General features: G+C 46.6%; 4 protein-coding genes and 1 pseudogene across 6 annotated transcripts; 3 read left to right on the plus strand and 2 right to left on the minus strand.

Annotated features, from left to right (window-relative positions):
- The first annotated feature begins 18554 nt into the window (after nucleotides 1-18554).
- VPS18 (VPS18 core subunit of CORVET and HOPS complexes) lies at nucleotides 18555-28197 on the plus strand. The gene is made up of 5 exons (XM_002825317.5): nucleotides 18555-19070; nucleotides 20150-20291; nucleotides 23107-23198; nucleotides 23344-25214; nucleotides 26847-28197. Exons 1-5 carry the CDS (start codon nucleotides 18980-18982, stop codon nucleotides 27570-27572), a joined length of 2922 nt encoding a protein of 973 aa, XP_002825363.1. The 5' UTR covers nucleotides 18555-18979; the 3' UTR covers nucleotides 27573-28197.
- Nucleotides 28198-54307: 26110 nt separating this feature from the next.
- DLL4 (delta like canonical Notch ligand 4) lies at nucleotides 54308-64168 on the plus strand. The gene is made up of 11 exons (XM_002825318.6): nucleotides 54308-54821; nucleotides 54934-55203; nucleotides 55713-55770; nucleotides 56590-56853; nucleotides 57258-57318; nucleotides 57404-57534; nucleotides 59638-59807; nucleotides 59988-60207; nucleotides 61313-62015; nucleotides 62501-62609; nucleotides 63114-64168. The coding sequence occupies exons 1-11, from the start codon at nucleotides 54756-54758 to the stop codon at nucleotides 63117-63119; spliced, it is 2058 nt and encodes a 685-aa protein (XP_002825364.1). The 5' UTR covers nucleotides 54308-54755; the 3' UTR covers nucleotides 63120-64168.
- Nucleotides 64169-73205: 9037 nt separating this feature from the next.
- On the minus strand, nucleotides 73206-74040 carry LOC100439153 (iron-sulfur cluster assembly 1 homolog, mitochondrial-like; annotated as a pseudogene).
- A 3956-nt stretch (nucleotides 74041-77996) lies between these two features.
- CHAC1 (ChaC glutathione specific gamma-glutamylcyclotransferase 1) lies at nucleotides 77997-81506 on the plus strand. Its single transcript, XM_002825320.5, has 3 exons — nucleotides 77997-78810; nucleotides 79226-79261; nucleotides 80367-81506. Exons 1-3 carry the CDS (start codon nucleotides 78454-78456, stop codon nucleotides 80766-80768), a joined length of 795 nt encoding a protein of 264 aa, XP_002825366.1. The 5' UTR covers nucleotides 77997-78453; the 3' UTR covers nucleotides 80769-81506.
- A 21059-nt stretch (nucleotides 81507-102565) lies between these two features.
- INO80 (INO80 complex ATPase subunit) lies at nucleotides 102566-239859 on the minus strand. 3 transcript variants are annotated; one of them, XM_063716583.1, is made up of 36 exons: nucleotides 239724-239859; nucleotides 219977-220162; nucleotides 219572-219741; nucleotides 219414-219481; nucleotides 215554-215709; nucleotides 211101-211221; nucleotides 208907-209121; nucleotides 204578-204631; nucleotides 203259-203462; nucleotides 197944-198139; nucleotides 197002-197069; nucleotides 195413-195622; nucleotides 194050-194130; nucleotides 193153-193248; nucleotides 183411-183470; nucleotides 182184-182326; nucleotides 180175-180259; nucleotides 178787-178904; nucleotides 177468-177553; nucleotides 173431-173598; nucleotides 172785-172918; nucleotides 171709-171773; nucleotides 170896-170989; nucleotides 168383-168554; nucleotides 151368-151508; nucleotides 144623-144848; nucleotides 139795-139922; nucleotides 129673-129767; nucleotides 121343-121415; nucleotides 111545-111703; nucleotides 110808-110910; nucleotides 109060-109148; nucleotides 107903-108055; nucleotides 107468-107627; nucleotides 106569-106784; nucleotides 102566-104148 (listed from the first exon to the last, which is right to left on the minus strand). In XM_063716583.1, exons 2-36 carry the CDS (start codon nucleotides 220117-220119, stop codon nucleotides 103931-103933), a joined length of 4668 nt encoding a protein of 1555 aa, XP_063572653.1. In that variant the 5' UTR covers nucleotides 220120-220162; nucleotides 239724-239859; the 3' UTR covers nucleotides 102566-103930. The 3 variants fall into 3 exon arrangements, with proteins under 3 accessions (XP_063572653.1, XP_024088485.1, XP_024088486.1); XM_024232717.3 differs by having other exon boundaries at nucleotides 107903-108058; XM_024232718.3 differs by having other exon boundaries at nucleotides 107903-108058; nucleotides 239595-239735.
- Between the last annotated feature and the right edge of the window lie 3934 nt (nucleotides 239860-243793).

Genomic DNA, 243793 nt, shown 5'->3' on the forward strand with positions numbered 1-243793 from the left:
CCAGAGTTCAAGGTTACAGTGAGCTATAATAGTGCCATTGCACTTCAGCCTGTGTGACAGAGCCTAAAAACAAACAAACAAACAAATAAACAAAAAACCTGTTGACCCCTGAACAACGCGGGAATTATGGGCGAGAAACCCTGTGCAGTCAGCCGAAAATCCCTATATAACTTTTGACTCCCCCAAAATTTAACTATTAATAGCCTGCTGTTGCCGGGCTCCGTGGCTCACGCCTGTAATCCCAGCACTTTGGGAGGCCGAGGTGGGTGGATCACTTGAGGTCAGGAGTTCGAGACCAGCCTGGCCAACATGGTGAAACCCCGTCTCTACTAAAAATACAAAAAATTAGCCAGGTGTGGTGGCGGGTGCCAGTAATCCCAGCTACTCAGGAGGCTGAGGCAGGAGAATCACTTGGACCTGGGAGGTGGAGGTTGCAGTGAGCCAAGATTGGGCCACTCCACTCCAGCCTGGGTGACAGAGCGAGACTCTGTCTTAAAAAACAAAAACAAAAAACCCAAAAAACACTAAGTAGCCAAGCATGGTGGTGTGCATCTGTAATCCCAGCTACTCGGAGGCTGAGGTGGGAGGATGGCTTGCACCTGGGAGGTGGAGGTTGCAGTGAGCTGAGATCATGCCATTGCACTCCAGCCTGGGCAACAGAGCCAGACTTTGTCTCAAAAATAAATAAATACATAAAAAATAGCCTGGGCGCAGTGGCTCACACCTGTAATCCCAGCATTTTGGGAGGCTGCGGCGGGCAGATCACATCACGAGGTCGGGAGATCCAGACCATCCTGGCTAACACGGTGAAACTCCATCTCTACTGAAAATACAGAAAATTAGCCGGGCATGGTAGTGGGCGCCTGTAGTCCCAGCTACCCGGGAGGCTGAGGCAGGAGAATGGCATGAACTCAGGAGGCGGAGCTTGAGTGAGCGGAGCTTGAGTGAGCCGAGATTGCACCACTGTACTCCAATATGGGAGACACATCAAGACGCCGTTTCAAAAAAAAAAAAAAAAAAAAAAAAGGCTGGGCGAGGTGGCTCACACCTGTAATCCCAGTTAATTTTTGTATTTTTAGTGGAGACGAGGTTTCACCATGTTGGCCAGGCTGGTCTTGAACTCTTGACCTCAGGTGATCCACCTGCCTCGGCCTCCCAAAGTGCTAGGATTACAGGTATGAGCCACCAAGCCCAGGAGGCTTATCATATTTTCAAACTTTTTTCTTCTGACCTGTATCAGAAAGTTAGAATCATCATAAAGGTCTGCACCCTTGTGGTCTCCAGTTGGGTAGGCTGAGGAGAAGGAGGAAAAGGAGTTGGTCTTGCTCCCTCAGGGGTGGCAGAGGTGGAGAAGGTGGAAGGGGAGGCAGGAAAGGCAGGCACACTTGGTATAACTTTTATTTGTTTTTAGAGATGTGGTCTTGATCTGTTGCAGAGTCTGGAGTGTAATGACGCGAGCATAGCTCACTGCAGCGTCCGAACTCCTGGCCTCAAGCAATCCCGCCCCAGCCTTCCAAGTAGCTGGGATTACAGGCATGCACCCCCAGGCCAGGCTAAATTTTTTTAAATTTTTTTCTTGTAGAGACAGTCTTGCTTTTTTGCCCAGGCTGGTCTTCAACTCCTGGCTTCAAGTGATCCTCAGGCCTCAGCTTCCCAAAGTGCTGGGATTAAAGGCATGACCCACCACACACGGCCCTCAGTGTAACTTTTATTGAAAAAATTCTGCCTAAAATGGACCTGTACAGTTCAAACCCATGTTGTTCAAGGCTCAGCTGTATACAGATCATGAGAGAGGCAGAGATACACAAGTGTGAATACAGCAGACAGGAATGTACTGTACTCCTTTTCAGAGGAGAGCTTTCTCTAGACTCAGCCTGAAGGCAAGCTTTGAACACTTTCACTCCCCTCAGCTAAAGGAACTCAGTGTGCTGAGAAGCTAGCTGGAGAGGATCTTCAAGGACAATTTCCCATTTGAATATTTTATAAATCTCCAAATACCTAATATTATCTTCATCATCATCAAAAGCACATAATAATTACCTATCTGCAGATGCTGTTCTGGGCCACCCATTGCCCTTGCCCTAGAAGGAGTTTGCAGACAGAGACAATATCTCCCAGGTAGCCCTAGGAAGGTCACCTGGAGAGCAAGTGAAGAGTAGCCTGATGCTAATTTTGTCTCTTTATTGCAACCACACCAAGTGACACCAGGCCCAGAATCCTTTCTCTGATCTCTGACCCTTTCATCTCAGCCTATGCAAAGATCACAGAAAACACCATCACCTTCAGGGAATCAGCCATTCACTAGTTTTGGGAAAGGAGAGTATTGGGAGGGGGAGGGCTAGTGAATATTAAAAGAGATAATTCTATTTCTCCAAGAGCTGGTAGTATAAAAGCCATAAATCCGTCCAGGTGCAGTGGCTCACACCTGTAATCCCAGTACTTTGGGAGGCTGAGGTGGGTGGATCACTTGAGGTCAGGAGTTCGAGACCAGCCTGGCCAACATGGTGAAACCCGTCTCTACTAAAAATACAAAAATTAGCTGGGCGTGGTGGTGGCGCCTGTAATCCCAGCTACTTGGGAGGCTGAGGCACAAGAATTGCTTGAACCTGGGAGGCAGAGGTTGCAATGAGCCGAGATCGTGCCACCGCACTCCAGCCTGGGCGATAGAGCGAGACTCAGTCTAAAAAAAAAAAAGCCATAAATCCAAACCAAATCTTTACATCTCTTAGAAAAAGTCACAGCTTCCCTGATTTTTCTTTCTTTTTTTTTTTTTGCCAGGATCTCACTCTGTGGCCCAGATCAACAGATTCAACCTCAGCTCACTGCAACCTGCACCTCCCAGGTTCAAGCGATTCTCCTGCCTCAGCCTCCCAAGTAGCTGGGACTACAGGTGCATGACACCATGCCCGGCTAATTTTTATATTTTTGGTAGAGACAGGGTTTCACCATGCTGGCCGGGCTGGTCTTGAACTCCTGAGCTTAATCAATCCACCTTCCTTGGCCTCCCAAAGTGCTGAGATTTCTTGTTTTCTCTTTTTGAGCCCAAAGGAGAGGACAACAGCTAGAAAGATGACTTAATCATTAAAATCTCGACTATGGGGATGGAGAAATCATAGGAGCCCCTGTAACCACTTCTACATGCCAGTGTCTTCATCCTACGTGCCATACCTCTGAATGTATGGGGATGCTAATAATCCCTAATTGTAGCCCCAAGTCTCAAAAACTTCTCAGACACATCCACATAAGTTTATTCATCTAGCAAGTGAAAGAGGCCTTACCTGTTGTCCTGCCTTCGTATTCCTCCAGAAAGCCCAAAAGCTGTTGTATTTGCTCTCCTGGAAAAGGAGTGGCATTTTAAAAGACCTGGACATCAGGAGACCTGTCCCAGTGTTCCCAGTTCTTCAGCTCACTAGCTGTGTGATGCCTACCAAATCACTTCACCTGTCTCAGTGCTATAAAATGACAGGTGAAGCATGTTTATCTCTGAAAGCCCTTCTGCTGTGATTCAGGGATCCCAGGGAAGCTGCTCCAGCCCAGGTGTCTGGGACAGCATTACTACACACACATACACACACACACACACACTCTCTCTCTCTCTCTCTCTCTTTCTTTGCAGTGCTCTTGTCCTTTTACCTGGGTTTTAATAATAGTTTAATTATAGCTGTAAATTTGAGGGTAATCCTGTTTCATCCTTTCTGCAGGCAGGAGGGGTATAAATACATAAACTGGGGGAGATGTCTGCTTGGGCACAGGTAAAAGCCCTGACGTGGCCTGAGACAGGTCATTATTTTCTGGCCGCTTGGGTGGGGACACTTTCCAACCTAGGTCCCTCTGTCTGAGCTGGTTTAGGGACAGTTTTGTCAGCAAGAGGGGGAGGGAGGAAACAACTTAGGGAGCTGATGAGTCACCTGTTTCTCAGAGAAGGACTTGCTGGGGAAGTTTGCAATTCTGGCTGCTACTGCTGGGAAACTCCCCTCCTAAGGGTAGGCTGGGTCTTATTCCTGCTGCCTGCCAGATCTTCTGCCCCAACTTCCAGCTAGACACACATTTGCTAGGATTAAAACTTGGCTCTGACATTCTCCATGGAGAAATAGATTATAGGACTAGGGCAGGAAATATACAAGTCTATACCAATATAATTAAATAATTAAATACATAAATAAATGAGACGTGCCGGGCTTGGTGGCTCATTCCTTCAATCTCAGCACTTTGAGAGGCCAAGGCAGGAGGATTGCTTGAACCCAGGATTTCAAGACCAGCCTGGACAACATGGCAAAACCCAGTCTCAAAAAAAAAAAAAAAAAAATTAATGGGGTGTGGTGGCATGCACCTGTAGTCCCAGCTACTCAGGAGGCTGAGGTGGGAGGATCACCTGAGCCTGTGAAGTTGAGGCTGCAGTGAGCCACTGCACTCCAGCCTGTGTGACAGAGTGAGATTCTGCACCCCCTATCCCCCCACCGCAAAAAAAAGGCAAAAAAAATAGTTTACTTAAAAAAACCCAAAAACTAGAAAACCATAGCCCTGACATTGAATCATGGCAGTAATATCTTGCCTCCAAAATGTCCATCACAGCTGTATATGGCTTTAGACTTGTAAAAGTGCTGCAGTCTGCCCTGTCTCATAAGAACCAAGTGACATGGCTTAGGAGAGGGGTGTGTCTGAGTAGGTGTGGCTGTGTGTGTGTGTGTGTGTGCGCGCGTGTGTGTGTCTATTCCCATTTTATCAGTGAGTATAGGGGACCTGCCCCAAGATGAAAGAAACTAGTAAGTGGCAGTCTGTTCCAGAATGAACAAGCAAGCCACAGGTCCACCCTCAGGTGTGGTCAAGTTTTTTTTTTTTGTTTTTTTTTTTAAAGATAGAGTCTGGCTCTGTCGGCCAGGCCAGAGTGCAGTGGCAAGATCTTGGCTCACTACAACCTCTGCCTCCTGGTTCAAGCGATTCTCCTGCCTCAGCCTCCCAAGTAGCTAGGACTACAGGCGTGGACCACCACACCCAGCTACTTTTTGTATTTTTAGTAGAGATGAGGTTTCACCATGTTGACCAGGCTGGTCTCAAACTCCTGACCTCAGGTGATCCTCCTGCCTCGGCCTCCCAAAGTGCTGGGATTACAGGCATGAGCCACTGCGCCCGGCCAGTGTGGTCAAGTTTTATTAGGTATTTTTGTTAATCCCATATCTTAAGTTTACTGAAAACACTGGGATGCCTACAGCATAACCTGGACAAGAATAAACCAAAAGAAACCAACCCCCTACCCTACCACCACAATTATTCTGCTGCCAAATAAGGGATTAACAAAAGAACACCACAGCCAGGCACGGTGGCTCACGTCTGTAATCCCAGCACTTTGGGAGGCTGAGGCAGGCAGATCACCTGAAGTCAGGAGTTCAAGAGCAGCCTGGCCAACATGGCGAAACCCTGTCTCTACTAAAAACACAAAAATTAGCTGGGCATGGTGGCATGCACCTGTAATCCCAGCTACTCAGGCAGCTGATATAGGAGAATCGCTTGAACCTGGGAGGCGGAGGTTACAGTAAGCCGAGATCACGCCACCGCACTCCAGCCTAGGAGACAGAGCGAGACTCCATCTCAAAAAAATTAAAAACAAAAACAAAAGAACACCAGTGGTGGGGAAAAGTTCTTCCAAGGGCTCCAGCCAGAGAGAGGTTGTTGTGAGTGAATGCACTCTCGTGGTCTTTTTCTGTTTCTTCTGCAGACTCCAGTTCAAGACCCCCAAAATCAGGCCTGCTGCTTAGGATGAGCTCAGAGACTGAGATGGGCAGGTCAGAAAGGTTTGAAATAAAAACAGAATTCAAGATAAAGAATTTTATATTTAACACTTGCTTACCAACATACTGATAATAATAATTATATATTATACATAACTTAATATATAATTATATATTATAATATAGTTATATGATACAATAATAATAATGCAATAACTTGACTACCCAATTTCTGAACTTTCAGTGGAAATTGGGCCACCATAGGTTTTTCTCTTTCTTTTTATTTTATGCATTTTATTTATTTTCTTTGTTGAGACAGGGTCTTGCCGTGTCATCCAGGCTGGAGTACAGTTGTGTGATCAGGGCTCACTGTAGCCTTGACCTCCCAAGCTCAAGTGATCCTCCTGCTTCAGCCTCCTCAGTATGTGGCACCACAGGTGCATGCTACCACACCTGTCTAACTTTTTAATTTTTTTGTAGAGACTGGGTCACCCTATGTTTCCCAAGTTGTTCTCAAACTCCTGGGCTCAAGCAATCCTCCTGCCTCAGCCTCCCAAAGTCCTGGGATTATAGGGGTGAGCCACGACACCCAGAAACACAGATTTTTCTCTATTTCCATGTGCTTGTGTCCTTGGAGGGAGTTTGTGGCAAATTTACCCATCTGGGCTGAGTTTGCCCCATGGTGTTGCTGGTCAACCCTCCAAGTCCATTTTCTCAGTCCCCACACCCTCTAGACCACCCTTGGGCTCAGGCTGGCTCCTGGGCTTCTGTTCTGTCTTCCCTGCTCCCTCACACCCAGCCTTGGCCTCCGCTTCTCCCTTCATTTCTCTCCACCTCGCCATCCAGCTGATCCCACTGCTACTGCCCCCTTCCAACCTCTCTTTCCGCCCAGATCTTGCACCCAAGCCCTAGCTTTTTAAATGCCTGCAAGAGTTGCCACCTAAAACCTTTATCTAAAAATCTCCCCTACTAACTTCCTTTTTTTTTCTTATTTTTATTTTATTTTTATTTTTGAGACAGAGTCTGGCTCTGTCACCCACGCTGGAGTGCAATAGTGCAATCTCAGCTCCCTGCAACCTCTGCCTCCCGAGTTCAATTGATTCTCCTGCCTTAGCCTCCTGAATAACTGGGATTACAGGTGTGCACCACCACTCCTGGTTAATTTTTGTATTTTTAGTAGAGAGGTGGTTTCACCATGTTGGCCAGGCTGGTCTCGACCTCCTGAGCTCAAGTGATCTGCCTGCCTCAGCCTCCCAAAGTGCTGGGATTACAGGCGTGAGCCACCGTGCTGGCCCTATTTAATTAATTAATTAATTAATTAATTATTTTTTTGAGACGGAGTCTAGCTCTCTCGCCCAGGCTGGAGTGCAGTGGCACAATCTCAGCTCGCTGCAAACTCTGCCTTCGGGTTCAAGAGATTCTCCTGCCTTAGCCTCCCGAGTAGCTGGGATTACAGGTGTCCACCACCACGCCCAGCTAATTTTTGTGTTTTTAGTACAGACGGGGTTTCACTGTGTTGGCCAGGCTGGTCTCGAACTCCTGACCTCATGATCTGCCCACCTCGGCCTCCCAAAGTGCTTGGATGACGGGCGTGAGCCACCACCGCACCCAGCCTGTTTATTCTCTTGATCGACATTTGACTTGTTTCCAGTTGCAGCTATTATGAATAATGCTGCTATAAACATTCATGTACAGATCTTTGTGTGGACATATTATTTTCATTTCTCTTGGGTACATACCCAGATGTTGAATTGCTGGGTCATGAGGTAAATATGCATGTTAAGTGGCTGTTAGTAGTTGTACTAACAGCCACTTAGTAGTTGTACCATTTTATATTCCCACCAGCATTTTATGACATCTCCAGTTGCTCCACAACCTCACAACACTTGGTGTTGTTGGTTTTTAATATTTTGGCGCCGGGCACGGCTGGCCTATAATCCCAGCACTTTGGGAGGCTGAGGTGGGCAGATCACTTGAGGTCAGGAGTTTGAGACCAGCCTGGCCAACATGGTGAAACTCCATCCTACTAAAAATACAAAAATTAGTTGGGCAGTGGTGGGTCCCTGTAATCCCCACTACACGGGAGTCTGAGGCAGGAGAATTGCTTGAACCTGGGAGGCAGAGGCTGCAGTGAGCCAAGATTGCGCCACTGCACTCCAGCCTGGGCGACAAGAGCCAGACTCCATTTCAAAAAAAAAAAAAAAATTGGCCAGGCGTGGTGGCTCACACCTGTAATCCCAGCACTTTGGGAGGCTGAGGCGGCTGCATCACGTGGTCAGGAGTTTGAGGCCAGTCAGGCCAAGATGGTGAAAGCACGTCTCTACTAAAAATACAACAATTAGCTGGGCACAGTGGTGGGTACCTGTAATCCCAGCTACTTGGGAGGCTGAGGCAGGAGAATCACTTGAACCCAGGAGGCAGAGGTTGCAGTGAGCTGAGATCTTGCCACTGCACTCTAGCCTGGGCGACAGAGCAAGACTCCATCTCAAAAAAAAAAATTTAATTAAAAAATATTTTGGATTTTGTTGTTGTTGTATTGTTGCTATTTTATTTTATTTTATTTTATTTGTTTTTTTGAGTCTCGGCTCACTGCAACCTCTGCATCCAGTGTTCAAGCAATTCTCCTACCTCAGCCTCCTGAGTAGCTGGGAGTACAGACGCGCACTACCATGCCTGGCTAATTTTTGTATTTTTAGTAGAGACAGGGGTTTCACCAAGTTGGTCAGGCTGGTTTCGAGCTTCTGACCTCGTGATCCTCCCGCCTCGGCTTCCCAAAGTGCTGGGATTACAGGCGTGAGCCACCATGCCTGGCCTGCTGTTGCTTTTAATACTAAATCTCATCATTTTTTAAAAGCTTGAAAACAGGCTGGGCACAGTGGCTCATGCCTATAATTCCAACAATTTGGGAGGCCAAGGCAGGGGGACTGCTTGAACCCAGGAGTTCTAGACTAGCCTGGGCAATATAGCAAGACTCTGTTTCAGTTATTTTTTTAAGTTTGAAAACAGTTTCTGCAAGAGGTCATATGGATGAATATATAGTTAACTCATATACGCATGTGATGTAGTGTGTGCATGTGATGCACATTAACATGCCAAGTCATGCATTCATTCAGTAGGCACTTCCCAAGTACTTACAGTGTGTCGGGCCTTATGATCTAAAAGGTTGTCAGGGCTGGAAGCAGGATGAGAGGTGGCTATTAGATTTCACATTAATCACATGAGGTTCCCTGGCTTCGACATCTTTTGAAACATCTTCTAGACTACTAAAGGATAGGTAAGAAGCATAGCACCCAGCTCTGAGGCAGTGCTCTGAAAACCATTATTTCCTGAGCACTGACCTCAAAGATCTCTAAATGGACCACAACAAGGGTTCGGCATTTTTTTTTTTTTTTTTTTTTGAGATGGAGTTTCGCTCTTGTTGCCCAGGCTGGAATGCAATGGCGTAATCTTGGCTCACTGCAACCTCCACCTCCTGAGTAGCTGGGATTATAGGTGCACACCACCACGCCTGGCTAATTTTTGTATTTTTAGTAGAGACAGAGTTTCACCATGTTGGTCAGGCTGGTCTTGAACTCCTGACCTCAGGTGATCCACCCGCCTCGGCCTCCCAAAGTGCTGAGATTACAGGCGTGAGCCACTGCACCCGGCTGGGTTTGGCTTTTAGAGAATCACAGAATATTAGAGATGGTTAAGTTCCCCCTTCACAATTTACAGCTGAGAAAAGAAAAGGGTAGCTCAGAGGGAATAGGGCACTTGTCCAATGGCGTTGGCTAAGTTGGGTTTCATATCTGAAAACAAGAGGGGCTTTAAGAGCTTGGCCAAGGAGGCCACTGGAGAAACAACATGGAGAGTGGTAGTGGGGAGAGCAAAAACCAGCGGGGTGAGGGTGGGGCTCCTGGCAGATGTGGTGCTGGCACAAAGCGCGGACCCCCATTTCCCATGCTCCCTAAAGAAGCTTATAAACTATGCTGACAACTCAAACATTTCATCTTTTTTTTTCTTTTTTTGAGATGGGGTTTCGCCCTGTCACCCAGGCTGGAGTGCAGTGGTGTGATCTCAGCTCACTGCAGTCTTGACCTCCTTGGCTCAAGCCATCCTCCCACCTCAGCCTCCTGAGTAGCTGAGACCACAGGCATGCGCCACCACTCCTGGCTCATTTTTGTATTTTTTTTTTTTTTGTAGAGATGGGGTGTTACTATGTTGCCCAGGCTGGTCTGGAACTCCTGTTTTTTAGTTTTTTTTTTTTTTGAGACAGAGTCTCGCTCTTGTCACCCAGGCTGGAGTGCAATGGCGCAATCTCGGCTCACTGCAACCTCTGCCTCCCAGCTTCAAGCAATTCTCCTGCCTCAGCCTTCCGAATATCTGGGAATACAGGTGCCAGCCATCAAGCCCAGCTAATTTTTATATTTTTAGTAGAGACGGGGTTTCACTGTGTTGGCCAGGCTGGTCTCAAACTCCTGACCTCAGGTGATCAACCCACCTTGGCCTCCCAAAGTGCTGGGATTACAGGTGTGAGCCACCGCGCCCGGCCACTCCTGGTCTTAAGTGATCCTCCTGCCTCAGCCTCTCAAAGCCCTGGGGTTCCAGATTTGAGCCTGTGATGGAGTGGTGTGTGATGAGCTGCTTCTCCTAAAGCAGGGGCCGGGCAGTAGGAATGCAAGGGGACCTGCCATTTGTTTACAGGTACCTAGACCTGCTGATCACCTTTAGGAAAGAGCCCAACACAGTTGGGGATCTGGAAACTGATTCCCTTAAAATAATTTCTACCCTCTGTCACTTGGGAGACCCTTTCATACCCCTAACGATGTGTGAACCCGTTTGAGGACCCCTGGTTTGAGGATACTCTCATTTCCGACCTAGACAAGTGAGGCCACTGGGCCTGCAGTCCTGAGGGCGATGGGGGATGAAAGAGAGCAGCTTGGCTAGAAGCTCCCTCAGTGACAGAAGGGATGACAGTAGCAGGGAGGGGATACTTTTTGAGAATTGGGGCGATTCAGGTAGGTTTAGACACATGCGGAAGGGAGCCAAACGTGGAGGAGAAGAAAGAAGGGCGTGGAGAGCTGTTCTCAATAGGCCAAGGGTCTTCTTTCCTCAGCATATTTTAATGGAAGCCAACAACTATGCTAAGCCGTGTGCCAGGAAGTGGTGTGCTAGAGACACTTGTTCCTGTCTGGTGAGAATTAGAGAAGACAGGGGCCTTCTTCTAAGAAGAAGGGGAGGAGTATCAGCGAAGCCATTCTAGAGGGAGCAAATCCTCAACACCAGACACTCTAATGTCCAAATGGGTGTGGTGCATATTGGAAACATCCTTAGATCAGCATGACTGGGGCTCTGAGCAATGAAAACAGATGGAGTTTAACTGGGGATGGGGCAAAGGACTGCTAGGTTTTCTTTCTTAGCAAGTCCTTTTTTTTTTTTTGAGACAGCAGGCTCACTCTGTCACACAGGCTGGAGCGCAGTGGCACAATCTCAGCTCAGTGAAACCTCTGCTTAGCGATTCTTCAGGCTCAGCCTCCTGAGTAGCTGGGACTACAGGCGTGCACCACCATGTCTGGCCAGAATGCCAGAATTCCAAAGGATTTATGCAGATACTTCACCCTCAAGGAAGCAAAAACTCCCACCCCTTAAGTGCAGGGTGTGTAGTGACTTCCTTCCAAACAGTACAGCATGCAGAGGAGGGAAAAAGAGTAACTCCGTAGTGGAGAATCCTGACAAGCGCTATCTTGGTCAGGTGATCAGTATCAATGGTGATAAGTCATGTTGATAGTGTGTGTCCTCAATATAATAGAGAGGTGTTGATAATGGTTCTTTATCTCCCCAAACCCATAAATAGCCCTAGTCTAAACATGAAAAAAAATTAAATGAATTCCAACAGAGAGCATTCAACAAAATACTTGCCTAGTACTCAAAATTATCAAGGTAATCAAAAACAAGGAATATCTGAAAAACTTAAAAACTGCCAGTCAAGAGCAGTTCAAGGAGACATGACGACTGTTTTTCCCTATATATAACCTGTGATAAAATTTAATTTATAAATTAGGCCCACTGTGAGATTAACAACAACAATAATATAGGACAGTTATAACAACAGACTGTAATAAAAGTTATGTAGGCCGGACGAGGTGGCTCACGCCTGTCCAGCACTTTGGGAGGCCAAGGCAGGCAGATCACCTGAGGTCAGGAGTTCGAGACCAGCCTGACCAACATGGAGAAGCCTGTCTCTACTTTTAAAAATACAAAATTAGCTGGGCATGGTGGCACATGCCTGTAATCCCAGTTACTCGGGAGGCTGAGGCAGAAGAATCACTTGAACCCGGGAGGCGGAGATTGTGGTGAGCCGAGATCGTGCCATTGTACGCCAGCCTGGGCAACAAGAGTGAAACTCCGTCTCAAAAAAAAAAAAAAAAAGTTATGTGAGGCTGGGTGTGGTGTCTCACACCTATAATCCCAACACTTTCGGAGGCCGAGATGGGCAGATCACCTGAGGTCATGAGTTGGAGACCAGCCTGGCCAACATGGTGACACCCCGTCTCTACTAAAAATACTAAAATTAGCCAAGTGTGGTGGTGGGTGCCTGTAGTCCCAGCTACTCGGGAGGCAGAGGCAGGAGAATTGCTTGAACCCAGGAAGTGGAGTTTGCAGTGAGCCGAGATCGCACCATAGCACTCTAGCCTGGGCAACAGATCAAGACCCCATCTCAAAAATAAATAAATAAATAAAAGTTATGTGAAGGTGGTCTCACTCTCTCAAAATATATTATTGTATTATCCACACCTATTTCAGACTGCTATTGACTGCAGGCAACCGAAAGCCCGGAAAGCAAAACTACAGATAAGGGGGAACTGCTGTACTTCAAATGGACACAGGCATCAATGAAAGAGCCTCTGGCAGGGCGCAGTGGCTGATGCCCGTAATCCCAGCACTTTGGGAGGCCGAGGCGGGCGGGATCACAAGGTCAGGAGATCGAGACCATCCTGGCCAACATGGTGAAACCCGTCTCTACTAAAAATACAAAAATTAGCTGGGCGTGGTGGTGCGCCCCTGTAGTCCCAGCTACTCAGGAGGCTCAGGCAGGAGAATTACTTGAACCAGGGAGGCAGAGGTTGCAGTGAGCCAAGATTGTGCCACTGCACTCCAGCCTGGTGACAGAGCCAGACTCCGTCTCAAAAAAAAATAATAATAAATAAAATAAAATAAAAAAAAAGAGAGAGACTCCAGTGGCCAAAACAGGAACAATCTGAGTAATAATATAAAGTAGTATTGGTGGGTTCTGGAAGTTAAAAATAAATAAATAAAAATAGACCTGGCGCGGTGGCTCATGCCTGTAAACCCAGCACTTTGGGAGGCCGAGGTGAGTGGATCACTTGAGGTCAAGAGTTCAAGACCAGCCTGGCCAACATGGTGAAACCCCGTCTCTACTAAAAATACAAAAATTAGTCAAGTGTGGTGGCACGCGCCTGTAATCCCAGCTACTCGGGAGGCTGAGACAGAAGAATTGCTTGAACCCAGGAGGTGGGGGTTGCTGTGAGCCGAGATTGCACCACTGCACTCTAGCCTGGCCAACAGAGTAAGACTCGGTCTCAAAAAAAGAATAAATAAATAAATAAATAAAAAGGGAAAAGAGAAAAAAATGTCCATAATTCTATACTGATACAAATAAATAGGAAAAGGGTGAAAAAAAAACACTACATTTGAGAATCCTGAAGAACACTCCTTCAGCCAGGCAATCAAGAGTAAGATCAATAGTGATAAGTCAAGCTGATATGCACCTTCATATAGTATGATGAGAATGTAGTGTGGAATGCTGGATGAGATCCTGTTCCAGAAAAAGGGCATTTAAACTAAGGGCTGGGCACGTTGGCTCACACCTGTAATCCCAGCACTTTGGGAGCCCAAAGTAGGCAGGTAGCTTAAGCTCAGAAGTTCAAGACCAGCCTGGGCAACATGGGAAAACCATCTCTCTACAAAAAAATACAAAAATTAGCTGGGCGTGGTGGTGTGCACCTGTAGTCCACACTACTTGAGGGGCTGAGGCAAGAGGATCACTTGAGCCCAGGAGGTCAAGGCTGTCAGGCCGGGCCCGGTGGCTCACATCTGTAATTCCAGCACTTTGGGAGGCCGAGGTGGGTGGATCGCCTGAGGTCAGGAGCTCAAGACCAGCCTGGCCAACATGATGAAACCCCATCTCTACTAAAAATACAAAAATTAGTTGGGCATGCTGGCGCATGCCTGTAATCCCAGCTAGTCGGGAGACTGAGGCAGGAGAATCGCTTGAACCTAGGAGGTGGAAGTTGCAGTGAGCCGCATCAAGCTACTGCACTCCAGGCTGGGTGATGGAGCGAGACTCTGTCTCAAAACAAAACAAAAAACGGCTGCAGTGAGCCATGATTGAGCCAGTGCACTACAGCCTGGGCTACAGAGTGAGACCCTGTTTAAAAAGAAAGAAAGAAAAAAAAAAGCACTAAGGAAATTTGAATAGAGTATGAACTTCAGTTAATAATAATATATCAATATTGGTTCATTAATTTTAACGATGGCACCATACTAATGTAAGATAGTCATAATAAAGGAGACTGCACATGAGGTATATAGGAACTCTCTGAACTATCTTCTCAATTTTTCTGTAAATTTTATTTTATTTTATTTTATTTATTTATTTTTTTGAGACAGAGTCTCACTCTGTCGCCCAGGCTGGAGTGCAGTGGCGTGACCTCAGCTCACTGCACGCTCTGCCTCCCGGGTTCACGCCATTCTCTTGCCTCAGACTCCCGAGTAGCTGGGACTACAGGCGCCCACCACCACGCCCGGGTAATTTTTTTTGTATTTTTAGTAGAGACAGGGTTTCACCATGTTAGCCAGCATGGTCTCGATCTCCTGACCTTGTGATCCGCCCGCCTCCGCCTCCCAAAGTGCTGGGATTACAGGCGTGAGCCACCGCACCCAGCCTGTAAATTTTAAATTATTTCAAACAGAAAATATATATATTTTTTAATAGAGACAAGTTCTCACTATGTTGTCCAGGCTGGTCTTGAACGCCTGGACTCAAGTGATCCTCCTGCCTCAGCCTCCCAAACTGCTGGGGTTACAGGTGTGAGCCACTGCACCCAACCAGAAAATTTATTTTTAATTAAGTCAATTAAATCATTCCTTTTAATCTTGGTCTTAACTAAGTCAACAATTACTACTGGTAGTTAACTTGTATAGAGCATTTTGTATTGAGGCACAGCTTTGGGTGATTTGCATAATATGCTATTATACTCACAATACTCACCTTACAAATACAGAAACTGAGACATGAGAGAGCTCATTCGTGTAACTTTTAACAACTGTTTATGAGTGAATTAGTGAGCGTCCTGGAAGAGTTTGCCCATGGTCTGGGCTCCTCCAGGAAGTGCCCTGCAGGTGTCTCATGTGCCACTGTCCAGGCTGAGCTCAATCAAGTGACCTCTACCCCTCTTCACCGGGATCCTCCTCCCTGACCTTTATGTCACTGCCACCTTCTGCCAGGTCTCCCCAGGAGTCATCCTGCACTCTTCTGTCACTTCTCAAATCTAACTTGACACTAAGTCCTGGGGGCCCTTCTTCGGAAAGTTCTCCCCATCCTACGTTCTTTCTTCTGTTTGGGTCCTCACTGCTTCTCCTTTGCCTCTGCTCGGGTCTCATCTGCTCTGAGGGGAACTCCACCTAAGCCACCACCCATTTTTCCAGAACCCACATCATATACTCTCTCAACCCCAACCAAAACCTTCCCATGGCCCACTGAATAACTTTGCAACCTGGCCACAGCCCGCCTCATTCCCTCCACTCCCTAGCACTCCAGCGTTGTACCCCAAAATCACACTGCTTGCAGGACATTGCTGTTTTCTTTTCCTTTCCTTTCCTTTCTTCTTTCCTTTCTGTTTCTCTCTTTTTTTCTTTTTTTGAGGCAGAGTCTCACTCTGTCACCCAGGCTATAGTGTAGTGGCACAACCTTGGTTCACTGCAACCTCTGCCTCCCAGGTTGAAGTGATTCTCCTGCCTTAGCCTCCTGAGTAGCTGGGACCACAGGCATGCACCACCACACCTGGCTAGTTTTTGTATTTTTAATAGAGATGGGGTTTTGCCATGTTGGCTAGGCTGGTCTCAAACTACTGGACTCAAGTGATCCTCCCACCTTAGCCTCCCAAAGTGCTGGAATTACAGGTGTGAGCCACTGTGCTCAGCCCTGCTCTTGGTTTTCTTGAGGACTGCATAATATCTTCTCTTTTTGCCCTTAGAGGTCCTACATGCTCTTCAAGTCTTAGGTCAAATTCAACTGCTTTCTTACACAGATCCTTTCTCTCACTGGCCTAGCAGTCACCTGTTACCTGTCTCATGGTAACTGCTACAATGACTCTGAGGACTAGAGGCTGGTGCGTATGTCTCTAGCTGTGAGTTCCCTAAACCACCTCTGTATCTTCATGCTCAGAAATCACTGGGTTATTTCCTGCAGTTTCTATCAAAGCAAAATATCCACACTGCATCATTAGGGGCCCCCAAGTGGCCAGAATAAGAAAAGCCAGCTGGGCACAGTGGCTCGCACCTGTAATCCCAGCTACTGGGAAGGCTGAGACAGGAGAATGGTTTGAGCCCAGGTGTTTAGATGAGCTCTGATCACATCACCGCACTCCAGCCTGGGTGACAGAGCAAGATCCCATCTCTAAAAAAAGTTCTGAGGGATCCAGAGAGGCTTCAGGGAGGAGGAGGACTTGAGAGACTGTCAGATGAAAGTCACATTTAGAGTTTATTAAGCACATGCTCCATGTTGGGCATTATGCTATAGCAGTGAGCTTTCATGTGGATCACCTCATTTACTTCTCAGCACAGACCTACTAGGTAGGTGTCTCTCTCTGTAGATGCGGAAACTGAAGCTAAGAGCATCAACTGTGCAGTGTCACAGCTAGCAAGTGGCTGGGCAGGGATAAGAGATACAGCTTGCCCTTGGAGATCACACATGCACTTCAAGTCCTGGGTCAAATTCAGCTGCTTTCATACAGGAATCCTCTCTTTTGATGCCCTAGCAGTCATCCCTTACCTGTCTCATTGCAACTGCCACACTGATTCCGTGGCTCTCAAAGAATCCAAAGTCCAGCCTAAGAACTGAAGAATGAGTAGGTGGAAATGCACTATGGTAATCAACGCATAAGGGAGACTGTACTGAGTCTGCCACAAACAGGGTCCACCCAGGGCCTATCCCATACATCCCAGAGAGCAATGGAGCCCAACAATGGGGTGCTGAGGTCCCTGAGGCCGTAGCTGGAAGTACTCTGTGTCCCTAAGGCAGCACTCCTATGCTGACTTCCAACTGCTAATGGGCTCCATGCAGCAGGGACAACCCTCTGCACAGTCCAGACCTGAGGGCAGATGGCAGGTGACCTGGGGGTGAAGTGTTATGTATGGAGCAGGGCAGCTCCCTGTCTGGGATCACTTTTCTTAGAGGAAGCCTCCTGCCTATTGTCCTGCTCCTGCACTTCCCTCCTGGGACCTGGCAACCTCAGGTGGGAAGGCTGCATTGAGGCTGCAGGCTTGGTCAAGAGAAGCAGGACCCTGGTGCGAAGGGAAATGAGCCTGGACGGCATACTTGTCATCTGCCCCAGGACTAGTGCCCCTCCAAGCCAGAGAGCCCAGATAGCCCTCAGTGGGGCTGGTGAGAGTCACAGTTCTCCGCACGTGGCCAGAAAGTTGAGCAAGAGTAACTCAACCACATAAGGTATGGTGCAAACCTGGAAACTTCTGAGAGCAAAGGGATGCTCTTAGTTGTTAGGCGGGGGGCCACCCAGCAAAGCCAGGACGGTGGCGACCCTAGTCCAGAGCCTTCCACTTTAGCAAGGTAGAATCCAAGGGCCCCAGAAGGGAACAGACTCCATCTGGGTCGCCTAAGCAGGTGAGAGAGGAAAACCCAACCACAGTCGCGCCCCAGCCCTCGCAGGTCCCTGGCTGAGGACTCCCCTCTCCACCTCAGGCTGGGTGGCCCCCCACCTTCACGCTTGTTCCCACTTGTCCCTCGTTCTTGCTAGGCTTGGCAGGTATTTGTTCCCTGCTCCTTCATGCTCTCAGTGCCGTGGCCACGTCGCTGGGTACGCCCCACCAGGCCAGAGACATTTTCCGTCTTGTTCTCTGCCACGTCCCCAGAGCCTGGAACAGTGCTTGGCACAGAGTGGACGCTCATTCGTGGAGCAAGCGCCTGATGGATAATCCATCACTTGCTTTTCTAGCATGAATGGTCTATTTACGGGTCCAGCGCCCCTGCTGCCTTACGACCTTTTCCAGGGCGGGAAGGGGCTGTCCTCATCTCTGTGACCCCAGCGCCCAGCCCAAGGCCTGGCACAGAGTAAGTGCTCAACCACATTTTGGTGAATGAGTGAATGGAAGCGACCCAGCAACCCTGAGCCAAGGAGCCACTGTGGGGCAGGTCAGGGCGGTTCCTGGCACAGGGCTTCCCACTAGCCTGGCCACCAGCTCTGCGGCCTCCTGGAAGCTGGGGGGCCTTTGGGTAAGGGAGAAGAGTGGCCAGGACTTGTCTGCGTGTGCCCTGTGACGGTGGGATCGAGAGACAGCGATTGGATTGAGGAACGGGAGGTTCCCCGAGGCTGTTTAGAGAGGCGGGAGCGGGAGCTGGTCAGGAAGGCTGGACAGACCATCTGAGGGAGCGGAGCTTGGGCACGAAAGCCAGGGCTGGGCGGCGCGGGGCGGGTGGGGAAGGCCGGCTGAGAAAGCCGGGATTGCCTCCTGGTGTCAAAGCTCGGAACTGCAGCAGGATCCTGGGGGCGGGGCTTGTGTTCAGCAGCAGCCGCCACGCGCCCAGCCCTCAGCCCTCGTCTCGCCTTCCGCCGGAGGGCCCGGCGACGTTGTGCGCCAGCGTACGTGGGGCTCTGAGAACCCGGAAGTTACGTTTTAGGCCCGCGTCACAGGGGCGGGAGTCAGCTGAGCTGCCGGGGCGAGGTTGGGATCACCTGAGACCGGCTGAAGGGAGCCTGTGATCTTTTGTAGCGGGGGCGGGGAGTAGGGTGCAAGACTGCGCCAGATTCAAGGGCGAGGGCTGCCCGATTATCTCGCTGCATAAGGCAAGAGCAAGAGGATCCTCAGGATTTCAAAGAGGAGGCGACGGCTGCAGGTTCCCAGGATCTGTCAGAGGCTGGGGAGTTACAGCTTCCATTCTGGGGCGACGGGGACCCCGGGGGGTAGCCCTTTTGTAATCCCCAGGCCCCGGACAAAGAGCCCAGAGGCCAGGCACCATGGCGTCCATCCTGGATGAGTACGAGAACTCGCTGTCCCGCTCGGCCGTCTTGCAGCCCGGCTGTCCTAGCGTGGGCATCCCCCACTCGGGTAAGGAAGAGGAGGGTTCCGCTGCCCCTTTCGGCTCTCCTAGCATTTGCGTGGGTGCAGCGGGGAGGGCAGCTCCGAGACCTCGGGGTCATCCCCTGGGCCGTGCCTTCCGGGTCTAGGCCCCTGATTCTCTTCAGGCTCTCTTGGCCCCCAGCTGGTACGATAGTCGAAGTTTGAAAGAGCAACGGGAGCTGTCGCGTGATCTAGGCTCTACCGCTAGGGTCCTTTTGAGAGGGAATTGGGGCCCAGATAAGGAAGTACTCACCTACAGGGCGCAGTTGGGCTGTTGGGAGAACTTAGAATGGGCTCCCGGCTTCTGCTGATGCTTTTCCCACCAGGCCCCTTCTGGAGGTGGGAGGGAAGGAATGGACAAAGAAAGTGGTGAAGGCGGAATATTGCAGAGGAAGAAGGAAGGGTCCCAGAGGGAATTTTGTCGCTGAACAGGGAAAATGGAGATGAAATTTTTTTGGCCTTGGCTATAGCTGGGTGCAGCCTGGAGTTTTGGGACGTTTTTGTAGAAAGTAGTGAGTCTCCAGGAGAATGAGGGCATAGGGAGCCCTGGGGAACTGTTCCAGTGAATGGTGTTAACGAATTGCAGCTGCTTTCACTCTAGTCTTTACCCTCATTCAATGCTCAAAATATCCCAGCACTTGCCAACTCTACACTGAGGCTCATTACCGCATGGGCAGGGAGGGGAGCAGAGAATGGGGCTATACTACTTCAGTTAAGCTGGGATTGCTAGGCCAAAGACCTGATAGGGGAGAATACCCAGACCACCAGTCCCGTCCCACCCCCACGCAGCCCCATTACCAGTGCGAGCAGGTATATCATGCTGTGACAGCATCTTAAGGGTTCAAAGAATCAACCCCTCACTGCTGTCAGAGTGTGGAAAGAGCTCCAGACTTCTATTGTAAAGGTGACCAGCAAACGACTTGATATCAAACTATTTGTTAACCAAGGTCCTGGGGATAGGAATATGTCAGGAAAGTGGCGAGGAGCACTGTGGTGTTTCTTCTGCCTCTCCTTGCCCTTCACCTGTCTCTTCCACAGCTAATCTTCTTGTCTTTCCTTACCTGTAGGGTACGTGAATGCCCAGCTGGAGAAGGAAGTGCCCATCTTCACAAAGCAGCGCATTGACTTCACCCCTTCCGAGCGCATCACCAGTCTTGTCGTCTCCAGCAATCAGCTCTGCATGAGCCTGGGCAAGGATACGCTGCTCCGGTAATCAAAGGCTCACAGAGCTTAGGAGTAGGGACTAGAGAGGTGTTTGGGGGCTATTAACTCACTGGGCCTTTCTTCTATTCCAGGCAAGTAAAGCAGTGAATTTGGAGTTTTCAGGAAATATCCTATCCCTTTCCAAAGAGAATCAATACAGGGTAGTGGTTAAGAATCTGGCCTGGCAGGGCATGGTGGCTCACACCTATAATCTCAGCACTTTGGGAGGCCAAGACAAGAGGATCACATGAGATCAGCAGTTTGAGACCAGCCTGGGCAACATAGTGAGACCCCCATCTCTACCAAAACAAATGTTTAAAAATTAGCCAGATGTGATGGTGCAGTCCCAACTACTGGGGAGGCCGAGGCAAGAGGATCACTTGAGCCCAGGAGTTCAAGGCTGCAGTGAGCTGTGTTTGCACCACTGTACTCCTGTCTCTTTAAAAAAAAAAAAAAAAAAAGCCAGGCACAGTGGCTCACATCTGTAATCCCAGCACTTTGGGAGGCTGAGGAGGGTGGATCACCTGAGGTCAGGAGTTCGACACCAGCCTGGCCAACACGGTGAAACTCTGTTTCTACTAAAAATACAAAAATTAGCCGGGCGTGGAGCAGGCGCCTGTAATCTCAGCTACTGGGGAGGCTGAGGCATGAGAATTGCTGGAACCCGGGAGCCGGAAGTTGCAGTGAGCTAAGATTGCACCATTGAACTCCAGCCCAGGCGACAACAGCAAGACTCCGTCTCAGAAAAAAAAAAAAAAAAAAGGAAAAGAAAAAAAAAACTTTAGGAGTGTAGACTTAAGAGTATTGATTGCAGCATTCTTGTGGTAGGAAAAACTGGATCCATGCTGAATGCTCATCAATAGGAAAATGGTGATTAAACTGTAGTTCAGCCATAAAATAGAATATAATGCAGTTGTTTAAAAAAATGGATTATCCTGGCTGGGCGAGGTGGCTCACACCTGTAATCCCAGCACTTTGGGAGGCTGAGGCAGGCAGATCACCTGAGGTCGGGAGTTCAAGACCAGCCTGGCCAACATGGAGAAACCCCGTCTCTACTAAAAATATAAAATTAGCAGGGCGTGGTGGCAGGTGCCTGTAATCCCAGCTGCTTGGGAGGCTGAGGCAGGAGAATGGCTTGAACCCGGGAGGCAGAGGTTGCAGTGAGCCGAGATCATGCTCACTGCACTCCAGCCTGGGTGACAAGAGCAAGACTCTGTCTGAAAAAAAAAAAAGAGTTATCCCGGAAAGCTGGGTTTGGGGGTAAAAAAAAACAAGTTAGAGCTATATCGATTGACTAGTGGAATGTTCATGAAATATCATTAGTTTAGAAAATTTACAAATTAAGACACATACACATATATGCAATATGAAGGCATTTTTGTAATGACAGCAAGAAAACCACCCTATTTACATTGTGAGTATGAAAAAAGATGTTAACATGAATTTTCTCAGTTGGGATAACAGGAGTTTGAGAAGAAAATTAAGTCATTCTTTATACATCTTTGCATCGATTCTTTAGTTAGAACAAGCATATAATTTGGAAAGAATTTCATAAGGAAAATATAAACAGGAGTACTCCTCAAGGTTTTTGTCAAGATTAATTGAGATAATACTAGATTGATGAAACTCTTGGCATGGTGCTTGGTATATAAAAAGTGCCCAGTAACTATGAGCTACTCTTTGTTGTTCCCTTCTTACCTCAGCAATCTGGGATATCTCTGCCTATCTTCCCAGATGCACTGGAGATCTTTTTGTTTTCTTCCTTCAAGTCTGATTGATTCTTTTTTGAGCAGAGGGGAAAAACTTCTCCTTAGTGATTTCTCAAAATAAGGTGAGGGAGCTTGCAGAGCTGAGAGGGTTTTTGTTGTTGTTGTTTGTCTTTTTTCTTTTCTTTTTTTTTTTGAGACAGAGTTTCGCTCTGTTACCCAGGCTGGAGTGCGGTGCTGCGATCTTAGCTCACTGCAAGCTCTGCCTCCTGGGTTCACGCCATTCTCCTGCCTCAGCCTCCCCAGTAGCTGGGACTACAGGCGCCTGCCACCGCGCCCGGCTAATTTTTTGTATTTTTAGTAGAGATGGGATTTCACCATGGTCTCGATCTCCTGACCTTGTGATCTGTCCGCCTCGGCCTCCCAAAGTGCTGGGATTACAGGTGTAAGCCACCGTGCCCGGCCTGTCTTTTTTTTTCCCCCCTTTTTGTGGAGAACATGGTCTTGCTATATTGCGCAGGCAGGTCTCAAACACCTGGGCTCAAGCTACCCTCTCGCCTCTGTCTCCCTAAAAGCTGAGATGACAGGTGTGAGCCACTGCACCTGGCAAGAGAGTTCTTAAGTAGGGCCCTGTATATTTTTCAGGGCTACCCCATAGGTAGAGCTGCTGTATTCAGCAATTCCTTTTTTTTTTTTTTTTGAGATGGGGTCTCACTCTGTTGCCCAGGTTGGAATGCAGTGGTGTAGTCTCAGCTCACTGCAGCCTTTGCCTCCTGGGCTCAGGTGTCTCCCACCTCAGCCTCCCAAATAGCTGGGACCACAGGTGTGTACCACCACATCTCGCTAATTTTTTTGTATTTTTTGTAGAGATGGGATTTCGCCATGTTGCCCAGTCTGGTCTCAAACTCCTGAGCTCAAGCAACCCACCTCGGACTCCCAAAGTGCTGGGATTACAGGCCTGAGCCACACTGCACCTGGCCTGTATTCAGCATTTTATGCGTAGATGTAGATTTCAGGGAAGAAAGTCTATGGCTTTTATCAGATTATTAAAGAGGATCATGATCCAAAAAAGGATCTTCCCTTCTCTAGAGTGATGGTGACGCTTGTCCCCACAGCATTGACTTGGGCAAGGCAAATGAGCCCAACCACGTGGAGCTGGGACGTAAGGATGACGCAAAAGTTCACAAGATGTTCCTTGACCATACTGGTAAGTGACAGTGGAGATCTGAGGAGGGGGTCTCTGGTCAGTCACTGCCTGGGTGGGTGGGCTCTGAGGGTGGTGTGCCGGCCAGGAGGAGGCTGAGGGTGGGAATGGCAGCATCCACTGGGGCGCCATGCTCTCCCCACTCCAGGCTCCCACCTGCTGATTGCCCTGAGCAGCACGGAGGTCCTCTACGTGAACCGAAACGGACAGAAGGTACGGCCACTAGCACGCTGGAAGGGGCAGCTGGTGGAGAGTGTGGGTTGGAACAAGGCACTGGGCACGGAGAGCAGCACAGGCCCCATCCTGGTCGGGACTGCCCAAGGCCACATCTTCGAAGCAGAGCTCTCAGCCAGCGAAGGTGGGCTTTTTGGCCCTGCTCCGGATCTCTACTTCCGCCCATTGTACGTGCTAAATGAAGAAGGGGGTCCAGCACCTGTGTGCTCCCTTGAGGCCGAGCGGGGCCCTGATGGGCGTAGCTTTGTTATTGCCACCACTCGGCAGCGCCTCTTCCAGTTCATAGGCCGAGCAGCAGAGGGGGCTGAGGCCCAGGGTTTCTCAGGGCTCTTTGCGGCTTACACGGACCACCCACCCCCATTCCGTGAGTTTCCCAGCAACCTGGGCTACAGTGAGTTGGCCTTCTACACCCCCAAGCTGCGCTCCGCACCCCGGGCCTTCGCCTGGATGATGGGGGATGGTGTGTTGTATGGGGCATTGGACTGTGGGCGCCCTGACTCTCTGCTGAGCGAGGAGCGAGTCTGGGAGTATCCAGAGGGGGTAGGCCCTGGGGCCAGCCCACCCCTAGCCATCGTCTTGACCCAATTCCACTTCCTGCTGCTACTGGCAGACCGGGTGGAGGCAGTGTGCACACTGACCGGGCAGGTGGTGCTGCGGGATCACTTCCTGGAGAAATTTGGGCCGCTGAAGCACATGGTGAAGGACTCCTCCACAGGCCAGCTGTGGGCCTACACTGAGCGGGCTGTCTTCCGCTACCACGTGCAACGGGAGGCCCGAGATGTCTGGCGCACCTATCTGGACATGAACCGCTTCGATCTGGCCAAAGAGTATTGTCGAGAGCGGCCCGACTGCCTGGACACGGTCCTGGCCCGGGAGGCCGATTTCTGCTTTCGCCAGCGTCGCTACCTGGAGAGCGCACGCTGCTATGCCCTGACCCAGAGCTACTTTGAGGAGATTGCCCTCAAGTTCCTGGAGGCCCGACAGGAGCAGGCTCTGGCTGAGTTCCTGCAGCGAAAACTGGCCAGTTTGAAGCCAGCCGAACGTACCCAGGCCACACTGCTGACCACCTGGCTGACAGAGCTCTACCTGAGCCGGCTTGGGGCTCTGCAGGGCGACCCAGAGGCCCTGACCCTCTACCGAGAAACCAAGGAATGCTTTCGAACCTTCCTCAGCAGCCCCCGCCACAAAGAGTGGCTCTTTGCCAGCCGGGCCTCTATCCATGAGCTGCTCGCCAGTCATGGGGACACAGAACACATGGTGTACTTTGCAGTGATCATGCAGGACTATGAGCGGGTGGTGGCTTACCACTGTCAGCACGAGGCCTACGAGGAGGCCCTGGCCGTGCTCGCGCGCCACCGTGACCCCCAGCTCTTCTACAAGTTCTCACCCATCCTCATCCGTCACATCCCCCGCCAGCTTGTAGATGCCTGGATTGAGATGGGCAGCCGGCTGGATGCTCGTCAGCTCATCCCTGCCCTGGTGAACTACAGCCAGGGTGGTGAGGTCCAGCAGGTGAGCCAGGCCATCCGCTACATGGAGTTCTGCGTGAACGTGCTGGGGGAGACTGAGCAGGCCATCCACAACTACCTGCTGTCGCTGTATGCCCGTGGCCGGCCGGACTCACTGCTGGCCTATCTGGAGCAGGCTGGGGCCAGCCCCCACCGGGTACATTACGACCTCAAGTATGCGCTGCGTCTCTGCGCTGAGCATGGCCACCACCGCGCTTGTGTCCATGTCTACAAGGTCCTAGAGCTGTATGAGGAGGCCGTGGACCTGGCCCTGCAGGTAAGCCAGTGCGTCTTGACCCCAGCTGGGAGAGGGACCCAAAGAGCAGTAGCTTTAGATGCGGAAGGGCTTGGGGGGCCATGTCTAGAGGGTGCTGGCTTCTTGCAGAGAGGGAAGGTTAAGAGCATGGACTGTTAAGTCAGATTCGAATTCTGGCTATGCCACTGACTAAGCTGTGTGACCTTGGGTTAGTTTCTGAACCTCTCTGTGCTCAGATTATTCGGCCACAAAAGGGGGTCAGTGTTATAGTACATTTACCTCATAGGGTTGATAAAGTTCTGTGTATGAAAAGTACTCAGGGCCGGGTGTGGTGGCTTGCGCCAGCACTTTAGGAGGCCGAGGCGAGTGGATCACAAGGTCAGGAGTTCGAGACCAGCCTGACCAACATGGTGAAACCCCATCTCTACTAAAAATATAAAAATTAGCCGGGTATTGTGGTGCGCGCCTGTAATCCCAGCTACTCAGGAGGCTGAGGCAGGAGAATCGCTTGAACCCGGGAGGTGGAGGTTGCAGTGAGCTGAGATCACGCCATTATACTCCAGCCTGGGTGACAGAGCAAGACTCCGTCTCAAAAAAAAAAGAAAAAGAAAAGAAAAATACTCAGGGCCGGGCACGGTGGCTCATGCCTATAATCCCAGCACTTTGGGAGGCCAAGGTGGGCGGATCACCTGAGGTCAGGAGTTCGAGACCAGCCTGGCCAACATGTCGAAACCCTGTCTCTACTGAAAATACAAAAGTTAGCTGGGCATGGTGGCACGCACCTGTAATTCCAGCTACTCAGGAGGCTGAGGCAGGAGAATCACTTGAACCTGGGAGGAGGAGGTTTCAGTGAACCGAAATCGCACCACTGCACTCCAGCCTGGGCAACAGAGTGAGATTCTGTCTCAAAAAGAAAAAAAGAAAAGTACTTAGAACACTGCCTGGTACATACACGTTAGCAGAAGAGGAAGGTGCTGAGTTACACTTCTCAAACCATGAATTGTCACCTGCCTTAGCATCCCATGAAGTGCTATTTAACATGCAGTTCCTAGGCCTGCACTCAGGACTTATTGAATCAGAATGCCTGGGGGCAGGGCTCAAAAATTTGTATTTTGAATATGTTTCCCAGGTGATTTCTTTCTTTCTTTCTTTTTTTTTTTTTTTTTTGAGATGGAGTCTTGCTCTGTCTCCCAGGCTGGAGTGCAGTGGCCCAATCTCGGCTCACTGCAAGCTCAGCCTCCCAGGTTCACGCCATTCTCCTGGCTCAGTCTCCCAGGTAGCTGGGACTACAGGCGCCCGCCACCACACCCGGCTAATTTTTTTGTATTTTTAGTAGAGATGGGGTTTCACTGTGTTAGCCAGGATGGTCTCAATCTCCTGACCTCGTGATCTGCCTGCCTTGGCCTCCCAAAGTGCTGGGATTACAGGCCTGAGCCACTGCGCCCAGCCTCCCAGGTGATTTCTAACTTCACTAAAATTGGAGCCCTACTACTCTTAAGTAGCTTTTACATAGCTGTGGCAGGGGCAGGCCCCCTTGCTTCCAGGAGTGCTGGGAATCCTGCCTCGGGGCCTCTCCTCGGCCGTCTCTCTCTCCCATAGTCTCCATGTTGGGCAGGGAGGGGCTTGGCCCTAAAGCCCATGCTCTCCCCACAGGTGGACGTGGACCTGGCCAAGCAGTGTGCAGACCTGCCTGAGGAGGATGAGGAATTGCGCAAGAAGCTGTGGCTGAAGATCGCACGGCACGTGGTGCAGGAGGAGGAAGATGTACAGACAGCCATGGCTTGTCTGGCTAGCTGCCCCTTGCTCAAGATTGAGGATGTGCTGCCTTTCTTTCCTGATTTCGTCACCATCGACCACTTCAAGGAGGCGATCTGCAGCTCACTTAAGGCCTACAACCACCACATCCAGGAGCTGCAGCGGGAGATGGAAGAGGCTACAGCCAGTGCCCAACGCATCCGGCGAGACCTGCAGGAGCTGCGGGGCCGCTACGGCACTGTGGAGCCCCAGGACAAATGTGCCACCTGTGACTTCCCCCTGCTCAACCGCCCTTTTTACCTCTTCCTCTGTGGCCATATGTTCCATGCTGACTGCCTGCTGCAGGCCGTGCGACCTGGCCTGCCAGCCTACAAGCAGGCCCGGCTGGAGGAGCTGCAGAGGAAGCTGGGGGCTGTTCCACCCCTAGCCAAAGGCTCTGCCCGGGCCAAGGAGGCCGAGGGTGGGGCTGCCACGGCAGGGCCCAGCCGGGAACAGCTCAAGGCTGACCTGGATGAGTTGGTGGCTGCTGAGTGTGTATACTGTGGGGAGCTGATGATCCGCTCTATCGACCGGCCGTTCATCGACCCCCAGCGCTACGAGGAGGAGCAGCTCAGTTGGCTGTAGGAGGGTGTCACCTTTGATGGGGGGTGGGCAATGGGGAGCAGTGGCTTGAACCCACTTGGGAAGGCTGCCTCCTAGGCTCTGCTCAGTCATCTTGCAATTGCCATACTGTGACCAAGTTGACGGGAGTAGAGTAGCGCTGTTGGCCAGGAGGTGTCAGGTGTGAGTGTATTCTGCCAGCTTTTCATGCTGTTCTTCAGAGCCGCAGTTATGCCATCAGCCTACCTCCCAGTAGAGGCCCTTCACCTGGAGAAGTCAGAAATCTGACCCAATTCCACCCCCTGCCTCTAGCAGCAGTTCTGTCCCTGTCATTCCCCACACACGTCCTGTTCACCTCGAGAGAGAGAGCGAGCACCTTTCTTCCATCTGTTCACTCTGCGGCCTCTGGAACCCCAGCTCTTCTCTCTCAGAAGAAGCCTTCTCTTCCTCCTGCCTATAGGTGTCCCAGAAGTGAGAAGGCAGCCTTCGAAGTCCTGAGCATTGGGTGAGAAAGTGATGCTAGTGGGGGCATGCTTTTGTGCACACTGTCTGGGGCTCCAGTGTGAAGGGTGCCCTGGGGCCGAGGGCCTTGTGGAGGATGGTCGGTGATGGTAATGGAGGTGGAGAGCATTAAACTGTCTGCACTGCACTGGTGGCTTTGTGTTGATGCTGGGCTGAGCAGTGTGTGAGTGATCTCCAAGTGGGGCTGGAGTGTCACAGGGAGGCTGCCAGGCCCTACATGCCTCCACACCTTGGCACGCAGTCCTTCACCTTGTCCGCCAACTCTGCCTCTCTAGGGCTCATTGGGGATTGCAGCCAACCAGCCTGAATTGTGAAGCAGGGGCTGTTCTTCCCTTTGGCCAGCAGATGGTGCTGCTCCCCACAGAATCCTTTGCTTTCCGGCAGCTGGGAGCAGTGATTTCTGTCACTCTATTAGTGCTTGCTTCCTCCCTACTTGTCTCAAGAATTTTCTTGGAGTCGGCCGGGCATGGTGGCTCGCGCCTATAATCCCAGCATTTTGGGAGGCTGAGGTGGGCAGATCACGAGGTCAGGAGATCGAGACAATCCTGGCTAACACGGTGAAACCCCGTCTCTACTAAAAATAAAAAAAATTAGCCGGGCGTGGTGGCAGGCGCCTGTAGTCCCAGCTACTCGGGAGGCTGAGGCAGGAGAATGGCGTGAACCCAGGAGGCAGAGTTTGCAGTGAGCTGAGATTGCGCCACTGCACTCCAGCCTGGGAGACAGAGCAAGACTCCATCTCAAAAAAAAAGAATTTTCTTGGGAGTCTCCACTGTCTAACCATAACTTCAAGCCCCTCATTCTTCCTCCCTCGAGTAGCCCTCAGGCATGCTAGATTTTGCTTGCCCCTCTGCCAGCTCGGATCCCTGCCTTCCTGGCTCCTGCCTGGCTTTAAGATGGCCCTGCCACTATCTACCATTTAACCACAATGCTGAGGCCCAGCATGAAGGTGAAACTGCTGTGGCCTGTATCCATGGCATTTGGCAGACATGTTTTCTCATCTTGCTCCTGTGATCTGCTCCTCCCCACAAATTACACATCTTTAGTTGTGGCTAAATCCTAAGGAGTCCTGGAATGGGGTCTCCCCGTGGCATCAGCAGAGCACCCTTTGCCTCATGGACCAGTGTTCACAGTGCACTGCCCAGCTGGCAGTGATCCGAGCTGGCAGAGGGGCAAGCAAAATCTAGCATGCCTGAGGGCTACTCGAGGGAGGAAGAATGAGGGGCTTGAAGTTATGGTTAGACAGTGGAGACTCCCAAGAAAATTCTTTTTTTTTGAGTGGGTGTGATCTATCAGCTGGCAAAACAGTTCCTGCAGTCAGGCCAACCTCGCTGGCCACTGCAGGCTGCTTTCCCCTCCAGTCTAATCCTCTTCCTAGCCAGGCATGGGGTCTCACGCTTGTAGTCTTAGCTACTTGGGAGGCTGAGGAAGGAGGATGGCTGGACCCCAAGAGGTGGAAGCTGCAGTGAATTATGATTGTGCCACTGCACTTCAGCCTGGGTGACAGAGCAAGAACCCTCTTTTTTTTTTTTTTTTTTTTTTTTGAGATGGAGTCTTGCTCTGTCACCCAGGCTGGAGTGCAGTGGTACAATCTTGGCTCACTGCAACCTCTGCCTTCTGGGTTCAAGGATTCTCCTGCCGCAGCCTCCCTAGTAGCTGGGATTACAGGTGCACATCACCACGCCTGGCTACTTTTTTTATTTTTGGTAGAGACGGTTTCACCATGTTGGCCAGGCTGGTCTCGAACTCCTGACCTCAAGTGATCTGCCCGCCTCAGCCTCCCAAAGTGCTAGGATTACAGGCGTGAGCCACTGTGCCCAGCCAGAACCCCCCCGCCTTTTTTTTTTTTTTTTTTTTTTAAAGAATTTTATCTCTTGCAATACAGGTTGAACTTTGCTGCAGAATTCCCTAACCACTAGAACAAGAGGATCTCTTCATGGACTCTGTTAGCTGAAAGGGCTGGAAGCTGCCCATTTTTGATGACCCCTCAGACTCCAGTCTTCCTCCAGAAGGAGAAGTGGGAGCAGATGTGGGGGAGGGGTCCCATTGAGTAGAGGGCATCCTAATTCTGTTCTTTGCGCTGTCCCAGGAGGTTTGGAGGGCTCCTGCTTCCTTCTCCCCGTGTGGCCTAGGCTCCCCTTATACCTACCATAGTCAGCCGAGGGCTCAGGGTCTTTGTACCCCGACAGTGAGTATAAAGCTTTAGCCTACCTCTGAAAGGGTCACTTTCTTAGAGAAAACAGACTGGGGCTTCTGTCTTTGCACATAATGGGTGCCTAATACTTGTTAGTTAAACAAACACTGCCCTGTTGCTCCCTGCTCCCAGAGGGCTTGGCTAAAGCAGCTTGGGACACCCCTGCCCTTTCTGTCTTCTCCTAAGCCAGCCCATCTGGTCCTAGGCTGCTTCCTCTTTCCTGGGAAAAGGCCCCAGGCTTCCCTGGCAGGGACAGAATAGGGTTCCGGTGAGTCAGGGCAACGGGAAGCCACAGCTCTTGATCCCTGGAAGCCAAGCAAGACCTGGAATGGAGAGCAGAGCGGAGGCCCTCCGGGCTTTGGCCCTAAGCCTGGGGGAGGGCCAGAGGGGGGTGGGGTGGGGGAGCAGCTGCGTGGGCAGGGGCCAAGATGAATGAGCTACTCCTGGAGCGGTCACTGGAAATAGGAGGAGTGGCCACAGGCAGTGACGCTGGGACCAGGGCAGGAGGCCTGTAAACAAGGAAGCCACCTGGGGGAGACGCAGGGCGGCCACTGGTCCTGGGGAGCAGGTGCTTCCTGAGGCCCGCCCTGGAGAGGGCCCTGGGGGCCGCCCCGCCGAGTCTGCAGTGGACACTAGGGGGCGCCGTCTACCGGCTTCCCGAGCCCACCGCTCCCTACCCTGGCTCCCGGGGGTGTGGCCGCCGGAGGGTGTGCCGGCCCAGAGTCCCAGACCCTGCTGGCCCGGCCTCTCCCTCCCTTCTGTCACCGCGGCCGACTGGCCAAGGGCACCAGCCCTGGAGAGGGCACGGGGCTCAGCGTGGCCAGCTCGGATGTGAGCTCATTCCCCCGAGACAACCAGTTCTAGTTCCTGCCCCTCCCCCAAAGGCTCAGGTCTCAGGCTGGTGCCTGGCACCCACCCCAAAGGTTGGGAGGGGGCTCGAGGCCATCAGGCTCCAGGCCGCACTTGGCGCTGCCCCCTGGCGCCAGGGAAACAAAGGTTAGGGGCCCAGAGGGAGTTATCTGGCCCCACCGCCACCGGGTGGGGGAAGGGGGCCAAGAGGGGGCGCAGTTCCCCTCCACTCCCCCAGCCCTACTGATTCTTCGAGACACTTTCACAGGCGGAAATTCCCAGAGGTCAGAGGAGGGAAACGGTTAATTCCTTTTATTCAATGGGTCCCCCCTACACGCCTCCCCCCAACTTCCTCCCTCCACTTCCCGCCCCCCCCGTGTGAACAGGAAGTGGAGAGGAAAAGGCTCTGAGCGGAGCAGCTGGGAGCAGGAGGCAGGGAGTGGGCGGCGGGCTTGGTGCCAGCCCTGCCCCTCATGCTTACTTTACGGAGGGCCAGGCCAACCGCGGCCTGGGAAAGAACCTGCAGCCCCGCTGGCGAGTGGCAGTTGAACCGGGAAACAGCAAAGTCCATGCCCTCTTTCCTTAACCTGCTCCCAGGTTACAGGCTGCTGTCCTCAGGGTGCCAGACATCTTCTGCTCAAGAGCCAGCTGCCCTGGCCACCGCAGCCCCACCTCCACCACAAGGCTGGGCATCCCGAGGCTGGCAGGCATCTCTTCAGGCAGCCGCCAGTCCTGGCACTGGCTCCCCCACTCAGCCCCTTGGCCCTGCCAGCCCTTTGAAGCTCATGCAGCGCTTCCTGTTTGGGGCGGGCGATGCCAGGGCCCCTCCCCCACCATTGTTCTGGAGAGACCATAGGTCCATCTGTTGCCCCATGGTGGGGCCCCTAGGCAGTGCCACACGGGAGCAGCACCACAAAGGACCCTGCTGGCAGCTTTGCTTATGTGGGGTGAGGCTGGGCCCTGCAGCAGGTTGAGGGTGAATGGTGGTCAGAGGCAGGCCTGGGGCGGGCAGTGGGATAGGAGGATGCTAGAAAGTTCTGGTGCTTGGGCAGCTGGAGCCCTCAGCTTTCTCCTCCACCTGGAGCATGGAGATGATATTCAGGGAGCCATACGTGCTGAAGCCACCAGGAGAGGGCCACCATTCTCATGCCTGGATTCCCAAAAGGAAAACTGAGGCAGAGGGGCAAACTTTGGTCTAGGATGGCCAATAAAAGGGCCACAAAATAGGGTTGTCATTTCAAGGGGATTGGCCCCACTCTCTGAATGCCCAGTAATTGGGTGCTTTCCTTTCCCTGAGCAGCTTTACTGTGGCTCAGCTTTCACCTTGAACCAGCCCTTACTGAGCAGTCAGAAACCACACCGTGAGGTCAGGAGAGGCTGCACGGCCTTAGTTTGGTGGCCAGCAACCCATGTCCACTGAGAATAAGCTTGGGCAGAGAAAAAGGAAAGGGGCACTGGTCTGGCCCCCCGGAAGGTGGCTGCTGCTTCTGGTTCCCAGGCTGCTGTGGCCAAAGGTCTGTTTGTGTTTGCCAGGTGCAGAGGCAGGTGCCTGCAGCTCACTTTCCCTCCATGGCATGATCTCCCAGCTCTGACCCTTGACCTGTTCCCTCCCGGCATCTCCACAGGGCTGGAAGGTGAACCCCTCTTCCTTCACCAGGTCCTCTGGTTTCTCTTCCCAGGCCAGGACCTAAACTGTTCACAACTCCCAGCAGGCCAGAGCTGCAGAGACCTCAGATAGAGACTGTAAAGTGCTGTGGAAGGCTTGTTCAAATAAAAACTTTCATGAATGTCCAGTACTTGAAATTGATATGCTGAGATTCTCCAGTGGAAACTGGGCTGGAGGGACCCACACTCCTGTTCACTCAGCCTGTTCTCCTCTCCTACCTCAATGTCTCTCTCTCTTTTTTTTTTTTTAAGTAGAAACAACACCTTGTTCTATTGCCTAGGCTGGAGTGCAGTGGCGCCATCATAGCTCACTGCAGTCTTGAATTCCTGGGCTCAAGTGATCCTCCCACCCCAGGCTCCTGAGTAGCAAGGACTACAGACACCACACCTGGCTAATTTTTATTTTTATTTTTTGTAGTGATGGGGATCTTGCTAGGTTGCTCAGGCTGGTCTTGAACTCCTGACTTCAAGCAGTCCTCCCACCTCAACCTCCTAGGGTGTCGGGATTACAGGCGTGAGCCACTGTGCCCGGCCCCCTATTGCGATATCCATAAGATGCCAGGATGCCCAGGAACCCAATTTGAAAGACACTGTGCTGCTGATCCCACCTCCTGACTTTACAGCTGCTGAATTGCACAAGACAAATTGGTAGCTAACAGGAGGCTCCATCCTGGATCCTGCCTCTGTCCATGAGATTCAGCCTTGATTAACGGTTTTCCCATGCTGGTTGTGAGCAGGGCACCATCCGCGGTCCTTCTTTATACTCGTTTTCCATCTCCAGCCAAAATGGGTTGAACTGAGGAACAAGGACATACTCTGTAAAGGGCTAGTGCAAGTCTCTGCTCTGCCATTACCAGCATCAGGCTAATCAAGCCCTTAGAAACTCAATTTCTTCTCCTGTAAAATGTGAATAACTGTTACAGACCTGGAAAGGCTCTTGTGAGGCTGAAATGGGAGTGGTGCCACCCATCTGTCAAGGTAACCCAGGGCCTGGCGCCCAAGCAGCCCCGGGCACTTGCCTCTCTTCCCTTTTACTCTGCACCTCCTTTCTGTAGACGTAGGACCCTGAGACCTGTCCCAGCTCGTCCCTCACAAGGCCCTCTGACTTCTTCAGATATCAGAGTGGAATTGGAAGAAAGAAGCTTGCTTGAGTAGGTTTTTCTGGTTTCTTGAATAATGGCAATTCTAAGGAAAAGAGGTTCAGGATGAGAATGAGAGGAAGCCCACAGGCATGTAGAATATGGCCACAGGTGGGACAAGAGTGCTTCCTTGGGATGGGGGTCCTGGTTCCCTGAAGGAAAGCAGACAGGGCACTACTCCAGCTCCAGGCGTCTCATAGGACAGGCCAAGGGGGCTGGGCAGACACCATGCTGGCCGCTGATCAGGCATGACTCCTCTGCCAGCCTGCCCTCACCGGCCAGCCCAGAACTTGCACAACAGTCGGCCTGGCTGGCACTCTCCCGGGAGCTTCAGGAAGTCCCCCTTGTCCTCCCCTTGACCTTTGACCCCTTGGGCCTGCTGCCGACCAGAATACCAGGCAGATGTTCTCTCTTTTACCTTTTGTTCCTGGTCTTTCCCTGTAAGGCTGGAACTCAGAGATACCCCAAACCCCCACCTTCCAGCTCATCCTTCCCCATGCTCTCAGTGCGACCAGCTGGAGCCTTCACTGGGCCGCTCTCCATGTGAGCCAGTGTGGATCCTTGGCCACAGCCTGCAGGACACTTGCAAGTGCCCCGACTCCAGACATCCTCCCAGGTGTCCTGCCCTACTAGTCCCCTGTCCCAGGCCCCAGCAGGTGAAGCAGGAACAGCAGACAGAGCCTCCTTCCCTCCCTGGCATCCTCTGAACAGTCAAAGTTGGAAGAACCCTACGTATTGTTCCACATTAAACTATGCACGTCTCGTGGCACTCAGTTTCACAATCAAATAACTCCCTCTGGTTTTCTAGTGGAATTTTTGCTTTTATTTTATAGGGTTTCTTGGCTTCTTTTTTTTTTTTAAGCAATCAGTCTAAATTTGTCATCACACATCCCCCATTTCCGCCCTTAAGGGCCTCCTTTTCATCCCCTGGAATCTGGAAACCATATGTGTGGGCAGAAACCCCCCAGCATCCCCCACTGCACCCTGGCCCAGCCTGGCCTCCGCAGGGATAACCGTGTTAGCTGGGGAAGAGTCTACACTCCACACTGGGGCTAGAAAGGGAGTTTCTCTTTGGACCTTCCCAGCTGAAGCCATGGAGAAGCCGTGTGGTCTAGTGGTTAGGGCTAGAACAGATGGGTTCTGTTCCCGGCAATCTCTTTGACTAACACCAGAAGCCTGGGAAAGTCCCCTTAACACCTAAGGGACTCAGTTTCCCCACCATCTGAGGGGCTCAGAGTTTCACCAGCTACCACATCTCCTACCTGCCTTGGTGGAAAGAGTTTTTGATCTGGAATTTCTGCTATGTCACTTACAAGCTGTTTGACCTTGACAAATTGCTTAACCTTTCTGAACCTCAATTTCCTCATCTATAAATTAGAGACTATTATCGTACCTACCACCTGGCTATTGTTGGGATTCAATAAGAAAACATATTCTCAAGGGCCTCGCACCAGACGTACTGTGAAAGCTCAAGAAGCAGGCGTTGTGATTGTTATTTAATAAGTAGAAAGGCACAAAGAGGTGGGAAGAGGTGGGAGTATGTTCTCATCGAGTCTGCCCTGAGCCAGACCTGTCTGCTCCTGCCTCTCCTGCTCTGGCTGCCTTGTCTGGACCTTCCCTGGGCCTCCTCTGCTCTGGGAGGCAAGGATGCGTTACCAGTCATTGTGGATCAAGGCTGAGGCCTGTCTGCTCGTCCTTGTCTCCATGACGACCCCAGCCCCTCCCCTCCTTCCTTCCTCAAGAGCTTTCTGTTTACTGTAAACAGCTGCCCCAGCTCAGCCCTAGCTGATCCCCCCACACCCAGGGCCAGCCAGACCCTCTCTGAACCCGGCCTGGCCTGGTGTGAAGGTCTGCTCACTGCTTCTTGGGCTCCACAAGGCCTCAGACAAACTCTGTGTTTCCACCTCGCCTGGCCGGGAGGGGAGAGGAGGAGGGGAGGGGCCTGTTACCTCAGACCAGGGCAGCCAGGGCCTCAGAGACAAGCAACAGATGGGGTGTAATGGAGGAGGACCACACCAAGAGAGTTTGGTGGAGACATCTCTGGCTTGGCCTTAGACTGACCCGGGTTCAAATCCTGGCCTAGATTTGCGCACCGCATGACCTCAGGCTGGTCATTTAACTTCTCTAAGCTTCATTCAGTTTATCGATTTGTAAAATGGAGATAATAATACCTCCCTCAGAGGGTTGGCTGCGGGGCAGATTGGTAATAATGCACGTAAAACCCCTGGCTCAGGTCTTGACACATTGCTAGCCTACAATGATGGTGGCTGGACTATTATTTCACTTTTCAGGTCCTCTGCTTCTGCTCAGCAACCTTGCATAAATCCCTGCCTGTTCCTTGACCTGGCATGTCTCAATCACACAGGCCTGCACTTACATGTGCACAAAACACATAAACGTGTACTCAGCAAACATATGAGCTGGGTAATGAAATGAAAACTCACAAGCGTATCTGAGGCACAGGAGACTCAATAAGAGCAGACGAAAAGTGTGTTTTCTAAGCCCTTCCACAGGCCTGAGCTGGGACATCCATGTGTGCCACCATCACCAGGGCACTATGGCTTCCTCCCTCTTCCTCCATTTGGCCTCCAGGATTGCACCCACCCTCCCTGCCCAGCGGAGCGCAGTGCAGGGATACACTGGGAATGCTGTATGGGATAGCTCCCCTTTCCTGTGGGCCAAGCTTTCAGGGCAAGATGGTCTGGGATGTGAGGCTCCTGGCTCCCAGCTCCTGATGGGTCCAAGTTGGCTCCCTTGACTCTCCAGCATCCTTGGAAGTGCTGGCTAATTAATGCTGCCTTGTGAGATGAGATTTAGACCTGCCATTTCGCTTACCACCAGACCCGCCCAGCAGCCCTGGGGCAGAACCTGGGGTTAAGCAGGGGCATTCATCGATTTGAGTCATTCCCCACAAGCCCATGAGTAAGTATGGTGCTGGATTTCCAGACCCCTGTCCCCTCCCTGAGATGCCTGTTGGGGTCTTCCAGGGCTGGGTCTCTGTTGGTTGCAGGTACAGCCCTGGGGTTCTCTTGAGCAGGGCGTGGCAGCTGGAGGCTTTCAGGCCTAGCTAACTCCACTGCCCCCACATGCTCTTGTCCACAACCAGGTCTAACTCCAGTGTTTGCGTGCTCACCCGAGCCTGGCTGCATGAGAAAGGAGAGGAGCCCCCAGTACTGAAGTCAGCCCCACGGGTTGGGCTGGAAATCCCCCACTTCTTACCTTGGCCGCTTGAGGAAACAGCCTCCCGGCAGAGGGCCGCCTCCCGCCAGGGACTTTTCTCCTGGGTATGACATGGAATGCAGGGCAGCTACAAGGACCCTAGCCTCACTGAGCCACACATCAGCCAGCCTGAGGGGCAAGGGAGTGTGTCAGTCACACAGGACCACTCTCTCCCTTGCAGGGAGCTTGGCAGCCGGGGTCCTAGAACCATCTGAGACTTACGCAGCCCTAAAGGGGGAACAGGGAGAAGGAGGCCGTGGAGACCAGTGGGGGCCAGGAATGTCCAGACTGCTGCGTGGTCCTGTACCTGGAGTGCACCAGCCCCTCCTCTACACTCCCTTCCCCCACCCCAGCACCCAGCCTGAAACTGGCTTCTAATAGGATGTAAAGCCCTCACTGATCTTCCAGGATGGTGGTCTCCAGATTTTTTTTTTTTTTTAACAGATGGGGGTCTCACTATGTTGCCCAGGCTGGTCTTGAACTTGGGGCCTCAAGCGATTCTCCTGCCTTGGCCTCCCAAATTGCTGAGATTACAGGTGCGAGCCACTGTGTCTGGCCTCCCAAACTTTTTTGATTGTGAATATTTATGCATAGATTATACACTACAGTCAAAACACATATTAAATATTATTATTTATTTTTAAACATTATTATTAAATATTTTATTTATTTATATATTTTTTGGAGATGGACTTTTGCTCTTGTTGCCCAGGCTGGAGTGCAGTGGTGTGGTCTCAGCTCACTGCAACCTCCGCCTTCCAGGTTCAAGCGTTTCTCCTGCCTCAGCCTCCCGAGTAGCTGAGATTACAGGCGCCCACCACCACGCCCAGCTAATTTTTTGTATTTTTAGTAGAGACTGGGTTTCACCATGTTGGCCAGGCTAGGCAGGCTGGTCTCGAACTTCTGAACTCAGGTGTTCCACCCACCTCAGCCTCCCAAATTGTGTTTTAACTAAAAAATAAATCAAAATAGAAATCATATTTCCTCCCATCCCCGCAACAAATGCCTCACTGGCCCCATATAGGCCACTGTGGAGCCCACCGTGTAGATAGAGGAAGGCAGGAGAGCCTCTCGGAGAAGACCATCACCCTACAAGAGGATCCAGGGCATGAGGGGGCAAATGATTTTCTTAATCCATTGCCAACCACAATTGAGTAACCCACATCTGAAGCCGTTCTATTTGTTGTTGTTAACTTGAAAGGAAACTTGGTCATCTTAGGCAAGGCCCAGTTGCTGTGGTGGTTGTGCTGCCAGTTCCTACCCCAAATGCCCAGGCAGCCTGTCCCATCCTAGGACCACAGCACCCAACGTAGAAAGTGAGAGTTTATTGAGGAAGAACACCCAGCCTGTGTGTGTGTGTGTGTGAGTGTGAGTGTGTGTGACTGTGAGTGTGTGACTGTGTGTGTGTGTGTGAGACTATGTGAGAGTGTGTGTGTGTGACTGTGTGAGTGAGTGTGTGTGTGTGTGTGACTGTGTGTGTGTGTGACTATGTGAGTGTGTGTGTGACTGTGTGAGTGTGTGTGTGAGTGTGAGTGTGTGTGACTGTGAGTGTGTGACTGTGTGTGTGTGTGAGAGACTATGTGAGAGTGTGTGTGTGTGTGACTGTGTGAGTGTGAGTGTGTGTGTGTGTGACTGTGTGTGTGTGTGACTATGAGTGTGTGTGTGACTGTGTGAGTGTGAGTGTGTGTGAGTGTGTGACTGTGAGTGTGTGACTGTGTGTGTGTGTGACTATGTGAGAGTGTGTGTGTGACTGTGAGTGTGTGTGTGACTGTGAGTGTGTGTGAGTGTGAGTGTGTGACTGTGTGTGTGTGACTATGTGAGTGTGTGTGTGACTGTGAGTGTGTGTGAGTGTGTGACTGTGTGACTGTGTGTGTGTGTGACTGTGTGTGACTGTGTGTGACTGTGAGTGTGTGACTATGTGAGTGTGTGTGACTGTGTGAGTGTGAGTGTGTGTGAGTGTGTGTGTGACTATGTGAGTGTGTGTGTGACTGTGAGTGTGAGTGTGTGTGAGTGTGTGTGAGTGTGTGACTGTGTGTGACTGTGTGTGTGAGTGTGTGTGTGTGACTGTGTGTGAGTGTGTGTGTGACTATGTGAGTGTGTGTGTGTGACTGTGTGAGTGTGAGTGTGTGTGTGTGACTATGTGAGTGTGTGTGTGTGACTGTGTGAGTGTGAGTGTGTGTGTGACTGTGTGAGTGTGAGTGTGTGTGAGTGTGTGTGTGTGACTGTGTGTACACATGTGTATGTGTACATGCACGTGCTGGCCCAGAGTGTGTCATTCTAACAGAACCTGCCCGGTGATGGCCTCTGCTTTCTGGTCTGCTCGTCTTGGAGGCCCCACTTGTGTCACATAGGTACTGAGACACCTGCATTAACCCTTCTGACGGAGTCGTAAGAACCCCTGACATTGAATTAGAATCTTTCTCTCGTCTACATCCTCACCACATGGCTGTTTAGGTAGGTGAGGCAGGCATCAATCTGTCCATGGTGGCGGGCAGGGGGCGCCCATGGCACAGAGAGGTTCAGGGAATTGCCCAAAGTCACACCATCTAGTGGAGCTGGGTCTCGCGTGTGTTCCCACCCTTCCTAGGTGTCTTTCTTCATGTTCTGCCATCCTGGTCCCACAGGGCTGCTTGACAGTTCAGAATTCTGGCCTGGGAAGCATCAGTTCCCAAGGGCCATGGGACCTCTCTCCTGCAGCTGGGGGGCAGCCTGCCCTTCCTGCCCCACTAGAGAGAAGGCAAGCCCAGGACCCTGTCCCTGTCCTTGGACATGTGGGTGCGTGGATAACAATCTTCGCAGGAGCAGGGTCCCTGACGGTAGAGGAGAGAGGCCTGACTTTCCTGCCAAGGCCAGAGTTGCCCCTGGCTCCAGCTCGCCTGGCTGGATCTGGGGCCAGGGCTTCCTCCTTCATTCAAAAGCTCGGCCCTCTGAGGGTGGCAGTGGGGGAGGGGGAAGGGCTCAACCTCCAGCCCCCTCCCCCCTTCACTGACAGCTGTAATCTGCTTGGGAAAATCTCTTTTTTTTTTCTGCACAGGAAAAAATATTAGTTGTCCCGATAACAAGGAAAACAAAATCTAGCGCAGGGCATCAGAGACTTCCTGAGGCGGGAGACAATGTCCAGTGGAGAGCTCAGTGGAGACGGCCCAAGCTGGGAGGCTGAGGGGGAGCTGAGAGAGGACACTGGTCCAGACCTATCCGGCCAGGGGGGAGGGGGATGACAGATCGAGGAACTTGGAAAAAAGATTTCCCCCCAAAACCTTGAAGTCTGGGCTGTTGAGCTATATCCGGGAAATGATTCAGGACCAGAGCACGTCCCTGCCTGGGGCCAGGCCCCATTGGCTCAGGTGCTCTGGGTCTACCTTTTTTTCCTCCCAGTCCCCTGCCTGCTGTCCCAGGTGCTACCCCAGGCGTGGGGGCCTGGAGAGTGAGGCAGTAGGGTCCCTTCGGAGGTGGTGGATGAGGCCACGGGTGCCCCATAGGCAACCCCCGCCTCCTGCCCCCGGGGCATCTTGCCTTATCTGCCCACAGCTGCTTCCCTGAGGAACTTTCCACTAAGGGAGGGGGGGTCAAGAAGAGGAGGACCTCTCCAAAGGCCGGGAGACTCTGGTCCCCTCCACCTCTACCAGGAGACTGTGGCAGTGGGCAGTGGCTCCAGGAGCTTGCCGTGGGGGGGCTTATGAGGGAGGGGCTCCAATCCCAGCTGCCTAGCCGTGGGTGCCGGGACACTGGGCTGTTGGGTCCGGTGGGCGTGGCCTCTGAGCACTGTGAGCCTCTGCAAAGGGACAGGAGGAGGAACAGGAGGCCCTGTGCTTCCAGATAGCAGTATCCCTCAACCCTGGCTGCACACTGCGTCACTGGGGAGCTTTTGGAAAATACCAGTGCCTCCAAGGCCTCATCTCAGAGCAGTTCTATCAGGGTGCCCACAGGAGCTGCTCAGGTGATCCTTGTGCATGTCCAGGGCGGAGAACTCCTGCTCCATGGCCCTGTAACCCTTCGATCACTTTCTGGCTGGCCCCTTCCACCTCTGCCAGCAGAACTGGCCCCTCCGTTTCAGATTGGAGCCCCTCAGAGATACCCACCTAGCCGGTGGCTGCCCGAGGTGCCCACAGAGTTCCCTGCCCCAGCTGGAGGCCAGTTGCCCAACCCAATAGCAGGTTCTGGGTTACCCCCGCTCCCTCCCCCTGCTCCTTCTCTTTCCCCCTGGGCAGTGATGCTGGGGCCTTTGTTCTCCGCCAACAGGAGTGTGACCAGAAACCTACCCGCAGTTTAATTACAGTCCCACTCAGTGGCCATAGGCTGGCCACCGTCCTCACTCAGCCTGCAGCTAGGCCAGCCCGGCGCAGCTCCTCCCCACATCCCAGGGTCATGCCAGCTTTGTTCTCAGGAGGACCCGGTACTCCTTTCCCCACAGTGCCCTCAGCCCTTGCTCTGCACAAGGCCCTTGGGGAGGTGCAGAGGGAGGCCTGGGCTCTGAACACAGAAGCTGGGACCTTCCCCAAGCACGGGGGGCCCTGACAGGGTGCGGACGCTGTTGGTTACTGAATCGTGGGCTGACACGGTAAAATCCTTGAAGTCAGAGAGGTGATTTCTGGTTCAATTTTGATTGGTTACAAGCATGTACCAGTCACCTACTAAGCACTGGGTCTGCAGGGGGATATGCAGAGGGAGAAAGTCATAGTTCCTGCTCTCCAAGGCCTTTTCAAGGCAGAGGGAAGGACAGTGCTTACAGTAATGGGCTACCACAAGATAGTACCATTTATATTCCCCGCAGCCTCTCCAGGAACTCCCCACTGCCATGGTGGAGGGAATATTGTTAAGTGAAATATGTTAAGTGAATATCTGTTACTTAAGTAGAGCATTGAATGTCCCTTCCCTGGCATTACAGATAGAGGGAGACATCTCAGGGGTCAGGGACAGAATGAGTTTCAATTGCATCAAATGTTGGGGAAGGCCAGGCGCGGTGGCTCACACCTGTAATCCCAGTACTTTGGAATGCCAAGGGGGCAGATTGCGTGAGCCTGGGAGTTTGAGACCAACCTGAGCAACATGGCAAAACCCCATCTCTACTAAAAATACAAAAAATTAGCTGGGTGTGGTGGTGGGCACTTGTAGTCCCAGCTACCTGGGAGGCTGAGGTGGGAAGATCACCTAAGCCTGGGAGGTGGAGGCTACAGTGAGCTACGATTATGCCACTGCACTCTAGCATGGGTGACAGAATGAGAGCCAGTATAACAAAAAAAAAAAAAAAAAAAAAGCCATTTTGGAAGACGGAGGGGATGGAATGAACCTGGACCTGCAAGCTGGCCATAGAGGAGAGCTCACTAAGATCCCTTTTGGTTCCTGGCCGAGCTGTTACTAGCCGAGGGGGCTTGCAAGTCCCTAGGGTCTGTCTAGAGGGCCTGTGGGTTACCACCCCCTCTGCTCAAGTGATCTTGCCCACCTGGAGGTTCACCAAGCCTGAGAAGCAGGACCACAGAGCAGGCTTTTTTCTCCTCTTAAGGGGGGCTTCTTGCCCTAGGATTCCCAGGGGTCTCCCCTTTTCCCCTAGAGGAGCCCAACACAGCCCTTTCGCCATCACAGTATTTTCCAAACAGGTGGAGGACGCTGTGGCCCAGTAGCCACCTGGCTGCGGGAGCGGGGAAGCCCAGTGCACATCCCTGGGGCTCTCTCAAGCTGTGCCTGCTCCTCACGAGCTTAGGCTCTGACCCTTGGCCTGGGCAGTGGGCAGCAGCTTCAGGAGCTTGGAGTGAGGGGGCTTATGAGGGAGGGGGTCCAGTCCCAGCTGCCTAGCTGTGGGTACTAACAGGCCATGCTGGGGCGGGGTCGGGGGGGCAAATAGATTGAGCGGGGGCACCACCACCTGCTTTTCCTTGTTTTGTTTTCAGGGCACTAATTACTGTGCTGAGCTCCGAGCTGCCTAATGAGGCCGTTTGGATTTCCTGTTGTTCTGGCTTCCCAAGACCCTTAAAGGGCCAGCATGGAACTAAGAGTGTGATCTGGGTGGGACACCAACTGCTCTGGTGGGGGTAAGCACAGAGGGGCTATCCCCGGATTTGGCCTGAATGCCAGGGGCAGTGAGCGGATGAGGGGCTGGTCCAGTTCGCTGCTCCCACGCCCTCTATGAGTACCCGCTCAGAAGTGCCCGTGCCGGAAGCAGGAGCTTCAGAGCTGCGCAGCCTGGTCAGGGCATGGGGTGGGGAGGGGGAGGCAAGGAGGCCAGGGCTGAGGAGGAAAGGCTGGTGATGTCACCAGTGCCCAGACTGTGAGAACCGCTGCAGCACCAGGCAGGAGGGAAACGCTGTGATGTCGTGCCTCCCCACTGGAAAATAAACACTTGTTGCCTGAGCGGCCAGCACCACTTCCAGAGGGGCAGGCTGGCGAGCCTAGGGGCCCAGAAACAGGCCCGGGCCCAACGTTGGGCAGAGATCTTTGCCCAGGCTGGATGCAGGAAGGTCAGGCTGCCCCCAACCTAGCCCCGCTGTTGCACACCACCCAGCAAGGCTCATGGGCTGCGCTGGTCCCCTGTGCACCTTAGGGCTCTTCTGTGCATGCAGAGGAGCTGAGCATGGCTGGGGATGCCAGGAGCCCACTTCCTTAATGGACTGACTGGGCAGGAGGGCACTCATCTGCCTGCCTGTGTCTGCCTCCTATCTGGGGCACAGCCTCCGCCCCAGGACCTATCCCAAGTGCCCCTCGGGCTGCCTCAGGCTGTGAGTCCCCTGGGCCCCTAGTATGCCTGGCCTGCAGCACCCTCCCCCCCAGACAGGGTGACGACATTGTTGTTCTTATACGGGGCCTTCCGCCTGAAGTTCCGGCTCTGCTAAATGGTGGGAATGAGGGTCCACGGGACAAAGCCAGCCTGGTTCCCGCAGCCACCTCAGAATGGACGGAATCCCCATTGTGTGCGGGCGCCTTGTGCCCACCCTCCCCTTACCCTCGCCGGACGTTGCCAACAAACAGCTCATTGAGCCCAGGGAGGGGCCCAGGAGACAACAATGTCCCCCAGCCGGCCAGAGCAGTGAACTCAGCTAGGGGTGGGAGCTGCCACGGAGGCTGGAGGGTGATGATCTCAGCCTGGGAGACCTGAGTCTGACCTGGGTCTGGCCTCCCTGGTGAGGGTGAGAAGGGCTGACCTGGCGGCCTCACCCTGGCTGCTCCACCCCCAGCTTGAGCTGGAAGCTTCTCGTGGCCCAGCCTAGGGGACCAAGCAGGTACAGCAGGCTGTCCACAGGACCCAGCAGAGCCATCCCAGGCCCAAGGGGCTAGTGGACCCTCCCTCTTGCAGTGCCATTCTGGAATTCCCTCCGCAAGGCCCAGACCAAAGCCCTCCCAAACCATCAGCCCAGTGCCAAGCATGTGTCAGGACTTTCAGATCCACAAGAGGCTGCACTTTCTATAACCAGAACCATCTAAAGAGCATGGGGCAGCCTGGAGAGGGGGTGAGAGTCCTGTCCCCAGAGGTATTCAAGTCATTAGTTATTGAATATGGTGTTGGTCCAAGTGCCCTTCAGAGCTCACCTCACCCTGAGCTTCTAGACATAGGGCCCGAAGTCATTCCTCCAAGGTACCTCTGGACTCCCTTTTTGCGTTCCAGTCCCGATCCAACCTTTCTCCTCTTCCAGGCAAGTCTGGGCTGCCAGGAAGGGCCTTGGGCCTCTAAGGCGAAAGGAGGCAGGGGAGGGAGCTGGCCAGGAGAGCAAGGAGGCAGGGGAGAGGGCTGGCCAGGAGAGCAAGGAGGCAGGGGAGAGGGCTGGCCGGCACAGCAGCATGGCTGAAGCTGCCTCCACTTTCAGTATGGTTGCCAGGGAAGCCCTGATGCCAGTCTCATGTTTGCAGGGGCCTATCTGGAAAGCAGAGGGTGAGAGGAGAGAGAAGCTGCTTTCAGTGAAAATGTGGAGTCTATCTCAGCCAGTCATCAGGCCTCTGGCATTCTCAGGTGCCGCACCATCTATGCATAGGAGCCGCCGACTCAGGGACGGGACTCAGAAATAAGTGCTCACCCAGTCACCAGCCACAGATATAGAAATGTTCCTAGCTGCCTCTGGCCTTCTTTCTGTACCTCCCTGCTCCAGACTACCCTGCATACATACCACTGCTAGAGAGCATGCAGAGGGCACTCTCCTCTGCTCAAGAACCCACAGGTTCCCTAGTACCTATCAATCAAATCCAAATTCATCTGCCTGGTGGGTTTTCATGCCATAGCTGTGTAACTTCATGTCCACCCCTCCACAGGCGAAGCCTCTGCCCCAGCCATACTTGGTTCATTTGCAGCCAGATCCTTTGCCTCTCTTCATTCCCCCAACAGGAATGCCCTCTCTTGTCTTTTTTTTTTTTTTTTTTTTTTTTGAGATGGAGAGATGGAGTCTCGCTTTCTCACCCAGGCTGGAGTGCAATGGCACGATCTTGGCTCACTGTAACCTCTGCCTCCCAGGTTCAAGCAATTCTCTTGCCTCAGCCTCCCGAGTAGCTGGGATTACAGGTGCCCGCCACCATGCCTGGCTAATTTTTGTAGTTTTAGTAGAGACAGGGTTTCACCATATTGCCCAGGCTGGTCTTCTGAGCTCAGGCGATCGGCCCGCCTTGGCCACCCAAAGTGCTAGGATTACAGGTGTGAGCCACCGCGCCTGCGCCCCCACCCCCTTCTCTTTATCTAAATGCTGTTCTTTTTCCGGGCCCAGTGTCATCCGTCCTCCCCTACAAAGCCTCCTGTGACCCTCGGGGCCCCAGTTCCTCTCTGAAGCCTGGTTCCACAGGTCATCATACTCCTTTTCATGTGCTTCTATCTCATTTCCAGCTGCTGTGAGCAACAAGGGCTGAATTTTATGTTCCTCTGTGGCCTTACTAACCTGAGCCCAGTGCTAGGCACATGGTAGACCTCATCCACAACTGAGTGGCTGATGGACCCAAACTCTGCACATGCGCATCACACACACACAGGGGTCCTGGGAACACTAACCATGGGGCCTATAGGGCCATGCCCCAGATAGAATGCACCTTTGGCATGCCTTCTCTTCTCTTGGTGATGGTTTTGATAGACTTGTCCCAGGTCTCCCCAGTTTCCTCCTCACCTGGAGAAAGACTATAGTAAGGGGGTGGGGGTTAAGCCAGAGGAGGAGAGGAGGGGAAGCAGGAGAAGCACAGGGAAGCACAGGGATCTCAGCAGCCACAATGGCTCCAACAATAAAAGTGTTCACGCTGCCCAAGCAGGACTCACGAGACTGGGGCAAGTGGGCCCAAGTGCGGATGCCTATTTCTTTTTTTTTTCTTTTTGAGACAGAGTCTTGCTCTGTTGCCCAGGCTAGAATGAAGTGACACGATCTCGGCTCACTGCAACCTCTGCCTCAATGGTTCAAGGGATTCTCCTGCCTCAGCCTCCCAAGTAGCTGGGATTATAGGCGCCCACCACCATACCCAGCTAAGTTTTTTAAGTTATTATTTTTAGTAGACATGGGGTTTTGGCATGTTGGCTAGGCTGGTCTTCAAACTCCTGGGCTCAATGATTTGCCTACCTCGGCCTCCCAAAGTGCTGGGATTACAGGTATGAGCCACCGTGCCTGGTTGATGCCTATTTATTTTTTTATTTTTATTTTTATTGAGACAGAGTTTCGCTCTTGTTACCCAGGTTAGAGTGCAATGGCTTGATCTCGGCTCACTGCAACCTCTGCCTCCCGGGTTCAAGCGATTGTCTTACCTCAGCCTCCCGAGTAGCTGGGATTACAGGCGCCTGCCACCACGCCCAGCTAGTTTTTGTATTTTTAGTAGAGATGAGATTTCGCCATGTTGGCCAGGCTGGTCTTGAAGTCCTGACCTCAGGTGATCCATCTGCCTTGGCCTCCCAAAGTGTTGGGATTATAGACATGAGTCACTGCGCCTGATTGATGCCTGTCTATTTCTAAACATAGAGTTGGTGGAGGCTGTTACTGAGACCCCTGGTGCTAAACACCATAACTACATTGTCACTTGGGAAATGCTCTATGAGCTCCCAGATCTTAAATCCAGCCTGCCCCTTTGCTGCACAGTTTGTGTGGCTGGACAGCTCCACTGGGCTTGATTTTCTGAGAGCGGCACCCAGAGGGGTGGGGGCAGGAGAAGCAAAGTGAGCTTGGCTCACAGTGGTCTAAACACTGTCCAGAAAACTCCTTGGGTCTCCCAGGGAGCCCAGCTCCTGGTGCCTCCAGGTCTCTCTGGACTTCTTCCCTGGGGAAAGTCTAGACACAAGGAGAATTCTCTGGGCTGGGGTTTCTTTGCTAATCACAGGCAAGGCAGGTTACTCATTAGCAAGCATCAACGTGCAATTCTCATCAGTTCAGGGGAGAGTTCAACCTGGATTAACAACTGGGATCCACTGTATAGACACTCTGTCACAGGAAGTTCTCCCATATGTCTAATCTAAATCCTTCCTGCCACAGTTGAAGCCTGTTTCCTCTCATTCTGACTGTGGTGGGAGAAGGAGACAGCCGGTCATCATCCTCTGCTTAAGACCCATCACCTACTTGACCATGGCAGTGGGATTCCTCCCCAGCCTTCTCCAGGGAACAGTGGTCTGCCTGCTCAGGCTGTTGTTCACAGGTGGCACCTGTCCCCCGACTCTCCCCGTTTCTTCCTCTGTGTCTGAGAGTATTTGAAACAGTACTTCCTGGTTCAGGATTGACCCTTCTTTCCAGGGAGTCTGCAGGGGAGCAGGGCCGATCTGAGTACGGCCCACTCCCAGGTTGCCCCAGCGGGAGAGAGTGAGGTGTGGCCCCATCCCCGCCTCATGCTTGCTTCAAGTCCTGGGTGGCAGCTGGGATCAGAGATCAGAGGCTATGTGGAGAAATGAGGAAAGGTCAGAGTTTCTTCCAGGAGATGAATTGTCACTCAGTGGGGAGAAGGCAGAGGACACACAAGGACCTGGGGACACCAAGGGATTGGGGCAATCATGGGCCTGGATGCTAATGGAAGGCCAGAGCCAGAGGAGGGGTGTGAGGCTGAGGGGGAAGGTGGGGCTGGGAGAGCTTCCCAGCTGGCAAACGTCACAGAGGAAATAGGTTTAGGGGATGGGCAACCAGTATCCTGAGAGGGGCAAGAGGAGAGGACAGTGAGGTGAGCACGGCCAGGGTGGAGGATGAGCAGGTGAGGAAACTTTTACAGGGGAAGCAAAACCTCAGGGTAGGGAGGCAGGTCCAAGAGGGTGGCTGAACCCCTGCTTTCAGCTCAGGCTCTGCTCCCCCACCCCACCATGTCCTTTAGCACAAGTTCTCTTTTGCCCCAGTGACTCCCAGCAATGCTTTGCCCTGTGCCCTCCATTCTCTGACCCTACAAGACCTCTCAGAGGCTTCTGAGCCCTATGGGATCCAGGTGGGGAGGCAAGGACAGGCTCGGGCCAGGACTCCCACCCGGGGGTCTTCATGCAGAGGCTGCCCTGAGCCTTCCCTCCCTTCCCCTGAGCCTCCCTGCTTGCTGGCTAGGGTAGGGACAGGAAGAAGCTAGGGAAGGGGAAGCCGGAGGCTCTGGGAAAGTTGCTGCGGAGGCTGCCCTAAACCCTGGCCTGCTCCGTGGCTGGAAATACCCACTGCGTGGCTCCTGGCCCTAGCTTTCCAGGCATTCCCTGGGTTTGGCAAATGAAGCTGGGGCAGCTGCCGGGTCACTATAACTCTAGCCCTTGCAGCCAGGCCTATCTAGGCTTCTCCAGCTGGCAGGTCTTCACCCTGCCCCCTCTTCTTTCTCTCCTGCTGACCAGCACCCAGGAGGCCTGGAGAGAATGTCTGCCGGCCATGAGTCATGGTTAGAAGATGCTTCTCATGTGGCGGACCCTCAGCTTCTCCTCTCTTAGGCCCATTGTCTCTGCAGACCCAAGCTGTTCTCCTCCAGAAGAGGGCCCAGTCCATACCAGTTACCCCAGTGCCAGGCATCTCCTGCACTGGGGCTTCTGAGAAGGCAAGGGAGACACTCTGCAACTAGCCTAGACCCTCGGGCTCCTGGAGAACCTGGGAGGAGGAGAGGGGAGGCCCTCCTGGTCTTGTGAGAAGCAAGAGCAGGGACTCTGTCTCCTGCCAAGGGTCCCATCCACTTGGACATCCCTTCCTTGGCACATTTGGGTCATCAGTCACGAGCCATCAGCCAGTGGATGGTCCAGCCCGGTCAGTGTGCTGTCTTGGTGACGCAGAGAGGGCTGATCTGCCAGGAGCTTCCAGGACCAGGGCAGAAGATGCCCCTCTTTCCTGCCACAGGTCTCAGCTCTGAACTGCCACCACGAAGGAGGAGGGGTTCCAATTTGAAACTTACACTTGGCCCTGGCAGGAGTGCCATCTTGGTTTCCGAAGGCCAAGACTGTGAGCAGTTAGTTCCTCCAAACCTTCATATCTTCCCCAAACCCATTCTCAAAGCTCCAGTCTTCTCCCTCCAGTCAAGAACTTTGTCACACCCTCTTGCCACAAAAAGGACCTCCAGCAGTTTTGGCTTTTCCCACAGGGTCCGGATCCCTTCCGAGCCCCACCTAGCTTTCCTCTCTTTTTTCCCCACCCTCTGCTCCTCATGCCTCATCCCTTATGAGCGTTTGTCTTCGGTTCTCCTTTTTCCTTCATTTCCTTCTGGAACTCATTTGCAGTCAGGGAGCTCCCCTCTACTCTAAGTCTGCCCCTGACTGTCTGGATGTCACCTGGGGGAAAGGAAATGACTGTTTATTGGGTCCCATGAATGCATAATCTGATACGGTCCCTCAGCCACTCTCCAAGGCTCCAAGGTTGTTGTTGTTGTTATTATTATTATTATTATTATTATTATTATTATTTGAGACAGAGTCTCATTCTGTCGCCCAGGCTGGAGTGCAGTGGCATGATCTCTGCCCACTGCAACCTCCGCCTCCCAGCCTCCCAGCTTCAAGCAATTCTCCCTCAGCCTCTTGAGTAGCTGGGATTACAGGCGAACACCACCATGCCTGGCTAATTTTTGTATTTTTTTGGTAGAGACGGGGTTTCACCATGTTGGCCAGGCTGGTCTTGAACTCCTGAGCTCAAGTGATCTGCCCTCCTCAGCCTCCCAAAATGCTGGGCTTATAGGCATGAGCCACCACACCCGCCATCCCTATTATTATCATCCCATTGCACAGATGAGAAAACTGAGTGTAGAGCTAGAGTTAAGTTACAAGCCCAAGACCACATGGTTAGGAAGTGCCAAGAAGCAGGTCCATGTCAGGCTTATTCACCAGACTCACCTGGAGGGTGGGGAGAGACTAGTTCCTCCTGCCTCCTCCCCATCTCTGCTCAGTCCCCCTGACCAAGATTCTTCAGAGTTCGGTGTCCCTCAGCGCCCATGCCCTACCCCTTCCTTCTCACCGGGGCCCTTCTTAACATCAGTCACTGCATCCTGTTCCTCCCTTGAAGCCCCCAGATGAGTTCTCAAGGCCACCACCAAGTCATCGCCTTCCTCTCTCCTCTCTCCAGTCTCAGGCCTGTTCTATGGGGAACCCACTCTGTCCCGCGGGAAAAACCCGCAGCAGGCGGTTCCTTGTCGGGGCTCCAGAGAGAGGTGAAGGAGGCCACGCGGGGCACCGCCTGCTGAGCGGGAATCCCGTCCCTAACCGCTGGCGCCCCTCGAGGGGAGGGGCGAGGGCGGAGGTGGTTCTGCTGCGGCATCTGTCCCAGGCGGGCGGGAAGCTGCTGCATTAAATTGTAAAATCGATTTATTGACCGGCAGGTGCGAGCAGCGGCAGATGGAGAGTAGCCCTGCCGGGGCGCATCTGCGGGGAGCGGCGGCATCGATCCCGGCCCCCCTCTGAAACCCGTCGGTCCTGGGCCTTTCTCGCCAGCTCACTCCCAATTGTAGGGCCAAGGTCCTCGAAACTGCGGCGCCTGAGTGGCTACGGTAGCTCGACTCCCTCCCCCAACACCCTCCTGGCCTCAGGCCCCGGGCTGCGCCCCCACGGCTGCCAGGCTCTGCCAGTCCCACTGCCCCAGTTGGCACGCGGCGGGCCGGGCTGACGCGTGGCAGCGCCCTGCGGCAGATGAGGCACGCGCCGGCCTCATTTCAATGTGAATGGATCGAATGGAGCAGCCATGTGGCAGCAACAGTTTGCAAATCTCCACGCCTTCTGTGCAGCTCCCCGGCCGCCGGTCCCTGCACGTGGCCCCTTCTCCGCAGCGACCGCAGCGGCGCCCCTCAAGGCTTAAGCGCCCCGCCCAAGCCAGGCCTGCTTCCCCGCCCCTGGTCTGCCCAGCAGGCACGGTGGCCCGGCCCCCACCGCGCTCCTACCCGGGTGCAGTGTGCCCCGCGAAGAGCGCCGTCCCCTGGGAGGGGGTTGGGGAGAGGAGAGGCAAAACCGCGCTGAAGGTCTCGGAGCTGCGCCTGCGGCCCTGGGGAGGGCACAGAGGCTACGCTGCGGGGGAGGAGTCCGGAGGCTCAACGCGGCTCCTGTTGCACCCCAATAACCCGGGGTCAGCTTGGGGACACCGCTGAAAGGCGACCTTAGCGCTTCCCGGTCCTCAGTGCCGGTTCTTCCGGCTGGAGGACTATGCGCAATGGCCAAGCGTAGGGTGACAGCAGAAGCAGAAGGCCTCTAGGGGCAGAGGCGGTGGGCCTTTCATGAAGCCAGGCTTCGATCCTGCACCCGCTTCCGACGTTGGGGAGTGTTGAGGGTGCGGGTTGGATTGAGGAACCCTGGGCCTGCGGAGGGTCAGTGGTCTTTCGGACTCTGGGTCTATCTGTGCACCCTTTCCATGCTGTTGTGGAGGTCTGCGTCAGGGACGGGGGCAGCCGACTTCGATGGGGGTCCAGCCCCACGGTGATCGGTGGCCTCCCATCGCCTCTCAGCCTCCTGCTCCTGTGAGCTCCCAGGACCAAGCGTGTAGCGTTCTTCTGCCCGCAAGTCCGAAAGTCCCCAGTGGGAGAAGAAGGAAGGCGCAGTCCCAGCTTTGGGGCGGACAGAAACACTTGCGGCCTTAGCACTGGGCTCCCCACCCGCAGCATGACCCTCTCCTGCTCAGCAAATGTGGGCAAAGCTCGACCGCAGCGTGTGGGAGGGCTTGTAGGTACCCAAGGCCAAGGGTGGCAGTGTCCTAGCCCGGGAATGAGCTTCTGGGACAGCGCCTCCGCAAATAGGTGTTTCATGAATGTCTTTTGATGCTGATAATTTAACCCTTTCCTCTTCTGGTCAGAGCCTTTCTAGATCTCTGGGATCTCCTGGGTGCCGCCTCTCTGAAGATAATAATCCCAACTTTTGTTTGGTCCTTGATAATTTGCAAAGTACATTTGGGCACATTAGTCTGGGCGTGTATGAGGGTAGAGAGTGTTCCAGATTTTCCAGTATTGGGAGAGATGCCTTGTGTGGGACTAGATGTCTCCCTTGAGGGTCAGGTAAGCAGGGCCAGCGCCAGAAAAGGAGGATGTTTTTATTAACTCCTGGGTCAGGATTTGGAGTTGAGAGGACAGGGCTAGGTAGGGCTGGATGCCAGCTTGGAGGAGAGCAAGGAGCACCCGCTGGCATCTTAGAGAGGCAAGTCCAGGGATCCATAGGGTATAGGCAGAGAGAAGATCTGGGAGCCCACTTGCCAGGATCGCCGGGAGGCACGCCCCGGACTCCCCCTCCCTCGGGCCTGGGACTCCGCCTGCCCATAACCTACATTAACTCCCGAGCGCAGCCTGGGCCCATCTGCCGCCCCGCCCCACCTCGGTTCCCCACGCCAACCCGCTCGCGCCAGATGGTGGCTGGGAGGGGTGGCCGTGCGTGGGGGACCCCGGAGCCCGTCTCCTCACCTCGCCCCTCCCCCAACCCACGCTCTCAACCTCTTGTTTCTCATCCTTCCCCCACCCCGTCCCCCAGTCCTCCACCACCACCCAAGTCAAAAAAAAAAAAAAAAAAAAAATCAGACCATGCTCGGCATTGGCAGCTGTTGGGCTCCTCGCCGCTCCCCCACCCTTACCGCCTCCCCCGGGTTCGCGCCGCGTCTCGGCTCCCCCCAGCGCTGATCTTATCGCCCGACTACAGCCATCACCTCGCGGGCGGGCTGACAGCTGAAGCCACAGGGCCCCCGCCGCCCTCGGCGTCGCAAAGAGAGAGCTCCCCGGCACCCCCAAGACTGGGAGAAGCCGGCCCTCCCCGGTCTGCGGCCTCCGGGGATCACGCCGGGTTCCGAGAAAGCAGCTGCGCTGCTGCCGCTTGGAGGAGTGGGGCCACCCGGGGGACCCTCGCGGGCGAGACTTGTGAAGCCGCCTGAAAGTCAAACAACTCCGCACGCCTCCAGTTCCACCCCACATCCCGCTTTATGAGGCGAGGACCCGGGCCGACCCGGCCTCAGTCCCTCACCTTGATTCTCCAGTGGCCTGAGCCAACCCTGGCGTCAGGAGAGTTCCTCCTTGCCCCAGCGGAGCGACAGGGCGCGGCCGGGGGCTTTGGGCTGCTGGGGGGCGGGGAGGCAGTGGGCGCAGGAACTGAAGCGGGACTCAGGTGAGGGGACGCGCTGGAGGCGGGGCCGGAACCTCATTACCATACAGCTGAGGACGCGCCCCCCTCCTACCTCCGGGACCACGCCCCGCCCTCCCCCACCTCAGGGACCGCGCGTCTGGGTCTCTGGCACGCGCCAAGCCCTGGCAGGGGGCAGAAGGGAGAAGGCACGCGCTGGGCACGCCCCCTCTTAGCTAGAGAGGGAGACGCCCAACAGGTGCACAGAGAGGGCCGCAAACCTTAGACCCTTAGCCCCTAGCCTTGCTCAGAGTGGCCACAGAGAGGTTAACGCTTCTGCTGGCTTCCCTGTTGCGCTGGGGACGCGTGGTGGGTGGGCACGCATAGGCTGGGGGCCGTTGAGACAAGGGCTCCAGAAGCTCCAGGAAGGAAAAGGAGATCGGATTTCCCTAGCGCTGGTTTTCGCATTCCGGGCTTAAGTTCTTTTTACCTGCTTTGGAACACTAGGTAACTAGCGCCTGCTGCGGACGCACAGCCTACAGGGACTACCTAGTGTCTCCGCCCCCAAGACCATCCCCGAACTACCCACTCACCTCCTGCCCCATTACCGGGCAACCCCTCTATCCTCCGGAGGCCAGGGTCTCAGCCCTTAACCCCGCCATCACGGAGGACTGGTCACCTCGGCACGCGCAGAGCTGGGGGACCTAGAGGTTGCGAGCGGCACGGAGGGGCGGGGACCTGCGCCCGACTGGCTGACGGGGAGGGGGGAGCGGCGGGGGCGGAGGCCCCCTCCGGGCGGCGCTGGGACTGTAGCAGCTAGAGGCCGGGAGGGGAGGGGAGAATGACCATGAGTCTGAGTGACAGGAGGCGAGGAGAGGAGCCAATATATATAAAGAAGGCTCCCAGCGCGCAGGTTTCAGTAGCGGCGCTGCGCGCAGGCCGGGAACACGAGGCCAAGAGCCGCAGCCCCAGCCGCCTTGGTGCAGCGTACACCGGCACTAGCCTGCTTGCAGCCCCAGGATTAGACAGAAGACGCTTCCTCGGCGCGGTCGCCGCCCGGCCGTAGTCACCTGGATTACCTACCGCGGCAGCTGCAGCGGAGCTAGCGAGAAGGCCAAGGGGGAGCAGCGTCCCGAGAGGAGCGCCTGTTTTCAGGGACCCCGCCGGCTGGCGGACGCGCGTGAAAGCGGCGTCGCGAACAGAGCCAGATTGAGGGCCCGCGGGTGGAGAGAGCGACGCCCCAGGGGATGGCGGCAGCGTCCCGGAGCGCCTCTGGCTGGGCGCTACTGCTGCTGGTGGCACTTTGGCAGCAGGTAACACGTCCCGCGCCCTCTCCGTCCCCTCTGCCGCGCTCTGGGTCTGAGCCCCGGGCACCAGCTAAGCTGACCAGTCCCCTCCCTCCTTCCCTCGGTCCCTGTGCAATAGCGCGCGGCCGGCTCCGGCGTCTTCCAGCTGCAGCTGCAGGAGTTCATCAACGAGCGCGGCGTACTGGCCAGTGGGCGGCCTTGCGAGCCCGGCTGCCGGACTTTCTTCCGCGTCTGCCTTAAGCACTTCCAGGCGGTCGTCTCGCCCGGACCCTGCACCTTCGGGAGCGTCTCCACGCCGGTATTGGGCACCAACTCCTTCGCTGTCCGGGACGACAGTAGCGGCGGGGGGCGCAACCCTCTCCAACTGCCCTTCAATTTCACCTGGCCGGTGAGCACAGCCTGGGAGCACTGGGAGGTCGCAGAAGCCGAGAGAGGAGGCGCCCTGGGACCAAAGCCCCCTCCCCAGATTTCCTTGTACACACACCCCCACCCCCAAAAAGCCCAGGATGCATTCTCTCCTGGCTCTTTCTTCCCGACTGTCTCCTGAGACTGATCAGAAAAGGTCTCACCAGTCTTCGTCTTCCCAGTTTACGTCCTCCCGTCCCCAGCTCTTGGGACACGATTTTCATTACCTACCACTCTGGGGCGGTTCCCTACCACCTCCTCCTCCAGCGGCTCTCCCTTACACTCTCCCGTCCCTCAACCCTCCCTCTACCGGGGGTTCTCCTCTCGCCTTCCCTGCTCAAGCGCTACACTGTGCGCAGCCCCGTTATGTTGACCCGGGCGCAGTAACTGAATCCTGCAATTAGATTAATTAAACAGGCTGCCGCAAGGCACCCCCACCTCTCCCCGCTTGCTCATCTCGCCATCTCTCCGTCCCCCCACCCCCTTTCCCAGGGTACCTTCTCACTCATCATCGAAGCTTGGCACGCGCCAGGAGACGACCTGCGGCCAGGTGAGTAGCTCGCTCCGCCACCACAGGGGGGCGACACGGCGCAGCGCCGAAAGAGTTAATCTGTTCTAGGCGGGGGAAGTGCGGGCTTGGGGGTGGGAGGCAGGACGCTTAGCTTGGCCTGGAGCTGCGCCCCGCGCTGGACGCTCGGATTCCGCTCGCTGCCTGGACTCAGAGCACAATTGCGTTTCCTGCGGGTTATTTTTGGCGTGGGAACGCGGGGAGTACGGCGGTGAGAAAGGCTGAAGCTGCCAGCGCCGCTGACGGGCCCCTTCCTGTATTTTACACCTTTCGCGAATTCCGCTCCTTTGGAAAGGGAATAATGGCTTTGGGATGTTGTTCTGACACAGAGGAAAAGGATATTTCAGCAGCACAACAATTCTCACTTTGAAAAGGAAAAAAGAAAACCATTACCCACCTCTGGAGGCAGAACCCCTGAATGGGCACCAAAGGACCCCCTGCTCCCAGGGTCCTCTCTAGCCTGGGGAGCTTTTCTTTCTTTTTCTCTTTTTCCATTTTGACCTCTTTTCCTCTTTCCCCTCCCTATCTGCCTCCAAGACCCTGGGATATCTTAACATCCTTCTATTGTCCCCTTTTTGAATACTATCAGGCCCCTTGCACATGCACACACATAGGGCAGCTACGGAGTGGGGCTTTGGGTCCCTCTGGCCTGTTCTTGCTGGCAGGTTGGGTTCATCTGGATAACTGGGCTGATTTGTTGGCTGATCACCATCATCACAGCCAAGAAGGACATTGGCCAGCCATCCCTGGCACCCTTGGGGACTGGCGACCCTTCCCTGACCCGACCCTCTGCCCCCTCAGAGGCCTTGCCACCAGATGCACTCATCAGCAAGATCGCCATCCAGGGCTCCCTAGCTGTGGGTCAGAACTGGTTATTGGATGAGCAAACCAGCACCCTCACAAGGCTGCGCTACTCTTACCGGGTCATCTGCAGTGACAACTACTATGGAGACAACTGCTCCCGCCTGTGCAAGAAGCGCAATGACCACTTCGGCCACTATGTGTGCCAGCCAGATGGCAACTTGTCCTGCCTGCCCGGTTGGACTGGGGAATACTGCCAACAACGTAAGCAGTCAAGCTCCCACCTGTGTGGAAGGGGAGGGTCCCCTGAGCAAACACAGTGGAGCTTCTTGGTCACAGCTTGCCTCCCTTGAAGAGCGGGTCTGGGCCTCCTACTAGCTGGGCCTCAGGGATGCTGAGGATGGGCTTGGCCTCAGACCTCCTCTCTCTTCCCAGTGCTCCTCCCATCATGCCAAAGCCCACAAGAACCCCGTCATTGACATTCCATCCAGCTTGGCTTCTCCTTCCCTGTGCCATCATTTCGCTTTAAGACACTCCGGGCTCCTCTGGGAGGCCAGGAGTAGGAAGTGGGCCCAGGAGAGCTAGGGGACCCCCAGGGCCAGCAGGTGAGAATGGGGCTTAAGAGTCCTGGTATCCCAGCCTCACCCAGCTCTGTGTTCTTCCCTTAGCTATCTGTCTTTCGGGCTGTCATGAACAGAATGGCTACTGCAGCAAGCCAGCAGAGTGCCTGTGAGTAGGGGACAGGAAGTGGTGAGTGGGAGCCCTCCCTTGGCCAAGGCCTCTCACCTCACTCTGCCTCTCTCTTGTTCCCCAGCTGCCGCCCAGGCTGGCAGGGCCGGCTGTGTAACGAATGCATCCCCCACAATGGCTGTCGCCACGGCACCTGCAGCACTCCCTGGCAATGTACTTGTGATGAGGGCTGGGGAGGCCTGTTTTGTGACCAAGGTGAGTCAGGGTGAAGAGAGGATGCAGAGGGTGCGAGAGATATGGGGCTGGGGGGTGGAAATCCGATGTGTCACCTGGATCCTTCTTACTTGGTGACTGCAGACTTGGGTTTCCCATGATCTTCCAAGGATCTTGGGTCTTTTAAGGATCTTTACAACTGGCCCAGAATGAAGTGGTGGGTCCTTCTCCAGGTGTGGAGGCAGGGGGTGGTGGAGCCAGGGTGGCTGAAAAACCCAGGGGGGTGTCAAGGTCGGCAGCCTGGAGGTTGCACTCATAAATCCTAGCAAAGCCAAAGAGAGAGGGATGGCAGGCTCAGTTCCTCTTTCTACCCCGTAGTTACCTATTAACCCCCTGAGTGTTTGCTTACCTTCCAGGGCTGTTTGAGCAGCTCTCCCCTAAACAGCTGTCTGGTGGGGTGTGCCCACCGGCCACCTGAGGCTGTGGGCGAGCTGGGCCTCTGGGCGGAGTGGCATCTAACCGACTTTTGAGTGCGGGCACAAACGGCCTCCCCTGCTCTTACCTAGTTACCACCTGCCTGAACCCATGCGGTCTCTACCTGGTGTTTAGGGGTAGTCACTCTCTGGCTATACAGGGGCCTTTCAGTCCCAACTCTGGGGGAGGAGGAAGCCTTTTTTCTTGCATCCTGCTAGCCAGCTGCAGCCTCTGCCTCCCATTTTCAGGATCAAATGGATGCACCTGCTGCCCAGAGACACCGGCGCAGGCCTGGGTAGGGTGGGCGGAGGGCTTGCCAGGATGGAAAGAAATTGCCTAGGACCTGACTTGCTGTCAACAAGGGGCTTGGGATTCAGTCCCTGTGTTGTGTATGTGTGTGTGTGTCTGTCCCTTTACTACCATCCCCGCCCCAACACTCACACACCTGGTTCCTGCTCATTCTCTTCCCTCTCCACCATATTTGCTCCCAGGTGACACAGTCATATACTCATCATATGCAAACACAGCACTTGCAGGCCATATATTTACTCTGTCTAGTTCTCCCTCCTTGTCCTTCCCAAATAAAAAAACAAATACTTATATTTCAAAATACCCTCGTAACACCTCTTCCTTTAAAAAATGCCCGATTACTGCCTATGGTGGCTCTCAGCTCTCCTCTACCATTTCTACCTGTTGAAATTTTATCCCTCCTCCCAGGCTTATCTCAGCTGACTTCCTCCCCGACACGTAGCCTTGCCCTCCGCTCTTCTTCCTTATCTTCATCCTACTTGGGTTGGCAGTTTGTGAGTTTCCCTGGCAGGACGTCTTCCAGTTCCAGTTGTGTTGTTTCACTTTTGGTTGACTGCATTGGCCATATGTGATTCAAGGTGCTTTAAGACACATGACTTTCATCCTGGCTAACATAGTGAAACCCCGTCTCTATTAAAAATACAAAAGTTAGCCGGGCGTGGTGGCAGCGCCTGTAGCCCCAGCTGCTGGGGAGGCTGAGGCAGGAGAATGGCGTGAACCCGGGAGGTGCAGCTTGCAGTGAGCCGAGGTTGTGCCACTGCACTCCAGCCTGGGCAATAGAGCGAGACTCCGTCTCAAAAAAAAAAAAAAAAGAAAAGAAACATGATTTTAGGCCAGGCGCGATGGCCTGTAATCCCAGCACTTTGGGAGGCCAAGGTGGGTGGGTCACTTGAAGTCAGAAGTTCGAGACTAGCCTGGCCATCCCTGTGAAACCCCTGTAAAAATACAAATATTAATCGGGCACAGTGGCGCATGCCTGTAATCCCAGCTACTTAGAAGGTTGAGGCATGAGAATCGCTTGAACCCGGAAGGTGAAGGTTGTAGTGAGCCTATATCACATCACTGCACTGCAGCCTGGGCGACAGGGTGAGACTCTGTTAAAAAAAGAGAAAGAAAGAAAGAAAGAGAGAGAAAAAGAGAAAGAGAGAGAGAGAAAAGAAAGAAAGAAAGAAAAGAAAGAAAGAAAGAGAAAGAGATAAAGAAAAAAGATTTTATTGGTGGGGGAGGAAGGATGTTTGGGCCTGGGAGACTTTGAGTTGAGGTGTCTTTGAGCCAAACATGAGGGCAAACATGGACTGCAAGGAGCCTGGAGGTGAGTGCATTCCGTGGCCCTGCTCAGCTGCTTGGTTCCTGTTTCTGCAGATCTCAACTACTGCACCCACCACTCCCCATGCAAGAATGGGGCAACGTGCTCCAACAGTGGGCAGCGAAGCTACACCTGCACCTGTCGCCCAGGCTACACTGGTGTGGACTGTGAGCTGGAGCTCAGTGAGTGTGACAGCAACCCCTGTCGCAATGGAGGCAGCTGTAAGGTGAGGCCCAGACCAGTGCAGGAAGACAGAGGTGTCAGGTGGTGTCTGGGCATCCCTAACCTAGGCAGCTAGTGGATGTACAGCCATGGACAGGCATTGTGGGCAGGTGGAGCCCAGCCTTCAGTCACGCATCCCTGCTCCCCAGGGTCTGACTTTGGCCCCTTTATGGTCTCTCTCCAGGACCAGGAGGATGGCTACCACTGCCTGTGTCCTCCGGGCTACTATGGCCTGCATTGTGAACACAGCACCTTGAGCTGCGCCGACTCCCCCTGCTTCAATGGGGGCTCCTGCCGGGAACGCAACCAGGGGGCCAGCTATGCTTGTGAATGTCCCCCCAACTTCACTGGCTCCAACTGCGAGAAGAAAGTGGACAGGTGCACCAGCAACCCGTGTGCCAACGGTGCGTCCTGCTGCCCTGCTAACCTGGTGGACTGGCCCTGGGGCTGAGAGAGACTTCTGGTGAGGGAGGGTCAGGAGAGGAGCGAGGCATTGTCTGCCACTCTGGCCCCCCATCTGCTCTGGAGGGCAAAGAGCTTGCTTGATCAGCTGGGAGGCTGTGGAAGCAGAGCTGGTTAGTAGCACGCAGGCCTTAGGAGCAGGGGCGGTGTGCACCCTGCATAGCTTCCATTCCTATTCCCATGTCAGAACGCTGTCCTGGCTGGGGTGGCCTCTGACCCTCCCCAGGAAGTCCTGAGCTGGAGAGAGGGATGTTGGAGGCTTCGTGTTTCTCCTCAAAGGAGGCAGTGATTCAGTCAGAGCCCTGCTCCTGGAGGCCTCATCTTGCCCCGTGCCCAGGTAGAGCATGAGGTAGCATGAGGCATCTGGAATGTTCGCACCTTTTGAGGCACAAAGCCTGTTGGTAATCCTTGTCTATCTGGCTCCCAGGTGACCCTCTGTGAGGCAGGCAGGTAGCGCTCAGGAGCTGGAGAGGGGTGGGAAGGGCTGAGAGGGAGTCTGCTCTCTCACTGAAGCCTCTGGCAGTGCCGTTTCTTCATCACTGAATGGGAAACTATAACACCTGTCCTCTCTCCTTCACGTGGTTGTGAAGATGAAGTAAAACAATCATGATTGTACTTATCCGAGCATTAACTATATACCAGACATGGGCTCTTGCCTTCATGTACCTTCCTAGCTATCCTATGAAGGGGCTAGCATTCTACTCCAGTCTAACAAATGGGGAAACTGAGGCTTAGAGACACGGTTAAGCAGCAAGTGCCAGATCTCAGGCCAGAGAGTGACAGCTGAGCTCCAAACTCAAGCCTATCTGTCTGATTCTACGTTAAAGTTCTGTAAGATGCTAGTCATTTTTATACATGAGCCCACTGAGGCTGAGAGAATCAGGGTCATGCTAAACTCCAGGTCTCCTGACTCTGTGCAGTTCTCTTTGTAGTGGGCTCTGCACGTGGAGGTAGAAGGGCCCGAGCGTGTTCCTGGAATGGGGCTCCCACCCCCTGCCCAGGGAGCTCCCAGGCTATCACTGACTTGTGTCTCGTGCGTCCTTACAGGGGGACAGTGCCTGAACCGAGGTCCAAGCCGCATGTGCCGCTGCCGTCCTGGATTCATGGGCACCTACTGTGAACGCCACGTCAGCGACTGTGCCCGTAACCCTTGTGCCCACGGTGGCACTTGCCATGACCTGGAGAATGGGCTCATGTGCACCTGCCCTGCCGGCTTCTCTGGCCGGCGCTGTGAGGTGCGGACATCCATCGATGCCTGTGCCTCGAGTCCCTGCTTCAACAGGGCCACCTGCTACACTGACCTCTCCACAGACACCTTCGTGTGCAACTGCCCTTATGGCTTTGTGGGCAGCCGCTGCGAGTTCCCCGTGGGCTTGCCGCCCAGCTTCCCCTGGGTGGCCGTTTCGCTGGGCGTGGGGCTGGCAGTGCTGCTGGTACTGCTGGGCATGGTGGCAGTGGCTGTGCGGCAGCTGCGGCTTCGACGGCCAGACGACGGCAGCAGGGAGGCCATGAACAACTTGTCGGACTTCCAGAAGGACAACCTGATTCCTGCCGCCCAACTTAAAAACACAAACCAGAAGAAGGAGCTGGAAGTGGACTGTGGCCTGGACAAGTCCAACTGTGGCAAACAGCAAAACCATACATTGGACTATAATCTGGCCCCAGGGCCCCTGGGGCGGGGGACCATGCCAGGAAAGTTTCCCCACAGTGACAAGAGCTTAGGGGAGAAGGCGCCACTGCGGTTACACAGGTGAGTGGCACCTGGAAGCCCAGGGCCTGGCCACCGGCCCCGACATGGTTCTGCCTGGGCCCCTCCTAGGCCAGGTGGGAAGCAGTTAAGCAGACGACGTTTTGTTACTGACAGGAAGATCCTCCAGTAGGATTTCTGTCGGGGGTCCTTTGTCCTTCCCTCCCATTCATTCGTTCATTCACACATGTCAAGTGTCCCTAGGGTGTCTCTTGTGACTTCCGTCTTTCCACAGTGTGGCTTGCCTCTAGTGGCAGCACTGGGTTTTTGCAGGGCTCAGACCCTTCTGGTGAGGTTGGGAGGCCTGTGGCTCTCTTAGGGGCCTTTTCCTAAGTGCTCCCTGCCGCAGCAGCCCAGCATTGGGCACGTCTAGCCCCTGTGTCTTCCCCAAGGACCACCCTGCTGGTGCCCTTTGGCTCTCCAGGGTCCTCCCTCCCCCTGAGCCTCTTCCTGTCCCTCCCTTACACGCCTGTCTTGTGTTCCCTCAGTGAAAAGCCAGAGTGTCGGATATCAGCGATATGCTCCCCCAGGGACTCCATGTACCAGTCTGTGTGTTTGATATCAGAGGAGAGGAACGAATGTGTCATTGCCACGGAGGTGAGTGCTGGGCTCGCCTTTCCTTCTGCCTTTTGTGGGTGGGAAAGTGGCCTGGTCACTCTTGACCCATGGGACATTCCTGAAGGGTAGGTCGGAACCCTGCCTTGGCAGGCCAAGTTCAATGGACTCTTGGGACCCTGCTGGCCTCATTGCCACTAAGGGTGTGAAACAGGAACCATGGCGGCAAGCCTGGTCTGGTCCTTTCCTGCTGTATTGGTGCTGGGCTGGGCAGACACGGCACTGCTTGCCAGCCTCTCATGGGTGAGGGGGCCCCTCACCCCTTGAGCCCTTCCTGCCCCTTCCCACTGGCTTCCTCCATTGACCTCATGAGCACAAGCTCCCAGGCCCGTGTGTGTGTGTTGGGCCGAAGACGGGGGAGGACTGCCCCACCTGCCCTTAGCCCCTGCCTGCCCCATCGCCTTCTCCCAGGGAGGCCCAGGGAGGGCCTGGAGGGAGTGCGCATGCCCAGGGTAACCTGTTTCCCTGCCTTCCGCTTGCTCCCAGGTATAAGGCAGGAGCCTACCTGGACATCCCTGCTCAGCCCCGCGGCTGGACCTTCCTTCTGCATTGTTTACATTGCATCCTGGATGGGACGTTTTTCATATGCAACGTGCTGCTCTCAGGAGGAGGAGGGAATGGCAGGAACCGGACAGACTGTGAACTTGCCAAGAGATGCAATACCCTTCCACACCTTTGGGTGTCTGTGTGGCATCAGATTGGCAGCTGCACCAGCCAGGGGAACAGAAGAGAAGAGAGATGCCACTGGGAACTGCCCTGCCAGGAGTGGCCTTCAGGGGGCTCCTTCCAGGGCTCCGGCCTGTTTTCCAGAGAGAGTGGCAGTAGCCCCATGGGGCCTGGAGCTGCTGTGGCCTCCACTGGCATCCGTGTTTCCAAAAGTGCCTTTGGCCTAGGCTCCATGTCGACAGTTGGGCCCAAATCAGAAAGGAGAGAGGAGGCCAATGAGGGCAGGGCCTCCTGTGGGCTGGAAAACCACTGGGTGCGTCTCTTGGCGGGGTTTGCCCTGGAGGTGAGGTGAGTGCTCGAGGGAGGGGGGTGCTTTCTGCCCCATGCCTCCAACTACTGTATGCAGGCCTGGCTCTCTGGTCTAGGCCCTTTGGGCAAGAATGTCCGTCTGCCTGGCTTCCACCACCCTCTGGGCCTGGGCTTCTGTAAGCAGACAGGCAGAGGGCCTGCCCCTCCCACCAGCCAAGGGTGCCAGGCCTAACTGGGGCACTCAGGGCAGTATGTCGGAAATTCCGCTGAGGGGGAAATCAGGTGCTGCGGCTGCCTGGGCCCTTTCCTCCCTCAAGCCCATCTCCACGACCTTGAGCCTGGGCTCTGGTCCACTACTGCCCCAGACCACCCTCAAAGCTGGTCTTCAGAAATCAATAATATGAGTTTTTATTTTGTTTGTTTTTTTTTTGTAGTTTATTTTGGAGTCTAGTATTTCAATAATTTAAGAATCAGAAGCACTGACCTTTCTACATTTTATAACATTATTTTGTATATAATGTGTATTTATAATATGAAACGAATGTGTACAGGAGTTTATTACTTATTGGGTCCTGTCTTTGTGATGGTACCCCTGCCCTCTCACCCAAAAAACTCTAAACTCCCTTCTTCTACTGCTGCCATGTGCCCCGCCGGAACCCCCGAGACCTGTGCAGACACTTGGATTTGGCATGTCGTACCCCAGGCCCTTGTCTTCTTCCATTCGTTGAGGAGCCGAGCCTCACCCATCTAGTCCCCAGCCTCAGCCAGCCTTCCTTGCCTGCTGACTTTGAGTTGGTACAGCGCCCCCTTCCCTCTTTCTGCCCTCACCATTCCTGAGGCATGTTCCTCCTGACCTGAATCACTTCTTCCTTCCTCTCTTCAAGCCTGAAAAAGCTTATGGGGCTCCCTAGTTCTGCCTGTTTTTCTCATATTCAAAAGGATTCTCTTGGCCGGGCGCGGTGGCTCATGCCTATAATCCCAGCACTTTGGGAGGCCGAGGCGGGCAGATCACAAGGTCTAGAGATCGAGACCATCCTGGCTAACAGGGTGAAACCCCGTCTCTACTAAAAATACAAAAAATTAGCCCAGCGTGGTGGCGGGTGCCTGTAGTTCCAGCTACTCGGGAGGCTGAGGCAGGAGAATGGCATGAACCCAGGAGGTGGAGCTTGCAGTGAGCCGAGATCGTGCCACTGCACTCCAGCCTGGGCCACAGAGCAAGACTCCATCTCAAAAAAAAAAAAAAAAGCATTCTCTTGTCGGTGGATGGGATGGGGCCTCTGCGCCCTGGTGACATCTGGGTCCTTCCTCCTGCTGTTGCAGGGTGCCTGGCTCTTTTCTTAGCCCCAGCAGGATACAGGTCTCGGGAGACAGGGCAGGAGGGAGGTTTGCCTTGTTTTTCCTCTTTGTAGCAGACAAGAGCACTGAGAGTCTGAGCACCTTTTCTGCCCAGGGCTGCTAGAATTTATTGAAGACTGCAAAGACAGGGAGAAAGGGGAGGAGGAGGTAGCCTTCCCTGAGTCCAGGTTTCTCTTGCGGAGGCACTAATGAGGGGGTTTCCAGTCTCACTAGGCATTTCATGCCTAGCTTCCTCTAAGGCACAGGATAGTCCCTAGGGTGCCACAGCCCTCTCTATAGCCGAAAATATGCTCCATGGAGAGCAAATTATGAAAAAATGAGCCACTGACAAAAAGCTGAGCAGATGCTCCCAGCTCTCAGCCTGTCCACAGTAAAGCAAAATAGACCCATTATATGCCCTGCTGCGGAGTCCAAGGGTTTGGAGTGCTACTTGCCCTCCCTTTTTTCCTCTCTCCTTGACACAGACACACCATGCCCACCCCAGACCTGGGTACTTATGCCAGAGACACGGGAGCACGCACACGCTCCACGCCTCACTCATCGCTCCCTGTTCCCTTCACTGTACACACAGGGTATCAAACAGGAAAGCATTCAGGGAACCGTTCCCACAGCCTGAGCCGGCAGCAGGGGGAAGAACAACACGACCTCACTCTTCCTGCCCAAAATGAAACAGGAAAGCAGCTCCCAGGCCCTAGGGGGGTACGGGAGGGGGGAACTGGGCTGGGACACGAAGGCAAGATGACGAGGCTCCCATGTGGGGGACAGGTAGGACACCCGCAGGCCTGCACGTCCACAACACCAGGCTGCGACGGGCTGCACAGGCTGCCAGACTCGCAGAGAAGAGCCCCAGAGAGGAGTTGGCTGGCAAAGCTCACAGCTGCTCTGATGCGCTAGATGGGGAGCTGGAGAGCCCACCAAAAAAGCTGGCTTTCTGGGGAAAGTGGGGACCCGTGGGGAACTTGGTCTGGGCAGCTCCGACCTGCAGCTCATGCCAGGCTCCATCTTTAACAACATGCCACAAGCTGGGCAAGCACTTGGGGTGTAAACAGGCCACAGCGGAGGAAGCCCCTTCTCCCCAGGATTTCCTGAGAGTCCAGCCCCTTCTGATAGGTAAGGCACCCAAGACCTTCATGATCACTTGAGTGTCCTGGGGTACAGGAGCTCTCCTAGGCTTGGCAGAAAGGAGGCCAGATAATGGTTCTAGACTCACTGTGAGGTGCCTTCCACAGGTTAACAAATGCCCACCTTTAATTTGCATGGCTATTTCGCCAGGGAATTCAGAGTTTAGTAATTCCTTAACAGCCTGGAGCCAGTGCCCTGCCTGGAGAATCAATTTGACCCCACGGTGACCTGAGGACAGCTGCTTTTCCAGGGCCCCTCGGCTGGTAGAGTCAGGGAGGGGTTGTGCATAAGGAGAAATGACTTTATTCTGCTTGCTCAGCCAGGGTTCCCTCTCCTGCCTCACGGCCAGGGTCAGCCTGGTCAGGAGGTAGGGAAAAAAGGACAGTGGCTCCCACCTCCCCCATCCCAGGCTAGAAAAGGCCACCAGACTAAACCAAGGTGGTGTGGATGCTCCATCTCTTGACTGGGACCCACAGAGCTCTCCGTAGGTTCCCTCGCCGCAGCTCTCCCAGCCTCTCCCCCTGGATCCACAGGATCAGCGGCCCCAGCCCTCCGCCCCACGTGGCTTGCTGCATTCCGGGAAGGGGGTGGAAATGATTCACTGGGGGAGCTGTGACTGTCCCTTCCTCGGGCGGGGATGCGCCTGCGAGGTCCCAGCGGCCTTCCCTGGGCGGCTGCGCCCTCTCTCGCCCCCAGGGCGCCCCAAGCCCTGCGCGGCGGCGGAAGGGGCAGGTGCGCCTGCCCGCCTGGGTCAGCCCTCCACCTGCCGCCGCCGTGCCCCGCAGCTCCCGCGGCTCCCCGCCCCCCGCGCTCTTTGTTACAGCCCGACTTCCTGTTTGCGGCAGCCGACCGGGCTCACTTCCCGGGCCGGGAAGCCGCCGAAGGCCGCGAGCTTCTCGGAGGCTCCCCCGCCCGCTCGGCTCCGCCTCCTGCCTCCCCGATTTCGCCCGGGCCGCGGCCGCGGGAAGCGAAGCCGCGGGCGGGCAGGCGGGCTGGACCGCGCGGGCCCCGCTGCCAGGCACTAGAGGGCGCTGCGCGGCTGTCGGGGCTGCGCGCGGGAGGGGCCGCCGACCCCGGGAGGCTCTCTGGGGCCGCCCTTCTCCGTCCGGGGCCGACGGGACGAAGGTGGCAGGGGCGGCCAGACGCCCGAGCTCCCTCCGGGCTCTGAGGCCCTAAGCCGAACGGGCAAAATGGGGAGAACCCAGTGCGGGGCTTTCCCCCAAATATCCTCACAGCGTCCAGGGGAACAGGCCCTTTCCCCTGCCCCCGCCGTCGCAGCAGCCAGTCCCCCTCGCCACCCAACAGGCCTCCAGCCATCCTGGTCCAGAGACATCCTCAAGGGAAGCGAATGGGGTCGAGGAGGGCCGGACACCGGTCTGAGTTATGGGGCTGGAGCTCCCTTCCAGCGCCACCCCTCATTGCCGGGTGCTCTGGGACAAGTCCATTTACTGCATTCCTTCAACACTGATTAGCATTGGAGGCAGGACTTGCTGTCTGCCCAGGGCTGCTAACTATCTAGCTGCTTATCCTTAACCTCTCTGAGGGTAATGCCTGTTAGGCGTTGCTAGGGGGGTTGAAAGGATGTATGGAAGCGTTTGTGAGCAGTGTTGTAACCTCTCCTGGTGGATTAATCCTCCTCACGCATCTCTAAGTGAGCCACTTTCTGGAGCTCCCACTGCCCCGGCCCACATCAGCGGGGTGGGACCTAGGGAGGTTGGGGTCTAGCAGGATAGTTCCAGTGTTAGCAGCAGCCAGTCCGTGGGGGTCTGCAGCAACCTCACTTCTTGCCTCCTCAGAAGAAAGAATTCCACCAAGGGGCATAAGGCAGAAGGAGAGACTGAGGCAAGTTTTAGAGCAGGAGTGAAAGTTTATTACAAAGTATTAGAGCAGGAACAAAAGGAAGTAAAGTACACTTGGAAGACGGTCAAGTGGGCGACTGGAGAGATTCAAGTGCGCATTTGACCTCTGACTTGGGGTTTTCTATGTTGGCGTGCATCCCCTCTCCCTGATTCTTCCTTGAGGATGGGCGGTCCACATGCCTGAGGCCTGCCAGCTCTTGGGAGGGGTCGCGCGTGCAGTGTGCTTACTGGAGTTGTGCACATGCTCACCTGAGGCATTTTTCCCTCAATACTCGAGCATTCCTAGAGGAAGGTCAGATACCACTTGAGCTCCGCCATTTTGCCTCCTAGTGTACTCGTTTGAGCCCACTTGCCCACCTCCTGAGATCTTGTCAGGAAGCTGCTGATCAGTTTCAAGTATTCCTCTCTATTCAGAGACTGCCTTTCCCTGGTGCGGGCTGCAACAATTGCTATTTTAGAGAGACAGGGTAACAACCACCTGACCATCACCTGATGGTTGCCTGAGATTCCTGGTGGGGGTCGAGGGCCCTCTCCTTTGCTGCTCATGCCTGTCTATCTACTGTGACACCAGCAGTAGCCCTAGGACCAAGCAAGGCAGCTGAGATCACAGGTTTCCGTCACCATCACTTCCATGTGCTCCTGCCTTCCAGGAGCATCACTAATCTAGGTCAACCTCCTCTTATGTAGGCAGGGGTAGAAGGGAGGCCCTTGCTGTGGGAAGAGGCAGCAGGACCCCCAAGTCCTTAAGAGTCACCTTCCCTTTGGAGATCTGCCACAAGTGACTTTTCACCACCTTTCTCTGGCCTCTGGAGCATGGTACCCCTTAACACTCTGGTCAAGAGTGGGCTCAGCTTATTTCCTTCATCCCCAAAGTTTCTCTGAGGCCAGGACACAGGGCCCAAGAAGCCAAGTGAGTCTGCAGCCAGACCTTCATGATGATAACAGCATCACAGGAATCCGGATTTAGCAACAGGTCGGCTCTGGCCCAGAAGTGCCCTGTGTCATGGCACCCCCTGCAGGGCAGAGCCACAGCCCCGCCAGGCATGGCTAGCCTGTCTGTCTCTAGTCACCCCTCCTCCTGGTGAGGCTTGGGGTTTTGCACAGCGGCACTGGCCATTTGACTTGCTGGAGGATTGCTGTCCTTTTCCCACAGTGGCAGGTGTTGGGGCAAGGCTCATGGTACTAAGTCCAGTCTGTTTGGTTTCATTCCTCTACCAGCAACTCCTTTCCTCAGCGCGTCCTCTTCTGTCTCTCTGGTAGAAGAGATCTGAAAGGCCCTGGACATTCTCCATTCTATTAGCAGTGGGCCCTAGGGAAGAAGGGATCCCAGCTGCTCTCAGTCATTGAAAGGGCTTCACTGCCTTGGCTCCCTGTGGGCCGCAGAATCTACAGCACCACCTAGGCCCCTTGTGAGCACCCTGACTTCTCCACAATGCCGGTTTTCTGAGGCTTCTCTTCTAGAGCCAGGTCCCACCACACCACAGCATTTCCATGATATCAGAGGCTCACCCCAACCCTGTGGATCTCCTCTCCTTACAGCCCTGTCACCCCACTGAAATGCTCCCCACTACAGCTTCTCCTCAGCCCTGCAACAGGTTGCTCCCTGTCCCCACAAATTGTACTTTTCTCTCTCCTTGGAGTTGGGAGCACCACCCACCAGTCCTCTGTTGGAACCCCAGCTTCTTTCCTTCCAGGTAGACGAGGACTGAGCTCTGGATAACTGGAACACCGGCCACCCCAGAGGTGCCTGGTCAGCCGGACCTCTCCACCTCCTTGGAGGCTAGAAAATGGGCAGGAAGCCAGGTTTTTCTGCCATCTCAGGCACTCTTGCTAGGATATGAGTGAATCTTTACAGTCCCTGCTTTCGTGGACCAAGGGCCAAGCAGCCTTCTCCCCTTGGCCCTGGGTTTGGCTGGTACGCCCTGCAGAACAGCTGCCTGGGACTGTCTCTCCTTCTTCTGAGGCGGACTGTATGCAGGGATCCACTACTCCATCTGCCCCTCCTTTGGCCAGAATGTCGGTGGGACCTAGGTCCTCTTTGCACAAGACCTGAAGACCTGCGGACACACTTACCTCTCAGAGGTCCGTGGGAGGTATGGTTCCTCATAGATGATGGATTATTTACTAATTTATTTATTTTGGCACCTTCACCCCATGCATACACAGAAAATCTCTCTTGGCTCAAGCAACTGTTTGTTCTGTCAATAGGATATTTGTTCTGCTAATAGTGTGTTTGGGTAAGACCATTACCCATTCTGTCTTTTAGAAACATGCCTTGGCTGGGCACGATGGCTCACACCTATAATCCCAGCACTTTGGGAGGCCAAGGCAGGTGGATCGCTTGAGCCCAGGAGTTCAAGACCAGCCTGGGCAACATGGGGAGAACCTGTCTCTACAAAAATACAAAACAATTAGCTGGGTGTTGTGGGATGCAGCTGTAGTGCCAGCTAATCAGTAGGCTGAGGCGAGAGGATTGCTTGAGCCTGGGAGGCAGAGGCTGCAGTGAGCTGAGATTGTGCCATTGCACTCCAGCCTGGGTGACAGAGCTAGATCCTGTCTCAAAAACAAACAAAAACAATAAGCTGGGCACCACCTGCAGGTGGTGCATACCTGCAGGTCTCAGCCACTTGGGAGGCTGAAGTGAGAGGATCGCTTGAACCCAGGAGGTCAAGGCTGCAGTGAGCCATGATCATGCCACTACACTCCTGCCTGGGGGACAGAGTGAGACCCTGTGTCAAACAAACAAAAAACACAGCTGGGTGCAGTGGCTCACACCTGTAATCCCATCACTTTGGTAGGCCAAGGTGGACAGATCGCTTGAGCTCAGGAGTTTGAGACCAGCCTAGGAAACATGGCAAAACCCAGTCTCTAACAACAACAACAACAACAACAACAAAAATTGGCTGGACGGTGGCACGTGCCTGTAGTCCCAGCTACTCAGGAGGCTGAGATGGGAGAATCACTTGAGCCTGGGAGGTCGAGGCTGCAGTGAGCTGAGATTGAGACACTTCACTTGCCTGGATGACACAGCAAGACCCTGTCTCAAAATACCCCCCATTTCTTTGGCACCCTACTTGCTAGAACAATCTGTGAATTGCATGGCAAGGATGGAGAGTGAGATAGCTGGAGATTTCCTCTACTGATCCTAAAATGCTTACCTTGATCACTCCCTCCTGACCCACTTTGTTCTTCTGAGCTATTTCAGAATGAGAGGTTCACTTATGGCTCTGCCCTGAATGAAACGGAAAGTGAAATTGTCTGAAGTAAAGACAATAAGAAGTCAACATTTGTTGAGTGTTCCTATGTGACAGGTACTGCCTACGGTATTATTTTTTTCAATCCTTTTCAGACCCTGCAATGTCAATGCTATTACTTATTCCCTCTTTACAGTTGAGAAAACCAAGAACTAAAGACACCGTGCCTGGGGTCACTCAGCTGGTACACGGTGGAGCCGAGCTCAAATCTGAGCAAGCTGAACTTAGAGGCAATGTCTGGGAAGGCTTTTCTTTTCTTCTTTTTTTTTATGATCACAGAGAGACCACGTTTTAAAAATTGACAACTGAATCTCTACGTACGTACAGTTTTGCCCAAATTATAAGTGGCTCAACAATTATATTAATGATGCAAACTCATGAACGTTTACATAAAACTGCTGCTCTAGGTTTTGATGCATTTTTTTTTCCTCTGGGTTTTTTTTTTTTTTTTGAGATTGAGTCTCGCTCTGTCACCCAGGCTGGAGTGCAATGGCATGATCTTGGCTCACTGCAACCTGCACCTCCCAGGTTCAAGTGATTCTCCTGCCTCAGCCTCCTGAGTAGCTAGCTGAGATTACAGGCATGTGCAACCATGCCCAGCTAATTTTCGTGTTTTTAGTAGAGATGGGATTTCAACATCTTGGCCAGGCTTGTCTTGAACTCCTGACCTCAGGTGATCCGCCTGCCTCGGCCTCCCAAAGTGCTGAGATTATAGGTGTGAGCCACCATACCCAGCGGTTTCGGTGCATTTTTGTGCCAGCTACTTTAGTAGGTAAAACAAAAATAACGGAACTCAGCTACTTGAATCCATGAGAACCAGCTTTCAAAAAAAGCACGCAGAAAGTGTATGCATAGTAGGGTTTTAAGAAAAGATCCCCATGTTCTCTTTCACAATTAGGACCACATTCCAAAAGCATAATTCTAGGTTGCTACAATGTCTTCTCTGCTACAAACCATTGTTTCAAAGGTTAAAGAAACAAGAAAGTAACTCACATAAAAGGGTTTTAAAATATTTTTCCTATTCAAAATAAAATAAAAATATATGATCTCCATTAAAATTTTATTTATATGTGTATATATGTGTGTGTGTGTGTGTATACATATATATACACACACACACGTATATGTATATATTATTTATTTATTTATTTTGAGATGGAGTCTCACTCTGTTGCCCAGGCTGGAGTACAGTAGAGTGAACTCAGCTCATTGCAACCTCCGCCACCATGCCTGGCTAATTTTTGTTTTTTGTATTTTTAGTAGAGACAGGGTTTCACCATGTTGGCCAGGCTGCTCTCAAACTCCTGGCCTCAAGTGATCCACCCAGAGTGCTGGGATGACAGGCGTGAGCCATCGCGCCCAGCTGATCTCCATAAAATTATAAAGAAATTTTATCAAAATGTTTGATATAATTTGCCTTCACTGATCGCCTTGGAGGGCAGAGCACATGTGTCATCTACAAGGAAGGGGAGATGGGGGTAGAGTTCCCGCTCTCCCTGAGCCTGTGGAGTGGGGGTGGACAGGAGCCCTTTGGCTTCCCTGGGGTTTTGCTTCCTTGTATACAGAATTGAGAGAGGTGGGCTAGATGGCTTTTAAGAGACCCCTCAACTAAAAGTCAGCTTGAGATCCCATCTTTGAGCAGACATATAGGGTGGCAAAAGAAATGGATTAAAAAACAGATGGATGAAGTCTTTCTCACCTTTTGATACCATCACTCAGAACTATTCTGTACTATAGTTCAAGGAAATCTTTGCCCAGTGCTATTAAAGGGTACGCAGTGAGGCATCTGACAATGAAATTTTTGATAAAAAAGAAAAAACAACAACAAAAAGAAAGTTTTGATAAAAATGTAAACAGGCTATGTTAAGTTTGGGTAGAAAAACAATGCACCACCATGTTACTACCAGCAGTCAGGACATCCTGTCCCTGAATTGTAGGAGTCCCCAGTCTGGTTGGGAGAAATGTCAAGGGGGATGCACGTTCAGGCCACCCAACAGAGACCTAGTGAGTGCACACTGCTCAGGATGTGGAGAAACAGGGGCCCAGGAAGACAACTTTAATGAAACTGGTTCTAAAACAAAGGATGCAAGAGAGCTAAATGGTCCAAAGAGAGTGATGGCTTCTTATTTTCTGTCCCTTACAGAGACTACAAATATCATTTCTTCTGGAATCTAACACATTTCCAAAGTGCATCACTTATATTTTCCTCACAAGGCAGGCACACATTAAGCATGTGACAATCACATGATTTATTTGTGAGCCCCAAGGCTTCCAGGAGCTTTCCCAGAGCTTATGGTCAGAGGCGTCCTGAGATGTCAAATAGTAAAGCTTTCTCCACGGCCACACGTTCCTTTGATGTTTGGGTTATTGAACACAAACTCACTGGATAATTTGTCTTCAGCTTGGTCTATTTCTGTGCCTAAAAGTGTTAGTTGTGCTTTCTTTTCGATGAACACTCTGACTCCATCTTGAATAACTTCTTCATCGAAATCTCCCTTGTCTTCGTTTATTCTAGACTATAAGAAAGGTCATTACAGACCCTGGTTCGGACACCAACTTTTACACCTAATGCTCAGGCTTATCTTGAAGAAGTTATTTTACCTTGTTTACTGCTGAAGGTGTCAGGCTGCGGGTGGCCCTCATGGGCTGTAGCTTCCTCTTGCTCACAGTCCTGACAGTCCTCCGGACTAAGGAAGCCAACCTCTTTGTCGTCTGAGTGCCCAGGTGCTTCAGGCCGGAGCTTGGCCGCCTTAGCCTCTTTCTTTGGACACAGCAGGCCCATTGATGCCACAAGCTCCGGCACACGGCGCACTCAGGCCTCTGGGAAGGTTTTTCATCCTTCAGAAATCAGCAGCTTTATAAGGCAACTTCATCCTTTAGCGTATGAATTAGCATAATTCCCTAGCTCCTAAAACAGCCTTCCCCTGTTTCAGATAAACATGCTGACTAACACCAGGAGGTGATGCCAACCTCTGGTAAAAGAGAGAAGGAACAGATCCTCAGGAGATGAGAGGTAGCCACCCGGAGGGGAACAATCAGGAAACATTAATCTGGGAAAGATCTAAAAAAGGAAACCACCACGTGCACATCACCTGCGACTCTGCAAGGTGGAGGGGATGCCTGGGCCCATCGCCTCTCATGAACTGGCACCTCTGTGGGCATGACATCGGTGGCCCCCTCCTGCGGGGCGTTAGAAGGAAAGACGGGAAGGGTTTGCAGTTGAAGTTACAGAGAGGAACCAGCTAAGTGAGTGGTTTGCTGCCTGGGAGTGTCCTGTTGGGAGGAAAAGAGACAGATGTTGTTGGCAAGAATAAGCAAGGAATGGGAACAGGCAAGACATGTTCCCAGGAAGGCGTTGCAGTTCCCCTGGGCCAGCTTCTGTGGAGATTCCTATTTTGAGGGTCGAGGTTGAACTTGTGTTATGCAGGACATGGGGTATAGCCCTGGCCTTTTCCAAGCAACAGCCTCACTTATTCTACCTATATTTGTGGAGGATCTTCCACGTGCCTGGCTTGTGTTGGTTATCTTGGGCCTTCAACGATGAACCATGTTCTGGGGAAGCGCTCAGGTGAGAGGCAGGACGCGAATGATTCCCAGCAAGGAGGCTCTGGAGCTGGCCCAGCTGCTTCAGACCCAGGCTCCACTACTTTCTGCTACGTCACCAACAGGGTTTACCTAGCTTTCCTGCATGCTCATCTGTGAAATGATATTTACCTCACAAAGTAATGAAGAAATGTGTAATTAGAATGGATGATGTAAAGGCGTTTAGCAAATTGCCCGGCACGTTATGCACGTAATAAATGAGTGTTTCTGTTGTAAGCACGAGTTGGAAGGGACAGATAAGTAAACTGCAGTGGCGTAAACTGTTGTGGGAGCGTAGAGGAGGGAGTGTCTGACTCTGCCAGGAGCAAGATCAGGTTATTGAGGACATTGCCAAAAGAGTTATGAAACACTGGGACTTTGGTCAGGGCAGGAGGAGGTCTGAGAACGGGCATCATGAAAATGTTCCCTGAATGTTTCAGGTATGCTATTCATCCCTCCCCCACCAGAAAACCACTAATGACTCTTTAAAAGTAACTTTTTTTTTTTTTTTTTTTTTTTTTAGACAGGATCTTGCTCTGTTGCCCAGGTTAAAGAGCAGTGGCACAATCATGGCTCACTGCAGCCTCCACCTCCTGGGCTCAAGCAACCCTCCTGCCTCAGTCTCCTGAGTAGCTGGGACTACAGGTGCATGTTGCTAAGCCCGGCTAATTTAAAAAAATTTTTTTGTAGAGATGAGGTTTCATTATGTTTCCTAGGCTGGTCTCAAACTCGTGAGCTCAAGTGATCCTCCTGCTTGGCCTCCCAAAGTGCTGAGATTACAGGTGTGAACCACCACCCCCAGCAAAAATTAACTTATTATTATTTAAAAATTACTTTTCATAAAACTTGGAAAATAGAGGAAAGAATTGCTCACAATCCCAACACACTAGTATTTGCTGCCTCCCTATCTTTAATGTTACTGTTTTTAAGTTTTAATCATAGTACATGTGAAAATTTATATTTTGCATTTTTGTCTTAATATACAATCATACACATTTTTACTACATTTTTGTTTGTTTGTTTTGTTTGTTTGTTTCCCGAGACGAAGTCTTGCTCTGTTGCCCAGGCTGGACTACAGTGGTGCGATCTTGGCTCACTGCAACCTCTGCCTCCTGGGTTGAAGCAATTCTCCTGCCTCAGCCTCCTGAGTAACTGGGATTTCAGGCACCCGCCACCATGCCCGGCTAATTTTTTTTTTTTGTATTTTTAGTAGGGATGGGGTTTCACCATGTTGCCCAGGCTGGTCTCGAACTCCTGAGCTCAGGCAGTCTGCCCACCTTGGCCTCCCATAGTGCTAAGATTACAGGCATGAGCCACTGCACCCGGCCCAACATACATAATTGTTTCTAATGTCTGCACAAATTTAATGGACTATATCATATCTATGTAACTAATTATCTATTTCTGGGTATTTAGGTTGTTTTCTTTGTGTTTGTGTGTGTGTGTGTGTGTGCATTTTTCTGTCATGTGAATGATAAATTGACATAATTTCCTTAAACATTTAGCTAATTTTGGATATTTAAGTAGTTTTTCTTTTGTTTTTGCTATAATATGTAATGGTCGGGCGTGGTGGCTCACGCCTATAATCTCAGCACTTTGGGAGGCCGAGGTGGGCGGATCACAAAATCAGGAGTTTGAGATCAGCCTGGCCAATATGGCGAAACCCTGTGTCTACTAAAAATACAAAAATTATCCGGGTGTGGTGGCAGGTGCCTGTAGTCCCAGCTACTCGGGAGGCTGAGGCAGGAGAATCACTTGAACCTGGGAGGTGGAGGTTGCAGTGAGCCGAGATTGTGCCACTGCACTCCAGCCTGGGCAACAGAGAGAGACTCCGCCTCAAAAAAAAAAAAAAGTAACAATGCATTGAAAATCTTCAGGCATATGGCTTTTCCCTTATTTTGAATAATTTCCTGAAGGAGTATTGGGTCAAACGGCAGGGATATTTTATGATTCTTGATTTGTATCACCAAGCTGCTTTCTCAAAGGGTTGTTTGTGCCAATTCAGATACTTCAGCAATGTGTGGATACCAGTTTCCCACTTCCCGGACTACAACTCACAGCTGGTAAGTGGAGAAGAGGACATTCTTCTAAGAAGCTACCAACAAAGGAGGTGCTCATATGAACTAAAGGGGACAGGATAGAAGAGAAGAGGGAGAGTGAATGTGGGAAATGGAGAGAAAGCGAAAAAGAAAGGAATAACCAGAAAGGACCATTTGCCAGTAATTTTTTTTTTTCCTGATTGGAAAAGTAATTCATGCTCCTTGTAAAAATCCAGACTTTTTCATTATTGTTTAAGTTTGATACTGAAAGTCCTCCTCTGGTGCCAGCCTCTGCTAACCATTTAGGTATATTCTTCCAGATTATTTCTTACACGAATACTTTTTGTTTTTAAAGAAATAGCTTTGTACTACACACACTGTTGTGCAACTTTCCCACTTATATCTGCGACACCTTCGGAATGAATATGTGAAGTGTGCAGATCACGTTTAGTTTAAATATTGAATTAGAATCGAATGAGAAGCCATGTTGCACATTTCCCCTGCCAGCCATCTTTTGGCCAGTTTGGAGAGAAGGCCTTCAGCTGCCTCTGTTTCCCTTTTACAGTCAGCGACATCCCCTGAGGGCAGTCCCTTGCTGCTTAGGGGGTCAACCCCAGGCGGCCTGTGGACTCGGCTGGGAGGCCAGAAGCCGAGGGAGAAGACTAGTAGCTGGCCATAGTCTTGTGGGGGCCTCCCTGGGCCCTCCTTGCCCGCTGCTCCCGGAACCTTGTACCTATGGATTAATCATTGCTGCAAAATCTCACGTCCAGGAAGAACTAAACCCATCGCCTTGGGGGCAAGACTAGCCCGGCTTTTGCATCCTTATAGCCTTTCTTCGCAGGTGCAGCCACCACCGCCAAAGTGACTGCCGGTCGGTCCAAGCGCTCTAACAGGCTCTTCCCCGAGCCTACCTGGGCTCGAGGGGTCCCACACCTGGTCCGGGGCGTAGCCCTCATGTGAGGCCTCCAAGCTCCGGGGCGCCTGGCCTACCTAACTCAGCCCCGCAGTCTCTGCAGAATCCCCTGCAGCCCCCGTGGCCCAGTTTCTCCATTTGCTCACGATGGCCAACGGCGTGAGGCACTTGAGCGGAATGAGGACGGTGCCTCCGACAGCTTTCCCGCAGTGCATGATCTCAGGAGGGGCCCCAGAGACGGAAGTTTACGACACCCAGAGCGCTCCTTCTGGACTTGCCCTGGACTCGACTTGGGACTGAGTCTGTGCCGCCTAGGCTGGCAGGCACTCGGCCAGGTGCACGAGCGGCAAGGCTGGGCAGACACCGCCTGGGACTCGCTCGCCGTACCTCCAAGGGGCCCAGGCCATGAGGGGGCGGCTGGGGAGACGCCCGGTGCCCGCCCTGGGCCCGGCGGGTGCCCCCTGCCCGCCGCCTGACGCAATCCGAGGCGCCCTTGCTGCATGCCTGCGCTGGAGAAACCTCCCCTGCCGTTGCATCACTCCTGCCAGGTTTGCCACAGGGGTGGAGCTGAACCAATCAGCGGGCGCGCTGGGCCCGCGGCGCGGTTAAGTGAGAAGCAGAATCCGAAGTTGATTGGCCAAAAGGGTATTTGCCCCACCCCAATCACCGCGGCAGCTGGCCGCGGTGGGCGTGGTCTCCCGGCAAGAGGGTTTAAAGGGCGCCTCCATGGGGGGCGCTCAGCTGGAGCTACCGAGCGGTGCCAGGCCAGGTGTGTGCGTCCGTCGGTCTTTCCGTGCCTACGCCGGAGACCAGCCCCGGAGGCCGCCTGGGCCTATCCCTGTGCCCGGCATCATGAAGCAAGAGTCTGCAGCCCCGAACACCGCGCCCGCCTCGCAGTCCCCTACGCCGTCCGCTCAGTTTCCCCGAAACGACGGCCACCCTCAAGCGCTGTGGATTTTCGGGTACGGCTCCCTGGTGTGGAGGCCCGACTTCGCCTACAGCAACAGCCGTGTGGGCTTCGTGCGCGGCTACAGCCGCCGTTTCTGGCAGGGAGACACCTTCCATCGGGGCAGCGACAAGATGGTGAGCATCCAACCGTGCCCAGGGGAGTGAGGGGGTTGGGGGCGGGATACTGGGCGCCAGTGCCCTGGAATGTCCGGGGCTCTCTGGGCCAATAGAAAGAAATGTGTAAACCTGTGGCTGGGGTTTGTGGCTTATTTAAATGTATGTGCCCAGTGCATCACTGTGATGGCTGGAGTCTGTGAACCTGTGGATCACTGTGTTGATCACCAACTGGGACCACTGACATCTGTCAGTGTTTCTGGATGTTTCTCCTACATCCGTGCATCGCTCCCCCACCTTCCCCTGCAGGAATGGGACTCAGCATGCAGAGCGGGGCACTTGGAGGCCCGGGTCAGCGGGATTGATAAAGGTTTCCTTGCTGATGGCAGAGCTGATTTCTAACTTGTCTGTTTCAAAATCTTTCTTCCCTCCCTAGCCTGGCCGTGTGGTGACGCTCCTTGAAGATCATGAGGTAAGTGCCTGAATCATGAAGGGGACTCTGGCCCAGTGTGAAGGGGGACCGGCAGATAGAGCTCATAGGCTCTTGGCTGCAGGCTAGCTCTGTCTGATGCTTCTCTGGCAGAGTAGAAACGTGTTCTAGCTCAGTGCTTCTCACCAAATCACATGAGGATCTTGTTAGAATGCAGATCTTAGTTCAGTAGCATGAGAGTGGGTCCTGAGACACAGCATTCCTAACTAGCTTACAGGTGATGCCACCACATCCTGGACCACACTTTGAGGAGGAATCCTGTCCTCCCTGGTACTAAACCACTTTGTCAACTGTTTTGTTGTTGTTGTTGTTGTTGTTTTGTTTTGTTTGTTTTTGAGACAGAGTCTTGCTCTGTTGCCCAGGCTGGAGTGCAGTGATGCAATCTTGGCTCACTGCAACCTCTGCCTTCCAGGTTCAAGCGATTCTCCCACCTCAGCCTCCTGAGTAGCTGGGATTACAGGCATGCGCCACCACACTCAGCTAATTTTTGTATTTTTAGTAGAGGTGGAGTTTCACCATATTGGCCAGGCTGGTCTGGAACTCTTGATCTCAAGTGATCTGCCCGCCCTCAGCCTCCCAAAGTGCTGGGATTACAGGCGTAAGCTACTGCACCTGGCCTCAACTATTCCTTTTTTTTTTTTTTTTAAGACGGAGTCTTGCCCTTGTCACCCAGGCTGAAGTCACTGCAACCTCCACCTCCTGGGTTCAAACAATTCTACTGTCTCACCCTCCCGAGTAGCTGAGTTACAGGCGCACACCACCATGCCTGGCTAATTTTTGTATTTTTAGTAGAGATGGGGTTTCACCATGTTGGCCAGGCTGGTCTCGAACACCTGACCTGAAGTGATCCACCTGCCTTGGCCTCTCAAAGTGTTGGGATTACAAGCATGAGCCACCACACCTGGCCTTTCAACTGTTCTTAACAAAGAGAGAACAAGGGCTTGAGGTACTGCCACCAGATGGCTCATCAGCGAACCACAGCCTCCCTTATAGAGCATAGTCCTGGGTGGGGGTGGCATGTTAGGATAGGAGAGGGAGCAGCAAGGAGCTGTCATGACTGACCCCGGGTGTCCCTATTTCTTCCTAGGGCTGCACTTGGGGCGTGGCATACCAAGTGCAAGGGGAGCAGGTCAGCGAGGCCCTGAAGTACCTGAATGTGCGAGAGGCAGTGCTTGGTGGCTACGATACCAGGGAGGTCACCTTCTATCCCCAAGATGCTCCTGACCAACCACTGAAGGCATTGGCCTATGTGGCCACCCCGCAGAACCCTGGTTACCTGGGCCCTGCGCCTGAAGAGGCCATTGCCATGCAGATCCTGGCCTGCCGGGGCTTCTCCGGCCACAACCTTGAATACTTGCTGCGTCTGGCAGACTTCATGCAGCTCTGTGGGCCTCAGGCGCAGGACGAGCACCTGGCAGCCATCGTGGATGCTGTGGGCACCATGTTGCCCTGCTTCTGCCCCACCGAGCAGGCTCTGGCGCTGGTGTGAGGGGCTGAGCCCCTGCGGGGAGTGCTCATGTGGACATCGGGGCCAGACACCCACCCCAGTGCACAAGACAGACTTGCGACCGCTTGAGCCCACTGAGCAGATATGGTGGGTGGCTGGAGGCTTCTCTTTCTCAGCCACTGCCTGTCTGCCAGCCTCCAGCTCTCCTGCTTGACACTGACTTACTACTTGAAACTTTATTTATTGCACCATGTTGGTGTGGTGGGCAGGTGGAGGGCCTGCCCTGGACACAGGGGCCCTGCTGAGCAGTGGCCCCCATCCTGCAACTTGACCAGATTCCCCCCAGTGCTGCTGCTAACCCCACACCACCCAGGCCTCCACCTCCCCAGGGAGTCTCCAAGAGCCTCAATCCTCTGCTCACTCAGCCCAGCCATCCATACCCCTGGGAATTCCACCTGCCAAGGATCCCAGCAGGCTGGATGAGGGATGATAGTAGGGCACCAGGAGAAGGAGCCCTGTAAGGACTGAGGCCCCAGCCAGCCCTTCTCCTCCAGCAGTTCCCCAGAGCAGAGCTGGAGCTGATGCCTGGACACAGCTGCTGAGCCTGGCCTGGGCCTCTTACCCACTTGGTTGTTTCCTTGTCCCTCTGTCTGTCTATCTACTTGTCTGTCTGGGCCACTCCTGCCTGTGTGTTGGTCTATTCCTGGGAAGCTCATCACTACAGGCCCTGGCAACCTTCCCAGTCTGTCCCATACTGTTATCCATAAAACTATCTCTTTATCTGTGCTGTGCTGGAATGTGGTTCTTTCTCAGATGGGGGTTTGGGGCAAGCGAGGTGGTGACGCCCTGGAAGGCTCCTAAGAGGGGAAAGGGCTCCCTCTTCCTCTGCTTCCCTCTCTCCCCGGGAGAGGCAGCTGGGCAGGCAGAATTAGCAGGTGACATCACTCTCATGGGTACAGTTCATGCCTTACGCATGCAAATAGTGCCCCCTGAGTTGTGCAGAATTCAGCTCATGCTCTACTTGGCAGCCCTGTGAGCAGTGTCCTTGCCACCAACCTGGACTCTGTCTCATCCTGCCCAGCTGCGCCAAGGAGGCTGGTAGGCTTGGAGCTCAGACCAGCTCTTCCTCCAGCTGCAGGGCCATTGGCTGCCTCTTCCTAACAGCTAGGCCAGAACCCTGGTGTCCTGCTAAAGGAGCACGTAGGTTAGGGTAGGGTGATGGCAACTTCTAAGGCAAGGCTGACGGCAGGGACCTGTAGCCTGGAGGACCTGGTGTCCCTTTTACTTTCAGAGTCTGAGTGCTCACTGTTGCCTCCGGGAGTGTGGTATTGCCTGTGCCTTCCCCATTGCCATCACCTGCCCCGGTTCACCCACATTGGAATGCGGGCCCCAAGTTTACCCCCTGCCTGTCCCCAGATGTTCTTCTTGTCTAGCCCTTGGGGACAGATCACAGCTCCGGGATCTCAGCCTGGGCCTGAGGTCCTCATCAGGAGTGGCCTCTTAGTGCTACTCCTCAACCCCTGGACTTGCAGAATGGGGCAGAGCCAAAATGACAGGCTTTAGCAGCAGAAGAGCTTGAGGCCACGGGCTGGATGTGGTGGCTCATGCCTGTCATCCCAGTACTTTGGGAGACCAAGGTAGGAGAATCACTTGAGCCCAGGAATTCAAGACCAGCCTGGACAACACAGTGAGACCCCATCTCTATAAAAAATACAAAGGAAATTAAAAAAAAAGTGCCTTGAGGGTCCAACCCAGCCTCCTCCTCATTGCCCAGTCACCTCGGAAAAAGTCTTCAGCCCTCTGGGTACAAGTTCACTGTGAGGGGACGATGCTGTGGGATGATGTATGGGGCAGGCTGGGTGCTATGTGTTGCTGCTGTTCTTGCAGCTAGTGTCCTGGATTGGTCTGGGTGTCTCCAGCAGGGTCAACTCCGATCAAGTTGGGCAGCTGTTGTGGCTGGGGAGGGTGCCATGCCTGGGCCGTGTGCTCATGTCTTGGCAGCCTTGTGTCTTGGCCATTGACAGGAAGAGTGTAGAGTCCAGCCAGGTTCTTCTGGGAGCCTGGTGAGGGCAACGCAAAAGGAGGAGGCAGCAGGTGGCAGGGAGCCCTGGGCAGCTGCCTCCCGCGTTTCCTGGGCCTCTTGCCAGACAGCCAGAGCAGAGGCCTGCTCCATCCTGGGAGCTGATGGTGGGGAGGGCTGCTTGCCAGCTGCATGTAGGGGGCTTTCATCCATCAAGCCATTCAATCAGCGAGTATTTCCTTAAGCTCCCACTGTGTGCCATGCACCATTCCAGGCACTGGGGATACAGCGGTAAAGAACTCCTCCTCCTCAAGGAACTTGGAGTCTAGAAACTGATGGTGACCATTCAGCGTGGAGTGGGAGGAGAACAGGACCTTGAGCACCCAGAAAGGGCTTCTGACTTGAGCAGGGCAGTCAGGGAAGGCCTTCTTGGCTTTCTCGGAGAGGGAACCTGAGAAGGGGCCTCTGAGGAACAGAGAGTAAGAGAACAGCACGTGCCTGAGGGGAGGCAAGCTCAGACCAGCTGGAACAGAGCGGCCTGGACAAGAGACACGAGCCAGACAGGTGGCAGGACTGCCGGCCTGGTGAACTGCGCTGTGCCATGCTGCGGGGTGGCATTCCTCCTGGGTCAATGGGGGCCTCTGGTGGATTCTGAGCAGGGCAGAGATGTGCTTAAGAGAGAACACTGGCTGAAGTCAGACTGGAGGAGAGAGGCCAGAGGGAGCTGAAGGGTGCCCAAGCTGAGGTATGCCGGTGGGAATGGACAGTGGAGGGATTGCAGAATCGTTTAGGGGTGAGGTTGACAGCATTTGGTGGCTGGTTTGATGATCAGACTGAAAGGAAGGTAGAGACAGTAGGGCTGGGGCTCCTCGGACAGTGGCAGATCTGGAAAGAGTCGGGGGGAGATAGCCTTGCGTTTAAGTTAGGGGTGACTGTGTGGGGAGGAGTGACTTCCACGGGGTGTTCAGGGCAGCTGGATATGTTGGTGTGGGAGTTAGGAGAGAAAGCTGGGCTGGAGTTAGAGACTTGGGAACCATACATGTGGAGACAGGGCTTAAAGCCCTGGTAGGGGAGGAGAGGAGAACAGGGCTGGGCCAGGCCCTGAGGACCCCAGCCGCGGTGGTCTGAGCAAAGCAAGAAGCGGTGTTGGGAACAAGCGCTGGAGAGGGAGGCGGAGAACGAGGAGAGGGCAGGTGAGGACAGCCAGGGTGGAAAGTGTCTCCAGGAGGTGCACAACATGGTCATGTTGCCAGGACGGCCAAGATGTCCAGAGAAACGAGGACGGAAGAGTGTCCACTGGATGAAATGCCAGGGGGGTCTCTTGTGGCTTCAGTGAGAGCAATTTCAGGAACAGTATGGGAAGCCATAAGGCAGGGCTGAGGAGCCAGTGGGAGGGGAAGCAGCTTTCAGGAAACATGGTTGCTAAGAAGAGAGAGAAACAGGGATAACTGAGGGCACAGGAGGTGCAGGAGTCTCAGGACCCCTTCACAAATGAAAAATTGTGGAGGACCCCAAGAGCTTTTGTTTATGTCGGATATAGTTATTAACATTTACTGTAGTAGTGCGGTGGTTCACGCCTGTAATCCCAGCACTTTGGGAGGCCAAAGGCGGGCACATCACTTGAGGTCAGGAGTTCAAGATCAGCCTGGACAACATGGTGAAACCTGGTCTCTGCTAAAAAATACAAAAATTAGCCAGGCGCGGTGGTGGGCACCTGTAGTACCAGCTACTTGGGAGGCTGAGGCAGGAGATTCACTTGAACCCAGGAGGTGGAGGTTGCAGTGAGCCAAGATCGCACCACTGCACTCCAGCCTGGGCGACACAGCAAGACTGTTTTAAAAAACAAACAAACAAACAAACAAAAAGTTTTCTGATTGTTTCTTTTCCTCTTTAGTTGGGAAAGACTTGAGCAGGGTGATGTTTGGGTGCCCAGCCTTAGGCCGCAGCATTAGGGAATTTCAGAGTTAGCAGGGGCTGCAGAATCATGCCATCTGTGCCTCTAGGGCATGCTCCTGGAGAGCCAGGAGTCGGTGGGAAGGATCAGCCGATTCATTGCTTTTTATCGAATCTGCAACAGCCCAGGCCCCTTGGCCTCCCACTGCCGTGGGCAGCAGACAAACACAACCACCCCCGTACCTGGCCTGGGAAGGGTAACGGGAGCTCAGGGGTGGGCAAGGCTGGCTGGCTCTGGGGGCCTTAGAGAAGCAGTAGAAATCCAGCGGGTAGAAGGGGCATTCCGGCAAAGGAGAAAGGGCCACGCCGAGTGGCTGACGCTCTGGGGCGCTGGGGAGGAGGCAGGAAGCTGCTCTGGGGTCCGATGGTGGAGGAAGTGTCAGACGTTCTCTTTTAGAGAAGTTGACTTCTGTAGTGATGCTTGTGTTTTTTTCACGTTTTCCTTCCCACCGCAGGGTCTCTTGTTTGTTTTGTTCTTTTTCTTTGTTTTGTCTGCTTTAAGATAGACTAGTGTCTTGTTCAGGCCCGGAGGCTTGTGCTTGTAGCCAGAGAAAGATGGGTTGCCGGCGCAAGACGTGGTGGGAGTCTGCTGAGATGTTCTGGGCAGGTGTTGGCGAGGCCTGGAGGAAAGGCAGGAGCTGGGATGGTGGTGGATCTGCCTCCTGGCAGCCCACCGGAAAGAGAGGCAAGCAGGAGGGAGGAGACTGGGGATCCCAGGATTTTGCCAAGAGGGTGGGGTCTCTCACCAGCAGGGGACAGGGACTGTGCAGGAGGATGTGGCCTTCTTGTACCTTTCTAGGGCTGGTGGGGGTCTCTCCAGGTTGTCCCCCACTGGGCTATAGGAAGGACCCCATTCTTCTGGGGGCTGTCATGCCCTTGAAGAGGGAAATGTCAGTTGGAGAAGCAGAAGGTGTGGGAAGAAGGACCACAAATGGGGGAGACCCGCCCCGTTCCCCAGGCCTGGATCTGAAGAGGGATCGGATGCTCCAGGGCTGAGGCCAGGAGAGGGGAGGCAGTGATCACAGGGCGTGTCGCAGATGGCCGGAGTGTGAGCAGAGGGCCCTGCCGCTCCCTGAGGGTAGGGCGACCGTGGACCCCAGCATGGCCAGGTCAGCCCTAGTTTACTCTGTTGTTCTGGGGTAATTATGACTTTGAGTCTCAAAAGTGTCTCAGTTTGGACACTAAATTACATGGTGGCTGTAGAGAACTGGGACACAGCAGGGTCACTTTATTAGTGGAGCTGGTGGCTGTCAGACGGGCTTGGCCAGAGCCTGCAGGAGCCTGTCCTCTATCCTTCACCATCAGCCCAGTGGCTGGGGCCCGGCTTACGTCACAAAGCCCGGGGTGGCGGCCAGGGAGGGCCACTGTCCTCTATCCTTCCCCTTGCTGCCTGTGGAGAGTCCCCTGCAGGCCTGTCCTTCCTCCTCAGCCTGCCCTGGCCTCACCCTTGCCCCAGGCATTTCCTTGGATATGAGGAGAGCTGGACATGCCCTGAAGGCTCAGCCAGGTCCTCAGCCCTTCCTGGTGGCACCATCTTTACCCCAGGGAACTCCTGGGGTATTTTCTGCGCCCCTGCCCCACCCCACCACCCTAGCTGATCCGTCCTGCCTCTCCTCCTTCGCCTGGGACTGTGTGCTGCGCACTCCTGGCTCTAACCCCCTGTGCCTCTGTTCCTCCGCCTGGCACTGCCGTCCCCATTTTGGCTCCATCCTGGGTCCTGCCCCTTGCCAGGCCTCTGCCTGGACCATCCGCTTCCCAGGAAGCTTCAGCCCTGGGGTGCCCATGCCCACAAGCCCACCCCAGCCCTGACACTCACCTCCCAGCTGAGCCAGGAACCTGGGGCCGAGCTCCCTCCTCAACCTTCAAAACTTCTGCCCATCTCACCTGCCCCGAGGATTTGCGGTACCTGCCCTACTTCCACCACCCTCACCCCACTGTTTCCCCGGGCTAGCGTCATGACGTCCAGACGCATCTACCATCCCGTTCTGTGTCCTGTATATTCATTTTCCACATAATTTAAAATGCAGGTCTGGCCAGGCCCACTCCACATGGACAACCTGGGCCCTGCTCTCCACAGACCCCAGCCACCTGTGACTCCTTCTGCCTCATGCTACCTGTGACCACTCAGCCTTTTCTCCTGCCGCTGTCCTGACCGAGATGCCCCTCCAACCAGCTTGTCCACCCTCTCACACCCCTCAGCACCTGCCCTGGCTTCACGCGGCCGCCTGGTACCCTCCCTGCCGCCCCTGCCGCCTCTGCCCAGATCTGTTCTGTGCCCAGCACGTGTTATTGGCTTGATCTACTTGTAGGTCTGTCCTCACTAACTCAAACACCCCCGAGGGCAGGAACGGTTTACCCCAGCATGGAGCACAGTTCCGGGACCCCAGGAGGAGCTCAGAGGACCTGTGGGAAATGTGGTTCCCATGGGCAATGACTCCCTGAATGCAACGTCACATGTCACCTTGGAGGGAAAGACCCCATAAAAACCTTAATCATATTCAAGGGTAAGTGCCAGCTTGCCTCCCCAGGCTATTATTCAATCTGAAGGTTTATGTGCAAAGCGCAGGAATGTGGGGCTGGAAGCCACATGGGCAAGGGCAGACCAGCCAGGCATGGCGCCCCTGGCAGGTGCCTGATTGCGGCAGTGCAGACCACGTTGCTGGCCCCCACCTCCATCTTGGATGGGTTCGTTTCTTTCTCCCTTGATCTGTCTGTGAGAGGCCAGGGCCCCAAATGCATACCAGGGGAAGGGGCTGCCTCTTGCTAGTTCCCCCACCTGCAGTGCTAAGCTAGAGGGGCGCTTGTGTGTCTTTCATGGAGTGGCGCCCCCACATCCACCATCTCTCTCCCTGTCCCCACAGGAAAGGAGCTTGGCTTTCCTGGGCACGGCCTAATGGTGTTGGTGACTGGGGTAGGAAGGGGACTCAGGTAAGTAATGTACCCACCTGCAGCTTCCCCCCAGCCAGGCACAGCCCCTCTTGGGGCCCAGTCATGTCCTATGCCAGGCAAAGAGGGTGGCAGGAGAAGGGGAGGGGCTCTGGCAGGAGGGACAGGGAGTCCATGGGTGGTGAAAGCTGATGACAAGCTGCCCACGTGGGATGCCTTCCATAGGAGCAGGCCCTCGCCTATGGGGGTTTCCAGAGGGAGACCCAGTTCCTGCTCACAGGCCACCTGCAGCCCAAGCAACGTGATATGCACTGACAGGAGCTGGTGGGGCAGAAACCTGGGACACCCCTGCCACAGGCAGGGACCTTCTCACCTTGGAGCTCAAACCCTCCTCCATTCCCTCATCCTAAAATCTCATCCCTACCAGCTCTAGCCTAGCTAATTTGTCACTCAGGCTTCAGGGCTCAGCTGAGATATCACCTCCTCTGGGAAGCCTTCCCTGAACCTTCCCTACCCCTGACCACCTAGGTCTGGCTTTGGGGCCCTGCCATGCATCTCTGCCACCCGTGCTGTTTCTCTTGCAGCTTCTATTGCACCATGTCCTCGTCGATTCCTCGTCATTCTGACTGTAAGCCCAAGAGGGCAGGGACCAAGGTCCTAATGTATCCCAGCGGAGCCTGCACACAGTAGGTACCTACGTCGTGTTGGTTGACTGAAAGCCCTCTCACCCAGGAGGAGGCAGGCAGTGATGAGGGGACCTCAGAGGGGTGCTCTGGACTGTTACCTCAGAAGAGGAACTATGCAGAGCAGGGCGGGCTAGCTGGGGATGCAGCTGAGGGAGGAGACTGACCTACCGTGACCACCCCACACTTCCACGTGCACCAGGGCTCGCCCCCCCTGGGTCAGGGCATCGGACTGCTGTTTAGATGCAAAGAAAGAGTCCTGGGCTGGGAGTCTGGAGCTTCCAGTCTCTGTTTTCAGCGGTGTGTTTTAGTCAAGGCATTTTTACTCTCTCTGGACCTCTGTCTCCTCAAATGCAAAATGAAGAGCTGGACCGGAAACTTGTTCTCATCCAGTTCCAATAGCTCCTGTTTTGCACGAAGGACATGGACTCGAAGTCGGAGGAACTGGGTTCAAGAGCTGGGGCTCCACTTACCAGATGTAAGTCCTTGGCGAGGTTACGTAATCTCCCAAAGCTGCAATTTTCTCACCTGTAGAACAGGACTGACATCCATTAGCTATCTCTCAGATTCTTGGGATTAGATATGCTTTTGGGTGAAAACACTCCATACACTAAGGCACTATGTGAATGTTGGTTATTATTGTAGTCATTTTTTCTTTTCTTTTCATGTATTTATTTATTTAATTACTTACTTAGCGACAGGGTCTCCCTATGTTGCCTAGGCTTGTCTCAAAACCCCGGGCTCAAATGATCCTCCCATCTTGGCCTTCCAAAATGCTGGATTTATAGGCAGGAGCCACCCACCCAGCCTGGTTATTATTGCTCTTGATAGCATTATTTTTCACCAATACCCAATTAGTTATTGGATGATCTCTCATCTAGAGTTAAGCTCCAGTAAGGCAGGAGCTGGCACGTTCCTGTTTTTTGTTTTTTGTTTTTTTGAGATGGAGTCTCTCTCTGTTGCCCAGACAGGCTGGAGTACAGTGACACAATCTCAGCTCACTGCAACCTCCGCCTCCCAGGTTCAAGCGATTCTGCCTCAGCCTCCCAAGTAGCTGGGATTACAGGTGCCCGCCACCATGCCCGGCTACTTTTTGTATTTTTAGTAGAGACGGGGTTTCACCACGTTGGCCAGGCTGATCTCAAACTCCTGGCCTCAGGTGATCCGCCTGCCTCAGCCTCCCAAAGTGCTGGGATTACAGGCATGAACCATTGCACCTGGCCTAGTGTTGTATTCTTGGTGGCCAGCTCAAAGCCTGGCTTATCTTTGGCCCTTGAAAGAATTTTGCTCAATAAATAAATGGCTAAATGAGTTGAATGGAATGAATGAATGAACTCCACTTACTTAGCAGGGCAAATAAGGTTGACTGGGTTGGAGGGAGAGAGGGAAGTGTGGGAGGAGGCAGGGAGCAGAAATGCCTCCTGGGCTGCCCAGGCTGTGCTGCGTTGGGAGAGGCAGGAGGGAAACAGGGAAAAAAACAACTAAGGGCAGTAAGACAAGGCCACTTCCCAATCCTTCCTGGGCGAGATGCCTTGCAGGGGCCCCTGCGTCTGAGCCCTCTCCCTGGTCATGCTCTCCTCCACTTCTCACACCCCCTGCCAGGTCAGCAAGCTGAGGAGAGGGTGGAGGAAGGAGGGCTGGCTGCAGCCAGGCCATTCTGGTTTGTTTACCAACAGCACAATCCTCCTGGGTCATGACACAGTCAGCAGCATCTGACCCAGTTAAATATATCTCCTCTACTGGCCTGGACCACACAGCCAGCCCCTGCAGGACACGTAGACCAGGGACCACCCGCTTATCCTTCTGGCTTTGACCCCAGAGCCCTGTGTCCCCAGGGAGCACATGGCTGATCTGGGTCTAAACTAAACTGCAGTCTCTAGTTGAACTCATGTAGATACTTTCATCTTGGACAGAATCAGAGGATTTAAGTGGGGAAAACTCTATTTGTCCAGCAGTAAACAATACAATGGCTCATCTCCCTTGGACAGCATATTTGCAGTCATTATGAATGTTTATGAAGAGTATTTGCTAATGTTAAGAAACATTTTAGTCGCTTTACATAACTATTAATGTTATTACTGTAGTGTTAAGTGGGACAAAAAGCACACAAAATTAGATATATAACGTGAGTGTAATCCTGTTTTTTAAAAAGCATATAAATGTGTCTGGAAGGAATCGCAAGAAACTGTCAACATAATTTGCCTCCCAGGAGGGGAACCGGGCTCCAGGGGATGGGATGGGAGAGAGACTTTTTCTTTTTATGCCCTTTTGTATGTTTTTATTTTTGAACTGTGCAAGTTTATTATGTATTCATAAGTAGATAAGCAAAAAATAAAATAAAACACAGATCTGACAAAGAAAAAGCTTTTATGCACAAAAAGAGAGGGTCCAGAAATAACACTCAGAGGTAAAGAGTACTCATTTGGGTGATGGGCGGTGAAGAGGGGCTCCTTTCTCTACCGAGAGAAAAGCTGGTCCTATGCCCAGATAAACCAAAACATCAGCCTTATAAACCGGTGCAAGTGATTATCAAAGCTCAGCATCTGAGGCATAACAAAGACATACCTGCCTTAAAATATTTCCCCATGGCGCCTGAAATTGCAGCCTTTGGAGTCATTCCTTAGCCTGAAGTAGAGCTTCTCCAAAGTCTCCTTGCAAACATTCAGGGGTAGCGGGGGTTACCATGTTATTTTTATGTTTAGTTTTATGTTATTTTTTGAGATGGAGTCTTGCTCTCTGGTCCAGGCTGGAGTGCAGTGGCACGATCTCAGCTTACTGCAACCTCTGCCTCCCAGGTTCAAGCTATTCTCCTGCCTCAGCCTCCTGAGTACCTGGGATTACAGGTGCCTGCCGCCACGCCCGGCTAACTGTTTGTATTTTTAGGAGAGATGGGATTTCACCATGTTGGGCAGGCTGTTCTGGAACTCCTCACCTCAAGTGATCAGCCTACCTCGGCCTCCCAAAGTGCTGGGGTTACAGGCGTGAGCCACCGTGCCTGGCCATATTATTTTATCACATGAACTGAATTGAAATAGGGAGACACACTGTAAGAAAGTTTTAATTGGTGTCTCAACTCCTGTAATCCCAGCACTTTGGGAGGCCAAGGTAGGAGGATCACTTAAGCCCGTGAGTTTGAGACCAGTTTGAGCAATATAGTGCGACCTTAGCTTTACAAAAAAAATTCTTTTTTAAAAAGAAAGTTTTGATTGAAGTCATTTCTTGTTTTTGAGTTTATTCTTAATTTCCCGTAAAAATATAAACTTTCTCCTAATAGCACTGATTATAAAGTAGCACACAATCAAGCAGCAAATTTGGAAACTACAGAATGTTATAAAGAATGTAAAAATCAGGCATGGTGGCTCACGCCTATAATTCACGTACTTTGGGAGGCAGAGGTAGGAGGATCACTTGAGTCAAGGAGTTCAAGACCAGCCTGGGCAACATGGCAAAACCCTGTCTCGAAAAAAAATTAAAATCAGCTGGGCATGGTGGAATGCACCTATAGTCCCAGTTACTCAGGAGTCTGAGGTGGGAGGATCACTTGAGCCTGGGAGGTTGAGGCTGCAGTGAGCCAAGATCGCGCCACTGTACTCCAGCCTAGGTGACAGAGTGAAACCCTGTCTCAAAAAAAAAAAAAAAAATAGAATTTAAAAATTGAACGATGTACATCACATCCCTGAGCGAGCACGGAGCCTGGCACATTCCAAGAGAAAAAAGAAAAAAAAAATGATGTGAGTTAGATAGCAGTGTTGCAGGCTAAAGCTGCAAGGCCTGAGGATCCCATTAGTTCTGCAGCCTTTGTTGAGCCCAGCAGGAGACCACTAAGGACTTGGAAGCAGAACAGTGACAGAAGTGTTTTTTGTTTCTTTACATGCGGGGTCTCGCTATTGTGGGGTCTCGCTATTGTGGGGTCTCGCTATTGTGGGGTCTCGCTACTGTTGTCCAGGCTGGTCCTGAACTCCTGGCCTCAAGCAATGCTCCCACCTCAGCCCCCCAAGTATCTGGGATTACAAGGAAGAGCCACTGTGCCCGGCTCAGTGACAGGGTTTTAAAAGAACACTTGAGCTGGGCGGGGCACAGTGGCTCACACCTGTAGTTCCAGCACTTTGAGAGGCTGAGGCAGGAGGATGGCTTGAGCCCACAAGTTCAAGATCAACCTGGGCAACACAGTGAGATCCCATCTCTACAAATTTTTTTTTTAATTAGCCAGGTATGACGGTGCACCCTTGTAGTTCCAGCTACTCAAGAGGCTAAGGTAGGAGGATCTCTTGAGCCCGGGAGGTCAAGGTTACAGTGAGTCGTGATCATGTCACTGCACTTCAGCCTGCGTGACAGAGTGACACCCCCGTCTCAAAATAAAAGACAACACTTGAGCTGTAGATCGTATCACAATAAGAGGTATCCATTATGCTTGGAGAAATTTAAACATGAGATAAAGGGTATCCTGGAATAGGCTGCTCATATGTACTGGAAATAGAAAGGAATATGAGAAGTAGGATATGCTAGAAATGCAGAAATAAAATGACATAAAAAAAAGAACTTAGAAATCATTCATAATTCCACCATCCAGGAAAGCTGACTTCCTTCTAGTGCTCCCTCTTTGTGCCCTACTTTTCTCCTAAGAGTATATTCTGAGCATTTTCCCATGATATCAAATATTCTTGAGAATATGATTTTTAATGACCACCTAATCATTCTATCATATAGATATGCAAACATTTATTTGACCAGTCCTATGTTGTGAGGCATTTGGGTTGCTTCAATTTTTTGCTAGGCTCAGTTATGCTGTCACGGACTTTTCGTCCAAGTTGCATGTAACGGAAAACCGAGTTCAAACAAGCATGAAGCAAACAGGAGTCAGTGGTGAAACTCAACAGTTAAGAGGAAGGGAGCTTTGGGCAAGGCTCAGTCAGGGATCCTGATCCATTTCCCTGGAGTTTGCCCTTCTCTGTTGGCAGTGGTGCCCTCAGGCTGGCTCCTCTGCAGCCCTTGGGTGATAAACTTTTCTGTTCATGACCATGGGAGTGGCCTGTGTTGCTCTGACTGGGCCACCTGATGAAAGGCTAGGGATGAGGGAGGGAAGCTAGCCCTGACTGCCTTGGGTCTGGGTTCCCTGTCTGTCCTTGAGGGGGCAACTGTGGCAAGACATGTGAGGGTGGCTGTTGCATGATGTCGGGGGTGGGGGGAAATTTTGAGGAGATAACCAAAGAACATCCTCCCGCTACTCAGACAGGGCCTGTAGACCAGCAGCCTCCACATCACCTGGGAACTTACTGGACATGACTCCCAGACCTAGCAGATCAGTCTGCATTTTTAATAAGAGTCCCAGGAGACAGTTCTCACATTAAAGTTGAGAGGCCCTGCCCTCTGGCACCCTTGTGTAGGGATCCCTGAAAATAGAATGGCTGGAACAACAGCATGGATGTTTTAAAAATTCTTTTTTTTTTTTTTTTTTTTGAGATGGAGTTTCTCTCTCGTTGCCCAGGCTGGAGTGCAATGGTGTGATCTCGGCTCACCTCAACCTCCGCCTCCCGGGTTCAAGCGATTCTCCTGCCTCAGCCTCTTGAGTAGCTGGGATTACAGGCATGCGTCACCACACCTGGCTAATTTTGTATTTTTAGTAGAGATGGGGTTTCTTCATGTTGGTCAGGCTGGTCTTAACTCTCGACCTCAGGTGATCCACCTGCCTCGGCCTCCCAAAGTGCTGGGATTACAGGCATGAGCCACTGCGCCCGGCACACATTTTTTTTTTTTTTTTTTTTGAGACGGAGTCTCGCTCTGATGCCCAGGCTGGAGTGCAGTAGCCCAATATCGGCTCACCGCAACCTCCGCCTTCCGGTTCAAGCAATTCTCCTGCCTCAGCCTCCCGAGTAGCTGGGACTACAGGCACACGCTGCCACGCCCGGCTAATTTTTTGTATTTTTAGTAAAGACGGGGTTTCACTGTGTTAGCCAGGATGGTCTCTATCTCTTGACCTTGTGATCCGCCCACCTCAGCGTCCCAAAGTGCTGGGATTACCAGTGTGAGCCACTGCGCCTGGCCGGCCTAAAAATTCTTAATACACATTGTCAAATTGTCCTTTAAAAGGTTCTATCTCTTCACATTCCCACCCTGGGATCTGGGTGTTTGAGGCCTAAAACTCATGCAATTTGCGGAAGCCCTCTTTAAGAAAAAGAATAAACAATTAAGTACAAAAGTGAGTATTTAGAATAATAGAAAATTTAAAGATACCTTGGCCAGGCATGGTGGCTCCGCCTGTAATCTCAGCACTTTGGGAGGGCGAGGTGGGATGACTGCTTGAGCTCAGGAGTTGAGACCAGCCTGGACAACATAGTGAGACCCTGTCTCTACCAAAGTTAAAAAAAAAAAAAAACATTAGCTGGGCATAGTGGTGCACACCTGTAGTCCCAGCTGCTTGAGGGGCTGAGGCAGGTGATCACTTGAACCCTGAAAGTCAAGGGTGCAGTGAGCCCTGATCACCCCACTGCACTACAGCCTGGGTGACACAGCGAGACCCTGTCTCATAAAAAAAAAATGCCTAAAAAACATAAAATAACATCATTGGTTTTAATTATCAACAGGTTGAAACATTTGAAACTGCCGTATTTGTAAGTAAAAATAGTCATATGGTGAGAGAGCAATTCCAGGTTGTTCAACCTACTTTTTCACTACATTTCTGGCTGCATTTTCTTTTCCTTAGCAACTTTATTGAAATGAAATTACCCTACCATACAATTTACCCATTAAGGTGTACAATTCAATGGCTTTTACTATGTATTCACAGAACTATGCAGCTTTCATCACTATCATTTTTAGGACATTTTCTTTCATCAGACCAAAAAGAAACCTTATTCCCCTTAGCTGATACCACTCAGTCCCCTCATCCCTAGGTAACCATGAATATATTTTCTGTTTCTATAGATTTTCCTGTTCTGGACATTTCAAAATCATACAATTGTGGTTGTTTATGTCTGAATTCTTTCATTTATTCATTTGTTTTTTTTTCTGAGATCTGGCAGAAATTGTTTTCAAGCTTCATTGACATCGTAGCTTATATCAAGTTCATTCCTTTCTATTGCTAAATAATATTGCATTGTATGGACAGATCACATTTTATCCATTCATCAGTTAATGGATATTCAGTTGTTTCTATTTTTTAACTATTGTGAATAATCCTGCTCTGAACATTTGTGTACAGGTTTCTTTTTCTTTTTTTTGTTTTTTTTGAGACAGAGTCTTGCTCTGTCGCCCAGGCTGGTGTGCAGTGGTGCGATCTCAGCTCAGTGCACCTTCCGCCTCCTGGGTTCAAGCGATTCTCCTGCCTCAGCCTCCCGAGTAGTTGGGATTATAGGTATCCACCACCATGCCTGGCTAATTTTTGCATTTTTAGTACAGACAGGGTTTCACCATGTTGACCAGGCTGGTCTCAAACTCCTGACCTCAGATGATCCGCCGGCCTCAGCCTCCCAAAGTACTGGGATTACAGGCATGAGCCACCGTGCCCGGCCTGTGTACAGGTTTATGTGTGGATGTTCTTTCATTTCTACTTCTTCTGGGTATGTAACTAGGAATGGAATTCCTGGGTCACATGACAAACTATCTTAATAATAGTTCTCCAGAGAAACAAAACCAATAGGATGTAGATATGAAGCAGAGATTTCTTATAATGAGCAAGCTGGAGATCCAGGAGAGCTGATGGTGCAGTTCTAGTCCAGACGCCAGCAGGCTTGAAATCCAGAAAGAACCAATGTTGCAGTGCAAGTCTGAAGGCAGGAAGAAGCCATCATCTCAGTCAGGTAGGAGGAGTTCTCTCACTAGGGGAAAGGCAGCCTTTTTGTTCTATTCAGGCCTTCAACTGATTGGATGAGGCCTGCCCACATTAGGGAGGGCAATCCACTTTACTCGGCCCACAGATGTAAATGTTAATCTCGTCCAAGAACATGCTCACAGACACACCCAGAATGTATGACCAAATATCTGCACATTGTGCGGCTCAGCCAAGTAGACAAAATCTTAGTAACTATATGTTTAACTTTTTGAGGAATTGCCAAACTGTTTCCAAAGTACCTGCACTATTTTATGTCCCCGCCAGCAATGAATGACTCCAATTTCTCTATATCCTCATCACTTGTTATTGTCCTTTTGTGAAGAGCTACACATTCTTTGCCTTTTTGAGTGATAATGATATTGCAATATCACTTTCTATAAAAATAATAGGAAGAAAATGTAGTCCTGTGTTTTAGTACATGGATATAAAATGTTTATTGATAGTTTCGGAACGTTTTCCATAGCCACCTCTGTAACTTGCTCGCAGATGCTTGTCCAGGCTGGGCCTCACTCATTGATCTCTGCAGGAGTGGTCCAGCCAGCCAGGTCCTCATTGCTCCTGGCCCTCAGCCCCCACCATGCCAATCCTTGAGGGGTTCATTGGCAATGAAGCTGGGGTTGTGGTGGTCGAGATCATTCTCTTTGAGGTCAACTTTGAGGTCTGGATGTTGGATGAGGCCCACCAGGGGCAGGTGTCACTGGAGGTAAAGGGACAGCCCTAGGACCACCTCTTCCAAGGCAGAGGGGGTCCCCCAGGCTAGAGCCATGCTTCATGCCACATATGCAGAGGGCGCACACACACACACACACACACACACACACACACACACACGACTCTTGAAGATTAAACTACAATGTTTCATTTATTATAGCTTAGCCAACTTTAGCAATTGTTATGTGAAAACAAATTTCACCTAGTGTAACAGGAAATGCTAGGAATCTCCTTGTTTTATTTTGCATTTATTAATGAGGTTGATGTGATGGTTAATTTTAGGTATCAACTTGACTGGATTATGGTATGGGGCCCACGTAGAACAAAAAGGCAGAGGAAAGCCAAATTCCCTCTCTTCTAAAGTGGGGACACCCTTCTTCTCCTGCCCCTGGACATCAGGGCTCCGGGTTCTCTGGGATTTGAAGTCTGGGACTTGCACCAGAGGCTCCCTAGGTTTTCAGGTCTTCAGGTTCAGACTGAGAGTTACAGCACTGGCTTCCCTGGTTCTAAGGCTTTCAGACTTGGATGGACCATGCTGCCAGCTTCCCTGGTTCTCCACCTTGCAGACCACCTATCGTGGGACTTTCCAGTCTCTATAATCATGTGAGCCTATTTCCCCAATATATCCCCTCTCATATATCTATAACCTATTCGTTGTCTCTCTGTAGAGCCCTAATATGGCTGAACACTTCCCATGGCTATTACCCATTTGCATGTGTGTATATTTTCTATTTATGTACAGTGCTTGGCACAAAGCAAGTGCTTTAAAAAATACATCTTTAGTGTTTTAGCCCACTTTCCATTGGAGCGTTGCATCCAGACTATTAGCTGTCCATTCAAATCTGTTCTCTTCTTCCATAATTACATGGTAGCCTCCTTTGGAGTTAGGTACTTAGATCTAAAGTTCTCTCTAAGAGTGTGTGAGCCACTTAAGGGTCTCTTAAGACAGTACAGTAGGTGGATCCCCTCCCCAGTCTTCCCTTCCCATAGAACATTTTTCTTTTTTTTTTTTTTTGAGATGGAGTCTCGCTCTGTCGCCCAGGCTGGAGTACAGTGGCACAATCTTGGCTCACTGCAACCTCCGCCTTCTGCATTCAAGTGATTCTCCTGCCTCAGCCTCCTGAGTAGGTGGGATTACAGGTGCCTGCCACCACGCCCAGCTAATTTTTATATTTTCAGTAGAGACGGGGTTTCACCATGTTGGCAAGGCTGGTCTCGAACTCCTGACCTCAAGTGATCCACCCGCCTCAGCCTCCCAAAGTGCTGGGATTACAGGTGTGAGCCACTGTGTCCGGCCCCATAGGACATTTCTATAAACCAGCAATGACCATGCCGATGAGGACAAAAGCATCGAAATAGCAGAGAAACAAGATGGAAAGAATCTGGGACCTTCAATGATCGTGTAGAGCAGATCCAAATCCAAACTCTTACATGCGAGAGATAAGAATTTATATCTTATTTAAGCCATTGCATTTTGGGGTCTGTTACAGCATCGTGTGTTACCCTAACCAATATGAAGAATGATATTAACTGTTCAGAGGGCTTATGGCCCAACCAGTGGACTGACACTGCAATTACTCCCTAGGGATGACCAGCCTAGTCCAATAAAGATGAGGCATGGGTAGTGGAGATGAAGTGCAACGACAGTGGCTTTTGAGTTTGCCCATTTCATTTTCACTGCTCCTACTAAAATCCGGTGATGGACTATACTGACTTACACTGCCTGCAGATGGAGTCTGAGAGAGATCATGCACCAGTCTACTGCCTAGACCCCTTGGCAGAACTTTTCCTAGATGTGCAAGGTGATCTATACTTTTTTATTTAAAGAATGAAAAAAAGGAGTAAAATAAAATCAACAAACTTTATTGAACTGGTTCAAACCAGAACACCCTTATCTAGAACATGTTACTTTACTTAACCAGAACTGTGGTACTGCGGCCCGGCAGAGGGCCACAGGCATCCGTGGAAAGCATGCACTGAAGCTCAGTTACTTAATTCCTAGGACATCCTACGATCCTCCTTTGAAGTTCTTTTTGTTAGCTCAGAAATTCTGAGTTAAATGATTTCCAAGCCCCCAACAATTTAGAAAAGGTACATTAGAAGAAGGGGTGTTAAGATCTGCAGTGTTTGGGGGGAAAAAAAGAAAAAAAGATTTTTTTATTTTATTTTTTATTTTTTTGAGACGGAGTCTTGCTCTGTCACCCAGGCTGGAGTGCAGTGGTGCAATCTCAGCTCGCTGCAGGCTCCGCCTCCTGGGTTCATGCCATTCTCCTGCCTCAGCCTCCCAAGTAGCTGGGACTATGGGCGCCCACCACCATGCCGGGCTAATTTTTTGTATTTTTAGTAGAGACAGGGTTTCACCGTGTTAGCCAGGATGGTCTCGATCTCCTGACCTTGTGATCCACCCGCCTCGGCCTCCCAAAGTGCTGGGATTACAGGCGTGAGCTACCGCGCCCGGCCCAGATTTTTTTATTTTTTAAGAGGAGAAGCTACCTCATCATATAAATACAAAAACACTGAGGCAGCTGGCACAGGTACTATTCAGAACTTAAGAACTGTGGCTGGAACCCCAGCACTATGGTAGAGGCTGATCAGGGAGGATTGCTTGAACCTGGGAGGTCGAGGCTGCAGTGAGCTGTCATTGCACCACTGCACTCCAGCCTGGGTGACAGAGCAAAATCCTGTCACACACACACACACAAATTTGTGGCAGTGTAGCTGTTGGCATGATTTAATCCAGGGGAAACAGTAGTACGTCCCAGTGGGCCTGAGAGCACCAGATGCCCACATGACCCCAAGCCCTTAGGAAAGGTTAAGGTATGTTCAGTATGTTCTGTTTAGCTATGCAGCGACACAGTATCCTTAAAAGAGTTCTAACCAAGCCAAATTCTGGTGCTTAAAATACCGGGTTAAAATGTTAGCCCTCTGAAAGACTTAGCTATTCAGAAAAATTCTAGGTAAGAGTTTATGCTGCTCTTCCCAATTCCACCGGGCTGAAGGCAAACTAAGACTGCTGAAGCTGAACTGCACAGACAATCCATTGGACCTGAACTCTCCCCACCACTCTGCTCAGACATCCCCAGGTAACTGGCACCATCTCTTCAAGGGTGCAAGGCATGGAGCGGCATAGGTCTTCTGGGACCTCTCACCTGGGAAATGGGAGGGGAGCTCCTTTCTTCTCTGGCAGCCAGGAACAGCTTGGCGGGGGGCCTCTAGTTCAGGGTGGGGTTTGTGGTGACGTGCTGGTGGTGGTAGGAGGGTGGAACATTCTGAGCTGAGGCTGGGCATTCTCTCCCAGAGCTGCTTTAGGGGGGACATCAGCTGGGCAAACTTAGAAAACTCCCCACCTCCTGCAACTTTGAACCTTTGTGCCCCCTTCCTTCTTCCCCTGAGGCTGTTGCCAAGTCAGACCCAGAAGGGCCTCCCCAATCCTTGGGCCACATATTTATCTTTGAGATTTGTGTGCCATAACAATGAAATCCCAAGTGGCAGGAGAGCAGAGGCAGAGGCCTTGTGGGCACTCACAGATGCATATTCCATATGCCTTTCTGGAAGAAAGAACTCAGCTCTCTAGGAAGGAGGTAAGAGTCAGGGAGCCTCTCCCTCAGGAATCCTTGTTTCTCACGGAAGGTGCCAGGAACTGTAGGCAGGGACTCTGTGAGGACTGTGAAGTATTTCTTAAGCTTTGTAATTCTCCGTATACAGTATTGTTTTTGCCTGGTGTCCTTGTTTTGATGAGCAAGAAAATCCTTAATTTTAAAAAAAGAAAAGCAAGATGCTCATTTCTGGCAGCAGCTAGGAGAGAACCAGGAGTCCATCCCCCAGCAGCTTGCCACGGGGGTGGGGGTGGGGGTTGGGGGAGAAACTGGAGCGAGAGAGTGGGTGGTGGCAGTTTTGAAGAGGAAAGGGAAGCCAGCTAAGTCCCAGGACCTGAAGCAAGAAAGAAATGAGGGCGCAGGAAGAGGCCAGAGGCCAGATAAGGGAGGCACCCAGCTTCCTCGGGGTCCTTTGATGAGGCAGTGGGCCTTCTTAGTACTTGGACACACAATTTCCTGACAACCAGAGGTCTCTGCTTTCTCTAGAACACAACCTGCCTTCTCCCTACCCCACCATCTAAGTGGTCTGAATGTGCACCATGAGGATGGCTGAACTGGGCACCCATGGTCAACACGCTGCCTCCCCAGTTGGGGGTTTCACGACTCTCTGGCAGTCTCAGAGAAGAGTGGGAGAGCAGCCAAACGGTCTCCATGCCCCCTGAGAGGGGCTTAGGAATTAGCTGAAAAAGATAACTGATCCAGGAGTCTGGTGGTCACAATAAAAGGACACAGGCACAGGAAACACTGAGTCCAGGGGTCACAGACTCTTCATGACATATTGCATCTTGATGGAGGCCACACAGGAGAGGGACAGTAGCAAATCGGAGGCCTTCTCTCATACCTAACATGCCCAACAAGAGGTGCTACCCAGGAAGAGATGGAGAAAATTATGAACAGACAGTTTTAAAATGAAAAAACAAAACAACAACAACAAAAATGGAGAAAACATATAAGGGATTGAATTTCCCTAGAAATGCTAGGATTTCATTTTCTGTCATCAGGTGTATTAAGCTGGGTAAGAGGAAAAATAAAGTAGTATTTCCTGCACAGGGCTTCCTGGCTGGGGTGTGGGCATATAAGCAAAGAGCAGAGATTTTTCTGCTTGGCAGGGCTGGAAGGCACCCTAGGGCCTTGTTATTCCAGGGGTAGTCCAAGGACTAGCAGCATGGCCATCACCTGGGATCTTGTCAAGAAACTCAGTCTCAAGCCTCAACCTAGACCTTCAGAAACAGAACTTGCATGTTATGATCTCAAGGTGATTTGTATGCGCATTAACACTGGAGAAGCGCTGCCTTAAGGGACGATTCAGGTTTCAAATTACTATTTTTTCTTATGAAAAATCTTTACATAGCATGTAAAGGCAGAGCTGCTTGGTTCTGATGTTGGTTTATTCTGTGTGAGGCCTTGGTCAAGTTCACCAGCAAGATAAACAAGATCCAGAGTATCTAATAATGCTACTTGATATCAATGAAGAAAGGCTGATCCCCGTGACTGTGATGGGCATCAGCTGCCCAGGAGCCAGCCCACCCTGACCAACAGCGTGCAGGGTAAGCAAGGCTAGGGAGGCCACACAGCCAGCATACTTGGGAACCGCATGAGCCCTTCCCAAAAGTGATACAAGAGCTTATCAGTGTTTCACCCAGTCAGAGAAATGCTGGCTGCCAGGCCAGGCTGGGAACTAGTGCTCTTTTCCCAACTATCACCAAGCTAAGTTTTCACAGCCTGGATGTCTCTGGCATCCTTAGGAATGTATTTCAGCATTTTCTTTCATGATTCTTAACAGTGCAGCTAACTTTGAGAACACTGTCACTATTAAGATGACCACTACGTAGCTCTGCTTAATGGCACCCAGGTCAACCCACCCACACCTCAGTCCTGGGGTCTAAGTCCTGAGTCATAAAGAGCCCATCATGGAGCCAAGGGCCTTGACCGCTGCATGTCAGACACTCGGTCAAGCCTCCTTTCTGATGGCCAGAGGCAAATTCATAAGCCCAATCAATTCTGCTACTGAGGAAACACCCACAGTCCACTCCTTGTCCCACCAACCCCTGTCCTCTCTGATCACAGGCGAGGGCTCTGCTTTCCCTGTATCCTGCCACATCCACCAAGGGCTCTAGTTTGCCTCCAAGGAGGGGCAGCTGCAAAGACCACAGACACCTCAATTTACATAAAATTATCTCACTCCATTTTATTTAAGATTTTTTTTTATCCAGTTAGTAAAAGGAAGATGTGTCTCTCTTTATACATATGTACAAGTTCAGTTATAAAAATAGACAGCACATTCAAAGAGAAAAAAGGCTTGGCATTTTTCTGATTCCCTCTAAATAGCATCTGTACACAGGAGTCTGGGTTTGAGCAGGGGAATCTTAATGATTTAAATTAAATGATTCCCCTATGCCCCCTACTCCAAAAAAAAGTTTTAAAAATCAATCTATCTAAACTCAATTCCGCGATTTTCAGGTGTGCAAATTAGAGGCTTGCCCGCCCGGAGGTACCTGCTCCACCACGGACATCAGGCAGGGGCAGGCAGAAACACTTCCCATGCAAACACTGCCCCTCTGTCTCTGCTGGAGGGCAGCAAGCTCAGGCTGGCCGGGCTGAGAGGGCCGGTGCCGAACCTGCCCCCTCCCTCCGCCCTCTTCACCTCACTCCTGCTGTCCCTTCCTCTCTCAGTGCAATATAGACAGTGCATACAGCCAAGCAGGGGGCTGAAGGGCATGAGCGGGGAGACTGTGCATTCAGGATGGGCAAAGGGGAGTCTGCAAGAGGGGCGGTGAGGCTGTCCTGCTGATTGAGGTGGCTCCTGGTCTCTTTACTGGCTTCTGGGAGTCCCCTGGGTGGAAGGTGCTACTGTTGCTGGTAGGATCTGAAGGTTCTCTTGGTGTGAACCATGCAGGACAGGGGAGGAATTGCTGGGAACACAACTGCCTGTGGATACACTTCCTCTAGCCTCTGTCATGCTTAGCAGCCTCCACCATCTCTCGCAGTCACTGCTCTCTTCAATGATGACACTCTGGCAAATGGGGTTCAGAGACCTGGGGAGCTGCCTGAAGACTGTGGACAACAGGTACACAATTTCCTCCCTTACTAGCCCTATGAGAAATCACAATCTTAAGAGAAATCTCTACCATGTAAGGCTCTTCACAGCACCTGCAGAGACTTTGCAAGGGATGTGTCAGAGCCGAAGAGTCGAATGGGGATGGAAACAGTGTGCCTGAGCATCTAAAGGGGGGTCTATGTCAGGCTTGCCCCGTGAGAGGTTTAAGACTTGGCTATGCAGTTCACTTGAGATGCAATGGGGCTGATCCCTGCCCTGTGCCTTCCTCCTATAGGCACCCCAGATGCTCCTGATGAGACACAGATGATAAAAGTGCTCACATCATCCACCTGCCTGTCCTTCCCCTGCTGGACATTTCCACTTCTGACTCAGGATGGAAGATGCTGCACAGGGCAAGCCATCCAAAGCCCACTGGCAGGTCAGGACTCTAGCCCTGGTTTGGTTGAAGGAAGTCAGAGGGCCCAGATGGTTACCATCCTCCAGAGGGGTTGGTGCCTTTGCCCTGTTTCCGGACCAGAGAGTCTGGGGCTAAGCTGCTGGTCACGTGGAGGTTCTTGGGAGTCCCAGGAACATTATTTCCCTTGCTCAAAGGGGAACTCAAAGGAGAAGAGGCGCTTGAAGGTCCAAAGTCAGCAAGGCCAGCAGGCCGAACAAGGGATGTCTGCAGAGGACTGCTGGCGGAGATTCCTGTGGGGACGGAGAGAGACAAGAACGTAAGCACCAGTCCTGTGTGAGCTTCCTTGGAGCCTGTGGCTTTGGTTACCAGAGTCTGAGGTGGAGGAGAAGTGGTGGGCAATTCCTCCCCGCCACTCCTTGCTAACTTCTTCTTGGCATGTCTGCTTGCTCTTCCTGTCAACTGTCTTTTCAGTAAGAGGGATAGATTTTTAAGAGCAAATGATACCTACCCAACCCTCTCCATACTACTTCATCCACAGATGGTAAAATGTTCATCTTGACCCTCTAGATAGAGCACACATTTTACAATCTGAGACACCAAAGTTACAGGATGAGAGCTGTAACTTACTAAGCACAAACAGGTTTTTCTTTTCTTCTTTCTTGGGACATCACGTGTGATGTTTCCTTTTCAATTTCATGCTCCTGCTACTCTCCAGTTAAGTCGGGCCAGAGGGTACAAGGCTGCCCACTCTCTATCCTGTGTCTATATTCATACAGTTCTCCTTGCGCTGGCAATGGCCACCCCTGCTCTCCAAGGCCTGTGTCACTTCAAGGGCATAGCTCAAATCCCCCATCTTCAGTGATGACTCCCTGGGCAACAGTGAACTTCCCTTTTTCCTACATGAGCCAAATCCACTTAACATGTGATAACACATCATCTAATATGATTCTTCAATTGTTTCATATGTACTGGTTTTACTTTCCAAAAAAGAATTCTAAGTCCTTGATAGGCAGACATGTCTCTCTCCTCATCCACAGTGGAACCGCAGGTACTCTCTGAACCACTCCTTTCCCTTGATTTCCATTTCCAGTTGCCAAGCACTGTTGGTTTTTCTTGTGCTGCTCTACCCCCTCTATCTCCCTCACCCTTCCTGCCCTCTGCTCAGTGCAGATTCTGAGGAGAAAACCTGATGAGTATATGCAATGCCCCAGCCACGGGTGAGACCCTGCCACGGCAGCCTTGACTACTGGCATGACTGTTGTTTTCCAAGGATGTGATAAGTTGGCAAAGGGCTAAGAAACACTGGGTGAGGCTATTATACTTCATATTTCCTCTATCATACTTCATATTTCCTGGAAGAACCAATAAATGAAAGCTGAGATTCCTGCAGTAGGAGAAAAGGCAAGTAAACTAACAATTACTAAGCAATTACTACACTCCAAGCACTTTCTATACAAGTATGCCTTTACTTGCTACAACTATGAGCTAATACTATGCCCACGTATTGAATGGGAAGAAAGGTCTGTAAGTGGCTCTCTCTTTCTCACCACACTCAAATGTCCTGTACTTTACAGCTACAATCATCCTTCACATATCACGGTCAAAACAGCCACTTTTTGTCTCAAACTGTCTGCAGCCCCTTGTCACACATCTGCTAAGCTCCTGCCCAGCAGGCCTCGCCATGTGTTTCCAACCTTGACTCCTACTGCTCCTCTTCAGTGGAACCTAACCTGCTCAGTGACCCCCAGTATGCCTTGGCCACTGCCAGCTCTCTGTCACCAGTCCAAATCCTTCCTCATTCTTCTCCTCCCTTTTGAATACAGACAGGCAACTTATCAGCAGGTCCACGGTTCCCTCTCCTCCTGACCTACAACCACCGTGGCTGCTTTCTTTTCATTCCCCTGTATTTTGCCGTGGATTGCTGTTAAGCGTACTGCATGCATGGTTTCCCCTTCTCATTGCTATCATACACTCAGGAGCAAGGTCCATGTGGAATACTCCTTTTTACATTTTTTATTTTTTGAGAGAGTCTTGCTCTGTCACCCAGGCTGGAGTGCAGTGACGTGATCTCGGTGCACTGAAACCTCCACCTCCAGGGTTCAGTCAATTCTTGTGCCTCAGCCTCCCAAGTAGCTGGGACTACAAGCGTGCGCCACCACGTCCCGCTAATTTTTTGTGTTTTTTGGTAGAGACAGGGTTTCATCATGTTGGCCAGGCTGGTCTCGAACTCCTCGCCTCAAGTGATCTGCCTGCCTCAGTCTCCCAAAGTGTTGGGATTACAGGTGTGAGCCACTGTGCCCGGCCCATGTGGTATACGCCTATGCATGCAGCAGGTGCCTCATATCTAGATGATAAATCACACAGCTGAATGAATGTTAACTATGCTAATTTGGATCACTAAAATGTGGATCTCAGAAATAAAAGCCTAGGAAGGAAACAAATCCCCAAAGCAAGAAAAATTCAGAATGTTTAAAGTAGTACAGTTCACAATTCAGTTCTCTCTTTTTACAACTACTTCCAATCCACAGACAGCCCTGTACCATCAGGAGGGCAAGGGGTGAGTCAACAGTGCTTATTACAAAGAAGAACCCCAATTGGGGCTCTAGGAAGAAAGCTCCCGGCTTGAGGGTTTCCTACATGTTCTACCTGACAGAATTTCTAGACTGTCTCTGACCAGAACAAAGTCTGCAGCCACCCTGGGCTTCTGTACCTTTAGACACGTTGTACCCGTATGCGGCATAGGCAGCTGCAGAGGCCGCTGCAGCCCCAGCTTTGGCTCCTGCCATTGCAGCAGCACTGCCTGCCGTGGACTTTCGGCTCCGGCCCTTCCCTGCTCCTTTGGCTGTGCTTCCTGAACCTTTGGGGCGGCCTCGGCTTCGGGCTGAGTGACCACGTCCTGCAGCTGGCATTTCCTGAATGGAAATTCCTGTGGGAACAAATGGGCCAAAACGGAAAAAAAAAAAAAAAAAAGTGAATCTCTCCAACATGTTAACATCACCTTCTCCTGACAGGGAAAGCGGGCTCTTAGGGCATTTGTTTTAGGACCCATGAGGAGGTCTATGTCTCCACTTAATAATGGCTAGACCACTAAGTCACACAGAATACTAAGAATTCTAAACAATGAAAACATCCTAACTCCGCAAGCTGCTTTTCATTCTGAAGAGTAGTTAAATTACTGAGTTTCCTCTTTAAATTTGTCCATTACAAAGGGAAGCGACTTGCTACCTGGGACTCATCTGCACACTCTAACGTGCTCTTGCCTTGGAGAGTCAAATTTTACCCTCGAGTTTTGAACCCAGAGCTCCCCAAGAAATGGCAGCAACACTAGGCCCCACACAGCAAAGTGAGGAAAGGCCCAGAAAAGCTAACATTAATTAAAAATTAGCAAAAATAATAGTGAATCTGAAAGTCGGGAATGACTAGAAAAGTTTTAGATCTTTATAAAGTTCTTATTTTGCTTTCCCTAAACCTCGTTTCTTCATTTCACTTGACAAAGCTATTGAAAGAATAAAAATACCATTATCCTAGAAGGAATCAGGACCTTACCCACAACCAAACCAGCGCTGGGCAATGGATCAGGCCCAAGCTGTACAAGACAGCAGCAATTACCATTCACGGTATCTGAGACGGAGCCTGTTATGGATGCGGGAGAGTTGGTAGCTCGAGACTGAGGGGCTGAGGAGGCTGGGTCATCCACAATGACCAGCATGTCACTGCTGCTCTCGTCCAGGGGAATGGAGCCAGTGTGCAGCTCACTGCTGATGGAGATCTAGAAGAGGAAGGGTTAAGATGATTACTACTCCCTGTGCTCACTGCCCATGGCCTTGCACCCAGCTAGGAACATGCTTCACAGTTGAGGCTGCTTTGGCTTCTGAGAAACCAACCTGTCTTCATTTGTTTTTCTCCTTACAGACCTCATGTGCAACCTACTTCAACAAGGCTGGAGAACTCCAGGAGAAGCAAAGACTGCCCAGCAGTGTGTCCCTGCCAGACGGTCAGGACACTCCTTACCGCTGTGATGCAGGCATCTAAAAGGAGCCTCACCTCACTGAAAGGGCTTGGCATGGCTGAGTCCACGCTAATGAAGGAGTCATCTCCGTCAGCAGAGAGGTTGGAGTTATCAGCCGAGGGAACAAATGGGATCACCAGGTTCACACCCTCTTTTCTCCTTTTCCCATCCAATTCATCTTCCTTTTTCTTCTGGGAACACACGGATAAACATGGAAAACGTGTGAGGATGCACCCCAAAAGAAAAGCGGGATTTGGGAAGAAAAGGATAACAGAACTTTTATTCTTTAGTTTATAAACTTCTCAATTAGCATATCTTTAATGAAGAAAAACTGCATAAGGAAGAAGGGATAGCTTAATAGGAGTTTATGTGTATTTCAGTCGAGTACTGTGGCACATGCCTGTAATTCCAACTACTTAGGAGGCTGAGGTGGGAGAACTGCTTGAGCCCAGAAATTGGACCCCAGCTCAAAAGAGAAAAAAAAAAAGAGCTTATGAATATCTGCCACAATAATAGAGTTTAAAGTTGGGGCAGTCACACTGAACCAGAGCCACACCAACCCTGATCCTAATGGGGCAAAGAGCCTCACCAGCTGCTGGCACATCCAGCACTTACTGAGGCTGACTGAATGCAGTCCCACAAAAGAGAGGGCCAATGCTTTCAATATATTTTCTACATATCTGTTTTTCTTTTTAAGACAAATTTTTAAGACAGTTCAAATCCTTGGTGTGAACTGGAGAAAAAGAGATGAACAGACATTTAGAAATAAGCCGGGGGTTTATTTTTCTAGTGACAGATGACACTGAGTGGTACACTAGCAGAATTATGGTAGGTTTTGGATCTCATGACCTCTTAGGCCCTTTCTAAGATTCTACGGAGCCTAATAATATAAGTAAGTAATGCCGATCTTAGTCACATTTTAGCCTTACACGCTTTGTAACAGCCCTGACAAATGGTTTCCATAATTAAACTGTGACCACTGTAAGGGTGAGTTTGTGTGGGGAGTACAGATCTACCAAGGCCACATTTCTCCTGAGCAAAGCATGAGTCAGCCCAGAAATGTAGCTGATCATACACAGCTGGAGCTTGATAGCAACCAGTAACCAAGATGAGAAGCCATGTACCCCAAAGCCTTTTTGGTAAGCACCCCAGGCCCCATTGGCCCCTATCTGCCATTCCAGGCTGGAGATACCTTCTCTGCATACTTTTCCCGCTTCCGCTTGCGCTCTTTCACTCGGTTGGTTTCCTCCTGTTGCCGTTTCTCTTCCTGCCGCAGCCTCACTATCAAAAAAATAAATTAAGACCTGATGAAGTACCTGTGGTAATCATAATCCTCACTCTCTTAATTAAGGTGGCCATATCCCCTGATGTTTATTTTCCAAGGTATCACTTCTATCTGTTTAAGGCAGATAACCAGTGGTTTTCTAACTTGGATTCTCAACTTTGGGTTTAAACCACACTCTATTTAAGTATTATGGGCTGGCTCGGTGTGGTGACTCACGTCTGTAATCCTAGCACTTTGGGAGGCTGGGGCAGGCTGATGGCTCAAGCCCAGGAGCTTGAAACCAGCCAGGCCAACATGGTGAAACCCCATCTCTATAAAAATACAAAAATTAGCCAGGCACAGTGGTACGCGCCTGGGTCCCAGCTACCCCAGAGGCTGAGTCGGGAGGACTGCCTGAGCCCAGGAAGTGGAGGTTGTGGTGAGCCAAGACTGCCACTGCACTCCAGTCTGGGCAACACAGCGAAACTCTGTCTCAAAAAAAAAAAATTATTATAGACCTTTCCTCATGTTATTCTTTTTCCCTTTTTCATTTCAGCCTTTTAATATCTCTGCTTTGCACACAATGAGCACGGCTGTAGAGTTCTGAAAGGTTTTAGAAGGTGCTGGCAAATGTGAACTTATTTTCTGCTGTAATGCTGTGGAAGGCTTCAGAGGCTCACAGGATGAATCTGAAACCCAATGCTCTCAAAAGCCAGAAAACACATGGGAGGAGGGTTTGTATGGTTACAGCTGCGTGCTTCTACAACTTTTCCATAAAAACATTTTTCTGGGCAGAAGAGCAAATTCACTACTGCTAAGGAGTCAGGTGCCTTCCTTGTGCAAGCTACATTATTTGAAGCCACATTTACCTTTAAGATACACAAAAATTTTGCCTTCTACTCCACAACGCATTTTTTTTTTTTTTTTTTTTTTGAGATGGAGTCTTGCTCTTGTTGTCCAGGCTGGAGTGCAATGGCACGATCTTGGCTCACTGCAACCTCCACCTCCCAGCTTCAAGGGATTCTCCTGCCTCAGCCTCCTGAGTAGCTGGGATTACACGTGCCCACCACCACGCCCGACTAATGTTTGTATTTTTAGTAGAGACGGGGTTTCACCAGGTTGGCCAGGCTAGTCTTGGAACTCCTGACCTCGTGATCCACCTGCCTCGGCCTCCCAAAGTGCTGGGATTACAGGTGTGAGCCATCTTGCAGTTTTTTTTTTTTTTTTAAAAGACGGAGTTTCACTCCTGTTGCCCAGGCTGGAGTGCAATGGCACGATCTCGGCTCACTGCAATCTCCACCTCCTGGGTTCAAGCAATTCTCCTGCCTTGGCTTCCCAAAGTGCTGGAATTACAGGTGCCCGCTACCACGCCCAGCTAATTTTTTGTATTTTTAGTAGAGGTGGGGTTTCACAATGTTGGCCAGGCTGGTCTCAAACTCAAACTCCTGACCTTGGGTTATCTGCCCACCTTGGCCTCCCGAAGTGCTGGGATTAGAGGCATGAGCCACCACACCTGGCTTACAACACATTCTTGTTTGGGTTTTTATATAAAATATGAGCACAAAAATACTTTCCCTAAATACAGCCTTTGGCGTTGCCTACCCTTGGCACACAGCCAAGTACCTCTTCCATTCTCAGATATGTGAGGGGAGTGTATAGAGGTTTAGAGTACGTACGTTTCTTCTCCAACTCTTCGTCGTCTAGAAGAAGACTAACCACCTCTTTGGGTTTCAAGGTATCTGGTTTGAAGTTCCCACCTGAAATCACCATCCGCTGAATCTACACCAAAGCAGATCAAAATGTCACCTCCAGGCATCCATTCCCTTATGGCAAATATCCAGAAAAAGATACACATCGTTCTCAACCCACTCCTCAGGGGAGGCCTCTGGTTTCCTATTTCTTTTTTTCCTCCCTTTTCATTTCAGTTCATCTGATTGGCTCATCCAGATTATTTGTCCGACAGAAGGAAAATGATAATTTCTTTGCTTGGACCTGCTAACTGCTAACTACAAAATCTAAGGCTACTGAATCAGGATGGAAAAAAACAAAAAATAACTAACAAATTTGGCATACAATTCAGAGGCAGATAAGCTGAGAGTACTAGCATAGGAACTCAAAAATGTCAATCCTTCTTCCACTGAATGCGAGAGGCCATTACTGGTGTCAGTCTCCACATGAACAACAGCTGGATCCAGGCTATGGAAACCATTCTAGGGTAAAGGGAATGAGGCATGGCCAGTGAAGTCAAGATTGCTATTGCATGGGACCTGATTTTATTTTCTATTCAGAAGAAATTGTAGTTTCGTCAGGACCAATGAAAGGCTAGAGAGTTTTAAATAGTCTCAATGCAGTCAATGTGGTTGGACTTTCTGTTTGCTCCACCAGTGTAGGAATTTCTTTCCCTTGCGCTTACCTCACTCTTCTCCTTGGCTCTTTGCAGAATGCGTTCTTCAATGGTGCCTTTACAGATGAGCCGGTACACGGTAACCTGCTTTGTCTGCCCTAAGCGGTGGGCCCTGTCCATGGCCTGCTGGTCCACAGTGGGGTTCCAGTCGCTATCATAGAAAATCACCTGCATAGAATATAGCAAAAACTGAAGCACTCTTAGGGAAGGACCCGAAATTCTGAGAGCAACCCAGCCAATTGTCTGTTTGCAATAGTTTGGCGTCAGTAGGGTCTGATTCGTTTCTATGATACTGAGCTAAGATACATCTTAGAAGATACAAAGCCGTTCCTTCACATGCCCTGAGCAAAAGATACACGCTCCTGTTTTATTTTTTTCAGTTTTCACTTAAAAAGAGAGTGGCAATAATATTAATAGTTAAAATGTAGTGTTTAGTACATTAATAACATTAACGGTTAACACTTATAGTGCATTGTTCTAAGTGCATTAACTCATTTAAATCCCAGAATTATCACTGTTATTTGTATTGAGAAAAAAAATCCCATAATCATCATTATTTAAATACTGTTAAGACTCACATATTTTGTAGTTTAGGAGAATGAGGCACAAATGAGCTAGACAATTTATCCAAGATCACATTGCCTAACAAAGCACCACTGCTCCCAACTATTCACAAGGCCGAGGTAGGAGGATTGCTTGAGTCTGGGAGGCAGAGGCTGCGGTGAGCTGAGATTGCACCACTGCACTCCAGCCTGGGTGACAGAGCGATACCCTGTCTCAAAAACAAAACAGGTGGCTCACACCTGTAATCCCAGCACTTTGGGAAGCCGAGGTAGGTGGATCACCTGAGGTCAGGAGTTAGAGATCAGCCTGGACAACATGGTGAAACCCCATCTCTACTAAAAATACAAAAACTAACCAGGCTTGGTGGCTCACACCTGTAATCCCATCACTTTGGGAGGCCAAGGCGGGTGGACTACTTGAGGTCAGGAGTTTGAGACCAGCCTGGCTAACATGGTGAAACCCCATCTCTACTAAAAATACAAAAATTAGCTGGGCATGGCAGTGCGCGCCTGCAATCCCAGCTACCTGGGAGGCTAAGGCAGGGGAATTGTTTGAACCTGGGAGGCAGAGGTTGCAGTGAGCCGACACTGCACCACTGCACTCCAGCCTGGGTGACAGAGTGAGCCTCCGTCTCAAAAAAAAAAAAAAAAAAAAAAAAAAAATTAGCCAGGTGTCGTGGCAGGCACCTGTGATCCCAGCTACTCAGGAGGCTGAGGCAGGAGAATTGCTTGAACCCAGGAGGCGGAGAGTGCAGTGAGCTGAGATCATGCCATTGCACTCCAGCCTGGGTGACAAGAGAGAAACTCTGTCACAAAACAAAACAAAACAAAACAAAACAAAACAAAACAAAACACTGGGGCTATCTTGGAAACAGGCATGGCTCTCCCTAGAATTCTCAGGCTCTCATCAACAGTCATTTACTAGCCCATGAATTCCCAGGATGGAATGTTTAAAGGGTTCTCTGGAAGTGACTTCTAGTTTGCTGAGCAACAAACAAATTAACAGCAAAATGTATCACCACTAAGTGATCCTAAAACAAACTCCTCGGTCCTCAACCCTTGAGGCTACCATCCAACATAGCTGACCAGTTCAAAATGGCCCTCATATCTCATGTGTTGTCCTTTATATCCAATCAAAAGTCACCAAATCCAGCCACTGCTTCAAAAATGAACCTGCCCTTTCTACAGTCCCACTGTTACCATTCTAGACCAGGCCCTCACAACCTACATCTAGATTAGCACTCTGTTACATCAGCAGGACTCTCAGATCTCAATCTCTCTCCTCTTCAGTCTACCTTGGCTACCACTGTGGGCCACTCCAGCTCTCTGCCAGTTACACACCTGCCTCAGCCTCCTGAGTAGCTCGGATCACAGGTGCCTGCCACCACGTCCAAACTCTCCTAAATAATCAGGCCCTGCTATAGAGAGCCAACTTTATTTCCTATTCTTTCCTAACACAAATATGCCCTTTCTCTTTAGTCAGATGGGTCTCTTCAGTGGTCCTGGCTTATAATACATTTGTGTACACCTCTTTTTGCTCAAGCTGTTTCTCTGAACTAGAATCCCAAAACTCTTCTTTATTGGTCCTTTCAGGTTTAGTTCAAGCTTCTAGGAAGCTCTCCCTGCTTTCTCTTGCCTATAATAATGTCTCCTTTTCTTTTCTTATCCCTATTCCCCCTGGATTCCTATTAGAAATAATAATGGCTAAAATTTGTTGGGTACTTATGAGCCTGGGACTAGTATGCATATATATCTCACTGAATTCTCAAAAAAAAAAAAAAAAAAAAAATCCTATGTCTATCCTCCATCTTACAAGCAAGGAAGAGACTGGTCTGAGATCATAGCAAGGGGCTGGGGTGGGGAGTGACCTAACAGTCTCCCTCCACAACCTACAGTAGTAACAAAACTTGGCATTGCCTGCCTACCTTGGTCCAAGTCCCCACTTAATCACTAACTTCTATGGTGTCAATTATTTCATGTGTACTATTTGAAAGAGTGAGTCATCTTTCTTGAAACTGTTTCTCTCTGTCTCTCTCTTTTTCTTTTCTGAGACAGGGTCTTGCTCTGTCATCCAGGCTGAAGTACAGTGGCATGATCTTGGCTCACTGCAGCCCCAAACTCATGGGCTCAAGCAATCCTACCATCTCAGCTTCCCAAAGTGTTGGAATTACAGGTATGAGCCACTGCACCTGGCCAAAATGGTTTCCCTCCATTTTTAGCACAGGTTAGAATCCTTGGGAAGAACAATGTAAACTGCTGGCCAAAGAAAGTCACTGTGAAAGCTTATTGTTAATCTAGTGTCCTGCAAACCTAAGATTTAGAAGTGCACAATGCTTGTTGCCTCTAGAGGAACTTAACAAACCTGACCACACGACATTTTGGAGTTTCAAAGAGGACATATGAACTTCCAGAAGACCAAGTTTGAACTTTCAGGGAGAACAGAGCTAACAAAAATGAAGACCTTCAGTTGGACTAGAGGATAACATTACTTGCCCAGTGTACTTTTTTTCATCTTTTTTTCTGGTTCATGTTGTCCCATGATGCCCAATGTATTTAAAATGACCACACATGAGGAATTTGAGGGCTGATGCCACACCCAAAAGACAGTATCTTGAGCTGTCTAAGCTTGAGGCTATGGTTCAGCATGAATTCATAATGTGGGGATGTGGGTGGTGGAGGTGGGTGGAAGGAGAGCCATATTATGAATTGTTTCATAGGTACTGTCTTAACATTCACATTTTTTCCTAGAAGACCCAGTGGCAACCAAACCTGACTCAACTTGTGTTCTTTTGAGCTCATGAACAATAAGATTAAGGCCTAAGGAGATGGGTTTACAATCTTAACTTCAAAAATCTCCAAATATGAAAGATATTTATCCTTTAAATGGATTCCAAGAGGTGGGGAATTTGGGAGGAAAAGAGAAAAAAACAGGATTGTTTAGAAAAATACTTATGCAGCGGAAAATATGAAATACGTACAAACTAATAGGTTAAGAACAAGAGTGACAGAACTAAAAACCAAGACAGATGTATGGTTACCATCTAATCTAACACTGAATTAACCATGATGTGAACTGGAGGGAGTGGTGAGGGAGACAATGCACCACAGTGGGACAGGGATGATGCCTATATTTGGCAGTCGGGTTTATGGAGCTCAGTGAGACATTCCAGAAAAAAACAAGTAACAATTAAAGGATTAGAACAACTGATTTAACTAGGAAAGATTAAGGCAAGTCAATCCACAAAGCGTGGCCCAGCAATGACTAAGGAGAAACAATAGTCAATGCCTTCATGACATTGTGAACACCAAGCAGGGCAGGCACAGGGGAAGAGAGGTGAGAGTTACCATGCAGTAGAGGGGCCTGGCTGTATAGGTCAATGAGAAGGAGTTTCAGGGGATGAGAGAATGAGATTTAAAACAGGAATATTTCTTTCTTTCTTTTTTTTTTTTGAGATGGAGTCTTGCTCTGTCGCCCAGGCTAGAGTGCAGTGGCAAGATCTTGGCTCACTTCAAGCTCCACCTCCCGGGTTCACGCCATTCTCCTGCCTCAGCCTCCCGAGTAGCTGGGAGGGACTACAGGCACCTGCTACCATGCCCGGCTCATTTTTTGCATTTTTAGTAGAGACGGGGTTTCACTGTGTTAGCCAGGATGGTCTCGATCTCCTGACCTCGTGATCCACCAGCCTTGGCCTCCCAAAGTGCTGGGATTACAGGCGTGAGCCACCATGCCCTGCTGAAACAGGAAAATTTCTAGAAGAACAACGGGGAAAAGTTGGACCAACACTTGGAGGGTGGAGCTTTTTCTCCCAAGAGAATGAGCAGAGGTTCGGCCCCTGCAGAGGGCTAAAAGCTGTCCTGTGAGACAGGATTTCTTGAATCTCTGCAAAGGAAGAAAAGCTCTTCATTCTCACTACACATAAGCATTTAAAACAGGTCTGACACAGAAACACAAACAGTGCAGTTTATAACAACCCCTTACTAAACAGAGTCAAATGCAAAGATAACCCTACTTCAGGAAGCATATACAGTGACACAGTAAAAGGTAGCTGCCATACATCTTTTGCTAAAACCATGTTTTTACTAACAGAGTAGGCCAGATAGAGTCCCACTATTTATAAATACATTTTTACATATGCATTCTCAATCATAAGACATTAGGTTTTTCCTGACATTTTTAGGTTGATTAATCTCTTCCTTGTCCATAAATGGTTCTGGGGAAATCCCAAAGCTAAATAAATCTCAGGGCAAAGGAAAAATGCCAGACAAGCAGCTAACCCTACTGTTTCTCTAGCAACACACACACAGTATATCCTCGGAATTAATTTCAATCTTGCTGTCTCATTTTTCTAAGAACTATTCCAGAAGCTTCTGATTTACAAGTGAATCCCCAAGCCCTTCCCCCAAAATTAAAATGTAAATTATTTCAGAATTCAGAAATCAGAGTATTCAGAGGCTTTCTCTTTTTTTCTTGAGACAGGGGCTCTCTGTGTTGCCCATATTGGAGTGCAGCAGCACAATCACAGCTCACTGTAGTCTTGACCTTCTGGGCCCAAGCAAACCTCCCACCTCAGCCTCCCGAGTATCTGGGATCACAGGCATGTGCCACCATGCCTGACTAATTTAAAAAACTTTTTTGTACAGATGGGGTCTTGCTATGTTGCCCAGGCTGGTTTCAAACATCTGCCCTCAAGCAATCCACCCACATCGGCCTCCCAAACTGCAGGGATTACAGGCATGAGCTACCATGCCCAGCCTAGAGCCCCTTTCTGGCCTTCAGGATGAAAAAAGAATTCCTACTCTTATTCCTCTACTTATGGATCAGAGGCCTAGGCCTACTTTGCTTCTTTGTGGCTGGCAGGACGCTCTTTACTCCTACAGGGCAAACTATGTGAATCTTGGAAGCAAGGTGCAGATCTCTCTTTAAATCTGCTTTTTTTTTTTTTTTTTTTTTTTAAACCATTTAAATGAACAACCAGAGAAACTATTCCTTAAGAAACCATAGACTAAACCTGAGATAGGCAAGCTGAGAAGAGAAACATACTTTAATAAAATGAAATTATACTAGACCTTCCCAGGTGACCTCATACAGCCTCATGGTCTTAAATACCATCTACAACCTGATGATTTGAAAATACACCTTTAAGGCCAGGAGTGGTGGCTCACGCCTGTAATCCCAGCACTTTGGGAGGCGGAGGCAGGCAGATCACCTGAGGTCAGGAGTTTGAGACCAGCCTGGCCAACGTGGTAAAACCCCGTCTCTACTAAAACTATAAAAATTAGCTGGGAATGGTGGTGCCCGCCTGTAGTCCCAGCTACTTGGGAGGCTGAGGTGGGAGAATCACTTGAACCTGAGAGGTGGAGGTTGAAGTGAGCCGAGATCAAGCCACTGCATTCCAGCCTGAATGACAGAGCAAGACTCTGTCTCAAAAAAAAAAAAGAAAGAAAAGAAAGAAAAGAAAATAAAATACAGCTTTAACCCTAATCTTTCTCCTGAACTTCAGACTCTGCTGCCTGGGTGACATTGCCACTTAACATCTGATATTCCTAACTGATCTTCCTGTTTATGTCTCCTTGTAGCACTTCATTTTTTTCTCCCACTCTAAACAGAAGCTAGAAGGATGCATTTAAAACTCAAACCAGATCATGTTACTCCTCTGTTCAAATTCTTGCAATTGCTCCCCATCTCAAAGTCCTTACCACGGCTACTAAACCCTATATGATCTGCTTCTGCAATAGCCATCTCATACTACTCTCCCCATAGTTGATTCTGTTCTACCCGCTCTGGGCTGCTTCCTTTTGCTTGATTATGCCAGGGCTTTGCACTTATCTCCTCTGCCTGGAATGCTCTTCTTTCTGCCAGGTATATGCTTAGGTTGCCACCTTTCTTCAGATCTTGGCTCAAATGTCACCTTATCAGAGATGCCTTACCAATCCATATAAAACAGCAACCCCTGATCATTCTCATGCTACCACTCCTTACCTGATGAATTTTTCTTCATAGCATTCATATTATCAGCTTTTTGTTTGTTTGTTTTTGAGATGGAGTCTCGCTCTGTCACCCAGGCTGGAGTACAGTGGCACAATCTTGGCGCACTGCAACCTCTGCCTCCCAAGTTCAAGCAATTCTCCTGCCTCAGCCTCCCGAGTAGCTGGGACTACAGGTGCCCACGACCACGCTCAGCTAAATTTTTTTGTATTTTTGTTAGAGACAGGGTTTCACCATATTGGCCAGGCTGATGTCGAACTCCTGACCTTGTGATCTGCCCGCCTCCGCCTCCCAAAGTGTTGGGATTACAGGCGTGAGCCACTGCGCCTGCCCCCATATTATCAGTATTTTTTCCATTTCTTTATGCTTTGTCTACTCTCCCGCCACTGGAAATGTAATTTATAGTAACTATGAAGATAGAAATGGAACTTCTGTTTTGTTGCATGCTGAATTCCTAGTGCCTAAAACAATGCTGGGCCCTTGGTGGATGCTCATTAAACATTTGTTGAATGAATGAATGAATGAATGAATGAATGAATGAACAAATGAACAAACTGTTCCAGGTACTAGAAATACAGACTTTTTTTTTTTTTTTTTTTTTTTGATATGGAGTCTCACTCTATTGCCCAGGCTGGAGTGCAGTGGTGCAATCTTGGCTCACTGCAACCTCCGCCTCCTGGGTTCAAGTGATTCTCCTGCCCCAGCCTCCCGAGTAGCTGGGACCACAGGCATGCGCCAGCACATACGGCTAATTTTTGTATATTTAGTAGAGATAGGGTCTCACCATGCAGGCCAGGCTGGTCTTGAACTCCTGACCTCAAGCCATCTGCCCACCTCAGCCTCCCAAAGTTCTGGGATTATGAGCATGAGCCACCGCGTTCAGCCTAGAAATGCAGACTTTTGACTTCCTTCCATTGTTGAGGCCAAAGTCTAGTATGTAAAATAATTACTTACAATGTATTTTGATTAACTTGAATAAAGGGAGGGGCTGGGGAAGGAATACTGACACCTGAATGGGGTTTTAAAGAACAAACAGAAGTTCACCAGGTGGAAGAGGGGACTCATGGGAGGATGACTTAGGCTGAGGGAACAGTTTATCCAAAAGTGTGATATGGCATGGTGTGTTCAGGGAACTAGAAGTCAATCATTATTTCTGGAATATAAAATTTGGAAGGGAAAGTGGTCTGATAATTAGGCTGTAAAGGTAGATAAAGGACATACATGAAGAGCCTTATACTTTATTTTATAATTGATGGAGAATTCCTGAAGAGTTTTAATCAAAGGAGTAGCATGATTAATAAAGGGCAGAGAGAAACTAACAGAGTACCAGCATAGCAAAGAATGGATTTGGATCAACAGATATGAAGCCGGGAACTGAGAGTGGAGTCCAAAAGACCAGCTGGGACAAAGTGATGAATCTTGTACTCGCATTGAGAGTATGACTATGCTGAAATTCTTAAAAGATACAGAGAGCAGGGAACCAAGAGATAACAAGACGAAAGGCAAGTTTCTACTATCTGATATGGTAGAAACTATGTGATATGGCTCAAGTGAGCCACCACATCAGAGAACCCACAGGAACAACATATGCCACACTGACAGCCCTCCCATAGTATGACAGATGCTGATGATGTACAGCTACTCAGCAATGCCTCCAGTGGCCCTCAGGTGCTCATGTCCTGCCGTACCTGGTTAACTGAAAGTTTAGATGCCAAGGAAGGTGCATCCTATAGTTGCTATTACAGAATGTGTAGTATCAGATTAGTGAGAGAGAGAGAGAGAGAGAGAGAGAGATATTCCCCCTGCTGCTGTGAATCTATTCAAGCCTCTACACTCCTGTACCTCATTTCTCCACTACCCTCATGAGTTTGCTTTCTCCTCACAGTTGTGGGGATTTTGATGTTCTATATGTCAGAGAGGCACCATGATAGTTACATTAAGTGCCATTTTTAGAGTCATGCCTTTTATAAAATAATTTCCCATTTACGTATTTTTAAATCTCAAAGTTACTAAAATTCCTATTAAATATATTTGAATCTTAGGAATAATTTTGAGATTCAAAAAGAATCCTCTTCTCTTTTTTCTTTTTGAGACAGTCTCACTCTGTCGCCCAGGCTGGAGTGCAGTGGCACGATCTTGGCTCACTGCAGCCTCTGCCTCCCGGGTTCAAGCGACTCTCCTGCCTCACCTCCTGAGTAGCTGGGACTACAGGCACTTGTCACCACGCCCGACTATTTTTTTTTTGGTAGAGACGTGGTTTCACCATGTTGGCCAGGATGGTCTTGATCTTCTGACCTGGTGATCCACCCGCCTTGGCCTCCCAAAGTGCTGGGATTACAGGTGTGAGCCACCACACCCAGCCAGGAATCCTCTTTTCTTCACCCTTTCAAACACTGAAGCATTCCTGCAAGGAGACTGGGTAGGAAAGAGTGGATAATTTGTTGGAATATCTTCTCTACTTTATTTTTGAAATTACCCTTTTCATTGCTCTCCAACCACCTTTTGAAGTTCAGGATACAAAAAATGGGTTTTTCCATTAATGGAATAATGCATAAGAGTAACCAAACAATCCTTTCTGATTATAGCTCCTAAAACAAATCTGGATGGACTGATTTTTTTTCCAGTCTGTTTTCCCTGATGTACCCTAAATGTCTCCAACAGTATCAGACACATAGTAGGCATTAGTGAAATATTTGTCAAATGAATGTGTAAGAAACTTATTCAGGCGAGGCGCAGTGGCTCACACCTGTAATCCCAGCACTTTGGGAGGCTGAGGCAGGTGGATCACTTGGGCTTCAGAGTTCAAGACCAGCCTGGGCAACATGGCGAAACCCCATCTCTACAAAAAATACAAAAATTAGCTGGGCATGGTGGCGCATGCCTATAGTCCAGCTACTTGGGAGGGTGAGGTGGAAGGATCACCTGAGACTGGGGAGTTTGAAGCTACAGTGACCCATGATCATGCCACTGCACTCTAGCCTGGGCGACAGAGTGAGGCCCTGTCTCAAAAAACAAAAACAAAAAAAGTATTCAAAGAAAATGAATAGTAAAGTCCGTAAGGAAAGCTAAAATACTCTAGTTCCAGTCAAAGAGCAACTAGAGTCTTTTAACACAAGCGGCAAAGAAATAAAAAGTTTGCAAGTTTGTGACACAAAAGCAAAGGGTAAAACAAACTGAATGCCATAGTAGAAAAACCTGCACAGTAGGTTTCATAGTAGAAAACCTGCATATCTAGTTGATTGTGCTCTCATTACTTACTGTGTCTGCAGCAGTGAGATTGATACCCAGTCCTCCAGCTCGTGTGCTTAACAGGAACACAAAGATGTCATTCCTGCAGAAAAGGGAGAGATACGTTAAAGGAAAAACTGAAAAGAAAAAATGGCATGTATCAAAAGAGAGAGATCTCTGAATACAGAACATAAAGTCTAGGACTAAAAAGAGTTTTGGTGGTTACCTAGGCCTGACTAATATTTCTGTAAAGCATTATACAATGTTGCTCTGTTGTTACAACCAAACATGGAGGTCATCTTCCAATTTGCAGATAAACTTTTGCTGCCCACTAATAGATGACTGATAGGCAACACAAGTATAAACATGTAGCAAATATAACAGAAAAATGTTACCATAGATGTACAGACCTCTCTCACTGTCACATTTTTAAATCAAACCATTCCTAGTTCATATAGAGGGGCCAAGTAAATTAGTACTTCCTGGTTTTCTCTAAGAATCATGACTTATAATAGTTTGGGGACTAATGTTATTATTCCAAAGCACTCTTTTTTTTTTTAGACGTAGTCTCGTTCTGTCGCCCAGGCTGGAGTGTAGTGGCACGATCTCAGCTCACTGCAACCTCTGCCTCCTGGGTTCAAGCAATTCTCCTGCCTCAGCCTCCCAAGTAGCTGGGACTACAGGTGTTCGCCACCACAGCTGCCTAATTTTTTATATTCTTAGTAGAGACGGGGTTTCACCATATTGGCTAGGCTGGTCTCAAACTCCTGACGTCGTGATCCGCCCGTCTCGGCCTCCCAAAGTGCCGGGATTATAGACGCGAGCCACCGTGCGGGGCCCCAAAGCACTCATTTTAAGATGAAGAAAGTTGAGTCCCAGAAAAATGACTCAAAGAACTAAGACCCAGGCCATGACTTTTACGTGCTAACTTGAATTTAGGATCAGTCCATGAAGACAGGCTGGAATTAAGTACTTTTGGATGAATGCCAACACACCCCTTACATACAAATAATTAAATATGGTTTTCTCAGTTTCCTTCTACTTCCTATGTTCTTTCAAAGAAACACTGAATTACAAATAAACCAGTAGGTATCACTGTCACTCACTCGAGCAACAAATATTTACTGAATGTCTTCTGGGAACAAGCCCATACCAGATCACAAAGGACAGGCTTTTTTTTTTTTTTTTTGGAGATGGAGTCTAGCTCTGTCACTCAGGCTGGAGTGCAGTGGCATGATCTCGGCTCTCGGCTCACTGTGACCTCCACCTCCTCGGTTCAAGCAATTCTCCTGCTCCTGCCTCTGCCTCCCGAGTAGCTGGGATTACGGGATTACAGGCGCCCGCCACCATGCCTGGCTAATTTTTGTATTTTTAGTAGAGATGGGATTTCACCACGTTGACCAGGCTGGTCTCCTACCTCAGGTGACGCACGTGCCTCAGCCTCCCAAAGTGCTGGGATTACAGGCGTGAGCCACTGTGCCCGGCAGAACAGGCTTTTGACTAGAACAGGCTTTTGACTCTTATCTACATACACACACACACACAAATAAGGGCTCAGTTTTAGCCCAGTTCATACAGATCACATAAATATATCTTAAGATTATCTTGCATCTTCATATTCCTGACACCTCAGGCTATTTTCCAGAATATCTCTAAGGAAAATTGATTGCATTACACTGGTGAGCAAACAGGACAGTCCTTTTAAGTTAAGTTGTTAATCCCTTTTTTTTTTTTTTTCGTTTGTAGTGGGGAATCCAACTGGAAATTCATTTAGATTAGTGTTATTCAAAGTGCAGGTCACACCTATCATTGGTCATGACATCAGTTTGGTGCTTTAGATGGCATTAAAGAAAGAAATTAATTAAAGAAAGAAAAAGATTAGAAAATATTCTAATGCATTACAAGTCATAACGGTAAGTAATGTTTTGTGAAGTTTCAAATATAGAATAAAGGTACTAAAATCACAGCGTAAAATTAATTTTATTTTGTAGATTCCAGTAAGGAAACAACAAAAAACAAACAAAAAAACCACCAGAAACAAACATACTGACATCAGGATGCTCTCATCCCTTCAGGCTATTCTTCCTTAGTAAAGTCACTTGACTGCTGACAGTCTGTTTCCTGGACTATAAAACGAAGATGCTATGAATACTGCTGAAGTGACTAACTGATGACGTATCAATGTCAAACATAAGTATCGGTGAAAGAACTATTTTGAAATAAACATCCTGGTTAATCACTAAGGTAGGTATGTCATGTACAAATCTGCCCATTATTTGCATTGAATTAAACACAACTTTCCTACAGAGGCATGGATAACAGACCACGGGTGGCGGTCTCTCAGTGATTCCAAATGCTTCGTGCTCCCATGAAAGTTCTACTAGCTTATCCTTAAATTTTATCACAAAGGTTAACATTTCGTAATTTTATTTATTTAATTCATAAAACGCCATCTTTATGATTAAATTGTGTAGTGTAAACCAAAAAGTTGAAGGGCATCTGCCAGTTTATAAACACATTTTCCCACAGAGACGGGATGATGTAAATGGAAGGAGGCAGGGTATCTCACAGGCCCAAAGAAGAGTATTTAACCACAATAAGGCTTCAAATAAAAACTGATTGAGCTTTTTAGGGCCGTACTAATCTCTAGAAGGCTGAGGTGTGAGGATCACTTGAGCCTAGGAGTTCGAGATCAGCTTGGGCAATACAGAAAGACCCTGCATCTACACAAAAATTTTTTTTTAAAAATTAGCCAGGCACGGTGGCACACACCTGCAGACCCAGCTACCTGGGAGGCTGAAGCAGGAGGATCATTTGAGCCCAGGAGTTCAAGGATGCAGTGAGCTATATATCACACCAATGCACTCCAGCCTAAGCAACAAAGTGAGATTCCATCTCTTAAAAAGGATAAGCAATCCTTCCCACTTCCGCACTGAGAAGACTGCTCTTGCACCATACATCTTCCTCTCCTGCTTTGGTGGGTACAAAGGCAAGGAATACCTGCGTGAGAGTTGATGGAGTCATCCAATGGCTGGGACTTTTTTTGTTAATTCTTGAGGAGACCCAAAATATGAGCATGGGGTAGGCGTCAGGGAACGAGTACAGGGTGGGAGTATGGGGGACTGGTGGGAAAAGACAAGGCATTTGAGAAGTATAACAAAATAAAGTATTAGAAGCAAAAAGATAAGAAATTTCTGGCCAGGTGCGGTGGCTCATGCCTGTAATCCCAACACTTTGAGAGGCCGAGGTGGGTGGATCACTTGAGGTCAGGAGTTCAAGACCAGCCTTGGCAACAGGGCGAAACCCTGTCTCTACAAAAATCAAAAAATTAGGTGGGTGTGGTGGTACGAGCCTGTAGTCTCAGCTACTTGGGAGGCTGAGGTAGGAGAGTCACTAGAGCCTGGGAGGTCAAGGATGCAGTACCTTGTAATTGCTCTACTGTGTTCTACTGCACTCCAGAGCCTGGGTGACAGAATGACACCCTGTCTCAAAAAAAAAAAAAAAAAAGAAAAGAAAAGAAAAAGAAAAAGATGGGTAATTTCCATAGTCTGTATAGCCAGAGGTTAGTTCAGATGTAATCACTTACAAATAGGGGCTATATACAGAAGAACACTAGTGAAAGAAATGTAGATAAAAATAAATTAGTAGAAAAACTTAGAAATACAATGGTTTCTTTTGGATATCAATTATGTATTGAAAAGATGGCTTGTGATGATGAGGTAGATGAATTCAATGTAATTTTATCATATTGTAATAAAAAATAAGAATTGCAGAAAGCTTGGGTTCTTATAATCAAAGAAATTAGTTCCTACCATGGACTATACTGCTGTAAAAAACCAAAGTATCTAAATCAAACTACTAAGAAGTTCCTTTCTACTGAATAACGCTATAATAGTATTGATAATGTGAATTAACATTTTAGGGGCTCTGACTAAACAGGAGAAAACAAAATCCCAGAAGGCAACATGGTGGTCTGGGTGCCCTCTCTAGGAGGCTGAAAAGGCATCTCAACTCAGGGTCTCTTGGAACAGACCTTAAAGACCAGGCATCTGGCTGGTCTGTAAAGGGGCCTGTAAAACCACACAGCAAAGACATGTGTAGGTCTCGCTCTCACTCTTCTTTAATAACCCACTGAGGTGACTTTGCACCAACATACCCAAATGGTGCTAGGCACATAGCTGACTGCAGTAAAGGCTTGTTGAATGACTGAAAAAGAACCACAATGAAAGACAACTGTGAATCTCTACAACACTCACAAAGAAAAAATCCATGCTACAGTCACTTTTTCCTCATGTTTTCCAAAGAGTCACACTGAGTGGCCAGATAATGGGGAGAGGATCCATTTGGTAAAGGTCATGGGTTAGGAGGAAGGGAAGCAAAGGCCAAGGCACCACAGAGCAAAGACCTTGTGAATGGCTTCTAGGATCATGCACTGGTCACATGCTCTGAATGTTGCCCCGTCAGGACATCCTGGCCAAACAGTCTTTAGTCTCAGTCAGACTTTTTCCTGGAAGGATCCTTCATAAATAAATCTTGTATGAAGGGAATGTAAATGGCTTTTTATAGGCGTTGTTGTTTACTCTGGCTGACCTTTGAGCCACAGGGCTTTCCAGTTGAAACTGCAATTTTTTCTTTTGATGTCCTTCATTAACAATAATTAAAATATTTGGCAAGGAGTGCTTGTGTCCAAAAACACCTGTCTTTTTCTCTATATCAGGCGATTGCAGTCACTCAAATTTATAAGTTGAGCATTTTCCGCCCTTTGGAGGGGTCAGCATATGCATAGTCCAGATTCTACACATGAGAAATAGATTACTTCTTTGCCATAATCCCAACTCTAAGCATCCAGTTTGTAATGTAGGCAGGGATCAGAAGGAGACTTTAGTCTCTTTTTCCATTTTGCCTAATATTAGATAGAGGGTGTTAAAATGATGGTTACCCAAATGTTGACTCTAAATAACATTCACTGTTACCTAAGTAATTCTAAGTTGTAGAGTCTGAAGGCTCAAGCAAGATTTCCTAATAAAAGCTGTGAAAAATTACATTTTTACTAAGTAAAGCCAAGTAAAATTTAATGGTGAAAATGCCATTCTTTTAGAGCTAAACTTTTCAAAATCATTGTGCACTACTACTGGGACTGCCCAAGTAATTCTGCTTCCCAAGTTAAGTAAGATATTTCAGAGGTAGTAAGTTATACACCTCCTGATTTTTTTCCACCACAAAGGTACTGCAAAATATTCTGAGCCCTGGGTCTCACAGCTCAGTTTTCTAATAATTGGGTAAGCCAGGAGAATGACTGCGGCTCTAAAACTCAGAAGCCCAAATCACTAGAAGTCAACATACTACAGCTCTGGCTGGGGTTTATATTATCAGAATTTTCTACAAAGAAATATACATAGTCTTAAATGTTCTTATCCTTTCACTCAGTAATTTCCCATGTTTGAATCTATGCTAAGATAGTAATCTAAAATAGTGACAAAGCTTTATACACAAAAATATTCACTCAACATTTCTAGTAGATATTTCTATTCAATAGTAGAAAAGTGGTATATATACCCAGTGTAACAGAATAGTGATCATTAAAAATGTTGTCGGCAAGGCTAGATGCGGTGGGTCACGCCTGTAATCCCAGCATTTTGGGAGGCCGAGGCAGGTGGATCATGAGGTCAGGAGATTGAGACCATCCTGGCTAACATGGTGAAACCCTGTCTCTACTAAAAATACAAAAAATTAGCCAGGCGTGGTGGCGGGCGCCTGTAGCCCCAGCTACTCGGGAGGCTGAGGCAGGAGAATCGCTTGAACCCGGGAGGTGGAGGTTGCAGTGAGCCAAGATCACGCCACTGCACTCCAGCCTAGGTGACAAAGCGAGACTCCGTCTCAAAAAAAAAACAAAAACAAAAACAAAAGTTGTTGGCAAAGGCTTTTTAATGATATATGAAAATGGTTATGACAGAATATTAAGTAGAAGAAATCGGATACAAAATCCCACCTATAATATAACAGTATAAATATAACCCTATACATATGTTAAAGACTAGAGGATATACCAAAATGTTAACAGTAGTGGGATTGTGAGTGATTTTTCTTTTTTTTTTCTTTTTTTTTTGAGACAGAGTCTCGCTCTGTCACCTGGGCTGGAGTGGAGTGGTGGATCTCTGCTCACTCTAACCTCCAACTCCCAAATTCAAGTGATTCTCCTGCCTCCAACTCCCGAGTAGCTGGGATTACAGGCACCCACCACCATGCCTGGCTAATTTTTGTATTTTTAGTAGAGACGGGGTTTCACCATGTTGGCGGGCTGGTCTCGAACTCCTGACCTCAGATGACCCGCCCACCTCGGCCTCCCAAAGTGCTGGGATTACAGGCGTGAGCCACTGTGCCTGGCCTTTATTTTCATCTTTAAATATTTTTCAAATTTTTCTCAATAGGCATTTCATTACAACCTACAAAGGCCCCAACTGTTACTGAAGAAAAACAAAACATTACTGTTAAAAAGATCCTTAAATGTACAGTATCAAATATACTAGTAGAAAATAAACAAAAACAGTATCAGGTGAAATACCTATTACTTAATGGCTTTTCTCATAACTCACAAAGCATGCCACCCCATACCAGTGTGCCCACCTCACAAATATACTGGCATGACTGGAGAAAATACAGGCACTCTGAGAAAACATACAGTCTATAGCTCACACATAAGATTCCTGTCAAGTTGCAGCTCTGAGGCTGGAGTAGGTAAGGACATGACATGATAAAATATGTATCACTGATTTCAGAATTAAGAAAAGATGAAGATCACCCAGTAATTTTTTTTTCTCTTTTTGCCAAAACAATGTGGTGGGCTAAGGAGGCACAATGCTTACTCATGTTTCAAATAATTGGTTTTAGGATCTACTGGTAGCTTCCACTAGGTGAGAAGCTAGGTTAGGCTATCCACACAGCTGCACCAGGGTAACAAATGGAAACGGGTTTGAAACAGATCTTCTCCTTATTCTTGGTCAAACAGGCACCTGGAATTCTGGTGTGTAGTTTTAACTTAGGAAAAATTCTTTAAACAGAGGACATTCTATGTTGAATTGTGGATGTGTTTTATGCCAAATTATTTGATGTCTGAATTAAACCATGCTTTAGAACTGAATGGAATTAAAAATTGTAATCTAAATAAAATGGCTATGTGCTTAATTTTCTTCACAAGAATTCACAAGTGAAATATTAAGAGGCCATGCAATTAAAAGCCAGAGTCAAAGCTGTTCTGATTTACTGACATTAAGATCTGCTTTATTCCTTGGCTCTCCAGGTCTAAGGAGGAAAACTGAAGATGAAGTTCAACAGACCCGTCACTAGTGGAGCCTGGCTTTCTCCTTGGAGAGAGCAGTAACCAGACTCTACCTGTTACAATGAGAAGCTGCACTCAGGATAATTATGGCTCTGTAAACCATCAGCATTCAGCAGGCGGTAATTGAAATTTCATAGGCTCATTAGCAGGTGGGAGAGGTACTGTGGCTGAGAGCTGCCAGTTGAATAGATTGTACAGTATTGCAATTTGTCATACGGCACTGTACTGCTACTATGTTAAAAGGAAAGCAGGAAAATAAAAGGTACTTTTTCTTATACAAAATGAAACACAGAAACAAACTAATAACTTTAAGTCAACACTCAGAAATGGCTACTGTTAGTGGCCGGGATCATTGGTTCATGCCTATAATCCTAGCACTTTGGGAGGTGGAGGTGGGTGGATCACCTGAGGCCAGGATTTCAAGACCAGTCTGGCCAACATGGTGAAATCCCATCACTACTAAAAATAAAAAAATTAGCTGGATGTGGTGGCGCATGTCTGTAATCCCAGCTACTTGGGAGGCTGAGACAGAAGAATTGTTTGAACCGGGGAGGCGGAGGCTGCAGTGAGCCAAGATCGTGCCACTGCACTCCAGCCTGGGTGACAGGGAGAGACTGTCTCACAAAAAAAAAAAAAAAAAAAAAAAAAAAGAAAGAAATGGCTACTGTAAGCAATGAGGAATACAGGCTGGTGGATTTTTTTCTACATACCTATTATCCATTGAGGAGGATCTTGGTTCATACTTAGAAATGATTTCTTTTATTATCCAAAGAAATAGGCACTGGTGTCATAAGAAAGTATACTTCAAATATACAAACTATCAGGTATATTCTCTTTTTCTCTCCCAGACACATAGATCTGAATTATGATAAGCAGATTTAGTAACTTCTTAAAATGGCAGGAATTACATCTTGATTCCTTAACAATCTCAGATGTCCTGGCATTTAAAAAAAAACAAAACTTACCATTTCAAGCACTAGAGGCAAATTAAAAAGATAATTTTTGTAATTCCCATGAACATTACCTGTTCTGAAAATCAGCAACCATGTCTCGCCTCTCCGAGATCTTGGATGAGCCATCAAGCCTCATGTAGGTATGCTTCCTGTAAACCATGTATTCCTGCCAACCAGGATAAAAGGACACAGTAAGTCTGATGCAAATTACTGTATTCTGATTTCCACAAGCATCTACCCATCTTCTACCTTGTCCATTGGAGGCAAGCCATTATAACCAGAATGGGGAGAGAGCAACCCCAAGAGTACAAGAAGTTAATTTGTAAATGAGTTTACTGCCTATGTGTGAAAATCCAGGGCAATCTGAAGATTATAATCACTCTCAATTTCAGTTTGGAACCTAATCTTATTCCTGTAAATTCCTGTAGGTTTCATTAAAAAAAAAAAAAAAAAAAAAAAAAAAAATTCCACAAACCAAAATAGTTTTTCAGTAATCAACCAGATATCTTTCACAGCTATGAAAATACCTACTTTTTTTTTCAGTGAATAACATTCACTGAAACGAATGTGTTTCCCCAGAGCAAATCTTTACTGATTAAAATGCTTAAATTTACAGCCTAAGCTTCCTTCTCCCAACAGAGCATGCATCACTGTTATGGGAGGCCTAAGCATCAGAGTAAAACAAAAGACAAGGTAATTTTCTATGGCAGAGAATGTTCTTGACATCATCAAGAGGAATTACAACTTTTAAGAATGAAGAGACGTCAAAAGATACAATAGAGAGACTGCCTCTCCATTCTTAGAAGTTGCAATTCTTCTTATAGTTATGTCCAAATGAACATTTATTTCCTCTTTTGTTGTCTCTGATTACGCTACAAAAAGTCCACTTGTAGAAGAACTAGTATCAAAAACAACACAGCTGCCTATTTATAAGAAACAGCATAAAATAGTTACTTCGGTTCTCAAATAACTTCTCTATTGAAAAAGACTAATCATTTCTACATTTGGGAAATGTTTGTGTTAATTAGTTTTCTGTGGTCAAATGTTCTTATATTGCAATATTTTCATATGTAACTCTTATACATGGTGGGGCATTTTAGCACATCAGGTTGCTGTAGTTTGGAATATCTGGTGCAGCGTATGTGACAGCCTATTCTTAGATGGAGTGAGTGCCAAGAACTTGGCAGAGGTCTCTGGCTAGGGTACATGTGAAGCGAAGCTGGTCAACAAAGTAGACAAGCTTATTGACATATGCATCTTCATTGTGTTTTATATTTGGTTTAATTTTAATTTTTTACTATTTCTTTCTGTCTCGAAGTGGTTCCTTAAGAGCTGTGATAATCAAAGAGGAGCATAAAATAAAGTGAGCTTCAAGTTCATACTTAGTGGTATTGCTATATTGTAGGACTGAACTAATGGCAGAAGGGTAGGGGGAGTTTTGGATAAAAAGGACTTCAGGAAAGAAGGTATAAAATGATAGCAAGATGATGGTCCTTAGAGGCTTGCTATACCTTTTGCAGCTAATCCAATCACAGAACGTTGCAATCAGAACAACAAAGTAACTAGACAATACCAAGATAGTTTACAGAGTCACCCATAACACAGATTATAACTTTAGCAAAAAGGTAGACTTCCTGCACAGGCACTCTTTTTTTTTTTTTTTGAGACACTGTCTTGCTCGTCACCCAAGCTGGAGTGCAGCGGCGCAATTGTGGTTCACTGCAACCTCCTCCTCCCAGGTTCAAGTGATTCTCCTGCCTCAGCCTCCCTAGCAGCTGGGATTACAGGCAACCACCACCACACCCGGCTAATTTTTCTATTTTTAGTAGAGATGGGGTTTCACCATGTTGGCCAGGCTGGTCTTGAACTCCTGACCTCAGGTGATCTGCCCGCCTCAGCCTCCCAAAGTGTTGGAATTACAGGTGTGAGCCACTGAGCCCAGCCTGATTTGCCTTTTAAACTGAACTTCTAGCCACATAAAAGCACTGATGAATGAATCTTCTAGTAAATTTTGCTGTTTATATATTTATATATCAAGGCCAGCACAACCCCAGGGATATTAATCCTAGACCATAATGAAACCAACCCTGATCATAGAGAGCCTGTTACTGAGGCAACAGAAGTGAATTATTCCCTTCCACTGCTTCAAGTCTTAGCTCTTGAACTAAGATAAGCAGTGGGATTTCAGGCTTTAGTAAATTTAGAGTCTATTTCAGTAAATAGCTTAAAAAAAAAAAAAAAACCTAGAAAATGGACATGGAAAGATCTGTTAAAAGGCTGAATAGAGCAACATCTACATCCTCACACTATAGGAAAACACCTAAAAGACAAAGGTTGGGGCCAGGTGTGGTGGTTGCCTGGGCGAAGTGGCTCATGCCTGTAATCCCAGCACTTTGGAAGGTCGAGGTGGGTAGATCACTTGAGGTCAAGAGTTTGAGACCAGCCTGGCCAACATGGCGAAACCCCATCTCTACTGAAAATACAAAAATTAGCTGGGTATGCTGGTATGTGCCTGTAGTCCCAGCTACTCAGGAGGCTGAGGTGGGAAGATTATCTGAGCCCAGGGAGTTTGAGGCTGCAGTAAGCCAAGATCATGCCACAGCACTGCAGCCTGGGCAACAGGGTGACTGTCTCAAAACAAACAAAAACAGGTGAATGGATAAAGAAAATGTGATATATATACATACACACACACACACACACACACACACGAATATTATTCAGCCTTAAAAAGAAGGAAATCAACATGAATAAACCTGATTATGTTAAGTGAAATATGCCAGACATAGAAAGACAAACACTGCATGGTTCAACTTATATGTGCAAGCTTAAAAAGTTAAAACTCATAAAAGTAGAGAGTAGAAGGGTGGTTGCCAGGGGGTAGGGGAAATGGAGAGATGTTGGTCAAAGGGTACAAAGGTTCAGTTATGCAAAATGAAAAAAATCCTGGAGATCTAATGTACATCATGGTGACTAGAGCTAATAATATTGTATCGTATATGTGAAATCTTCTGAGAGAGACAATATCACATGGTCAACCTTAAATATATACAATTTTTGTTTATCAAGCATACATCAATAAAGCTGTAGCTGGAAAAAGCTTCAAAGATTATTCTGATAGCCTGTATCAGCAGCTGAGAACAACCACTAGAAAGGGAAGGCAGGGCAGTTTCCCTTTGAACCTTGCCATTCAGCATGGCCCTCAGATGGGCAGCACTTGTACCACCTGAGGTCTGTTAGAAATGCAGAATTGAGGGACACATCCCTTACCTAGTAAATCATAATCTGCATTTTATTTTTATTTTTTTTGAGATGGAGTCTTGCTCTGTTGCTCAGGCTGGAGCGCAATGGCGCGATCTTGGCTCACTGCAACTTCCACTTCCGGGGTTCAAGTGATTCTCCTGCCTCAGCCTCCCAAGTAGCTGGATTATAGGAATGCGCTACCATGCCTGGCTAAGTTTGTATTTTTAGTGGAGATGGGGTTTCATCATGTTGGTCGGGCTGATCTCAAACTCCTGACCTCAGGTGATACATCCAAGGCCTTGCCTTCCCAAAGTGCTGGGATTGCAGGCATCAGTCACCACACCTGGTGTAATGTGCATTTTAATAACATTTGATTCGAAAGTATTAATTTTGAGAAACACTATTGTAGAACATATGTGGTTTTTTTGGTTTTGTTTTGTTTTTGAGGCAGGGTCTTGCTCTATTGCACAGGATGAAGTATAGTTTTCTTGGATCACTGCAGCCTCGACCTGGGCTCAAGTGATCCTCTCACCTCAGCCTCCCAAGTAGCTGGAACTACAGGCATGCACTACTATGCCCAGCTAATTTTTAAATATAAATTTAAATTTTTATAGAGATGGGGGTCTTGCTATGTTGTCCAGGCTGGTCTTGAACTCCTGGGCTCGAGTGATTCTCCTTCCTTGGCCTTCCAAAGTGCTAGGATTACAGGTGTAAGCCACTGTGCCCGGCCAAACATATCTGTTTTTAAAGCATTGGAACACTTTCCTCAAGCAAACTCTTACACAGAGCCCCTCTAATATATAAAATAGATAAAAGCATCGCTATCCTGACTGATAAAGAGTGGCCATCTCTGCTTAATATCTACTGGTCCTCTAACACATCCCATCAGTTTGAAAACCACTGTTTTACTATACAAGTTGAGAAGACAATGCTCTGCTTGCATGCCACTGATTAAAAAGTAGGACTTACAGATCACATCCACACATCACATCAGTGGCATGCAAACAGAGCTGCCAGCATAACTCAAGATAGTTTTACTGAGCATTCACTAACTGCCAGTCACTGTTCTATTTTACCTGGTTATCTTTATCCAATCATTATGGCAACCTTTAAGGTAGGTGCTATTAAATATTTTTTTAAATTTCTCTTTTAACTTTTTTCCCCCAGGATCAGAGATCACAATCAAAATCTTCAGGATCTGCTCTGCAACAGCTTCCAATCACCTCCTTTCTAAATTTTTTTTTTTTTAGATTTTTAATTTTCATGGGTATATAGTAAGGGTAGGTGTTATTATTGTCCCTCCTATCTTACAGATGTTAAGGTCCCTAAAGTGACACAGGCAGTAGGTGGCAGACTTAGGATTGAAACTCAAGCAGATTGGTTCCAGAGTCCTTGGCTTAACCCTCCTACTGTTTCCCAGATGGAAGGGATGATCAGTACTACTAAGAAGAAAATAGAAAGAGAGCCCCATTAACCCTAAGGTTCTTAATATATCCTGTCCATAACCTGATCCATCATCATCATAAAGGATAATTGGACACTTGAAAAAATAAAGGCAAATGTTTATATATCCTATTACCAACCTTTCATTCTGAAACTTCTATTCCAAAGCTGGCTCTGACTTTCATTTTAACCAGATTTCATTTTGATAAAACAATTTAGGGGAAGGACTCAATATGGTCCACAAACCTGCAGATCTGATGTAATTTTATTTTCTTGGACATGCTGTTTTCCATCTTTTGGGGTATATCATTAGCAAAAGGCTACTCTATTACAATTTTTCTGCAGTCCAAGCAAATTGAACCAAGAGAGTTAAATATGACAGCCATAATTCCCTTATCTAATACAGAGCCCTTTGGAGCAAGACTAGCAAAAGGCAATCATGGGCCCAAAATAATCTGACTTCAACCTACTCCTGTTATTTCCCTTTCTTCTATGCCATATGTTCCAGTCACAACGGACTACTCTTGTACCTTTCTATCTCTCTTTTTACATCCGGCTTCCTTAGTCTCAAATTCCTTTCTCCCTGATGGTTGAAATTCTATTTGTTCTTAACTTCAGATGCCACTGTCTTTGTGATGCTTTCCTCAAGAGTGACTCAGTTAGAAATAAACATATCCTTCTTGCTATCCTCAGCTCTGTTCACGCTTCATTTTGACATTAGTATCAGGGTACACTGACAGGTATTTGTGTATGTATATGTCTCCTCCACTAGATAAATTCCTTAAAGTCAAACATCATGTCTAACTAATATTTGCATCTGCCTAGCATTAATGCCTTGCTCAAAGGTAGCATGGAGGAAAAAAGAATTTAAAAAAGATTACAACACAGCATGGTTGTAAGCTGACAAATTTCCTTCTATAATTCCTAAGACCTAATAAGAACTCTAGTTAACAGTGGCCCCAATTTTTTTTTTTTTTTGAAAGGAAGTAAAGTACACTTGGAAGAAGGCCAAGCAGGCAACTTAAGATATCAAGTGTGCCAACTCAATTTGCTTTTCATTCCATGGGGCATTTTCAGAATACCCAGCTTCCCAGTATCTTCAGAATCACAGCTTCCAAAGGTAACCTGCATTTCTAATAGAGGCCAACTCATAAACGACAGAATGTCTGCTCAGGATAAATCTTCCCCCAGTGAGGCATTGCGCTTGGATAGATGACTGAGCAAGTTACACAACCCAGGGTCTCAAATGTCATTATGTATGGATTACCTGGATTTAATTCTATATTGCACTCTTATCATATATTGGTACAGTTCAAGATTTGTCTGGATTTCAGTATTTAACAATTACACCACATATAGCATAAGCTGATTAACTCTTTCCAAGTACTCTTTATTGCATAGGAAAGTATCAAGTGGCTTATTTCCTTAAACTACAAACTCAGTTGCTTGATGCAACAGGAATGAAACTCAAAAGAGAAGACTCAGAGATAAGTCATCTGTAATAAGTTAAAAGCTCTTTGCTACTACAATACGGAGAAGAGTCCCTAACCATGGTAAAACTGGTGGTAGTAGGAAAAGTTCTGCCTGACATCCAGCTGGATACCACCATCCCAAATGCACAGAGATTATGTGTTCCCCTACTATGCCTAACAGCCAAGATTCTATAGGTGGCCAGGCGTGGTGGCTCACGCCTGTAATCCCAACACTTTGGGAGGCCAAGATGGGAGGATTACTTGAGGTCAGGAGTTCGAGACCAGCCTGGCCAACATGGTGAAACCCCATCTCTACAAAAATACAAAAATTAGCCAGGCGTGGTGATGCGCGCCTGAAATCCCAGCTGCTCCGGAGGCTGAGGAAGAATTGCTTGAACCCGGCAGGTGGAGGTTGCAGTGAGCCGAGATCCCGCCACTGCACTCCAGCTTGGGTGACAAGAGCGAGACTCTGTCTTTAAATAAATAAATTAAAAAAAAGATCCTATAGGTGGTTCAGTAAATACCTATAGGTGGTTCAGTAAATTTAAAATAAACTCATAACGACATTTATTGATCTATGATTTCCTCACCTATTTATGTCCTTGACTTCTGCCTATGGCAAACTAAAAACTCCTGGCTTGGAAATTAAGCAGTCTCCTCTTCACTATGTTTGTTTTTCTTAGTGCCCATTTGTTATAGCAAAAGCACTCTCCTTTTAAAAATCCCCTATCGAGAAATACTACTATTTGGATTCCATGTGAAGGAATACAACATTTCTGAATATAGTCTATTTGGAAGAAGATATGATATATACACAAGGAATTTAAAGTCAGATTTTTACCCAAGGGAAAAAGGAAGCGATCAATGACTTTAAAAAATACTGTGCAAATAGTAATGTCCAAAACTAGTATTTCTCACAGTATTTCAAACCTGGCCATAGAGAAGTATGTGAATTCTTAATGTCTTCTAGTTCTGCCAAGCCCCAGAAACAGACAGCCAGCCATGGCTAAGGCACATAACAACAACAACAACAACAACAACAGCAACAACAAAAACCCCAAAAAGGCTGTTGGATGAAAGAGAGCTGCTCACGTACTCCACAGCAACACAGAGCTTTGATACCCGCAATGTGAGTTTCTAACTCTTACTCTATTGGAAGCATTTCTTTCTCTCTTTGAACAGGGTATATGATTTCAAGAGAAAAAGGAAAATCCTGAAATAAAAACAAAACAATCAACATTTTGAGACTTAAGTCTGTGTTTTTTCTTAAGGTCAAGTATACTCAATGGACAGGATCTATTCAGAAGGTCCCAGTGCAAGATCATGTACCAGGTCATGCTTTAATGCTGAAACATGGCTTTAATGAATGTTAATACTCAGAGTTTCTATTATGAAAGTGACTGAAAAACACTCTTTCAAAGATAAAAAATTGCAGACCTAGTGCTGCACCATCTCAAGATGTACAATATGTTTATATTTCAATCAATGATTAGATATATGGTAAACACTGTGGGCATTGTAATTCCACGCTCATAAATTAAATTCTATTTCAGTACTAATCTCCTGGAATACAGAATGTGGTTCATTTGAGTGGATAATATTAAAACAAATTAAAAATGAATAAACTTTAAGAAATTAAAGGAAGAACAATTAGTGTAGTATTAAGGAAACCAGAGAAGAATTTCATTTTAGTTTTTAAAACATACAAATAGTTGCAACATATTCTGGTTTCAGCATCCAAGATGCATGTTATACATATGGCTAAGGAATGTCAGCAGTTGTGAAATTCAGGCTTTGAATTTGCATTTCCCTAATTTGGAATTCCCCTTAGAAATTCATCTATGTTTAGAGAGGTTCTCAAGCTGCTTGTTTGCAAAATCTACCCACTAGGTCCATAACCCAAAAATAACTGTTGGATTATAGATAGAGAGGAAGTGATCCTGGTGGGTAGAGTTTACAGCACTTATCCTGAACAAAGCTTATCATACTCTGAATTACTTATTTTAGTAATATTTAATAAGAACCTAGAAGTGTGCGATACACCGAGGGAAGGACTATAATAAAGGCTGTATCAAACTTAAACCACCTATACTCACCTTCACCTACTGAAGCTAGTTTATTTTTGGATTGCTCATTCACATTCCCTTGGAACTTTCCTTTCATATAAATCAACATGTAAGACTATAGTCTTGGAAAAGAAATACCATTATGTCCCTTACCTTACCTTACCATACATGTCCCTTACCTTAGCATACTGCTTTCTCTTTAATTGTTAGCAGCTGAAGATCCCTACTTTAGCTATACTTTCCCTGCCTCTTGAGGACAAGGAAAGTGCACTTTACCTAAAAAGAGCCCCACTGCAGGAAAAGTTACTCATGTTGTTTTGGCTGTTGGGATCATTTGTTTGAACTGAACACTAGACATGCAGGCAGTCCTTTTATTTTGGATTACTACTGTTAGGACATTTAACATAGTTAATATATACATCAAACACAACAGCTTAATCACCTCTCTTATGGTGACTTACATTCACTCATAAGCACTTCCATCATTTAGGAGTAAGTGGCCTACTCATAATACAAACCAGAGAGTTTAGTCTGTCAACAGCATTCAAGGGGCTATGAAACCTAAGACTTAGTGCTGAAACTGACCCCAAAAATCATTTATGTCTCTTGCTAAAAGAAGTTGCCAGATTATTAAAAGAAACCTCCCACTGATTTCAGATAAATTCATTGCAAAATTCAACAAGCCAATCCTGGCTTCCAAAAAGCCTGAAAACCCTCCTTAATGCTAGCCTTCATTCCTTCTGTACTGATATGGTCCCTATTGCTTTATTCCTAGATAAGGATAATAACAGTACAATTTCCACTTACTTATTACTATTCCCTGGTGTAGCAGGGAGAGGGTATGAAGCCTTATACATGTAAAAACATGAGAATATTTATGTACTTCTGACAACCAGGTGCTTCTGCCTCTCAAACTTTATTTATATAAAGACTTATTCTACTAGTTTGCGATTATCTGTTCTCATTTTCACTCTCCTGTTTCTAGGTCTGTGACCTCCTATCCCTTAAAAAATAAGTCACCACTCAGACAAGAAAGGGAAAAACCTCAACGAAGAAGCAATTAAACAAAAGCTGCCTTGCACAGTTATATCTTTTCCACTAACTTAGTAGCTGTCAAGGCTGGTTGCATATTAGAATCACCCCAGGACCTTTTAAATATCTCGATGCCCAGGCCTCATTTCCAATGTAATAAATAAGAATCTCTGGGAACAGGACTAGAAATCCATATTTTTTTAAAGCTTCTCAGGTGATTGCAATATGTAGTCAAGTTGAGAATCACTACATTAACTCAGGTTGAATAGCTGTTCTTTGCTTTTTTACACAGAGAACTAATCCTAAATCTTGTTTTCCATACATAATTTTAGATTCCTAGGCTGTGACCTACTTTAAAATTAAGAAATGTCTTCCCTAGTAAAAGAAGGATGTAAGGGGTGTTCTATTTCACTGGTGTAGGGCAGGGGACAGAAGTCCTTCACATACTCCCCATGCCAGGAGCTAACTCTGCTCCCTTTATAGACTGTAAAATCAAAAAAAGGAGTTTCGGGAGCTGGGTGTGGTGGCTCACGCCTGTAATCCCAACTCTTTGAGAGGCTGAGGTGAGTGGATCACTTGAGGCCAGGAGTTCAAGACCAGCCTGGCTAACATGGCGAAACCCCATCTCTACTGAAAAGAAAAAAAAAGAGCTGAGTGTGGTGGTGCACGCCTGTAATCCCAGCTACTAGGGAGACTGGAGCAGAAGAATTCCTTGAACCCGGAAGGCAGAGGTTGCAGAGCTGAGATCACATCACTGCACTCCAGCCTGGGTGATAGAGTAAGACTCTGTCTCAAAAAAAAAAAAAAAAGGAAAAAGAAAAAAGAAAAAAGGGAGTTTTGGGGCTCCCATTAAGCAGGACTAACATTAGTCATGGACATCTGATTCCTACAAATTAAATGTCAAGGTATCCTAGGTCCCCAAGATTCCTTCTCCTACCTCCAGCAGGTCTATCATCCTGGTCATCTGGGAGTAGATAAGGACCCTATGCCCTTGAGACTTGAGCCGAGTCAGCAGGACATCAAGGGCATACAGCTTTCCACTGTCAGTGATGAGACTCTCCTTGCCTGGGGAGAAGAAAAGGGGGTGAGGGGGAACTGTATTTAATTGAAGCGACAAAATCACTCAATGCAAAGCTGTATGCAAAACCACAATCACTAAAACCAAGATGCTTGTCATCATGAGATCAGAAAAGTGCTCTAAAGGGAGAATGCAGCGCCCTGAAAATATCACGACTCCAGGAGTGCCCTGGGAAAAAATATCCCCAAAGGGGGAAGTGCAGATTCCCTGATCACTCCCATTCAGACATGTGCTCTTAAGGCACTTAAAAGCATCCCTGCTCCACATCCTTACTCAGAGGACACCAGGTATACATGGACATCTATGGGTGACATCTATGTCAATCTGCTAAGTGACCTGAAAATTTTGTTTTTTCTTTGTTCATCCTATCTCTAGATATCTGTTTCTGCTAGTTCTGAAAGCACTGAGAACGTATCCTACCTGCCTATGGAGAAAAGTAAACAAAGAGATTTATAACCTCTCTCTTTTTTTTCCTTTTCAAGACAGGGTCCCACTCTGTCACCCAGGCTGAAATGCAGCGGTGCAATGACAGCTCATGGCAGCCTCGACCTCCTGGGCTCAAGTGATCCTCCCATCTCAGCCTCCTGAGTAGCTTGGACTACAGGTGAGCTATCACACCCAGTTAATTTTGTTTCTGTTTTTTTGTAGAAACAGGGTATTGCCATATTGCCTAGGCTGGTCTTGAACTCCCGGGCTCAAGGGATCCTCCCAGCTCGGCCTCCTAAAGTGCTGAGCCATGGTACCCAGCCCCTCTACCCTTTTTTTTTTTTTAAACCCAAAACTAGCTCTCTTGGAGGACTGCAAATAGGTTGACTGGTAAATGTCGTTAACCCTAGTTGTATGTTAATTCAATAAAGACAGCAGGGCTTTTCAGAAAGACTGACTTTGAGTTTCTCTGCAGTGAAGCTCCTCTCACTCACTAACTTGTGCTTTCTCCTTCCTCTTCTCACAAGAAAAGCATTTCAGCAACAGATCTTTAAAGAACACTTAACTCACAAATTTTCATCTTATCCAGTTACTATCATTTAACTCCCATCATATTCAGGAAGTAGAGTTTCCTGTTTGCAGACTGATCCATAAACATGCCCTGAACAATTGCTGTCATTAAGAGGGGAAGAGTTTAGGCTTAAGGGGTTGGGTAAGAGTATATGTGGAAGTGGCCATAGGACACGAAAGGGAGAGAGAAAGAATGGAGATATTATATAGACAACTAACAACTAAAAGAGAAAAACTGTTAAGAAAAACACAATGTTCCTCCTCAGTTTCTGGGTTTGAACCTATGGCTTTTCTTCAGAACCACAGTCTGACTGCTGACAGCAATCCAAAAGTTCTCAACAGTCATTCTCTGTTCTTGCCACAATTTGCCAAATGCACAATTATTGTATACAAAGAACAAGAACGGATGTGCTGACAGCACCATAACAAATCATCGGCCACTCTGTTTTTGCTACAAAGCCACAGGTCCTGGCTGTTTACTCCTTCTGCACTGCAGCCTGCCATTTCCCACCTTCGGAATGCTGCCAGGCCATGTCTCCTTCCACCACCCGCTCCCTGAAGCTGTGGCACACACCTTTATTCAGTCTCTTTGTTTGGTCCTGTTTAGATTATTGAAATGCTCTTCTTTTTGTTGGTCTCCTTACCAACACAATCAAATGACTGCAGCTGGGACAGAATTGACTGCTAAACCCTCTCCTTGGCACCAGACAAGGAGTACTGTATAAATTCCAAGTCTGAGCAGGCAGCAAAGCTTTCATAACAACTTTTAAGGTTTTATTCTTACCACAATTACCCTACTCCAGTAATTGAATTCCCTAGGTCTCTCAATTTTGATAGCTCCTAAACATTCACCACAGAGCTACCAATCAATTTAGACATACTTCTTTCTGTTCTCATTAAAAGCACAAGGTGAAAAAAAAAAAGACCATATATTTTTCAGCCCTTGAGTGAGGGTGGGCAAGCTAAGTTTGTAAGATTTCTGTAGCCTGCTTATCTTCTTTCTCCATTTAGATATACTCTCTTAGCACAAATGTTAATGCATATAAAAATTTGTTTTATGTCTGAATTTTGAGAAACTTCAATTATTTCAAAATCATGATTCAATGGTTTTCAAACAGTCCTGCCTCCCACATCTACTTTACTTTGCTAATCAGAATGAACTGTTCCTAGGATTAGAAAAGCTCAGAAATAAAGATGTGCATATACTTATAAAGACAGAACTCTAATATGACTAAAGGAGGCAAGAAGTGGTACCTGCTGTCAGCTTGTTATCTTGTTACCGTGTAGGTGGGGAAGGGAGAAGTGGATGGACTGGACTTCTTTGTACTGCCCTGAAGGAAAATGACTAAGAAGAAACACTTCAGCAACAGCCTTAAAACACTTAAGCAAAATGAACACTATCTCTGATTTGCTGGTGAGCATGGAGAAAATCAGTCTCTAGTATTTGTCCTTAGTAAGATATGTAGGAAAAACAGGTTTCCTTCTCTGAACACACTAGAGTGACTTCTGGGGCTGGTATTTGTTAGCCAAGTTTTTCGCAGTCACTTAAGTTGCACTGGACAAGAGCTCCACCTGTCGCTAAGCAGGATACAGAGACACAAGGAACACACTTCTCTGGAAATCCAGCTGATTCTGCTAAGTCAAACCTGTGCCCAGCCCCTTCTTTGAAACAGGTGCTTTCTGGATCATTGGGTGTTAAAAATAAATAAAATAAAACAGGACCTCAAAAAATGTTTAAATGAACAAACCTATCCTACTCTCTTACAAACTTTCCTACAAGCCCATAGTACTTTCATTAGACACAGGTTTTTACCATCCATGGTGTAAGATCCTGTTCAGAGATAAAAAGAACGTAGCCTACGGCAGTAAAATTAGGGCAAAAGATTAAATAATATCTCCTTTTTCCAAGGAAAGGGGACTTTTGAAGGGATTGTACATCTTTCTGGTGAAACATGGAGAAGAAAAGGTGTGAAAACCAGAAGATTTTGGTCTCTCAAAGAATATGGAAGCAACCCTTCTCAGGGAAAGAGAAAATGTAAAAGTATAAAGGAAAGAGAGATGATAAAGGGTTCCAGTGAGACACCCTCAACCCCCGCCCTGTCCCAGCTAGTCTACAGAGCACAATGGGGTGAGGAGCTGGTTGGTTCTCACAGTAAACAGCCAGTGAGGCTCGTGCTTTTTATCGATGCAAAAAGAACTCAGACGCTTCCTGCTATTTAAACAAGGTCCATTTTTCTTTCAAAGAACAGGAAAAGCCACAAGAGATTCCCACAACGCCAGCAATAAGCCATCTACTCCTGTAATGGGAACTTAGGAGCCAGAACGAAGAAGGGAGAAAAAAGAAGTAAGGTGCTATCTTGCTTCTTTCCATAATGGTGCTCATCTCTTGCCTGGGATTCTGTAGTTTCCTTACCGGCTTGCTTTACACTTAGGTTCCCCCCCACCGATTTTCAAGCAATATATTTCCACTCACTGCTTTCATGTGCTTTAAGTCAGTTACAAGACCATGTGTAATACTGCTTTCAGATAACCAGAAAGACGTCTTGGAGTTCTTAAAGCACTAACAGGCTGGGGCAAACCCCTTGACACTTGACAAAGTTAAAATAAAGTGGAAAAACCAGGCCTTACACACTGGAATCCAGTTATCTCTTAGAGACAGAAGACCTCTGTTGAATGCTTAGCTCTAGTTTATTTCCATTACATGCCAGTAAAAGCGATATAGTTGGCCGGGCGCGGTGGCTCACGCCTGTAATCCCAGCACTTTGGGAGGCTGAGGCAGGCAGATCACGAGGTCAGGAAATCGAGACCACCCTGGCTAACATGGTGAAACCCCATGTCTACTAAAAATACAAAAAATTAGCCGGGCGTGGTGGTGGGCGCCTGTAGTCCCAGCTACTTGGGAGGCTAAGGCAGGAGAATGGCGTGAACCCAGGAGGTGGGACTTGCAGTGAGCCGAGACCACGCCACTGCACTCCAGCCTCGGCAACAGAGCGGGACTCCATCTCAAAAAAAAAAAAAAAAAGGAATGTAGTCAAAATGTCAGATTTTGGACAACCAAAACTAACACTATAGCTCCAAGCTACCATTCCAGTTTGCCTGCAGGTGTAAGCAAAGAACGTGAGCCTATGAATTATCTGTGTTCAGTTTCCTTAAAAGTAGTCTCACTAAGGCAAAGATGAAAACCTAGTTTCCTTTCAACCCCCGACTTTGACCCTAGGGGATCTGGGAATCTGCTAGTATTTTGGCATAGAATGCACACTGTTTTTCCTCTTGTTATCATTCACATCTCTAGTGCTTCATGTAGGACACTGTTTATGCTATTTAAATAAGGCTTTCTGTGAGTGACGACATTCTCATTCATTCCACTGGCAATGGCACAAGACAACCGTACTCATTCAACCTAGAGCCTTTCCTACTAAGTTTACTTCTACCTTTTTTTTTTTAAGAGTGGCATTTCTTTCTCAGCTGTAAGCATGTCAAAGGAGTGTATTTAAGCACAAATCTAAAAACATTTCTCTCTCCACTCCTCATAAATTACTAATATTCTTACCTATAAATTACTAAGGCCAAAAAAGGAAGTAGAAGCCTCAAGAACAGTAAATTCCAAATATATGAAAGGACCACATGGAGAGAACCCTGGTTCTCCCCTTGCCAAAGTGAGGAACACATTCCAAGAGGATTGAGAACTCACCTGGAATCCTGATGAAAGACCAGCCATTCTGAGGCCTGATGCTCCACAGACCTCCAGCTGGCTCTGGGAAGAACTGTGATCGTCTATTTAGCCAGTCTGCAGCCAGTTCAGGGGCCCCATTCAACAAACACTGCTTGGCTGCCAGACTCCCTCCTTCCTTCAGAACTCGCCTTTCATATTCTGCACTTCGGTCATTGCAGTAAGAATCCAATGGCACTGCCGTAACCTGCAGTTAAAGATTCACATGAGATGGCTCTTTCACATTGTCCACATACACTATGCCTTTTGGGAACCTCAACTTTGAAATCAGACTAATGTGGATAGTTCTTAGACTAGTGGTTTTAAATACCTGTTCTGGCACACTAAGCTGTCCCTAATGAATGACTTAGTGAGCTTTTCTAGATAAAAAGCCAACCTCTTATAACATGAAACCTGCAAACAAACTAAAGATCCAAAGAGAGCTGGAGTTTGCAGATAAATGAGGATACCAGGTCAGCAATAACTCTATTACATGCATATATATATCTGATCATTTTGCCACCTCCCTTCACTGCTAGATATTGTTCTTGGCAAAGTTCTCTTAACCATATGCATGATGGTGATGCCAGAAAGGGAGCTGCAGCTAGTCAGACTTCATTTAAAAACTAAAGAATATTGGCCTGGCATATTTGAAGTCATCTTTAATGCTTTTGTGGCAAAGCTCCCAAATTTATCAACAGCTTTCTCTTCTTCCCTGACCAGGTTGCTGACTGACAAACCTAATGGAAGAGAAACTTTCTTTCAGGCCATAAACTGGGGAATGGGGAGTGGGGAGGCAGGGGAGGGTACGGAAGCAATTGCCAGAGAGCAGCAGATTCGTTTCCTAGTTTGGCCAAAGGCTATACACAAATTCTTATCTCAATACAAGGTATAACCAAACAACACTCAGCTGCTGCTCACTCAATGCAGTAGAGGGCTCCTGCCAATTCAGAAACACAGATTTCTCCTTCTTTGGCTATCTGGGTTTATTCCTACTCTAATAGGCAGTATTCAGATACCTGTGAAGTCAACTGGTAAGGAACTTGTTGAAGATGACAAGGCTAGCTTTTGTTAAAATGTAGAGGCTGTGATTATCTGTCAAGCCCACGCTGACAAAAATGCTGAAAGCCCATTTCAGGTTGAATATCCCTAATCTGAAAATCTAAAATCCAAAATGCTCCAAAATCTAACTTTGAGTGCCTACATGATGCACTAAGGAAATGCTCATTGGAACATTTTGGGTTTGGGATTTTTGGATAAGAGATACTCAATCTGCATACGCAGAATTGCTCAGAAGAACCCTAGAGCTAGACTAAGACATGGGGAGAAACAGCCTATGAGAAGCAAGGGCCACAGCACAGGAGAGATCAGAACAGAAAACACCGGCTGTATCTAGTTAGGTAGTTCTATCATTTCGTGGAAGTTAGGCACCGAGGGAACTTGATCTTGCTATTAACTTTTCTCTTTTTGTGTTGATCAAGCTTTAGGGAAATGGCTGTCAAGTTTTGGTATGCATAAGGACCTCCTTTGAAGCGGATCAAAAGTGTAGATTTTGAACCAGAAGAACTGAGGGAGGGGCCAATAGACCTATGTTTTTGACAAGCACCCGAGCATCCCAAGCTGAACCTTGAGAAATACTGCCTTGAGGCATATAAACAGCTGACCATGGGCTGTAGGTGCCTCTGGAGGGTACCAACGTGACAGAAAGAGCATCATTTACCAATAACCAGAGAATACTATGGCTTACAGATGAAGCTGAACTGAGTTTACTAGGGAGCAGTGCCATCTATGGTCCAGATACAAAACTACAGAGGGTCACAGCAAACTGGGCCTGGAGTTCCAAAACCAGTTCACAACAAAAATGGTTTATATCCAAACAGTACTAGAATCTCACATCACCTTTATCCTCTCCAGAAGGAACTTGTTTTCGGCTGAGCGTGGTGGCTCACACCTGTAATCCCAGCACTTTGGAAGGCCAAGGTGGCAGATCGCTTAAGGTCAGGAGTTCAAGACTAGCCTGGCCAAGATGGCAAAACCCCATCTCTACGAAAAATACAAAAATTAGCCTGGCATGGTGGTGTTCACCTGTAATCCCAGATAGTTGGGAAACTGAGGCACAAAAATGGCTTGAACCTAGGAGGCAGATGTTGCAATGAGCCAAGACTGTGCCACTGCACTCCAGCCTGGGCGACAGGGTGACAGACTGTCTCAAAAAAAAAAAAAAAAAAGTTAAAACAAGAAGGAACTTGTTTTCTTGCTTCCAACTTATTCATTTTTCCCGCTAATACATGAGCATGGGCAAATAAATATGGACCAAAAGAAAGCAAATAAATACAGGAATACAAAGCAGGTGGATGAAAATTGGGTCTCTCTCCCTTCTATGACTTGACATGGCAGTATCCCAGCAGATCGTGGGTCAGAGCAAACATCTCCAATGTAGGATGTGTGTCGCAGACCTGCAAAATTAATAGCAGCTATACTTCTATAAAAAGTTTAAAAAGTAATAGTCTAGACTATAGAAATGACCAGTTCTATATGTCTTGAACAGCATGCATACTCTTAGATGAGTAGAGCATATTTAGTCTTCTCTAGTAAGACTAAAGCGCAGTGGCTCACACCTGTAATCCCAGCACTTTGGGAGGCCGAGGTGGGTGAATCACCTGAGGTCAGGAGTTCGAGACTGGCCTGGCCAACATGGTGAAACCCCGTCTCTACTGAAAATACAAAAATTAGCCGGGCATGGTGGTGCCTGCCTGTAATCTCTGCTACTCAGGAGGCTGAGGTGGGAGAATCACTTGAATCCAAGAGGTGGAGGTTACAGTGAGCTGAGATTGCACCACTGCACTCCAGCCTGGGTGACAGAGTAAGACTCTGTCTCAAAAAAAAAAAAAAAAAACAAAAACAAGAAAAAGAAGCAAAAAAAAAAAAAAAAAAAAACTCATACAGACCAATTTTTATACTCACAGATAACCGTTTGATTAAAAAATTTTTATTTTTTTATTTATTTATTTATTTTGTAAAAAGGGAGAACTTACATTGGAATTATACATAAAGACTCCGGGCTCATATTCTCGAGATGAAAAGCCAAAAGCTAGAATCTCAGCATGAAAGAACAGAGAAACAGGAAAAATGGTTTTTCTGCCTGGGATTCATTTCTAGGCACTCTTATAGTTTAAAAACAAAACAACTTTTTCCAGTTATAAACTTTCATCTATTTTTCAATTTTCATTTTGATGATATCCTTCCAGGTCCAGGATTGAATGCTTAGAGGTTTGCAAGACACTGTTCTTAGTGAAATATTTTTCAGTGTTTTGAGAGGCTTCTTTGGCCAGGAGCCCGGGATCAAGATATTAATATATTCAGAATCATACAATGTCATGTTGTAAGTATGTAAGCAATGTACTTATGAGGTCCAAAAGAGGGGAAAAATGTCCAATCTACTTAGAATAAATCCTGCTTTCTAAGTCAGCTGTATCCCAGACAGCCTCCCCCTATTCTGCTAACCCCAAGTGACCTCCTGATTTGATAAGAAGCAGGGCAGATGAAGCATGACATACCGTTCTTCCCTCCCCACAAAAAATGCATCCTCCCTCTCATCCTACAGGAGCTAACAACCCCTTTCTTGCTTCATTAACCTCTGAAACTACAGTACCTTCAGGGGCTGCCCCCTTAAGCGTTCAGCGTGTCCTTCCTGAGGACATGTATGTTCCTGCTCTAGCTGAAGGAAGCGTAACCGCTCCAAGCGCTGCAGTATTTTGGTAAGAAGAATTCCTAAGGCCTTAATTTATTAACCCTGCAGAATTATTTCCTCAGCTAATGATAAAACAGCTCCTATAATTCCTTCCATAGTGGCACAGTTCTTCCTGAACTGACCCTCAAGTTTTCATAGCATGTGTCAGAGAAATTAATTTGCCTAATTCAAGGCCAGGGTTGGCTTCAAAGGACATAAGTTTCTCTCTCCCCAATACAGATGGGTTAGAAGTCAATATAAGATAATTAGGGTATCTCATGAAATTTTACCCTATTCACTGATCTGAATCCCTAGGACTGATCTGAAAGGTAAAAGCTGTAGATCTGTGTATGAAATACAGATATCTAAACTCTTCCTCATGTCCTCCTAATCGCGGTGTAATTACTCCCATTTTCAGGTTTAGCACATACTATGTAAAGAAACTCTACAAACATGGGAGGGGTCAAGTGGGAAAGGCGCACCCTTTCAGCCAAACGATAAAAGCATTCTCCTGCTCCCTGCTTGCCAACACATGTTCACAGCAATTAGAGTTTTCCTCAAGCTACATTTACTTTTCTTGAGAGAAACAGCAGCAGCAGGCATGGTAGCTGGGATTTCTGGCTCCTCTAAAAACAATACTGAAGTAGTATAGATGGGGCATGCATGAGTGAGAGAGTGGGACTGTTCTTGAGAGTGGTGGGTTATAGATATTGGGGGAGCTCCAAGTGGTAACAAATGAAGAACTTTCAGGTCAACAAATAAATACAATTACAGGCCAAGAGAGCTCATCTTTATTGGCTCTTTAAACACTGGGAACAGGTTGGGCGCAGTGGCTCAGGCCTGTAATCCCAGCACTTTGGGAGGCTTAGGCAGGGGGATCACATGAGGTCAGGAGTTCGAGCCCAGCCTGGCTAACATGGTGAAACCCTGTCTCTACTAAAAATACAAAAATGAGCTGGGCGTGATGGCATGCGCCGGTAATCCCAGCTACTTGGGGGGCTGAGGCATGAGAATTGCTTGAACCTGGGAGGCGAAGGCTGCACTCAACCAAGACTGTGTCACTGCACTCCAGCCTGGGTGACAAAGCAAGGCTCCATCTCAAAAAAAAAACCAAAACCAAAAACAAAAAAACCCAACAACCAAAAAACAAAACACTGGGAACAGGAGAAGTTAAAAAGACTTGACGTGCCTCTCTCAGAAATCTAAACTTCCTTTTGTTAGGTCTCTTGGTATACACCTATCATACTAAGAGAACAAAACCAACCACACAACCATGAAAGACTGAAGACTGCCTTCTATGGAAGCTCTTGGCTTTAAATGCTTCCTAGAAAAAGTGCATTTCCCTGCATTAACTTAAGCTTCTGAGACCAAGAATACTTTGGAAGAACAGGATATGTACAAAATCCAAATACTTTCTGGATAGCCAGTATAAACCAAACAAAGTTGATAGTGACAAGGGAATTAAACTCATATAGCACAGGAGCAGCAGACAGAAATCTAGGCAGGCAGGAGTCAACAGGATTCATCATCTTTCTAGGGGTTCCCTGTCAGATTCTGTCTTTTGATAAACTGAATAAAGAACGCAAGCTGATAAAAAATAATGGTAGAAAAATATTAACAAAGAAGACAGAAAAGGCTCCTTCTTCTTTGAATAGAACTGTGAAAACAGGCCGGGCATGGTGGCTCACACCTGTGATCCCAGCACTTTGGGAGGCCAAGACAGGCAGAGAGCTTGAACTCAGGAGTTGGAGAACAGCCTGGGCGACGTGACAAAACCTCGTCTTTACAAAAAATTTAAAAAGTAGCCAGGAGCAGTGGTATGCACCTGTAGTCCCAGCTACTTGGGAGGCTGAGGTGGGAGGATCACTTGAGCCCAGGAGGTTGAGGTTGCAGTGAGCTGAAATAATGCCACTGCACTCCAGGCTGGGTGACAGAGTGAAACCCTATCTCAAAAATATTTTTAAAAAAATAAAAACAAAAACAAAACAACAAACCTGTAAAAACAGTACACTTGCTAAGATGAGTGGAGAAACAAGAGAAAAACATAGAAGGGTAAGAAATGTCAACCTCTTAGAGCTTCCTGGCTAACTGAAAGTTGCCTCTTGGAGCAAAAAGAAATGAACTGGGAAGACAGAAATTCATTCTTGGCTCTAACCACAGAACCTGGCCACAGTTTGATTATTTCTCTTCTTCGTAGATCTTTTCTCTGGCTCTGATCAACACGGATAAAAAAGAGGATGGAAGATGTAGGCAAAGTAAACAACCCCAGTGTGCCAATTAAAGCCTTTCCAGCAATGCTTGTCAGCAATGTCAAGAGTGATCTATTTTGATAAACAGGGTATTAGGAAGGATGCAGACAACTGCTAAAGTTGAAACCACAATAGAAACTAAGCCCAATCTGCAAACAACAGTGGGCAAATGGTGAATAGCAAAGAAGATACAACAGTCACTTTTCAGATGGAACAGACATGTGAATGACAGTCCAAGTGAGGCTGCTTTGGAAAGCAAGAAAACACAACACTGAGAAGGTTCTTGATGCTGGAGCGTTATGTTTCCTTTTGTTATTTGGAGACTGTACTGAGGTGATATGACCGGATCAAATCTCCCCCAATCCTTACCAATCTGACGCCCTCTCATGAAAACCCTCAAAAACCTCAACACAGGTGACAAATGGCTCCCTCACCCCGACCCTACTATTGGGTGATATATATTCTACCTGACACATGGTTTATTCCCACCATAGTTTAGAGCCCCTGACTAAATAAAAAGAAGCTATCTACCATACAACTATTCTTAAATCAACAAATGAAGGTGAATATAAGTGTTGTCTGGGGCAGGCCAGAATCACAAATGCCCACATTTTAAAATACTAGAATTTATATGTTTCTTAAAGTCCAAATAGTTTAAAACAATTCTGTTTAAGAAATAAATCCCTTAAAAAGTGGTTTATTTCTCCTATTACCATCTACTTCATCTCTTCCCTCCTGGAGCACTTACTCGTGGACTGGCCACACACAAAAAAGATGGCAGCTCAGTGAGCAGGCAGCGACGCAGCGAGGAGGTAGCTGATCTCCGCTGATGGACGACCTGGTCTGAGTAGCCACTGACTGCTTTACAGTGGCTGCTGAAAACAAGAGACTGCAAAATAAAAATGCAAATGACTGCCAATTATAATTATGTTTAATGTAAGCAAAATGAAAAAAAAAGCCACATATTAAACATCTAAATTTAAGAGCTTTCTTCCCTGTAAATACTATTAATTCTAATAAACAACCACTAATTAGAACCAAGTATATAATACAGTTGAAGCCCATGTTAATTTCAAAATGTGGTTTTATTAACATACCTTAAACAACTGTCATTTATAATTCTACCTTTTTCTGGAAGAGATATTGTTAATCAAAAACAGGCACAGCAAAACTTGATTAGACAAATCACTTGTATGGGAATGTCAGGGGAAGTTTGGTTCATCTGTTGCACTGTGGATGCAAACTTATGTCTTGTGTTGAAAACAATGATGACCAACACAATTTCCTTCTAAATTTTTTTTTTTTTTTTGAGACACAGTCTTGCTCTGTCACCTAGGCTGGAGTACAGTGGCAGGATCTCACCTCACTGCAACCTCCACCTCCCAGTTTCAAGCTATTCTCATGCCTCATCCTCCCAAGTAGTTGCGACTACAGGCGTGCACCACCACACCTGGCAAATTTTTGCATTTTTGGTAGAGACAGGGTTTCACCATGTTGGCCAGGCTGGTCTCGAACTCCTGACCTCAGGTGATCCACCCACCTTGGCCTCCCAAAGTGCTGGGATTACAGGCATGAGCCACTGCACCTGGCAATTTCCTTCTAAATTTTTCTTTAAGGCAGTTTAGCACCATTTATTTTCTTATTAATTTATTCAGAGTAATCAATACAAGGGGTCAGTAACAGGAAATTGTATCTCTTTAGTGCCTCTGACAACCATTTAAAATATATTTATTGTTCACTTATGTTGCTGTATCAAAAATGTATTTTAGGCCGGGATCACCTTTAGATGATCACCTGAGGTCAGGGGTTTGAGACTAGCCTGGCCAACATGGCGAAACTCTGTCTCTACTAAAAATACAGAAATTAGCCAGCATGGTGGCAGGTGCCTGTAATCCCAGCTACTCAGGAGGCTGAGGCAGGGGAATCGTTTGAACCCAGGAGGCAGAGGTTGCAGTGAGCTGAGATCGCGCCATTGCACTCCAGCTGGGTCAAAGAGTGAAATTCCATCTCAAAAAAAAAAATGTATTTTAACAGACTTCATAACTCATGTTAAAGCTTCAGGTCACAGCCAGTCATATGAAAGATTTTAAGTATGAAATGTTCACATACAAATCACTCCTCAGTGGGACATGGTGTTCTATATCAGAAATGCAGAAGTTCCTTCTTCAGTATGTTATTTGTTTTATCTTTGGATCTGCATTCTTATTTGTTTTACTGATATCTCAATAAGGCAGGTTGATGACCAAAATAACCATGTAGATGAAGATAACATACAAGGCAGTCTAATTTATACACTGTTGTAAGGTCAAGAATACAAACTGCAAGATCAGAACAGCAACCTGGATCCTCTGTAAGAGAATAATAGTTATAATACCAGTATCAAATCACTCTGAGGATAATTTGTTCAGCTCATATCCTGCTCTTCCACTTATACAGCTTTATTTTCCACAGGGCTTAAATATCTGTAAGGAAATGGGTTCTCAAGGCTCATAGTTTGAAAGCAGTATCTCAAGTTGTCTAGTATGACATATGCATTGTTATCTGTTTCCTTGAACCAATCAGCATCTTCTAAATAATTGTCATCAACAATTTGAAGACTATAGCTATTTTCCAGGACAGCTGGGCTGTCTTTAGGTGGTTTCTAACTACAGACTACAGAAGTGTTTACAACATTTGATATACTGCTAGGCCCATGTAGCTATGATATGTTTGGCCTTTTCCCTAAATGTTGAGGTCCCTGTCATTACCCAAAGAAGAATTTTAACGTTCTGACAGCTTTTCAATAACATCTGTGTTCCCATCTTAATTTTGGGTAGCATCTCTGTTGAAGTTCATTATCTCTCTACATGTTTATGCCCATTATCCCTTGAATGTCTAACATGAGGATCATTACAAAGATTAGCAGGCTAGGTGTCAGACTGTTCTTCCAATACTGAATAATTAGGAGGAAAAAGGTAAAAAGATGTAGCCATGTTTTTTGTTTGTTTCCTGAAAGTGCATTTCTGACATCAGCAGTAGCCCATCTTGCTTCCTCACTGGGGAGGAGAGACGACAAGTCTAGCAACTTCTGCTCATCACGGCCAGCTAAGTAGTAGTTCAGGGCTGCCAGCTGGGACATCCACTGTCAATCAGACCATTCCTGGGCAGATGGCTGAGGCAGCAGCAGTAGCTGACCTAAAGACTTCTGAATTCTTACTAACTTCTACAGACCAGTAACTAAATAATGTCTCTGTCAGGGATCGCATTAATTCATCTTCATTTTGAGTATTCTAAAATTCAAAATTCAACAGAAACCTGTTTCTTACTTTGTTCCAATAATATAAAGGTAGAAAATAAAAGAATGTACATTTCCTCCAATTATCTTCTCTTCAGCACTGTAGTTATTACTAAGAAAAGAATACAACTCACCATAGGGAGTTCTTTTAACAAAGCACATTATTTGTTATTACCTTTCTGGAAAAAGTCTGACTAGCAATAATTCTATTCCCAGGGGTGGCCATTCCCAAATTAGAACACATTCATTTATTTTTATTTTTGGGACAGAGTCTCTCTCTGTCACCCAGGCTGGAGTGCAGTGGCATGATCTCGGCTCACTGTAACCTCCGCCTTCCCAGGTTCAAGCGATTCTCCCACCTCAGCCTCCTGAGTAGGTGGGCCTACAGGTGCGCATCACCACGCCTTTAATTTTTGTATTTTTAGCAGTGATGGGGTTTCACCATGTTGGCCAGGCTGGTCTCGAACTCCTGGCCAGAAGTGATCCCCTCTCCTCAGCCTCCCAAAGTGCTGGGATTACAGGCATGAGCCACCACACCTGGCCAACATTCACTTATTTTATTTTTTTTATTTTATTTGGAGACAGAGTCTTGCTCTGTAGCACAGGCTGGAGTGCAGTGGTGTGATCTTATCTCACTGCAGCCTCCGCCTCCAGGGTTCAAGCAATTCTCCTGCCTCAGCCTCCCGCGTAGCTGGGATTACAGGTGTGCACCACCACGCCTGGCTAATTTTTGTATTTTCAGTAGAGACGGGGTTTCACCATATTGGCCAGGCTGGTCTCAAACTCCTGACCTCATGATCCATCCACCTTGGTCTCCCAAAGTGCTGGGATTACAGGCGTAAGCCACCGCACCTGGCTCATTCACTTATTTTTTTAGGAGCTGGGTTAAAATAGTATTCTCATTGAAGTTGCTAAGTCAAGGTGATGTATAGCTTTCTGATTCCAGGTTTTAAAAAATAATAACTATGTTCAAAATGCTCAACATATAGCCTCAGCTTTAGAGAAACCCTGACTACCCCTAGAATGTTTTACCCAATATATACTTTTCTTAGATTCTTTTCTCTTAACATTAGTTCCATCAAATCTGGTTTAGTATATGTGAACCTTGGTACCACCACACTATCCAATTTCCCTTCACGTAGCAACATGAACTGCCAGACATTGCTAGATATAGAAAAATGTATGCCTGACATGGAATAATACAAAGAATACCTTAAGCAATATTGTGGATAGAAAAGAAAGTTTGTTCATTACTTCTTTAGTCTAACTTGGTCATGAAAGAAAGAAAGAAGAAAAGAGAGAAGGGAACAGGGAGAAAGAAGGAAAGGAGGGGAAGGAAAAGAGAGGGAAGGAGGGAGAGAAGGAGAGAGGGAGGGGAGGAAAGAGAAGGAAGGAAGGGGAAGGGAGGAGGGAGAAGGAAGGAAGGGAGGGAGGAAGGGAGGGAGAATGCCATACTATGGGGAATTTGACTTGGTTTTCACGTGGTCATAGCTTTTGCTATTCTTTTGTCCGTTTCTCATGCTCTTGAATGTCTCATTACCCTGGAAGCACTGGCAGATGTGTGCGTCTTGCCGCCAGGACTATAATATGCACACAGTAGTGAAGTTAGGCTTTTCTAAAGACTCTTTTCGCACCATACAAAAGTCTCAAGTGAAAATAAGTAGGCCAGGATGACAGGCTCCACAGCTGCATACTCCTTGCCACAACACAGCGCAGAAAACACACAGCTGTTTTTCCCTCAGACCTAGACTTACTCATTTAATAAGAGGTCATGCTTTGCACTACATGTTTTATTTAAAATTAAAAATGCTTATATTAAAAATTTAGGTCTCCATTACTCAAAATTAGCTTTCTACATCTTTTCTTAAAGAGCCTGTCAAATTTAGATACAGAGGAAAAAGTTTCACTTTAAATGAAACAGCACAGTGTTGATAAATCAGCTCTTAGATTACATGGATTCTATTTTCATGGATATTTTAAGCATCCAAACAAAAAGGGGGAAAATTAATGCAGAGAAACACAATAGCTTCCCAGAGCTTTCCATAAGGGGCATTTGCAGCACTCACGATCTCAGGAAATGATGATATAGATACAGGTACTGTAGCTGAAAACTAACATTTAGTGGAAGAGTTTTTGAAAACTTCCTGTTTGGGGGGTGAATCTTCAATCAATAGCCCGTCAAAAAACTCTAAGGATTTAATACAGAATAGTGTTTAAAACTTCAACACATGCCACTCTTTTCAAAACAACTCTATGTTTAGAACCTTTGTGTATTTTAAATTGCAAAATCTGAAATGCCCCCAGTTTTTAGGAGTCGCTTGACTCACTAGAACTGTAGAGTATATAAAATGTTCAGGCCAGGCGTGGTGGCTCATGCCTGTAATCCCAGCACTCTGGGCGGCTGAAGAGGGCGGATCATGAGGTCAGGAGTTCGAAACCAGCCTGGCCAACGTAATGAAACCCTGTCTCTACTACAAACACAAAAATTAGCCAGGTGTGGTGGCATGCGCCTATAGTCCCAGCTACTCAGGAGGCTGAGGCGGGAGAATCACTTGAACCCGGGAGGCAGAGGCTGCAGTGAGCCAAGACCACACCATTGCACTCCAGCCTGGGTGACAGAGAGAGACTCCATCTCAAAAAAAAACAAAAAAAAACTTTCAACACATACTATGCATAAGTAGACCATTACCATGACAACAGTTTCAATGAGACAGACAGGAGACAGAATCAATACTGGTACTGTACTCTGTGTCTGCCAACCATCATTTTTAATTTTTAACATGACATTTAATTGGAATAGACTCAAATCTGTTCTGCCCCAAGAAAGATAACTAAATGGTATATTTACGACAGGCTCTCTTTTTTGTCTTTATTCTTCTAAGCAAAATAAAATTTTCTTTTTCTATCTCTGCTGCCTGAATCAGATTTTTTTTTTTGGAGACACGATCTCATTACCCAGGCTGGGGTGCAGTAGTGTGATCATAGCTCACTGTAATCTCAAATTCCTGGACTCAAGTGATCCTCCCACCTCAGCCTCCTTGAGTAGAGAGACAGAGTGAGACCCTGTCTCAAAACAAACAAACAAAATCACACTCTTTATCCACTGCAAAACAGTGTAAGAAAATAACTCTGGCCAGAGGTACCACAGTACGCAGGGAAGGTGTGCAAAAGTTCTGACCCAAATCTATTCCTTCCTGAAATTCTTAACAGCAATGCAGGGTAGAACACAAGAAAATTAAGTAGAATACAGGGAGCCATGCTAGTTTTTGTTCTACAAACATAAGAGAAGGAAATCTCTGAAAAGTATTCACATCAATTAAGAGATTTTTTAAAAACCCCAAACTTAGGCCTGGCACAGTGGCTCACGCCTGTAATCCCAGTACTCTGGGAGGCTGAGGCGGGCGGATCACGAGGTCAGGAGATCGAGACCATCCTGGCTAACGCCGTGAAACCATATCTCTACTAAAAAAAAAATACAAAAAAATTAGCCGGGCATGGTGGCGGGCGCCTGTAGTCCCAGCTTCTCGGGAGGCTGAGGCAGGAGAATGGCGTGAACCTGGGAGGCAGAGCTTGCAGTGAGCTGAGATGGTGCCACTGCACTCCAGTCTGGGTGACAGAGCGAGACTCTGTCTCAAAAAACAAACAAACAAACAAAAAAACCCAAAACTTTATCCAAAACACCCCTAAGTATCAACTGATCTGTGTCCTTAGCCTAGTTCTTAGCTTCTTGATGTTTATGTATCATCCTGAAGCTAATAATACAAGAATGGTACTTCTTTGGATTCTGTAACAAAAAAGTTCATATTTTATCTTCACCATAGGGTGGGTGAGTGCAAGGGTTTTATAGGCACATTATGGGGTTGGGGGAGGTAAGGAGAAGAGAGCTTCTCACTGTTTGGATTCATTCCTTTCCCTGGGGAGTAAGAGAAGAAGGGGAGGACTGGGTTAGACTGCTGAATATGGCTCAGGTAGTATGTGACCTCACACAGCTTACCAAGACCAATATGACAACATGTAGCTAAGTGAACACTGATCTGTCTCCACAGAAGAAGAAAAACAAAGTCTTTACCTTGATCTGATGATAGGAGGTTGTATTTAGGAGACAGGCTACAGGAACAATATCTCTCTTTATACAACAAATGAAGGCATAGAAGGAAACAGAATGAAAAATTTTCTGCCTTAAGAGGACAAAGCTGAATATGGGGAAATTAACTCAAAACTAACTTGTTAGCTCCAAAGGAGGTTTAGTCTAAAATATTATTTGAATTTCATAGAGAAAGAATGATGAGACCCCTTCCAACTTTTACATTTCCCCATGTCTCTTCTCAGGTTTGTTGGCTGAAGAATAACCCCAAACTTTTTAAGACTGATCTGGAACATGGAATCTGGGTTCAACTTGCATATTCTTCCATTAAAACCTTGAAACATAATTTGTCTTCACTGCAGAACTGCTTCTCTTTTGCATTATGTTTCCAAATAATTAAAGTTACATAATCAGAACTAATGTGGCAAATTAAATGAAAATACAGAGCTTGCATTGAAAAGAAAAAAAAATGCTCACAAGGAGTTAAGAGTTTATGAGTAAAGAATCCCTGCTGAAAATGAAACCTTGTTATTATACTATAGTTACTATCTTTCCCAGCTAACATTTGCTGTGAAGACACACGGGTAACAGAGCACAAGGATAGAGTCCAAAATCCTTTCTAGTTGAAAAACTGGTTAAGAACTAGTACTACAGTCAGAACCCATCTACAGTCTAAGCCAGAATCTCAGAACAGGAAATCCAAAACAAATTTCATAATGAAATATCTGATATAATGGGATTAGCATGGAAATAAGGGGCTGTGGTAGTTTTATATGGCCACAAATTCCTTGGCCAGGTGCGATGGCTCACACCTAATCCTAGCACTCTGGGAGGATGAGGCAGGGGAATCCCTTGAGACCAAAATCCAAAAATTAGCTGGGTGTAGTGGCACCTGCCTGTAGTCCCAGCTACTTGAGAGGCTGAGGTGGGAAGACTGCTTGAGCCTCGAAGGTGGAGGTTGCAGTGAGCCATGACTATACCACTACGCTCTTGCCTGGGTGACAAAGCAAGACTACATCTCTTAAGAAAAAAAAAAAAGAAAGGTCGGGCGCGGTGGCTCACGCCTGTAATCCCAGCACTTTGAGAGGCCGAGGCAGATGGACCATGAGGTCGGGAGATCAAGACCATCCTGGCTAACACAGTGAAACCCCGTTTCTATTAAAAAATACAAAAAATTAGCCGTGGTGGCGGGCGCCTGTAGTCCCAGCTACTCAGGAAGCTGGCGCAGGAGAATGGCGTGAAACTGGGAGGCGGAGGTTGCAGTGAGCCAAGATCGCACCACTGCACTCCAATCTGGGGGACAGAGTGAGACTCTGTCTCAAAAAAAAAAAAAAAAAAAAAAAGTCTGGCGCCTTAGCTTACACCTTTAATCTGAGCACTCTGGGAGGCCGAGGTGGGCAGATCACTTGAGGTCAGGAGTTTGAGACCAGTCTGGCCAACATGGTGAAACCCCATCTCTACTAAAAAAAAACCAAAAAACAAAAAACCATAAAATTAGCTTGGCATGATGGCCCACACCTGTAATCCCAGCTACTCAAGGAGGCTGAGGCAGGAGAATCACTGGAACCCAGGAGGCGGAAGTTGCAGTGAGCCGAGATTGCACCACTGCACTCCAGCCTGGGCAACAGAGTGCAACTCTCTCTCTCAAAAAAAAAAAAAGAACCACCTAGCTAAGCTGCTCCCAAGTTCCTAGCCATCAGAAACAGTGTGAGATATCAAGTGTTTATTGTTTTAATCTCTAGGTTTTAAGATAATATGTTATATAACTACTACTACAGGGGCTAAAATCCATAGTTGAGCTCATTAGCAACCTCTATTGCAAGTTTCTATAGATTCACTTCTCTCTGGTGTTCCTTACTACCTAAGGAACGTGTCACCTCTAGTTCTCAGATCAAATGCAGGGCAAAAATAACTAAGTGCAATAAGATCAATGAATGATCAAACAGATTACCTATCCTGCCCACTTTCCCTAAACCCCTAGAAGTTAGTGCTCTTCACAAAATTCTATTTAAAATATTAAGAGTAAAACTGTACTTTTAATTTTAGGCTAGAAGACATTCCCTCAGATTAATACATACCATGTTCCAAAGATTAGTACCAATGCACCAATACTGTTATTAATATTAATATTGGTGCATTAATATAATGTGCCATTATTCACTAGCATTCAGCAAACACTTATTTAACCTTAAAAGTGCCCAAAATAACCAGACCACAAAGGGAAGATGAATTATATAAAATGTCCAAACATTTAAATTGGTTTTAGCCAGGCACGGTGGCTCACGACTGTAATTCCAGAACTTTGGGAGGCCAAGGCAGGCCGGTTACTTGAGGTCAGGCCGGTTACTTGAGATCAGGAGTTTGAGATCAGTCTAGCCAATATGGCAAACCCCCGCCTCTCTACTAAAAATACAAAAATTAGCCAGGTGTGGTGGCAGATGCCTGTAATCCCAGCTACTCGGGAGGCTGAGGCAAGAGAATCGCTCAAACCCGGGAGGTGGAGGTTGCAGTGAGCCGAGGTCACTCCACTGCACTCCAGCCTGGGTGACAGAGCAAGACTCTATCTCAAAAAACAAAACAAAACAAAAACTAAAAATAGATTGCTCACTTGAAGAAAAAAGAACAAAAAAGAGATAGAAAGAGAATCACTTAATAGGACTTTTTTTTTTTTTTTTAATGTTAAGCTTAAGGCCGGGCACGATGGCTCAAGCCTATAATCCCAGCACTCTGGGAAGCCGAGGTAGGCAAACTGCCTGAGGTCACAAGTTCGAGACCAGCCTGGCTAACATGGTGAAACCCCATCTCTACTAAAAATACAAAAATTAGCCGGGCGTGGTGGCACATGTCTGCAGTCCTACTTAGGAGGCTGAGGCAGGAGAATAGTTTGAACCCAGGAGGCAGAGGTTGCAGTGAGCCAATATCGTGCCACTGCACTCCAGCCTGGGTGACAGAGCAAGACTCCATCTCAAAAAAAAATTAATTAATTAAATAAAATAATGTTAAGCTTAGTGTTAGTTGTTCTGGACATTGTAAACATTCTTTGTGGCAGATAAATATCTTTCTGTTAATTATACAGCCTGCCAGTATTCACAAGAGTTTTCCATCCTATTAAAAAGTATAGTTGGGCTGGGTGCGGTGGCTCACACCTGTAATCCCAGCACTTTGAAAGGCTGAGGCGAGAGGATCACTTGAGACCAGGAGTTCGAGACCAGCCTTGCCCACAAGGCGAAAGCCCACCTCTACTAAAAATACAAAAATTAGCCTGGAGTGGTGGCGCACGCCTGTGGTCCCAGCTACTCAGGAGGCTGAGGCAGGAGAATCACTTGAACCCGGGAGGCAGAGGTTGCAGTGAGCCAAGATTGTGCCACTGCACTCTAGCCTGGGCGACAGAGTAAGACTCCGTCTCAAAAAAAAAAGTATAGTTAACCAACTTGCGCACCCCCACCAAATGCCTCTCTTGCATGTTCAATTACCCTTTTAACTGTCTTCCTCTTCCCTTTTCTTTTTTTTTTCTTTTTGAGATGGAGTCTTGCTTTGTCGCCCAGGCTGGAGTGCAGTGGCATGATCTCAGCTCACTGCAACCTTCGTCTCCCGTTTTCAAGTGATTTTCCTGCCTCAGCCTCCCTAGTAGCTGGGATTACAGCCACAGGCCACCATGCCTGGCTAGTTTTTTTTATTTTTAGTAGAGACAGGGTTTTGCCATGTTTTGCCAGGCTGGTCTCCTGACCTCAGGTGATCCGCCTACCTCGGCCTCCCAAAGGGCTGGGATTACAGGCATGAGCTACTGCACCCGACATTTTCTTCCCTTTTCATTGTGAAATCTGCAAGACTCTTTTCTCTTAAAAAAGTCAACTTTCACTTAAACCAAACTCCCCTCCTGAGATACCTTACTTTTTCTTTTTAACTGTCACACTTCAATACTCATTCTCTACACCTTCTAACCAGGATCTTTCTCCCTAAAAATCCTTACAACTGGGCTTCCGCCTTCTCTTTTCCATCTGTACTCACAATCAAAGAGTTCTTAATCTCACTCTTTAGTTTTTGCTTTAAACTTGATATGGAACTTAAGATTCCCTCTGGATCCTCTCTTGAACTCTGGCTTTTTGAAGTAATTTTTCCATCTCCAATGCCCGTCCATATCCAAACTGATCAAAGTCCCTTGATCCCTTTTCTATAATCTTTCTGTTACAACCATTGCTATCGGGTCTTTAGTACCTGACACTTGAAACTTTTGCTTAACATCTTCCTTAACATGGATTGCTGCCTCCATTCTTCCTGATATCACACTCTGAGGTTAATCTTCATAATATACAAATAACAAAGATCCCAACTGGTTTGATATAATGACTCTGGTAATTTAGCAGCCTTACTGAACCTGCTACCAGAATACTCCTTCTCATGGCTTCACAGTGGCTACCAACACTTGACCCCAAGGAATACAACTTTTAGCATCTGTTGAAGAAAGTAAGACAAATAGGGCTGGGACAACAAGCTTATTATCTAAACCCACATAGGGTGGCATTCAAAGACTTTCCAAACTTACCCTTCTAGACTCTTCTGTCATTACTGTCCTTTATTTTGGCTCAAATCCTTAACTTGGAATTATGTTCCTCCTATCCAAATCTCTACCACTCAAAATCCCAACTTTCTCAAAATTAGAGACACAGTCTCACTATGTTGCCCAGGCTGGTCTTGCCTCCTGGCTCCAAGCAATCCTCCCACCTCAGCCTCCTAAAGTACTGAGATTAAAGGCATGAGCCAACACCACACCTGGCCTAGATCCAATTTAACAATACTATTTCTATTAAGTGATCTTCTCCCATTCTGAACTCTACCATTAATTAGCTACCATTACTCAGGCAGTTAATTGTGTAGTATTTAAAGTCTTATCTTGAACCACATTCAGTGTGTGTGTATGTTTTTAAGCATGAGTGTTTATTTTCAATATGTGCATGAGTGACTCTTCCAAATACAGCACAGGGATAATGATTGTTAACACACCTTGCCTACTGTGGTATGCAGTAATATGTTTGTAAACAACATTAATTACGTATGTTTCTCCTTGCTGGACTGGACTAACATTGGGAAGAAGCTATTCTGAAGGTAGCCTAGAGCAATGAAAAAAGAAGCACCAGACAATTCCCAAAGATCACAGTCTACACTGGAGATTCATTCAATCGATAAGCACTTACGATATACAAATCCATGCCCTCCATGGACCTTTGAGGTCAAATAACTTAAAATAGTTTGAAAAACAATGTACAGCATGTAAAACACAGGAATATCTTCTGTAGTAAACATTGAGTCTCCCCTCTACCACCATTCCCTACTCAAACTGTTCACATCAGTGGTTTCCAAGGTAGGCACACGTAAACTTCACAATGTAAATATTAATATGTTAGTACATGTATATAATTTAAAACAAAATAGCATAAAGACACTGGAGAAATAGAGTACGAATGTTGTTATTACAGGGGTACATAATCAAAACATTTGGGGACTACTGACCTATACTACCTAGACTGCTAAAAAGAGGTGAGATTAAAATAAGATTTAGCCGAGCACACGGGCTCACAACTGTAATTCCAGCACTTTGGGAGACCAAGGTGGGAGAACTGCTTAAGCCTAGGAGTTCAAGACCAGCCTGGACACAACATAGTGAGACCCTGCTGCTACCAAAAAAAATGAAAGAAAATATGATAAAATAAGATTCATATGCCAATTCTAAAATTTACATGAATACACGAAGGGCTAAGAACAGCCAAAACAATACAGAAGAAATGCAAAGTCAGAGGATCTGTGCACCAGTTATCAAGGCTTTCTGTGAAGCTGTACTTATTAAGATAGAGTAGCACTGATTCAAGGATAGTCAAATAGGTTCATGGAGGAGAACAGAGTTCAGAAACTGACCAACACATATATAGACACCTGCTTGACAAGTGATGCTACAGTCCAGTAAGAATGGTCTTTTCAATAAATGGGATATGGAGAGAAATAGAATTATCTTCGTGAATTTGTTGGAGGCAAAGAATTCTTCAACAGGACACAAAAATTATTAACTATTCATCAGAAGACAACACTGAGGCTGGGTGCAGTGGGTCATGCCTAAGTCCCAGCACTTTGGGAGGCTGAGGCCGGAGGATTGTTTGAGGCCAGAGTTCAAGGCCAGCCTGAACAACACAGCAAACCTAACCCTAACCTAACCCTAATCCTGAGCTACGACTGCATCAGTGCATTCCAGCCTAGGCAACAGAACAATCCAGATCCTGTTTCAAAAAAAAAGGTGGGCAGGGGAGGGTACCACTGAAAATGAGAAAGTTACAGAGTAGAAGTTATTTGTAATATACAAAGAACTACAAATCATAAGAAAAATACAGTCAGCCCAATAGAAAAATAAACAAGAGTTTTGAACAAACATTTCATAAAGGCAATTATCCAAATGGCCAATAAACACCAGAAAAGGTATTCAATATCATTTTCACAAGAGAAATTTAACTAAAGACATAATAAGACACCACTACCCAACAAAGTTTAAATGAAGAGACAACGCCACATTCTTGCAAAGACGTAGAAGGTCTCAACTCTGTCACCCTCCGAGGCTCACAGTGCAGTGCTGGGATCACCGTTTATTGTAGCCTCAACCTCCTGGGCTCAGGCGATCCTTCCACCTCAGCCTCCCAATCCTCCCACCTCAGCCTCCCAAGTAGCTGGAACTACAGTTACACGGCATCATGCTTGGCTCATTTTTGTATTTTTTTGGTAGAGATGGGGTTTTGTCATGTTGGCCAGGCTGGTCTCTAACTCCTGGGCTCAAGCGATCATCCCGCCTCAGCCTCCCAAAGTGCTGGAATTACGGGCATGAGCCACCATGCCTAGCCTCTACATTGTTGTTAATTGTTACATCTGGAGCTTCTAGTTCTTTTTTTTTTTTTTTTCTTTTTTTGAGACGGAGTTTTGCTCCTGTTCCCCAGGCTGGAGTGCAATGGCACGATCTTGGCTCATTGCAACCTCCACCTCCCGGGTTCAAGCAATTCTCCTGCCTCAGCCTCCCTAATAGCTGGGATTACAGGCGCCCACCACCAAGCCCAGCTAATTTTTGTATTTTTTTAGTAGAGATGGGGTTTCACTACATTGGCCAGGCTGGTCTTGAACTCCTGACCTCAGGTGATCTGCCCGCCTCGGCCTCCCAAAGTACTGGGATTAACAGGCATGAGCCACCGCACCCAGCCGGCTTCTAGTTCTTTATTCAGAACCTAGGCTAACCTTTAAGAGTGGATAATATCTAACGATCATTTTGCTTGGCTGAAAGGAAAGATTTCCTTTTTTTTTTTTTTTTTTTTGAGACAGGGTCTCCCTCTGTCACTGAGGCTGGAGTACAGTGGTGCACTCAGGGTTCACTGCAGCCTTGACATCCTGGGTTCAAGGGCTTCTCCTGCCTCAGACTGCTGAGTAGCTGGAACTACAGGCACCCACCACCATGCTTGGCTAATTTTTAATTTTTAATTTTTTTTTTTTTTTTTGAGACAGAATCTTGCTCTGTCACCCAGGCTAGAGTGCAGTTGCATGATCTCAGCTCACTGCAACTTCAGCCTCCAGGTTCAAGAGAGTCTCCTGCCTCAGGCTCCTGAGTAGCTGAGATTACAGGCATGTGCCACCACACCCAGCTAATTGTTTTTGTATTTTTAATAGAGACAGGGTTTCACCATTGGCCAAGCTGGTCTTGAATTCCTGACCTCAAGGGATCCGCCCACCTCGTCCTCCCCAAGTGCTGGGATTACAAGGGTGAGCCACCACGCCCCACCTAATTTTTAAAATTTTTTAGTAGATATGGGGTCTCACTATATTGCCTAGGGTGGTCTTGAACTCCTGGGCTCAAACGATACTCTCACCTTGGCCTTCCGAAGTGCTAGGATTACAGGACCAAGCCAACACTCCTGGCCCTGAAAGCAGAGATCTTTTAAAACTGACAGTCTTTTTTCTGAGACGGAGTCGTCTCACTCTGTCACCCGGGCTGGAGTGCAGTGGTGCGATCTCCACTCACTGTAACCTCAGCCTCCCATGTTCAAGCGATTCTCATGCCTCAGCCTCCCGAGTAGCTGGGATTACAGGCGTGTGCCACCACACCCAGCTAATTTTTGTATTTTTAGTAGATGTGGGGTTTCACTACGTTGGCCAGGCTGGTCTTGAACTCCTGACCTCAAGGGATCTGCCTGCCTCGGACTCAAAAAGTGCTGGGATTACAGGTGTGAGCCACCACGCCCAGGTGACAGTCTTATCATTAATTATGAGAACCATAAACTCTAGCAAAATACACTACTTGGTTGGTATTTCAATATACATACATATGTTGGAGATAAGGATGATGAGATTGAAAGCAGAACAATGTCTCCACACATACATAAGCTTTCAGCTCCCTGTGGCCCAATAGCTCATTAAGTCAGTGTATACTCTAAACCACTACAAGAGCAAATTAAGATGAGTAAATATAAGTGAATCTTTCAACTGGGTAAACATATTTTATGACCAGTTTCCCATAAAGCATACTACCCACATCTGCATTTCTCAGACAATTCTAACTGATATAAGGACCTCACTAAGCAGACGCTCTGGAACATACTACAATATTTTCAGAAAACAGAGAAGAATGCAAATGAGTGATGCATATCTCTAGTGTTAAGAAAAATGCAGGTGTCCATATAACAGGGAACAACAATGTCTTGGAAGAACAGTGCTTTTTGTATAAAAAGCAGAATTGATAAAAATGTATTACAGTAGTAACATATATTACCAAATTTAGGGGTTGAGAGAAAGAATTAATCTTTTACAGAAGGTTAAGCAACTCTTCAGACATACCAGCGTTCCCAGTAGACGTACTAGGAATATTTCACCAGCAGGATATCACCCTGCCACCACTGACAGCATTATTCCAAACAGGCTGGAATCCAATTACATTAATTTGCATTACTGATTCCCTCTCCAAAGTCCAAAAATTACATGGAGCAATGCTTAAGAAACCAACTGGGAAAATAGAAGAGAAGGAAATCATGTGAGCTTTGCAGTGTACAGGGGGCAAATACTGAATGAGCTAGCCAAAGAATGTCCTTCATTCTACAACAGTAACTGTCAAACTACCTCATAACATTTTCTATAGGATACAAGGAAAATGACCTAATTTCTAAACTTCAGTCTAGCTGAAGGACCATAACAAAGAACTGTCACTCCTCTTCTCAAAACTCTCTAGTATTACTCATTTCACTCAGAATAAATTCCAAACCCTCAGCAATTCTTATGAGGTTCCATATGACCTGTACCTACATCTATAACTTCAGTTCCTGTCACCTTCTTTCACCTTCTTTGTCACCTACTATTCTGTAAGGGCCAAGAATTGTATGAAACTGTACACAACATCATTACTTTTCATGGAAATACAATTCAAGATCACAATGAGATGCCACTACACAGTCATAAAAATAATTAAAACTGTAAAGAATGATTATTCATAAGGAGTCACACAACAAAACAAAACAAAACAGATTGCCATTCCCAGGTGTAGTGGAGGATGCTGAATAATAGCAAATCTCACATACCACAGGTGCAAATGTAAATTTATAAAACTATTTTGGAAAAACGTTTGGCAAAAGCTACTAAATCTAAACAGGGTTATACCTGACAGTGTAGCAATTCCATTCCTGGATATAAACACCAAAGAAAGGAGTGTTTGCATTCATCAAACAACATGTAGACAAATGTGCATAGGGGTTTTATTCATAATAGCCTAGAACTGGAAACAACCAAAATATCTACCACAGTAGAACAGATTAGTAAATTGTGGTCCATTCAGACAGACAATGTAATACTTCATAGCCATAAAAAAAGAATGCTACATATGACATAGACAAATCTCATAAATAATACTGAGTGAAAAATCCCAGTCACAAAAGAGTACATACAAGATAATTCCATTTATATAAAGTTCACAAACAGGCAAAAATAATCTATGGTGACAGAAGTAGAACATGGCAATTACCTTTAATTGCTGGTTTGTCTTTTTCTAAACTAGAGCTACTAAATGGAAAGGAGCATGAGGGAGCTGGAAGTGTTCTATATGTTGATCTAGGTGGTTGTTACACAAGCGTATATACATATATAAATTCACAGAGCTGTACACTTAAGATCTGTGTAGTTCACAGTATTGTAAAAAATAAACATTTTGAAAATATAAATACACTCAAAAATATATATACAAAGTGTAAATTAAGTTAGAACTCAATACACTGCACCGCCCAGTCCTCTGGGAACTTTTTGGTTCTTTCAGGCCCTCATTTACTTTACTATTATTTTTACTGATTCAAGGAAAAAGAAAGAAGGTACTAAGTAGGTAATTTATGCTCAAATAATTGCTTACCTTTAACAAAGGGCAGCTGCAAAGGTTTGGAAAGGAGAGTGGAAAATTAACCCCAAGAAGGAAATCCTTGTTTCTCAGATACCTCTGGTGGCTCTCCCCTTCTGGCGCTCCCCAGGAGCGTAGCTGATGGAGCCTGTAGGAGGCTTTCAGAGACAGGAAAAGAGCTAACCATCTGAAACAAACCACAGCAGACACGCTTATTCAGTGCTCCATGGAGGTTTGAGGGTCATTCACAGCAGCAAGGAATGATCCAAGGATTGTCTCTCATTAACATAACTCTTTTGTAAATCTTTATCATTTCAGAAACAGTTCTTTCCTACTTTCCTACTTTCAGATAAATTATTTCGCATTACATGGTTTGCTACTATGAAAACTAAAATCCTCTGCAAAGCTCCTATCAGTATTTTAAAAAATTTGCCAGGCGCAGTGGCTCACGCCTGTAATTCCAACACTTTGGGAGGCCGAGGCAGGTGGAACATCTGAGGTCAGGAGTTTGAGACCAGGCTGACCTAGATGGCAAAACACAGTCTCTACTAAAACTACAAAAGGGCGTGGTGGCAGGCACCTGTAATCCCAGCTACTTGGGAGGCTGAGGCATGAGAATCGCTTGAACCCAGGAGGTGGAGATTGCAGTGAGCCAAGATTGCCCCATTGTACTCCAGCCTGGGCGAAAGAGCGAGACTCTGTTTCAAAAAAAAAAAAAAAAAAAAATTCACCTTGGCCAGGCACGGTGGCTCATACCTTTAATCCCAGCACTTTGGGAGAATGAGACAGGCAGATCAATTGAGGCCAAGGAGTTCGGGAACAGCCTGGCCAACATGGTGAAACCACACCTCTCCAAAAAAAAAAAAAATACAAAAAATTAGCCAGGCGTGGTTGTGCACGCCTGTAATCCCAGCTACTTGGGAGGCTGAGGCAGGAGAATAACTTGAACCCAGGAAGCGGAGGTTGCAGTGAGCCAAAATCGAGCCACTGCACTCCAACCTAGGCGACCGAGCCAGACTTTATCTTGGGGAAAAAAAAAAAAAATTCCTTGATATTAAGGAGATAACCATTTCTAATTACATAAATGAAAAGTAATAAAATCAGTGAGAACCATTATACCAAAGAACAGAGAATTAAACTTCCCAGAACACTTGAGGCAGGCTATGCTGCAATCACTAACTAAATGAATCACCAGCCTCCATTTGCCCTGTAGAAACAAGTAAAACAAGACTTACTAGAAATTATGGGAGAAAAGCCTAAACAGTTTATATTTAAGGTGTGTGTGTGTGTGTACGTGTGTGTGTGTGTGTGAGAGAGAGAAAAGCCTAGTTTATATTTAAGGTGTGTGTGTGTGTGTGTGTGTGTACACATATATATATATTCTTGTTCTGTTGCCTGGGCTAGGGTACAATGGCATGATCTAGGCTCACTGCAACCTCCACCTCCTGGGTTCAAGCGATTCACCCACCTCAGCCTCCTGAGTAGCTGAAACAAGCGCATGGCACCATGCCCGGCTAATTTTTGTGTTTTTATTACAGACGGGGTTTCACCATGTTGGCCAGGCTGCTCTCAAACTCCTGACCTCAGGTGACCCACCTGCCTCGGCCTCCCAAAGTGCTGGATTACAGGCATGAGCCACTGTGCCTGGCCTATTTAAGATATATTATGAAGCATCATACAATTACTAAATGAGCAAAAGAAAGGTACAATTCACTTATGAATAACAAATTACAGTCTTTTTGTTTGTTTTGTTCTGTTTTGAGACCAAGTCTCGTTCTGTTGTCCAGGTGGAAGCACAGTGGAGCGATCTTGAGTCACTGCAACCTCCGCCTCCTGGGTTCAAGCAATTCTCCTACTTCGGCCTCCTGAGTAGCTGAGACTACAGTGGTGTACCACCACACCCAGCTAATTTTTGTATTTTTGGTAGAAATGGGGTTTCACCATGTTAGCCAGGCTGGTCTTGAACTCCTGACCTTAAGTGATCCACCCGCCTTGGCCTCCCAAAGTGCTGGGATTACAAGTGTGAGCCACCGCGCCTGGGTCTGGCCAACAAACTTTACTCTTTTTTTTTTCTTGAGATGGAGTTTTGAACTTGTTGCCTCAATTGATCTAGGCTGGCCTCAACTGATCCAGGCTGGAGTGCAATGGCGTGATCTCAGCTCACTGCAACCTCCACTTCCCAGATTCAAGCAATTCTCCTGCCTCAGCCTCCCGAGTAGCTGGAATTACAGGCATGCACCACTATGTCCGGCTACTTTTGTATTTTTTAGAGATGGGGTTTCTCCATGTTGGTCAGGCTGGTCTTGAACTAACGACCTCAGGTGATCCACCCGCCTCGGCCTCCCAAAGTGCTGGGATTACAGGCATGAGCCACCGTGCCCGGCCTACACACTTTACTCTTAACAAAAGAAAATTAACGACAAGTTCTCTAAGATGATATCATATTAAATATTTAATTCCACAGTATTCAATATCTATCCCATTTATTCCTAAGTGGCCTCTTATCAAGCAATAAGCAAACCTCTCACCTGGCCAAAAGTCCCTGAAGCATAAGCTTTGCCATTTCTGCTGGAGATATATCAATAAAGCGAAGGAAAGAGAAACAGCTTTCTTCATTAATACCTGAAATATAAAAGACAATTTGAAACCCAACAGCAAACCAAGAGACGATGCTCTTGGTTAAGCAGTTAAAGCCTGCTCAACTGCTGAGTTTTGACTTAAGAACAAAACACTATTCTAAAGGTTCTGATCTAACCACTATGGTGCAAGTTAGGGTGCCACACCTTTATACTACAATTACAGATAAGAGAGGCAGGCCTATGAGATATAGCATATATATACGGACCAGACTAGAGATGGCTCCTACGTTACCTTTGGGATTTTTGGATGCTTGCCTAAATGCCTTCTCTTTGTCCAATGCTAGGAAAAAGAAAAGGACAGGACAGAGGTGAAAGGTTCTGAACCTTGGCCTTAATGTTTTGGACAATGAGCAAAGTTGAGTAGCTTCTTTTCCTCAGGCTAAGACAGAAGGAAGTCTCATTAATGAGAGAGTCCAGCACTGACTTTGTCAAGTTTCAAGGGCAAGAAATTCTTGAAAGGCAGGTATAAAATAAAGATGGAAAGTCAATAATACTATTTTCTACTTTTTCCTCTCATAGCTACAAATCACAGAGCCTATAAAGATAACTAATTTCCTTAATTAAATTTTATCAAGATTTTATAAATAAAGGCCTACCATATAGGCAAAACTAATACTCATGCTAAATCAGTCTCTCAGCAAAACAAAGAGCATCCTGGTAAAACTCTGACAAACCTACTTTCCCAAAGATCAAAACACCTACCTTTTCTGTGAAAGAGAGACTGTTGGATATAGTCTGGTGCAAATGGAGAAAGAACCCTTAACCACCTGCAAAGTAAGTAAATAAAATAAAGCCAAACCCAAACATAAATAATGGAAAGTTAACTAGACTAGAGGTTCCATACCAAGTAAAACCTTTTAGTTTTGAAACTGTTTCACTTTTAAGAAGTTTCTTGCCATATTACCAGGCAAAAATCATAGCATACATTAAAAAAAAATACAAAGTATTTAGTGAAAGTGTAAGAAGAAAATACAAATTAAAAGTAGTCTCATTTTATTTCAGAGAATCACAATTCTAGTGCCCTAAGGTATATCATATACTATATTAAACAAAAGGCAATACAGCTCTGGCCTGTTCCCCCCCAGCTCAAGTTAAATATTAACCTGGAGCTACAAATAACTAATGAAGTAAAATCCAAGAAATGTGTTTCAATTTCAGTTTCATTAAACTAAATACTGGTGATGAGTTTCTCTACAAAAGAGCTTTCTAAATCCATGGTTCTCAAATGTTGATATGCAGAAAAAACCTCTGGGAACTTGTTTAAAAATTCAGAAGCCCGGGCCATACTAACTCACAGGTGTGGAATGGACCACACATCTATTTTCTGAATGGAAGTCGTCTCTAGTGTATTACCTTAACAACCACTTCAAACTTTACTAAATTTATTGTTGCTGACTCTGAGAAAAAGGTAAATTTGATTAACTTACAATACAATCAGTTCACCCACAAGTGCAATTCCAAATGTAAAGTAAGCCACCACAAACCAATTTCAGCAATGGGGCATAGATACGCATACTTGCTGCAAGTACATATTTACAAATTGGTGCACATTCCTGATTCAAAGAAGAACCAGAAGTGACTAGGGCCTTTAAGACCACCTAGCTGAAGTTTTAACAGTGCTCAAATTCCTTCCATAAGATCCTTCAACAGTTGTCCACCCTTTGCTTCAATGTCTCATTGCTGGGGAACTCATATTCTCTCCACTAAATTTATCTACTAAGCCATAAAACTGTAAACTATAAAACACTAATAGTGAACACATAGTAATACTTCCCTACCTGTCTCGTGAATGATTGAAGACCCTGATCTGTCCATGACGGTAGATAAACTTTGAAATGTGGTATGGCTTTAGGCAAATATGAAATGGAGACCAAGTTTCTTGTCGTTCAAATAACTCTGGGTGATTACACACCTAAAAGGAAGGGAAATGGTAAGACAATATTACCACATGCAGACATCATACGTAATGACAGGGGATCCCAAATCCCAAATGTTTACCTTTGGGAATGGATACTTTCCCATTTTCATCTCATTAACAGCCTTTGTTTATCTGGCATCAAGGATAGACTTTTTCTTGAAAAAGGTTAATAAAGACAACTTCAAGGCCAGGTGCAGTGGCTCACCCAGCACTTTGGGAGGCCGAGGCGGGTGGATCCCTTGAGGCCAAGAGTTTGAGACCAGCCTGACCAACATGGGGAAGCCTCATCTCCACTAAAAATACAAAAATTAGCCAGGTGTGGTGCCAAGCTCCTGTAGTCTCAGCTCCTTGGGAGGCTGAGGCAGGAGAATTGCCTGAACCTGGGAGCCAGAGGTTGTAGTGAGCCGAGATCGCGCCATTGCACTCCAGCCTGGGCAATAGAGCAAGACAATTCTATCTCAAAAAACAAAAAACAAAACTTCAAGGCAACTGACCTAAGCTCTTACCTTCCTAAACTGCATGACCAGATTCATGAGGCTGCTGGTGGTGTTCTGTGCTTGTTGGGTAGAGCCCATAGAAGACTGCAATAAATCCTCAATGGAAATTTTGTTCTTTAGTGCCTGATATAACAGCTTCTGTCGGCTGGTCAGTTGGCAATACATTAGAATCTCAATCTAAAAATCAATAAGAACATTTATATTTGGAAAAGTAGTTTTTAAGAAAATTCAGCATCAGCTTAAAGTTGAAAACACACACGAACCATATTATGATTGAGAATAAACATATGTGAACTCAGTATCTCTATAAACCTGTGAATGTGGACAATCATTCAGAAAAAAATGTATATTCCTTGGCCCTCTTCTCTTCATCACTCATTCCATTTGCTTTCCCTGGGCAATTTCTTCCATTTCTAACTGTGCCACCTAACAGTCATCACAGTAACATACAAAAATATATTCCCAAACATAACCCAGGCCAGTACCTGCAACTACTAACTCTAAGAGTCCCACTCAGTCTGCAGCAATTGCATATGTGATGTGTCAGAAAAACAGTTCTCTTTTCCACAATTTACTAAATTGGTTAACAGCATTACCATTCCTTCAGTTGGGAAAGACAAACTTAACTCACCTCTGAATGCTCTCTCACACCTCATGTTCTAGTATTTCCTAAATCCTTCAATTCAGCTTGGAAATCTACCACCCTTTCTAACCATACCCATTGCCCTACTGCTGGCCCTCACCTGATACAATATAGACTGATAATATTTTGTGGTCTTCCTGCCTCCAGTTTCTTCTGGTTGTGATATACTTTCCACATATAGCTTATAAAGGAATTCAACTGCTGAAAAATCTTCAATGTGCATTTTTGCCTATAGTAAAATGTTGAAACTTCTCATCTCGGCAAAGAAAGCCTCCAGTAATCAGGCTGGACGCAGTGGCTCACGCCTGTAATCCCAGCACTTTGAGAGGCCGAGGCGGGCAGATCACAGGTCAGGAGCGCAAGACCAGCCTGGCCAACATAGTGAAACCCCATCTCCACTAAATACAAAAATTAGCAGGGTGTGGTAGCGCATGCCTGTAATCCCAGCTACTCAGGAGGCTGAGGCAGGAGAATCACTTGAACCCGGGAGGCAGAGGTTGCAGGGAGCCAAGATTGCACCATTGCACTCCAGCCTGGGTGACAGAATGAGACTCCATCTCAAAAAAAAAAAAACCAGTTCTCCCATAATCAAACCTACCTTACTGTCTGAGTTTCTCATCATCATAACCTCCTCACATACCACTTAGCCACAATGATCTGAAAGTTAGCCAAAACAGGCTGCATATTTCAATGTTACTCTATCTTTGCTCATGCTGCCCTTGTTGCCTAGCCCCCCATTCCCACCATATTTTCCTAGTAAATGCCAACTCATCATTTGAAACCTAGCTCACATGTCATCTTTGCTTTAATGCCTTCTCTAACTTTCCATAGCAAAACTACTAGTAAGATAGGAAACACTAAATGATGTTTAAGAAACACATACTATACACAGTGGTTAGGAACCATACTAGATCTTCAGATCACCTCCCTATGTAGCACTAAACAACAATTATGAACTAGCTGGGTGCAGTGACTCACACCTGCAATCCCAGCACTTTGGGAGGCCAAGGCAGGAGAATCGCTTGAGCCCAGGAGTTCTAAGACCAGCCTGGGCAACATAGTGAGACCCTGACTCTATAAAAATTAAAAAATAAAAAATTAGGGCTAGGCGTAGTGGCTCACGCCTATAATCCCAGCACTTTGGGAGGCCGAGGTGGGTGGATCACGAGGTCAAGAGATCGAGACCATCCTGGCCAACCAACATGGTGAAACCTCATCTCTACTAAAAATACAAAAATTAGCTGGGCATAGTGGTACACGCCTGTAGTCTCAGCTACTCGGGAGGCTGAGGCAGGAGAGTCGCTTGAATCCGGCAGGCGGAGGTTGCAGTGAGCTGAGATCGCGCCACTGCACTCCAGCCTGGTCAACAGAGCAAGACTCAGTCTCAAAAAAATAAAAAATAAACAAAAAATAAAAAATTAGCCAGGCATGGTGGTGTGCACCTATAGTACCATCTACTAGGGAGGCTGAGGTGGGGGGGATCCCATGAACCCTAGAGTATGAGGCTGCAGTTAGCCATGATCATGCTACTGCATTCCAGCCTGGGTGACAGAGTAAAAAATCCAGTCTCAGGAAAAAAAAATTTTTTAAACAATGAACTGCTATTGTTTACACGACCCTTTAAATATAAATGCATTAGGGATTCATTTTTTAAATAAAATATTTTCCTTCTCTCAGTTGTATCTATGTGACATTGCTGTTTATTAGCTAAAATCAGCCAATTTCAAAAAACTGCCCATCAAGATTTTGAGAAAAAAAGACTAAATAAAGGTACAGTTCTACTCCTCTCTTTGAAGAGGATATACATACAATCCCTGATTTTTTAAGTCCAGCACGGTGGCTCATGCTTATAGTCCTAGCACTCTGGGAGGTTGAGGTGGGAGGATTGCTGGAGTCCAGGAGTTCAAGACTAGTCTGGGCAACACAGCAAGATCCTGTCTCTAGAAAAAAATGAAAAATTAGCCAGGTGTGGTGGTGTACACCTGTAGACTCAGCTGCTAGGGAGGGTGAGGTGGGAGGACTGCTTGAGCCAAGGAGGTCAAGGCTGAAGTAAGCCGTGATTGCACCACTGCACTCCACCATGGGTGACAGAGTGAGCCCTTGTCTTACAAAAAAAAAAAAAAAAAAAAAAAAATTACAAGGGGAAAAAAAGGAGGGAGGGATTAAAAGATACTAAGAGGTCGGGCACAGTGGCTCACACCTGTAATCCCAGCACTTTCAGAGGCCCAGGCAGGTGAATCCCTTGAATTCAGGAGTTTGAGACCAGCATGGGCAACATGGCAAAACTGGTCGCTACAAAAAAAAAAAAAAAAATGCAAAAATTAGCCAGGTGTTGTGGCACACACCTGTAGTCCCAGCTACTTGGGAGGCTGATGGGGGAGGATCACTGGAGCCCAGGTGGTCAAGGCAACAGTAAGCCAAGATTGTGTCACTGCACTCCAGTGTGGGTGAAGGAGTAAGAACCTGCCTCAAAAGAAACAACAAACCAGATACTGAGAGACAGACCATCCAAATGCTATGTGTGGACCTTGCTTGTATCCTTATTCTGACAAATTCTTTTTTTCTTTTTTTTTTTTTGAGACAGACACTCGCTTTGTCGCCCAGGCTGGAGTGCAGTGGCACAATTTTGGCTCACTGCAAGCTCTGCCTCCCAGATTCATGCCATCTCCTGCCTCAGACTCCCGAGTAACTGGGACTACAGGCGCCTGCCGCCATGCCTAGCTAATTTTTTGTATTTTTAGTAGAGACGGGGTTTCACTGTTAGCCAGGATGGTCTCAATTTCCTGACCTCATGATCCGCCCGCCTCAGCCTCCCAAAGTGCTGGGATTACAGGCGTGAGCCACCGTGCCCGGCTACAAATTAATTCTTTGAAGAAGAGAGACAGACACACAAAGACAACTGGAGATATCTGAACACTGACTAGATGCGTGATGCTATCATGGAACTGGTCTTTTTAAATAGGTGTGATAATGGCATGCGGTTAGGCAGTGTTTAAAAAAACCGAATCTTTTAGAAATACACATGAAAATACTTTATAAACAAATATTCATTTATAAAACATCCAGGATTTGCTTTTGAATAAGACAGAGGTAGAGTTAATGATTATTGTCACGGAACAATGGGTCAAGGGGACTCATTATACTATCTTTCTACTTTTGTAATGTTTCAAATTCTCCAGTAAAAAGCATTTCAAATTCTCCAGTAAAAAGCATTTCAAAAAAAGAAAAAAAGGTGTTATTTTCCTCAATTATTTGCCTCATTTTAAGTCCTCTTTGATCCATGCAAGTTTAAATGTCTTCCTTCAAGCAAACTTCAACTAAACATATATCAATAAATTTCTCCCCCTGGAATCTTAAGTTGGTGCCTGTTGAGGCTTAAACACATGAGGTCTTCTTTACTTACCTTGTCAGATAATTCATTTTCCACATCTTTCTTGATTCTCCTCAGCATAAATGGCTTCAAAATCATGTGTAAGCGAGAAAGTTGATCTGAAATGCCGGGAGGCCCCCAAATAATACATTATACTGATTTCACAAAAACAACAGAAACAAATACCACATTCACCTCTCACCAAACTCTTCAAAACTCCTTTGGCTCAATGATTCTCTAAAAGTCGACTGAAACTTTTTCCCAAGTAGGAAAGCAAGGAATTTTAATTTTTTATACCATCTTGCTATAGTCAACAGGATAAATATACTAGGCTCTATTTTCATTAGAATTCATTTTTAGGTTTTAGGGACATTTTATCACTAATAAGGTTGTAAGTATAATAAAAATTATCTGGGACTCTCAGTGTTCCCCAAAAATTACCTTCCAAAGGATGTCAGCAAATTAACAACTCATAGTGTAAAATCACATAAGTACTTTTCTAATAGTGAGCAAGCTCATGTCTGTGTAATAAACACTTCAGAATGCTCTTAAAATCAGAGATATTATTCAACAAGATCAAAAGTATTGATAAGGTTAAAAATGCTCACAATGGAAACAAATTCTAATACGTAGCGAAAAACAACAAAAATGGCCCTTCTAATATTTGCTGTTTTTATCACAGGAAAAAAGCTTTGACCCATTAGACCCACAGCATTTGACCCATTTGATCCACAAAGAATTAAATATGAATTTTCTTTTGAGATGGAGTCTCGCTTTATCACCCAGGCTGGAGTGCAATGATGCAATCTCGGCTCACTGCAACCTCCACCTCCTGGGTTCAAGCGAGTCACCCGCCTCAGCCTCCCATGTAGCTGGATTGCAGGTATCCGCCATCATGCCCGGCTAATTTTTGTATTTTTGTAGAGACAGGGTTTCACCATGTTGGCCAGGCTGGTCTTGAACTCCTGACCTAACGCGATCCGCCCACCTTAGCCTCCCAAAGTGCTGGGATTACAGATGTGAGCCACCATGTCTGGCCAATATGAATTTTTCAAGATCTAAATGGGAAATGTGAATTCTGCAAGCTAAAATATAATACTTTATGAATCAAGCCTGATTTGCCTTGATTAGACAAGACTATAGTAGTAATCATCTAAATTAGTTCTTTTTTGACTGTTAAATATGTACAAAAAACATAATTATTTTATAAGCAAAAAATGTGGTTTTTTTCCCCCCTGATTTGTCTATGTATACTGGAAGAAAAATTATTCAAATAAAAGAAAATATGCAATTACATGGTTGCCTACACTAATAGGTAGATAAAAAGAAAGCCAGCTCATAATAGTACTCACTCTCATCAATAGCGGATTTGTTTTCGGCATGGCTCTCAATGTCCTTGGAAAACCATTCATTAAATTCCTCATGTGAATCAAATAATGTTGGCATAATGAAATGCAGCAGAGCCCAAAGCTGTAAACAAAGACAAAAATGAAACAGCTATACAGCAACAAAATGACAGCGTGTAAGGATGTATTAGAGTAGAGAGAGAGAGAAAATTGCAGGTGTATTAGTGTGTAAGTGCCTAGATGCATATGTATGTGTGAGTGAAAGACAGAAAATGAATGAATTCAACTACATTCTTGCCTCATCAACCAACCCTAATTTTATTAGGTGCTGTAGCAAAATGTGATTATTTTTCAACTAATTTCAAACTAAAAGTTTCAAAGCGCAAGTCATGCTCAGATTTTGCAATGGGATAGTTTTAACGATCTTCTTATAAAAATCTATTCCATAATTGAACACAACCTAAGGTATGATAACTTGCTACTAATAATCCTAGATTAGGCGTTAGAAAAATATGGCCTGTTGGGCCAAGCCTGGTCTACCACTATTTTAAATCAAGTTTTATTGAAACATAGCCATGGCCATTCACTTACGTACTGCCTATGGCTACTTTATTAGACAAGCAAAGTTGAGTAGCTGCAACCATGATTGTATGGCCTCCAAACTCTATAAAATATATACTATCTGTCAGTTTCTATAAAGTTTTCTTCTTTTGTTTTTTGTTTTTTTTTTTGAGATGGAGTCTCACTCTGTTGCCCAGGCTGGCGTATGGTGGCACGATCTCGGCTCATTGCAACTTCGACCTCAGGATTCAAGCAATCATCCCAACTCCGCTTCCTAAGTAGCTGAGACTACAGGCATGCACCACTATGCCTGGCTAATTTTTTGATTTTTTTTGTAGCGTGCAGGTTTTGCCATCTTGCCCAGGCTGGTCTTGAACTGCTGAGTTCAAGGCGTCCTCCCACTTCGACCTCCCAAGTTGTTGGGATTACAGGCATAAGCAGCTGCACTCAGCCTCTATAAGGATTTCTAACCCTTATTCTAGATGATCAATTAACTCCCCCCAAAAATTTTAGCTCCCCTCTGTGTTAACAAATATTACATTTCAACTCTAGCAAAAACACATCTCTGCATTAAATGTTTACGTTTTCTAATGTGGTCAGTATTCCATACATAAATACAAAAGAATACAGTAATTCATTGGCCTTATGCCAGAGAGTAAGAAAACAGGAATGATGCCTATGCCTAAAAAACGACTTGGGGCAAGTCTTTTATGTGGGGACTATAATTTATACAAAGCAGTAGCACTGCAGGGGAATGGGTAAAGAATTCTATGCTCTGCTAGAATCCTTCTGTTTTATGAAGATATAAACCTGGGACCTGGACTAGTGCCTACCTCTGCCATGGTGTTCTGAATTGGGGTCCCGGTTAGCAAAAGACGATTCCGACACTGGAACTGTAAGAGGATCTTCCAACGAACACTGTTTGATAAAATAAGTTACAAATTCATGTTAGCAATAAATCATTCTTTAATTATTCTACTGAGACCCCATAATGACAAAAATGCCTTCCAAAAAACTAACATTCAGAATCAAGTACTCCATCATGTATTCAACTGAAAAACATTATTCAACAAAGCTGAAAACAGGACACTTCCAAGGGAAATGACTCCTCTCTACTGAAAACATGGTATTTGGATTTAGAAAAAATAGCCTCAAATAGGCAGAGTTGTATCATTTCTGGCTTTATAAACTCTTCTATTATCTTTAGTCACTTTTGCTGACATAAGTCATTTAATTAGAAAGTACATATCTGTGGTATAAAGTGTTAAAATTATTAATCTGTGCACTTCCAGTATGAGTTTGGAGAGAGCAGTTATGAGGGATGTTGTGTGAGAAGAAAATGTAAAATGAGCCTTCCTTGCTCCTGGCCAAAGGCATATGCTCCTTCGAACAACTGCAGTATGCCAAGCATGGTGGCTCATGTCTGTACTCCCAGCACTATGGGAGGCTTGAGTCCAGAAGTTCAAGACCAACCTGTGCAGCATGGAGAAACCCCGTCTCTACTATAAATACAAAAAATTAGCCCAGCATGGTGGCACACGCCTATAGTCCCAGCTCTGAGACTGAGATGGTAGGATCGTTTGAGACAGGGAGGTCGAGGCTGCAGTGAGCCCCAACTGCGCCACTGCACCACTCCATCCTGGGCAACAGAGCAAGACCCTATCCCCTGTCTCAAAAAAAAAAAAAGATTGCTGTAGGAAGTAATACCTTTCTGAGGATAGAAAGTTCCACAGAAGGGCTCACGCCTGTAATCCCAGCACTTTGGGAGGCAGAGGCAGGTGGATAACCTGAGGTCAGGAGTTCGAGACAAGCCTGACCAACGTGGCAAAACCCCATCTCTACTAAAAATACAAAAATTAGCTGGGCATGGTGGCGAGCACTTGTAATCCCAGCTACTCGGGAGGCTGAGGCAGGAGAATTGCTTGAATCTGGGAGGTGGAGGTTGCAGTGAGCCGAGACTGCGCCACTGCACTCCAGCCTGGGCAACAAGAGTGAAACTACGTCTCAAAAAAAAAAAAAAAAAAAAAAGAAAGAAAGAAAGAATAGAAAAAAGAAAGTTCTACAGAAAATATCATCTAGCCAGTTAACATGGACCTCTAATAAATTTCTAAGGACTCACCATGAGTTAATAAAAAATATATCAAACCTGAGGTTTAATATCACCAGTAACACTTTTTATTTACTTTGGGACCTCAAAGGTATTGGAATATTTTAAACACATAACTTAGAATAAAAAAGGATTCTTGGAGATCTGAAAACCATCCAGGGACTCAGATAATCAACATAAAACAAACAGAACATCCAATCCACATAACCTAACATTCTACTTCCTACTTAGAACTCCTGTCTAAAATAATACCTTAAAGCAAGGGCAGAGACTCCTTCCTCTATAGAAATTTTCCCTGAAGAGATGACCTGTAAAAATGTCACCTTCTTGAATAGGGAGATAAAAGTTGAGAAAAGTCTTGGTATTCTTGGCATTAACATTTGTCTTCCATGAAAAAATTAAAAAAGGGAATTTTTGCCTTCTGATCAGGTACATGACTGATGCAGAGATCATGTCACATCATATTTAAAACCTCTCATATATTGGACGGGTGGCTCATCCCTGTAATCCCAACACTTGGGGAGGCCGATGCGAGAGGATCGCTTGAAGCCAGGAGTTCGAGACTAGCCTGGGCAGCAAAGCGAGACCTTGTCTCTATTAAAAAAATAAAATAAAACTTCTCATATCTTCATTTCATTCATATATACAAGTCTGTGTGTGTGTGTGTGTGCGCGTGTGTGTGTGTGTGTGTACTTAACCCAATGCATTGAGTTTGGTTTCTACTACTCATGTTACCTGGAACTACTCTTGAGCGCCTGAGCCTCATCCAGTACCATGTATTGCCACTTGACCCGCTGGAAATACTTTACATCCTGCACCACCAGCTGATAGCTGGTAATAACCACATGGAAGGGGGCATCCTGAGTGTAGAGGGTCTTCTGTAAATATAAAAGGGGAAGGGTGAAAAGAGAAACCTAATAATTCATAATAAGGAACTGATGTATGGACTGTTTTTCTAGGGCCAAAATGTTTAAGACAGCCCTGAAGATGTGCTTCTCCCATATGGTAGGGAGATGTGCAGTGAAGTGAACCATACTGTGGGGTTTTGTTTGTTGTTTTGCTGTTGTTGAGAGGGTCTCGCTCCGTTACCCAGACTAGAGTCCAGCAGCGTGAACATGGCTCACTGCAAACACAACCTCCTGGGCTCAAGTGATCCTCCTGCCTCAGTCTCCCAAACAGCTGGGACTACAGGCATATACCACCATGCCCGGCTAATTTTTATTTTATTTTATTTTATGTAGAGATGGGGTCTCACTATGTTACCCAGGCTGGTCTCGAACTCCTGGACTCAAGTGATCCTCCTGCCTCAGCCTCCCAAAATGCTGGGATTATAGGCATGAGCCACCATGCCCGGTCACTATAACTGTTTTTAAAGCAGTCACATTTACCACAAACTAGGCTGAAAACTAGTCTTCAGCTTATTAAAGAAAAAAGTTCTGGCCAGGTGTGATGGCTCACACCTGTAATCCCAGCACTTTGGGAGGCCGAGGCATGAGGATCGCTTAAGCCCAGGAGTTTGAGACTACCCTGGGCAACAGGTTGAAACCACATCTCTACAAAAAATACAAAAATTAGCCGGGCATGATGTAGTGAGCCTATAGTCCCCAAAATTAGCTGGGTATGCTGTCTCCTGCTTGTAGTTCGGGTGGCTGAGGTGGGAGGATTGCTTGAGCCAGGAGGTCAAGGCCACAGTGAAATGTGATCATGCCACTGCACTGCAGCCTGGGCAACAGAGCAAGACCTTGTCTCAAAAAAAAAGATTCTTAATTAATCCTGGAAATCAAGTCCAGCTGATTGTCTACAACAGGAAAAGTATTGTATCAGAAAAATGGAAACTTGATCAGTGTCCAGAAATATATAATAGATAAGAAGATTTTTGTCTAAAAGAAATTATCCACATCAATTAGAGAAATAATGACTGCATGTACGGTATGTATGTATGCAGTTTAAGTAGAATGTTACCTGACTCCAGAACCTTCTGATGACTTTTCTATCATGAGGATTTCCCCAATATGGTAGCACCTAGAAAAAGGGCCAATATATACATTACTTTCTATAGATGATCTGAAAAGTATTGTAACATATATATAATTCGGAACAATTTAAAAAGAAACTAATAAAATGAGCATAGGAATTCCTCTCCTGCCAATGGTGGAATAAGTGGTTTAACCAACCCTGTTGTCCAAATAGAAACACACACAGACAATTCATTTGTCTGAAGGCATAAAACAGCTACTGAGACAGTGGGCAATTACAGAGGCCCAAATCAGAAAAGAACAGAAGCCCAGAGAGGTAAGCCTAGTATGTGGTATACTTTATATCACTGATGGTACCATGGCATTACAAAAGTTCTAGTTGAGAGGGTAAGAAACTGAGGACACTTTTTCTTAAGAGATGTAGGATAGGCTGGGCATGGTGGCTCACGCCTGTAATCCCAGCACTTTGGGAGGTCGAGGCGGGCAGATCACCTAAGGTCAGGAGTTGGAGACCAGCCTGGCCAACATGGTGAAACGCCTCTACTAAAAATACAAAAATTAGCCGGGTGTGGTGGCATGCGCCTGTAATCCCAGCTACTAGGGAGGCAGAGGTTGCAGTGAGCAGAGATGGCGCCATTTCACTCCAGCCTCAGGGACAAAAGCAAGATTTTGTCTCAGAAAAAAGGAAAAAAAAAAAAAAGATGTAAGACATAGAGAACAAAAATTGTAGTTCAAGGAAAAAGACTCTTGTAACCAGCCACATCCCTGGCTTTAAGTTGGAACTCAAAGGCTACAAGGTAGTAGTAACAGTAAATCATACATAGACTTGCCTAGACTTGCCTGAATAGGTACTGACTCTCCGCCTCAAAACATCTGAATTCCAGATTAAAAAGGCTTTGAATAATTTGCAACCCCACCAACCCCCAAATAATTACTAGTGGCAAAAAAACACATAAATCCTCTCTAGAAGAAAACAGTAGTGAGAGCCCACACTTATCTCTATAGTTTTTCCTATACAATGTCTGGCATAGCATTAAAAAATAACTAGACATAGAAAGACCATATCACATGACTGAAAGCCTACATGAAAGAAAGATAATGTACACGGAGGAGATTAAAATAATAAAAATATTAAAAACAGACTTTTGGCCGGGAGTAGTGGCTCATGCCTGTAATCCCAGCATTTTGGGAGACTGAGGCTGGCAGATCACCTGAGCATGGGAGTTTCAGAACAGCCTGGGCAACATGGTGAAACCCTGTCTCTACAAAAAATACAAAAGTTAGCTAGGTGTGGTGACACGTGCCTGCAGTCCCAGGAACTCACGAGTCTAAGGCAAAATTGCTTGAGCCTGGGAGACGTTGCAGTGAGCCAAGATTGTGCCACTGCACTCCAGCCTGGGCAACAGAGCAAGACTTTGTCTCAAATAAATAAATAAATAAAAGTTTAGGCGGGGCGCAGTGGCTCACACGTGTAATCCTAGCACTTTGCAAGGCCAAAGCTGGTGGATCACGAGCTCAGGAGATAGAGACCATCCTGGCCAACGTGGTGAAACACCATCTCTACCAAAAATACAAAAAAAAAAAAAAAAAAAATTAGCCAGGAGTGGTGGCAGACACCTGTAGTACCAACTACTCGGGAGGCTGAGGCAGGAAAATCGCTTCAACCTAGGAAGCGGAAGTTGCAGTGAGCCGAGATCATGCCACTGCACTCCAGCCTGGGAGACAGAGTGAGACTGTGTCTCAAAAAAAAAATAAATAAATAAAATAAATTTAAAAATAAAAATAAAAAATACTTTAAAAAATGCTAATTTGTTAATGAAAAACAAGATAAAGAATTTCAGTGGTATGCTATAAATTATAAAAGAATCAAAGGGAATTTTTAGAACTGAAAAATATAGTAACTAAAATCAAGAAATTAATGGATGGATCTAATGACAGATTAGATGCAGCTAAAGAGAAAATTAGTGAACTAGATGACAAGTCAGAAGAAAATATCCAGATTAAAGCACAAAGAAACAACAGAATGCAAGATTCAGCACTTTTTCTGTGATGTTTCTAGATGTGGTTTTCTTTCTCCTTATCCCTGCACCTCACAGGGCTTCTTGAATCTGCAGACCGCTATCTTTTGTTGTTCTGAAAAATTTCAACCAAATGGAAGCAGAAATATGCAGCAAGAAATGAAAATTAATAAAAATTGAATATATAATATGAAAAAATCTAAACATAAAATATATAAGCAATAATAAAATGTCTCATGGGGCTATAAAAAGTATACAAAACCTACAGCATATAAGTCTAGACAAAAGGGATGTAGTTCAAGTATACCGAAGTCTTTATATTATCCAGAAAGTAGTAACTCTTAATTTATATTATTTTTTAAGTCAAGAAGGTAAGTTTTTCCCCCAGATTATCTACTAGAGAATAAAATAGGCTAAGTATGGTGGCTCATGCCTGTAATCTCAGCACTTTGGGAGGCTGAGGCGGATGGATCACCTGAGGCCAGGAGTTCAAGACCAGCCTGGCCAACATGGCAAAACCCTGTCTCTACTAAAAATACAAAAATTAGCTGGGCACAGAGGTTGCAGTGAGTGGAGATCACACCACTGCACTGAAGCATGGGTGACAGAGTGAGACTCTGTCTCCAAAAAAAAACCAAAAAGAATAAAATAAATACATGACTAGTGCTATGATTTGAACATCTCTCTCGAGGTTTATGTGTTGGAAACTTAATCTCCAATGCAACAGTACTGAGAGGTGGGACCTTTCAGGGGTGAGAAGGTCATGGGGGCTTTGCCCTCATGAATGAATTAATGCCATTATCACAGAAGTCCCCCTCACCCTGGGTTCTTCTGCTCCTCTGCCTTCCAATCTGGAGTGATGCAACAAGAAGGCCCTTGTGAGATGAGGATGCCTCACTTTTTGACTTCTCAGGCCCTCTGGAACTATAACAAATAAATCTCTTTTCTTTATAAATTACTCAGTTTTCTGTGTTTTGTTATAGCAGTGCAAAACAAACTAAGACAAATAATAAGCTAAGAGAGGGAGGGAGAGCAATAACATTTAATCAGTCCAAAAGGACATTAAGAAAGGAGAGAACCGAAAAACTGGGACACATTTCTCAGGATCTCCTGAGCGCTGTGTCATGGGCCAAAAAATGTTTTTAAAATAGGGTGGGCGCAGTGGCTCACGCCTGTAATCCCAGCACTTTGGGAAGCTAAGGTGGGCAGATCACCTGAGGTCAGGAGTCCAAGACCAGCCTGGCCAACATAGTTAAACCCCGTCTCTACTAAAAATACCAAAATTAGTTGGGCGTGGTGGTAGGTGCCTGTTATTCTAGCTACTCAGGATGCTGAGGCAGGAGAATTGCTTGAACCTGGGAGGCAGAGGTTGCAGTAAGCAGAGATCACACCACTGCACTCCAGCCTGGGCGACAGAGCCAGACTTCGTCTCAAAAAAAATTTTAAATTTAAAAATAAGGAAAAGAGAAAAATTAAACAGGTGCCACAAGTAGAAAAACAATTAGTAAGGCAGACTTAAACTCAATATATCAGCATTTACATTAAAAGCACAAATATTCCGAATAAGAGGCAAGAAATACACCTTAAGGTCGGGCACAGTGGCTCACACCTATAATCCCAGCACTTTGGGAAGCTGAGGCAGGCGGATCACTTGAGGTCAGGAGTTAGAGACCAGCCTGGCTAACATAGTGAAACCCTGTCTCTACTAAAAATACAAAAATTAGCTGGGTGTGGTGGCATGCGCCTGTAATCCCAGCTACCAGGGAGGCTGAGACAGGAGAATTGCTTGAACCCTGGAGACGAAGGTTGCAGTGAGCTGAGATTGCACCACTGCACTCCAGCCTGGCGACAGGTAAAGACTCCGTCTCAAAAAGAGAACTGCACCATAAATGATGTAAAATGATTAAAAATAAAAGGAAGAAAAAAAGCCATGTAAAAATTAAGCAAAGATGCTCTCACATTCTGTATTCAGAAAAAAATTAACTAAAGAAAAACAATATATATCAGAAAATACAGACTTTTAGTCGAAAAGTCTTTAAAAGGAAAATTTCATAATAATAAAAGGTTCAGTTCACCAGGAAGATAAAATGATTATAAATTTGTATACATCTTACAGTTTCAAAATATATAAAGCAAAAATGGACAGAAGAGAAATGGACAAATCCATAATCATGGTGTTTTAATATACCACTCTCAGTCAGTGACAGAATAGGCAGACGAATCAGTAAAGACATGAAAGAGCTGACAACTTAACAAACTTTGACCTAAATCAACATATATGCAACACTGCAATGAATAAGGGCAGAATACCTATAATTTTCCAATAGACAGTGGACATATAAAAACTGACAATATGCTGAGACATAAAAACAAGGGTTCAACAAATTTCAAAGCATTAAAGTCATAAAAAGTTTCTTTTACCAATGTGAATTTAAGGTATCAATAACAAACAAGACATCTAGACAATCCTCCACTGTTTGAAAATTATGAATTACACTTTTTTTTTTTTTTAAAGAGATAGTGTCTCGCCCTGTTGCCTAGGCTGGAGTACAGTGGTATGATCATAGCTCAATGTAGCCTTGAACTCCAGGGCTCAAGTGATCATCCCACCTAGAAATACACTTTTAAATAACCCATGGATCAAAAATGAACTTGCAATGGAAGTTAGAGATTATGATGAAGTGAAAGATAATGTATATATGACACATCAAACCTTTGGATGGCTAAAGTCATGCTCAGAAAGCAATGAGTATCCTTAAATGTACATCTATTAGAAGCTGAAAATCAATACTCTAAGCTCCATCTCAAGACATCAGATAAAGAAAAAAGCTGGCTGGGCATGGTGGCTAACGTCTGTAATCCCAGCAGTTTGAGAGGCCAAGGTAGCAGGATCGCTTGAGCTCAGGAATTCAAGACCAGCCTGGCCAACGTGGGGAAACTCAGCCTCTACTAAAAATACAGAAATTCACCGGGCATGGTGGCAGGCTCCTGTAGTCCCAGTTACACGGGAGCTTGAGGCAGAAGAACTGCTTGAACCCGGAGGAGGCAGAGGTTGCAGTGAGCCAAGATCATGTCACTGCACTCCAGCCTGGGAAACAGAGCGAGACACTGTCTAAAAAAAAGGTAGAAAAAGAGTGCAGTGTGGGGCTATGTTCCAATACATATGACTTTCAACTTTGTATGTCACATTCTATGAAAATTTATTTTTTTATCAATAATTTTAAAATGTAAAAACTATTCTTAGTTTACAGCCATTCAAAAACAGGTAGCAGGCCGGGCACGGTGACTCATGCCTGTAATCCTAGCACTTTGGGAGGCAGAGGCGGGCAGATCACCTGAAGTCAGGAGTTCAAGACCAGCCTGGCTAACATGGTAAAACTCTGTCTCTACCAAAAATACAAAACTTAGCTGGGTGTGGTGGTACACCCCTGTAGTCCCAGCTACTCGGGAGGCTGAGGCAGAATTGCTTGAACCTGGGAGGCGGAGGTTGCAGTGAGCCAAGATCGCGCCACTGCACTCCAGCCTGGGCGACAGAGCAAGACTCTGTGTCATAAAACAAAAAACAAAACACAAAAAAAAACAGGTGGCAGATTCCTTAATAAGTAGAATTACCATATGACCTAGCAATTCTACTCATAGGTACATACCCAAAAGAAGTGAAAACAGTAAAAGTGTTCAAACAAAAACTTGCAAAGGAATGTTCATAGCAGTACTACTCACAACAGCCAAAAGGTGGAAACAACCCAAATATTCATCAATAGATGAATGGATGAACAAAATGTGATATATATACACAATGGAATATTACTCAGCCATATAAAGGAATAAAGCACTGATACATGCTATAATATGGACGAAGCTTGAAAACTTTATACTCAGTAAAAGAAGCCAGACAGAAACGGCATTCACAAAGTGTTCAGAATAAGCAAATCCAGCCACAGGAGTCGAATTTGTGGTTGCCAGAGGCTACAGCACAAGGTGAATAGAACGTGATTGCTTAGTGGGTAAAGGCCTTCTGTTTGGGCTGATGAAAAAGTTATGAAACTAGACAGCAGTGACGGTTACACAAGATTGTGAATGTACCTAATGCTACTACATTGTACTTTTTTTTTTTTTTGAGACAGAGTTGCGCTCTTGTTGCCCAGGCTGGAGTGCAATGGCACAATCTCAGCTCACCACAACCTCCGCCTCCTGGGTTCAAGCGATTCTCCTGCCTCAGCCTCCCGAGTAGCTGGGATTACAGGAATGTGCCACCATGCCCAGCTAATTTTGTATTTTTAGTAGAGATGAGGTTTCTCCACATTGGTTAGGCTGGTTTAGAACTCCCGACCTCAGGTGACCCCCCCCGCCTCAGCCTCCCGAAGTGCTGGGATTACAGGCGTGGGCCACCGCACCCGGCCCATTTTTTTATAAGCTTGGTCTGCAGGCATGCACTACCATGTCCAACTAACTTAAATTTTTTGTAGAGACAAGGTCTATGTTGGCAAGGCTGTTCTTGAACTTCTGGACTCAAGTGATCTTCCCACCTTGGCCTCCCAAAGTACTGGGATTACAGGCATGACCCACCAGGCCCAGCTCATTTTTAAATAGTTAAAATGGTAAATACTATGTTCTATGTATTTTGTCACAATAAAAAATATATTGGGGCACTAGGAAAAAAAAAATCAAGCCAACTGCAGTGGCTCATGCCTATAATTCCAGCACTTTAAGAGGCCAGGGTGGGATGACTGTGTGAGGACAGGAGTTAGAGACCACCCTTGGCAACATAGCAAGACGTCTCCACAAAATTAAAAAAAAAAATTAGCAGGGTGTGGCGCTGCATGCCTGTAGTCCTAGCTACTTGGGAGGCTGATGTGGGAGAATGGCTTGAGGTGGAGTTCAGGGCTGTGGTGAGCTATGATCACGTCTAGGCACTCTACCTTGGGAGACAGAAGGAGAAAATGTCTCTAAGAAAAAAAAAAAAAAGCAAAGAAAAAAAATCAAAAGAGATGGCAACACCCACAGGGTATATAACCCTAAATTAGAATATCAAAAGAAAGTTCAACATGCAAATGATAGCTCTGTTTCAGGCACACTTATAAAGTCAAAGGAAAGGTATCAATGACACTAGTAATATCACACTGCCATCTATCAGCCACTGGAAGAGCTACTGAAAACTTAAGTGGTTTGGTGAAAAATTTTAAGACCTTTTATTTTTCTTTTTTTCTTTTTGAGATGGATTCTCACTCTGTCGCCCAGGCTGGAGTGCAGTGGCATGATCGCGGCTCACTGCAAACTCTGCCCCGCCAGGTGCAAGCGATTCTCCTGCCTCAGCCTCCCGAATAGCTGGGATTATAGGCGCCCGCCACAACACCTGGCTAATTTTTGTATTTTTAGTAGAGACGGGGTTTCACCATCTTGGCCAGGCTGGTCTTGAACTCCTGACCTCATGATCCACCCACTTCGGCTTCCTAAAGTGCTGAGATTACAGGCGTGAGCCACCATGCCCGGCCAAGACATTTTATTTTTCAATATCTGCATTGTTCAATATACACTAAACATTATATGAAAAAAAGCAGAAAAAGATGGTGATCACCATTCCACAAGACAAACAATTTAAGAGAAAATACTCAACAAACTGCGTTAGAATGATCTCATCATCATCTCAGCAAGATGAAAATGAGTCAGTCAAGTTAAAAGCTATATATCCTAATACTCCTTATACAGTTTCTACATCTACAATTTATCCACAAAATGGGACCACAGCCATAAAGCTGCCTCAAAGTGGGAAATCCCAGACAATTTCCTATTCCATACAAAGCACAAGCCAGAAAAATACCTGCCTCACATTTCTACCCTATCCCATGCTCCTCAAACTACATGAAACCCATCACTATTACAGAGACCCAAAATCACAGAGATCATGTCAACATATTTTGATATATAATCTCCAAAATACTATCCTAACTGTGCAACTTCATTATCATATTCCTTTAGGGACAGAACACATATTTAATTCATTTTCAATTCTTTTAAATTGCAAACAATAAATCCTATTCATTCTTTCTTAAATCCCTCCAACTTTTCATAACTAAACAGCTGTTTAAATCTAATCAATGTCTTGCCCAATGGATGCCAAATACTTCCCTGCTGATCACCCCCTACCTCAACCTGAATTCTTTTCCTCTGAATTAATTAAATCGATGTTCACATTATCTACCTTAGACATTATAAGCTGGACTAAGACTAGAGATCAGACTTTAGAGTATTAAGAAAATGAACTGGCTGGGTTTGGTGGCTCATGCCTGTAATCCCAGGACTTTGGGAGGCTGAGGCGGAAGGATGACTACAGGCCAGGAGTTCAAGACCAGCCTGGGCAACATAGTGAGACCTGCCTCTACTAAAAAAGCAAAATGGGCTGGATGGAGTGGCTCATGCCTGTAATCTCAGCACTTCAGGAGGCTGACGTGGGTGGATCACCTGAGGTCGGGAGTTCGAGACCAGCCTGACCAACATGGTCAGTAGAGAAACCCTGTCTCTACTAAAAATACAAAATTAGCCGGGCATGGTAGCACATGCCTGTAATCCCAGCTACTTGGGAGGCTGAGGCAGAAGAATCGCTTCAACCCTGGAGGCAAAGGTTGCAGTGAGCAGAGTTCGCACCATTACACTCTAGCCTGGGCAACAAGAGCAAAACTCTGATTAAAAAAAAAACAAAAACAAAAAAACGGCTGTGTGCGGTGGCTCATGCCTGTAATCCTTGCGTTTTCGGAGGCCAAGGCATGTGGATCACCTGAGGTCAAGAGTTTGAGACCAGCCTGGACAACACGGTGAAACCCTGTCTCTATTAAAAATACAAAACAATTAGCTGGGCATAGTGACAGACACCTGTAATCCCAGTTACTCAGGAGGCTGAGGCAGGAGAATTGCTTGAACCTGGGAGATGGAGGTTGCAGTGAGCCAAGATTGCGCCACTGCACTCAGCCTCGGCGACAGAGCGAGACTCCATCTCAAAACGAAAACAAAAACAAAAACAAAACATGTATTAAAAAAAGAAATGAATTATTTACAATAGATTTGAATGAAAAGAGCAATGCCATAAATGATAGGATGTGTACTGACGGTATGATTTGTCAAAATCTATGTTAAACCAAACAAGGTAGATGTTTTCTATTATGGATGGCAGTTTGACCAGGAGTATCATTTCATCAGGCTAAATGCAATATGCACTCATTGTTCCCAGCGGTAAGTTTTATAGTGATTATATGCAAGTTATTTTGGAACAATGTATGAGATATTTTTATTTTTGTGACGGAAGGAGTCTTGCTCTGTCACCCTGGATGGAGTGCAGCGGTGCATTCTCAGCTTGCTGCCACCTCCCCTCGCCCCCTCACCCCCCGGCCCTGCCCCGTTCAAGCGATTCTCCTGCCTCAGCCTACTGAGTAGCTGGGACTACAGACACATGGCACCATGCCCGGCTAATTTTCTTTTTTTTTTTTTTTGTATTTTTAGTAGAGACGGGGTTTCACCATGTTAGCCAGGATGATCTCGACTTCCTGACCTCGTGATCCACCCACCTCAACCTCCTAAAGTGCTGAGATTACAAGTGTGAGCCCCCAAGTCCGGCCAAAATTTAGAACTATTATGAGTAATTAGTAGGGCAAGAAAAGGAGAGTCAAAAAGTTTATTTTAAAGAGCAATACATGTTTTGGTATTTGGACTGATATTTACCTTAAATTTAGGAACAAATCTAGTAAACTCCTGGTGCCAATTGTTAAGTGTAGACGCAGGTGAAATTATTAAGAAAGGTCCCCAAATGTTCTCTCTCTGCAACAGAAAAACCCAGTCAGCCAACTACAGGAAAAGGGAAGGTATTTAATTCAAAATTGTAATTAATGACAAGAACAATCTAAGAATAGGAAACAAATAAGAGAAACAGCTGAGTAAATCCCAAATCTGCACATTCAATAGTAATATCCTATGTTAATAATAAGAACATAAAGACACACCTTGAGAAAAAAATGGCAAGCAACTATTTCCTCTTCTGACCTCTTATAGGTCTTATCCACAAAGCATTTATGACACACTGACTTGTATGTATTGTTTTCTACTATACTAGTTATCATGACAATCTTATAGTTATTTAATAGGTATAGAGCTTTTGCTTTTTTTTCAGTTTTACACATTTTTAAAATTTAATTCTTATAAAATTCCTATAAAGTAGATAATGTCTCCATAGAAGAGGAAGAGGAAGAGGAAACTAAGCCTCAGAGAGTTAAGCTGAAAAAGAGGCTAAATTGCCCAAGTTTACACTGGTAATAAGAGTAGAGCTGAAATGTTAGGAAAGGTGTTCTGATCTAACTATATTGCCCTTGCCACTACACTGGTGGTAATCAATGCAGAGTGGAAAGGAGTGTCTCAAAATCACATGCTCAAAAATTGTCCTAAACCTCTTAAAAACCAAAAAGTTATAAAATACTGTCCCCTTATAAAGCTCTGAGGCAAGAATCCACTCCCACTATCTTGGAATGCTACACAGCTTAGCATAGTGCTTTTAAGTGGCTGATTTTCAACAGAAATTACCCTAAATTCTAGAGAAATGAAGATAGAAAGATTGCATCTACTCACCTCAGCCAGATGGGCCAGAAGGGCAATGCTCTGTACTGTTTTACCAAGGCCCATTTCATCAGCAAGAATGCCATTAATACCCTGGGGAAAAAAAATACATGGTCAACACCTCATGCATTTCATCAAATAAAGTTCAACCTATTACCAAAAAGAACAACCAAGATAACAGGCTTGTTTAAAGAGAAGTGACTAGAGATACTCAGCCTCAGCACTTTTACCCACTGCTATAGTAATTGCTTTTGCCAATGCTACAGCTACAACTATGAACCATGATACATGAGACAGGGCAAGGCCAGTTTGTTAGCTAATACAACCCAGACACAAAAGCAATTAGATTTACCAAGTCCATATAAGACAAACCATAAGAAATACACAAATATTCTCCAGTAGGATCTCCAGGTTAGAAAAAAAAAAAGACATCAGCTGGGCGCAGTGGCTCATGCCTGTCCCGGCACTTTGGGAGGCCGAGGCAGGTATATCGCATGAGCCCAGGAGTTTGAGACTAGTCTGGGCAACATGGAGACACCCCGTTTCTACAAAAAATACAAAAATTAGCCAGGCGTGGTGTAATATGTCTGTAGTCCCAGCTATTCTGGGGGCTGAGGCAGGAAGATCACTTGAGCCCAGGAGTTTAAGGCTACAGTGAGCCATAAATGCACCACTGCGCTTCAGCCTGGGTGACAGAGTAAGATCCTGTCTCAAAAAGAAAGAGAAACAGAGACATCCTTCTGCCTCTTGTCAAAGGATATAGCTTTTTATTTTTTAATAAATCTACATTAATTTATTTTTTATTATACTTTAAGTTCTAGGGTACATGTGCACAACGTGCAGGTTTGTTACATATGTATACACGTGCCATGTTGGTGTGCTGCACCCATTAACTCGTCATTTACATTAGGTATTTCTCCTAATGCTATCCCTCCCCAGGATATAGCTTTTTAAAAGGGTAAAATCTAAAACATGATCTTGTACTCATTTTTTTTTGAGACGGAGTTTTGCTCTTGTTGCTCAGGCTAGAGTGCAATGGCGCCATCTTGGCTCACCGCAATCTCCGCCTCCCAGGTTCAAATGATTCTCCTGCCTCAGCCTCCCAAGTAGCTGGGATCACAGGCATGCACCACCACGCCAGGCTAATTTTGTATTTTTTTTTTTTTTAGTAGAGATGGGGTTTCACCATGTTGGTCAGGCTGGTCTCGAACTCCCAACCTCAGGTGATCCGCCCGCCTTGGCCTCCCAAAGTGCTGGAATTACAGGTATGAGCCACCACGCCCAGCCAGATCTTGTACTCATTTCACAATCACACTGAACAAATGACTTTAGGAAAAGAGATAATAAAAGAGAATGACACAGTTCTAAAATTCACCTGTTCATAGAGATTGGCCAACCAATTCATGCCTTTCAGTTGATAACCTTTCAATTTGCCATTAAAAATTGTGGGCTGTGGAATATCCTCACCAGCCCGGATAGATGGGTTAGCCAGGCTATAACTCTCCCCAAACCCAGTGCCAGACTTGTTTGCTGCCCGTAGGGCAGCTGCTCGACTTTCTTTTGCATCTTCATCAAATGATCTTGTCTGGAAAGTAAAAAAATAAAAAATAAAAAATAAAAAAAAAGAGAAAAAATATTACATGCAAATAAAACTCAAGATAACAATATATCTACCCTGTGCTAAGAAAAATAATTGGAATAAAATTTCTCATAATCTGATAATATAACGTAGTATCATATGACATCATTTCTATAAAACATATTACTAATATTATTTAATGTAACAATTATATTAGAAATTGGGGAAGGTCACATTCGTCTATCCTTGACTTACACTCTGTCAATGTTAAATAGGGGCTCCTAGGCAGTATATTAAAAACAGCAATTTTTTTACTTAATTCAACCTGATTGTAGTTTCTTTCTGATTTTGTTAAACATCACTATATCATACATAACAAAGAGCTTGGGCCAGGCGCAGTGGCTCACGCCTGTAATCCCAGCACTTTGGGAGGCCAAGGCAGGCGGATCACGAGGTCAGGAGATCGAGACCATCCTGGCCAACATGGTGAAACCCCGTCTCTAGTAAAATAAAAAAAATTAGCTGGGTGTGGTGGTGCGCACCTGTAGTCCCAGCTACTCAGGAGAGTGACAAAGCAAGACTCCCGTCTCAAAAAAAAAAAAAAAAAAAAAAAAAAAAAAAAGAATAAATAAATAAATAAATAACAAAGACCAAGTTACTACTTAAGTGAAAGAAGGCATTAAATAACGAAGCAGTTTTTTGATACCATGATATGGCTCTCTTAACAAGCCAAGAGTGTGGTCTTTTTCTTTTTTTTTTTGAGATGGAGTCTTGCTCTGTCGCCCAGGCTGGAGTGCAGTGGCGCAATTTCGGCTCACTGCAAGCTCTGCCTCCCGGGTTCACGCCATTCTCCGCCTCAACCTCCTGAGTAGCTGGGACTACAGGCGCCCGCCACCACACCCGGCTAATTTTTTGTATTTTAGTAGAGATGGGGTTTCACCGTGTTAGCCTGGATGGTCTCGATCTCATGACCTCGTGATCCACCCACCTCAGCCTCCCAAAGTGCTGGGATTACAGGCGTGAGCCACCACGCCCGGTGAGTATGGTCTTTTTCATTAAACATCTATGATACATTTCATACTATATTGCCCATGATTACTCAAGAGAAAAAAAAAATACAAACTGTTCTAACTTGAAATTAACACATTGCTAAAACTAGAAAACTGAATATTCGTTTTTCTGCCTTTCTTCTAGTATCCCTACTATTCTAAAGTCAAAGAGACCCAGCTCCACACCCTACACACAGTTACTCACACACATATACACAAGCTAGTCTATGCTTTTAATTGCAAATGTGATTAAGACTAAAGGAAGACCACCTAAGTAAAAGCTTGTGGGGTATTTCCAGGGCCAATTACAGTAAACCTTTCTATCTGAAGACTTACCCGAGCTTGGTGAATATGGTAAGCATTTTCAGCATTCTTCAGGGCCTGGGCTTTAAAATGGTTACTATCTGAAAAGGAAAATTTATGGATTATCACATTTTATCAACTGATCTTGTTCTAAAATACAATTAACACCAATATATGTGGATCCCTGATTCCCTCATTCTACTTATCCCTGGGTTCACGGAGAGTGGGGGAAGAGAAAGGCTAAATTCTCAGAGGTAAGAAGCTGGAAATGCAATGGAGGTGGAGGACTGCCATGGTCTCCAGTAGCCAAAGCAAGCTCACAAAAAACATCACAGCACTGCCTCTCAGTATTGGGGTTTCTTCTACCAAATAATACCAAGCTACAACAATCAAGACAATCAGGATTCAAAATTTTAATATATTTATGATAGGTGAAACTATTTTAACAGGAGAAATACAGACATATTTAAACCCCAAGATACTATAAAGCAGTTACAATCTCTACTATTTCTAGCTCAACACAATCTTAATCAGCATTCTCCATGAAATTCCTCTCAAACTTCATCCCAATTCCTCCCTCTCCTTGTGATCACATAAAGACAACTGAACAGTTGCTTTCTCGTGCTTAAATAAACAAGAATCGTATTATGTGAGAGATGTTTTCCTCTGCTGAAACACAGTTCAGTTCTACTGAACTCTGATTGCAATACCTGTTATTTCTACTAACAAATCACAACAAAAATATTCCCAAACTTGCAAGATCATATAACCACAACCCTTCCTATTCAAATTCTTTAATAAATGGTTTTATACTTCTGTTACAGAAACACACTTTCCCTACTCCAGTACAATAAATCTCTCTTTTCTGGTAAATTACCTATGAATCAATAAAAATTTTGCAAGAATTAATGTATATAACCTTTAGACATAAAAAATAAGAGGTAGCCTTCCTCTAAGTCCTGACTGAGGACGCACCATAATCCTCCTGTGTGATGTTAACTACCACTCCTCCACCTATATCGATTTGTCTCTGTGTAGAACTGTCTTCCAGTTTCCTTAGGATTTCTTCCTGGATACCATCATGACCCATATCTCGTTTGCGACTCATGAAATGGGCATACAACTCCGTCTGGGTAATTAAGAAGTTGAGTTTTCGCTGTTGCCTCTTGGCCTAAAGAGGGAAAAAAGTGAAAACAGAGCCAAATTATCAATGATATCCAAGAAGCAGTCCAGAATTCACCACTTATATTTGCATACAATTCCTTTACCAATTGTTTACTTTTAAAAATGTAAACATCAATGATAAACAATTTTAATTTAGCCAAGTCAGTGGCACTAAAAGCAATGAATAAATTTCTTTTCCTTTTTCAGACAGAGTCTCAGCTGGTCACATGGGCTGGAGTATAGTGGCACGATCTTGACTCACTTGCAACCTCCGCCTCCCAGGTTCAAGCTAGTCTTGTACCTCAGCCTCCAGAGTAGCTGGGATTACAGGTGAGCACCACTAAACTCGGCTAATTTTTATTACTAGTAAAGACAGGGTTTCACCATGTTGGCCAGGCTGGTCTCGAACTCAGGTGATCCAATGGCCTCAGCATCCCAAAGTGCTGGGATTACAGGTATGAGCCACCACACCTGGCGCAATGAGTAACTTTCATTCATAATCTGCTAGTAACAAGTGTTTTGCTCTCCTTTATACTGTGAATCTTTTCTCTATTAGGCTTCTGACTGAAATGTTTCTTTCTTACATTACTTTTCTATGGTAGCACTGAGACAACAACTAAATTCAAACAGTATATTCCATTTTATAACCTGAATGGTGGATACATGTCTATATAGCTTTATTATTTTTGAAAATGTACACGTCAGAAACTTTTCTTTTTTTTGAGACAAGTCTAACTGTGTTGGCCAGGCTGGAGTGCAATGGCACGATCTGAGCCTCACCATAACCTCTGCCTCCCAGGTTCAAGTGATTCTCCTGCCTCGCTCTCCCGAGTAGCTGGGACTACAGGCGTCCACTACAATGCCCGGCTAATTTTTGTATTTTTTTTTTGGTGGCGGGGTGGGTGGGGGACAGAGTCTCCCTCTGTCGCCCAGGCTGGAGTGCAGTGGTGTGATCTTGGCTAACTGCAAGCACTGCCTCCTGGGTTCATGCCATTCTCCTGTCTCAGCCTCCTGAGTAGCTGGGACGACAGGCGCCTGCCAACATGCCCAGCTAATTTTTTGTATTTTTAGTAGAGATGGGGTTTCACTACATTAGCCAGGATGGTCTCAATCTCCTGACCTCATGATCCGCCCGCCTGGCCTCCCAAAGTGCTGGGATTAAAGGCGTGAGCCACCACGCCCCAGCCTGTATTGTTGTATTTTTTTAGTAGAGACGGTTTTCACCATATTGACCAGGCTGGTCTCGAACTCCTGACCTCAGGTGATCGGCCCACATTCAGCCTCACAAAGTGTTGGAATTATAGGTGTGAGCCACTGCACCCAGCCAGCCACCACACCGGCCCTAAAACTCTTACCACCAAAAGTCAAAATAACTGACAAAGAGCTATAAATTATTCTGAAAGCCAATACAATAGGTATATGAAATTAACAGGTTAATGGAAGGAAGAAAATACTCCCCAAAACAATCTATAGGAAGGAACAAAATACTCCCCAACACAATCTGTATTTTTTAGCCAGGCATGGTGGCTCATGCCTGTAATCCCGGCACTTTGGGAGACCAATGCTGGCGGATCACCTGAGGTCAGGAGTTCGAGATCAGCCTGGTCAACATGGAGAAACCCTGTCTCTGATAAAAATACAAAAATTAGCCGGGCGTGGTGGCAGTCGCCTGTAATCCCAGCTACTTAGGAGGCTGAGGCAGGAGAATAGCTTGAACCCAGGAGGAAAGGTTGCAGTGAGCTGAGGTCACACCACTGCACTTCAGACTGGGTGACAGAGCAAGACTCTGTCTCAAAACAAAACAAAACCCAACAACCTATATTTCATCTGTGATAATAATAGCTACAAAAAACGAATATAGACTGAATACACATATACGTGCAAACTTTCTTTTTTTTTTTAATGTGAGAAGGCTAAATTAAAAGGGCCTTTCAGGTGGACTGCTTGATCTCAGGAGTTTGAGACCAGACTGGGCAACATGGCAAAACCTTGTTTCTACAAAAAATACAAAAATTTGCCAGGCATGGTAGCATGTACCTGCAGTCCCAGCTACACTGGAAGCTGAGGCAGGAGGACTGCTTGAGCCTAAGAGATTGATGCTGCACTGAGCCAAGATCATGCCACTGCGCTCCAGCCTGGGTGACAGAGTAAGATATCACTTTTTTTCTTTTTTAAGTGCCTCTACTCTAAAATAACCTAAGAAAAATAATCATTGTGTCAATAAATAAAATCATTCCTAAGATAAACAATAAAATGAAAACATAATCCAAAATATCAAATTACATGGAACACAGAACACAGTATAAGTAGCATATTAAAGCGTCATTGTTTTGTTTTCTTTTTCTTTTTTTTGAGACGGAGTCTCGCTCTCTCGCCCTGGCTGGAGTGCAGTCATGCAATCTCGGCTCACTGCAACCTCCACCTCCCCAGTTCAAGCGATTCTGCTGTCTCAGCCTCCCAAGTAGCTAGGACTACAGGTGTATGCCACCACACCCAGCTAATTTTTTGTATTTTTAGTAAAGACAGGGTTTCACTGTGTTAGCCAGGATGGTCTCGATCTCCCGACCTCTTTGTCTGCCCACCTCGGCCTCCCAAAGTGCTGGGATTACATGCGTGAGCCACCGCGCCCAGCCTTGTTTGCTTTATCTTTTTTTTTTTTTTTCCAAAAAAGAACATTATTGGTCCAAGAGTCATTATTTTGAATTATTTCATAATAAAATTCATAAAATATACTTGATTTATCCTTGATCCACTCTCCCAAAAGAAAAACAATAAAATAGGGAATACAGCAAAAAAAAAAAAAAACCCAAAAGGCTGAAAGTATATTTTATAAAGCAGTAATCTACATAAAATTATCCTGTCTCTTTAAAGATTTATAGCACTTGAGCCAGATCCAAAATAGAAGAAAACTTGAGAAAGAGAGTGAGAGAAAATTAAGTTTTTGTCTTAATGAATGTTCATGTTTCAAACCTAAAGTGCTATCAAGAAAATCTTTGTTTTTTTCTGAAGAGATGGTATCTTACTCTGTCACCCAGGCTGGAGGCAGTAGCAAGAACACAGCTCACTGCGCCTCAACATCCCAGGCTCAAGCAATACTCCCACCTCAGCCTCCAAAGTAACTGGGACTATAGGCATGTGCCACTACACCTGTCTAATTTTTCTACTGTTTATATATACGAAGTATCACTATGTTGCCCACACTGGTCTTGAACTCCTGGATTCTAGCGATCCTCCCGCCTCTGCCTTTCTGCTAGGATTATGGGCAGGAGCCAATACACTCAGCCTAAGGAAAACTTTCTAAAGTAAAACAATTAAGAAAAAGAATAACATCTTTTTTTTTTTTGAGATGGATTCTTCCTCTGTCGCCCAGGCTGGAGTGTAGTGGCACGATCTCGGCTCACTGCAACCTCCACCTCCTGGGTTCAGGCAATTCTCTGCCTCAGTCTCCCGAGTAGCTGAGATTACAGGTGCCTGCCACCATGCCCGGCTAATTTTTGTATTTTTAGTAGAGACGGGGTTTCACCATGTTGGCCAAGCTGGTCTTGAACCCCTGACCTTGTGATCTACCCAACTCAGCCTCCCAAAGTGCTGAGATTACAGACGTGAGCCACCACGCCCGGCCAAGAATAACATCTTTAACCTTAAAGAAGTTTACTACCATATGATTAAATGAACGAAGTAGATTAAGAAAACAGAAAGGATATGTCAAAATTTTATTTCAAAAGTTCAAAGAAAAAGATGCATAAGTCAGCATAACCATCAGTTAGCTATCAACATAACTAAGAATCTAGGTCTCACAAATCTAGAATATAGGCCAAGTTGCCTGCAAAACTTCAAGATCTGTGGCTAACTCTCAAATGACTTTAAATTCTCTGAGTTAAGAATTCCCAACAGCATCAAATGTTTACTAACTTGATAATATGATTACCTTGCATGCAAATATACAAATTAACCAGGAGACTTAAGAGAACTGAGCAAAATGCATCTTCATTCTCCAAGTCATGATAAAATAAGGGAAGATCAAGAGCTCAGAAGAGGCTCCAAAGCTCTACTTTGACATGAGTTACTACATATACCTGAAAGAAAACATTATCCAATCCACTAATTCCCTTTTTCTTCAAATCTCAACTCTCCTTCCATTCATTTCAGCTGGTTTATCAATGGCAATACAACGACTTTGCCTTCTTATTCTCTCCTCTTGCTTCCCTCAGCAATATACATAGCCTACATCAGCTGGCATCAGGTTTAGCAACAGTACTGGCTGCAAGTTAAAACAGTAAAGTAGGCTGGGCATGGTGGCTCACGCCTGTAATCTCAGCACTTTGGGAGGCCGAGGCAGGCGTATCATCTGAGCTCAGGAATTCGAAACCAGCCTGGCCAACATAGTGAAACCCTGTCTCTACTAAAAATACAAAAAATTAGCCGGGCATGGTGGTGGGTGCCTATAGTCCCAGCTACTCGGGAGGCTGAGGCTGAATTGCTTGAATCTGGAAGGCAAAGGTTGCAATGAGCCGAGATTACGCCACTGCACTCCAGCCTGGGCAACAAGAGTGAAACTTCATCTCAAAACAAAAAAATACATAAAACAGTACAGTAGGTGAAGGGTAAGTCTTAGAAAACTGGGCTCATTGTCCACTGTCCCTATCTGGTCCTGAATTTGGCATCTATTTCTTATTGTCCAAAAAAAGCAAAACCGCAGTCAGCACCTACAAATAAACCAAGATGAATTAAAAGCTAGTTTTCTTTCTCTTTTGCTCATTCCTTTTTCTTGAGGAATAAGAGCCCAGAATAGAGGAAGACAGCTTAGAAGAAAAGAGAAAAAGGCCTGAGGAGGGCCTTACCAAAAGACTAAAAGCAGAATTGGTTTACTAGTCTAAAATCACCATCCTCAAAATTAAGTCTTTAAAAAAATTTCTGATGGTAGGAGACTAAGGCAGGCAGATCACGCGAAGCTCAGGAGTTTGAGACCAGCCTGGGCAATGTGGTGAAACCGCATCTCTACCAAAAAAAAAAAAAAAAAAAATTGACAGTGTCATTGGTTAGATGTACAATTTTCAAAATGCAAACAAATCTCTTCAAATGGCTGTAGTAATTAGGGTTTTCAAAATGTTATGCTTTTGCCCTACCTCCCGCATTTCCTCATCCAACTTCCGCTGCTCCAAAGCTTCCTTCTCTGCTCTCTTGCGGTGCTCCTTCTCCACTTTCTCATATTTCTTCCAGTACAGAAGCATCTCCTTGGTGAGGCGGCGGGCACGAGGCAAGGTTTCCTTACAGTTCTTCTGGGCCTGCAAGGCAGCTCGACGCACCTCCTTCATGCACTGGTGAGCAAGCTGAAAACAACAATAGCATTACAGTGGTAAGGACCCCATACCAGAGGCTGGTTCTTCCTGGACTCTAAACCATATCATTCCTCAATCTGTTCAGTACAAACTGTCATCCTTGACCACATCTCTTTCTCCTGCAACTTGATTAATGTCCTTGTACAGTACTGTGACATAGGCCCAGACCCTGTGGTATTATCAGGGATAAGAAATCTATCCAATTTCTATCATCTTAGAAGATGAAAAATTATAATGACGAAGAAGGACCTGGGATGTGCTTGAAGTTACAAAATGTTATTGTACACATTAATAACAGCTATCACTGCTTATTATATCTTTAGCACCACTGAAAAATATATTAAACCAATTTACTCTTCACAAAAACCCTATGAAATTGGCATTACCATCACCCTCATTTATAAATGAGGAAACACAGAAGTTGAATGATACCCAGAGAAACACAACTAATAACATGGCCTAATCTGATCCTCACAATTCTTAAAGGAAGTTGTCTTAGTTTCCTCTAAGGGAAGGTATTCACATCATTATTTCTTAGACAACGAGACTGAAGACAGGAGCTCAAGAAATCAGGGTGGGCTATGGTCTTATCCAAAAAGGTTCAAATACCAGAAATGTGAGGAAGAACCATTTTATTTAATAAACAGATTGAGGCTGGGCGTGGTGGCTCATGCCTGTAATCCTAGCACTTTGGGAGGCTGAGGCAGGCAGATCACCTGAGGTCAGGAGTTCAAGACCAGCCTGGCCAACATGGTGAAACCCTGTCTCTACTAAAATACAAAAATTACAGGGCATGATGGCGGGTGCCTGTAATCCCAGCTACTCGGGAGGCTGAGACGGGAGAATCGCTTGAACCTGGGAGACGGTGGTTGCAGTGAGCCAAGATCACTGCCACTGCACTCCAGCCTGGGTGGCTGAGACTCCATCTCAAAAAATAAAAATAAAAATAAAAAATAAACAGCTTGAGAACATTCAGAAACTCTCTTACGAACTATTAGATTCATGATCAACAGGTTACAACAGACAAGAGCAGCAAGATGGACCCCAAAGAAGAAGAATATATTCCAGCAAAACATGAAATGGAAAATACAAAACTACAATTTTACCTTTCGGCTATTGGTGAGAAACAGGTTACGAGCTGAAGCTTTCTGCTTATTTGCCTAAAATATTTAAAAAACAATATTTCATTTAGGATTCATTTTTGAACTAAGACTTTGTAGAATGAACAGTCTTTTATTCAATTCCTAAAGGGTTAGAAAATGTCAAGCCAAGCAAGATACATTACTTCTATAAGTCATCCAGATGTATTGTCTCAACACCATACATAAAACTATTAAAGAAGCATTCAAGAAGAATAAGTCAGCGTTGTGGATGCCTTAAATAGTCTTCTGTATACTTTTGGGAAGATGTTAAGTTACATGTAAGGCTTGAAGTGGACTAGAAAAATGTTACAATACCTAAACCTTAGCACTACCCTGATTAAAAACATGTTGCTTACCAGGGCTAATCTGCAAGGCTGAGAGAACAGGGCAACCAGATACAGGAATCATCAGGAGAAAGATAAACTAGTCTCCTAAGTTGTGATTCTAGCCCCACCTCCAGCCTAGGCAAACCTGATGTCACCATTACTCAGTTTCTGCCACCACATAAGCCTAATCTTCTCTAAAACTAAACTCCAAGGAAGACCTAACACAAAATGACCCAGCAGCCCACAACCCAGCTATTTGTGTTTTCCACTCTAGCTAAGGGGAAGAACAAAAGTCAGTACAGAAACCTGACTCCCCATGATGTCTATTTGACATGGAAGAAGATGCTGAAGAGGCAGAGCTGGGTGACTCTTTCAGTACTGAAGAGCACTCTCCTTGATGCTAAAGAAACAATGGGTTCAAAGTGACAAAGAAGGCCTGAAAGCCATTTCTCTAATGTTTGCACGTAAGACAGCAAATTTAAGGGAATATATGAGCCTTTTATAAAAAAAATTCTTACTAATTAAAGAGCTATTATCACTCTGAAGCCAGGAACCTCAAATATTCCCACTAAAAAGTCATTTCTTGGCCAGGCATGGTGGTTCACGCCTGTAATCCCAGCACTTTGGGAGGCCGAGGCGGGTGGATCACTTGAGGTAATGAGTTTGAGACCAGACTGGCCAATGTAGTGAAACTCCATTTCTACTAAAAATAGAAAACTTAGCCAGGCATGGTGGCACATGCCTATAATCCTAGCTACTCGGGAGGCTGAAGCAGGAGAATCACTTGAACTCAGGAGGCGGAGGCTGCAGTGAGCCGAGATTGCACCACTGCACTCCAGCCTAGGTGACAAGAGCAAAACTCCGTCTCAAAAAAAAAAAAAAAAGTCATTTCTTGGCCAGGCGCAGTGGCTTACACCTGCAATCCCAGCACTTTGGGAGGTTGAGACAGGAGGATCGCTTGAGTCCAGGAGTTCGAGACTAGCCTGGGCAACATAGTGAGACCTCGTCTCTACAAAAAATAAACAGAATTGGGCCGGGTGTGGTGGCTCACGCCTGTAATCCCAGCACTTTGGGAGGCCAAGGTGGTTGCATCACCTGAGGTCAGGAGTTCAAGACCAGCCTGGTCAACATGGTGAAACCCCGTCTCTACTAAAAATACAAAAATTAGCTGAGTGTGGTGGCAGGTGCCTGTAATCCCAGCTACCTGGGAGGGAGCTACCTCAGGAGAATTGCTTGAACCTGGGAGGTGGAGGTTGCAGTGAGTCGAGATCACGCCATTGTACTCCAACCTGGGTACAAGAGCGAAACTCCGTCTCAAAAAAAAAAATTAAATAAACAGAATTAGCTCAGTGTGGTGGCGCATGCTTATAGCCCCAGGTACTTAGGAGGCTGAGGTATGAGGACTGCTTGAGCCTGGGAGATCAACGCTGAAGTGAACCAAGATGAGTCCACTGCACTCCAGCCTGGGCAAGAGAACAAGACTCTATCTCAAAAAGAAATGAAAACTCATTTCTTTCATTGAAAGGACACCATCTGAGGCCTCTTCATCAGGTACTAAGCAGGTTTTCCTATAACCTTCCCATCAAGAATGCTCAAGCACAGGCCAGGTGCAGTGGCTCACGTCTGCAATCCCAGCACTTTGGGAGGCCGAGGCGCACAGATCATGAGGTCAGAAGATCAAGACCAGCCTGGCTAATACAGTGAAACCCTGTCTCTACTAAAAATACAAAAAAAAATTAGCGGGATGTCGTGGCGGGTGCCTGTAGTCCCAGCTATTCCGGAGGCTGAAGGAGGAGAATGGCGTGAACCCGGGAGGCGGAGCTTGCAGTAAGCCGAGATCGCACTCCAGCCTGGGCGACAGAGCGAGACTCCGTCTCAAAAAAAAAAAAAGAATGCTCAAGCATAAACTATGTCTCCAGAAATACTTATTAACTGCTATGGAAAAAAAAATTTTAATTTACAGTAGCAAAACACCACCATACCAAGGGATCAAAGGTAATATCCTCAAAACATTAAAACAGGCTGGGCATGGTGGCTCACACCTATAATTCCAGCAGTTTGGAAAGCCAAGGTGAGCAGCTCACTTGAGGTCAGGAGCTCAAGATCAGCCTGGCCAACATGGCAAAACCTCATCTCTTCTAAAAATACAAAAATTAGCTGGGCGTGATGGCGCGCACCTGTAGTCCCAGCTACTTAGCTACTTGGGAGGCAGAAGTGGGAGAATTGCTTAAACCCAGGAGGCGGAGGTTGCAGTGAGCCAAGATCGCACCACTATACTCCAGCCAGGGCAAGAGATGAGACTCTGTCTCAAAAAAAAAAAAAAAAAAAAAATCAAAACACACTATAACCTCTATAGTTTAAAAAGTGTCGTACTAACCTATATGAAGTATATGTGTAAGATGCAGATCTAGTTTTATCTTTTTCAAAATTGCTACCCAGTTGTCTCGGCACTACTAATTTATAAGTCCACCGGCTTATTCTACTCATCTATTTGCCTATTCATGTGCCAGTAACACACTTTTTTAACTGTAGAGGTTTTGTAGTGTGTTCTAATGTTTAGTGGGGATTTTCCAATTCTTCCCCAGCTACTCCTACATTCTGACTTCATCACATGGACTTTAGTATCAACTTTTCTCAATTCATAAAATATACTGTTTCTAAAAAAAATCCAATTTATAGTGAAATATCCTGTTCCTATCAGGATTGCACTCAATTCATCCTTAAGAGTAATATGTAAACAATTGGTGAATCTCACTTAAGGGTAAACAGACATTCCTTGGACTATAATTGCAACTTCTTTATAAAAAAAAACCAAACGCTGCATATGGCATCTGGCTTGCAACTATTAATTTTGAAATTATATCAAAATAACATGTTATTGGCTGGGCACGGTGGCGCACACCTGTAATCCCAGCACTTTATGAGGCGGAGCCAGGCAGATCACCTGGGGTCAAGAGTTCGAGACCAGCCTGGCCAACATGGTGAAACCCCATCTCTACCAAAATACAAAAATTAGCTGGGCATGTTGGCATCTGCCTGTAGCCCCAGCTACTTGGAAGGCTGAGGAAGGAGAATTGTTTGAACCTGGGAAGCGGAGGTTGCAGTGAGCCGACATGATGACACTGCAATCCAGCCCAGGAGACAGAGCAAGACTCCACCTCAAAAATAATAATAATAAAATAAAATGTTATCAAAACCAAATGAATTAAGAGGAAAAATGCTTATACATGTTTCTTTTAACTCGTTCACATTTTATTCTAGTGCCTGTGATTATCCAGCAACATTCAAACATTTGTAAATTCTCTAAGAAACATATCAACTCCTTTTTATTTTAATTTTTGAGACAAAATAAATAAATATTTATTATGTTACACATTCTGTTACACAACCTAGAGTGCAGTGGTGCGATCTCAGCTCGCTGCAGCCTCAACCTCCTGGGCTCTATCTATCCTGCCTCAGCCGCTTACATAGGTAGGGCTACAAACATGTGCCACTACACCCAGTTCATTTTTGTAGTTTTTGTAGAGATGGGGTTTCACCATGTTGAAAGACTGGTCTCAAACTCCTGGGCTCAAGCGATCCACCCATCTCAGCCTCCCAAAGTGCTGGGATTACAGGTGTGACCTACCATGCCTGGCCTCTTTTTAATTTTTTCTAATATCACCTATAAATTGGCTGTCAAGTATCTATTGCTATATTTAGGAAAACTGCATTCTTTCCTTGAAGAAGTTGCCCTCCAATTTTTTGACCAAGGAGCATCACACAATAACTGTCTTGTGAATTCTGACCACATTCTAGAAGAAACTGTTAACTGAAAGAGTACTACTCAGCATTTTCTTCATTCCAACAGATTAGTTTCTTTGCAGAATTCCTATCTGTGAAAGTATCTAGCTCTCAGAGCTCCTCTTTAGTGGGCGGGGAGAGAAAACAGTCTCCTAATCTCCATCTCCTGGAGGCATTCACCTACCTTTGGTAATTCCTTTTTCACAATGCTGAGCCATACTTTCCTGCGACGAGCATTCAGCTGCTCAATGGATAAGTGCTTTTTCTTAGTGCCAGGGGGAGGTGCATCGTGAGAAAACTTGGCAAAGACTTTGGTCTGGTGGTGATGGCGACGAGGGGATTCTTCAGAGGAAAGTTCTTCATCTCTTCGTCTTTTTTTCTTCACTTTTTTCAACTTAGCTGCAAAAGAAACAGATGCAACAGGGTTGCACTTCCACAGGAGGTAGTCACAAAGCAACCTCACGACTTAAAACACGCAAGGTTCTTTCCTTATTCCACCTGACACTGACAACACATATCCCTTTATCTACTCAGACCCATGAATATTCCTTGAGGAAGAAAAATAACAGAGAAGAAGAAACACGCGGATTGATATCTCACTAACCTGGAAAAGAACACTGGATACTCACTCTGTTTATATGAAAGTGAAATACAGAACCAAATTTCTTTTATTTTTTTTCCGAGACAGAGTCTTGCCCTGTCGCCCAGCTTGGAGTGCAATGGTGCAATCTCGGCTCACTGCAACCTCCACCTCCCAGGTTCAAGCGATTCTCCCGCCTCAGCCTCCCGAGTAGCTGGGACTACAGGCGCGTGGCAAAAAGCAAATTTCTTTTGAACCTAATAGGTAAGGAAGTGTCTGAGGTATCACAGACTCAAGTAATAGTCAAAGGAAGGAAACTTATTTCTACTTGGTGGCAATATAAGGTGGCTATACATCTATGCAGTGTGGGGAAAACAAGAAAAAAGTATACCTATAAGGTGGATAAAGAAAAATAAAAGAGAAGAAAAAGACATATTGATATGTCACTAAGACTTGCAAGACAAAAATACATGAAACAAAATCTTAATTCAGGTTGGAGAAAGTGTGTGGAGGGTGAGAAAACACTAATAAAGATAACAGAGAAAGAAGGAAAGGCTAAAAGGAGCCTTTTTGAGTACAATTCATACCTTCAAGCCAGGTGCGATGGCTCACGCCGGTAATCCCAGCACTTTGAGAGGCTAAGGCAGGTGGATCACCTGAGGTCAGGAGTTCAAGACCAGCCTGGCCAACATGGCGAAACCCCATCTCTACTAAAAATACAAAAATTAGCCAGGTATAGTGGCGTGCACCTGTAATCCCAGCTACTCGGGAGGCTGAGGCATGAGAATTGCTTGAACTCAGGAGGTGGAGGTTGCAGTGAGCTGAGATCGCACCACTGCACTCCAGCCTGGGTGACAGAGCGAGACTCCATCTCAAAAAAAAAAAAAAAAAAAAAAAGAAATTAATACTTTCAGGGGAATAAAATTTGCCTCACAAAGATAGTTTAAAACTTTCTCTTTCAGTTTCCTTCCTGATATCCAGCTGCTGAGAGCTCAGTCAGAGAGGAAAGGACATTTCCTGGCAAACATGCAAACAAACACTACAGAAGATCATCAGGAGGTGATCTATTTTAAATCACCTCGGACAGCAACAATGATAACTTATTCCAAACACTTCGGGTTACTTTTCTTACTTCTCTGTGCATAACCAACTTCCTATCCCAGAACATTTGCAATATTTGCAGAGTGTGTATAAGAAAAATGGAATAAACTAATTTTGCCTAAACCTTTAGCTAGGAATCTGTCTTTCCAATTCTAGAACTAAAGACTATAAGCCAAATATGAATTAAGGTTAATAATATAGTCTACCCTTCCTATCCGTGGGTTCCACATCACAGATTCAACCAACTGAGGATCAAAAATGTTCAGAAAAAAAAAAAAAAAGAATGGTTGCAGCAGCTGTACTGAATATGTACAAACTTCTTTTGGTCATTATTCTCTAAACAATATAGGATAACAAGTATTTACGTAGCATTTACATCATATTAGGTATTATAGGTAATCCAGAGATGACTTAAAGTATACGAGAGGATGTGCGCAGCTCATATGCAAATACTATACCATTTTATATAATGAACTTGAGCATCTCTGGATTTTGGTATCTGCCAGGGGTCCACAATCCAATCACCCATGGATACCAAAGGGAAAATTGTACTTGCTACTAATTAGAAAGGAGAGTTTTTCAGATAAAGCAAATTTCTAACATATGGACTATATATAAAGTCTAAATGCACCAGTAGGCCACATGCAATTCTGAAACTAAGAATGAATATACGTGGAAGGCAGTTCAACATGCTCACCTTTAAGTTTCTTTTCCTCCTTAAATTTCTTTTTCTTGGGTCCAAGTAGGTGCCGTTGTTGCTCATAGAAAGGGTCATATGTGGAGAGTAGGCCTGCACTGTAGTACTGATATTGCTGCAACTGAAGCAGGCAAAGACCATGATGGGCCTGTTTTCTATAGTACAGCTTTCAAATTATCTTTACTACATAAAACTAAGCCAGAAGGAAATCATAGCTCCTAAATACAGTATTCTTCCCACAAAGAGATCAGTAACATCTAGTATATCAAAGGGAATCACTTCCTTAACTTCAAACAAAATGAGTTCAACTCCTATACACATAACAGGTCACTGAAAATAATTTAAGAAAGCAAAACTCTTCAGGCTTCTGAATTTCTACAGAATACTTACCTAAACCTGACATATACTAAGACATGAAATTAATTCCTTGCAGAAATGTCTCCCCTTGGAAATTCACCACCAAGAAATAAACCATATTTCTATTATCAACAGTTCCTCAGATTTACTAAGGTTCCTCATGCTTGCTTTCCTTTTTTTTTTTTTTTTGAGACAGAATCTTGCTGTCGCCAGGCTGGAGTGCAGTGGCGTGATCTGGGCTCACTGCAACCTCCGCCTCTTGGTTCAAGTGATTCTCGTGCCTCAGCCTCCCAAGTAGCTGGGATTACAAGCACACGCCACCACACCCAGCTGATTTTTGTATTTTTAGTAGACACGGGGTTTCACCACGTTGGCCAAGATGGTCTTGATCTCCTGACCTCGTGGTCAGCCCATCTCGGTGTCAGCCCACCTAAGCCTCCCAAAGTGCTGGGGATTACAAGTGTGAGCCACTTCAACTGGCCCTTCATGCTTGCTTTTCTATTAGTCATATGTCTGCTTCAAATAGTCACCAGTCATCCCAATTCTTGAATCTTTCAAGTCTTTCCTCTCTTCATCTCCCACTAAGACAGTCTGCTATTATTATAGATAATGCCTACATTGCCAGAATTCTAACATATGAATAATGTAACTCTTTCCATCCAGGAAGTGATAAGTAAATGCTTTCAAATATTTCACTTAATCCCCAAATCTCATATTAATTTTGTCTGACATATTACTAATGCATAAATATAAATTAAAATTAGGTAGCCCACCGTTAAATCTCTTTCCTGGATTATAGCCAAATAAATTGTCCGAGGACTGAAATAAGACTGAAAGATTAACATGGGGGAACTATTACAATGTCCTCTGTTAAAAATCAAAATTAAATTAGCATGCACTGAGCTGTACACTTAAAGTCTGAGAACTTTCCTATATGTATGTTTTACTTTAATTTAAAAAACAAGCAGGCCAGGCATGGTGGCTCAGCTGGGCGCCATGGCTCATGCCTGCAATACCAGCACTTTGGAAGGCCAAGGTGGGCAAATTATTTGAGGTCAGGAAGTCGAGACCAGCCTGGCCAACATGATGAAACTACATCTCTACTAAAAATAAAAAAAAATTAGCCAGGCATGGTGGCGGGCTTCTGTAGTCCCAGCTACTTGGGAGACTAAGACAGGAGAACTGCCTGAACCCAGGAGGCAGAGGTTGCAGTGAGCCAAGATCATGCCACTGCATTTCAGTCTGGGTGACAGAGCCTCCATCTTAAAAAATAAAATAAAAATAAATAAAAAATAAACATAAAAAACAAGCAAATACTTGGAGCGCCAAGTACCTTAGTGCTGGAGTTTAAGAAGGAAGGAACTTTTTACATCAAAAGGGTCAGATACTCTGTTTACCACTTCTACAGGTTTATAAGGTTCAGAATATTATTCCAGTCTCTCTGAACTAACTTTGGACCTTAACTAATTGCTAGAAAATTCTGAGGTCTTCAAATATACTATTGCTTATTATGTACAACATTCCACACTTGTAGAAATAGTCAGAAGGCGGCTGGGCGGGGTGGCTCACCCCTGTAATCCCAGCACTTTGGGAGGCCAAGGCGGGTGGATCACCTGAGTCTGAGACCAGCCTGATGAACATTGAAAAACCATATCTCTACTAAAAATACAAAACTAGCCGGGCGTGGTTGCGCATGCCTGTAATCCCAGCTACTCAGGAGACTGAGGCAGGAGTATTGCTTGAACTCAGAAGGCGGAGGTGGCAGTGAGCCGAGATCGCGCCATTGCACTCCAGCCTGGGCAACAAGAGTGAAACTCAATCTCAAAAAAAAAAGAAAGAAAGAGTCAGAAGTCTTTGGTAATGGCGTTCAAATAATTGTCACTCAAAACTATCATCATTTTAATGTTAGTGTATGAAGAGCTTTCTAAGAGAGAAACACTACTCCCAAAGAGCAACTGCATGAATAAGCAACACTAGAATGTAAGCATTCTGACAATTCCTCAAAAGGCTAAGCAAGGAGTTTCCATATGACCCAGCAATTTCTCTGTTAAGTATATAATGAAGAGAAACGAAAACACTTTTTTTTGTGTTTTCGTTTTGTGTACAAAACCTGTACACAAATCTTCATACCATCATTATTCAAAATAGCCAAAAAGTAGAAATATGCTAATCATAGTTCATGAACTGGACAATGCATACATAAAATAAGGTATAAATACAACGAATATTTGCAATAAAAAGAAATGAAATGCTGATACATGCTACAACATTAATCAATCTTGAAAATATGACATTAAGTGAGAGAAGCTGGACACAGCCACATGTTGCATGATTACATTTGTATGAAATGTCTAGAACGGGCACATTTATAGAAACAGAGCGGATTGGGCTGGGGATGGTGGCTCACGCCTGTAATCCCAGCACTTTGGTAGGCTAAGGTGGGAGGATCACCTGAGGTCAGGAGTTCCTGGCCAACATGGTGAAAACCCGTCTTTACTAAAAATGCAAAAGAAAAGCTGGGCGTGGTGGCGCACGCCTGTAATCCCAGCTACTTCGCAGGCTGAGCAGGAGAATCACTTGACCCTGGGAGGCAGAGGCTGCAGTGAGCCAAGATGGCGCCACTGCACTCCAGACTGGGCAACAGAGCGAGACTCTCCAAAAAAAAGAAAAAAGGAACAGAGTGGATTGGTGGTTGTCTGGACTGAGGGACAGAAAGAATGAGGGGCAACAGCTAAGAGGCATGCGGTTTCTTTACGAGGTGATGTAAATGTTCTGGAATTAGGCAGTAATGATAGTAACACAACTATGAATATATTAAAAAAAATACTGAATTGCACACTATATAAGGCTGAAGTTTTGTTATGTGAATTACATCTCAATAAAGCTGCTCCACTGCTACCTAAAGTTAAAATGATGTATCTTTTTTTTTTTTGAAGAACATATCTTTTAGTCTAGTACATCTGAAGTATTAGTAGTTTAATTTCATTGATTCCAGAGAATTTTAGAAATTCTTTTTTTTTTTTTTTTTTGAGATGAAGTCTCGCTCTGTCACCCAGGCAGGAGTGCAGTGGCGCAATCTCGGCTCACTGCAACCCCCACCTCCCGGGTTCAAGTGATCCTGCCTCAGCCTCCTGAGTACCTGGGATTACAGGCATGCACCACCACACCCAGCTAATTTTGTATTTTTAGTAGAGACACGGTTTCCCCATGTTGGTCAGGCTGGTCTCTAACTCCTGACCTCAGGTGATTCACCCGCCTGGGCCTCCCAAAGTGCTGGGATTACAGGCATGACTCACTGCGCCCGGCCAACTTTTTGTATTTTTAGTAGAGATGGAGTTTCACCAAGTTGGCTGGGCTGGGCTCGAACTCCTGACCTCAAGTGATCTGCCCACTTCAGCCTCCCAAAGTGCTGGGATGACAGGCGTGAGCTACTGCACCCAGTCAGGAATTTTTTTTTTTTTTTAAGTTCCAGGGTACATGTGCAAGATGTGCAGGTTTGCTACACAGGTAAACATGTGCCATGTGGTTTGCTGCACCTATCAACCCATGACCTAAGTATTAAGCCCAGCAAGCATTAGCTATTTTTCCTGATGCTCTCCCTCCTCCTGCACCCACCTGCCCAGGCCCCAGTGTGTCTTGTTCCCCTCCCTGTGTCCATGTGTTCTCATTGTTCAGCTCCCACTTACACTCACTGCTGAGGATAATGATTTCCAGCTCCATAAAATGATGTATCTTTTTTTTATTTTGAGACAGAGTCTCGCTCTTTCGCCAGGCTGGAGTGCAGTGGCTTGATCTCAGCTCACTGCAACCTCCACCTCTGGGTTCAAGCGATTCTCCTGCCTCAGCCTCCTGAGTAGCTGGGACTACAGGCGCACACCACCACACCCAGCTAATTTTTGTATATTTAGTAGACAGGGGGTTTCACCATGTTGGCCGGGATGGTTTCAATTTCTTGACCTCGCGATCCGCCGCGGTCCTCCCAAAGTGCTGGGATTATAGGTGTGAGCCACCACACCCAGCCAAAATGATGTATCTTTAATGACTATAAAGCACAGGGTGAATACTCAGTTTGAAGTGTTTCTCCTGAAACTCTTACCTCCTTGTCTTTACTATACTTATTTTGGTGAAGTTTCTTATATTTGTGTAGTCGAAGCATGTTGTGAAGTTCTTCTCTGCTGAGATTGAGTTCTTCTTCTTCATCGTCTTCACTCTGAGAATCAGCCTCGCTGGATTCATCACTTAGCAGAATGCTCTGAAAAGGGTGAAAATAGAAATGTATCTTTTGCTGTGAAGCAATCCCATTTATAATCCAAGCATTTTTTCCCAGATCCAAAACAATGACAAAAACAGCAGGAAGATAGTCACTCCAGTTCCCCTTATGATATGCTTTATAAATTCAACTGAAAAACATTAAGAATACTAATTAAACTTAGAGATACAAATTACAATGCAATAAAACATGGGACATGTTATCAGCAACAAGGCTAAAAATTCCTCTGAATACTTACAAAAGTATAAATAATACATAAATTTCATATACATACAAACTATACATACATGCCAAACAGGAAGGCAAAAAAAGCAACTACCTATAGGGTATAAAAAAATATAGAAAGCAAGCTGTAATGGCCCAAAAGGAGAAATATCCCAAATATCCATTTATTGATAAATGGATAAATAAAATGTGGAATATCCAGATGAGATGTAATTCAGTCATGAAAAGGAACAACACATTAGTATGGGCTACAATATGAAGAATCTTGAAAATATTATGCCAAATTAAAGAAGTCAATCATAAAAGGTCGTTATCATAGGATTCAATTTATACAAAATGTCTAGGCTGGGAGTGGTGGCTCACACCTGTAATCTCAACACTTTGGCAGGTCCAGGCAGGAGGACTGCTTGAGGCCAGGAGTTCGAGACCAGCTTGGGCAACCTAATAAGATCTCTTCTCTACAGAAAAAGGCATGGGCCTATAGTCCCAGCTACTTGGGAGACAGAGGAGGAAGGATTGCTTGACCCCAGGAGTTCGAGGGTGCAGTGAGCTATGGCTGCACCACTGCACTCCAACCTAGGAAACAGAGCAAGAGCCTGTCTCTTAAAAAGAAAACAAAAACAAAAATTCCAGAAGAGGCACATCAGTACAGACAAAAAGCAGATTAGTGGCTACCAAAGGACAGAGGAAATAGAAAATGGAAAGTGACTGCTGGCTGGGCTCAGTGGCTCATGTATGTAATCCCAGCACTTCGGGAGGCCGAGGTGGGGGGATCACAAGGTCAGGAGTTTGAGAACAGCCTGGCCAACATGGTGAAACCCTGTCTCTACTAAAAATACAAAAATTAGCCAGGCGTGGTGGCAAGCGCCTGTAGTTCCACCTACTCAGGAGGCTGAGGCAGGAGAATCGCTTGAACCCAGGAGGCAGAGGTTGCAGTGAGCTGAGATCACGCCACTACACTACAGCCTGGGCGACAGAGCAAGACTCCGTCTAAAAAAAGGAAAAAGAAAATGGAGAGTGACTGCTAATGAGTACAGGGTTCATTTTAGAATGCTAAAAATTTTCTGAGATTACATTGTAATCATGGGTATACAACTTTGTAAATTTACACAAAAAACTACTAAATTTTAACCTGTAAAAGGGTGAATTTGGCCAGGCACGGTGGCTCACACCTGTAATCCCAGCACTTTCAGAGGCTGAGGCAGGCAGATTGCTTGAGCTCAGGAGTTCGACACCAGCCTGGGCAACATGGCGAAACCCCCAAAAATTAGTTGAATGTGGTGTTGCGGGCCTGTAGTCCTACCTCACAGGGGTGAGGCTGGGGGATCACTAGAACCCAGGAGGTCGAAGCTGCACTAAGCTGAGATTGTGCCACCACACTCCAGCCAGGGTGAAAAAGTGAGACCCTGTCTCAAAAGTAAATAAATAAAAATAAATAAAATGAAAAGGTGAATTTTATGACAATGAATTATAACTCAATTTTTCAAAATATGACGGCTAAGCATAACAATTTCTGCATTTCCAACAGCCTAAAGTGCAACTGATATTGACCAAATCAGACCTTTTACACATGAGCCTTTTGAAGGACCTAGTGATAATAATGAAGGGTTTTAATTGCTTTTGAGTACTTCATAGGAAAAGTATAAAAGAGAAATAATTAGTTTCAATGAAAGAAATACTATCCTTAATTCAGTTTGGCCACTGACAGTAATCTTGTAAGAGTGTAAATGAGATTAACAACTCTGCTTGTAAACACTCCAATGGCTTATGACAGTAAAACACCAACTCCTTAACATAGACAAAGCCTGTGTGATCACAGTCTTGTAACTTCATCTTCCACCATCCTCCTCATTCACTGTGCTCTAGCCATACTAGACTTCTTTTTCTGCCAAACAGACTAAGTTCTTTTCTCAGGACTTTTGCAGTTGTTCCTTCTGACCGAAATGCCATTACCCTAGATATAAGATGGTTCTCTGTGATCATTCAGAATCAGTTGAAATGTTACGTCTTTAAAGAAGCCATGTTTATTTACTTGTTTACAGGCTTACTAACTGCCTGCCTCCTTTAGAATGTAAGCACCACTGGGCAGGAAACCTGCCCAACCATAATAGTACCTGGCACATGCACATGGATGCACTAAATCAACATCTGTTAAATGAATAAACTACTCAGGAACTTATGGAAGTTATGGAATTAATATAAATTATGGAACTTAGGGAATTAATATTCTTGATTATGTGACCCAATGAGTGCAAGGACTTCATCTGATAAATTTTTGTACTTCCTCTTTCCCCTCAGTACGGTATAACAGGTTGAGCATCCCTATTCCAAAAACCCAAAATACTCCAAAATCTCAAAGGTTTTGAGCACCAATAAGATGCCACAAGTGGAAAATTCCACACCTGACCTCATGTGACAGGTCACAGTCAAAACACAGGTATACAAAACAGAGTTTATTCAGCATCCCCAAGGGAAAAATATAATTACCTTCAGGCTATGTGTATAAGGTGTATATAAAACATAAATGAATTTGGTATTTATTAACTTGGGTCCCATCTCCAAGATATCTCATTTTGTATTGCAAATATTAAAAAAAAAAAAAAAAATCTGAGGCTGGGTGCGGTGGCTCACGCCTATAATCCCAGCACTTTGGGAGGCTGAGGCAGGCGGATCACTTGAGGTCAGGAGTTCGAGACCAACCTAGCTAACATGGTGAAACCTTATTTCTACTAAAAATACAAAAAAATTAGCTGGGCGTGGTGGCGCATGCCTGTAATCCCAGCTACTCAGGAGGCTGAGGCAGGAGAATTGCTTGAACCCAGAGGCGGAGGTTGCAGTGAGCTGAGATCATGCCATTGCACTCCAGCTTGGGCAACAAGAGTGAAACGTCGTCTCAAAAACAAAATCAGAAACACGTCTGGTCTCAAGCATTTCAGATTAGCAATACTCAACCTGTACTCAATTCATGTTTGCTAAATGACTTCATTGAATCCTCCAGATTTTCTCAATAATCTCTTCAAAAAAACCACATCTAGTACAAAAGAATCATATTTGAAAAACTGTTAATCTGCCAAAATGAGGCTGGGCACGGTGGCTCACACCTGTAATCCCAGCACTCTGGGAGGCCGAGGCAGGCGGATCACAAGGTCAGGAGATCGAGACCATCCTGGCTAACACGGTGAAACCCTGTCTCTACTAAGAATACAAAAAATTAGCCGGGCATGGTGGCGGGTGCCTGTAGTCCCAGCTACTCGGGAGGCTGAGGCAGGAGAATGCCGTGAACCCGGGAGGTGGAGGTTGCAGTGAGCTGAGAATGCACCAGTGCACTCCAGCCTGGGCGACAGAGAGAGACTCTGTCTCAAAAAAAAAAAAAAATCTGCCAAAATGAGTTGATAACTTTCCCATCTATTAGTAACTTTAGTAGACTATCTGCATTGTAAACATCCTGCTTTATCTCTTACCTTTAGCCACTTTCTGCTTTTCTTCAGCTTAGAGAAATTATATAAATTCCCCTTATCACATTTTGATTCTGTATAAAGAAACACAAAGAATAAAAAAATTAAAGGATGACTGCCCCAAGATAACGATAGTCCAAAGGGGGATGTCACACCACACTGACCTGACTGTAGAACTCCATTCAGAGAATATGTGTTTAACATTCCAGAACTGCCTGCTCCAGAAGTTTCACCAAGCAATGAATTTGGAGGTTCTTCCTTAACTTGTATTAAGGGATCCCCAGACTGGGGCAATAAGGGATTACTGTCATCCAGTCCATCTTCACTGTCATCGCTATAAATTGAAGAATGAGTCCACAATTACAGCTGACCCAATAAAATATAAAGTTAGAACTGGACACTTTACAGAAGAAACTGTTCCTCTGAAATAAATTGACTGTTTTTATTTGAAAGAGGCAAAAGAAAATATGAAACATAAAAATCGTAAGATACTTTAATCCTATAAAATCTGTAAGGATGATGGAAATCACGAATTTGGTAAAACATATTGCAAAGATACAATAACATACCTAGAAATATTCCTATTGAAGATAGCTGACGTTTGTCGCAGAAAATGGTCCAACCGGAGGGCCCTCTCCAAGTACTGAAGATAGAGGGGCTTTGCCAGCTCAGTGCAGCCTCCATCATCCCTGGCACCCAACTCCGAGGCCATAGAACAAATCTGTCTTCATGCACAAGGACCTCCGACTGCACGGCTGCAGAACAGAGATAAGAAGTGAAAGATGAAATTACTATCCATTCTCCCTTTCTCTTGCCTGCTTGTTCCCAATGTGAAGAGAAATCAGACCTTCTAGAACACAAGACACTGAGAAGACAGGAGTCTGCAGAAAGATCATGATAAAGCTCTTGTTAGACACTGCCTCCTAAAGCAAAGGCAGAAGTTAAAAGGATATAAAGAATATAAAAATACAGCAACACGGTTACATTTCACAATGAAAATTCATACTATACTTTTTCAAAACAGTATCTTAAAATGTACACCCACTTCCTTTATCCCTTTCAATAAAAAATTACCCAAAACTAAGAATAAACAACTATCCAAATGTACACCCCAAGCTCACTATTGTGCACCTCAGAAAGGAAAGTACTAGAGGAGCACTCGTTCTCAGCATCACCTTCAGAATAGGTGCTGCCCTCTTCATTTTGAATTCATATTCATACATATATGTAAGGTATCTTATTTATAAGGGAATAGATGTATTGGCAGAGTATTTTACTATCCTTTGTAAAAATGCCATAATGAGTAAAATTTAAATTTAGAAAATTGGAGCTAAAAGAATAAAAGTGAGGGTGAGAAACATGGGTATAGCCTAAGCATTCTCTTTGCTACCTTACATTGTTAAAGACAACATTAGGGTCAGAACATCTTCACTAGAGACACAATCACACAATCTGTATAACAACGCTTCTCCCACCACTTTCTTGTTTGTTTTTGTTTTTTGAGACAGAGTCTCGCTCTGTCACCCAGGCTGGAGTTCAAGCAATTCTCCCGCCTCAGCCTCCTGAGGAGCTGGGATTACCGGCGCCCACCACCACGCCCAGCTGATTTTTGTATTTTTAGTGGAGACAGGGTTTCACCATGTTGGTCAGGCTGGTCTTGAATTCTTGACCTCAAGCAATCCACCCGCCTCCCAAAGTGCTGGGATTACAGGCTTGAGCCACCGCGTCCAGCCTTCTCCCAACACTTTCAAACAGTAACATCTGCCTTATACCTGGTTATCTCTAAATACTTAAAGGGTTACACGAGGATTAAATAATGACATAATTTAGACTAATAAGCCCACCAAATGACGTAAATACTCAATAAACCATAAATTATTATTATTTTTTTTTCAGATGGAGTTTCGCTCTTGCAGTGGGGTGATCTCAGCTCACTGCAACCTCTGCCTCACTGGTTCAAGTGATTCTCCTGCCTCAGGCTCCCAAGTAGCTGGGATTACATGCGTCCCCACCATGCCTAGCTAATTTGTTGTATTTTTAGTAGAGACGGGGTTTCACCATGTTGGCCAGGCTGGTCTGGAACTCCTGACCTCAGGTGATCCACCAGTCCCAACCTCCCAAAGTGCTACGATTACAGGCGTGAGCCATTGTACCCAGCCTAAAATACAAAAATACTAAAAATACAAAAATTAGCTGGGCATGGTGGCAGGCGTCTGTAATCCCACCTACTCAGGAGACTGAGGCAGGAGAATCGCTTGAACCTGGGAGGCAGAAGTTGCAGTGAGCCGAGACTGTGCCACTGCACTCCAGCCTGGGCAACGAGAGCAAAACCCCATCTCAAAAAACAATAACAACAACAACAACAACAAAAACTAAATGTTAAGATTTTTTGTTTTTTTGTGGGTTTTTTTTTTTGTATTTTTAGTAGAGACGGGGTTTCACCGTGTTGGCCAGAATGGTCTTATCTCCTGACCTTGTGATCCGCCTGTCTCAGCCTCCCAAAGTGCAGGGATTACAGGCATGAGCCACCACACCCGGCCAACTAAGTGATAAGCTTTAAAGGCAATCATACATCTTTGAGTTGTCTTCTCTTTTTTTTACAGTTTTCTAATATAACCTTTCTATCTAAAACAGTGTAAATTCTAGAAAAACCAGGAGAAAATCTTCATGACTGACCATAAAAAATTCTAGATATGCAATCAAAAGCACAAAAGATCAAAAATTAGACCATGCAAATTAAAAATGTTAACACTTTAAAACATATCATTAAGAAAATGAAGACAAACTAGGCACAGTGGCTCATGCCTGTAATCCCAACACTCTGGGAGACTGAAGGGGGAGGATCACTTGAGCCCAGGAAGACAAGATCAACCTGGGCAACACAGTGAGATCTCATCTCTTCAAAAAAGAATTTAAAATTAGCTGGGCATGGTGGCACAGGCCTCTGGACAAACTATTCGGGAGGCTGAAGTGGGAGGATCACTTACAGCCCAGGAGGTTGAGACTACAGTGAGCCATGATCTTGCAACTGCACTCCAGCCTGGGTGACAAAAAAAAGAAAAAGAAAATGAAGACAAGCCACAGACTAGAAAATACTTGCAAATCGTCTATCTGACAAAGGTCTTGTATCCACATAAACAACTCTTTTTTTTTACACAGTTGTTTGTCAGTGTGTACACATAAAACCTACAACTCTATAAGATAAATAACCCAATTTAAAAATGGGCAAAAGATTTTGAACAGACATTTTACCAACAAAGATGTATGACTAACAGACACATGAAAAAATGCTAAATATCAATAAATTAAAATTAAAGCAACATACTACTTCATACCCACTAGAATAATAAAAAAGATAGGCTAGACACAGTGGCTCTCACCTATAATCCCAACATTTAGGAGGCTGAAGTGGGTGGATCCCTTGAGCCCAGGAGTTTGAGACCAGCCTGGGCAACATAGCAGGACCGTGTCCCTACAAAAAATTAAAAAATTAGCCAAGTATGGTGATGCGTGCCTGTAGTGCCAGCTACTCAAGAGGCTGAGGCGAGAGGATTGCTTAAGCCCAGGAAGTCAAGGCTGCAGTGAGCTAATCATTGTGCCACTGCACTCCAGCCTGGAGTAAGACCCTGTCTCAAAAAAAAAAAAAAAAAAAAAAACCACACACTCACACACACAACAAGAGAGTGAGAGAGAGGGAAAGAAAAAGGAGGGAAAAAAAAAAAAAAAGAAAACTGTTCCAAACTCCCATTGTGGCGATAGTTGCACAATTCTGTAAATCTACCAAAAATACATTAAAAATATACTGAACTGTATATTTTATTTAAATTATGTGAATTTCATAGTTTGTAAATTGTCAGTCTTGGTAATATAAAGAAAAAAGAATGCTAAAAAATACTTTTGGCCAGGAGCAGTGGCTGAAGCTTGTAATCCCAGCACTTTGGGAGGTGAGGCAGGAGGAGAGCTTGAGCCCAAGAGTTCAAGACCAGCCTGAGTAACACAGCGAGACCTTGTCTCTACAAAAAAATTTAAAAATTAGCTGAGTGTAGTGGCATGCACCTGTAAACCCAGCTACTTGGGAGGCTGAGGAGGGAGGATGGTTTGAGCCCAGGAGGTTGAGACCTCAGTGAGTTATGAACGTACCACTGAACTCCAGCCTGCATAACAGAGTGAGACTATCAAAAAAAAAAAAAAAAAAAAACTTTAAATTTCACCTTTTCAAAGTGAGACCTAACATGTACCCACCTACTCCAGAAGATTTCAAAGAAATTGGCTTTTAAAATACAACAAAACTCCCTTAAGAGAACAGCAAATAATTCATCTTGATACATGTATAAATGTAAAAGTACTCTGCTTGGCTCCATCCCAAGCTTTTATTACAGAACAATTAATCCATGCTCTAGTTATTTTACCTGATAATGAAAATGACACTAATTAAGGAGATATGACTACCAAGTAATATGGAGTGATTCAAAATGAATGGAATATTTTCTTTTCTTTTTTTTGAGACAGAGTCTCGTAGCCCAGGCTGGAGTGCTGTGGCCCAATCTTGGCTCACTGCAAGCTCTGCCTCCCGGGTTCACGCCATTCTCCTGCCTCAGCCTCCCGAGTAGCTGGGACTACAGGCGTCCGCCACCACGCCAGGCTAACTTTTTGTATTTTTAGTAAAGACAGGGTTTCACCATGTTAGCCAGGATGGTCTCGATCTCCTGATCTCCTGACCTCGTGATCCACCCACCTCGGCCTCCCAAAGTGCTGGGATTACAGGTGTGAGCCACTGCGCCTGGCCAATGAATGGAATATTTTCAAAACTTATTCCTCAGTACCTATGTGAGTATGAAATAAAAAACAATTTGTTGAAGAAAGATCACAGTTACTTCTAGTCTTACAATGCTCAATATATGCTCCCTTTTGACACCCAGTATACATCAGTCCTGCCAATTGATTCATCCCAGAAATCATCTTTGCAGCATATCACCACTGATGGCTGAAATGACAGCTGCAATGCATTCCCTTATGTCCACAATACCACCAAAAAAAGGTGCTGCAAGCACAAAATTCTCCACATATCTCCACAAGAAGTCTTATGATGACATCTGGAGAACCAAGTTATATTTTTTAAGTGTTCAATTTTTTTCTTTATGGTGGCAAAATATACACAACATAAAACTTACCATTTTAACCATTTTTAAGTGTACACTTCAGTGGCATTATATACATTCACATTGTTGTGCAACCATTACTACCATTCACAATTTTTTCTTTCTTTTTTTTTTTTTTTGAGACAGAGGCTCCCTCCGTCGCCCAGGCTGGAGCACAATGGGGTGATCTCCACTCACCACAATCTCCGCCTCCTGGGTTCAAGTGATTCTCTCACCTCCAGCCTCCCAAGTAGCTGGGACTACAGATGCACCCCACCACGCCCGGCTAATTTTTGTATTTTTAGTAGAGATGGAGTTTTACCATGTTGGCCAGGCTGGTCTCAAACACCTGGCCTCAAGTGACCCACCCACCTCAGCCTCCCAAAGTAGTGGGACTATAGGCATGAGCCACCCACCGGGCTGACAATTATTTTTTAATCACCTTTTAAGACTGCTGGCCTCTCAATTCAGCCTAGTCTTGGTTAGCATGTTAAAAGCTGCTGCTGTAATAACCACTTTCATCTCCTCTATTTGTCTCTCATTCCCTACAAGGAAACTGCATGGCCATCAACCTAACCCATCTGTTATTGTCCAACTTCAGCAAAACACTTGATAATTCTCAATAACCCTTTTACCCACCTTCTATCAATTGTTTCTCATTCTCTACCAAGATTACTTCAAATCTTTTTTCCCTCTACCTCAGAATTCTGAAGTCATTCCCCGCTCATCTTGGAAGAGCCTGAAGAGCAAATCATTCCATCCTCTTTTATTTCACCTTAGCTCAATAGTTTCCTCTTGTTGTGATATTTGAGTCACCAACACAAATAGACTTTATTTGTAACTCTTTATTTTTATTTTTTATTTTTTGAGACGGAGTCTTGCTCTGTCACCCGGTTGGAGTGCAGTGGCGAAATCTCTGCTCACTGCAAGCTCCGCCTCCCAGGTTCACGCCATTCTCCTGCCTCAGCCTCCCGACTAGCTGGGACTGCAGGCGCCCGCCACAATGCCCGGCTAAGTTTTTTTGTATTTTAGTAGAGACGGGGTTTCACTGTGTTAGCCAGGATGGTCTCGATCTCCTGACCTCGTGATCCGCCCACCTCGGCCTCCCAAAGTGTTGGGATTACAGGCATGAGCCACCGCGCCGGCCTATTTGTAACTCTTAGTCAAGGTGATTCTCCATACTAGTACAAAAGATATGACTATTTCTTGCCGGGCATGGTGGCTCTTGCCTGTAATCCCAGCACTTCGGGAGGCTGAGACGGGCAGATCACAAGGTCAGGAATTCGAGACCAACCTGGCTAACACAGTGAAATCCCGCCTTTACTAAAAATACAAAAAAGTAGCTGGGCTTGGTGGCACACACCTGTAGTCCCAGCTACTCAGGAGGCTGAGGCAGGAGAATCGCTTGAACCTGGGAGGTGGAGGTTGCAGTGAGCCAAGATTGTGCCACTTAACTCCAGCCTGGGCGACAGAGCAAGACTCCATCTCAAAAAAAGAAGATATGACTATTTCTTATGTCACCTATTATGGGTTCATGCCCATGCATTTGCATTTTAAAATACATACTGTGTAACTGTAAGTTACTTTATTTATGTTTCCCCAATATATTACAATTAGGGCACCATACTGCTTTTTAAAATTACATATTATATTACCTATAGATTTCATTTCAGGATTTTAAAAAGGGCATATTAGGCCAGGCGCAGTGGCTCACACTTGTAATCCTAGCACTTTGGGAGGCCAAGGCAAGGGATCATCTGAGATCAGGAGTTCAAGACCAGCCTGACCAATATGGTGAAACCCCATCTCTATTAAAAATACAAAAATTAGCCAGGTGTGGTGGCGGGTACCTGTAGTCCCAGCAACTTGGGAGCCTGAGGCAGGAGAATCACTTGAACCTGGGAGGCGGAGGTTACAGTGAGCCAAGATCGTGCACACTGCACTACAGCCTGGGCAACAGAGCAAGACTCTGTCTCAAAGGAAAAAAAAAAAGGGCGTATTATAAAATATTTGTAATAAAAAAGGAGAGTTGGGTCTGATACGGTTGAGAACCATGCTCTCTGATAACCACTGTTTATCAGAATGAATGAAGTCGATATTGCTGAGTGACTCTTGCTTTTGGATACTCTACTTATCTTTGAAAACTTGGACTATTCCTTCTTTAACTCCTTGACTGAAACTTTATTCTAAATGTGGAGTACACCAAAGTTCTGTCATCTATTCCTACCCCCTTAGAAAATCTCATCTTCTACCAGGAATTCAATTAATACTGCTGTATGACTGACCCTCTGGCTCTCAAATTGCACAGCACACAATCCACATTTCTAGATGCTTCTAGAAAGGCTTTCTAGATGCTTTCTAGCCCCTACAAACCCAAACTTCTTATATGCCTCCACAGCAGCTAGTTCATCTGTCTTTCCTATTTATATAACAATTATTCAGACTCAAAATCTATGAATCATTTTTTACACCCCCTTCTACTTCTCTCCTGACATGCAGTGAGTCCCAATGTGTAGTTAATTCTTCTGACTGGAATATGTCAGTTTCTTCCTATTATCAGTGTTTTCATTTAGCTTCTTAGCCTCACACCTAGACTACTGCTTCCTAACCTCCAGGTTCTTCTCACTCTAATTCATCCTCACAGATACTTCCAGATCAGTATTCCCAAATCATCATTCTTGTTTTATATTTTTTTGAGACAGTCTCGCTTTGTCACCCAGGCTGGAGTCCAGTGGCGCGATCTCAGCTCACTGCAACCTCCGCCTCCCTGGCTCAAGCAATTTTCCTGCCTCAGCCTCCCAGGTAGCTGGGATTAGAGGCGCCCACCACCACGCCCGGCTAATTTTTCCTATTTTCAGTAGAGATGGGATTTTATCATGTTGGCCAGGCTAGTCTCAAACTCCTGACCTCAAGTGATCCACCTGCCTCGGCCTCCCAAAGCGCTGGGATTACAGGTGTGAGCCACTGTGCCCAGCCTAAATTCATCATTCTGATTATGTCATTAGTTCCTCAATAGTTTTCCAAAACTCAATAAAATCTAAATTCTTCAGCCTGAAATTTAAAGACCTTTATCATCTGGTTCTGAGTTACTTTTTACAATTTAATCTTTTACTACTTCCCCACATTCCAGGCAAATTAAGAGTTCCTTTAAAATGTCTCAACTTCCTATCAGACCTGTCTCACTTCGCGCAAAGAGGCTCTTTAAAATTCATCTGACCGCCAGGCGCAGTGGCTCACGCCTGTAATCCCAGCACCTTGGGAGGCCAAGGAAGGCTGATCACCTGAGGTCAGGAGTTCGAGACCAGCCTGACCAACATGGAGAAACCTCGTCTCTACTAAAAATATAACAAAATTAGCCAGGTGTGGTGGTGCATGCCTGTAATCCCAGCTACTTGGGAGGCTGAGGCACCAGCAACGCTTGAACCCAGGAGGCAGAGGTTGCAGTCACTGCACTGCAGCCTGGGCAATAAGAGCAAAACTCCATCTCAAAAAAAAAAAAAAGTAATAAAATAAAATAAAATTCATCTGACCACAGGCTCATACTGTATTGCTAAGGATGAAAGAACTATTCAATATGTTTTTGGAACAATTCATCATTGAATAGCCTGTTCCACATCCTGAACTCTGGCTCATTATCCTGAATCTGAACTCTGATCATACTTCAGCTGCCCTGCCAACAGCTTCATGTTAATGGTAAACTGTATGCTTCAGAATCATACTCACACATATCAGACTTCCTGAGCTGTGTTCATGAGTAATCCTGGGCTGATTGCTTTGTACTCTCTAGTTACTGCTAGGCCCTTATTTCTTTTCTTTTCTTTTTTTTAAGGGGGAGTCTTGCTCTTTCTCCCAGGCTGGAGTGCACTGGTCCAATCTTGGCTCACTGCAACCTCCGTCTCCCAGATTCAAGGGGTTCTCCTGCCTCAGGTTTCCGAGTAGCTGGGATTACAGGCATAAGCCACCACACCTGGCTAATTTTTTTTTGTATTTTAGTAGAGACAAGGTTTCACCATGTTGGCCAGGCTGGTCTCAAACTCCTGACCTCAAGTGATTTGTCTGCCTCGGCCTCCCAAGGTGCTGGAATTACAGGTGTGAGCCACCACACCCGGCCAACTTCTTATCAGTATTTATATTGGACAGAATTATGTATTCTGTACAAAATTCACTTTTATATTTAATTTTACTACACTAAAAGTCAGTTTTCATTATGGGAGTGGATACACTTAACCAGTGTGGGTAGTAACAGACAAGTTATGTAGAACTGTGTTTCCTCAAAGAAAACTGAAAATCAAAGTTCAGGTAATTCATCCCAAAGACAAACCATCTGCAAATAAGCATGAGTTGAACTGTACACTAACTGGATCCTGCTTTTCAAACTGTAGATATTTAAGTCAGTCATATCTGTGATGATTATATAAAGAGCAAATGTAATTACTTTCACTCTATTAACTATGTGATCTAACAATCAACAAGGAGCTATGTTTACATCAAATCAGGTGGTTGATAAACACTTCTTTAAATGTTAAACATTATCCTTTATGCAAAAAGCTTGGGGGTTGGGGGGCACCTCCATTATAAAGAATTCCAAGTGGGGATCCAAATGTCTCTATTTTCTCAAATACTTAGTAAGGAGGCTACATACTCACCCATTCTACTGAGATTTATATGCCAAATGTTTCATATGTGTTTGCATTTTCATTTAAACTTTATATGATGTAGATACTATTACAACCACCATTTTACATACAAAGAAACTGAGCTTAACTCGCCCAAGATCATACAAACAGAAGTGCACCAAGATTGGAATCCAAGAAGTGTGACTTCAAAGCCCCACAAGATTAAGTACTCCAAGTGTGAAGTACTTCCAGCAAATTAGAGGCTCCTACGACATAAAACTATGCCACTAGAGTACTTCAAGGAGAATTTTAATTTATTCAATCATTTGTTTATATCAATATAAAACTTTATTTTATACTATGGGTCATAATCCAATTCTGCTTTAATTTTCCTACTCAAATTGTTCCAGCTTTGGCCACTGGAAACTTTCAGTTGGTTCCTCTGCTCCTTCAACATAACCCCATTAATGTGAAATGTTGTCATTTTTAGAGCACTTCCTTATTTTTTGGCACAACATACTCAAGGTTCATCTTATATATATTTCCTGCCCCAATCACAGAATCAACCATTTCTCCAAGGAGCACTAGTTTCTTTTATTGGAGAATAATATTAGAAACTAAGATCCAGGCCCAGGTGTGTTGGCTCACACCTGTAATTCCAACACTTTGGGAGGCTGAGGCAGGAGGACTGCTTGAGCCCAGGAGTTCAAGACCAGCCTGGGTAACATAGGGAGACCCACCTCTCTATAAAAATAGAAAACTTTGGCCAATCACAGTGACTCATGCCTGTAATGCCAGCACTTTGGGAAGCTGATCACTTGAGCTCTGGAGTTTGAGTCCAGCCTGGGCAACATAGCGAAATCCTGTCTGCATGAAAAATACAAAAATCAGCCACACGTGGTGGCGAGCACCTATAGTCCCAGCTACCTGGGAGGCTGGGGTGTGAGGATGGCTTAAGCCCGAGAGACAGAGGTTGCTGTGGGCTGAGATCATGCCACCACACTCCAGCCGGGGTGACACGGCCAGACTCTGTCTCAAAAAAAAAAAAAAAAAAAAGAAAAGAAAGAAAGAAAGAAAAAAATTAGATTAGCTGGGCACAGTGGCATACACCTGTAGTCCCAGCCCCAGCTATTTGGGAGGCTGAGGTGGGAGGATAGCTTGAGTCCGGAAGGTCATGGCTACAGTGAGCACGCCATTGCACTCCAGCCTGGGTGACAGGGCAAGACCCGTCTCAAGAAAAAAAAGAAACCAAGATCTGGGCACTAGATGGACTCCTAGGTGTTGTTTCTTTTAACTCTCAGCTGACTAAGAATGGAAATATATTTGTGTATATTAATTCAAGTATGTACATATATCTATAAATATTTCTACATATAAACATGGAACTATTTTGTACTGGTATCTCCAACCTGAATCCATTACCACAAAGATTATTCTAGCCTCCTGCCTTGCTTATCTGTAAATTCCACTCCAACAGTGGAAAGCCTACCTCCTGCCATCCATTTACTTAATTGTTCAATTGTAGTTACCTATGTAATCAGTACTGATTCCTTTAAACCAGTATCAGAATTGTTAACCTCTAACCCTTTGGGATGTAACTTTATCAATTAAAGTATAAGGCTTATGTACAGTCCCTTTTGTCTTACAGATTCCACTCATTTCCAAAGTTACTTAAATCAGCACCTTCCTCCCGTTTAGCAAGGTTGTTTCACACATTTGTGACACAGTTTCTCCTGTCAAGGTTTGCATGCCTGAGAGGCCTTGACCTCTAAAAAAAATTTGTTTAATTTGCATACATTAAAGTTTACTCTTAGGACCAGAACAGTAGATCATACCCAGCACTTCAGGAGGCCAAGACAGGCGATCACGTGAGGCCAGGAGTTCAAGACCAGCCTGGCCAACAAGGTGAAACCCCATCTCTACTAAAAATACAAAAATTAGCCAGGCATTGTGGCACACACCTGTAATCCCGGCTACTTCGGAGGCTGAGGCAGGAGAATTGCTTGAACCCAGGAGGTGAAGGTTGCAGTGAGCCACGATGGTGCCGCTGCACTCCAGCCCGGGTGACAGAACAAGACTCTGTCATTAAAAAATAACTAACTAGGCCGGGTGTGGTGGCTCATGCCTATAATCCCAGCACTTTGGGAGGCCAAGGAAAGTGGATCATTTGAGGTCAGGAGTTCGAGGCCAGCCTGGCCAACATGGTGAAACCCTGTCCGTACTAAAAATACAAAAATCAGCTGGGTGTCCCGGTGGGCACCTGTAATCTCAGCTACTCAGGAGGCTAAGACAGCAGAATCGCTTGAGCCTGGGAAACAGAGGTGGCAGTGAGCTGAGACCATGCCACTGCACTCCAGCCTGGGCAACAGAGCGAGACTATGTCTCAATAAATAAATAAATAGGCCTGGCATGGTGGCTCACGCCTGTAATCCCAGCACTTTGGGAGGCCAAGGAGGGTGGATCACGAGGTCAGAAGTTTGAGACCAGCCTGACCAACACAGTGACACCCCATCTCTACTAAAACTACAAAAATTAGCCAGGCATGGTGGTGCATGCCTATAATCCCAGCTACTAGGGAGGCTGAGGCAGGAGAATCGCTTGAACTCGGGAGGCAGAAGTTGTGGTGGGCCGAGATCGCACCACTGCACTCCAGCCTTGGCAACAGAGCAATACTATGTCTCAAAAAATAAACAAACTTTACTCTTTGTGCTGTAAAGGTCTATGGGTTTTGACATGTCATGTGTCCACCATTACAGTATCAAACAGAATGCTTTTATCAAGCAGTAACTTCAACTGAATTAAATGCTACAACTTTCAGTGGAAACAGCATGGTAAGAAAGAAAGAAGATGAAATCAAGAGCTGTGAGCTTAATCCATTGAAAAGCCACAAATAAGGCCAGGCGCGGTGGCTCATGCCTGTAATCCCAGCACTTTGGGAGGCCGAGGCGGGCGGAACACAAGGTCAGGAGATCGAGACCATTCTGGCTAACACAGTGAAACCCTGTCTCTATTAAAAATACAAAAAATTAGCCGGGCGTGGTGGTGGGCGCCTGTAGTTCCAGCTACTTGGGAGGCTCAGGCAGGAGAATGGTGTGAACTCGGGAGGCGGAGCTTGCAGTGAGCTGAGATCTCGCCACTGCATTCCAGCCTGGGCGACAGAGCGAGACTACGTCACAAAAAAAAAAAAAAAAAAGAAAAGCCACAAATAGACTAGGGCAGGCAGCTACCCACTCTGGGTCTCACTAGTTCCACTGTAAAATGGGCGTTCAATTCGACTAATCATATATAGCATTTATTAAACATTATGTATTAGGAATGGTACTAAGCACGTCACATGGATTGTCTCATTTATATCTAACAACACTATAAAGTAGACACTGAGAGAGCAGGACGTCCACCCTCAGAACCGGAGCCTTTGTACAAAACAGATAATTAAATAAGGGTGATGTTGAAAAACAAGAATATGAGTGCTCAGAAACATGCCCAGTGCCACACCATGGAAAAGGGAGGCCAGCAAAAGACTGGGCCAAATCTCCACGGTCTCTTTGGAAAGAAGACAGGTCAGGATGTTGGATTCACTTACACAGATGCCAATAAGAAAAAAAGCATTGTCTGGGGAGAGGATACGCTGATACAGTATTTGGAGAATCCCAAGAAGTCTATTCCTGGAACAAAAATGATGTTTGCCAGCATTACTAAGGTAGAAAGGGCAGATTCGATAGCTTACCTCAAAAAAGCTACTAATGGCTGGACACAGTGGCTCATGCCTGTAATCCCAGCACTTTGGGAGGCAGAGGCGGGCGGATCACTTGAGGTCAAGAGCTCGAGACCAGCCTGGCCAACATGGTGAAACCCCATCTCCACTAAAAATACAAAAATTAGCCAGGCATGGTGGTGGGCACCTGTAATTCCAGCTACTAGGGAGGCTGAGGCAGAACTGCCTGAACCCGGGAGGCGGAGGTTGCAGTGAGCCGAGATTGCCCCACTGCACTACAGCCTGGGTGACAGAGTAAGACACTTCAAAAAAAAAGTACTAATGAGTAATTGGCCACTGCCGTATTTATTACAAAATAGAAATGTCTGGCCAGGCACAGTGGCTCATGACTGTAACCCCAGCACTTTGGGAGGTTGGGAGGCTGAGGCGGGTGGATCACCTGAGGTCAGGAGATCGAGATCAGCCTGGCCAACATGGTGAAACCCTGTCTCTACTAAAAATACAAAAATTATGCCAGGTGCGGTGGCTCACACCTGTAATCCCAGCACTTTGGGAGGCCGAGGCAGATGGATCACCTGAGGTCAGGAGTTTGAGACCAGCCTGGTCAACATGGTGAAACCCCATCTCTACTAAAAATATGAAAATTAGCCAGGCATGGTGGCACGTACCTGTAGTCCTAGCTACTTGGGAGGCTGAGGCAGGAGAATCACTTGAATCTGGGAGGTGGAGGTTGCAGTGAACCGAGATAGTACCACTGCACTCCAGCCTGGACGACAGAGCGAGACTCCATCTCAAAAAAAAAAAACAAAAAACTGGCCAGGCGTGGTGGTGGGTGGCTGTAATCCCAGCTGCTGGGGAGGCTGAAGCAGGAGAATTGCTTGAGCCAGTGAGGCAAAGGTTGCAGTGAGCTGAGATCGTGTTACTGCACACCAACCTGGGCGACAAGCAAAACTCCATCTCAAAAAAAAAAAAAAGAAAAAAAAGAAAACTGGCCGTGGTTAAATGAATATATTTGGCTTTCTGGATTTTATTTTTATTTTGAGACGGAGTTCCCCTCTGTTGCCAGGCTGGAGCGCAGTGGCATGATCTCGGCTCACTGCAACCTCCACCTCCAGGGTTCAAGCGATTGTACTGCCTCAGCCTCCCAAGTACCTGGGACTACAGGTGCGTGCCAGCACACCCACCCAATTTTTGTGTTTTTAGTAGAGACGGGGTTTCACCATGTTGGTCAGGATGGTCTCGATCTCTTGACCTCATGATCCACCCGCCTCAGCCTCCCAAAGTGCTGGGATTACAGATTTAAGAAGCCACGGCACCCGGCCTCTTTTATTTTTTAGACAGGGTCTCGCTTGTCACCCAGGCTGGAGTGCAGTGGCAGGATCACAGCTCACTATAGCCTTGACCTGCTGAGCTCAGGTGATCCTCCCATTTCGGCCTCCAGAGTAGCTGGGACTACAGGCATGCACCACCACGCCCGGCTAATTTTTTGTAGAGATGGGGTTTTGGCATATTGCCCAGGCTGGTCTCAAACTCCTAGACTCAAGTGACTTGCCTGCCTTGGTCTCCCAAAGTGCTGAAATTACAGGTGTGAGCTACCATGAAGGTCTTGGGGTTTTTTTTTATTTTAATAGTAACTCCAATTAAGTAAATGATATCACTGTTTTCCCCTTCTAAAAACATGATTGAACTTCATTAGTAATGTTCAACTTTTCATCAAGATGGTGAATGCCATCTTAAAATCTATTGGAGATTGATTTTATATTTAGATTTATATAACTGGTTATGTGAGCATATTTAAATACTGGCAAAATTCCTTCATTGTCTCAGAACCAAGCACAATTCACCTGTGTTTTGTGTTTATTTGCCTCTTAAAGGCAAGGGCTGAAGATAAGGCAGCAATGTCTACATTTTTGGCCTTAACTATGCCAAGCTAATTAGAATTCCTTGTAACTAAAATGGTTCCTTTTACCTCCTGAAAAGCATTTTAGGGTGTGGTTTATGTGTATGTAATATCAAATAAAGAACAGTTAACGCTTAAAAAATAAAATAGGCCAGCCATGGTGGTTCACGCCTATAATCCTAGCACTTTGGGAGGTAGAGGCAGGCAAATCACCTGAGGTCAGGAGTTCCAGATCAGCCTGGTCAACATGGTGAAACCCCATCTCTACTAAAGACACAAAAATCAGCTGGGCGTGGTGGCACATGCCTGTAGTCCCGGTTACTCAGGAGGCTGAGGCAGGAGAAATGCTTGAACCCGGGAGGCAGAGGATGCAGTGAGCCGAGATGGCGCCACTGCACTCCAGCCTGGCGAGAGAGCGAGACTCCGTCTCAAAAAAAAGAATTTTTTTTTAAATAGTCTGGTCTCTTCTTAAGCCTTAACCAACTTATTCACTAAGAAGTTTCAAAAACAGGCCAGGCACAGTGGCTCACACCTGTAATACCAGCACTTTGGGAGGCTAAGGTGGGCGGATCAGGAGGTCAGGAGTTTGAGACCAGCCTAGCTAACGTGATGAAATCCTGTCTCTACCAAAAATACAAAAATTAGCCGGGCATGGTGGCGTGCGCCTGTAATCCTAGCTACTCGGGAGGCTGAGGCAGGAGAATCACTTGAACCCGGGAGGTGGAGGTTGCAGTGAGCTGAGATCGTGCCACTGTACTCCAGCCTGGGCTATAAGAGCAAAACTCTGTCTCAAAAAAAAAAAAAAAAAACCTTTTTGCGGGGAGGAGGAAAAAAAAACCTCTTGCCCGACAGAATAGGTGTCTTCAGACTACAAAGCTGTCCAAGATACATTAAAAAATGTTAAGAACCTTGCTCTGGAGGGAATAGCTCTGTTGCCCAGGCTGGAGTGCAGTGGCACAATCAGGGTTCACTGTAGCCTCAACCTCCCAGGCTCAACCAAATCTCCCATCTCAGCTTTCCAAGTAGCTGAACTATAGGCACACGCCACCCTAGCCCAAAAATTTTATTTTCTGTAGAGATGAGGTCTCACTATATTGACCAGGCTGGTCTCAAGCTCCTCAAGCTCACGTGATCCTCCCTCCTCTGCCTCCCAAAGTGCTGGGATTACAGGTGGAAACCACTAGGTCTGGCCGAAAATACTCTTCAAAATATTTTGGGGGAAGGCAGAAGGACTATAACAAAAATAGAATACTGATTCTGTCATTTACTGGCTATGTGATTTAACTTGGTTTCAATTTTCTCATCTGTAAAATGAGAATTACTACCAGGAAGTTTCATGAGAATTAAAATGATAATATATAAGGTATCTACCATACTGACTGACTCAGAAGAGTTGTCTGATATTAGTGCCTATGCCCTTCTCATTCTCTATATGCTATAGCCTATCATATCAAGATTTTGATACTTTAGATCCAACTTTAAAACTTTTCAACTCTTAGCCGGGCACAGTGGCTCACGCCTGTAATCCCAGCACTTTGGGAGGCCAAGGCAGGCAGATCACAAGGTCAAGAGATTGAGACCATCCTGGCCAAACATGGTGAAACCCCATCTCTACTAAAAATACAAAAATTAGCCAGGCGTGGTGGCATGAGCTTGTAGTCCCAGCTACTTGGGAGAATGAAGCAGGAGAATTTATTGAACCCAGGAGGCAGAGGGCGCAGTGAGCCTAGATTGTGCCACTGCACTCCAGCCTGGCGACAGGGCAAGACTCCATCTCAAAAAAAAAAAAAAAACTTTTCAACTGTTTTCCTACAAAAACTTAGTCTCCTATTAACCCCAACCCACTCTGTCCACTCTAAAATCCACTGCATCCTAGCGTTTATATTTCATGTGTATTTTGTTGTTGTTGTTGCTGAGCCAGCTCGGGCTCTGTCGCCCAGGCTGGAGTGCAGTGGCTCGATCTCGGTTCATTGCAATCTCTGCCTCCTGGGCTCAAGCCATCCTCTCACCTCAGCATCCCAAGTAGCTGGGACTACAGGTGCACATCACCATGCTTAGCTAATTTTTGTATTTTCTGTAGAGACAGGGTTTTGCCATGTTGCCCATGCTGATTTCAAACTCCTGAGCTCAAGCAATCCGCCTGCCTCGGCCTCCCAAAGTGCTGGGATTACAGGTGTGAGCCACCAAGCCTAACCTATTTAATGTGAATTTGTATGTTGACATATAAAATCCCCTAGCCAGTTTTGTTTTGTTTTTTTGACACAGAGTTTTGCTCTCGTTGCACTCCAATGGAGTGCAGTGGCTCAATCTCGGCTCACTGCAACCTCCGCCTCCTGGGTTCAAGCGATTCTCCTGCCTCAGCCTCCTGAGTAGCTGGGATTACAGGTGCGTGCCACCATGCCCAGCTAATTTTTTGTATTTTTGGTACAGACAGAGTTTCATCATGTTGGCCAGGCTGGTTTCGAACTCCTGACCTCAGGTGATCCACCCGCCTCAGTCTCCCAAAGTGCAGGGATTACAGGTGTGAGCCACCGCACCCGGCCAACAAACTTTCATTAAGTGAACTTCTAACACCACAGCTTATAATTAGTTTTGTTTTGTTTTGTTTTTAGAGACAGGGTCTCGCTCTCCGCCCAGGCTTGAGTGCACTGGCACAATCATAGCTCACTAGGGACTCAAGTGATCCTCTTGCCTCCTGAGTAACTGGGACTACAGGCTTGAGACACCATGCCCAGCATCATAGCTCTTGATTTGTTGCTTTGGCTTAATCACATTTCCACCTTGATGTACTCAAAATGTTTTTATTAGTCATAAACTTTTCTAATCACATTTGTGCTCACTACAATTATTTCCTATCACAATTTATACTTTCAAAAATTGATTTGGTTTCCACTGAAATAAAACGTAGAGGAAAAGAACACAGTAAACTAAAATGATGGAATTTAATCCCTTAAAAACAAAATTCAGCCGGGCACGGTGGCTCACACCTGTAATCTCAGCACTTTGGGAGGCCGAGGTGGGTGGATCACGAGGTCAGGGGCTCGAGACCAGCCTGACCAACATGGTGAAACCCCGTCTCAACTAAAAATACAAAAATTAGCTGGGCGTGGTGGCGGGCGCCTGTAATACCAGCTACTCAGGAGGCTGAGGCAGGAGAATTGCTTGAACCCGGGAGGTGGAAGTTGCAGTGAGCCGAGATCACGCCACTGCACTCCAGCCTGGGCGACAGAGCCAGACTCCGTCTCAAAAAAAAAAAAAAAAAAAAAATTCATTTTAAAGTCTAGAAGGTATGCAACTTTTACCACGCATAATGATCTCAAATTATTTTATAGGAGGAGGAGGTTGGAAATTTCAAACATAAAATGCAACTAGAACGGAATATTATTTGGCATTAAAAGCAAATGAGGCCATGTGCGGTGGCTCATGCCTGTAATTCCAGCACTCTGGGAGGCCAAGGCAGGCGGATCACTTGAGGTCAGGAGTTTGAGACCGGCCTGGCCAACATGGTGAAACCCCGTTTCTACTAAAAATACAAAAATTAGCCGGGTGTGGTGGCGGCCACCTGTAATCCCAGCTACTTGGTAGGCTGAGGCACAAGAAGTGCTTGAACCTGGAAGGCGGAGGTTGCAGTGAATCAGGACCCCGCCACTGCACTCCAGCCTGGGCTACAGACCGAGACTCAGTCTCAAAAAAAAAAAAAAAGGAATTAAGTCCTGATACATGCTACAACACGGATGAACCTTGAAAACACCATGTTAAGTGAAACAAACCAGGCAAAGAAAGATACATATTATATGTTTCTTTTTTTAGGCAAATTTAGGCAGAAAATATATTAATAGTTACCTGAGGCTGGAGGGAGAGGGAATGGGGAGTGACTGCTAAATGGCTTCTAGAGATTCTTTTTTAGGGTGATGAATTAAATAGTGGTTGATGGCTACAGAACTTAATAAATATAGTTTTAGAAAATCAATTATACGTTTTAGAAAGCTGAATTTTTTGGTATTTGAATCATATTTCAATAAAGCTATTATTTAATTTAAGTTGCCACTGAAAAGCCACAATAATTTTGTTGTGAAGGAAATAATGAAAGTCACTGGAAAACTAACCTGTGACGTTAGCCAGGTCAACCTCCAAATTCCTTCCCCCATTTCTAACAAGTACATCAAACTAGAGACAGTGTGTGAATCAAAGAATTCCAGGCACAGTTGGCTGTTAACTAGAATAGTAAGTGGCTTCCTAGGCTCTGTCACTCCTAAACTGTAGGGGGCTTCCAACCTCGGAGATTACGGAAGTAGTACTTTTCATTAGCAAGCTCAAGAAGGAATGTCAAAATAGGATGACACTTTCCTAGTCGCTCTGTAAAAACCTAAAAAACCAGAAGGGGTGTCATCCAGACACTCCCAAGTCTATGCAGGTGTCAGCCTGCCCCCACCCAACACCAGCCAGCAGCGTGCACCATTCAACCGTATCTCAACTTGCCCCTTACAAATTGACACACTAACAAGCCCTTAGATCTCATTTGTTTAAAATGACAGATACACAACCCTCACGGGGTTCCCACTCAAGGCCTTCCAGCCTCCGCCCTGCCCCTGCCCACCCCCAAACCTACACACGTGTTAGCCCGACACCGCCCCACCGGGTCCCACGTGCACCTGGTCTAACACACTCCCCACGTGTGGGCGCCCCACGGGCTTCCTCAGCTAGCTGAGATCACCGCATGACCCCGAGTCTCCAGAGATATGAGACGGGAAGGACAAGGCCCTAGTCCCTGAGGTCCCAACCCTGCGGGGAGTGTCCACACCCATCCTCCATACTAACCCCAACAAATCCAAGGGCCGGGGGCGACGGCCCCTTTAAGACGCGGCCCAGTTGTCGCCCGCAGAGAGGGGCGCAGCAAGACCTACACAACCCCCACTCCGTTCGCCCGCCCACGTCTTGTCGCCTCACCTCGGGCCGCCTGGCCCCGCCGCCGCGACGGCGGCGGAGGGGGGGGCGGGGTGCGGGCGGGGTCCGGAGGGGGGGGGTCGCCCCGCCGACGGTGGAGCCGCGGTTCGCTCTCTGAGGCCTTGGGACGGTGACTGCGTTGGGCGTGGACGCTCCTAGCTCGCTCCCTCCGCGGCTCCTGGGACCCCAAGATGGCGTCGGCGCTGAGGCGGCTGCGGGCGCTGGGCCGGCGGCGGCGGCGGCCACTTTCACTCACTGAGAGGAGCGGAGCAGGGACACGGGGAGCCATGGCGGGGGGGAGGAGAGGCGCCATAGCCAGGCCAGAACAATCGAGCCGCTACACGGGTGGCTTACCCCCGCCCCGCCCACACTCACTGGTCGTCGCCTGCCCGTGGCCACCCGCAGTGCCGCTGCCGTCGGCCTCGCGCAGCTCGCACCCCGCCGCTGCCACCTGACGCCCCGTGCGAACCGGGGTTCGAGGGGAGACCCTGATCCATGCCATCTGAGTACAGATTGGTCGGGACTGGGACTGGCGAAGATTGCCGAAAGGCGGCGGGGAGGAGGAGGAGGATGTCATCGCTACAGTGAGCAAGCAGATCTCGCGGGAGGAAATGTCGCGAGAGCTTTCCAGGCCCGCAACCGCCGATGCAAGGTTTCTTTTCCCGGAAGTAACGTCAATCGAAACTGCCCGGGATCCTGGGATATTTGTTCCCGCAGGCTAGAGGTGGGAAGGTGCAGCCAAGTTGATAAGATCTCTTTAGGGGAAGGAGAGGCTCGCAGCTGGTATTTTGTTACCAGTTTCTGACCCCTTTGGATGGGGTTGTAGATTGTCGGGGAGTGCCTGGTGTGTAGTTCGACTACTATACAGTAATTAGATTGGGGTTCCCATTTAGACTCGGGGAGCAAGAGCGCTATAGGTTAGGTAGGACAGCATAGTTAGATAAGATGTCTATGTGAGGGTTGTAGGATACAAGGACTTGGGAACACGCAGACCTGTTATCGGAAATGTGAGCCAGCCTGTTCTCACATCCACACAGTGTGCCTCTGAAAATCGAATAATTGCTTTTACCTGTGCCAATTCTACAATTTGAGCCCACTGCTACCCACACTTACTAAACTTGGGGTCTCGCTATGTTGCCCAGTCTAGTGGGCTGATCCCAGTCTCCTGGCCTGAAGTGATCCTTCTGCCTGGAAGGATCACCTCAGGCCAAACGTCTCAGAGCAGTCCATTAGACTGGTCAACATTGCGAGACCCGTCTCTACAAAAAAGAAAACATAATAAATGTAATCGACCCAACTGCCAGGATGTGTGGTGAGAATTGCCTAGGGTAAGGCCTAGGTGTAGATAAGAATTAGAACTTACTAAAAGTTAAATATGCTGTTAATTCAGTTCCTTTGGGTCTCATTCTTTAATCCATTTTAACCTGGCCCTTAGCATTTAACTAAAAAGTACTTTATTAAGGTCATCAAGTAGCCTTCTTGTGCTGAGTTAACTGACCTTTAAAAAGTTAAATTTGTGGTAGGGTGCAGTGCCACACGCCTGTAATCCCAGCACTTTGGGAGTTCAGGTGGGAGAATCACCTGAGGTCAGGAGTTCGAGACCAGCCTGACCAGTATGGTGAAACCCCATCTCTACTAAAAATACAAAAATTAGCCGGTCGTGGTGGGGGGTGCCTGTAGTCCCAGCTACTTGGGAGCCTGAGGCAGGAGAATCCCTTGAACCTGGGAGGCGGAGGTTACAGTGAGCCGAGATCGCGCCATTGCACTCCAGCATGGGCAACAAGAGTGAAATTCCGTCTCAAAAAGAAAAAAAAAAAATCCATCTCAAAAAGAAAAAAAAAATTACATTTGCAAGCCAGGCGCGGTAGCTCACACATGTAATCCCAGCACTTTGGGAGGCTGAGGTGGGTGGATCACTTGAGGTCGGGAGTTTGAGACCAGCCTGGCCAACATGGTGAAACCTCCTCTCTACTGAAAAAAAAAAAAAAAAAGATTAGCTGGGCGTGGTGGCGGGCACCTGTAATCCCAGCTACTCGGGAGTCTGAGGCAGGAGAATCTCTTGAACCTGGGAGACAGGGGTTGCAGTGAGCCGAGACTGAGCCACTGTACTCCAACCTGGGACAGAGCAAGACTCTGCTTCAAGAAAAAAAAACAAAAGTTAAATGTGCTTGAATGCATGGCCAGGCGCGGTGGCTCACGCCTGTAATCCCAGCACTTTGGGAGGCCTAGGCGGGCAGATCACGAGGTCAGGAGTTTGAGACCAGCCTGACCAACCTTGAAACCCTGTCTCTACTAAAAATACAAAAATTAGCTGGGCGTGATGGCGCGCTCCTGTAATCCCCCCAGCTACTCAGGCGGCTGAGGCAGGGGAATCGCTTGAACCCCAGAGGTGGAGGTTGCAGTGAGCCGAGATCTAGCCATTGCTCTCCAGCCTGGGCGACAGAGTAAGACTCTGTCTTTAAAAAAAAAATGCTTAAAGGCAAAAGTATGATATATAGTTGGCCCTTATATCTGCGGGTTCAATATCCATGGATTCAACGAACAGCAAATCAAAAATACTCAAAAAATAGGCTGAGCTCAGTGGCATACACCTGTAATCCCCAGCACTTTGAGAGGCTGAGCCAAAGTGTCACTTGAAGCCAGGAGTTACAGATTGGCTTGGGCAACAAAAGAAGACCGCATTTCTACCAAATATTCAAAAAATAAATAACTCATTTCAAAATACACTATAATTATTTGCATAACATTTGCATTGTATTGGGTATTATAAGTAATCTAGAGATGATTTAAAGTATATGGGAGGATGTGTAGGTAATATGCAAATGCTACACCATTTTGTCACACATGCCTGTAATCCCAGCACTTTGGGAGGCTGAGGCGGGCAGATCACGAGGTCAGGAGATCGAAACCATCCTGTCTATCCAGTGAAACCCCGTCTCTACTAAAGAAAATACAAAAAAATTAGCCGGGCGTGGTGGCAGGCGCCTGTAGTCCCAGCTACTCAGGAGGCTGAGGCAGGAGAATGGTGTGAACCTGGGAGGCAGAGCTTGCAGTGGGCCAAGATCACGCCACTGAACTCCAGCCTGGGCGACAGAGCGAGACTCCATCTCAAAAAAAATTTTTTTTTAAAGTTTTAACCAGGAACTAATGTGATTGATTTCTTACATGAGGAGAATGGAAGAAGGGAAGGAATGGGAATTATGTAGCAGGATTGAGGCAGAAATGGCAAAGTTTCCAGCATGGGTGACAAGAGCAAACTGTTTCAAAAAAAAAAACAGAAACCACAGAAGGCAACATGAAAGAACTCCTAATGGCCAAGGAAACAAAGTAAATCATAATAGCATTGGATCATGAACCATAGATGACCCATATATATTAATTTTAATATTCATGCTGATATAAGTAAATATCTGATATAAATACTAATATAAATAAATGAGAAGAGAAGAAAGAAAAGAATGCTCTTTCTTAGAGTAGGATTTTAGTAAATGTGGAAGGAATGAGGGATAACAAAACTCACCATTAGACAAACACTGCAGTAATCACTGCTGCAGACAAGATCCACTAAGGGATGCTAAATTAGTGGTTAAAAATTTGCAGTGAAACAGAATTTGCATAGATTCAAAGTGTCTCACCCAAGATACATTTTAGCACAAATGGAAAGACAGTAACTTTATAGTGGTGAACTCAGCAGAAACCACCTTAACCAACCAATTAAGGTAAACAAATAATAAGACATGTTTACATCCCAAACCCCTTGATATTTTGCATTGAGAAAGACCCAACATAATTTCTGTGGTATTCTTACCAAAAATTCATAACCACATTCCATTCATGAAAAAACACCACACTATTTCAAATTCAGGGACTTACCACAAAATAATTGATCAATACTCTTCAAAACCATCAAGGTCATGAAAGACAAGGAAAGACCCAAGGACCCTTACAAACCTACAGACCAAGGAGAAATAACAAGTAAATGCAATGTGGAGTCCTAGGAGGGAATCTGGAACAGAAACTGGACATCAGTGGAAAAACTTATGACACTTGTATAAGTTTTTTAATGTAGTTCG

The sequence above is a fragment of the Pongo abelii genome, chromosome 16, assembly GCF_028885655.2.
Source record: "Pongo abelii isolate AG06213 chromosome 16, NHGRI_mPonAbe1-v2.0_pri, whole genome shotgun sequence".
NCBI lineage: Eukaryota > Metazoa > Chordata > Mammalia > Primates > Hominidae > Pongo > Pongo abelii.

Coding starts and splice junctions, on each gene's coding strand:
- VPS18 (XM_002825317.5), top strand. CDS start 18,980: ATGGCGTCCATCCTGGATGAGTACGAGAACTCGCTGTCCCGCTCGGCC. Junction 19,071..20,149: donor CGTGGGCATCCCCCACTCGG/GTAAGGAAGAGG, acceptor CCTTACCTGTAG/GGTACGTGAATGCCCAGCTG. Junction 23,199..23,343: donor GATGTTCCTTGACCATACTG/GTAAGTGACAGT, acceptor TCCCCACTCCAG/GCTCCCACCTGCTGATTGCC.
- DLL4 (XM_002825318.6), top strand. CDS start 54,756: ATGGCGGCAGCGTCCCGGAGCGCCTCTGGCTGGGCGCTACTGCTGCTG. Junction 55,204..55,712: donor CCTTCAATTTCACCTGGCCG/GTGAGCACAGCC, acceptor CCCCTTTCCCAG/GGTACCTTCTCACTCATCAT. Junction 59,808..59,987: donor GCAATGGAGGCAGCTGTAAG/GTGAGGCCCAGA, acceptor GTCTCTCTCCAG/GACCAGGAGGATGGCTACCA.
- CHAC1 (XM_002825320.5), top strand. CDS start 78,454: ATGGGGGGCGCTCAGCTGGAGCTACCGAGCGGTGCCAGGCCAGGTGTG. Junction 78,811..79,225: donor ATCGGGGCAGCGACAAGATG/GTGAGCATCCAA, acceptor TTCCCTCCCTAG/CCTGGCCGTGTGGTGACGCT. Junction 79,262..80,366: donor CGCTCCTTGAAGATCATGAG/GTAAGTGCCTGA, acceptor ATTTCTTCCTAG/GGCTGCACTTGGGGCGTGGC.
- INO80 (XM_024232717.3), bottom strand. CDS start 220,119: ATGGCCTCGGAGTTGGGTGCCAGGGATGATGGAGGCTGCACTGAGCTG. Junction 211,222..215,553: donor AGTATAGTAAAGACAAGGAG/GTAAGAGTTTCA, acceptor TGCCTGCTTCAG/TTGCAGCAATATCAGTACTA. Junction 171,774..172,784: donor TTCAATCATTCACGAGACAG/GTAGGGAAGTAT, acceptor CTTACTTTGCAG/GTGGTTAAGGGTTCTTTCTC.